At 39.7% G+C, this 288,358-nt stretch overlaps 8 protein-coding genes, 5 long non-coding RNA genes and 2 other non-coding genes across 15 annotated transcripts; 13 read left to right on the forward strand and 2 right to left on the reverse strand.

The window, feature by feature from the left end:
- The first annotated feature begins 15,233 nt into the window (after window positions 1–15,233).
- On the forward strand, window positions 15,234–25,372 carry syt4 (synaptotagmin IV). Its single transcript, XM_012856339.3, has 5 exons — window positions 15,234–15,544; window positions 18,209–18,825; window positions 18,915–19,238; window positions 23,525–23,645; window positions 24,053–25,372. Exons 1-5 carry the CDS (start codon window positions 15,511–15,513, stop codon window positions 24,370–24,372), a joined length of 1,416 nt encoding a protein of 471 aa, XP_012711793.2. The 5' UTR covers window positions 15,234–15,510; the 3' UTR covers window positions 24,373–25,372.
- Window positions 25,373–35,956: 10,584 nt separating this feature from the next.
- Window positions 35,957–36,028, forward strand: trnaa-cgc. Its single transcript has one exon. It is a non-coding gene; the product is annotated as a tRNA-Ala (tRNA).
- A 4,852-nt stretch (window positions 36,029–40,880) lies between these two features.
- On the reverse strand, window positions 40,881–40,952 carry trnaa-cgc. The gene has a single exon. It is a non-coding gene; the product is annotated as a tRNA-Ala (tRNA).
- Window positions 40,953–54,925: 13,973 nt separating this feature from the next.
- Window positions 54,926–77,184, forward strand: si:dkey-183c6.7 (urea transporter 2). Its single transcript, XM_012856340.3, has 8 exons — window positions 54,926–55,068; window positions 55,431–55,620; window positions 56,094–56,222; window positions 57,112–57,301; window positions 61,875–62,022; window positions 71,684–71,818; window positions 73,087–73,136; window positions 73,535–77,184. The coding sequence occupies exons 1-8, from the start codon at window positions 54,942–54,944 to the stop codon at window positions 73,715–73,717; spliced, it is 1,152 nt and encodes a 383-aa protein (XP_012711794.2). The 5' UTR covers window positions 54,926–54,941; the 3' UTR covers window positions 73,718–77,184.
- A 1,298-nt stretch (window positions 77,185–78,482) lies between these two features.
- si:dkey-183c6.8 (protein O-GlcNAcase) lies at window positions 78,483–104,558 on the reverse strand. The gene is made up of 17 exons (XM_036146612.1): window positions 104,299–104,558; window positions 100,127–100,178; window positions 96,423–96,520; window positions 94,713–94,843; window positions 94,456–94,627; window positions 94,264–94,362; window positions 90,727–90,996; window positions 89,138–89,224; window positions 88,509–88,975; window positions 88,248–88,422; window positions 86,365–86,421; window positions 85,748–85,833; window positions 85,515–85,619; window positions 84,697–84,788; window positions 83,532–83,721; window positions 82,311–82,470; window positions 78,483–80,765 (listed from the first exon to the last, which is right to left on the reverse strand). Exons 1-17 carry the CDS (start codon window positions 104,336–104,338, stop codon window positions 80,629–80,631), a joined length of 2,418 nt encoding a protein of 805 aa, XP_036002505.1. The 5' UTR covers window positions 104,339–104,558; the 3' UTR covers window positions 78,483–80,628.
- Window positions 104,559–111,811: 7,253 nt separating this feature from the next.
- Window positions 111,812–113,710, forward strand: LOC118565936 (L-selectin-like). The gene is made up of 4 exons (XM_036147034.1): window positions 111,812–111,885; window positions 113,085–113,255; window positions 113,376–113,581; window positions 113,702–113,710. Exons 1-4 carry the CDS (start codon window positions 111,852–111,854, stop codon window positions 113,708–113,710), a joined length of 420 nt encoding a protein of 139 aa, XP_036002927.1. The 5' UTR covers window positions 111,812–111,851.
- Window positions 113,711–115,485: 1,775 nt separating this feature from the next.
- LOC105923925 (tenascin-X) lies at window positions 115,486–194,583 on the forward strand. The gene is made up of 26 exons (XM_036146613.1): window positions 115,486–115,737; window positions 131,279–131,728; window positions 132,335–132,586; window positions 133,129–133,386; window positions 140,394–140,651; window positions 140,861–141,026; window positions 142,699–142,790; window positions 143,386–143,643; window positions 144,152–144,409; window positions 144,619–144,876; window positions 145,432–145,689; window positions 146,259–146,516; window positions 147,112–147,369; window positions 148,403–148,660; window positions 148,870–149,127; window positions 178,041–178,298; window positions 178,508–178,765; window positions 179,357–179,614; window positions 181,424–181,681; window positions 181,899–182,156; window positions 184,153–184,410; window positions 191,625–191,882; window positions 193,229–193,486; window positions 193,644–193,649; window positions 193,834–193,913; window positions 194,004–194,583. Exons 4-26 carry the CDS (start codon window positions 133,326–133,328, stop codon window positions 194,064–194,066), a joined length of 4,854 nt encoding a protein of 1,617 aa, XP_036002506.1. The 5' UTR covers window positions 115,486–115,737; window positions 131,279–131,728; window positions 132,335–132,586; window positions 133,129–133,325; the 3' UTR covers window positions 194,067–194,583.
- On the forward strand, window positions 134,583–137,052 carry LOC118565732. The gene is made up of 3 exons (XR_004932555.1): window positions 134,583–135,416; window positions 135,697–135,844; window positions 136,019–137,052. It is a non-coding gene; the product is annotated as an uncharacterized LOC118565732 (long non-coding RNA).
- LOC118565731 (perlucin-like) lies at window positions 168,046–170,688 on the forward strand. The gene is made up of 4 exons (XM_036146617.1): window positions 168,046–168,383; window positions 169,949–170,119; window positions 170,242–170,475; window positions 170,567–170,688. The coding sequence occupies exons 1-4, from the start codon at window positions 168,350–168,352 to the stop codon at window positions 170,668–170,670; spliced, it is 543 nt and encodes a 180-aa protein (XP_036002510.1). The 5' UTR covers window positions 168,046–168,349; the 3' UTR covers window positions 170,671–170,688.
- Window positions 194,584–220,729: 26,146 nt separating the features above from the next.
- LOC118565729 (tenascin-like) lies at window positions 220,730–227,198 on the forward strand. The gene is made up of 8 exons (XM_036146614.1): window positions 220,730–220,965; window positions 221,553–221,810; window positions 222,399–222,656; window positions 223,245–223,502; window positions 225,295–225,552; window positions 226,768–226,773; window positions 226,941–227,020; window positions 227,110–227,198. Exons 1-8 carry the CDS (start codon window positions 220,905–220,907, stop codon window positions 227,188–227,190), a joined length of 1,260 nt encoding a protein of 419 aa, XP_036002507.1. The 5' UTR covers window positions 220,730–220,904; the 3' UTR covers window positions 227,191–227,198.
- Window positions 227,199–251,941: 24,743 nt separating this feature from the next.
- On the forward strand, window positions 251,942–256,866 carry LOC118565937. Its single transcript, XM_036147035.1, has 5 exons — window positions 251,942–252,156; window positions 253,173–253,430; window positions 254,455–254,712; window positions 255,741–255,889; window positions 256,831–256,866. The coding sequence occupies exons 1-5, from the start codon at window positions 252,096–252,098 to the stop codon at window positions 256,864–256,866; spliced, it is 762 nt and encodes a 253-aa protein (XP_036002928.1). The 5' UTR covers window positions 251,942–252,095.
- Window positions 256,867–262,389: 5,523 nt separating this feature from the next.
- Window positions 262,390–264,895, forward strand: LOC118565737. The gene is made up of 3 exons (XR_004932560.1): window positions 262,390–262,426; window positions 263,455–263,712; window positions 264,736–264,895. It is a non-coding gene; the product is annotated as an uncharacterized LOC118565737 (long non-coding RNA).
- A 9-nt stretch (window positions 264,896–264,904) lies between these two features.
- LOC118565735 lies at window positions 264,905–267,467 on the forward strand. Its single transcript, XR_004932558.1, has 3 exons — window positions 264,905–264,993; window positions 266,027–266,284; window positions 267,308–267,467. It is a non-coding gene; the product is annotated as an uncharacterized LOC118565735 (long non-coding RNA).
- A 9-nt stretch (window positions 267,468–267,476) lies between these two features.
- On the forward strand, window positions 267,477–270,026 carry LOC118565736. Its single transcript, XR_004932559.1, has 3 exons — window positions 267,477–267,565; window positions 268,599–268,856; window positions 269,881–270,026. It is a non-coding gene; the product is annotated as an uncharacterized LOC118565736 (long non-coding RNA).
- A 5,056-nt stretch (window positions 270,027–275,082) lies between these two features.
- On the forward strand, window positions 275,083–275,706 carry LOC118565733. The gene is made up of 3 exons (XR_004932556.1): window positions 275,083–275,300; window positions 275,382–275,441; window positions 275,516–275,706. It is a non-coding gene; the product is annotated as an uncharacterized LOC118565733 (long non-coding RNA).
- The last annotated feature ends 12,652 nt before the right edge of the window (window positions 275,707–288,358 follow it).

Here is a 288,358-nt window from a genome sequence, read left to right on the forward strand (position 1 = left end):
TTCCTATCCAGGAAGCTTTCTTAATTCAAAAAGTCTGGAGTAATGTAGAGCATCAAGCTTTATACTACTGCCCAACAAAGGCCTTGTAATGGCTTAGATAACATGCAAATTCAACAAAAACCGGTCCACCCCTTAGTAATGTGCGGTCGTTAAAGTCATTAAGTAAGCAGATTGAACCGAAACTAGTCCACTCCTCTGTAATGGGGAGTTGTTAGGGTTGTTATTGGCCTGGTTTAAAGGAACAATGTTTTAATCACCCGTATGAGAGTGAGGATCGAGGTGATGATTGGCCAGAATTAATCTTATAGCTGTATTGTAAGTTTTTGAGAGTTTGAACCTAAGGCCTCCTCCTCTCTGTTTACTGTTTACCCTTGAGCACAGATGGCATCTAGCTTGGCACTTATTGGAAAACAATGTTTAAGCCTTTTTACATGTGCAAGTCAATGGAAAAGTATTCACACCACTTAAGCGTTTCACATTTTGTTAGCTTACGACAGCAGATCTTCAGTAGTTTTGGCACAAGACGCGGATATCCAACTAAAGTTACAAAAAAATAGCAAGGAGAGCAATAATCAGAGGAGCCAGCCATAGGGCTATGGTATCACTTGAGACACAGAAAATATGTGGAAAATATGCTTTCATTAACACTGTACATCACTGTAAAAATACCATAGCAAAGCACAATGGTGGCTGCATGATGCAGGGGGAATGCTTTTCTTTGGTGGGTACAGGAAAGTTGGGAACTGATGGGAAGATGGATGCAGGCCTACATACCAGGCAATTCTGGAGGAACACTTGCTAGAGGCAGCAAAAGACTTGAGACTGGGACAGAGGTTCACCTTCCAGCAGGAGGAAAACCCAAACCATACAGCCAGAGTCACATTGGACAACTCAGATCAAAAGTCAAAGTCCAGACCAAAGACTAATTAAGAATCTGTGGACGAGACTTAAAAACGGATGTTTGCTGATGCTGTCCATCCAATGTGACTGAGCTTGGGCTGTTTTGCGAAGAAGGGGAAAGAAAACACTGGTAGATATGTATCGCAAAATATTTGCTTTTCCCAACTGAAGAAAAATGTGTCTCTACAAATTTCTGACTCCGGGGGGCTGAATAGACATGTGCTTGCATGTTTCTTAATTCTATCAATCAATCAGTTAAATTTTGTTTTTCATACAGAATACAGAAAAACAAGAAGACAAACATTAAAAAATAAATGAACAAATTATGTAAACAGAGAGATTCAAAATGTTACAGTAAAGCAGCTAAGAGAGGAGGAGGCCTTAGGTTCCAACTCTCAAAAATTTATAATACAGCTATAGGATTAATTCTGGCCAATCATCACCTCAATCCTCACCCTCATGCGTTTGATCAAAACATAATTTCTTTAAACCAGGCCAATAACAACCCTAACAACTCCCCATTACAGAGGAGTGGACCAGTTTCGGTTCAATCCGCTGGCATACACTGACTTTAACAACTTCCCATTACTAAGGGGGTGGACCGGTTTTTGTTGAGTTTGCATGTTATCTAAGCCATTACAAGGCCTTTGTTGGGCAGTAGTATAAAGCTTGATACTCAACATTACTTCAGACTTTTTGAATTGAGAAAGCTTCCTGGATAGGAAGCGAAATATCTTCAAACTTCGGAAAACAAGTCCAGTTGTTTTGTTTTTTACTTTTTTTGGAATGACCATGACCTGGATGACTGAGAATCTTCACCAGATACTGTTGTACTCAGTTACTGTAGAGTTTTGTAGTATTCCACAGTCAAAGAGACTAATAAAAGAACTAAACAGACCCGCAGATCTCAATGGAAGCAATAGTTGTTAGGCTCAGAATGGGTGGACCCAGTATTCGAGGCAGACAAACCGTTTAGGTTTAACAGTTTATTAAGAACAGACACGGAGCGGGAGCCGTCAGTGTCTACAGTGGGATCCTCTGCAGGAGGAGAACACAGGTTAGTGACCACACTGATATGAAAGTGTTTGAGCACAAACGTGTCGGTCACTAACCTGGTCTTAATGTCCAGTTCAGATCCAGTTGCAGAGGTAGATCCCAGCTGGCGGGTTGCTAACCCGGTGCGGCGGTTGCCGCTCAGAACGTCCTAGAAGCAGATGTAACGCGGTCGGGGGAGAGGCAGGAGGTCAGAACCGTAAGGACAATCGTGGACAGGAAGATCAGGAAGATGAACCAGAAGCCAATGTCGGAGAAGAGATCCAAGGTCAGAGCCAGGTGGTCAGATGTCAGCTGAGGCGCCAGAGGGAGATCCAGGACGAGGTCGGGACACAGATCCAGTTTCGGTACACGGTCAGGCTGATGGGCAAGACGAGGTCAGGCAGGCTCGGTGGTCAGGTAGCAGGTCCATATCGATACACAAGCAGGCAGGGATCAGGCAGGCTCAGAGGTCGGGAGGCAAAACAGGTCAGGATCAGGTAATCGGAACAAAGAACGCTGGAATAGATCTCACCACTGGCTTGAAATAAACTGGCACTGCTGTCTTGTCAAAGAGCTGGTTATATACTAGTGGGAGCAGGTGGAACAGATCTGAGGGGATGAGGAATGGGCGGAGCTAAGCAGGTGTGTGACATGAGATATTAGACCAGACAGCAGTGCCGAAATCATGACAATAGTTAAGTACCCAATGTTGAGACTTCAAGCACTAATTTCACATTCATACATTTGAGGTTTCCCAGCCATAATGGGCTGCATTGTTGTCACTCCTATCTCTGCTCCTTCACTAAATGAAGAAGATTATGTTAAATCAAGGTTGTTGCCATAGCATTAATGTGCAGGTAGGCCTAAATACACTAAATTAACATGAGCAGTTGACAGTGCAGCTAACTATAGCTTTGAACGGTGAAGCACAAATGAGATCCAGCCCTCTTAATTAGCAATGTAAAAAAGCCAAGTGCCCCAGGTCTGTGCATTTTTCATGGGTCTACAGAGAGCACAATGGCTACCTTATCAGGGACAGAAGGTACCCCTGTTGGTCTGATTTCCTGACCCCTTATCTTTAGCCTGGACAACAGCACCATTACAACATGGCTTACAGCAAGACACAAGCCAGGGTTGAGATGACAATAGAGATGCTGAAGGCCCAGTTTCATTCCCTTCACAGACTCAGGGTCAGCCCAGAAAGGGCATGTGCCATGATGCTTGTATGATTTAACTCAACATAGCCACTGTTAGAGGGGAAAACTGTCTTGTTTATGAATAAGTTGTTCCACCTGATGATGTGGACAAGACGTTGACACGAGAAAGTTGTTTTAGATGCTATTTTTTTAATAATTTCTGATTTACCAATTACTTCCCAACTAAAGACATCCATCCATCCATCCATCCATCCATCCATCCATCCATCCATCCATCCATCCATCCATCCATCCATCCATCCATCCATCCATCCATCCATCCATCCATCCAACGTCTTCCGCTTATCCAGGGTCGGGTCTCGGGGGTAGCAGCTTCAGTAGGGAGACCCAGACGTCTCCCTACTGAATTCTGTCCATAAAAGTTATGAACAGGTTCGGTGACAAAGGGCAACCTTGGCGGAGTCCAACTCTCACCGGAAATGAGTCCGACTTACTGCCAGCAATGTGGACCAGACTCTGACACCGGTCATTCAGAGACCTGACAGCCCTTATTAAATGGCCCGGTACTCCATACTCCCGGAGTACCCCCCATAGGATCCTTCGAGGGACACGGTCGAATGCCTTCTCCAGATCCACAAAACACATGTAGACTGGTTGGGCAAACTCCCATGCCCCCTCCAGGATCCTGCTAAGGGTGTAGAGCTGATCCAGTGTTCCACGGCCAGGACGAAAACCACACTGCTCTTCCTGAATCTGAGATTTGACTATCCGACGGACCCTCTTTTCCAGAACCCCGGAGTAGACCTTACAAGGGAGGCTTAAGAGTATGATTCCTCTGTAATTGTAGCACACCCTCCGGTTCCCCTTTTTAAATAGGGAGACCACCACCCCAGTCTGCCAATCCAGGGGAACTGCCCCCGATGTCCACGCAATGCTGCAGAGCCGCGTTAACCAACACAGCCCCACAAAATCCAGAGCCTTAAGGTACTCAGGGCGAATCTCATCCACCCCTGGAGCATTGCCACCGAGGAGCTTTTTAACAACCTCGGCGACCTCAGCACCAGAGATGGGAGAACCCGACCCAGAGTCTCCAGGCTCTGCTTCCACAATGGAAGACGTGTTGGTGGGATTAAGGAGGTCTTCGAAGTATTCCGCCCACCGACGCACGACGTCCCGAGTCGAGGTCAGCAGCACACCACCCCCAATATAAACAGTGTTGGTACTGCACTGCTTCCCCCTCCTGAGACGCAGATAGTGGACCAGAATTGCTTCGAAGCCGTACGGAAGTCTTTCTCCATGGCCTCTCCGAACTCTTCCCACGCCCGAGTTTTTGCCTCTGCGACCAGCCGAGCTGCCTGCCGCTTTGACTGCCAGTACACATCAGCTGTTTCCGGAGTCCGACAGGCCAATAAAGCCCGAAAGGACTCCTTCTTCAGCTTGACGGCTTCGCTCACCGCTGGTGTCCACCAGCGTGTTTGAGGGTTGCCACCGCGACAGTACCCCTCCAAGGACTCCAAAAAGGCTGGGTAATCCAAGCTGCTGTTTGGTGCATACGCACAAACAACAGTCAGAGCCAGTCCCCCCACACGTATGTGGAGGGAGGCCATCCTCTCGTTCACTGGGGTAAACCCCAACGTACAGGCACTGAGATGGGGCGCAAAAAGTATGCCCACCCCAGCTCGGCGCCTCTCACCAGGGGCAACTCCAGAGTGGAAGAATGTCCAACCCCTGTCAAGGAGACTGGTTCCAGAGCCAGAGCCATGCATCGAGGTGAGTTCGACAATCTCTAGTCGGAACCTCTCAACCTCGAGCACTAGCTCAGGCTCCTTCCCCACCAGAGAGGTGACATTCCACGTCCCAAGAGCCAGCTTCTGCAGGGTCGGAACGCCAAGGTCCCCGCCCTCGACTGCCACCCATTGTACAATGCACCCGACCCCTTTGGCCCCTCCGACAGGTGGTGAGCCCATTGGAAGGTGGACCCATGTTTCCTCTTCGGGCTGAGCCGGCCAGGCTCCATGGGCAAAAGCCTGGCCACCAGGCGCTCGCCAACGTGCCCCACCTCCAGGCCTGGCTCCAGAGTGGGGCCCCAGTGACCCGCATCCGGGAGAGGGAACACGACATCCATTAATCGTACTCATCATAAGGGGGTTTTGGGCTGCTCTTTGTCTGGTCCCTTACCTATGACCTGTCTGCCTTGGGTGACCCTACTAGGGGCATAAAGCCCCTGACAGCATAGCTCCTAGGATCATTGGGACACTCAAGCCCCTCCACTACGGTAAGGTGGCAGCCCAGGGAGGGGTAACTAAACTAAAGACAGCAGTCTTTTATTTTCAGGAAATGTTCTTTATTGCCTGCAAATGAAAATACAGCAGCTTGTAATATTTTGTTCAAATAAAATCCTCCATCCCTGTGGACACTTCATGGACGCTGCCCAGAATCATTTCAAGTGGTGTATTCTGCAGATCTATTTGATTACACTTGTAATCTACATTTTCTTGTAAGTGCACCTTATACAGCTTTTTTCACAGGGAGCTTTAGTGGCAAACAGATTTCAGTGTGATTTACTACTTCCAGAGAACAACCCCAACACTAATTTCCCTCACTATCCGCAACAATTCTGTGTCTGCTGTGGATAACTTCTGTTTTTTATGAAAAAACATCTCTCCAGGACCTGAGCTGGTCTTCTCACATATATGCTGTTCAGAAAAAGGGCCAGCAGAGACTCCACTGCCTCTGGCAACTTTATCTTTCACAGGAGCTGCTGGCCATGTGCTGTACTGCAGACCCACACAACCTGGACAGAGAGTGTGTAGACTTCTACCTTCACGTTGGCGCTGTAGAATGTTATTCACAAAAACCAACCACCACAGAGATAGTTTCCACCCCGGTGTGAACACAAATCAGTCAGAGAGCCCACATCATTATCATGCATATTTTCAACAATCCAACTATATCTTCATCTTTCGTAAAACTACTGTTGTCAGATATTGACTGCTGTACAGGTTGTCTGGTAGTTGTGTGGCTTTCTGTCTCCCTTCTCCTGCTGGGTGCGACAGGTGGACGGTTGCAACCGGTGTTTCCCATCTCCACAAATGAGAGGTGCGTTTAAGGAGCCAGGACACAGAAGGAAGGAGTCACTGACTCATCTCAGTGTTCTACTAGTTCCCCACTTCTGTATGGAACCTGGCCTGACCCAAACGCATTCATTGTCCCACCGAAGATCCACCGCGTCAGTTCCAGTTCCTCCCCAAGAGCCTTCCTGGATTCCAGCCTCCTCCATCAGACCACCGTCTACCAGTCCACCCCGCAGCAAACATCACCACCAGACCAGTGTTACATGTCACCAGCAGTCTGCCAACCTCAGCCATTGCTCCTCTAGAACCCAGTATTCACCCACTTCATAAGCTAGCCTCTTCTTCCACCTTTACACCTCTCTGCTTGTTGTTGTTGCTTACCTCCTGTTATTCTCTTTTTCTACAGTCAGTGACCAGAGGTCCTTCCAGTCACCCAGTCATCTGTTTCTGGTTCTCTTTTCATTTCCACTAGTTCAGCTTCCCTAATAAACTCCTTAAACTGTCTGCCTGCCTCCCTGCTTGTTGTGTTCAGTCATAATAGAAAAAAAAACTGACAACTGTATATACATTATACATCCATCTCTCTATTGATTGTTGTTTATCCATGCAAGGTAATTGAGGAGAGACTAATGCCTATCTCCACCAGTTATTGGGAGAGGGACAGGCCCATCCATCAGAAGTCTGTCAATTTAAATTTTTATGTATTTATACTTAAAATGTCTCCATTGAGACCAAAATGGAACCAAAGTCAAATTCTTTGTGTTGGGGAATAAATCTGATTCTGATTCTTCAAAGAAGGGAAAGGACATGACAACCGAATAAAAGCAAAAAACACACTCACTTTTTTAAACCTAAAAAGATACAAATGACAATGTAAATATTTTAAAAACAACAATTTTAATGGGAGTTTACAACCGTAGCATGATAGGATATAAGATGAGACAGAAGAGACACCGATAGAGAACAGATATTGAATTTAGTCGCTTTACTACACGTAGATTTATTAAATTTTTTCAGATCAGGTAGCACTGCAAAGCAAGGTAACAGGATATCAGAGAACATTGGGCTGAAAATGAAATATGAATGAAAATGAAACATGAATGAAACATTCAGAATCACGCAATAAAATGAAAATAAACAATTTGATTGAAAAAATACCAAATTAATCACAGCACCTCAACAAAGGGCATCTGTCAAAGTTCATCTTTAAGCCTATAAAGGGATTTTAGAACATTCAAAACATCATTAATGTTTTTTTCAGTGTCTTTTGCGTCTCCAGCAGATATCTTTTTCCTTAGATTAATGTAAGTCATGAATGTATTAATGACTTGCTCTGTGATCTGTAGCAGCTTTTCCACTGATGGACTACCATCAGACATACTCTTTAGAAGCTGCATTTCGGAGTGCAACAGATTGGCTTTTTCTATACCGTTAGCAATGCGGTAGATCTCCTTTATCTGTAAAGATGGGGAAAAAGATGTTCATATGGTTTATCCTTTTCTATTTTTAGTCACCACTTTCACATGTGACTGACCCACCTTCTGTCTTTCTGCTTCATCTACTACATGCTGAATATTTTGCTTGAATATTTTCTGAAACATACCAAAATAGGGGTGTGAATGTTAAAACTTATCAAATGAAATATGTAATCTTTCACATATGTAAACTAATGAATATTTATTTACCAGTTGCTTCTGGTTTGTCAGAGACCTTGCTTCTTCTAAAAGCCTGGAGATGCTTTCATATCTACTCTGTTCTTCTTTCTGACAACAAATAACATATTGAAAACAAATGCAAAATTTTTACAGCTATATATATATATATATATATATATATATATATATATATATATATATATATATATATATATATATATATATATACGTTCAGAATGTTTCAGCCAAAATTCAGTAACATCAAGACCCACCGTTTGTGCAACAGATTCTTCCAACATGGCCTTAAACTTTTGCTTCAACATGTCCTAAAATTCACCAGAAAGACAGAATGAATCTGTATTAATATTGAAAGAACAAAGTCCAAATGTAGATCTTGACATATTTAGTTTTGGTGAGTATAAGTTAAGTAAAATTAATTGTACCAGATTAAGATCAAAAGCCAGCGAATTCTTGGTGTAAAAAAGAACTAGCAAAGAGACAATGAAGACCAACTGGCTGGGGAGCCTTATCGCAGTCCCTCCTCTGGATCCAAATGTTTCCATTCTTGCCATGAACAAATCCTCTGAGTGTCAAAAGATTAAATACCACCATGTGTAACAGGAATTTAATATAAACCTTTCAGTATTTGTAAAAGATTTTTACACTACAGTGTAAAGGATCTTACCTGCCAGCTCTATGAACGACAACTGAAGAAATAGTGAGATGACTCGATACAAATGGTTGCATTCCTGTTACTTTGTGGTCATAGTTTACATGTGATTGATTGTTTCGGTTTCACTTAAAAGATCTACATATTTTCAGGAACAGGACGCTTTCAGTTCTGAACAAACTGGCAGAGCATCTGTCACGCTGTAAGGAGTCTCACTGTTGCACACAGTTATTGTTAGAGTAAATGTTGTTCTAATAGATCTACAAGACTAATAAAAGAACAACACAGAGTCGCAGATATCAATGAAAACAATAATTTATTCAATATAAAATTTTGACACCTATCTAGGTTTTCCAGGCATAATTGGCTGCATAGATGGCATATTCCTATCACTGCTTCTTCACTAAATGAAGATGAGAATTCCTTTATTGTCCAGCAATGGGGAAATTCGGGTGTGATGGTGGAAAACACACAGACAGTTACACACAATTATTAGCAATGAGTAAAAATGAAAAGAAAAAAAGAGCAAACCAGCCTAATGATAAAGTTAGCTCCAAAGAAACACCAAGAGTAGAAGATAAGGGTAAATACCGGAGTAAATACTGAACAAAGGAGGGACACAACTAGTTGAAAACTATTGAGAAGATGAGTTCTGACATAACTCAGAGTTTGACACTCTCCCTCACATCCCAATATCTACCCATCTTGCACTGTTGTATATGACAGTCCAGTACACAAGCTGTAAGATCCCTCTGCCTTTGTTACATTAAATATGTCAAAATATAGTTTCTGTTTCAAGAGTATTTTTATTACTAAAGAAGAACCCTGGGGGACTGCAACTGCATGCGATCAACCAACATTCATTTATGTTAAAACAGATTCCACTTCCTTTATTTTTTCTCTGAGAACTCTGCGCTGCGGTCCACTCGAAACAGATAGTCGCCTGGCATCAGAAGTGGTCTGTACCAGGGTGTGCTAACCTTAGCCAGGTTTAGGTGAAACAGAGGATTGCAGATCCTGAATTTACTAAATTTCTTCTTGATAAACAAATGTTTATTGTTTTACCTTCACTTTCAGATTATAAGCAAGAACGGTTGCCTGGCATGTCATTGTGAAGATATAATGAAAGGCTTCCTTTGTCCCTGTGTTTTGTCTTGTGTACAATGGTTCACTGAAGTCCCACAGCCTTAGAAATGACAATGAAACCCTTTCTAGACTGACAGGTTCAATGCCTTTGTAACATATTTGTTATCTTCTTTGGATTGGAATATGATCTCTTGCCTTTTTGTAGTCTTTTAGTCTACTTTATATTGTCAGACAAGTTGCATTAAAAGTATTGTGTTGCCTTTACAGGTCTGACAATAATTAGGCCTGTCTTTGGCTGATGAAACTGAATATAGATTTCCAAAAAATGTAGGGTGGAAATATATAGTTGTGACAAAATAAAAAGAGTTGGTTTCATATTAATCATAGTTCTCTCAGTGGAAGATAATATGGCCAGCTCCATGCTGCCACGAAATATCTTTGAATTATAGTTGATCAGGGTGCATGGCCTATGTCCATCCTAGCACAATATGTCAAGAAGATGTGCAATTTAACCAGCCATTCTTTAGCAATAGACCAAATTCTCTATCCTGGAGTCCACAGATCGTACCGACCCCTAAAACTGGACTTTATTCATCCCGATCTGCAACGAACAACAGAAGCTCCCCTCTCCCCACTCTTGAGGTCTAGGCGTCGGCGCACGCTCAAAAGGAAACGGCGTGGCAGATGTGCGGGCCTGTGCATCCACCTAAAAGCTAACCCACACAAACTGTTGCCTCTAACCTTGATGGGATCAGTTAATTGTATAAAAATGAATATACAACCAAGGTTGCAATATTTGTTTCAATCCCTGTTCATTCCATTACCACAGTCCTTCTTCAAAATGGATAAGGTACCCTGGATATCCATGGTAAAGCTAACATGGGATTATGCCTTAGGGGGACTTCGACTACCGCATTTTAAAAACTACCATTTGGCAGCCCAAATGAGGTTCATCTCATCTCTTTTTGAGAGCAGGGACGCCCCCTCTTGGATACAAATCGGACTGCACTCCCTGGAAGAAAGGGTCCACAGTAACTTTATTTATAAACATAATCCTTTGACTGTAAACGACAGGACAAATAACCCCAAATTGAGGCATCTGATAAAAATCTGGTATGAGGTTCATAAAAGTCTTGGATTGAAGGTGGGAATGTCACCTTAACACCTTTAAAGCAAGATGAACCCATTCCCATGACTCTTGATAATAAGATTCAGGATGTATGGTATCGTAAGGGAATCCAACACTTGGAGGATTGCATCGATAAAGGACATTTTATGTCATTTCAACACCTGAAGAGGAAATACAACTTGTCCAATCAAACCTTTTTCTGTTATCTCCAACTAAGATCCTTTTTGAGAGCTAATTTGGGCCCTGAACTGACTCTGCCTGCCATGAATGATGTTGAAAGGTTTCTTTATGCTGGGAACACACATACATTTATTCCTAAAATGTATCACTTGTTGTTGAATGAAGGCTCAAAACCAGGTATGCATAAGTCTAGAACTAAATGGGAGTCAGGCCTCAATGTTAAAATTGCTGAAAAATTTTTTAAATAATTATGTAAAAATAGCCTGCCAAATATGATCAATTCCTGGTATAGATATATGAATTATAATTTTCTACATCAATTGTACCTTACCCCAGAAAAAAATACATTCATTCAAATCTAACCTGTCAGAAATTTGCTTCAGATGTGACACTGAAATTGGTTAATTTTTTCATTATACCTGGCTGTGTGTGAAAGTTAGGCCTTTCTGGCATGATCTCTGCAGTCTCAACTCACACCACGCCAGTCCAGTCCAGTACTCTGTCTTGCTGTTGGAACTTCTGTTACCCCAGTGCTTCATTTCTCTGGTTTCCTCCAGTCAGCCTGCTCCTGCAAATCATCAACTCCAGCCTGGTAACTGACTCTGGTTTTCACCTTCCACTACTCCTTCTTGCAGTAAACTCTCAAGACCAGCTCTCTGTGTGTGTGCTCTGTCCGGGCTAATGAAGACAAATCATGACAGTACGACCCGGCCAAAGATGAACCCGGACACCACACACACAGCTTTGTGCAGGAGCCGGCTGGATTTAGTTGCTTCCGGATCCACGTTCTCAACCTGCCGGCGTTCTCCACCTTCTCCACCTACCGCCGTTCTCAAGTTCCTGTGCTGTACCCAGGTTCTCAAGTCCCAGTGATGTTCCATGTTCTCAAGTCCCGGTGCTGTTTCACGTTCTCAAGTTCCGGTGCTGTTCCATGTTCTCAAGTTCCGGTGCTGTTCCACGTTCTCAAGTTCCAGCAGCACTCTCTATGTTCCTGAGTTCCATCGACTTTCTCAAGTTCCTGTGCTGTTTTCAACGTTCTCAAGTTCCTGTGCTGTTTTCAACGTTCTCAAGTCCCTGTGTTTCCCGACGTTCTCAAGTTCCTGTGTTTCCCAGCGTTCTCAAGTCCCTGTGTTTCCCAGCGTTCTCAAGTCCCTGTGTTCCCAGCGTTCTCAAGTCCATGTGTTCCGAGCGTTCTCAAGTTCCTGCGTTCCCAGCGTTCTCAAGTTCCTGCGTTCCCAGCGTTCTCAAGTTCCTATGTTCTCAGCGTTCTCAAGTTCCTGCGTTCCCAACGTTCTCAAGTTCCTGTGTTCTCCAGTGCTAAGTGCCAGAGCCCTCCGGCGCTCCCAAGTCGCCGGCTGTGCCCCCTGGTGGACCCGGTCTGTCGCTGCCCAGTGCACGCTCAAGTCCCCAGCATTTTCATACGCTGTCGAATTCTCCAGCGTTCCCACACGCTGTCAAGTTCTCCAGTGTTCCCCAGTGTCCTGTGTTTCCAAGTGTCCTTCGTTTCCACACGCTGTCGAGTTCTCCAGCGTTCCCATACGCTGTCGAGTTCTCCAGTGTTCCCTAGTGTCCTTTGTTCCCATACGCTGTCGAGTTCTCCAGCGTTCCTATACGCTGTCGAGTTCTCCAGTGTTCCCTAGTGTGCTGTGTTTCCAAGTGTCCTTCGTTCTCACACGCTGTCGAGTTCTCCAGCGTTCCCATACGCTGTCGAGTTTTCCAGTGTTCCCTAGTGTCCTTTGTTCCCATACACTGTTGAGTTCTCCCGCGTTCCCAAGTATCCCTAGGCTCTTTGGTTCCCCTGTGTTTCCTAGGTTCTTTGGTTCCCCTGTGTTCTGTTTTTTGACTTATGACAGCTCTGTGTGTGTGTGTGCTCTGTCCGGGTTCCTGAAGACAAATCATGACAGAGACTCTTTACCAAAGCTCAAACACGACCAAACCAATCCATAGAATTCATTCATTGCAAACACAGGAGTGAAATTCACATTCAATCCAGTTGCTGGATGTCCATTTTGATTCAGTTAAAATACATTACTAAACAATGAAATTAACAAACAAATTAAAGTTGTATTGAGTATTGAGGAGACGTGCATAAAAAACAAACTCTGGGAGACCATGCATGAATGGCTTAGCCAAAAGGACAGGAAAGATATATTCTGTAGTTAATACTGCAGTTAATTACAAATTATTTCAAGAGTGCATGAAGTTAGAAACATTTTACAAAAAAATTATTATTAAATGTGAAAAACAGGACCTTTGTCCATATCGTCCTCAGTCAAATTTAATTTAAACGGTCAATCTCTAAAAGAAAATTGTGTCATTGTCCTAGTCAAATTCAAAATCGGGTAAAAACAAAGCCCTAGACAAGTTTGCCTGTCCAGCACAACCGGGATTAACTAATTAACATGCCATATTTTTGAATGTGGCTGGAGAATTTAGACAGAACTCACTTCCACACAGGTGAAAAATGCAACACAAATACAGAAAGTCACAATATTTGACCCAATGTTTCATGATTTACCCGACTTCTTATGAAGCAGCATAAATCTTGCATTTAGGTAAAATAAATTACCTGTTGGAAATTTGTGCGAGGAATTACATGCTAGCTGCTCTTGCAAGCCATGCTTATGTGTTGAGCTTTGATGGCTGAAAATGACAATTAAGTACATTTCCTTTTTGAAGGTTTAATGACAGAATATTTTATCAAAACTAGATGTAAAAATTATAATCAGGGCGTTTTTTCTTTCTCCAGCTAAAAGGGAATGCAGCCAGCATCAATGTTCCTGTATTTTTCTCCACTTACACTAGGCGGCAGCATTTCATTAAATTAGATCTTGAACATCTTGGTAACGTGTGTAGGCAACGGCAGGGATTGCACTCAGTTAACATGAATGTTAGCAATGACAGATTTAGAAGTCATAATCACGTCAATAATGAAGATAAAGCTATGAAATATATAGATTTTTGTTTAATATCTTTTGAATATTCTGTGTTTATGTACATTTTTGCAACCTTTTTTCTTGTCAAATCACAATTTTGCTGCTAAGAACCAGTGCAGGTTTGGGTCATAAATGGTGTTATCTTTGTAACCGTCATGCATTAGTTTGTGAGACCCTATAAAATACATTTAATACTAGCTTTGACAGTGATTTAAGGGAATTTTCTATATTCTACTAATAATTGTTTTTTTAGGTAATGTGGTCATATAATTACAATATATAGTATTTGCCACCAGGAAGCCACTTTAAAGCTATTTAGGTATCATCAAGGGTCATAATCACATACTCTAAGTATCGATACACTCAAATGTCAATCAGAAGCATAACAAATGGGAACAGGGTTTAAGAAAAACCCTTATTTTGACCTTTCATTGCCATACTTCAGGAAAATACATACCAACAATGGAGAAACAAACTAAATTCCATTGTTTAAGTACATGGGTGTAATCGTGTTTTTGAAGGTACTAGATAGCAGTTGAAAGGGACTAAAAAGTTTTCGGTAGAGGAATACGAATTGAAAAAGTAGCAAACTAACCTAAAGCATTGACAGCCCAGGCAAGCAAGACATATCTATATCTATCTGTAGATATAGATATATAGATGTATAGAATATATCAAATACAAATTCAAGTTCTATATACGGTGTTTATCAAAATGCAGAGCCATACATGCACTCTAAATATAGATAAATGGTATCCTCTCTCTGTTCTTGTTGTTCTGGTTCTTTTGTCAAAGTCCTGTTTTGAAAAGAGAAACTAAACATTGAATTGAAACTGTATATAGTGTAAATAATTAGAAAACCTCAACATAGCAATATATAAGTTTATATAATCAACCTATGTGTTTGAAGAAATGTAAAATGTGAAAGAGAATTAACTATTACATGTTGATACAAATATATTGATACAAATAAGTAGAAGGGGGTTAGCCTGCTTTTAAATATAGTTAAATTTCTAGCCTGCACACAATTTGATTGGTACAAGTCAAAACCAAACTCGGAAACTTTAAAAACATGTCGATAAATTAGACAGACATCTGATAACCTGCTTTGTTTTTCAGTTAACACAGCCTCTGCCATCAGTTGTATCAACGTATAGCAGACAACCAGACCCCGTCACACACACAAACAGAGAGCTAAGGATGCTGAAACCGGTTGACCGCGTTTGTTTCCTAAAAATCAATCAGGAGACATCGGCAGGCTCTTTGTGCTCCTTCACCGGGGGTCCTGATTTCGCAGCTAGCCTCCGTCACCACTGCGTCAGCACTGATGAGCTCAGCGTTGGTCGGGTGTGGGAGGGGTGGAGAGAGCTCGAGAACAGAAGATGGGAGAGAGACCCAGAAACGGGTAGATGGAAGGAGAGAGAGAGTGGGGTGTTGTCGCCTCTGAAACGCTCTCACACATCAAACAGTGACAGCAGCAGCAGCAGGAACAGAGCATCCTTCTCCCTGGGAAAAACAAGCCTCTCTATTGCATTATTGAAGCTGAACAAGTTATCTTTTATATTATTAAACCGAATCAAACTGAGATAAAAGGGAGTACAACGAACTCTTAACATATATCTCGCTGCCAGAAACAAAGAGCTTTTTGTGGATACAGACGGAAGCATTCAGCACCTTGGATAGCGATCATGGCTCCTATGCTGGAGGACGGAGAACAGCCTGGTGAGTCCTTATGTCTCTCTACACAGGATTTCATACAATGTTAATATGTCTGTGGTGGCAGTTTACTCCTCTTCACAATAGTTAGTCCACGTGAATCCCTACTGAAGACTTCAGCAGCATTAGTATTTCAGAGCAATGTAATATCATTGATTTAATATTGAGATATGTTTTATCTTATGAAAATATGTGTGAGTAATTTTATATTCTGTGAAAACTAAGGAGCTAAAATTTCTAAAACAAACAAAAAAAGATTCAAACCTCAATTTTCAAAGTGATATTTGGTAAATGAATGAACACAGTGGAAGTCATTGTAGGTTTCAGACATTATTAATAAAACTGCAAATTTATTTGTCATTATATTTAATATGTATATTTAAAAATATAAAAAACACTTCATTTTAATGAAATAAACAGATTTGGAATAACCCACTAGTAGAAGTAAAGCCTAAATATTACAGCCTGTTTTTATGTGCTCAAAAACCACAGCCCTCCCATCGTTTGCTCCATCTGTCTGCCGTTCCAGCCTTGAAAAAACATCCCACCCAGGATTATACACTGAAATATTAATAAGATGAAAGGCAGAAAACATTTTTACAAGTGCTGTGATTCAAAATTGATTTGATGTCAGAAAGCCCATTTCTCTATTTGCTTTTTTATGTCTCTCATTAATATCTATCTATCTATCTATCTATCTATCTATCTATCTATCTATCTATCTATCTATCTATCTATCTATCTATCTATCTATCTATCTATCTATCTATCTATCTATCTATCTATCTATCTATCTATCTATCTATATATATATATATATATGTATATGTATATATATATATATATATATATATATATATATATATATATATATATATATATATATATATATATGTATGTGTGTGTGTGTGTGTGTGTGTGTGTGTGTATACACACTCCCAAAATAAGCAAATTGCAATCAGCAATTTTCCAACAAATGTAGAGTGAAAAGCTGCTTATAGCCATTATTTCAATTGGGCTATATTGACACATTAATCATACCATGGCAACTATTGTGTGTGAAAAATCCATGAATAAATGATCCAACACATTAGCTTGAACCAGATGAAAAAGGCAATTGCATGAGTGATTGGTCACCACCCACGCACCTCCAGCCAGTCTCTCTTTTAGATGGGTTAATCTGAGTGCTTTTCCGATGGGTCGCCCTCTTAATTGTGGGAAATGGACTGCATTTCCACTTTTGATATGAACCCATTAAATCTGGCTTCATGGGAAAACTGAACGATAGCTGGTCAGACAAGGCTCAGCGCCACAAAACAAAAAAGACGTCTAGTGGCAAAAATCACAGTAATGTCTCCATTGAAATACGATGTGGAACAGAAGGGCTTTTAAAAGAAATGAGGTCCACCGTGGTTATAATGAGGCAATGCTTTGCCCAGTAACAATTAGCCCCCCCCCCCAAAAAAAAAAAAAAAAAATAAAAAAAAAATCCTGCGTTTGAGTGGGCTGTATGACAAATGACTATAACCATATTCAAACAACAAATCACTTATCAAAACTCTTTTAGCTATTCACCCAATCCAATTGATATCAGAATTCGGCATCATACATATTAATTTAACAATAAAATGTTTTGAAAGAAAAAAGTCAAATAAATGTTTGCAGTTATTTTACATGAGCTACCAATGATTTCATACTTCTTTTTAATTTTGATAAATCTATCGTTGATGGATGAACAGTGGCTCCATGTCAGTTCTCTCATGCACCACTTCTTACGTTTTATTTGCTAATTCCTCCTTTCCTATTTTAATTTTCAACCTATTGAACTGAGTTACATTTTCGTATGAATTATAGAAATAACAGTGATAAAAAGACAGAAATCTGTAAAAAGTTGTGAATTTAATAATTTATCATTTTCTGAAAACTATTTTTTTAGTTTCTCCATTTATTTCAGCTCTGAAGCTCAACTTGCAGTGCACTCTTAATAAATGTGACAGATTAGAACCCTTAATTAAACCAAAATAGCTCTGAAGGACCTCCTGTTGGTAGATGTTGTTTTTTTAAGTGAGAAAACCTTTCAATAGACTTTTTATAAATCACAGAACATTTATTTTACTTCCTGGTTTTAAAGGCAATGTAAGAAACATCTGAACTTTGTATATTTCAATGAATTGTGTGCTCTACATTTAACTCGTCTCTTGATATAAACTGATGACTGGTTGGCACCTAATGTCTAATGGCTGACTGCTCTATGTCGTATATGAAAATGTTTAGGCATGACATGGCCAAAACGATTAAAGGATGAAATGGCAAAAGGGTAAAAATAACCAACATCCTCTTTAACTGTTGTAATCCCAACAATTTATATATTAGCAGAATATGTAATGTTACAGGTAATTCCTTCCTGATTCTAGCAGTTTCTGATCAAAGTTAATAACTAAAATTGGAATACTTTTGTCTTCCTTTGACTCAAGGATGCAGGGTGTCAGAAATAGAAAAAATATTCAGTTGCTCTTGCACAACAGCACAATAATGGTGGCTTGTGTTGCAGAAACTGCTTTATTTTCAGTGTGTTTCTTTCTAGTAACTATTACATTGACATTTTACTCATCTTCTTTCTATATCTCCCTTCCCTTTTTTACTCCCCTTTCTCACCATCCCACTCCACAGTGGCAGTGCCTGTGGGTGTTGCTGTAGTGAGTGTTTTCGGCATTGTCTTCACTGCATCAGCCTTCGCCTGGATCTGTTGCCAGCGCAAAAACACCAACAAGTCCCAGAAGACACCTCCTTACAAGTTTGTGCACATGCTTAAAGGGGTTGACATCTACCCAGAGAGCCTGAGTGGCAAAAAGAAGTTTGCTGCACCCACTACAACATCTAATGATAACGGTAAAACCGATGTCAATGGAAACTGCCAAACTACGCCAATGAGTCCTTCTGGCACTGGCAAAACTGCCTTGAGTCCAAATGGTTCCAGATCAGATCTGCATCTTGATCTCGAGAAGCGTGATCTGAACGGAAACTTTCCCACCAAGCCTTTTCACCATCACCACCAGACGGTGCGGAGCTCCCCAGACCTGGAGCTACCCTCTCCTCAGACAGGGTTCACCCAACCTGGTGCAATGGAACGCCGTGACCTACCTTCACCATCCAGCGCTCTCTCGAGCCAGGCACCTACCCCAGCGGTTGACAGACCTCAGGGAGAGGACAAGGAGGGGGGTCTAGGGACTCTCCACTTCTCACTTGAGTACCAGGCAGAGAGGAAGGCATTTATTGTTCACATCAAGGTACTATACATTTATACTTATTAAGGGGAACTTCTTGAGTTTTTTTTTAAACTAATATCTCACTTTAATATTTTGCTCTTTTTGTCCAGGAAGCCCATGGTCTGTCCCCAACCGATGAGCAGTCGCTTACCTCTGACCCCTACATCAAGCTGACCCTGCTGCCGGAGAAAAAGCACAGAGTGAAGACAAGAGTCCTTCGTAAGACTCTAGACCCCGCCTTCGATGAGACCTTCAGCTTCTATGGGATCCCACTTGCTCGGGTGTCTGAGCTGGCCCTTCACTTCATGGTGCTGAGCTTTGATCGGTTTTCTCGTGACGAGGTCATTGGAGAGACCCTTGTACCTTTGTCAGGGATTGACTTGTCAGAAGGGCGTGTCCTGATGAGCAGAGAGATTATCAAGAGAAATGTTAAGGTAAGATGTGCAACAAATGTTTCATTCCTTTTATTTTGTCTATACCTGCTTAATCCTTATACGGTCGAAGTGGGTCTGGTGTAGTCAGTGATCAAGGGGGTAGGGTACAACCTTGACTCTGATGCCAGTTCATCACACAGGAACACTGTAACAAGGCATACATCTATTAATTCATACATTTATACCAAAGGGACATTTACAATCTGTACACAACTTAACCATCATGTTTTTGGACTCTGGGAGGGAGCCTGATTTTTACAGAGAAATCATACAAAACAACTGTTGAGTTTGATATGCTACTTCAAACCATGTTTATAGTTGTTATCTTGAAGGAGATCATGAATTTCTCCTCACACAACCCTAAAAACACGCATTATTTATTGCCTTCAGGTGTGAGTTTGTGTGTGCTGGGTTGATTTCTGCAAAAGAGTGACATTCCCTCCAGGGTGTGCCTCCTCTCTTGCCTGCAGAGTGGTGACATATGCTCCAGCCCAACCCCCTCCCAACCACCTCCCACTCAGGCCTGAGACCTGAGCCATTTCAGAGCCATTTCAGAAAAAAGATGGAACATCATTCACACCCTGATCTTATTGTTATTGTTTGAGTCATCGATTAAATAAATAAATCTAAATGTATCCATTAGTTATAAAATCAATGCCTTTCAATAGAAGTTTCAAAAATCATCACAGCAAGTAGTTTGGGATAATGTGGCAAATGAACTAAATTGCTACCATCAACATACTATTTAAGAAAAACTACATATTCCTTCTTAAAGGGATTGTCCTTTATTTAAATAAGAATTTCCACAGTTAATATTTGTTTGGGTTAAATGTTCTTTTTTTCAAAATTAAAACCATGCAGAATAAGTGTTCTTTTACTTAATCTAAATACTTTAATGTATTTCCATCTTGAATCTCGTCTTTGGTAACAAAGAGTTAATGTTAAATGAAGTTAGCGGGGGAGGCAGATAGGAAGCTTATCTCTCTGTAGAGACTGAACAGATCTATTGCAACATGCCATGTACGGATTTGAAAGCTGATACTGACGCTGAGGGATGTGCTTAAGTGGGCTGCATTCAGATCAAACAAATAAAAAAAAACCAAAGGAGTTTATTTTTCAGTTTTTAATCACCGTGTTTTGCTCTAAGTTTTAATATTTTGCTTCTCTCTGCCCAGATTCACCAACTTCAAGCTGATTTCTGTACACTGATATCTTAAGTAAATTTAGGTATTCCCCTCAAAATGTCTACCATACATTGGTAAACATAGTCATCTGCTTAATTATATTTATATCCAGCCAACATCACATGATTAAGACACTAACACCGGACTGCCAGAGTGGGAACAAAATAACGTGCCTATTATATTTTTCCTCTGTAATGTATTGAACTCATTATAAATCTCTGGAGAGGCGATTATTGGATTTTGTTTCATTTTCCTGGCATCTGAGAAGACCACATGGATATGACTTCTCGTTTCCTGTATTGTTTCTTTTATAGGATATCTCATAAATTTTGGGGAGCTCATTAAAGAAGCTGTAGCCCTGCAACAACTGTGAGATGAAATATGCAAGTGTAAAATACTTTTTGTCCTCGTTTTCAATGCCCCAGACAGTACTATAGCAACGGTTTACATTTGCTGACAAATGATAGAAACATAGGACTGTGTCTACAGCTTTACCATGTAGTGGAAATGAGCGTTAAATCAAAGTGAAATAATAAATTCGGTGTTCATATTGTACTCTGCTAACCTGTTTGCTCCATACTAATGTTAGAACATTTGGGTGGGTACTTCTACAGCTGTTTTCTGGAGAAAAGCAAGCTTTCTTTAAAATATATTCAACAATCTTAAAATATAATGTGGAAATCTATAAAAGTGCTCGGAAATAGATGTCAGAATCTGATACATTAGTTATCATATCCCTTATCCACCCGTATTCCTGCATATTTCTTACCATCAACAGAAAGATACTTCTAAGCTTAGATCCTTTAATGTTGACTTAAAATTTCTGATTTTGTTGCAGCTTCTTATTGGTGTCTCACAATAGATGGATATTTGTGCATATCTGCATGATCTAAGTCTGTTTTTATCAAGTTGGACAATGTTGCGAGTGAAATATGATTAGAAAACTGAATCTGTGTTTTTGTAAAAGATGAGAAGAATTGTTTTTACAACAGTACAAATCTGATGCACAAAAATGTGTGATAAGAGGCATTTCTTTGCTAGCAGGGTGGTGGCTCTCTTTGTCTGTGGGGCTCATATTGTGTCCCATTGCATCATGTGAGTGGGTGTGGGCACATAGCAGTGCAGTTAATCAATGCAGAGTCGCCATAAATGGGGTTTTTACACAGAGCATTTTTAATTAATGTGTTTTAGCTGATAGGATGCAGTTCTTTGGAAGCAGGGTGACGATTATCATTGTGTGTGTGGTATTTTGTCTCTCTGCTTTGCGTGGGTGGATGGGAGCACACGTAGTGCAATGAGACAAGGCAGCATGCATTAAGCAGAGTTGCCATTAAACGCTAACGTAAACCCAAAATAGCAAACATTTTTCCTCATGAATTGTTGGTACCCAGAGGAAAGCAAACACGTTTGTATTTTGGGATTTGAATTTTAGGTCAGGGACAGGAGTTGTCTTTGTGCAGCTTTTCATTTCCATGGCAACTATCTGCAGGGGTGGGAAATCCGGTTAGGTGTGATGGCAGCATCCCAGGCGACTGGGTGTGGATGTAGACATGTGCGAATGTGGAGCAGAAAGAAAATGTCTGCAAATAAATAGATTATTAGGGATTTATTGGTGTTGTGTTACTTAAAAATTGGATAATATACCACAGTGATAGTTATTGATAAAGCAAAATGACTGGGCCAGTTGTTGGTTTTTGAATTAGTATATCTATGGATTAGCTATATTATTATTATTATTATTATTATTATTATAATTATAATTATTATTATTATTATTATTATTATTATTATTATTATTATTATAAACCTTTTTTATACGTGTAGTCTCTTTGAAACACTAGTTTTCATTTTCGAAAAAGACCTCTTAAGACATATGTAAAAATTGGCACAGAACAATAATACAAGAGCTATAATAGGCAAGGCAAGGCAAGGCAAGGCAAATTTATTTATATAGCACAATTCAGTACAAAGACAATGCAAAGTGCTTTACATGATTAAAACATAGCAAAATAAAACAGAATAAGAGCAAGTAGGAATAAAATATAGATAGAAAATAGAACAAAAAAGTGGTGATTCAGTTAACTAGGACAGTTGAAGGCAATTTTAAACAAATGTGTTTTTAATCTTGATTTAAAAGAACTCAGGCTTTCCGCACTTTTACAGTTTTCTGGAAGTTTGTTCCAGATAATTGGAGCATAGGAACTAAAAGCTGCTTCTCCATGTTTGGTTCTGGTTCTAGGTATGCAGTCTATATACACAACCAGTCAAAAGTTACGACTCCCTTTCATCATTCAAAGGCTTTTTCCTATTTGTTTGGCTTCCTACATTGTGAAGACATCAAAATTATTACTGCTTTTTTCTATAAAAAAAATTAAATAAAAAAAAATAATAAATCTCTCAAAAAAACTTTTTGTACTGTGTTTACCAAGTCTATATTTGGGAATTACATGGTTCAGTGGCGCTAATCACATGACTGTAGAATAACCAAGCAAGATAGTTCAAAGTTAAATGTTCTTTTAACTTTGAGATGTGATACAAACCAATTAATTACCGTATGCTTAGAAAACGACACAGTTTTAAGAGTTATTTGATGAAAATGTACATGTTGATAATATTGGATATTTTTATTGCATAAACAGATTTATTTAGATTTAGGCTGGAAGGCAATAAATATCCATATTTTATGCTTTTACTTTTGTTGATTTAGATGGCATTGCAGTTTGTGGGCTATGGGGCTGCAGACCGCATCACAACTTAACAACTTCAAGGACCTGCTACTGACATATTGGTGCCATATATTACTCCACACCTAGTGGAGCCAATGGCTCAACGGGTCAAGGCTCTTTTGGCAGCAAAAGGGGAATTTTCACTATGACTACCTTAACTATCAGATACTTATGCCAGATCTAACAAGCATTGTCAAGACAAGGGGACATTTTCCTTTCCAGTGAATTAAACATGTTTTTGCCAGTTTGAGTCTTGTTATTTGCGTAAAAGCCTTGTTCGAAAGGTGCTAACCAAAATCCCCCTGCCTTCTATCCCCTTTTTCCATTTCCTTATCGTCCATCTTCTCCATCACCTTCATTCCCGTTCCCTGAATAGAAGTCCTTGGGTCGAGGAGAACTGCTGCTCTCTTTGTGCTACCAATCCACCACCAACACCCTGACTGTGGTAGTCCTCAAAGCTCGGCACATCCCCAAGACTGAAAACAATGGTCCCATTGGTATGTACGGTTTTTATCTCAGCACCTCAGCAGTAATAGAATATCTGTGGGCACAAATGCAATTTCTTTGACCTTGCGCTAAACATATTGAATTAAACTCATTCTGGCATGCCGCCAGCTGCTTAAGATGCTGTGAAAGTTGCTTTAATGACACCGCCACTGCACCAAAGGAATCTGATCAGGATGTGATTTTTTTTTTTAGCGACAAGTACTCACACACTGTTTATAAAGTCTACTTTTTATGTCATCATTGCCAACATCCATCACGTCCACTTTATTGATTGTTTTATTGATCTGGCCCGGGTCGAACGGGCCAATGGTCAACTGCTGCTAGGAGGGATATTTTCTGCGGCTGTTCTTGCTTCTTTGCAATATTCTTAACTGCTCTTTTCATCCTCCTCCTCTAGATCCGTATGTCAAAGTGAACATGTATCATGGAAAGAAGCGCATATGCAAGAAGAAGACCCATGTGAAAAAATGCTCTCCCAACCCGGTCTTTAATGAGCTCTTTGTGTTTGATCTGCCCTCCGAAGAGGGTCTGAGGGACACCAGCGTAGAGCTGCTTCTGATGGAATCAGACAATGGCACTTCACGCAACCCCAACACCGTTATTGGCCGTCTGGTATTGGGCACATCGGCGGCAGGAACAGCCGGAGAGCACTGGAGAGAGATCTGCGACCACCCGCGTCGCCAGATTGCCAAGTGGCATGCCATGTCAGAGGAATAGGAAAGCTGAGATTGTGTTGATTCTCTTACCCATGACTGAACTGATGCAACCTTGAAAGTAATGAAATGAGGCTCGGCGGGATGTGATGTCCCATTGGCCAGTACTCATTGGACATTAACTCGGAATATAGTGGGTTAGGGTAAAGGGGTGGTAAAAAAAAAAAAAAAAAAAAACATCAAAGGGAACGGACTTCTATGTAGAGGAGAAGATCATATTTGAACTGATACTTCAATCATTCATTAAATTGCTTATCTTTGAAGTTTTAGGGGCTCAGTATGAAGGTGGGGCATGTTGAAGTTTAACCCCATAGCTTTAAACAATCCCAAAGACTGCCACTGAGAATCCCGTCTTATCATACAACATTATCTTCATAGCAACAGCAAATTGTCACTGTCCATGGTTGCAGTGCAGAATGTCCCGAACGTTGCTTTTACACTTTCCTTTCCTCTGCTTCTACTTCTGCACATTCTATGTCCTTCTGTAGCTCTTCCTCTTATAGTTAACAACCAATAGACCATTGTATGAATACCAGAAAGAACCACGCCTGACCATGCTGTAAAAAATGTGGACTATTAAAGATTATTTTATAATGCAAATGTTTCGGTCTTTAAAGATGTATATTGTTTTTTTTTTTTTTGTCATGTTAAGTTGAATTTTTCTGTTTGATTTGCTTATCCTTGTTTTTGTAGGTCTAAGTGGTATTTCATATATTGTGACTGAGATAAATATCAAAGCCTAAATTAGGTGGTTTACCAATTGCCTGGAACAGACTGAGGGCACCGGGGACTGTGGCATAGCTGTGGATGCATTCATGTGCGTGCTTGTTTCTGTATGTCTTTTCCAGAAGAGGATGTATGCGGTGACACAGCTTTTTGAGTGTGTGGATGCAAAGTCTCATGATGTTTACTGTAGGTGTATTGTTCCTGTTACTGTGAGCACAAAGGGAGCTGGAATGTAAATGTATGTAACTTAATATAAAATATGGCAAGTTCTGAGAAAAGCACGAGTCTGAAGTTTTCTTTTACTTGACCCCTGTGGTGTTAGGAGTGTGTATGTATGTGTTTGTTTGTCTGTCTGTGTGTTTGTATTTGTTGGCCAAAACTAAAGGTGGACCTATATCACTCCCCTCCACCCCCAACATCCACACAATGCAGCACCCTGCACCAACACACAGCTCAAAAGATGCTCACTGAACATCAGGAGATGATACGGCCATCAAAAGCAGTGAAGCCACGAGAAACCCCAGGTGACTCCCATCTGACCGCAGACGGATTCATATTTCAGATTTTTATTGCTGTGATTGTTGAACGTGTATATTATCTGTTACAATTAAATGTGGACTTGACCTCCTAATCCTGCTATTCATCATTTACTTTGATATTTCTTTGAGAGTGAATTAATCAAACCAATCCCATCTCTGGTAACAACATACTTCTTTACATTTTAGTACAATGCTGTATTTCTCCAATGTTTGACCCTGGTTACCACTTTTTTAATGTTTTAGTTTATTGTTGTGTTTTGATCTTATGCTTTTCTTGCCATCGTGTAAGAAAGCTCTCTATAGATAAAAAATAATTTACTGAAGGGTAGGAATAAATTATATTTCGGTTTGAGATAATACTTTAATAATCAGTTGTGCAGGATAAGGTAGGATTAATGTGTCAATAGTGTCTTTATCGAGATGCAGATAAACATTTGCGTACGGGTGTACATACAACGATTTTATTAATGTAAAAATATATATATATATATATATATGGTTTTGGGGGCTTAAAGTGCAAATTAAATGGAACAATAAAAAAAAGCTGGGGTTGTTTTTCAGCGTCACTAAACTGCTCCAGTCTACGTAAATTCACATCAGGTTTTCTTTTTTGTTTTTTTGTTTTTTAAATCCGTAACGAAATACAAAATCTGCACAGATGTATCAACCCTTCTCATGAAGATGACATCACTGGGACCATTTCCAAGTTGGTGATGTAATAACCTCTGAGTCTCTAAGTGCTCCAGGATGAAGTCACCAGTCCTGAATTTAATATCAGCTAAGTGGTGCAGCGAAAGTACAGCCATCTCAGCTTTCTTTCTTTCCTCAGTGTCATCTTACTCCCACTTTTCTTTTTTTCTTTTTTGGACTTACACATCAGATGCTTTATAGCGGACCTCAGAAAAGTGGGATGTTCTTTTGCTGTGTTATCCTCAGTGTTTCTCACGAGAGCCGCTCTCTGATTCTTGTTATTCCAGGCAACATCTTTTGACACAATAACTTGAAAGCTCTAAATGATTTAAACCCTTATTCCACCAGGAAGATCCCATTGAGGTTAGAAACCTCTTTTTCAAGAGTCTCCTGGCCAAGATAGGCAAATGTCCAATAAATTACTGCGCACACTCTATTCTTCTCTCAAACACTGAATTGTTGCCTCAAAAGAAGTTCATTTCCCTATAGATGGTTCTTTGTGCTGCAATCCAGAAGTTGTTTTAGAAGCTGCATGACCAATTTCTGTAGTAGCAGGAAGCTGACCGTGTAATGGTACATGCAATGCTGCGAGCTTGGAGACAGAAGCTGAGCAACAGAGGCATTAGCTCCATTTAGCTGGCTAGATGGGATGTATGAAACACCTACACCACTGACTTTTCCTGCTAATGTTCATCACTTGAATAACTGGATGGATTATTTACAGCTGCAATCAGACGGACAACACGTAAAATTTCAGGTAAGAGTTTCTCTGTTTTTGGCCAGCTGCACTTCAGTGTTGCCAAATCCTACTGGATGTACAAGTGTGCTGAAAGGTAACCCTCCTACATCCAGGAAACAAAGTGCTGGGTCTGCTGCAAAGCATCAATGTTGATACTCTGGTTTTGTATCTGAGCTAAAACATGAAACAGGAACAACTACAGCGACTCTTAAGCCACCATGGAGACTTTGAATGCAGGCTTTGTCGGCTTTCCAGACCAAGGAATTCACCAATAAAACTATAATCAAAAATTCTGCCACAGAAACTATACTTTGTAGCATGTATAGATTCATCACAAAAATTTTTTAAAACCATTTGGATGATGCAGACCTCCATGTTCTATCTCTTCTGTGTTGTGGGAAGATGAACCTTCCAGCCGAGATCAAAACACAGTATACAATAAATATTCTTTATTTTTATAAATGCTGGGGGAGTGTGTTGAAGGTAATAATGGATCCAGAAAACAACTCTGGATCCTACAAAAAGTTTCCAGAACTGTTATGTCATATCATGGCCAAATGATATTGTACCATTTTACATTTCTATGCCTGCACTGCGACTAGATGTATACGTTTGACCTTTTGCACATTTCTGAGTCAGACTGGGAGTGAGAACAGTGGATATAAAAGGTTTACATCTCTCAAGTGCTTTCTGAAGCAATGATTTGCCTCGCTGCAGTCTTAGCAAACACAACATCTACACACACACACACACACACAAGCTCTATGATGGATACAGTTGCTATGACAACTGTCAGTGAGACGGGGAGCAATGCTGGTGGGAATGTGTGTCCGTGGCATGCTTGACCAGTACAACAGTTAGTTGTTGATCCCATGGGCATAAAGCAAAGAGCATCCTCAGTGATGCAGACACAAACCCCAGTTTAAGAATTTAGTGAGATAAAGCAGACACATAAACAAACAGCCTCTGACTCACTTGAACATGCGCCTCAATTAGTGAGCTGTTATTCAACACCAGCAGCGGTCTGGTCAAATCTTTCAAGATAGCCAGCTTAGACATTGACAATCGGATGTTACGAGCCAAGATGGGGTTGCACAGCGGTGCAAATGCTGGCACTGTTACCTTGCAGCAAGAAGGTCCTGGGTTCAAATCTTTCTACATGGAGTTTGCATGTTCTTCCTGTGGGCGATTGGGTTCTCTCCAGGTACTGCGTCTTCCTCCCACATTCCAAAATCCTGACTGTTATATTAAGTGGGCTCTCTAAGTTGCCCTTAGTTGTGCTTGTATGGTTCTTTGTCTTTGTGATGGACTGGCAACCTGTCCAGGGGGTACTCTGCCTCTCACCCAATATCTGTAATAGGAAATACCAGCTGGCAACCTGCTCACCCACTCATGACCCTGTTTAAATAAGTGGGTATAGATGATTGATGGTTGGACCTATCAATTGTCATTGCAAGGCTTTAAATATGATTTTATCATAGTGAGCTTGCTCAGAATGTCATTAGCAGGTTACAGTGGAGTTACAGAGAGACTTCAAGACTCAGAAAGGTATATAAATGGAGTTCCTTTGTCCATATCCCATGTTGAAGATAACTTCATTGTGGGGGTTAGATCTTTAGCAGGTGGTTCTAGTCAATACAGAACTGCTTTACACCTTGTGCTTGTCACTGTGTTAAGCTGATAGTATCTGAGAAACATTCATTGTTAATGTGTGATAATTATTTAACCAGTTATTGTGTCTCTGGGATAAGCAACTCAGGACTGATTTGATCCTCATTGGTCGACATTGCTACTTATTAACAAGGTCATATCATCGGGAATTGGTTGCAGAGGGCTCGGCTACCTCAAAGGCACTGGCCTGCTCTTTCTCTGGACCTACAGAGGGTCATAAACCTCCGTCCACAACCTCAATGACCTTCGTGCAGCCCTTGGAAAGGAAGCTATGCCTCAGCAGAAAATCAGTCGACAGCATAAGATGATGTTGTCCACTTGTGATTAATGCTCAAGGATACATGAGAGGTTATTAAGACACTGACAGGTCTTTGTTGTGCTGCCCACCACTGTCATAAAATTTGTCCCTATGACACTTTCAAGGTAAAAAAAAATTACCATTGCATGTTTCTATTTACTTTTACGACATAAACAAGGAGATTGATGACACAGCAACATTTTTGCGATATAAAATTAGACTAAAATCCTCATGTATTGGTTAGTGGAGCACATAGAGATCTGTTGGTGAATTTCTTACATGCTTGGGTTTGCTGAAAGCTGGGGATGTCATCCATTGTAAGAAAGACAGAAAGGACAACTGAGAGCTAAACGTTACTTTAATGACATGTTGAACAGAACAGAAGGGGGGGGGGGTCTGCTTAAGTTTAAATGCAGCCGGTTTTATCAGCTCTTTATTTGTTCTTTCTGAATTTTGAAGCTCAGGTAGTAACCTGGTTATGACCCCGGCAGAGCAAAATGTAAATATGAGCAACTACTTCCACCGTTTTAAGATTAAAATCCAGAGTGTGTTTGCATACTGTAAGACAAAAATAAGCGTAAGCCTCGAAGCTCAGCTTTATCCTGTAAGACGCGGTGTTGACTGAGTCACAGCTATGATCGTCCTTCCCTCCAGAGCTGTTGTAATTTTCCAGTGAGCTCCTCTTTAAAGGCATCCTTCTCTCTCTCTGTCTGTGTGGAGAGATTCATCCCCAGTGCACAGTGGGGATGGAGGGGATGAGTCATCATGCAAAAGATTTCCACCCAAGTAGACAATTAGTGTCACTGAGACCTTAACATATGCTCATTGTGCGACGTGTGCTTACCTCATGCAAAAAAAAAAACATTCATAGAATATTTTAGGACATCTTAAAGAACCCATTGAGTACATATACCAATCCCACAATCACTTTGCTTGAATTTAAATGCACATTAATTCAAACACCAGTGCTAATTACCTCATTAGGTTTTCACTGGGGCTGGCTATGAGTCAGATCGTGGGAGCACTGAGGAACAGATATCATTACAGAGAAAATGGCTGACAGGGAGAAATCAATGCTACTCTTTGTAGGAGTCCTGTGGTTGACATATTCAAAGAGTTCGTGGAAAAAAAAAATATTATTTCTCTTTTCAGATGAAGTAAAATGGGTTGGATTTATAAATTAAAAAAAAGGTTAAAATATGGGAATATAAAATTTATTTGGCAGAGGCAGCCAGATCTATTTAGTGAAAAGCTGAAAGCTGAAACTGCAAGCGCTCTTTCCAAGCAGCAGGCAGTCTCAATGATTAACGGTCTGGCAGAGAGGAATTAATCAGCTGCTTGTGTGCTTAGTTAGAATGGAAATCAGCAGATTCTGACGGCACCAACTATGTTCTATATTATATACCCAGAGTCAGTGTTTTCTCATGCAAACTTCCATTTTAACCTCGATAATAATGTGGCTGTAGAAAGTAAAACCTTTATATCAAAAGGATTTGTGATTGAATTAAGTTAGCAGTATAAAGTCCTATTGACCAATCACATATTCCCATTAGCAAGGAATTATTTGTGATAGAAAGGTCTTTAACTCAAAAGAAGAGAAAGTTTTGCAAGAGGTATATTAGAAATAGGATCATAACATTTGAAGCAGTGACCTCAGATTAATTTGTTTATATAAAAATGTCACCGCTGTCAGCAGCAGATTTATTACAGATGACAGCTGAGCAGAAGGAATTCAACGTCAAGCTGGGTCCGCACAGCGTGTTACACACAAGGTTGTAAACTGCAGTATGTTGCCAGGAACATTATAAATGACGGCTTCATCTTTTTTTCTGTTTAAAACGACATACTGTGAACCCAAGCTGTGTACAGATTCTAACAAAGTTTTTAGCAAAGCCACTGGCCCGCACTAATTGGAGATGATGTGCCTTAAAGTGAGTGAAACACTGAGGAAAACCAAAAAACAGTGGGTCCCATTGTCATCTCGTTGGTTGAGGAAGGACCCTAGTGCAGACAAACCTGGAGGTGTAGATTTTTAAAATTAAATCAGGAACAACTTACAACAGGCACAAGGAACAGGACAGAGAAATAAACCATAAGGATGAACGGAAGAAATCAATCAAACGAACAAAGTAAATGGAAGCATGAAATCAAAGGGAGAAACCACCAATGGCAAATGAAAACAAGGGAGTATAAATAAAGAGGAACTTGTGGTGAAAAGTGAGGCAGAAAAAGGTGAAGGTAATAAGGAGGAGATTAGGGACAGCTAAGACCGATGACAACAGATGAGATGAAGGAAGGAGTGCAATTAACTAGAACGGAAGGAAAACATGTGGAAGAAATCTAACAACATATTCAAAGAATGAACTAAGAAAATTATCTACAAAAGTATGGATTAAAATGGGAGCAACTAGAAAATATAACTGGGGGAAAAACAGAAATAACGATAAAATAACATGTATGAGGAAACAAATAAAGAAAGCATGATCTAGGAGCATAACAGCAAAGAAATAACCAAAATCCAAACACCCGGAGATTCAAATAAATACTAGGTACACAATAAAATAAGTGGAAAAACCAAACTGTTAACATACTATATGGAACAAGTTAATGGCAGTCAATCTAATTTTTTTAGATCGGCCTATTTATCTTAGCTTACTAGATGGACCAAGTTAGTGCAATAATGCTAGTCAAGGTGCTATCATTAGATTTTTAGCTAACATTTCAATTTTAGCTGATTTTAGCTTACAAAGCATATTGAGCGTAACCTGACTCTAGCCAGATGGATGTTGTTCCACTGAGCTCCACACGTCTCCACACATCTATGTGGAATCGCTGGCATTGGGAGGGATTTCAATACCACATAAAATGGAGCCAATCAGGATCGCTGGGCGGGATTTTCGTAGATGTGACGTATCAGAGAAGCGGCTGTTTGGATTCAGACAACAATAGCGGCTCGAAGCGAGGAAAGGGGCAGTAACAATGATGCTGCTATTTAATCAGTGTTGTCCAATCTACTGAATATTAATTCTTCATAACAACACCGGAGAACAGCTTTGAACGATTGTTAGTGTTTTCGCCCTTTTCCCCCAGCCGGGTTTGCCAAGAGCTTGATCTTCCCTAACATCAGCGTAATGAGTTGGTTTTGATGTAAGAGGTTGAGGTAGCACGTCAGCAAAGATGACGGACAAGTGGTTTAGCCAATCATATGCAAGGACTTTTGATAAGCACCCTCCTTCGGAAATACATCTACAATGGAGCAATCCATGATGGATGTGTGGAGCTCTGCGGAACAAAATCCATTTGGTGAGAGTCGGGTTATATTAAGCATACTTTAGATAAGTTGCAATGCTAGTGCTAGCCCACATGGTAATGTTAGCACTACAGTTAATCATTAACATTTTTGCCTGTTTTAGTTTACATCAAAAGCTGTCATTGTTTGGTATATTTGAGCCATCACACAAGGCCTTTTTTGTGCTCCTTCTCCCTCAAGTGCCTTTAGCAATTTTTCAGGAATCACGCTGTGTGGCAGTTCATACTGTATGCCTTTAAAATCCGTTCATGCATCCAATAATAGCAGAGGACACTAGACTCACGGGAACATGAGCTGATGGGAGAGTAGCTAATTCACACTGGAGGTGGAGAGTTCACGAGGTAACACCCATGAATATTTAGAGCTGCATGTAAACGAAAGCGAATTTTCCCTACCTGACAACAATCTACCAGTTTTGATGTAATGTTTATATTGCGTTGGGATTGCGTATATGTTATTTTGAAAAGTACCGAATGAGCTTTACTTTTCTAGTGTCTGGCTTCCCATGAGGCTTGATATGATCCTTGGAACTCGCTGCATGTGTGCGTTGTCATTCATCAAAAATAGATTCCATCCATATTTCTGACAGACAACGTTGCATTGAGCAGAATCGCTTCTACTCAAATGATGCAGTCTTTGTGGATGAGGCCTAACTCACCCACATAACCTTTGCCTCTGGTCTGAGAAGCATGCACCAAGTGGCAGGCCCTTCTAAATTTCTAAATTTACACACCAGCAGCATTTTTATACTTTTTGCAAAAGAAGGAAACAGTCAGAAAACGGAACCACAAAAAACATGTCACATGAAAAAGATCGAGAAAATATACAAACAATAAACAGGGAGCTTACATACATGAAAATAAATATGAAAAATAGAACGGTTGCAAGCTTGACACACAAAAATGATTTGCTCACCAACAACGAAAATAAACTAAAACAAAGCAACAACTCCATGTGATATATTCCTGAACCGTATTGACATTTACAAGCACAATATAAACTACCTTCAACTAAAAAATTTTATTTTAATAATTTTCTGTATGGTAGGACTGCACAGTGACGTAGACCGACCTCTCTTCAGTGGAGCCTCTGGTCATGAGAAGAATAGTGTGAAAAACTTCAGATACGTATGCTGAAAATAGTAGGAGGAAATAAGAAAGTAGACGTTTGCAAACCTGAACAGACAAAACAAAGTCAGGCGAATAAAACAAACAAAACCAGAACTGAACCTAACCCAGGGATGGATCTTTGGTGAAATGTACTTAATGTCTTCACTCCCCAGTCACATATAGACGAGAATCAGATTTGAATTCACTTTTTAACATGCATTTTGTCAGAATACTTATCTGGTCTCCTTTCATTTTGCATTTGCATGCCAGATTGTTCATACCTTACCTTTAACATGTCTAAGATATTGAGAAAAAAATATATTTTGAATGTCTGTCTTGATGTAAAGTCTTTCTCCATCAGTGGAAAAAACCCCATCATGATCCACTGTGGTGGAGGGCGCAGCCGATAACCTGTAGTCTGCGCCACTCCAACCAATCAAGGCAAAACCTGAGGCTTAACAACCAAAGAGCGTTCAAGGCGAGGGTGCATGTGTGTTGCCATGGCAACAGCATGAAGGCCACAGGTGCTCATCCTTGAAAACGGCAGCACACAACGATGGAGACGACGACGTCCTGGTATGTCTGGGTTTGATTTAAACGCACAAACAAAAACATTTAAACACCGATGTCTTACTTCCCTGTCGGTCTCTGCAGATCTTTCTTTCACCTTTGCCGTCATGGCAACACAGTCCTGCGGTGCTTCCAGTGGAGAAGGACAACAGAGGGAGTCAGGAGATTGCTGCAACTGTGAAACAATAGTGGAGAGGAAGACAAGTCCCGCTCTGTAATGGATGTGAACTGGAAGGGGGGCAGATAATGAGCATCACAAGAAATAGCTGGCATGGTAACTGTTTGAATGTTTATTCCAAAAGCCTGAGAAATGGGTGAAAACATTAGACATCATACTCGCTTGCTGTGGGTAATAACACCGGTCGTCTCCAGGGAACTCTGTTTCCCTAATGCTTTGTGCCTGCAGAGAGCCCACATTGGGAAACAAAGAGAAGAGCAGACCAAAGTGAAAAGAGTTTCTATTATTATCCTCCTGAAGTACAAATGACAACAATTAAAAACACACTGGGTGGAGGAACAAATCTAAGGTCAAACTTTAAGACACCCTAACCCTAACACAGTACAAGTACAGATAATTTTATCCTTTCAACAATTCATAATTACAAATATTAGGAATAAAATGTTGCCATATGCTGCACCTGTTTGTACTTACATGTTTATTTAAAACCCTCTCAACCTCAACTCAACCTGCTCCTCCTAGGCCCTAAAAAGAAAGCCACTCTTCTTTTTTTTACTTAGAGCCTTGCAATTAAATTTTTGCCCAAATATACATTGTTAATGTGCAACTGAATAACAATAAAGTATAATGTGTATTATTATAATGTGTTATATCAATATGATGCCTCTAGCTTTATGAATATTAATAAAATAAGGCAAGTGCAACTGCTGTAGATATTAGTGAAGAAAAAATTCATTGTAATCTGGAATAATACAACAACAAAAAATCCTGTGTAACCGTGCAAGACTGTTGCAATTGATAGTTCTGCACCGTGTGCAAATTTCACATTTCAAGAGAAACTGCATGAGTCAGCAGCTATTGCCTCAATGTCAGAATAGCAAGATATCATCAAAAATCTATACACTCTGTCTGGTCCTGTCCAAAACTTCAAGATTATTCGAAGGATATTTTGCAGGACATGAAAAAGATACTTGGATTACCCCTGAGAATGGACAGTCAGGACAGTATTGCCGATGCGAGCCTGAGTAGACTGCGTGATATATTTACACATACAGCAAGGAAAAAGAAAATTGGATTTGGATTGATGCCAAACATTCTATTAAGATGGCGTGACACAAAATCCTGTTGGAATGCCTTTCGTCTGGAGTATCTGACCAACTTAACTCATTCACTTTGAGTCTTTGGTCAACAGATACTTGCTCCATTATTGCTTTGGACTCTTCAATGCTTTCAGATGTGGCTTTCAATTGAAAAGCATTCATGCCACAGGGTCATCACTAGTCATACATATGTCAGTGCTTGATTGTTTTATTTCTTTACCACCCGCCTATCCTGTGTACAATTTGCTGTATATTTACTCGAGTTCTTATTTTACTCTTATTCAGACCAGGTGTTGTGCCAAAGCATGTCATAATTAAAGCTTATGAAATAAAGATAAATGGAAAAAAGCATGGTACTAAGGCAATTGTCTGGTAATACTCTCTGTTGTAATTACTCATTCATAGATTGGAATATGATGACGTCTGGTTATCAAAGCAACAGTGACAAAAGACAGAACTAGCCCAAAATAACTTATGCTGGAGTATTTGTGCACTAAACTTCAAAGGCGCTCTTATATAGTGAGAATTTTTGTGCCCGTAATTTGTATTGTCAGTAAAGAAAGTCCCAATGCCTATTTGGAAAATTTTCTTTCTACTCATATCTGAGAATGTCAGATATGCATTGTAAGAGGGAAAAAGCACATCAGGGAAGACATGTGGGGATGTAGCTCAGTGGTAGAGCGTGTGCTTCGCATGTATGAGGTCCTGGGTTCAATCCCCAGCATCTCCAAGACCTTTTTTAACTTGCATTAGTAGATCTTTCTTAAAGGTATTTGTGTCTCTAGTACAATGTGCTGTCTTGTAAAGCATCCTATTGTATCTCAATAATCCAGATACAAATAAAAAAAGTTGAATATATACTCTCCACAGGTTCTTTGTTGAAATGTGTCATTTCTGTTCCAAGGGATGTCTTCAGTGTGAGGGGTTTCAGGTAAATTCAGGGTGCATCTAAAACATTTTTAATTCAGTGGTCCTCAAAGATGTTTTCGATGATGGTGACAGTGTTGGGCTCCCACTTTAGGACCTGGGATATAGTGGATTCCAGAAACCTGAAGGATTCCACAGCAGAGACTGAGTTGTTGAGTATGGCTGAGGGGTGCTCCACCTGAAGTCGATGATCATCTTCACATGTTTGAGCATGTTAAGCTACAGGTTGTTCAAGGGTGAACCAGAGAGTCAGCTGATCAACCTCCCCTCCTTAGGCTGACTTTTCACTGTCCCAGATAAGGCTGATGACCATTGTGTCACCAGTAAACTTGAGGAGTTTGACAGATGGGTCTCCTGAGATGCACTCATTGGTGTAGAGGGGGAATTGCACTGGGGAGAGCACACACCCTTTGGGACCACCAGAGCTAAGAGCTGGATGCAAAGTTCCCTTGTTGAACTTGCCGACTTCTGTTAGTCAGGGGTCCGATCCGAATACCCTTATAGAGCAAGGACTCTTTAGCCAAAGCAGAAGTGCGTCAGCAGTCGTCATGATAAGTGCTGTCTGAATAATGCAGTCAGTAAGGAAGGAGGTAGGAAAACTAGCCTAAATGCATTATTTGTATTTTTTTTATTTTATATATTTTTTATTTTTTTTATTTGTAATGATGTATTTTTTATTGTTTACCATTTCTTGCAGATTTCTGTAAAATGTCAATGTTGCAAACAGGGCGAGGGGCAGGGGGATGGGCGCTAAAGCAACGCCCAGGAGGTGTATCCCTCTTCCAGGCCTTTCTAGGCCTATAGAATCACAAAAAGGGTGGAAATAAACCGAGTGGGGAGGAGCTGAGCCGGCCAGGAGAAAACAAGGAGGGAACTGTGCCTTATGGAGTATTGTCATTGCAGACGAGAGACACCAGACCCTACAATACAGACAAAGAAACCTGGGCCTCCCCTTTTTCTGTTTCCTGTTGATTCATATTTTTTATTTTCCAAATGTAATTTGTGTGTCTTTCTATATCTTTATCCATTTATAAGTCAGAATTCCCAAAAAAAAAGACACCAGCTATCTTTGCACATGCAGAATTATTTGATCAAAATGAAAGGTGTTCTGGTCACATCGTCCGGATTCAGGGGATGGGCTCTGGTTTGCTGGCAAGTACAGATATTGTTGGCCCCATCTCGTCTTTTGTTTTTACTGGCTGGTGTCTTGTCTAGGGTGTACACCACCTCTCACCCAATGACCAGAGGAGATAGGTATACCCCCCCCCCCCCCCCCGTGCCTTGCAACCCTGCATGGACAAGGATGGATGAATGGATGTTTTCATTGAAGTAGCCAGTAAACCAGTAAATCTAAGTGATCTCTACCTTCTCTGCTATGGAGATCACAACTCGTGTTGCAGCTCAGCATGCATCTGTGTGCACTATAGAGCTTTTCTGTGCCAAATATTGCCAGTTTTTAATAGTACACTCTTACTTCCTCTACCTTAGTCCCTATTTTATGTTATAGTCACATGTGACACATTTTTTGGCATTATTAAAGAAAGCAGCTAGTGAGAAATATCCATCCATCCATTTTCTGACCCGCTTAATCCCTCATGGGATCGCTGGTGCCTATCTCCAATGTTCACTGGGCAAGAGGCGGGGTACACCCTGGACAGGTCGCCAGTCTGTCGCAGGGCAACACAGAGACAGACACGACAAACAACCATTCACGCACACACTCACACCAAAGGACAATTTAGAGTGACCAATTAACCTAACAGTGATGTTTTTAGACTGTGGGAGGAAGCCGGTAGCCTCGTGAGACCATCCTGATCTCGCGAGCTTTCAAGGTTTCACTCGCAGATCAGTCTGGCTACTCTCCGTTAAAGAAAATTTGGAGCCGTTCACCAAACGAACGTCCAATCAGCGTTGGCTTTGAGGCGGGTTGAGGTGTGACGCAACGAGAAGATCGACAGTTCAGTCTAAAGAACATGGCGGCTTCAGCCGATGAAACTAGCGTTAGCGTGGCTATCGAGCAAGTTTTATCGGAATTAAAGAGTATTTCTTTGCTGAGCTAACGAGCCTTTACCTGCAGCAGCAAGAGTAGCTTGGCTTGTGGTTGTGTTTTTGTCGTCGCTCGTAAGCATGTTGACGAGTACGTCAAATGCTTCGTTGATCTGATTGGTTTATTTGGCTTGTCTATCACCAACATAGGCCAATCAGCTAACCAGTATTTTCGCCCCTTCCCAAAATTACTTCAACGGAAGGTTTCCAGATGGATATGCGAAGCAAATCTATCTGGCGGCGTCAGGTTAGGAAGCCAGAGTACCTGGAGAGAACCCACGCATGCACAGGGAGAACATGCAAACTACATGCAGAAAGGCCCAGGGTTGGATTTGAACCCAGAACCTTCTTGCTGCAAGGCAACAGTGCTACCCACTGTGCCCCTGTGAGAAATATCTGATCATAAAATGTTGAATGGCTTTTATGTTGGCTGCCACTAAGAACAGGCACACATTTGTTCTTGTGTTAAACAGGCCATTTGCTTGCTCTGCTGTTCGTGCCTGAACAACATTTGCATTGAAATCAAAGAACTGGCTTCCAGTTTGATCTCCTCATTTACGTTTTTTCGGCTGTCAAGAAATGAACTGTGGAGAAAGACTGTTCAGCCTTCTTAGCTTCTACAGATATTTCTTTTTTTACATAGAAAAAAATCCAATATCCTTTGCCTAAGTGGGTGGAAACTGAGCTGACAAATCGATTCCAGTTGACTGCTTGTATTTCTTTTGTCGCTCTTGTAATTTAAAACCTCAGCCTGACACCACCGATCTACCCTCCTCCATGCATTGTTCTCCAGATTTAGGGCTGTTAACCTGGATTTGAGGGGATTGGTCCGGGCCAAGAACTCCGGGGAGGAAATTGATAGGCAACCGCTGTGGGTTTAGTGGGTGGAAATAGCTGTACAAATAAACCTGGTAGTGCAAATACGATATGGCAAAAGGCAGACTTGGTAACAGATCGATGAGGCATCATGGATATATTGATGTGAATTTCTTTATAATTCATTAGCTCTGACACGCCTATACTAGAAACAAATCACATCTAAAACTCTGAAGACTTATTTAAGGACTCAGTGTCACACCTTGTTTAAGAGTTTAGGAAACAACAATTATAGGCCGGTGAGTTAGAGCCAAGTCTATTGATTTGTGTGTGTGTGTGTGTGTGTGTGTGTGTTGGAGGGATGGTAGCTCATTAGTAAGACAGCCTATGCAAAACACGCAAGCCACTCGATACAAACACACATAGAAACTTTTTTAATGGACACCTTGAATTATATTTGGCGAGAGTAAATCCTGTTGACGAACTAAGATAAGGTAGAATACTTACATTTTATTCACTTGATTTTCATAGCCCCAAACTTAGTCATTAATAGTTAATGTGCCCACTTTCCTCTGGTAATCAGCGCTTTTAAAAATTCATTACCATTAAGTAATTTCTTACAAAATCAGAGGATTTTTAGTGAATTCATCCAGGAGAAAGAAATTCAATAATTTATGAGTATAAGCAGTTCATGGCTAAAGCAATTTTGCTTCACTTGTTAGATCCCCCAAGTTTAGACTATTTAGTCTTTTTCTAAGACCTGATGCCAGGGAGCTTGATATTATAATTAATATTTTATTATATTAATATTGTATTGATATTATAAGGCTCTTGTTATTAATACTAACAGGAACGGTTGTGAAGCAGAAGTTAAAGGGAGCTGAACTTGCAAATAGACATGAATCCTAAACACTGACTTTTATTGACTGAAGTAAGGTTGCCACACACCAAAGGTTTTATTGTCATAATTAAATTACAAATGGAAGCTGGCTAGATGAACAAGCTCGCCCCGAGTCGTGACTCTTTCTCTGCTTGTCAGCAACTATTCAGGGAAAATCCCTTTTAAAAGCAGCTCAGAGCTTCACTTTTGACAAACTAACAGTCACCTTAGTCGCCCACTATAGGCAGAAATTCAAGTAAATTTTATTTATATAAGTGACTGGCTGGCATCATTTAAAAGCAGTCTTTGTAAAAAGCCTGTGCAGAGACCCGAGAGACGATTACAACCAAGCAGAGTGGCAGCCGTTTTTTTACTGTCAAGTTGTGCCTTTAATTTGTGCAGCTTCCTCACTTGAAAGGAACGGAAGAGATCACGCAGATTTAAACAGTTGGCTTCTACTCAAAGACCGACAAGATTCCCTTTTTCTTCTTCTCTTTATTTTTGATTATGCTTGAAGACAGGTGGTCAAAACAATTGGTCTCGATGCAGGTAAAAAACCTTAAAGAAAACCAACAAATAACAAATTACAAAATCATGTAAAGAACTTCCGTCAATTAATATTTTACAGGAAAAACAACCTGATATTAAACCTTAAAGAAATGTAAATTTCTTTACTTGTATCCCATCAATAAATTCATTCATCTCTGCATTATTTTAGAGGATATTGCACATGCTATTTTAAAGAACCTGTTAAAGCTCCCAGACTGTAAGCAGTTAGCATTAGCTTAGCCGCGGGGCTGATTGCTCAGCTGATGCAGTTTGTACTTCATTCGTTTGTTGTTTGCTTTATATGGCACATATTTTGAGACACAAATTTTTAAGAAATATCTACTGGTGAAAGATGTAAAGGACTTGGAGATGCTGGGGATTGAACCCAGGACCTCATACATGCGAAGCAAGCGCTCTACCACTGAGCTACATCCCCATGTATGAAGACTGTGCATGGATATATCAGAGCGTCAGAAACATCACATTTGCTTAAATATTTTTTGGTCAAGACGCCTTTCAGAGTTTCAACAAAGGCTGGAGAAGTACGGACATTTCTTTTAGAGTTGCATCCATATGGCCGGCACTCTATCCAATAATTACTCTGTCCATTAACCATCCATCTGTCCATCTATCCATCTCTCTCCCTCCTTGCAGGTTCAACATTTAAATCCAACGATGTTTAGCGAAACTAATAATATCAACCTGATGCCAAAAATCTCAGCCTGACGTTTGGGCCTACTCTACACAGAGACGAACATGTTAAATTTTTATAAACAATTGAGAATAAATGTGCGTCCACATGAGAGGACAAAGCACTACTGAAAAGGCTGTAATAGGCATGCCAGGCCCATTGGTGGCGCTGTGGCATTGTTAAAGAAACATGCCAAAAATAATAACTGATGTAAAGTAAACACAGTCATCTATTAAATTTTATTAATAACGATACATCTAATAATGACTTTTATTAATTATATTTTAAAATATCCTCCAAACTTTATTTACATTTTCTAATGAAGACACTGCGAGCTTGATATGGAGTCAAATTATGCTTTTACAGATGGTGGGTCAGTTTATTTTCTTGTTGAACTTTCCCCAAATTGGGCCATGTAAGGTAGTGAGGTCAAGGGTCAGCAAGCTGAACCGAAGAAACAGCCTCAGTTAATGGTCAAAAAGTTACTTTAAAGAAAAACAAAGCAGTACTCCAAAAGAAACCCTCTAATTGGTAGAACCCAGCCAGACAATCAGTGACATCATTCATTTAAGCAGGAAGTGCAGGGCCGGCCCCTCCCATACTCTTGCCCTGCTGCAGATCTACAGGGGACAAACAATGGTGAGTAAAAAGGAAAACAAATATGAATATACTTTGAAACCAAATAAACAAGTTCAACCAATAATCCAGGAGTAGCTTTAAACTAAACATATAGATGGAAACTGCAACCTAATGCTAACACAAACAAACCCGGGATAATAAGTGGAGCAGAGCTGCAAACTGATGTTTAAATTTAAGCAATATGGCCAGCTACAGAAAGGAAATGAATCAGAAATAAGAATAAGGGACAAATGGTGAACACAAACTGAACCATTTTGTCACAGGCCACATAACCAGTAAATGCTAAGAGTAGTACACCAACCTTAAGCTCTTGTTGCAGATTTCCTGGCCATCAACCTCAAATGGTCGTAATTAGGTCATGAAAGACTATAAAATGAATGAACTTGGACAAGCTTTCATAAACTAAATTCTGCATTTACAGCACAGCACATAAATAGCAGTTTGTACTTGTGTATATATAGGAAAATACTTGTAGTTTGGAAACTCCTAAAGTCCTTGCGTGTCTTTGTATTTTGTTGTCTTAAAGTCAGCAGAGTTAAACTGACTAGCCAGATGGGCGTAGTTCTGCCGAGCTCCACACGGCTCCACACATTCACACGTATGGAGCGAAATCCATCTGGCAAGAGTCAGGTTACAGCAGAGTACCTTGGAGTTATACTGTAGTTTTTCTTGAAAATGTTTTTTCCACTGAAAAAACTTTTTTTTTTTTAAATAATGTTCATATTTTTTAACAGTAAATAAGAAAAAATGCCTGGATTTAGCAAGAATGATGTGGAGCACTGTTTAACCAAACATAACCACTGTTTCACCCTAGGCACATTGGCATTTTGTCTTTCATATATAGTTTTATTTATTCCCATCATATCAATTCTTAATAGTCTTTTTAGAAACCGTACATTATGGTGAAAGGCTAGCTATAGTGGGGCTGAACTCATCTTGTGATTGCTAATGTGCTGCAGTACAATATTACTATAGCACCATAGCAGACCTGGGCCTTCCAGTAAATATTCATTTTAACACATTACTTTCTCCAGTCTGTGCTCTTATTGAAAAAAACAGATGGGACTTTTAGCCCAACATAGAGCACGTTAGAAGGTTTACCGAACAAATCAACTTAGTGTCCCGTTTGTAGGTTTAGAGAAGAAGCCAAGTGCAGATATTCACTGGGAGAGTTCTTTAATAAAAACAGAAACTTAAATATTGTGCCGAGAAGCTGCTTCTTTGAATGCTTATATGGATCATTTAGGTGGCGTAAAAACGTGCTACTGAACAGTGTTTGTTGTTATCATTACTATTAGCCTATATATGGTGCGTTGTAAAAATTCTTCAACTGTGTTAATAAACTCAAAAAAGCCAGTGCTGTATTTTGTTGGGTTTACCTGTTGTCAATTGTGGCATTATTTTAAAAACTCTACAAACTGAAAAGCTACACATATGACAACTAGTACAACATATTATAGAGATGCCATGGGAACTATTGCCACAGTTACTATCAGATGAGATCATGGCTTTCCTTTAGAAGGGGTTTTTCTTGTGTGGCAGGGTTGGCAGCATCATTTTCCGCTGCTCTGTTTTTTAATTATGGCTTTTACAGTATCACATCAGGCAATCCCTCCAAACCTGGTGTACTGCTCTTAAAGCATTTTGCAACAGCCTGACACCAAAGACTCAAACACTGGTTGTGGTCACATTACACACATGATACTTGGCTGCATATTTATTACTGTCTGTGTGGGAGTGTAAAACCAACGCAACTGGGCTGCCTCCTTTGTTTTAATGCAGTCATAAATCCCACCAGGAACTCTGCTGGTTCTCTAAATTAGCCACTCAGGGATTGCCCTGCATCCTTATTTCTCTGCAGAATTAGCAAGGTAAAAATATAGAACAATATCTATTTGTGAACTTACGAGCCTCCAGAATATTCAGCTATTTCCATCCAGTTTTATACTTTTTATCAGCGGCTTGAAAGAGGGAAGATAAATTGCTGATCTGACATGAAGCCTTTGGGGAAAAGCATCCCAAACTCCCTGTCGAAATTGCATGAAAAACAGCTGTTTTGACAGCATCAGATCAAACAGCTGCCATGAACTCTGTAAAAACTATTTCAGGATCAAAAGCTTTGCGGTTTTATGGGGCAAGAAGAATAACTTCATATTTCTTTATAGCACAAACAATTTAGACTGAGCACAAGTAGCATTTTACTGAGTTTTCTTGTGACTGACCCAAGAAAGAAATTTATTTTTCAATCAATTGGGGAAAAATAGCAGTTAATGTCGGGACACGGTGTTAGTCTGATAAGTGGCAAAGAAAGTTGTTAATCAGTCTAAGTTAATCTGGTGTTAATGAAATTAGTAACCGGAGATCTAGAGTAGGAACAGTGACACAAAAACAGGAATAGTTTCATAAGTGCAGGCTTGGTTTTCTTCTTCATCTCGTCTTTACTTTTGTCTAGTTTTGCATTTAGCCAGTGTCAGTGTCACTACTGGTTGCATGAAATGACACTTGAATCCTACAGAGGTGACTGGGTTCATCCACCTCCTGCCAGAAGTGTTCCTGTGTTTCTCAGCACAGCTTCAACAGCATGAATGAGATTCTAGTAGAGCTGATCAGAGAAGTAGAAAGTAATTTACTCACCAACATGAACGGTATCTGCTCCGGCTTTGTGCAAGGATAAACCAGGCGAGCCCTACAATATGATCTCCATCAGGCCAGTGCAATAAATACTAGAGCCAAACAATCTCAAATGTCTGCGTACGGTGCGCATGGAGTCAGCAAGGTTTGCAGTATGATGTCAGTATGCCAGAGTGTGTGGGAGTCTTCAGACTTCTTTAGACTTGGCAGCGGTAGTCTAGCAGCCCTCCAGTGCCATCCTGAAATTCGGACCCATATGATGGAGCAATGGTTACTGGCTACCAGCAAAAATATACAGGTAAATCTGGGAAGATGAAAGAGTTGATGCAACTGACTGGTACCCACGGTCACTTGATCTAAATCCAATTACATTTTGCTCCATCTGACTCAGCCAAGTCATACTTCAGACTGTCCAAGAGCTCAGTGATGCCCTGGTCTAGACCTGGGAAAAGACTCACCAAATACCATGCATCGTCTCTTACACCACATGGCAGCTATACTAAATCCTAGGTACTTTGAGTTGCTGCAATTTCTTCTTGGCACTATAGATTGACTGTGACATATTCTTTTTTACTTCAATTTCCAGAGAGTCACTGAATTCTGCTTTCGTTAGTTTTTCTTTTCATGTCTAATAAATGATGTGGCATCTTTCATTCTTAACATATTACTTAGTGTGGCGTACCTGACAAGGTACCCAAAAATCCTTCTAAAGACAGAATATGCTGGGAGAGATTTATTAGAAATATGCAGCTGGCAGGAGTCAAGTTAGCAGCTGTAACTGAGTCAGTGAAAATACGAAGGCTAAAAAGAGAAACCCCTATCCATGCTGGGATCGATAAATGAGCTTTGAACAGAGCAATTATCCTCCAAGTGCTTGTTAGTATGAGGACCCAAACTAATTTTATTGTTTTAGCAACCAAAACAACTCCCCTTCAGCTTGCATGCCGAAGGATTGAAAACACAGCACAGGAGGAAAACCAAGAAGCAGCAGGCAAGGTGGAAGATGACACATGAAGTTAACGGGAATCACAATCCTTGAAAGATCAGGGTTGAAACGCAGAGGTCAGGAGATAGGCAAGGGTCATACACAGAGAGGAAATAATCAGAAACTTTGTTTTTGTAGGGTTGGGAGGGCCACAGTGGTCAGGGTGCAGAAACAAGGTTGATGTTCAGAGATCAAAAGCTTGGTAGAAAACAGTCAAGGGGAAGGCCAATGGGGAGAATCTAGGGCACACGAACAAGGTTGGAGCTGGGAGATCAAATCAGGACAAGAATGAAATGCAGGATATCTACATGCAGGAGCTTTTTGTAATCTGGCAAGGAAGATTGGGCTGGAGCGAGCTTAAATAACAAGTAATAATTGTGATTTCTGCAGAAACTGTAACGTTTCTGGCACTGGAGCTGATCTAATTATCCACTCAGCACACCTGTTCAGTTTCCACCCTGCCTGCAATTAACTTCCACTGTTTTCACCTGTTCTCACCTCCATTTAAACTCCGTTCTGATTAGTCTCCAGTGCCAGAACGTCACATCTGATCCCGTCTCTCAAGCTCATGGTAAGAGCACTCCAGCCTCAGTTTTTCCCGTTAAACTTACCTGTCTGTTGCCTGTTCTGACCTGTCTTGTTTTTTGAGTCTGCACTAGCTTTGTTTTTTTACCTGGATGTCTGCTCATAACCTCTGTGGGTTGTTTTTTGCCTGCATGAGCCATCGTCTCTTTAATAAACCCATCAAGCATTAGCTCCGTGTCTGGCTTACATTGGATTCAACCTCAGCAAATCATCACAGAAACAGTGGATGTGGCATGAGCAGAGACCAAGCTAACAAAATAATTAAGGTTTAATTGCTGCCTTTAATTTCCCTAATAAGTGTATTTGAATATTTACTAGAAAAAAAAACAGTGAAGTACTTTTGAAACATACGATTCGTTTAAGACATACTGTGAAGTTGGAGCTCCCTGTTGATAGCATGAGGCTAAAGTAATAAATTCAACGATTGGGGCCATTCTCCAGCACATCAAACATTTATGAATTTCACATAGGGGGTCAGAGTGCCTTTGTCTGGTATTATGTTCAAGGGCATGGTTTAGGGGACGGTAACTGAATATGGGACTCCCAAGTAAGAGACTGCACAAAGAAGATGCATTATTTAATCTTCTTTAAGTTCAGAGTGCAGGAAAACATATAAACGTAAGTACTGCTAAATAATTTAAGGGAAATATATCGCTACAAAGTAGAAATAATGCTTATATAGAGTTGACTCTGAAATTATCATGTTATTCAAAGGGGAAAGAATTAGAATATGCTACATGTAAAAGTGCAATTAAATTAAGTGATCCACAAAGTGAGGATAAACTAAAATAAATGTGAACAGCACAGTGGCCAAAGTTAAGGACAGTAGCTTAGAGGTAAATAGAGACTGTTTTGCTAAAGCCTGGATTTTATTTCTAAACCACTACAAAGTAATTACAGATGCTAAAGGCTCCCACATACTCAGGCGTTCTGTTCGCATACTGTGAGCTGTGCTGACACCTCACTGACTCCACGGACGTTTTACCCTTCATAGTCAAGCGTACCTGTTGCCTACATTTCTTGTGACAAATTCCTACAATTTCCACACTTTCTGCCAGTGGAACGAAGCGGCTGAACAGATGGTAAAATGTGTGATTAGCTAGCTGATCACCTAGAGCTGTTTCTTTTCCAGCAGGCTCCCAGCTCAATGTATAAAGCTCAGTGTCACAAATAAAATAGTAAAACATGTGAAGACTTCTTGCCTTATAGTGTGACACCTCGTACATGTACACAGTGGTAACAATTTTGCTCTGCATACATACCTGTATGCACAAGTAAGTGGGGGCCTTAAGAATATCAGTTGAAAAAACTGTATATGCCTACAAGTTACTACTTGGTTAAAAAATGTTTCAATCTTTTTATATAGTACAGATTCACACAAATGTCATCACTAACCATTTTACAAGACAAACAATTAGAATATATAAATACGAATAGTCAGTCCAGTCCTAACACAGACATTCAGATACATCCATCCACCATTGATCTAACATCCATTGATCCATCTATCCATCAATTAACCAAACAATTAATTAATCAATCAATCAGTCTGTCCAGTTTTTTATTAAAATTTGTCATAGCAATATTATGCCTACCCTGTTTCTGTGTTTGGGTCCATTAACAACAAATCCAACCTACTGAGTCACCTCCATTTTTTTTTTTGTTTCATTTTTGATTAATTAACCTAATAATGGAATATGTTGCACATTTTGCACAATTGATATATAACTTGAATTAGCAATAAGTAAGAAATTTACAGCAAAATCAACCAAAATCTTTCTCGTTTGTCACCAAGGATGGAAGTAACATTCCCTACAAACAATCGGTCCTCTCCATCAACAATGTCTCAGTCAAGTTTTTCTCCTTTAAAAACCAGACGTACCTGTTTACGTCTTGGTTTCTGAGCCAATCATATCAGAGTTCCCATGGTTCCCTAAACAGAGCTCAGCATTTGGTATTTTATTTTGGCAAAAGAGCAGCAGCCTGCAAACATGGAAGCCAGTAAGAGAAGCTGACCAGAAATAGAACAGAATACAACAACCTGTCCTGTGAAAGTTAAAATTCAGAGCAGTTTCACAACAGCAACACACCATTTAGAAACGGCATATTAGATTATTGTCATTGACAGGCTGGTTTACAGATTTGAGCCACTAGGTATCATTATTAGTTATGCCTACATTACAAAATATCAGAACCTATAAAGACCGTATTCTTTTATTAGCACTTTACATCTAACTATGAAGACTTAAATAAATACTTTCTTCTCACCATATCTGCAAGTTTCTACTGTATTGTCCAAAAATAAATAAATAAATAATTTAGCACAAATTTCTTTGTGTTCCTTTAGGACAGAGATGTTTGTGTAACCTTTCTTTTCCACGCAAAGGATGAAGAAGGTAGCCAAATAACTGAAGTCTACGCCAGTTCTCATGGCTCACATGGCTAGTATACATCTTTTGATTTACTGTTCTTGGTTAAACGCCGGTTCTGTTCACCAACTCTCCCAGGTTATTGCTCACAAAAAAAAGAAACAAAAATACACATGCAGCCAAATTAGACAGTCATCTGCACAGCACTCAGCTGCTCTGTGGCATCAGCAGCTCATGGTCGCATGTGTTGAGTCACAAATACTCAGCAGTCACTCACCGCCTCCATGCTGTTTTTGTTTTCCTCATTTCACTTTATGACGTGGAGTTATTTCATTGGCTTCATTTTGGATATCTTAATTTCCATGAAAGCCAAATAAGGTAGTATGCTGAGGAAGGGCTAATTTTAAATTCGTACCAAAAATGGCTCAGATTAGACGATAGCGTGGCTGTAAACAGGGTCACTATGTGCGAAAGTACTAGGTCTCTGTGTTGTTACTCAACATACCGGCAATGCCGTAAGAGGAAGAAAAAGAACAAATGAACATGATATTTTTAAAAGAAATAACCTGTTTTTGAAAGCAAAATAAACTAGTCATTCTCCCAAAATGAATAAATGCAAATTAGTTTTTCTTTGTTAATACCCTTGGTATTTAGGCAAGGTTTTATTGAATAATGCAGGTAAAGGTAATTGAATTCATAACAAAGCGAGCTAGATCTAAAGTACATTTATTAAACAGTCATGATCCTTTAGTTAAAGAGGACTAATATAAAAGCCTTTACTGTTTTGAAAATGTACACATTACAGACCATCAGTTCCTGGGAATAAACAAGGTTCATAAATGGTCTAAACTTATATGGCACGTTTGCAGTCATACTGACCACTGAAAGCGCTCTACACTAGAGCCACATTCACCCAATCGCTCACACATTTATACACCGCTACACAGCTTGGTAGGCAACCTGAGGTTAAGTGCCTTGCCCAGGGGCACATTGACATGTGACAAGGGGAAGCTGGAATTGAACCCACAACCTTTGCAAGACAACTACTCAACCCATCAAGCCACAGTCACCCATAAGTCATGTTCCACAATTATATGGAAGAAATACCTGCGTTGATACAATAAAATGTCTTTACCACTTACAAATTTAGGCAATTTCTCATTACATAAAGGTCTGTTTCCAACGTAAACCCTGGGGTTACAAACATCATGATAAGAAAAGGTTTGACGCAGGTAGTTTTTAAAAAACAAATTGTTTCTTTTTGTGTATTCAAGCCAATATTATTTTTTTTATTTTATTTTAATTTTCATGAGAACAGCAGGGGAAAAAAATTAACATTTATTAGAAGTCAGTCATTACATTATCAATAAAACAAGCAGATCAAGCTTGTTTTTTTTTCTATTCATATTTCCTTCACCGACAACTTTATTAGTTAACCAAACATATATTAACATGTGCGATTATATGTTCCCATCTCTGCATTTATTATATAAATTACATATTTTTAGATGGCAAGGCAACTCCAACTTAATGATGAAACATCATTAAGTTGGAGTTGAATTTAAGAAGTTGAATTTAAGAAGTGCAGAGAAATTTAAGATTTCTCTGCACTTTATTTGTATGTTTACATATACTGTATATACAAGGAGCTTTCAAGCAGGAGATTACAAATAATCTGACCATTAGTCGTGTATCCCTCTGTTGCTCAATCATAAATCTGTCTAACGCTTCTTTTAATAACCCAACGGAAAAGCTAGAAATTGGAAATCTAACCTAAAATATATATATTTTTAAATCAAACTTATATCAGGCAGTGCCTTTTGAAAGCATCTCTGGGTTTAATTAACTTAATTTGTGCATAACGGGCCATGAAACTCATTATTCAGAATAGCTAGTCTCATTTTCCTCTCATTAAAATGAGTCCAGATGTCCATACATGCTTTTGATATGTTGCCCCTTTATCAAAGGTGCTGGTAGAAATCAAAATACCATTTTTGCTATCACAATTAAATAAAAGGTCCTATTAAATAAAAGGTTCTACGGGCGGCTTTGTGCAAACACAATGAGACAAATGCCAATTGCCATGGAAACAGGAAGAAATCACTGCTCATTTTCTTTGTCTCTGCTCTCGTTTCTCATCCCTTTTTTAATGCAAACATGTTTGTGTCCTTACTCCCATAGGTTGGTTTCATGTTTCTAACTTACGTGAGGATTTAGCAGCTCTGAGGGTCCACTTCCACCTCATGTTAGTTATATGATAAGATGGTTAGCCTGTTCAGTGATGGCCTCTGGGAGCACACAGCAATAATCAGTGTGGAAACTGTGTGTAGATGTGCAGGTGGGCTGTGGTTTCATCTGGGCCTCATGCTTCATTAGCTTTAGAAATTGGATTCTTTGAGCAAAACCCCAGCAATTACATGTTTTGGTTACTTTGGAGAATTTCTGAAAAAAAAAAGGTATACAGGCTCGCATTAGTGTTGGTTTCAGTTCTGATGTTGTTATACATTTATTAATTTTCAAACCTGCCCAAGGTTCCTTCTAATGGTTAGAGCAATTACTGAGGCTTCTATGTTGCTCTATTTCAGATTACAATGATATGATTGTACAACACTTGTTGTTCTGCAAGGGGTATAGCTACATCTGTTCTGCACTGTACTTGTTCTGCATTTGAGAGCCGCAGCCTGTCAGACAGAAATTCTCATGGGGTGCGGACAAATTAAAGTGTGCGTGTGTTTTCAGCGGTGCACATTCTTCAGAAGGGGCGTCTTGGGACAAGCAAATCTGCTTGAGCTGCCTCAAACGTTGTAATTCCACATGTTACACACTCATCCAAATTATTCATAGTCATTCACTTTGACAAAATGAAAAAGAATTGCTGATATTTTTTTATTAACCTTGAAGGATCTAGACGTCTGATTAAAGTTATTATTGCTTTTAAATACATTTCTTTTGAGTTTTCATGAGGCTGTTTCACGTCCTTTTTTTTCTCCGAAAGTGAGGTTTTTAACGTTTGAATGCCAGTACAAGTATCTAATTGTTAGATTGAGCAGAGGTCAAAATTCTTATTTTTCCTGTCAGAAATGACTTTTCAAAAGCAAATTTTACAAATTGTTACGTCACGTTGGCCCTGTTTCATAATAATACCCAATTAGTACATAGAGGTCCAGATTTTGCCAAAAAGAATCCCCGACCCTAGAGCCTATCAAGAGAAGCGTCAATATTAACATTATGTGGCTTCTTAAAAGTAAGGACAGACAAAAATATGTGCTTAGGAAATAGCTGCAAGTAGAATTAAAATTTATTGTGCAGCTTTATTAATATGCTGCATGCTGTGTTAGTTGCTGCCCTTTTTCCTCCAAATTATGTCAATTTGTATTAATATATAATTTGTATTATTCCATTTCCTTACAGCTGGAAGTAAACAAGCCCTGGGTTTGAATCCCAGCCTGGGGGACTTTCTACATGGAACTTGCTTTTTCTCCCTGTGCATGCTTGTGTTCTCGCTGGTTACTCTAGTTTCCTCCCAGAGTCCAAAACCACGACTGCTAGATTATTTGGGCTCTCTAAATTTAAATTTAGCTGTGAGTGTGTGCATGCATTCGTGTTTGTCCTGTGTTGCCCCGTGATTTCCTGGCGGGCTGTCCAGGGTGTACCCCACCTTTCTCGCATGGACTGCATATTAACAATTTTTTTATTGTCATTTATTTGGAGCACAGAGGAAATTTTAATGCAAAAATAATGTAATTTTCTTTTGAATGTGTTCTGTGACACCAGAAGAGCATGCATTATGCAGTAAAAAAAACAAACATCTGACACCATCTGCAAAGTTCCTTATGTCATGAGGAAAAAGAGACTGGCTGATAAATCTAATTCTCATTCAAGCGGAAGAGTTAGTGTCAATTTTCCTCTTTGCATAAGGAGTAATTTACAATAAAACACAACAGTAACACCTTTTAGCAGACAAACACACTTTGCTGAGTCTGCTGGGTGCATGCAGACAGTGATCGCCAGAGAAGGCAACTGACTTCACTCGGATTGCGATCACTGAACATATGGTGGATTTCCATAATTTAATATAAATGTGCAACTGCACGCGACTTTGTTTATAACCTTGGTAAAATCAACACATTCACAGATCCGAGTGCATCTTTCCTCTTAACGTACCCATCCGTAGCTCTTTTTTGTCGCCTCATAGGCTGTGATAGACGAGATGCGTTAGGGAGCGTACACAACCAAGGGAATGGAGGACATATTTACTGAGGCTAATAAAACATCAATGAAATGAGGTAAAGCACAAGAAAGATGAACTGTCAGCTTTTTTAATGACACAGCAAAAAAAATGCTTTTACATCCCTGTTACTCGGACTCTGATGGAGTGATTGAGCTTGACATGCTGTTGACTTTACTTTCTTCATTCTAGGTTCATCTCAGTGGCGACAAATATACTGTGTCCTCTAGTAATTTAATCCCCTGGTAAAGATGTGTTGAAATGTGCAAAACAGATGTAACTTCAATTGCAGCAATATTATCTTACACAGAAAACACAGAAAAAATAAAGACAAGATCATTTAGGAGTTCCTTTATTGTCCCACAGTGGGGAAATTCAGGTGTGATGAAGGCAAACACACAGACAGTTACACACAATTATTAGCAATAAAAGAAGAACAAACTAGTCTAATCTAAAACTTATCTCTAAAGAGACATTAAGAGTAGAAGCTAAAAAGTAAATACCAGAGTAAATTAATATTGCACAGTGGAATAATATTATATAAACACAAATATTGTTATTTTTTAGCAACATCACTGGTGCCAGAATGACAGGCATTTCCAAAAATGTCTACACAATAAATGTAACCGAAAAAGGAATTTATAATTATTAACCAACAACACTCAAACGTCTCAATTGTTGTTTCCTTTTTGAAAAAATGTCTGTAGCATACTCCTTCTCATCAGACAGACGCTGCGTAAATGTTCTGTTTCTGCAGATCTGCTACTAATCACCCAAAACATTTGTTATCACAGCTAATGTGTGATTTAACAGGGGAACTTAGTTTATTACATAGTAGTAAATTGGCATTAATAGCCCTTTCCCTTAAACAAAATCATTAATTGAAAACTGATTTTTTACTTTTTTATCGACTCTATTTTATTGCCTGGTGAGCTGTAAACCCAAACCCATTTTCATAAAAAGCCTGAAATGATTAATTTCTGTCAGAAATTACACACTGAGCATCTGCTAAAAATATATTTAATGAGATTCATGCCGTCTGAAGTGAATACTTGGCCGTTTTTGTGTTTATTGTGAACATTGACCCATTTTGTTTTTCAACCTTGCAGAACCTGAATTTATTTTATTTGCTTCTCTTATGTAAGCAATCTCTTTAAAAGAGCTCTTTAAGAGATTGCTTACATAACCCAGTATCCCTGCTGCAGATACCACACCTGGAGATACAAGTAGCTGGGTCGTTCTCTTTCAGAGTACCGAGTCAGCTGAAAGCCGATGAGGCGAACCCGCTGCGGTCCGAGCATTTTTAAAATCAACAAACTGAGCAGATATTTTAGTCTAACTGTCTAAAAACTTTTACAAAATTACTTTTATGTCACAGAAAGCGTAATAAATTCATTTTTATTCTCAGCTTTGAACTCCCCTCCATCATTGCTGTTTCTGGTAAAAGTTAGGATAGGATTAGAAATGAAGGATACACCGGACTTATCCTTCAAATCGAGGAAAAGGACACATTTGTCTGCCGCATTTGAAGGAGTCTTTGAAGGCTTTGTGAATTGGGACAACCTTCACCGCCGCGCTGTGACATAATCGGCCTACAAATACGTCCTTCGAAAGGATGCAGCCCCTGCTCAGACATTCAGTTTAAGTTTCGAGGTTGTCCAAGAAGTTTGACCCCCCCTGGATGTCCTTTCATTGCTTTCTTGCCCAACCCTGTCAGTAATATTTCCCTGAGTAAATTTGCTTCTCTGAAAGCAGCAAAGACTCCCGTGTTAGAGATTAAGACATGTGGAAGAACGGCGACTAATGGCTTTATGAATGAAGGAAAGGCAAACATTCATCAGCACGGTGCAATAAAAAGTGGATGAGTAGCTCAAATGGACAAACAGTAGGTGAGGAACTGTCACTCTGGGCCTCAAACAGAAGCGAGAGCAAACAGGATGGCCGTGAAAGGTAAAAACAGGGTAGGAGCGGGCTTTGGGACTAATGTTCTTCTCTGTGATCGCACACAGCTGACAATGTTGAACTTTGTTCCACTCTGGCTCATGAGGCTAAAGGAATACATCACCCACTAGTTTATAAGTCACCCCTTACAGCTTCACAGGCAGGGGGAGAGGCAGAGGAGGAGGAGAAGCGATGAGGCAGATGGAAGAGGAGAAAGACGGAGCAGAGGAGCAAAGACGAGAGTGAGGGGAACATAAAGAAGAAACAAAGTTGTAGCTGTTTTTGGAAGGAGAACGTATTTTTTCCTGTTTGCTGTGGATGGGTGGGTGGGGGGGGGGGACCCTGCAGCTGTGATTATGTGGCTTGAAACCAAAACAGAGATGGAGGAGGCCAGCAGGAGTCGGTCCAGCTTTAGCCGACGAGTGCTGGACGGTCTGATGTTGTGCACAGGGGACATGGAGCACTTGGATAAGTACATAGAGGGTAGGAAAACAAAAAAGTTGTTCAATTTGAGGACAAATTTCGATTTGTTTTGTTCTGTTCTGTTTAGATTCATTATAAAAATGTGTTTGTGTAACCTGAACAATCCCAAGCAGAAATGCTTACCGTGGTAAAATATGTAGATCTAACCATAACACAACTCCCACAGTGGGAGCATTCTGCCTCAAACTCAACAACAGATTCATCATTTAAATCGTATTTCACCCCGTATTTCACCCCCAAAAAAATCCTAAACTGACAAGAAAACAAAACAACAGAGGAACATTTTTTTTAGGAGAAGTTTATACTATTTTCTTAACCGCAGCTGTGAATATTTGGCTATCTCGCCTCTGTTTTCCGACCAGACAAGTCATTTGTGCTGCAGCTGGCTGTGTGGGGACTCAGAGGGGTGACCAGGGTGATTCTGGCCAACAACCCGCTAAGCGGTGCCGTCATCCTGGCTGCCCTGTACTGGGCTTCCCCCTGGCAGGGCCTGCTGGGAACTCTGGGGGTACTGGCGTCGACGCTCACAGCTGTCATCGTTGGACAGGACAGGTGGAGTTTACACTGTTGTAATGATGCAAACTCACACACAGACTGCAAACATCGACGTGATTCTGAAATCTGTTGCAAGAAAGCAGTGATTCAAGTCGCTAATTTAGTCAATGTCATCACGTTAGGTGTAAGTGTATGCTTCTTATTTTAAAGCTGTACTAAAATGTACGCCAACCCCTGTGAAATATGTTAATGTGCATCTTTGGTTTAATGTTTCACAAACAAAGTCCTCTTACCAGGAGGTCGTGCTACTTTTTTTTTTTTTTAGAGAAGCTGAATACATTTACATTCACTCTGCGGTTACTGCTCATTAAAACGGAGCAGTTTGTTTTATGAGGATCCATGAAGTGTGCTTTGATCTTGATAGTAACGATGTTGTTGACAATAAATGTTTTCAGGTTATTAAATGATCGGTTTTTTTTTTTCGCTTTATGAAACAGCCACGTTTTATAGACGTCCCTGTGTTTGTGCAGTGCTGACGTGGCCGGAGGTCTTCACGGATTCAACGGCATGTTGGTGTCTCTGCTGATGGGCGTGTTCAGCTCAGCTGGAGACTGGTACTGGTGGCTGCTGCTGCCCGTCCTTTTGGGCTCAGCGACATGGTACAAATCTCACACATGCTGTTTATACAGCAGCCCAGGATAATCTTCAAAATAGTAGTGTGACATGAAGACTTCCAAACCAAGGAAATGGTTGGATATGGATATGGTTGGTCCATATAAAACAAAGACAACAACAACAAAATAAAAAATAAAAAACTCTAAACACTATAATTCACATCCTCCAGTGTCTCCAATAACAAGAGATGTGTCTGATGCTGCTTTTTTGATCATCTATTTCTTTTTTTTTTTTTTAGTCCTCCAGATACATTAAAAAGCTGCAATATTTCTGATTGACTAACTGAAATAAACTCATCATTGAGTATTGTTGATGAACTCATCAACAATACTCAAATTTATTGAATGCATATGTATTTGTACCATTATTTATACTGCGTGAATTAGAGTGATGAAGTTGAAGTTGTGTCTGGTACTGTCATTCCACGCTCAGTAGTTCTATGAGTCTTTTAAAGCTATAAATCAATGCAATACAATGATGGCCTTGAGATGTGTACGTAAACTTCACACCAGCGCTGCAGCTCTTAGCATTGCTCTAATAAAAAGTTGTTGAATGTCTTTGAAAAAAGGGAAGAAAAAAATATTTAAAGATATTTCACGCATCCTTTTTCTGATGAAACTCATTCAAAGAGCACATCCCACTGGTGTTCTTTTTCTTTACATCAAGAACAACAAGTAGGCAGGTATTCCATAATAAAGTTTCTTTTTCACTACATAGTTTAATTTCAATACTTATTAAATGTTAAAGTGCTTCTTTCAGCATGTCGTGTTTAACTATCCAGCGTGTTAACACTGAAGCAGAGTTTAGATATTTATTGATTAGAAAAAGCTTACAATCCTTCATCCTTCCTTCCGTTTTCTTTTATTTTCCCAGTGTCTTTCTCTTCAGTGGGCTCACCAAGTTACTGGAGCGCTGGGACTTGCCTGCTGCCGTGTTTCCCTTCAACATCATTATCGTCCTTTACCTCCTCTGTACCGGAACCAACAACCCCTATTTTCCTCACAGCCGGGCAATACCACCGGGAGCCCTAGAGCCCAATAACACGGAGCTCATGGCGGTGGAGGTGAGGACAAAGCAAATCGATACGACACCGCAACGCACTGCATGTCCACGGGGTTCAGAGTAATGTGAACTTTAGGGGAAGCCAGTGTCTAAAAGTTTAAAATATTTAAACAAAGCACACAAGTCAGAAACTTGTAAAAGCTCTTAGAAGTACTGAGAGATAAACACACAATCTTACACAGCCTTGTAGAAATTGTGAAACACTTAAGATTTGTAAAAGAAAGAAAAAGCACTTGAGCAATGTTGTATGTTTTTCCCTAATTGCACAGAACATTTTTGGAATGTGTTTTTTTTTTTTTGTTTTTGGTAGGGAAAAGGGTTTAATATCTTATAAACAAGGGGAAAAAAGTGTTTCATGTGATCCAAACATGCAGCATGAGCAGAAGGTGCATTAAAGCTGGCTTTAAAGTGTCTAACTGAAAGCCAGCTTGAACTCAGAGCTAAAACATGAAGCTTTGGAATAGGCTTGGCCAAAAAGATCTATGCAGCATTTAGTTTCACACCATGGAAAAAGATTTAATCTAAAAAGACTAATTAGCTTCTGAGAACCATTTTTGCAAAACGTCTATATTTTGTCACCTTATCGATTGTTTGGTCTATCTTCATCAGCCGCTTACCTGACTCCGCCAGATAGATTTGCTCCGCATATCCATCTGGAAACCTTCCGTTGAAGTAATTTTGGGAAGGGGCGAAAATACTGGTTAGCTGATTGGCCTATGTTGGTGATAGACGGGCCAAATGAACCAATCAGATTCGTCGTCGCTCGTAACAGAGCGACGACGAAAACACAACCACAAGCCAAGCTACTCTTGCTGCTGCAGGTAAAGGCTCGTTAGCTCAGCAAAGAAATACTCTGTAATTCCGATAAAACTTGCTCGATAGCCACGCTAACGCTAGTTTCATCGGCTGAAGCCGCCATGCTGTTAAGACTGAACTGACGCGCTTCCCGTTGCGTCACACCTCAACCCGCCTCAAAGCCAACGCTGATTGGACGTTCGTTTGGTGAACGGCTCCAAATTTTCTTCAACGGAGAGTATCCAGACTGATCTGCGAGTGAAACCTTGAAAGCTCGCGAGATCAGGATGGTCTCACGAGGCTAATCAGCCGCAGCCCAGAATTACAAAAAATCTAAATCATTATGAAAGTTTAACATCAATAGGTGTCTATATATCAAAATTAAAACCACATGTTACTTGAATATATGTGAGTAGTCATATTCAAATTTTTCACTGATTTATTTAAAGTTACATATGTCAGAAATAATATAAGCAAAGTCAATTACCAATTTTGAACACTTTTTTCACCTATTTCATTGCAGCAAACCAGAAGAGTCCAAAAAAAATTGTGATTTAATACGCCTCCTTGTATGGAGGTGCAATTATCTGTCAGCTGAAAAGATCAAAGCTGATGGATCTTTTTGCCTTTCAAGGCACAACATGACTTAGTCTAAGAAAAAAAAAATAGAAAAATTTAAATGAACTAAACCAAACTTTGCTTTGAAGTTGCAAGTGATTTACCAGTTCAGTCCAGTTTGAAAAGCTCAACACTGTTTTGGTGAGTGGACAGTTTAAAATGTAAGTTTTCCCACTGCCTCAGTTTATGTAATAAAATGAAATCTGTCTCTCTTTCTCTCTAATTTATTGGGTTCAGTTTTGCTAAATAAAAAAGCTTCCCTGCAAAAAGCCCATTTAGAAAAGTTGTCTTCGAGCAACTTTTTTTAAATAAAATATTGATCCAGTTGATTATTACACAATAATCTGTTCAAGTTACATATTGTTTTCTGTTACAAACCTCTTGCTATATAATCTAAAATCAAGCTGCAAACAGGATTAAAAGGAATCACAAAATACCACAGTAGCATCATCAGGTTTCCTTTGGGATCTTTAAACCTATTTTAATTCCACATCTATGGCCATTTTGAGTTGTGTTGATGCTCAACTGGGATATGCAACAAATACTCAGTGGTTTAAAAAATCACTGAAAGATTTCTATGATTCTTTTACACATATACACATCGAAGCCACTAAAACACAAATCTCAAGACCCATCACATTGTTTCTCCTTTAGTAAACTTCAACAATTATTTAAAAAAATTGCATTGCTGATAAAGAGCAATAAATCTTGTAATTAGCAACTAATCATTGCACAGTTTCTGAATTGCCGGCCTACTAAACTGAAATCAATAGCTATTTGCAAGGATACTGGGCAGATTACCTTTAGTGGCATTTCACTGAGCCATTTGTCTTTGTAAAGATATCTGTGAAGGTAATTTCTCAACAGCTAGGGTTGTCACTATTAATATAGAAAATAACTTTTAAAATATTAAGAAAAATCACAAAAATATGTTGCTGTGAAATATGAGTCCAAAGGCCGATTAAATAAATTACCTTCATTTTATCAGGAGAAAACCAGAAGCCTAGTAAGACATCTAAGTAAAAAAAAAAACAGAAATTCAACAACTGAAGACATCAAACACATCTAAAAACTACAGTGGGGGGGGGCTGGGAAGCAACTTTTGGCAATTGGATTAGGATTGGGTAAATGAAAACCCAGGACGATGCATACTCAAGGATTAAAACACTAACAAAGAGTATTAATGTGTAACTAAAAGTAGTTATAAGACAGCAATGGATGGAAAGATGGACATAATCGGACTGTGAAACACTCCCAATGCAACAGAAATGAATGGGGCTTTTATGGAAACTGAACCATAAAACACAAAATCAGAAGAGAGTAATGGTAAGAACAATCCAAAACCATAAATCCTAATAAAAAAATCCCACAGACAATAAAAGAAAAGATTAAAATAAAGCTGAACTGAAGCAACAGAGCTGGAAGCCTCCAGAAGTGGCTGATAAGTCTGACAGGTCTGGCTTATTAAGAATCAATCCCACCTGAAGCTCTTGGCGAGTCATTACATTCATCGTTAAAGTTTATATCTAACACATAATGTTCAAATTACAGTTTTAAAACGATCACATCCTCATTTGACACATCTTTGTACCGGTCAAAGCTTCACCTTGTTCAGTTTTAACGGCTAAAATTAGATACAGAATGTGCGATGAATAGCTGACATTTTTTAGGAGAGCGGATGGGAACATAATATGCTTCACTCTGAAGGATGATCTCCAAACTGACTCTAGACTTTGATTCGCTGGGCTGACAAAACCTCGACACTGTTAGCGGTCCTCAGCATCAAAATGTAGATAACAAGCATCCTGGCCTCTGGCTAATGCTAAATCCCTTTCCACAGGTTTTAGCTCTACCAGCTCAGATTTCCTTCTCTCTCTCTCCCTTCATAAATTAATACTCATTTAGGCCTTATTTTCTCCCATTTTACTTGAATTTGTTTCATTTCAAGCTTTTGTCGCCTGATAAAACACTCCCTTTCAACTGAATATTTCTGCCATTAGACCTAAACACCCTGAATATTGTTGTTTTTGATCTCTTGCTTAAATGTTTCCCCTTTGTGGACTCAGCTATGCCACGTTTTCTCCTTCTTGTCCCGTTTTCCAACATCTCTGTCAAGTTTATTTTCCCCTCCTGCCCCATGAAGTTGTTCAATTTATGCTGTCCAATGGCAGAGATGGTTGAAGTCGTAGATTGCATTTATGGTTCTAGTAAAACAGGCCGATGTTTCTCACTTTTCTGTTCTGTTTCCCTCCTCTATTATTTTTTTATTCCGGCCATCCTTCCACCTCTCCTCTGCTTCTCTCCCAAGATGGGCGTGACGCGTGTCCTATTTATATTTCATGCCCTCAGATTCAGTCTGCAGAGGAAGGAGCTTGTTCTGCACATGCAGCGTATTAAATCATACGGGCATATAGACACACGCTCAGGGATTCGGTAGCGGTGAAGCTGCCATGTAATTAAAGAGCATTTATGACTTGTAAATATCAACGACGTGCAGATGCAGCCGTCACGTCGCCATGGCAACCCTCCTCTTCTGACTGACTGCTGGGAAGGCGGCGTTTATCATTATAGGTGTTTTAGCAGGATGGGGAGGGGGGTTTATAAAACAAAAGAATTGCACACTATTTAGTCATTGTGTTTTGTTTTTAATAAAAAAGTATTTCCTTTCTAAATGTTTTTTTTTAATGCCAGTTTCAGTTAACATTTCAACAGCTTTTTCTCAAATCTTAACATTGTGTGTCTCTCTTGTTGTGTCTCTGCTCTGTCTTCTCTAACCCCCAGTGGGTCGAGGCAGATGACCGTTCATACTGAGCCTGGTTCTGGTTCTGCTGGAGATTTTTCCTTCCCGTTAATGGGGAGTTTTTCTTTCCACTGTTGCTTCATGCTTGCTCAGTATGAGGGATTGCTGCAAAGCCATCAACAATGCAGACGACTCTCCCTGTGGCTCTACGCTTCTCCAGGAGTGAATGCTGCTTGTCAAGACTTGATGTAATCAATTGGGTTTTCTTAGATAGGAAATCTTTTTTTGACCAATCTGTATAATCTGACCCAATCTGTATAATCTGATTGAATTTGACTTTGGAAAGTGCCTTGAGATGACATGTTTCATGAATTGGCGCTGTATAAATAAAATTTACTTGAATTTAATTGAATTTCCCCAGGTGATCCGTGGCATCCCTCTTGGTGTGGGTCAGATCTATGCTACTGGAGCCCTGGGACCCTCCCTCCTCATCTTGGCGGCCGTTGTTCTCTACTCCCCGCTGTTGGCCGTCCACGCTGTGCTGGGGTCAGCAGTAGGAACGTTAGCCGGTTGGTACCGCCATGTCTTTGTCATCGATACGAATCAGAATCTGTTTTACTGGCCGTGATTGCGTGCATAAACAAGGACTTTCACCTCGGTTTCAGGGGTACAGACATATCAACTTTGGAGGAAATAAAAAGGATAAAAGAAACAGTTCGGGCATGTACAGCAATTTAAAACATATATATTTAAAGATATAGAAAAGTATCAAGATACTTGATGTGTTTCTTTCTCATGAATGACTGTCAGATAGAAAGGGTCATGGTTGGACGGACTTGTCTGTCGTGATGAAGAAACGGTTTAGCCAAGAAAGCAAAACTCTCATTTTATGAGTCTGTCTACCTTCTGACTCCAACATGTGGCATGTGGTAATGAAATATGAATCATGACCAAGAGAATGAGATCCCAAACTCAAGCTTCCTCCAATAGTGGCGGGACTCACTATTGGAGATGGGGGGTGAGGAGCTCCCTGATCTGGGGGCAGCGTTGAGTAGAATCCCTGCTTCTTCACCTTTGGAGTTTTCTGGGGACGACTCACTGAGACTGTATGTCCCCTCTGGCCCGAAAGACCTTTGGGGTCCCCCTGAAAGAGCTGGAAAGTATGGCCATGGAGAGAGATTGTCTGGGTAGTCCCACCAGAAACTGTTGTCCTTGTGTCTTGATGTTGGATAATAGATGGATGCACCGTTGGTTTGCTGGGTCCGGTTTGTTAAGGCCTCTGAACAGATTCACAGCACACCAAGATAAATTCAGAAAGCACATTGGGCCTGATTTTCAAAGTCCTTCTTCTGTCATTATACCAGTTCCTCCTTTCTGGCCACAAGGACCTCAAGCATTTTTGCATGCGGGTTTGCACTTGACTTTCAGAGGTACTAAATATAGAGGCCAACTCTTAGTTTGAGCTTTGGAAATTTGCTTTGCGGGTATTATGTACTTATGTTTGCATACCCCCTCCTATAAATTTGGTCATTAGTATGTGATCTGCATATTCATGAAAGCACTTAACGCAAAAAAGTTTATACTCACTGTTCTCTTCATTTTTATTGACACAAATTGCTTTGCTCCTTGCTTTGACAATTAGCTTTGTACATACTAATCACGTTGTACCTGTTTTAATATGAACCAACCTTTTGAAAATCAGGCGCATCGTTTTGTCTGCCTGATTTACACAAACTTAATACTTCGTGTTTGATTCCGACAAAAGCCTACATTTTGAATGTGTAAGGTGCTTTATCTTTCTAAGGCACTTCCAATATGGATATCATTTTTATGTTAAAAAGAGTTGTGAAATTTTTGTAGTTTTTTGTAGAAACTAATCAGAGGCTTTATCCTTGCCTTTTTACTTTATTTTTGTTTCTCTTTTTTTCTTTAGCTTCTTGAAGCTTGCTTAAAAATAGACTCTCGAGCTTATTTTTGTCACCTGAGAAGTTCCTAGAATGAATACAAAATGCTGAATGATATTGACCTAGAATACCAACATCAGTGCCATAGTTGTGACATGACAGCCTGATATAGTTATGTGGCTGATTTGTACTATATTTAGCTTCTACTTGAGATTTAATTGAACACAGTAAGGGCACAGCAATGTCTCCTAGTCCAAACTTTTAATAAGAACTGGTCTATGCTCTCAACACACATTTACGTCCGAGCTAACTAACAAAGGTCAGTTCTTCTTAGTTTTAAAGGTGTTTAGAATCAGCTTTAATTGGCAGGTATGTGTGCCCAGATGTTTGTTAGAGAACATTAATGGAGAAACAGTGTGGTATAGACCAAGGAACACAGTGTTGTCTAATAACATTATAACATTCGAGGGCTTGTGAAAACTTTTAGCAATTACGCCCATTCTAAGCAGCTGACGTATAATTGAAACTATTGTTATTCAAGAGGAAGGACAAGTCACCATTATCACTTTTACTCTGGGGGTACATTTGTACTATATACAGTTGCAAATGACTGTTTTTATGCATTTTGTGTTCCCTTTGAACATTCATATAAAAATGATAAATTATGCAATTCAAGCCCTGCCACCACTGGCCAATAAAACTTTGGCACAATGTCCTAAAATACTTTCACAAGCTGTGACTCATACTGAAAAAAATAAAATAAAACAGAACAGCGGGTGTGAGCTTGTGCACAAATATGCCACCAGAAAACCTGGGGACATTGGGCTGCTAACAGTAGTAGGTATACAAACACGATGAAGCAAGAAGGTCATTAAAGCGACATGACTCTAATGAGATTGTGTAGGCATCAGAAAGTAGACGAAGCAGCCTGCCGGAGCATGGTAGTTTAATACATGAGAAGTCTCCCTCTGGTTGCACATTCTTTCATGCACTCGTCATTATTTCTGATATACAGTACACGTGGGTGTGTGTGTGTTTTATCACTTTTTTTTTCATACTCATAATTTGTCCCTCCTACAGTGTTCATTAGAATAACATACAGGTTGCCCATTATGGACATTAGGCGATTATGTCATTTAACTACTTTTTTGTGGCTTTTTTTCACAGCCAAGAACAGCTTTCCTTACAAGAGCGTTAGCAACAGGGAGCCTTCGAGCATTTTTCATTGCCAGAGGAGCCTTCTTCATGATGGAAATTTTATTATGATGGGAATTAGGAATTTTACAGCAATGTCTTCAGGCATCTGAGTGTCGAACATTTTGCTCTTACTCGCTGCAATAACAACTGACTTATTTGCTGTCTAATAACAAAAATACACAGATTAGAAAAAAAACTTTTATAGCAATGACTAAGGGACATTTTAACCATAGAAACTTTCTCTTCTTGTTTCTCAAGCCATTTACAACCCAAGGATCGAGGATCTTTTCTGTAGATAGTTACGCTGTAAGGTTTGGGAAAATGTTTGGGTAGGAGGAAAATATGAAAGTCATATTGTTTTAAATACAGATCTTCCAAGGCAAATAATGTAACCTGATTTGTTTTGTACCAAAGTTTGTTATTTTTCATGTTTTTATGTTTTTCATCTAATGCTTGCCCTCCAACCATACCAACACCACCATCACCAAAAAAACAACAACAAAAAAACAACCATAAACTGACAGTTAAATCCCACTAACCAAATAAAAAAATAAAAAACTGCTTGTGATTTTATAAACCGATGATGCTTACCTGTTTTTAATTAATTCTCTTTTGTGGGACAATCTATAATTATTAATTTGGTTACAGACAGGCTTGTTCCTTACTTATTCTAGAACATTATATAATCTCCCAGAAGCTTTGTATCTATCTATATCTACATATATATATAGATATAGATATAGATAGGAAAACATGTTGCTCCAGGGCTTCTTTTCAGTCACAGCACCTTTCAATTTGAATCTCTTTTGTAAGTTACTGGTTTCTGAAGTAATAATTAATATAAAGTATTCATCATTGAGGAACACGTGTGTCTGTGCAGTACATCTTTAAAACAAATAAATGTAAATAATGGATACATTCAGCACTATGTATCACAGAAGGTTCATTGAATGGCCATGAACTGTTTCACCTAAACTACATCACCATCCATCCCTGGAGGAGATGATGGTGTTGGTATTCAAATATTAAATATTCTTATAGTTTCTGTATGATTGCAGCCATTAATATTTTAGGTAAGCACTATTTTTAGTTTGTCAATCAATCATTTCCTCTTATGACTTTTTTGTCTTCAGTCGTGTCTGAGTCTAATCTGTCAAAAAGAAAATACATTTTTATATAACTATACAGTTCACTAGGAATTTAGTTTGAGTCTTGCTGAAGACAGATTTGTCAAGTTTTTTACCAGAAGTCAGACTTTTGTCAATTAAATGCATACTTAAAAGTGAAATTACCTTTTAAGTCCTTCATTGTTAGCCTTATTAAGATCATTCCTATTTAGCAACAAACTGAAGGATTTTACTTTAAAAAAAAATTCAAATCGTCTTATTTTTACCCTTTGCTTATCTAGATTTAGTTTTTCCTATTCTTTCATCTTTTTTCCAGATAGAGAAGGAAAGGTGTGAGAGAACTGAGAGCGGGACATAAATCTGCAATGTCAGATTCAAGCTTAATTCTGTTTGACAGTGTACATGAAAAAAGAAAAGATCAATATCAAGAGGCATAAAGTCAGATGTGCCAGGCAGTTGGATTACAGGTTGAAGGGATTAGGTGATTTGAACAAAAGGTTGGGGAATAAATAACAGCAGGGAGAGTTCAGCCAGAAAAGACAGCAACGCTTCTAAATGCGGGATAGAGAAGAAGATGAATACCCAATGCTGAGCAGATATGGAAATTTTAGCTTCTTATGTGCTTTACATCCGACACTGTAACAACAACAATACAGTTTTATTATTAAAAATTATCTCTAACCCTTCAAGGTGTTTCCTATGTGTTACATCTTTTTTTTATTTGCACCCTTTTGCTTTTTAAGTTCCTATCAAGTTTTACTTCTAACTATCTTATATCATCTCACCACCGCTCTTTTTAATGGACATAATTCTGCTAATGAACTAATTATCTTCACATTTCCACAAGTTCCTGGTTGATGTTCCATTTGTGATATCCTTAAGGAAACCACATTTGAAGTGGAGCAAAATCCGAAGAAATGAAATTTTATTTTATTTTTTCATGCTTACAAGCTATGTTGTGTTATGTGCCACTGTTATGTGTATTGGGATGAAAGGTGTAAAATGTACAGTCTGCCACTGCATCCAGACAAAGTGAGTTCCTTTTACATGTCATGTCACATCGCATCCTGTCATGTGAAATCAACTCATGTCATGTCCCTTTAGTGATGAAATGTCAATACGCTATACAAACTCAGTGAGTACTTCCCCAAATGGTCAAATTGTTTTAGCTAATTTGAAGAAATTAGGTTTGTACATTCTGGATCTACAAAAAAGTTCCACATTTGTATCATCGGTCCACAAAATATACAGCCAAAGGTCTTGGCAATCAAATATTTTCTTGGCAAATGTACGACAGTCAGTTTGGGTCTGGTTGGTCAGAAGTGTTTTTTCTCCAATTGATGCCATTTTGTAACATTCCTTTGTGATTGCGGATTTATAAACGCTGATCTTAAATTAGGCATCTAAGGCCTGAAGTGGTTTAGCCATTATTGTTGGTTCTGTTTTGACCTCCTGTATGAGTTGTTGATGTGCTCTTTGAGTAATTTTAGTAGGCCACTCCAGGGAAGGCTCGCCACTGTCCCATTTTTTTTCTTTATTTGAGAACAATGACTCTCTGGATGCCAAAACTATTAGACATGGTAATGTTGGTTGTCACCTTTTCTTTCATTCCTTTAGATCAAGTCATGATGCCTTGGTGTTTTAGATCACACATATTCAAATCATCATTTAAAAATTGCATTTTGTCTGAAATTACAATTAGTATATTTAAGTGTAACAAAAAACTGAACAAATCTGTATGGGCCCAAATAATTTTTAACATCATTGTATGTGTGTCAATCTTTGGATTTATAGAGGTCAGGGGTATTTATTAAACATAAACTTAGGTGGGTGTAAAAATATGATAATAATCACAAACCTCTGGACACAGACACCTGGGAGGCAATTGCGTATTTATCTATAAAGGGCAATTTGCTTAAACAGGCTTTGTTTAAAACCAAGAGAGGAAAAAAGAGAATATTAGTTCATTAGAGCTCAGTCAAAGAAAAGAAACAAGCATAACTCTCAACACCGACAGAATTTGAGGCCATATTTAGAGCTGCCACTCAAACACAGTGGTGTATGCTGTCCCCATGAGGGGTTTCCAGGGGAGAAGAGCAGGGGCCAAATGTAGGCCAGAGCCCGTACATCCACTTAGTAGGAAAATAAATAAAGAAATGTCTTGTGGTAGCTTTAGTGGTTTATTTGACCTGTTCTTTATACAAGACGAAACAAATTGTGCATTGCACTTTCAAGAATTCTAAAAGCATATATATATATATATATATATATATATATATATATATATATATATATATATATATATATATATATATATATGAGATTAATATTAGCCATCTTCATCCATTTCAAAATTAGTTCTGGTTTGTAATTGTGAATATTTTCTTGTTGGAACACTAAATTGTGTCCTTGTTTATGAAAATGAACTCAAAACTAATGCCTGAACGAGTAATAAGCAGCTGCATCAAAATAGACACCTTTAAGCTTCACTAACCTTTTTAGTGGCAAACAAGCCAAGGGTTGCTTCTAAAGAAAGGTGATGATGGGCCCTGGGAAATTTATTTATTTGTTGATTTGTTTTTATTTTACCTACCAGCCCCTCACACCAAAACCTAGTTAAGTTTTAAGAAAACTGAAATAACCATTAAGCATGTAGCAAGAGTTACATTGCTGATCTGCAACACAAACTCTAGTGATTCATTCATCAGGTGAATGAATAAGAGGGACATACAAGCCGAGCTTCCTCTCAGCAGCACTGGATAAACATATGCAGGTACAATTTATTTCAGTTATTTCATAACTATTACACTGTTCTCTATTCGGTGTGGAGCTGTTTGCCAACAAAGAAAGAACTGGAGACATGCTGAATTTTGTATGATAGAAGGTGTCTTACTCATTCTGTTAGACAATACAACATGCACACACATATACACCCATGGATAGCCTAAGCTGTGAAGATGACAGCATCCTTTGCAGCTTTCTTCCTCTATCAGTCCTTAATGGCTCCATTTTGCTGGTAAGCAACATAAAAAAAGAGCAGGAATTGCAAGGTTGAAACAATGAATTGAAAAGAATAAAGAGGATTTAGAGGGGATTGCAGAGGAAGGTAGCTGTGAATGTGAAGAAATGAACAAGCAGAGCTTTAGGAGAGCTTATCTTGGCAGAGTGGTCCAGCAGACAGACAACACGAGGAGGCAGCACATGGGTGTGGTCAGTCTGCTCCAGGACATGACTGCTAAACGGCAGCTCCTATTACCGCGCGATGAGTAAATCGATGACGGCACTGGATGAAGGTTGTCTTCTTTAACAGGGGAGCTACCTAACTATGTTTTTATGAAAAACCTCGCAGCTTTTATACAGGAAGGACGGGAAGTGGTCTAGACTGTTTTTGTCCTTTATCTGTGCTCAGCCAGCATGCTCGGGTGTTATGAGAGTTGTTATGGCTTTTAAAAGGCTTTTCCATTACCCGAGATTTACAACTGAAAACACTAATGGGTATATCATGACAAAAGTAAAACCACCAATATAGCAAACAGTGGTTGGAGACAGTGCTTCCCCTAGATAGGCTGGCACTCTAAATTATTAATGATCGTATGGTTACTCAGGAGGTTAAATATACAGTTCCTACGCACCATGATCCTCATATCTATGAATGAAGCAGTGAGTAGCGGCTGAAAATGTCTGAATCATGGAGCAAATACTGTATGTAAATGTGTTTTGATGAACTTAAAAAAACGCCTGCAGGTACATTAAGTGATCATCTTATCAAACACAAATTTTTTTTAAGCTTATGGTGTGCAGGTTTTGGGGAGTCTAAGACAAGGAGAAGCTGAATCAGTCAAAGTTTAATTCACAGATCAGCCACTGTTCTTCTGTTCAGCTAAAATATATCAGCAATAATTGGATAGGCTGTTAGTGACATTTTGCACATTCATCGTCCTCACTTGATAAATCTTAATGACTGCAGCGTCTGGCTGACATTTCCACAGTGCCGTGATGGGATTCTTGTTTGTTGCTAACAACACTAGTGATGGATTGCCATGAAGGTTGGTACTGACATGCATAACCCCTCAGGATGTGGCCATTTTATTCGCTTTATTACTTTGCAGCCTGCATTGGATCCAAATGTAATTTCTCCGATAATATGATTGATGAACTGATCCTGATTAGGCAGCCCTTTAAAGTGTGAGAGCGTCAAACGGAAGGGTGTAAGACTCATATTTGTGTTGTTTCTATGTTCAATTATTCTATTTCTATAAAAACTGATCAAACACTTTATTAGGCCCCCCTTGTTACCACTGGGTTTTTACACACTTTTACCTTCAGAACTGATAAATCTTCAATCTCTAGACTTACTTGTGGAGTACCACAGGGTCCAGTGCTCAGTTCTCTTTCATATATATTTGCTTCTGAGTGGTAAATTTATCAGATAGTATGAGATTAATTTCCATTGTTACGATGCTGTTTATCTATAAATCTCAATGAAGCCAATTAGATCTGTAGATTACAGGCATGTTTTGATGACATAAAAACCTGGATGACTTTAAATGTTCTGCTTTTAAATTCAGACAAGACAGAAATTGTCATCTGTGGACAGGAGCCTCTAAACAAGAAACTGCTCAGTCGATCGCTTTTTTTGAATGCCATTAAATTGCCTTCTGGTTGTAAAGTAAAAACTTTGACTAGGACAAGGCATTTAAATCCCAAATGTAAAAGTTTTCGAGGATCTCTTTCTTTCACCTCCGAAAGATTGCCAAAATCAGAAAAATCCTGTCAACGAGTAACTCTGAAACTCTGCATTTGTTAGTTTGAGGCTGGACTATTGTTATTCTTTAATATGATAAAATCCACTTATGCAGTTGAAAACCTTCAACCAGATCCAAAAAGCTGCAATGAGAGTTCTGCTAAAATTAAAAAGGTATATATTTTTTGTCTATTTTAACTTCCCTTCATTGACTTCCTATTAAAATCCAGAATACGATTAAAAATGTAACTTTACACATATAAAGAGCTTAAAAAATCTCAGATCGGAAGTAAAGTGTTTTTCTCTTCATTTTTATTTTAAGTTTATGGTACTGCTACATTTTGTCCCAATTAAGTAATTTACCTCAGCCTTGTTAGGATTTTTTTTGTCTTGCACAAACCTAACATATATTACAAATATGCATGTGATTTGTTCCTGAGGCTTGAGCAGCGTTGTGGCTAATGTCGAGGTGAAATATCTTAACCTTTGCCGGCTGAACTCAGCTGGCCTATTGTTTTTGACCGCGGTGTGATTTTATTATCCTCTCCGTTGTGTGGGTGGGTGGGAGAGCAATGCTGCAACTGCAGATGCTAGAGGCTATGAGAGAAAATGTCAGTGCATCTGGCTGAGCTGAGACCTGCTTGGGTCAGAATGACCCCTGTGTAATCAGTTTAGTTTCAGAGCGGTGTTTGGCTGCTTTGGGCATGAGTCAGAACTAAGGTTTACCTGCATCTTCAGAAGCCTGCTGTAACCCCTCAGAGAAACTGGGTGATGCAAGCACAACTAATGTGAAGCAGCATTTAAATTTTTTAATATGGCTTTGGCTGTTTTTTCCCTTGCAGTCCTTTTATATGATTAAAAGCTGAATACAGATGGTCGGACTAATTAGCAGTAGTTTTCTAAGTGATTCATCATATCTTTCCAACAGATTTTCTCATCACTGCAAAGCAAGACTAATTAGTTAAATGATGTGTTGAGATGATTTTAGCACTTGTACCATTCGTCCCCATTTTAGGTGTGTTGACGCACAAATCAAAAAATGTCCTTATTAGGTTACATGCAAATTAAGGGTTGCTCAAAGGGTAGCAGTAAAAAGGCAAGTGTCTAGCCCCACCACATGGACAAGTATGGCACTAGTGATTCAAGAAGTCCTGATGATAGATGTTGCTTTAGTGTGTATCTGGCTGCCAGATCTTAAACTCTGACTCATGGGTTTATGCAATTGCAATTTTTTTTTCTGTGTGCTAATGTGCTGCAGGTTTATCCGTGGCAGTGCGTCATGATTCGCTTTACTCCGGCCTGTCGGGGTTCAATGGCGCTCTGGCCTGCATGACTGTTGGAGGACTCTTCTTCACCTTCAGCTGGAGGACTCACCTCTTTGCCATCGCAAGCGGTGACAACTATTTACAGAATCTACACACACAAACACAAACATATATACAGCAATCAGTTATAACTATTATGACCGCATGGACATCACAAATAGTCTGCAGGGCTAATATCAACAGAATGCAATTAATTCTGTATTCTGAAAACTTTCTATCAAAACTATGTATTAACTTCATCAGTCTGAGCTACATTAGCTCATTCGTTGGATCCGACCACATGGGCCAGAGAAATAATAAATTGTCCAATGCAGATCTGCAACAACCCACAAGAGCTACAATTTTAGAAAAACTCTGAGTCATGTAGCCATCATAGTTTGGCCTTACACTAGTTTGCCTATACCCCCCCCCCCACACACACACACACACACTTCTGACAACTTTGACAAAATGCTCACTTGTTGCCAAATGCTTTACCCATTAACAGGATTCATGATGAAGAAATAATCAGTTTTAAACACCTGTTATGTCAGTGATCATAATGCTGTGCCTTATATGTGTATAAGTTAAACTGAATCCCGATTCAACCTGGAGTGACTCACAGACAAAAGAGTCAGAGAGATTTATTGACATAAATCAGAAAAGTTTTAAGGAGCTCGGACCCTGGCAGAAGTCATGAAAGCTACGAATGTCTTTGAGCTTGGCTGTTAATTTTAGGATTAGGATTAGTAAAGTCTTCCCCTCAGGGTCTGGACACTGGTGGTGGAGGCTGTAGGGGAGAAGCAGCCAGGTGAAGCTTTTGAGCGTGAAGGAGGAGATAATGTGGAGGTCCTGTGGGATGGAGGATGAAGACTTGATGTACACTGGCTGGTGCACGGGCGCTTGACGAGGCAATCAGTGTATGAATGTGTGCGGCGGGGGTGTCTTCCAGCTTGAACTTTTGTTTAAACTTCATAACAACAACCCTTATTTCAATCCAAATCCTTTCCTTTTAATCATTGCATTTTTCTTTTCCACCCATTTATCTGTATAATTTAGCTACTGTAATTTCACTGCATTGTTATTCTAAAGGTCAATTTCATTAATCAGTCTAGACTTTAAATGCATTTTACCTCTGGCCCTGCTCATCTTGGAGGACAGGAGTACACTTTAGCAGACACAGACGTCACAGTCAGCAGCACTGACCAGCTTGACATGAAGCTAATTTTCCCCTATTATGTAAATTGGCCTTAATTACCACTTTGACTTAAAAAGAGCAACCAGCTGCTGAGCGCTGAGAACCTGGTGTGAATGTGGGAAGAATATTCTGTATAAACTAATCTTCTCTTCTTTGCAGCCTTTCTCTCTGCATACGCCGACATTGCCCTGAGCAACATGCTGGGAACTGTAAGTGTGCACACATATTTAAAAATGCGGTTTTCTTGCTTGTGTTTGATGCAGTTCTGCTTTATTTTAAAATTCCCATCACTAATTCTTCCTACCAAGATAGAAAGACATTATCTAGATTCAACCAAACTTGCTTCACTATTCACAGTTCCTTCAGGTCAACAGTAAATAACAGTATTTGACAAGATTTAGATAACTTTAGATAGTTAGACTGGAAATTTCATCATCTCACTAAGCTGTGTTAGGTGTTGAAATGAATTATCAACTTTCTATTTTTAACAATCAAAGGTTTGTAGAAAAACTTGGCTTAAGCTGCAATCAGCACATATAGACTCACTGTAAAAAATAGCACTCGTGCACCACATCCCTCCAATTAATCACTAATTCTCCCTGCTTAGGTGGGTCTCCCAGCATGCAGTTGGGCAGCTACTCTAACAGCCACACTTATGTTGCTGTTGACCGGCAGTTTAGCGGCGTACCGCATCCCCATTGGTCAAGTCAAGGCCCCTGAACGCAACCTGCGCTCCCGGAGCCAATGGGAAGCTGGAAACACGGAAGACAGGGAGAGCACGGATGTGTAAAGAAACATCTAAACACAGGAAATGGACCAAATATGGATAGTTTTAATCTGAACAATAATGATAATGAATTTTTTTAAATTAGTTTTTCATTGATCTATAATGAAATGGCAAACACACTGCAGAAGCTGCTACTCCGACTGTCCACATGCTGGCAGTCCAGTACTGTGCAAACAAACCACATCCGATTCAATCATATTTTCTTTATAATATTTTAAAGTGGTCTCAATCTATCGTTATTTAACTGTTCCGAAGGTTTTCAGGTTTTTAGTTTTCAGCAGCTTTCCTCACTCTTTACGGTCTAGTCCTTGTACCAGATCATGATAGCATATGGTGCTAAGGATAAATGAATGTACTTAACAAAACCAAGCAAAAGGAGTGTTAGGGCTGGTAAGCTTTTAATAGTAGAATTTGAACTTCATGTCCTTAAGAAACAGAAAAAAATACAAAAAGGTCAACATTTTGGAGATATTTAAGTTTATTTAGCTTTTGTATGCCAAATAGCTCTCAAGACTGTTATTTTAGGTGTTGTTTATTGCTTAAGTTAAAGAAATAGGACCAAATGTGACAGACTACTGGTAACAAAGCTCCTGTTCCTTATTTTGCCACCACTTTTAACAATCTTAAAGCACATAGTTTACATGGATCCCAAACTGAAGAAGTGAGACACATTTTGTGAAACATCAAGTCCTGACACATCTAGAAAATATGTTTTGCTTATGATTTCCATGATCTATACCTGATGACCATCTGGGAATAGAGATTCATTGTACTATTCATTGTCTGAGTGTCCCAGAGTTTTACTCTATTTACTAGTAAATAGAGCAAAACTATTTTGTGTAAAACACAGATCTAATATATAGCAATCCAATAGGATGTAATAATTTATCTTTGAATGCAACCAGAGTGAACTACTGATGTAGAAATTTGTAAAGTCATAGTATATGACTAGGCTCATTTAAAGGTTCAGTGGACGATTTTTACGGAAATGACTCTTAAAAGAAACTGGCTAAAAATATAAAGTTTGTCTGTTCGTACCAGTTTTAATTTACAACATTAAAATGGCACCGTGTTGCTGCTGAATTGAGCTCGATTACAGCTTAATGCTGATCATTGTGATATGTGAATATGCCTCCAATACTTTGATTAGAAAGTCTGTCCCCACACACACTGTGGAGTAGAATGCAAAAAATTACATAGATGTCAGCCATCGCACACAGAGCCTGCTCTTATTTTGTTCCAGACACAAATATTTTAATGAGAATTATTATGATAAAATAACAGAATCCTGAGTTGAGCAGGATTATAGCCTTATGAGTGCAGTCAGAACTCTGAATACATTTGGAAATGGGCTCCTCGCTGCAAATGAGAGCTGCAGTTTAGGGGACTTTTGACGTATCTGAACATGAGGTTGTCCCCGGGGACAGACTTAGGATGGACCAGGGATGACAGAGTTGGAGATTAAAACATCAGTGGCGATGGACGGTTCGTCCTGGTTCCCCTCAATGCTTTGCAGTTTACATCTGATTGAGGTTGTTTCCATCACTTTGGGTGTTTTACATTATGGTATGAGGCTAAATGTGATTCTATTTCTTTATGTGGGTGTGACCAATAACAGCTAAAACTCATCAAAACAATTCAGCTTTGATGCTCATCCGGTCAAATAAGACTGAATTAAGTAATATTTCAATGTATTTGGGTCAGTTTAACACTTTGTGATTTATTTTTTTATTGTTCACTGAAGGAGTTTGTGTGGCTGCCTTACATTTTACTGACAGGTAAAACATTTGCATGGATTACCGCATCATTAATTTTTGTACATGCCAGACCGGGGCATTAAACATTGCGCCACAAGTTTCTTGTGCGGGCGCACGCTTTGTACACGAGGCCCCGGGTATTCAAATGCAATAATTTCTAAAACTGCGTAGATTTTTCTGTGTAATATTTTTCCTCCTCCTTGGTCCTGAGCAAAAAGAAGAGGCACTTTGAGTTAAAAAGAAAATGTATTTAATTGAACAAAAACAAGTCAGTTCATAACCATTGTTTTCAAATCAAAGATCTGAAATATAAAAACCCAAACTGAATTCAGCAGTTTTTTTGTTTTTACTTTTTTTTTTTAACCCTGCATAGATGTGCTACACTGCACTTCACTAAAATTCATTGTCAACACAAAGCTTGTATGTAATGTAACTCTATGCAGTCTGTGACAGATTGAAACTTGTAATGACTTTATGAAATGGCTTGAGCCTGGTTTTCAAAGGCAACTGATCATCTTCCTTTTAAATTCTCATACAGACATAATTCACGTAATATTTGTATTAAATCAACAAGTTGTCATTCATTCTGCCTTTTCTTTCCACATTGCTTCTGGTTAACTGTATAAACTTTCAAATCTTCATGTTTTTCATTTCATGTATTTTTTTCATTTCATTTTTTATGAAGCATACTTTCCTAACTTCACATTTTAAAATAATTCTCACATTAAAAAGAAAAAAATGTACACCCCCCCCATACAGGACACGTAAAAAAATCTTGCAACAAACAAAACCATCAACCATTTTTGTTAACATCATGCATTTCGATTTTGGTACTTTATTTGTATCTATGCAATCACCACCTTCTTTTTTTATTATTATTATTATTATAAAGCACCTCTCAAGAGATTTAAGAGGAATTTTACAAAAGTGACTTTAAATCTACTGATTGAGCATAGTCTAAAATAAAAAAAATTGAGACACAAATTCCTGCACAAATAGTTGTATGTTCACATTTAAATAAAAAAATTAACATTCATTGTTCTTTCAGTTGAAGTTTTAATTGTGAGTGAGTTTGTGCTTCTTTTGCATGATTCAGTATGTGTGCAAAGGAGTGTGAACGCTTCATTTTTGCCTCATCTGGGTTGAAAATGAACGGAGGGTGACGCAGCTGTCGCAGTTTGACAATTTAACACATGGCCACTCGTGCATCCGCCTCAAACGGATGTGACAGCTTTCCCCCAGCTGCAATACAATAAGCAAGAGGCAGCCTTGTTAGTGGTGTTTAATAAGGAGAGGCTTCTGTAAAAAAAATCTGAACCAAGTGTAAACTCTTTTACTGTTACCGCATATTTGCTGTGTGTTTTTCACTTTTTTGTTTTCGCTTGTTTTTTTTTAATATTGAGTTCTAGCATGCATACATTTACATTTTCCCTTCTATCTCCCTGTGTTTTTACAAATGTAATGAGGGATAAACACCCAATAGAAAATCTTCATGTACGTTAATGCAGGTGAGCGTCGGCCATTGCGATTTGCTTTGCATCAGTTTGTGTTAGGATACATGTAACCCTGCTTGGTAGAGAAGCAACACAATGTTAAGTTTCTCATGCCTGTAAACATTCATCTGATCTAAAAAAAAAAAAAAACTGTAAACAGTGATGCAACTGGAAAGAGTTTGATATTGTCAGACGATATATCTACGGGACCTATAGCAAACAAATCTACAAATCAAACAAAAATGATAATAATTATAATAAAAATACGGGACCTATAGCAAAAAAAAGCTACAACTCGAACAGAAATAATAATTATAATAAAAATATGGATAAAATGAAGGAAACATCCTTCATTTACAAAGCAGAGCTCTAAATAAACCAAAAGATTATTTTATCCAGCCATTAGAAATTGTTTGACATGTTTCATCCGGATGCTGCTACAACCAGACGTAAATCGGGAAAACATACAACCTATTCTTGAACAAAGGTATTAAAACTTGTCATGTGTGTTTTTATGAATTAACAGCTTGAATGTAGTTTAATAATAGATGCACTGGCACTAAAGGTTCCACTGAACTACTAGGAAGTTAACAGTCTGGAACAAAACCACAAGGGTTTTTTGTTCTTGTTGCTGTTCGCATTTGTCAAACGTAACATCAACTGTAAACAGTAGCCTGAACAACATTTTCCATGTGAAAGTGAAAGTTAGAATTTCCTAGTTTTCAGTAAAAGCAGCTAGAAGACTGAGTGAAAGTAGGAATCTGAGACATTTTTTCAACAGCATTGACATGAAAATTTAACAGGCCTGGCATCTGGAGTGATAAAATATTCCTATATTTGTTTCTAATGTTAAAGACAATTAGCCAGGTCACAGCCGTGAGTGAATCCTACTGGAGTTTAGAATTAGAGCATAATTATGTTAGGGTTAAATCTGTCTCGACTTCTGAGGCCAATCAAACACAGCATAAGTTTATATGCATTAATAAAACCTTACCAAAAGCAGGGGTGTCCAAAGTGTGGCCCGGGGGCCATTTGTGGCCCTTGTGCTGATTTTGTGCGGCCCTCCAACACCATTTCAAGAAAGATTTGGCCGACCAGCACTGGTGGCTTTTAACAGATGGAAACTTTTTATTTTTAATTATTGTAAATGTATTATAAACTGCAGGAAATCTTACAATTGAATGTTTAATTGAATGTTCGGTACAACACAAAACATTTGTCTTTTAATAAGCACACTTTTTACATTCGCTTTAATTTCATAGTAAATAGGGTGACTTTTACTCTAATGAAGACTTTGGTGCATTAAAAACTGATTGGAATTCATCTATTAAGATTGGCTAAACACAGTTTAATATGTTTTCTTAAAACGATGATGTTTTATTGGTAGGTTAAACAAAAATCACAATATTTTTGGTTAAGTTATTTATTTTTATTCAGTTTTTGGTCCTCGAGTGCTTTCCATTTAACAACTTTGGCCCAATAGCCGAATAGTTTGGACACCGCTGACCTAAAGGGATATTTTTATTATTTTCAAGTCAGTTTTTGTTAAAATGATATCCAATGTTTAATATCTTGCCTTCATTAGATAGCTTAATGCCAAGGTCAAGACCGAAGTGGACATGTACGGTCTTAAAACTACTTCAATCCCCAAATCGTCACACCGGTCAATGAAAACGATATTGTGCCTTTTAAATATATGTATCTGTTATATAAAGAAACCTACCTATGTGCCTTTAGCCACCATCCTTGCATTGGGGAGTTATTTACAAATAAGGGGCCAAGAAAAAAGTAACTAAAGTAACTCCATTATGGCATTTTGTAGATTGTGTGAATCATTTTAAGATGGTGGAAATCTGCTTTACTCTTGGTTTGTTCTGAACTAGCCTATCATCTTCTATGCAAAGGCTATTTTATTTAAACCTTTTAACAGCATTAATGTTTGCATTTAGTGGTCGCTAACTCAAAAGCATATGACTGACCACTGGTGGTGCACCACCTCAGACCTCAATTTCCTGTGTGAGTAATTACTGAGTTCTGTGTGATTGTTTTTCATAAAACAGCCTCTGCGTGAACCATTATGGCATTTTGTAGATTGTGTGAATCATTTTAAGATGGTGGAAATCTGCTTTACTCTTGGTTTGTTCTGAACTAGCCTATCATCTTCAGCCTTTGGGATCTACTAATTAGCAATTTAGTTAAAGGAAGATGCAGAGAGATTTCTTCCTTGCTTCAAATGTCCAAAACTATCCCTTCAAGGACACAGGACACCTGTGCTAATAAAAAAGCATCACTTCAATTGTAGTGGGCTTCTGACTTTTGGTTTTAGGAAAGGTTTTGCTCTGTGAAGTCAGCTGGTTACTGTTTTTCTGCATTTTGGCGCTAAGCAGCTTTTTCTGTTTTAATTTTTTTTTTATGTTGTGCTTACGTTCATTTAAAATAAACTAAGGAAGGTGGTTATGCTCACCCACACCAGAAAAGTGGCTGAAACTCGAGAGTCAAGAATTGTTAAACAATTGACCCTTTCAACTCATATTATGATTTGTTTTCCGCAGAATTGCAAATAATAAACTTATTATGCATGAAAATTAATTAGACAGTTCATAAAACTCTTTTGATTTTGAGTTCTGCCCTCATTTGAAACACTTCTTTATTTCCCTGAAGCTTGACAAAAATCTTTGAGATGCTAAACCAGGGAAGGAGTTTTAAAAGTAAAAGCACAACAGCTTTTTTGAAACATAAAGGACATTTCATAGTTTACATATTGCTCACAAATCTTATGGTTGATGGTACCTGTTACGGGTTTAAAGGAATCGGAAAATGTTTGATCTCTTGTTTAAGCTTATCAAGATTTCTGTGATACAGTTAACACCGTGTTTTAAACTGTTTTGCTGTGCAAGTAGTTAGTGTTTAAACTCTGAGTGCGAGTCTGTTATTTTTAGTGATGCATATACAGTAGCCCCTTCACAACATGCAGTGTATCACATTAATCTTAGGGCAACCAAATGACATCTAAATTACCTCTTTTCATGCTTTAACAGTTTGAAACTACAATTACTTGATAGTCTGGCTCTAGTTACTATCACTTAGGAAAACAAGTCTAAATTACTGCAATTACTTAACAGAACTGATTGGACTGAAGAAGTGCTACTTTTGTGGCATTTTGTCAATAAGATCTCACAGATTGGAACCCTTTTTGAATTAAATAAAGTCTATCAATAAATTTCTCGTCCTTTTGTTTTCTTCCTTTTTTTTTTTTTGGTGGAACATTTTAACCATGTTGGCAGATCTTAAACCGAGTGAAAATGTACTAAGTATTTCTGAACGGTGCTGCGGACATGAAACAATTCCTATTCAAAGCAAGAGATAACAGTTTTTGAACAAGTACAATCACCGGCTTGTAAGAAACCAAGATCTCTTTTTCACAATGCCCAGACGTTTAGGGAAGTGAAACTTTAGGCTGATTGAATAATGTAACATTTGTGGCGAAATGGCGACATTTTGTTAAAAAAACAAACATTAGTATTTACTTAAGAAAATAATGTAGGCCTTATACCTAACCATGCACTTTAAGGGATTGATGAACTAGTTAATGTTCATGTATCTCAAAGGAGTCTACATTTGTGTCCAGGTGAGTGTTTGTGTGAGTTTTTCCATGTCGCTGTTCTCAGAGCAGCCTTCCTAGTACCACCCCCTCCCTGCTCCTGGCTTCTCCTCTGAGGATCTCCAGGAAGCCCAGCTTGGTTAGAAACTCCAGCCTCTGATGGTCCGTGGGCTGCACCTCACAGAAGACACCCTGAGAACCTGCACACGGATACAAACATGAAACGACAATCAGCCTTTTCTTCTGCATTTTAAATGAACTGCAACGTAGAAGTAAAACGGCACAATGAAACTTTGGTCTATAAATAAATGGAATGCCATTTATAGTGGATTAGAGAAATATTAACACCCTCCAAGCTGTTTTATATTTAGTTAGGTTGCAACAACACAAAAAAAAAAAAGAAACTAAACCTAGGATTTTATGCAATGGAACAATTCAATTCAATTTATATAGCGGCAATTCATGAAACATCTCATCTCAAGGCACTTTACAAAGTCAAATTTAATCAGATTATACAGATTGGGTACACAAAGTAGTACAGATACAGTAGTACATCTTTTTACAAATAAATACGTGAAAAGTGTGGTGTGGATTTGTATTCATCCTTCACCCCGACACTGCTAAATAAAATCCAGTAAAACTTGTCAAGTAAAAACAGTCCACCTTTTTTTCTACTTTAATCCCAAGGTAAATTCAGGTGTGGAAAAACAGGGAACATGGCAGAAAGGCCACAGATAAAGTTTTAGAGATGTTTAGAGTAGGGTGAGGAAAGAGGATGGCACAAGTGTAAACCTACCATGGCTAACGTAGCAATCTGGGCAGTGAAATGAATTTATCAGGGAAGCATATAATAACCTGAATCTTTAGAGGAGAGGAAGAAATCCACAGTTCAAGTGGGTGAAATGTATCATGTCAAAAGGACACATTTTGCTTATGCACTCTACAAATACGTCCTTTCTATGGCAAAAAGCAAAGCAATTGTGGAAAGAAAGCCATAAGAACTCCCGTTTGCAGTTCAGCATAAGTCATGTAGGAGAAGCAGTAAATGTGTGGAAGAAGCTGCTCTTTTCTGGCAGAAAACTGCACATAACGCTGAGCACACCAGTGAACGATGGAGGGGGTAGCTTCATGTGGGGATGTTTTCATTTCAGCAGTGAAAGGGAAGACACTCCAGACTAGGGCAAAAGTCCAGGAGGACAATAATCCTAAACACACAGACAAAACTAGGAGAGAATTGCTTAGACCCAAGAATATTCATGTGTTTTAATAGACCGTGTAAAACCCTAAAAACATCTAAATCCAACTAAAAATCTGTGGCAACACTTTTAAAATTGTTCACCATTGCAATCTAAATGAGCTTGAATCACTTTGAAAGGAAGGGCAATGTCTCTAAATGTGCCAAGCTAGTAAAAACACGCCCAAAACACCTGCAGCTGTGTTTCGCGCTTGCTCTACAAAGTGTCTTGACTCAGGTGGGCTGACCAAAAATCTATTATGCTATACTTTGTTTTGGTCTATTGCATATAATCCCAATAAAACAAATTAAAGTTTGTGGTTGTAATGTGACAACAAGTAAAAAAGTTTAACACGTATACATGCCTTTGTAGCACACTATTACTTAAAGCTTTAAAGGAAACAAAGGGAAAACCCAGCAGGATATGACGTTCCGTACCGATCTAAAAAATATTAGCATTTCTCCACTTTAACAAAGATCAGGAACAAACTCTTTCTGACTGGGAGCTCACCGTTGGCCTTGAGCGCGGTGAGTAAGGAGGTGAGCAGGGTTCGGCTGACGCTGACGTCTACCAGCTCAGGAAGAGCGTCTAACCGTAGCTGAGAGGGGAAGTGGTAGATCAGCGAGTCTGGGTACTCCCCCTGGTCCTCCTCCATTAATCGGACCAAGTCCTGCTCAGAGGATATCAGACACAGAGCTTTTTAGCTTTTCATTGGTGATGATGGGAAAAGTTGATGCGTCTTATCAGTTAATATCTTACACGAGTTAGTATGTGAACGATAATACTGTTAGAAATTATTTCTTTATGATACTTTAGACACACTCCCGTTTAGAAAATGTATTAAACCATATAAATGCAGACAAAGCTATTTTTATATCTCATAGATTAATTTTATTTATAAGTATCAACTTTGCCAATTTAGTTCCTGTTAATCTTCTGCTGGTTCACGTGTCAAATTCAGGAATCTGGCAAACACTTCCTCTTCAAATTCCTTCTCTGTAGGAAGGTTTTCCCCCACCTTTATTCAACTTCTCAAACGCCTGTAGCATCCAGCCAATAAAGGTGTACGAGGAAGTAAAAGCTACTTTAAAGGCGGCGCCGCAAATATATTTTGAATTGCAATACAACAGGTGACAAATGCCTTTCAGATGTCCTCTGCCACTGAGCAATGTATCATTATTTCTGTAAAAATGTCATCCAAAAAGCTTTGCTGTTGACATGCACCTCGAGTCATGAGGCAGGAAGATCAATCAACCACCGATTCTCTAGGTCTGGCTACCGGTTGCTCAGCACAGCTGTGCATTGATTTGTTGCCAACAGTTGTTTGCTTGCTGGTTCTGCAAATTTGTGTTATGCAATAATCCTTAACTTTCATCAAATGTACCTAAATAGAAGGTGCTCTACCATAAAAAAATATTTTTTTTAACTGATAAAAATTAGTTATTGTGGAAAAAGTGCGTGCAGTATCCACAACTTATGCTTGAGCTACATGCTAACATGAGACACCCCAAATGCCTCTGTGAGCGAATGTGTTTTTGTGCATCTTCCCGTTGAGTAATTAATCTTTGACAGGAGGTGCCCAGATGGTGCAACAGCACGCACCAATGGCGCTCAACATTTGTGTGCATGACTCTGTTTGATTCATTGGTTGGCTCCAAACATGTTGCGGGTTCTGTTCATTAGGGTGAAACAAACACAAGACGTTCCCCGGCCTAATTTCCATATATTCACCTGTGTGTTTGAGTGTGTGCTATTCCCTTTGGGTGGGTATTTGTCTCTCATGGCAGGAATCCAGCTGGCCTGGCATCGCTTGGCGAAGGAGCGGACGTCTAAGATGCCTAGCACACAGCCGCAAATGCCCAGCTCATCTTCCAGGATGAAGCTGTACTCGGGGCTCAGGGCCAGACATGGGCCGAGACACCTAGGGGGGTGAGATAGCTTTAAAAACATGAACATACACTCCAGTTCAATTCAGTTGTTTGTAAACACAAAGAGTAAATCATCCAATCAGAAGGGCCGGTTCAGACTGCTCACTGATGTTCTAACCAAGCCTAAGGACGGGGAAGAAAAGGGATTCAAGAGTAGGGCTGGACGGTATAGAAAAAAAGCATATCGATAAAATAGAAATCATATTGATCGATATCAATAATTATCAAGAAATTAAAAATATATATTTTGAGTGCAGCCATTTTATGCTGTTGGTTGGCAACCTATTTTTAGATAAAGAAAACACAAACACTGAATATAAACTCAACCCTTTATTCAACCAACTTTTTATCAAAACTTAGAGTTTTAAAAAAAGAAAAACATTCTCTCTGAACTCTTTAAAGGGGGCGGAGCGTTCCTGGATCTGTGTTTCTGATTGGTTGGGAGGATGTAAGGGCTGTAGTATTAACCTACATGATAGGCTAGAATGCAAAAGGAAGAAAAACTTTTGTTCTATTGAACGTTTTACTGATCCTTTTTTTTCTATCATTGATATATGTCTATCGGTCGACATATTGGTAATTATCGTCCAGTCCTATTCAAAAGATTGTAACTGTTGCATGGTTGTTAGTGGCGGACAGCCTGCTCTTAGAATTTCAGAAACTGCTGATTGACTGGGATTCTGACACAGTTTTGCATTTACAGCGCATGGTCAGTATAGGAGAAAATATCTAGCAGGTGACAGTTTGTTGTCAGAGATCAAAGGAGAATGGGCAGAATTGTTCAAGATGGTTGAAAAGGTACTCAAATTAATGGTCTTTACAACCACAGAACACAGAATACCATATCAAATCTGTTTACCTAGTAAAGGTGCTGTGTAAAATAAAGAAATAAACAAATCTCACTAATAAAAAGAAAAGTTTGGATCTTGAATTTTGCTCACTGCTGCACATGAAGGAGGGTGACAAACCTGTCTCCAATGACATCTGGATGAGCCATGGTGGACTCATGGCCGCCCTGAGTCCTCAGGTGAAGCTGGCGGACCATCCGATAGAGCTCCACCTACAAGCACATCACTGAAAATATAATCTCCATGTTTCTCTCCACCACCTGGTTCATAATGAAGATCTGCTTTCCAGGTGATGCACGGAAAGAGTTGCGCCTAAGTTTGCAAGTCTAAGCACTTGCAGACATTTGCAACTAAATATTGCTTCTAGAAGGTTGTTAGTAATATAGTTATGCAGTGCATAACATTTCCTGTGATTCTCTCTTTTGTACTCAAAATCTTGACTAAGCACTTCATCAGAATCAGAATCAGATATGCTTTAATAATCCCAGAGGTAAATTGCTGTAAATATAAAACAGACTAAAGAAAAATGTCTAAAATCTCCATCCATCCATCCATTTTCCGAACCGCTTTATCCCTCATGGGGTCGCGGGGGGTGCTGGTGCCTATCTCCAGCGTTCACTGGGCGAGATGTCTAAAATCTCAAAACAGACAATTTTCTTCTTTTCCAGCAGGTTGGAAATTCAATAAAAATATATTGTTATGGTCGATAAATGCAAGATACCTTAGTTCCAACAGGTCATGCTAACAACACTTAATGCGGAAGTTGATATATAGTTGCTAACCATTATTGCCTAAAATCAGTAATGGCTGGTCAAAGCTTTATTAATCCAGTGATCACAAAACTCAGATTATTGCATCTCTAATGAAAACATATTATTTAGTAAATAACTTGAGTCTGAGGTTCTGCTGCATGGTAAACACAATGCCTCGTCTCGTACCTTGTCTTTGCTGTGGTAGGGCCTGATGTTGTAGAGACGAGAGGTAGGAAAGAGAGGAGGGGGATGAGTGAAAAGTTCAGCGCTGCTGCCTACCGGTAGGAGCATCTGTTCACAAAATCACAAGCACACACTCAGCAATTCGATGAGTTTTAGGGCTAAACTCGACAAGGATAAATCAGGAATGATTAAGAACTATGACAGCAGACTTAAAATATGGAAAGGAATCAAGCTACCTGCACGTCCCCTGACACACCCCCTTTGAACACCCACGGCTCTGAGTCCACTCCCAACACGTCTGCCCCTGTGGTTTTCCCACACCCTACCAGAAAAAGGAAAAATGTCCCTCAAGGCACTTCATCGGTTATTGCCACTGAAATCCAAAAAGCTTCATCAGTGAGTCACTGGAAAACTCAAGTACACCTTATGGTTCAACAGCATGTTTTAGTGTCAGTAATACTCAACTTTTATTACTATGAGGTCATTTTGACCACCTCTTTATAAAATTAGGCTGACGTCTGAACTTCCCTTCGTTGGCTTCCTGTTGTTTACAGATTTTCTCAACATATAACAATGAAATTTAAATAAATTCAAAATAGCCTTAACAAATTTCAAAAACTTGTGTATAGCAAAACGTACTTCTTGAAAGTCATCGCAAATGTCTTTCCTGTTTGGCATCTAATGCAAATTTAGACCTATTTATTAAACTTCTAAAGCAAAAATAGTGTTTCAGTTCAAAGTGCCTCAAAAGCTGAACATATCCATCAGTGTTTCCTGGAAGAGTGACAACTGACTAACTGTTTAACTTGCAGCAGCTGCACAGCGAGAAAGAGAAACATTCATGCCCACTCACAGTGAAAGCAGTTCTTCCAGGAGCCGAGGCTTGAGCTGTCACTCAACACTCGCCCATCTGTGGGAAACAAAAGAAAATGTCATTCAAGTATAATATCAACTGTATGTGGATGAAAAGAGTGTCGTCAATGTACCACAGGTTCTATCTTGTATTTACAAAAGTACGTAATAGCTATACAAGTGAACACTGCTCTGCTACACCCTAAGTTTTACAACAGTATATCAAGAGCGATGGATTTTAAGGAAATCACATAGCAATATGGTACAATGTGATAAAATACATATGGAGGGCCAAAGGTAGTCTTGATTTTTTTTAATTACATTTTAAATACAGTAAAAAAAAACATCTCAAACCTCCCCTTTATCAGTAACATTATTGAAAAAGTTGAGTTTCAACAATTAAACACCTTCTTAACAATGACCAGCCGCTTTGATGCTTTCCTGTTAGGTATCCGTGCTCACCACAGTACAGAGACCGCCCTTGTCTAGGTGTTTAGTCCATATAAATACAGACTGTGGAAGAACCACCGTGCTGGTTCTATTGGACCTCAGTGCAGCATTTGATACTGTCGATCACTCCATTCTGTTAGAACGCCTGAAGAACTGGGTCGGCCTTTCTGGTACAGCTCTCAACTGGTTTAAATCCTACTTAAAGGACAGGGACTTTTTTGTATCAGGAGGTAACTTTACATCAGAGGTGACAAAAATCACGTGTGGGGTTCCACAAGGGTCCACCCTGTGTCCCTTCCTCTTCAATATCTACATGCTCCCTCTAGCTCAGATCATAAAAAACAACATCAGCTACCATAACTATGCAGACGACACACAGCTTTACATCACCATGTCACCAGGTGACTATAAACCAGTTCAGGCACTGAGTAAATGTTTAGAAGAAATCAGTTCCTGGATGTGCCAAAATTTTCTTCAATGGAATAAAAACAAAACTGAAGTAATAATATTTGGACCAATAGAGGAAAGATCAAAAGTTAGCACACAGCTTCAGTCGCTTCAGCTAGAAACCACTGATCAGGTCCGAAATCTGGGTGTAGTGATGAACTCAGAACTGAACCTCCAAAAGCATCTAAAGACAATTACAAGGTCGGCTTTCTATCACCTGAGGAACATTTCCAGGATTAAAGGATTGATGTCTCAGCAGGATCTGGAAAAACTAATCCATGCGTTTATGTTTAGTAGAATAGATTACTGCAACAGTGTTTTCACAGGTCTGCCTAAAAAGTGGATCAGACAGCTGCAGCTGATTCAGAACGCTGCTGCCCGCGTCCTCACTAAGACTAAGAAAGTAGAGCACATAACCCCAGTTCTAAAGTCCTTACACTGGTTCCCTGTATCTCAGAGAATAGACTTTAAAATACTTCTGTTAGTCTATAAATCCCTGAATGGCTTAGCACCTAAATACATTACAGACTTGTTATCAGTGTATCAACTAACCAGACCACTCAGGTCTTCTGGCTCCAGCAAATAATTAATATTTCTCAGTCTTACCTATCGAAATCAGAAAGCGGAGATATCACATTCTCTGAGGTAATGTCGAGCAATAGTCACACGTCTTAATATATCAAATAAATGCATCAATATCAACGGTGTTATATGTAAAAACGTATGAGATTTTTTTTATTATTATTATTATTATTTTGGCAAATTTGGTCCTGCAAAATTTTTACTTTATTATAATTGGAAAAACAAACAAATCCATCAAACGCAGCTTTAAAAACTGTAGCTTGAGTTCTAGAGATAGAACAATGGTACTAGCTACGCACAATGTCTTAATGTGTAGCTATTCTATTCTATTCCATTCTATTCTATTCTATTCTATTCTATTCTATTCCTGTATATTCCTCCCTCTGTCGCTCTGCGTCTCCTTACCCAGCCAGCATATGAAGGCTTTAGCCACCAGAGCCGTGTTCCTCAGGTCCCACACATAAGGGTAAAGGTCATACAGCACAGCCCTGTTAGCACCTCCAACCACGCTGCCGTGGAGCTGAGCTATGTCTTCGCACAGAGATAGAAATCTGGAGGCACGCCCACGCCACTCATCAACCTGAGGACACCAGGAAGCATAAGGACGTTATGTTAGTCTCTGATGATATTTAAATCATTATGGACGAAAGGAATATCCTGTCTGACCTTCTCAGGCTGTCCCTTCTTGCTGTTTGCACCGACCAGGTGGCAGTTTGTTTTTAACCAGGTTAAATCCTGCAGCAGTTTCTGGGCCGAGGGACCGTGCTCATGGGGGAGATAATGAAGACCGACGAGCAGCCGCACCTGGGCCTCACTTAGTGATCCCTTCCCACCGCAGACACCACGACCCGGTGCACGCTGTGACCGGCCCCCACCAACAGGCGCTCCCGACTTCGAGCCAGGAAGTTGCTGACTCGGTTGCTGTGACCTCTTTCTTTCCCCTTCACGTCCCTCCCTCTCTGCTTTGCCCATAGGTGGCGATGAGGGTGGAGAGCTAGAATTCAGCGGGAAGACCGGGAGTTTGGCCACAGCAGGGGTGGCTCTGAAGGTGGAAGGACAACTGGACCTGTCAGGAGTTTTGGAACGCGATGATGAGACAGAGGCACGGTGGTCCGCTCTTGTGCTCTGCCGACCTGAAAATTCGATTCAAATGTAGCACTGGGGTCAACAGAAATTACAGTGTGGGTACTTTAAGAGTTCATGTTTAACCAATGTAGCTTTGTTGAAATTAGAGGAACGCATTAGAACAAGGATGCATCAGCAACACCAGGTACTTTGGTTTCTATGATATTTACCTGCTTGCAGAGGTTGGTTAAGTTCTTCCATCCAGTCATGTAGTGCAGCAGTTAAAGCTCTATCAGGACAGTATTCGCTCTCCTCATCTGAAATATAGAACTTTAGTTAATTCAATTGTAACCTAGGCTAAAAACACATCATTTTCTATTTCCATTCTTGAAATTAGTGGAGTTTATGGTACCACTCGTCATGCCGTTCCTCTTAAGGCCCATTCATACCTCACGTAAAAGACGGATACGGATACGTGTGGAGTGTTTCATACGTTCTAACCGTCGATTTCGTCCGTACTTTGACACGAAAATTGGGAGCTTACGCTTACGGACGAAACGGATCAATACGGAGCAATACTACCGGAAACGGTGGGGGCGCTATTGAGTTTGTAGTACAAAATGTCAACAAAATCACGAAGAAGGTTGTAATTCTGGGCTTTAAACAATGGCGGGATTCGAGGAACAACTTGCGGAGCTTGTCCGCAACTACCCACACATGTGTTTAAACGACTTGAACGTGGTTTGTGTTGAAAGGTACTTCAGTCAAATTGTCATGTTGAGATAATGTTGGGAGGACGTTTTCTGTTTCTGATGGTACATCTGAATCCAATAAAGTTAAGGTTGCTCATGGAGTTCCACAGGGATCCTTTCTTAGTCCTCTGTTCTTTTATTTATCTAAACTCTCACTCGGAGATTTAAGTGTACACTAGTGTTTTTGTTTAAAATCTCTATATAATTGTTTATTCCTATGTTTATAGGAATTTGAGGGGTATTTTGAATTATCTTTTACATATATTATATATTTCTTTCATATAATTTTAAGCACATTAAGTTACAAATGCAAGACATTTGCTGTATCAAAAAGATGACTTGACTTGATTTGTCAGGATAATAATCTTCACTGAATATGTTTTGAAATGGGAAAACACACTCTTAAGCCTCCAGCCAAGATTAATCCATAGGTTCTGAGCCAACTTTCATGTAAGAATTACCATTTTCTTTTCACGCCCTACATGATCTAGGGTGATCAGTGTTTTTATCAGTTTTAAAGCCATTCAATTTACCTGCAGTCATCTCATTTTCCCATTCAAAGGGGCTTTATCCTCATTTTTTTGTCAACATGCTATATATATAATATATATATATATATATACCTTCTCTCATTCCCTTTGTTTGCTTGTTTGTTTGGTTTTCTTGAAAAATTAATTTCAGCTTGTCTGGTGAGCAGATGGTTGTAAGATGAATGCACCAAACCAAAGAGATCTTGCGTCTCACTAACAACACTCATCGGTGTCCAAATTGTCAAAGTGTATAAGACTAAAAGCTAGCTGTGTGCCATATCAAAGATACTGGTGTTAGCTGATGTACGGTAAGAGTTAATAATAGTCTGTTTGTGGGTCACAAACAGACTATCCAGTGGGTCAATGGATAATTTCCAGATGTTCCTCTAATTCTTTGCTGACTGTATTTTAAAAACAAAATACATAGTTTTGCAAAATGTCAATCATTCTCTGATACACATTTTTTTCTCTTGCCTGTGCATTTGGTCTAAACCTTTCTTTAACACCTTATGAATATAAAAATACATGTATTATCACCTTTTAGATAATCTTTTTCAGCTCTGTACCATGTTCCCAGAGTATGTAGTGGGATGTAATTGGCTTCAAATTCGCAGTTGGGATTGAGCAGCAGACCCCTCAGGTGGCTTTTTAGCTGAGGGTCACGACCCTTGAAAGGCCCCAGAAAGAGACGTCGGGTGTCGTAGTCGTTGGCGTGCAGGTTGTCCCATATCAATGGGGGCCGCTGGAGGACAGACTCCAACTCCGCAAGGCAGTCTAACGACAGTTTCCTGGAGATGACTTTACTGCCTGTGGGTCACAGAGATGGATGAAAAGGTTTAAATGTGGAGTCCTGAAGTTTGAGAAGTAAAACTTAAGATACATTCTTTCTCTAAATCAATGTTAGGAGAGTCCATTTGAATTTTCAGATTTTCAGTCATAAAGATAAAACACATCTCCACACTAAAACAAACTGTCGTATTTAATTTAATGGCATTGGGACAGAAGTAACTTATTTTTTGCAAACATTGAGTAGAAAATTAAGAGACTAAAAGGAACCTCATAATTTTTCACAAAGTAATGTTCCATTTTGAACGACATAATAACATGGCCAGACTTCACCAAAGCTTTTTGGAGCACTGCGTGAGGTCCAGGATTTCTGCAGACGTCTGCCCTTAATGGCAACATGTTGAAATGACACCAATGTTGAGCTCAAACATGGGAAGAGAGGAAAAGCATGTGCTGCACAGGTCTTTAGTTTCAGTCATGATGTTATACCAAGTAAGAAAGCTTTAAATATTAAAGTTATCTCAAATCACTCGTTCATGACCTGACTAAACCAGCCTATAGAGGAAACTCTGATAAATAGAGGAAAACTCATTTTACAAGTCAGGCAACTAACACTAACCCTAATTTTTAACTTCAAAACTTACACTATGCACCTTTAAAAAATTGGTAAGATAGAAAAATTATGCTCTATATTATTGTTGAGTGGACATTGTAAGTGCATTGTATTGACAACTTAATTTCACAATAGAGAGCAAGCTTGTTCAGTTAAGTTAACTTTAGCATCTTACCTGCAACGTAGCTAGTGAAGGTCATGTCATCTATATTCGACATTCACATTCTGCCCCAAAAACTATTCATTTAATCAGACTTGCAATATTTTATGCAGCATTACATACTTAGAATTTTGGTTTTCAAATTAAATTGGCAATAAAACCAATCAATCAAAAATTAAATTGATTAATTTTAACTTAAACACTACTTGTTTGACAATATTTACGTACATATGTCTTCAACCTATCTTTGGTAGCCTTGTGGTATTTTATAGATGCAGACACACACACACACACACACACACATCATACATATATTTCATAATATCTCAACTCTTTTATGCAGACAACATGCAGCTGTACTTCTACGAGATCTCTGAGTTTGTCAAAAAGTCTACCTTAATTGAGTATGTAAAAGAAATTACAAACTAGTTAAAAAATAACTTAACGGATCTCTGAGAAGACCAAGTGTCTGATCTTTTTCTCCAGAAAGGGGTTCCTCTGATCAGGAAAATAGGTCAGACATTTCAACTTAGCTGCAACCCAGTATGCTTGGTCAAACCAATATCCATCCCTGGAGTGTTTAACATTCACCCCCTGACTGTGGTGAGCTACACTGTAGCCACAGCTGCCCTGGAGAAGACTGACAGAAGCAAGGCTGCCATACATTTGGGCCTCTGGCCACTTCCAGGGGGTGAAGTCTCTTGCCCAAGGTCGGAGTGGAGGATTGAACCAGCAACCCACCGGTTACAAGACGTGCTCCCTAACTCCTGCATGACTGTCGCTCTGCAACAGCATTTGTGTTAGTATACAGTGCTTACTTTAGGAAAGTGATTTGCCAAAAATAAATAAATATACTATGGCAGAAAGCGACTTCCTCAGGGGAGGCAAAAGATGAATGTTTACAAAACAGCAACTTTGCATATTTTCTCTAGCAGTTCTCTTGCATATTTTATACAAGCAGGTCAGCTGAATGCATTTTCTCAGAAAGGCCTCCAGGAAGCACTTCTCTACAGAAAGTGTGTTACACTCTCAGCTAATTTCCAGCTGTTTAAAATCCCAGAAAACCAAGAGTATTAGAGCTATTGCAGATCAAATCAAATATAATAATTTGGACACAGAGGAGTACATTTCCACCAAAAAAGCTCAGATACTTCAAGACTAATTTCACATATTTAGAAACAAGTTGGATAAATATGAACAAAAAATATGATTTTCCATAATTACAAAATATACATTAAATATTGACAGATCTAAAATATTAAAACTAGGACATTCTCTGACAATATCAGGGAAATCACAAAAATTTGTAAGAAAGATAACTCAAATATATTTCTAAAAAAAAAAAACATTCTCTGCCAATATAAAGCTGGATTTTTTTCAGTAAAAAGTGGCAAAACTCTTCTAAGATTTAAGTGAAAAATGTAGGAGATGCACATCTGGACATTTCCCAAAGTGTAAGTGGTATATCTGGTCTCTTTTCCTGTATCAGAACCACTTCTCTCAGCTGCCGAATCACTCCAGCCATGTTGCAGCTTCTTTCTCAGGCTGGTATTCTCGATCCTGTTTGAGGATTTCAAGGCAAGTCGGCATCCGGGAGCCGTCGTTCTGATGTAGGAAAAGATCCAGGATCTTTTGCTTACACTTTGAAAGATATCCAGATGTGCATATTATAAATTTACCACAGAAATTTTAGAGCCATTCTGGCATTTCATTTTATAAATGTATGACTTTATTATCTCCTGAGATCTCTTTCATTGAAATTCCTGACTTTATAATGCCAAAGAATACCTTAGTTTTTCAAATTTACATTACACTTACACAGTTTCTTTTGGGTAGTGTATTCTTTAACCTTTAATATTTAATCTGCATTGAACCCAGTACTCTGTTCTATTATGGAACTACAGTATATCAAGATAAACAAAGCTAGATCTGTCTACCAGTTAGCCAAAGTAGGAGCTTCTTATCGTGGAGGCTGCATGACATAACTTCCTCATGCCTTTGATAACATTTCACCAATCCAAACAATGGCCACTGAGAAGACACATGTCAGATTACACAGCAATTTTATGTGTAAGATCCCTACAGCCTGAGCAAACTAGGTGCTATCAGGTGCTATGTTGAATATAAACAACAGTAATAGTAGCGATATAATGATTAAGCAATCTTTTTTTCATTTCTGATGTTGAAATATAGAGACAAACACCAAAACCAAAGAAACAATATTAAAGCGAGTGGGCAAACATGTGTTTCCACTGTACTTCCAAAAGTAGGTGGGTGGATGTGGACCTAAATCGTTTTACGGTTGGTGGAGGAGGTTGAGTGGGTTTGTGCAAAACCTAAATGGCATGTGTGTGCGTGCTGAGATGTACTTTTATAGGTGCATTCATCAGCCAAGATGTTGCATTTTAAACAAAAAGCAAATTAGCTCTAATCCAAATTCAAAAAAGGAAGAGAGCTAGATAAAACAACTTTTAAGAAGAACATGTTAAGTGTTTTTTTTTTTTTTTTTTTTTACCTGTCCATATCACTGTTATGTTCGGCAGCAGGTCCTCTCCGACTGTTTGCAGGTAGGGAGATTTAGACACACTTGGGGAGCACAGAGAACCGCAGTACTCTAACAGTAACAAAGACAGAGAACATATTGTTTCATGCAGTAAAAAAAATTACCTGCTGCAGTTTTAAAAAAAAGCATTGACTTTAGTTTTACCTGTAGGGCAGAAAAGGAAGACAGGTGGCTCCCCCAAGAAGCGATAAATCTCATTAGCTATTGTGACCTGAGCGTGGGCAAAAGACGCGAAGACCTCGCTGTCGGCCTGGCACATGGAGTGGTCGATGTCGTCGAAGAGAATGGCGAACGCCTGGCACCCCAGGTCCGATACCTGGCAGGGAAAAACAAAGGGGGCTGTGTAATTGTGACCGAACACGCGGTTGTGTCTCTGAAATAGTTCGCTGAGCACGACATGCCTGTTTCAGCTTGCGTTTGAGCAGCGTCAAGTCGCAGGAAGAAGAGAAGACAATGTCCTGACCAGGGGAGAGTGCGTAAACAAACCTCAGCCCCCTGGACTGAGCTTCCACTATAAGAGTGCGCAACTGAGCTGCGATAAGAAGAGGAGGTAGACAGGAGGAAGAAGTCACAAATAGGAGGGTTAACATGAGAGATACAGGCCAAACCTGGCAAATACAAGTTGGTGGAGAAGAAACTGTGAGCGCTTAGTCTTAAAAATACACAACTGTAAAGAAGTTACAAGGAAGACGAATGCAATTATTATTTTGGGATGAGCTTCGTCTCGTCTGCCCAGAGGCTAATGTCAGTGTGCCTTTTTATCGGCCCGTCACCAACATGTAAACACGTCATACTGGTGAGGCCTGATGATTAAAAGAGAGAAGCAGTCATGAATGCCAATCGCAAGGAAGGAATCTTCCTTGTTTTACAAGGACTTTCCTTTTTTTTTTTGGAGTCAGATTCGTCTGAGCAGAGTGAGAAAGGGAGCAGGGAGAAAAAGCAAGATTTACTGTGTATATTTTATGACAGTAATGGCTTAAATTTTCTGTGTGTGATTTATTTCTCAAGGTTGAACTATAAACAACGGTTTATTTCTCCTCTTGTATGTAGACATTTAGTTTTCCTCTGTAGGATTGAGATAATATACTGGACATTGTAAATGTTCTGAAGCCTTTATGCAAGTAATAACATTTCCCCAAAATATCAAAAGGCCAGTCGCATATTAATGATAACACGCGACTCTGTATAGTAGCTGCGTTGTTGGTCTTTGCTGCAACAGTTCCTCTCTAATTGGTATAACATGATCTTTTGCTGACTTCAAATGTCAAGTTAAGCTTGGAAGAAAGAGGGTAGGAATCATTCTGATGTTTTTTTTTAAAATTTGATTTGATTTGATCTTTTTAGCACATGTAGTCCAAGACAAATACATAAAGTATAATCTAATCTAACCTGAAGGCAGAGGGGCTAGAAAGATGTTGGACAAAGCTTGAGTACTGGGGAAGGAGTCTAAAATATGCCAACCAAACATGTGTGAATCTGTGATTAAATGAGAGACATTTGAGTACCAGAGGGGCAGTCGGTACGGACGTACTTTTAAAACAATACTATTCTGGACATTGTTGCTTCTGAGATAGCGCTACAGCTAATGCAGCCCCAGAGATAAACGCTTAATAAGGTCAAAACAATTCTGATTGGTAACTATTTCCATGCATTGCTTGATTTAGGACAACTACTGCTTTTTCATATTAGTGTCAAGTAAATTATTTGTTGCTTATTGGTCTTATGGAAAACATAATCTATACTTACTAGGCATATTTTTCTTTTAAAGTTTAATGCTGTTGATGAAAATATATTGAAGTCAATGGGTTTTCAGTCATCTTCAGCTAATTTACACAACACACTATTCTAGATCTGATTTCCCTGTTTGTTTAACATTTTTTTACCTTAAAAATAACAAAAAAATAAACAGGAAAAATGCCTGCCTGCAAGTAAATGATGAAAGAAATAGATTATTTAGACACTGAGTGGAATTCAGCTAAAGCAACTCTCTGCGGATGTCTATCCCTCTCATGTGCGGAAGCACAGTTTAAATGACTTCAAATGGAAACTGAGTTGCACAAATGGTTGGGTGATTGAGTATCTTGATTTAAGGACAAAAGAGACACACAAACCTTCCTCTTCGGGAGAATAGACTTCCCTCCACAGCAGTCTGTGTTTCAGGTCATCTTTGGGTCCGTACAGGTAGGTGTTCAACCCCCACAGCTGCATCCTGGACAAAATAAACTTCAATGAGTTTGAAGAAGCTAATGACTGCCAGTCATTTGTAAAGCTGCACCTATGAGAAATGAATGTCTGGTTATCGCCTAAAAGGAAGCACAAACATGTCATAAGAATTTGCTTCCTTTTAAATAACTTCTAACATTTCCATCACTTCCTCTGAATTCAATTTACAGTCATGTGAAACAATTAAAGCACCCCAATAAGTACATGCCCAATCTAATTCTGATTCATTCCAGGAAAAGAAAGGGGTGTAACATAAGGTAGAAAACCCTGTTTTATTCAATAAACTAAAGATATCCACAAAAATGTGTATTCTGAGGAAAGATTTAAGACACTTTAACCACTAAAGCTTGTGTTGCTCTCTTTGGTAGGAATCCCTTTAGTGCGATGGTTCCTTTAGCCATCTAACAGCCTCTCAGTGAAGACTGAGGGAAGTTTGCTCCTGAGGTGGTCAGGTCCTGCTAAAACAAAGACTAGCCCACTGACACTTCCAGTTCCACGCTCCACATTTGGTATGATTATTTTCCACCAATTCTGTATTTGGTTTACCCCAAAACATGGCCTCTGTTCTGATGTCCATGTGATAACATTTTAAACTCATCTGTGCAAAACAAATGACTCAAGAAGTCCGTGTCTCTTTGACTTATTAAAGTATGAAATGAAATGTTATTTTCAGACACATTATGAAAAACGAAGGCTTTTATACAGCAGGTGTCCTAAATTGTTCATGTGACTGTATATGCTGAAAACAGAAATAGCTAAAACTGAGTCGTCCTCCCTCAGCAACAGCAGCCAAACCAAACAATTTTGGTGCTATCAAGTTTACCACCAGCCGTTTACCAGTCAGAGCCAACAAAACTAAAAATCATCCGAATTTGGTCAAAAGCTGATTTCTCCGTCTCTATTTGCTACGATTCAGATTCACATTTCACTAACTAAAACCATTTATCGTTTTTTTTTTTTAAGAATTTCTGTTTAAACCATCCTTTTCCAGCTTTAAAAAACTCCCTTTTTCAGATATAACTCGGTATAAAGAGACGTTGCATTGAGAGGGATGAGAGGACAGCAGGAGACAGAAGAAAACAAAAACAGATGGGCTACCTCCATCATGACCCTGTGTCACCTACAGGGAGCAATCTCCTGAACTATAAATAGAGGACAGTACTGGGAATCAAACTAAATCCACACGGCCATACTTCATGCTCTTCAACGTGTTTCTCTGCCTTTGTCCCTGTTCTTCATGTTCCGTCTCAGTTTTGGTAGGGACGGGATCTCAGTCATTTCAGCCTTCACTTCCTGGACAGATGGCATGTTAGTCACCTTCACAAAGTGCCAACCTACGTACGTACGCGCAAACACACAGACACGGCTATTGTTTAGAAATCCACAGCACCACTCTGCCAAACCTATCCAACACTAAGTAACTATTTCAGCACGCCACATCAGAGTCCAAGATAAAACCTCTCTATTAATACATTTGGAGCCCACACACTCAGCTGCTGGTGTATTTTTGCAGTAATTATCAGTGTCTTTGCAATGAAGTTACTGTTTAGCAAAGTTGTGCAAGCTATGCACTTGTTTTAAATTGAATATGTCTTAATCCTAGCTGCACGCTATGTGCTATAATTACTCATTTCAAACAGGAGCAGAAGTGCATTTGGTTAAGATAGCAGAGCTACACTCTCCTATTAGCTATGAAATTATAAGACTGTGTCTAACTCTCCGGAATTGAGTAAAAATTTAATTTTAAAGGTAAAATCAGAGTGGAAATAAGAATTAATTGGTTGCCGTCCAGCCACAGAGGAAACACAAGGGGAAGGAGAGCATATGAAAATCCGTCATCCTTCATTAGTGCATAAATTAACAGCATGTTTGAGGCACTTCTTCCTCATGTTTCAATTATGTGATTGTTTCCCTCTACATGAACAGATTCCCGATGCTTTATTCTAAATATCGCTTTGCGTGATCCTTGCTTAGAGGACTGAGTTAAACAGCTTCTCTCTATTTATGAGCTGAAGAACCTGCTAATGGAAAAAAAATGCTTTGGCACTCAATAGGGAGTGAGCTTTCATTGGCTGCGCCTCACATACAACTGAAGGCTAAACTTGCTTTGTTTTTATTCCCCATTGTAAAACTGCATTGCATTCACTATCTAAATATCCTGAGCAATAGTTTTATCTGCTTTAAAGATTTTTTTTTGTCCTCCAGCTCTATGTTGCTATCGTGCTACTTCACTTTCTATTAAATACATTATTTTAAGGGAGCTAAAATGGTATTGCTCTGCAATTTAGTCACATGGCTGACCAGCGAACACATCAGACAGGTCAGGTGATAGAGAAATTTAAAGCAGGGCTGGGTTATAAAACAAACTTTGAACACCTCGTATATCTCTGCTCTGTCCATCATCCTAAAATCGAAAGATTATAGCAACTCTGCAAACATCATAATAATAATTTTGCTCTGTTTGTTAGGAAACTAAGCACTTTTGTGTATATTTACCATAACAACACCATGTGACTGGAAGTACGATATTACGCATGCGCACTATGAGTAAACAAGGAGAAAGAATGGAGCTGAGCGAGTCAGCAGCGTTTTGCTTTCTGATAGTTCCTGGGTACTGCTGACAGATGGCACGACAATGTTTATATCTGCTGATCAAGCCTGGTACACACTTTCTTTTCAGACTCTGAAAGGACTAGGTAAACACTATCAGGACATACACTTGGTGTATTTTAATTAGTTATAAGATGAATATACTTTTTTTTTGTGTTTTCCTTTAATGGTCAAAATAGGTGACTAGGCCATTTACAGCTGAACTTTATGGAATGCATGCAAGATCCCATACTTGGAGGAAAACTAACACTTAAACTCACACTAAACACACTGTCCCCATCATGAAACATGGGACCGGTAGCATCAGGGTGTAGGGATGCTTTTGTTGAGCAAGGGCAGGGAAGCTGGACAGATAGAGCTAAATACAGGGCAATCCTATGAGAACATCCGCTAAAGTCTGCATGATTTATTGGAATAAGGTGTGATGGACCAGGGAAAACACCGGCTCTGGAGAACTGGAGTTTAGTCAAAATGTATTGCTAAAATGACCCAGTTAAAGTCCAGACTGAAATGCAAATAATATTCTGTGGAGAGACTGAAAAAGTTAATTGGCTATAGCCAAAATGTTTAATTAAATCAAATGTAGTGTTGATTCACAACAAATGTCTTCTCAAGGCTTTTTATAAAACCAAAATGATTTACAAAGCTGACAGAGATCTCAAAAGGCTTATGGCTGTAATTGCAATAAAGGGTATCGTGTATGTTTTTGTGTAGCTCTGTCAAATAAAATCCCCAATGAATTAAAACTGAAGTTAAAAAAGCTGAAAGTTCATGGTGCATGAATACAAGGGGACTCTTTTGAACTATTAGCATAAAACGTAAATGCAATACAAGCACAAAGCTCATTATCAGGTTGACAAGAAAAACGTGCCGTCAGACAAACTGTTCAAACACAGCAGGATGAAGTGGCTTGCAAAAAAAAATAAAAAAAATAACCAACAGGCCATGTTCAGGAAGTAGGCCAAGTTATGCATGTGCTTACCACTGAAAGAGAACTCTTCTTTGATCCATAGACCAGGGCCGGCCATAGAAACCTGGAAGACAAACACATAGCTGAATATAAACATTCACATATAAACAAATGTTGGGTTTAACTGCTCATCACCCAACATTAGGCATTAGTTACATAAGCCTGTTTTTTGGGGGTAAATAACCCTAACCCAATATGCTGAGGCCAACCCTTACCACAACCTTATTTCCTTAATTCAACCCATGGTGATGAAAATAACTCAAACTGAGTTGTTTTTAACACAGCAGTTGTTAGAGAGCCTCATATTGACGTATTTAATTGTATTGTTGTCAACAGTGAGTCTAGTGCTGACATGGATTGAAAGGTCACTCATCAAAGAAGAGATCATTACTCTGAAAAGAGCATAAAAAGCCAGATTACAATTTGCAAATGCAAACAGAAACAAAGACTTTCATTTTCGGAGACATGTCAAGTGGTCTGCTGAATTTAAAGTGTCTGGCCATAATATCCATCATTACATTCGGAAGACAAAAAGCCTGACAAGACGATCATAACTGAGAATAACTGGCGTAGCATCATCATGCTGTGATGGTGAACACAATCTTATTTCTGCCATCTCTAGTGAAGCACTCAGACTTTGAACAATTTGATGTCTAGATGAGGAAAGACTGGTGGCAAAAACAGAGCTAAGATTAAGTCTAAGGCTTGCTCATCCTGTACAGGGCTTAGATGTGTGAGTGATGGCCTAGTGGGAAGAGCAGGGCTAAACATAAATACAGATAAAGATAAATACAGAGGACAAATTAACTTGGAACGTACAAAAGCTGCAATGACAAATAACGATTGTTTTCAATTTGGATGTATTTTAATGAGACATTAAAGCATTAATGAGACTATATATATATATATATATATATATATATATATATATATATACATATATATATATATATATATATATATAGATAGATATACATATATAGATATATAGATCTATATATCTATATCTATCTATCTATCTATATATATATATCTATATATATCTATATATATAGATATATATATCTATATATCTATATATATATATCTATATCTATATATATATCTATATATATATATATATATATATATATATATATATATATATATATATATATATATATATATATATATATATATATATACACAAAAGTAATGTTATGCACTTAAAAAAAGTAACAAAGACTAGGAGCTAGTGCATAATAGATTAATGTAATCTCGCCTCCCAGATTGATAATGTGCAGAACTTTCCAAGCTGATTAGGCGAAGCAACACCATGTACCCGCCTACTAAAAGTTGGTTTTAGCCGTATCACGGTATACCACGAGAATTCAGCCAACAGGCAAGATTTGGAACAACAACATTTTTGTTTTATTTTTTCCTGACTTCCAAGTTACTGCCTAATGTCCATGCATTAAATTTGAGAACTGAAAATAAGATCTCACAAATTAGTTTACATACTGTAAATTAACTGGAAAGAAAACCTGAATCTGGTGACTGCAGGTGAGACCTCCAGAATCCCAACTGAAGACCTCACAAATAAACAATGAACTCCTCGCTGCAGTAACAACGGAAAACATATCACAAGGCAAAATTATTTGAGACCTTCCAGTGCCTTGCTTGGCTGTACCCCCACTGTATCTGGTTTAGGCCTAATTTATCTGCATGCACACTCTCCATCACATATTCTATTCTTAGAAATGGGAGCATCCCCAGTGTCCCTCCCAGTCCTGTATGTTATGAAGAAGTCTGTAGTGTGTATATGTGTGCAAGTACAGTAAGTGGGTCAGAGTGACAAGTAAATTAAATACAGTCCAGACCACTTCCTTCTGCGTGCCTTTGGGGAATTTCTTTATTATTGCTTTCGTGTGCATGTCTGTGCATGTCTGTGCATGTCTGCGTGTTGTGTGCATTTCTAGATTTAATATTATTTATCAGATTTATTTGTCTTTGTAACGTTTTGTACATTCCAGTGAAATTTCTCCTCTACATTTAACCTATCCCTTAGGGAGCAGTAGGCTGCCACTGAGCATTCTGGGGCTGAGGGTATTGCTCAGGGACCCAGAGATGCAGTCTGTGGGATCCAAACCAGGGAACGTGCAGCCATGCCAGTAAACAAGCGCCCTGCTCTACCCACCAGGTCAACACTTCCTGTGATGTGAGAGGAGTCCGCCCTGCGAAGCCAAACTAATAACAATCTCCGTAGGAACCATAAACGAAGAAAAAGAGCTTAAATGAAGCAGAAAACTGACAATCAGCTTCTGGATTCACTGGAATTAATTTTACTTTTTAAAATACTGAGTTAAGATGGCTCAAATAATATGTAGCAGGAATGCTAAATGCTTAAAATGAAAAGAGAACCCACCAAAAATGTATAAATTAAACATAATACCAAAAAGGGTAAAGGTAAGCTGTACTCATTCACTGCTACTTTACTTTGGTTTCCTGCATGTAACTTTGAAATGGATATTATACATGTTTTCAGTAGCCTTCATGCAAACATTTAAATTTAAAATAATTGCTGTCTTAATGAGCTGTTGTGTTAACTACAATTGCTTTTTGGATACGTTTTCATTTTTTTGTTTCTCTTGATTAATGTTTTATTGTATTTACAATATTGACCAGTGTGTCAAAAAATATGGCTACCAAAAAAACGCCATAATTTTTTTTAACCATAGGAAATACTAGTTTTCATTGTTGCTGATAAGCCCAAAAAAATCACAAACATCCAGTCTGGAAATTTGATGTCAGACACAGAGATAATGACACAAAACACAAAAAAAAAGAAAATAGGATATGCTGCCTTACATGATTATGTTCCAAAATGACCTTCCTACACATTTAAAACTGTACATAAATAAGCAGATCAACAGCTAGGTAAGACTGTCACTGACTTTGTGTTTTTTTTTTGGCATGCAACTCTCAGACACCATATATAGCACACATTTGTCCCACAGCATTTACAAAACTACTACTGCTCAAATATTGCAGTAATGACCATAAACATTAGTAAATCTCATACAACATAATGCAAATGCTTTGTCTGCCTTAATGAAGATTTGCTCACCTTCATGTCTGAAATTACTTATTTTCTGATTAACTTGGCACCAAACTATCTAGTTCCACAGAGTTATTCGAGCCATTATGATTTTAATCTCAGACAGGTAGCTGATTGTAAATATGGAGGAAACAAATACAACAAGATGGTGCAAAAAAACAACAACTGTTCTACCCTGATACAGATAAGCACAGCGAAATTCCTCACACAGTCTCATTTTATTTCATGTATGATTGAAATATGCAGATTATTAAAATATTTTGATTAGGCCGCACAAACACAGAAACAAAGACACGAGCATCTACACAAAGCTTTCTGTTTGTGTCTGAAAATTGAGTAAATATGCAACGCCATATTTAGCCAGACACTTCATTGTTTCATAATTTGATTTGCTGCTGTTTTGTGATAGTTGGAAGCTGTGACAATACAAACATTGACAGTTGTATTTCCACATTATACCTTTCCTCTAGTGTCATCGTCATTCTCCTCTTAGCGAAAATTGCACCCAACACATTTTGGAGATCCTTTTGAGTCGTGTGTCCTCTTCACCTGCTTTGTCATCAACGTCATCATCGTCATAATTAACGGCCCACCATAATAGCAGCCTACTTCTTCCTCCTCCAAGCTCCCCCCACACACATCATGTCTGTCATCATCTGTTATTGTGGTTGTCATTCAAACTTCATTACATTCTCTCATCATCAACCTCTTCATTTCCAGCTTCATCGCATCAATCATATTGCTTCCCTCATTTCTGCTTTATTTATCAGTATATCTGATGAATAAAGCAGCAAAAGGGTATTTCAAACAGACCCCATATGAGGCTTTCCACTGCCTGGCTTTTGATCTCCGCGTCAAGCTCGGTGGATGCCCACAGCATCATTTGGCCACGGACCTTTCATGTCCACGCTCATTCTTCCTTCATAAATATATTTATCAACACTCCCACGCCCATCTTACAGTAGCTGCAAACGGCCTATGGGCCAGGTCACTCTCATTTATATTCAGAATCAATGTGCTAAGAATAAGGATACAATAAAAACCCCGTGATTTATAGGAGGTCATGGATGAAGTCGACAGCTCTCACCTTCCACCACCCCACAAAGGAACTGCTTCTCCTCCTCCATCCTGTCGGCACCACTGCCTCCCTCCGCTTCCTGTCGGCTTCCAACGAGCAAGGGACGATTCTTTTTTTTCTTTTTTCTTCTCCCGTCGATCAGCTCAGATTCCGGGAATATTGTTCATTCTTACCGTCGATGTGCTTCCTTTTCTTCCTGTCCCTCTCCTTCCTCTCTCCTCCTGCTCCTCCTCCTCCTCCTCACTCTACCGCCGGATGCTCCGCGCTACGTTCAGGTGCTCACGGGAAGCGCCAGCTTTGAACCACCAAGGAGAAGCGTGTTTCTCAAACGTGTTTCTCAATAGCCTACTTCCTCCAAAAAAAAAAAAATTATAATAATAATAATAATTAAAAAAATAATAATAATAATAGAAAAAGACGTGATCCGTTTGGGTATATGTACATCTTTGTTGCTGAGATGATGCGCCTTGCGTTTAGGAAAGTATTTTAAGAAATTAAAGTGCATTCGTTTCCGTACTTTGTAAAGAGACGCGCATTAATTAGGGGAATTGCTCTGGGGAAAGAAAGAAAAAGATACATAAAAAAACTACTTTGTAAAAAAATAAAAATAAAAATGAAAATCATACAAAATATGATTTCATCACTTAAAAACCAAGTGAAATCTTAAAAAAAAAAAATCAGCTCCAGCACAATACAGAAGAGAAGGGCGTTGTCAAGGAACTCATACTAAATTATGATTGTATCTTGATGTGTCTACGATTGTAATTTTGTGCTGGCATCTAGCACCAGGCGTGCACGACAGGCCTTAATAATTAGTACTTTTGGAGACCTGTTGCCCCTTTAGTCAGTAAATCCATCTGTACTCTATAAAAATACTGCCTAATTCTACTGACCAAATATATAACACATAAAAAAAATAATAATTTGTGCTTAAATAATTGGACATGAATTGACAGAAAAGCTCAGATTTTTCAACTCGAGCGAACTTTCGCTTTGTTCTATTTGCAGTTTTGCTCTGCTCTGTTCGCCCATGTTGTGCGTTCTCATCGCTCCACACGCCTCTTTTGCATCACAGACCCTTAATCCGCTCCTGACAGCATTCTTTACGCAGGGATAACATGTGAATAGCTGGCTCCAAACGTCTCGATCGCGTTCAGTGTGAACGCACCTTAAAGGTTGCAAGACACCAGACCCCCAGGACTGGGTTTGAGACCCTTGTTCCAAAAGCACAGTTGAACAGTTGTACCTAATAAAGTGGCTAAGTGAACATTTCCTGACATGTGTTGCTTCAGGAGCGCTGCTCAGGACCGCCTTTGCCCAAACTTGTCTGTACTACTTTGCTAGCACTGCACAAACGTGGGAAAATGCAGAGCGTTATGTGACTACACTTACCTGGCCACCATACAAGGAAGATGTCGACGCCATTGTCAGGACACTTCAAGCTATTCAGGTAGATTCTTGGAAGTGGCTGCATGTTTAAATTTTTCAGATGCAGACCTAATTTTTTTAGGAAATAAATGTGCATCTTTATGCAAAGAACTTTCACGACTGGAGAAATCCAGGAAGTAAATATAGTTATCTTTTAGATCAATCACCACATGCCTCACTGCAACTCTTGCATAACTTAAACCTGTTCGTCAACATGGCTGCCTTGAATGGATTTCTGTGAGTGGAATAATACCTGTAAACAGTCCTTAAATGACACCAGCTTCAATGGAGTTCGACTTGGAGAATATACATTTAGAAACTGGATGTCTGGCTCCACTGCAACAGCAATGTGTTTAGATTTTTAAGTTAAGGCACATACTGTATGTGGGTGGATGGAATGACCATCAGTGCTTGGATTTAAGAACTTGTTTGTGTTACCCTGGTAGATGTGGGTTGTAAATAATTACATTTACTCAGTAACATTTACTTGAGTAACTTTTAAACAAAATTTTATTTTAGTAGTTTTACTGCACTGTGCACAAGTATATTGCTACTATAACTTGAGTATAATTTCCAGCCACTCTACCTGCTGTCAATAACTTCATGAATAAAGAACTTGTTTTAACCAAAAATGCACCAGATACAAACACCTAGAGTTTATGTTAAAGTGAAACTTCTTATTTGTACACAAACTATGTTATTTTAATGCTATTTTTCATCTGCCGAGCTCATTGAGCCATTTGGAGGGCAAATTAACATACAGTAAACAGTAGATATTGTCACAGGGGTCACTTTGCACTGTTATAACAGTGTATATACATTAACTGCTGTAAGTATTGTTTTCTAGTTTAATGTTGAAAACAATTACTTAGTAAAGTGTTTCTTTCGTCTTTAGTGTATCTTTTGTCTTTAAAATATCAGAATTTGTACATAACCTTATATTTTTGTTTGTCTGATAACATAATTTAAAAAAAAACATCATCTGGTGAGATGATTAGTTACTCAGTACTTGAGTAGCCTTCTTACTGAATACATATTTACCCTTACTTGAGTAATTTGTTGGCTGACAACTTTTTACTTTTACTCGAGTCAAAATATGTTGAAGTAGTGCTCCTCTCACTTAAGGACAACTTTTTGGCTACTCTACCCGCCTCTGTACACTGGTAAGATTTATTCTTCTCCTTGTGTTAATTAAAGTATGATCAGAGATTTAATCAATTGTATCAGCCTTATAAACAAGGCCATGACATTGAAGACTGTCTCTCTCCCCCGTTCAGGACTTACAAGCTTCTGCGTTACATTAACGCACAGTTTACTGAGTGTATATAGCTTCTGTATATAGATCCTTTTTATTTTATTGTATTATTATTTTTGTCTGCACCATCAACACCAAGTCAAATTCCTTGTAAGTGCAAACCTACTTGGTGATTAAACTTAATTCTGATTCTGATTAATAAATATCCCCTGAACACTGATATGTTGGTCATGAGAAAAAGGTGGAAATATTTAACCAAGTTTGTCACTAGATCTTTATCAGAATTTATTTATTTATTTTGGTTTTATAGGATATTTTAGTCTGTTCCTGTAATTCTGGTTAAAGCCACATGATGGCTTCAGATCCTTATCTTTCCTGCTGCTCATCCAACTAAAAACTCATTATCCTGCAGTCAGTTGCATTCCCCTGGTTTCCAGGTAACCATGCTGTCTGTTTTACTGTATTATGTCTTGGTTTTGAAATCAATGTGTTGTAAACTAATTTCTTGATCTTGAACTTGCCTCAAGTGACTCTGCCGTGTGATCCTTTCATTGTCTACAGTGACTCAGTTGTAAAGAAATGTTACTTTCATATTGGAGTTCCCTAGCTGATTATATCTCTGGTTGTTGAATAACATGTTTTACCCAAGTGACATTCCTTATACTGTTAAGTCTCTTCTATGCAGGTAATCCAGGTGAAGCGCCATCTCATTCTATGTAATGCACTACTCAGCCCTGGGTGTTCTTTTCTCACTTTTATCCAATTTCCAGAATTGATCTACTGCTGTGTTTATATCAGCACTAACTTTTAAACTTATACAACCACAAAGCAAACATTGAATGCATAACTCTTGTTTTTGTATGTTGTTCTGTGCTTTTTGCTTTATGTGCTCTCAAATGAGGATTACCAGAACAAGTCAAATTATATGTAAGTCACAAAGTGTTTTTCAAAAGTATCCGCCCTGTTAAAACCTGTCACCAACTTCTCCATTACAACAACAAACTTCAACTGAGTTTCTTTTGATTTCATAATCCAACACAAAGTATGGCATAATTGTGCAGTGAATAAAGAGGAATACTCAGCTGTCATGATTTAACGGAAATCTCTAAAGTGTGGCATACTATTTTTATTTAGTTGTCTAGTTGTACTCTGTACAGCAACCTTTTGCTGCAATAAAAAAATCAGTCTTTAAAGGCCTGTCTTTACCAGCTTTACAAATCTAGAAAGTGTGCCTAAACTTCTATACAAATACCTCAAGTACAATTAGACTGGACAGAGAGCATCTGTGACTGTGAGCCAAAATATTTGCATATCTGGACGTAGCATCTCAATATTTAGGTTTTGGACTCATTCTAATATATAACTAGTCTTTAATCTGAAACCGTTCCATTGTAGCTCTGCTGTATGTTAAAGGTTATTGTCATAATGGAAGATGAACCTCCACCACAGTTCAAAGTCTGTTGCAACATATAGCAGGTTTCCTAACAGGACAGCCCTATAATTAGCTGAATTCATTTTCTGACTCTGCCCAGCTTCTCTTTCCCAACTGAAGAATGTTATCACACTTTAATAACAATTATAATTTTCCTTTGTGAAGCAATTTTTATTAAAAAAGACCTTAAAGTGCTACTCGATAAATCAATTAAAAACATTATAAAATAAAAAAGACAATACACAAAAATTTAAAGCCTGGCAAGCCAGATTGCGTAGCACGCTACGTTCTGCACGGCATCAATCTGGGACTGATTCTGTCAAATCTTTTGGGGTAAAGGAGGGACATTAAGCAGAACTTTCCGAGATGATTAGGTGGAGCTAAAGTTTGGTTTTAGTCAATCACAGTATCAAGTGAAAATGTAAGCAGGAGACGCAATGATAAACCACGAGAAGTTACGCTGGTTAAGGCGATTCTTTGTGTTCTTCTTTTAAAGAAGAAATCATGGATCGTGACAAAACAGCAGCTACGCATACGTCCTACTGCGCTGCCTTAGCATCTCTTGCTTTAGTCGCAGAAAAATGCCCCACCTTGAACCATAATACTGCAACGTGATTGGCCGACCCATGCTGAGTGGATTACTTTCATCAAAAGTAAACAGGAAATCCATTCAATTAAAAGTGAATGATTAAGATAATTTCATGTTGGCAGAAACTTGCTTTTGTTGCTTGAACCTAAATCAGCTTTATTGGTCATGCTTTTGTGCATAGTTTCAACTCTCGCAGCTCACAGACATCAGGTATAAATAAGCGGCAGTATGTCAGAAAGGTGGTTGTTGGGTTCGGGTTTGTTGTTCCTTTCCGTATCCACGGGGTTTATATTTATGTGGACAGTTAGTGTATTGGTTATTTTATAGATTCTTGGTTCTTTCATCCTGTGTTTCCTCCCTAACTGCCTCTGTCATTGTTCTCCCCAGCTATTCCTCAGCAACCTACCTGCACTGCTTTCAGCTGTCATCCATCTTACACGTGTTTTCTGTACTCATCTTTCCACTCTAAGGCTGTTCATACTGCAGGTTTCCTCCTACCCATGTGCTGGATCACGTGTTTGCTTTTTGTGGTTTCCAACATTGTGTTTCCTTGTTCCTCCCAGCCACTATTCGAGTTCCTGGACTGCTGCATTTCTGCAAATTCACCATTAAAACATTCCTGCTGCCTCTGCTGGCACATGTACCAAACAGGCAGTCATTATCCACCAGAGTTTGTGCTTCGTTTTTTGTGTCTCCAGATGTTTGTGTGTTTATTACTGCCTGTGGGGCCTGCCAGATTCAATTTATTTGTGCTGTACGATGTTGTTCTCCACCCTTCAATCTTTTAAGCCCTCTTGTTTCTATTGTTCCTTGCCTTATTCTTCCATTGCGCTACTCCGGTTTCCTCATATTAAACCTGTAAGTTGTCCTCTTTTGGTTCTTAAAGACTGCTAGTCGCCACCTCTGTCAGTTTCTGCGTTTAGATGGTAGAAATGGTCCTCCGAACAAAATGACCTTTGAACTTTATTGTGACAAAATACAAATATTTCCTGGCCAATAATGACTGAGCATTGCATTCTGCTATAACCGACAGGGGAAGGTGGCTACTTCTCATCCCTTGCAGAAGATAATGCGCTCACTCAGGCAGTGTTCAGCGTCCATTGGCTTCCTAAAATGCTTTTTACATTTTTTTATTTTATTTTTTTTTTTTGGGGTGGGGGAGGGAGGGATATTTATCATTGTGGGGGAAACCTCTCATTCCTCCTGGTCTCCCTCCCTCCTCTGAGTGTCATTCTGAACGCACAGCCACTGCAGAATTTCAACATGGACTACACTGTTGTTTTATTATTTAACAACTTATTTTAATGTGGACATCATCTGTGCTTTTACCTCTGATTTTCACATTTAATCAACTTTTATCTCCGAAATTTTCTCACAGTTTCTTTGCCTTTTCTCCTTGGTTACCACCTCTCCGTGATGATCCACTTTTAATCCATATTAACATTTATGAGAAGCTTTGCATTGACCATTAATGGATGAATCTGGGTGTGTAGAGGGCAGACCCTGAGGCACAATCAGTTATGCAAACGCTCAGGTACAGCTGTGATCTATAAAGGAAACATTGTGTGCTCAATGAATGGTTTTTTAAATCAGACCCCTGAGCCTTTTTCTAGATGGGACTGGTGAAAAAAGACCAGGGAGAGTGGAGTCTACTTTCTGACTTATGGGAATAAAAGAGTTAAAGGCAGAGCTGAAGTCCCCAGACAGCATCCTGTACGTAAAGGTGCTGCCCTTCTCCCGGTCAGTAAGAGTTGTATGGAGAGCTGTTATTATAATATCCTCTGTTGACATATATGCTCTGTATTAGAATTGTTGTTGGACATTGTCAGCAAGAAGAGCAGTTTTAATTTGAGGGACAATAGGTCTCTCAAAACGTTTGTTGATGACTGGGCTGGGAGCTATCCGGCCGATTGTGCTATTTTTCCAAACAGGAATCATTGTAGCAGACTTCAGGAACAACGTAGTGAAGTAGGGATTGGTTGAAAATGGTGAATAACGCTGTGAGCTGGAATGCACAGTTTCTGAGGATCCTTTTGCTGATACCATCTGGACAAGCAGCCTTTCTTGTGTTCTTTCTCTATGATGGAAACAGTGTTTGACATTTTTCTCCATCTCATGTGTTTTGGTTACTTTAAAGATGATACAGTTCATCCCACACCATGGATCTAAGTTTTCTACCAATCTTTTTACCCAGTCTTCTGTCCATCTCAGATACACCCAGCAACTGCAGAGTCCTCTGAATATTGCTACTGATGACTGGACTCATATTTCTACTCAAAGTCTGAGGTGGAAAAAGTTGGAAAAATCTGTTGAGAGCACCGTCCCCTGCATTGCTCCTATGCTGCTGCCAACCTGGTCAACCAAAATCTTTGATGCCCCGTTTAGATGAAACCAGGATCTTCTGTGTTAGACAAACTTCCTGGTTGAACTGGGGATCCTGTCCAGACGAAGATGACACCATTTGAAAACCTACACCCCCACCCCCATGTTGATGCCTTATTCAGCTCCATGTAGATGTAGCCTTCGTCTCACAAACTATCGCCTTATGATGGTGATAGAACTTTGATAAAACAGCTGTATTAAAGTAACTTTTCCTTATAGAAACTCTGATAATGATAAATACCAGTGTTTCAAATGACGCTGCTTTGCTTTGTTACGTGACACCTCATTCCTGTACTGTCAGCTGTTCACAAAAGCCACACCCATCTGTAATACTTTAAAAGCACCAAAGCTTTCTAAAGGTGTTCCTTGCAGCTTTGAAGATTATCAATGGCTTGTCTAGTTGTTAAATACATTCACATTGTTTGAATTTAGAAGATATTGTCAGGGACATTTTATTTTGTCTCGAGCATTCACACATGGATTACAAGCTGATCCTCTTTGGGCTCACAGGTTTGTGTCTCTTGTTTTCTTATTCTGACTTCGTCTTTTTTTTGTTTTGTTTGGTTTTGTTTTGTTTTGTTTTTTCTTTTTTTTTTTTGCTTGTAGCCCTGATATTGGTGTACAAGGGAAAACTGAGAAAAAAGGCAAAGTAATAAAAAGATTAAAAAAAAGTTGTGTTAAACATTCTTCATTATGTTATCTATTTTGTTAAGTGCACCAGACCAACTGGCTTCCGCCTTATTTTTCAAAATATAACTGAAATCACTGTAGAAAAACACCTAAATTGTCACCACAAACAAAGTATGGATTTGGCTTTTTCTGTGAGGCAGTGGGTTCTATTTTTTAGGAAGTGCTGGTAAGAGTAAGATATTTATTCACATTTTTTTCTGGCAGTTTTGCTCAAGAACACTTTATTAGTGGTATCCTTTAGTGACTCCCTCCTCAGGGGAGCTGTCAGTTGAATTGAATTGTATTTACATAGCCCCCAATTCGCAACACATGTCATCAAGGCACTTCACAAAGTCAAATTCAATCAAATCATTCAGGCAGTTTGGTCAAAAAGTTTCCTGTTTATCCAGTAGATTGCATCAAGTCTTGACAAGGAGTTTTCACTCCTCCTGAAAGTCTGTAGCACCACAGTGGACAGTCATCTGCATTGTTGCTGGCTTTGCAGCAATCCCTCATAATGAGCATGCATAAAGCGACAGTGGAGAGGAAAAGTCACCTTTAACAGGAAGACATTTCCAGCAGAACCAGAACCGGTGTGTGTTGCCATCTGCCACAAATGATTGTGGTTGGAGAGAGACAGCAGAGACACAAAAAAAAAGCACAGAAGTAGGAATGTTTTCAAGGTTATAGGGTGATGGCCCCCCTGGATGGTGTCACAGTTGTCCTGCATGGCTGAAAACACCTGAATGAAATTAATAGTTCATTACCACACCTCTTTGCTGATTCTTTGAGGTGGTAATTGCATTGGGAGTGACTCTCACTTTGAACAAAAATACGTAGTTCTTATTAAGCTAGCTAGTTTGTTAGCTAGCTAGTTAGTTAAGCTAGTTCTATTAAGCTAGCTAGATAACTCAGCTTGTCAAATGCATTTTCATTACATTTTGCTAACATTTTCAACTGCTGGAGAAAGGAACAAATGACAAAGGTGGATGTAGTGCCTGTAGTATGACGCTGCAAAAGCTGAACAGGTTTTATTTCAGGGATGCTGCTCAGTGTTGCCTGTGCCCAAAGCCGTCAGTACTACTTTGTGAACTCTTCGCTGACATGGACTAATGCTCAGAGCGTCTGCAGACGTGACTATGCTGATCTGGCCACCATTGAAAACCCAGCTGATGTTGATGCTTTTCTCAGGACCACCTCAAACTATGCAGGTGGGTTTTTAATTTGCAATAGTAACATTACACTTATTTCATTATTAGGGGCAGGCCCCTAATGTTACCATAAACATGTTTCATTAGTTTGTTTTATATAATTATAATGTTTTTATTTAGGCAAGGCTTGGATAGGTCTCTATGATGACCGTATTAATGGCTGGAAATGGTCCCTAAATGACAGCAGCTTCTATGGTCCCGGAGAATACAACTTCAGAAACTGGTATCCTGTCGAGCCCAATAATTATTTGGGAAAACAGTACTGTGCTAGAATCTATGAATCGAGCTTTGGCGCTTTGGGCACATGGGATGACGATGCGTGCACGGTCATAAATCGGTTTGTGTGCTATAATGGTACGTTTTTGTATAACCTGAGTAAAGACTTTAAGTATGAAATTAGATTATTTCCTTTTAGTGGTATTTATATTTCATCTATATATTTACAGGTACAGTAGGTGGATCACCATCCTATGTTGTCAGTAGCATTTCACTAAACTGGACGGATGCTCAGATATTCTGCAGGACCAATTATGTTGATCTGGCCAGGTAATGACAAGATCGTATGATGTTTGATGTTCTTAAGCAGAAATTCTACTTGGATAAAACTTTAGACTTGGGTTTTGTGTATCCTTCTTTGCTTTGGTGCTTAACACAGTGCATTGTTTATTTTTCTCAACTATGTTCCATGTACTTCCTGTTGCTGACTTGTTTCATTAGCCACATTCCTGTGTTTCTGGTATGTGTTGTGTTTTGTCATACTCTGCTTCCCTTTGCTGATTACATGTCATTCCTCTGAATTGTTTTTTTTTTCTTCCTGTTCTCCCACAGTTGCTGCCTGTTGTTCATTACACTAATCTATTTTTCATCCAATAATCATGATTAACCACCAACTGATTTAAATTCAATGTTGTTGTTTTTTTAGTTTCTTCTGTCATGTCCCAAGTCATTTCTACGTGGGCTTTTCTTCTGTTATAGTGCCTGTAAGTTTTAGATATTATTGTTCAGTTTCCTCCCAGTGTGGTGCGCCCAGGCAACCCAATACAAATCTAGTATCCTTGACGAAGCTGCACTGATTCCTGAGGTCAAACCTCTTGTTTCTTTTTTCTCTTTTCTTTTTTAAAAACTCTTGTTTCATGTGTTCTCTTCTACACTGGCATGCTCCCTGTCTTATAATTGTGAATGAAGGCTAGAGTCTGAAACCAGAGTCTAATCCCGCAGACTCTCACTATGTGCAGCCTGCTGTGACCTGTTGTGTCAGCACTTGAGTCCTCATCTCAGCAAACAATTGACACCGATTACACTTCTGACTTAATTTATGTGATAGTATTCGTACTAAAGGATATAGCACCCATATAAAACATTGTTTTATACTTTTTTCTTTGTTTTACAGAGTTGAATAAATAAAGAAGCCTGTAACAAAAACAACAAAAAATATATATATATATAAATCCGTTTTGCTGTGACAATACTATTAAATTGCTGTGATATCGTGGCTAACTTTGTTCTCAACATTCTTTTTTATATAATTCGACTTTTTTTTTAACATCTGACTTAAGACAATTTTAGTGATGTTTTAGGAGATTCTACTATAGTCGTATAGGAAACTATATCACAATGACCTACCCAGCAATTTTATGTAATGGGGGTTCTTTCCTTGTATTATGAGTTTAATATGATTGTTTATAACTTCTTTTCCTTCCCAGTATCCGAAATCAGACCGAGAATGAAATAATCACAAACCTAACAGGTGGCAGCTCTGTCTGGATTGGCCTCTATAGGGAAAAGCTTTGGTCTGATGGCAGCCCCTCTCTGTTTCGACACTGGGCAGATGGTCAGCCCAATGATCCCAGTGATGATCAGTGTATTGCTGGATCATTTATTGACTCTGGAAGATGGTCGGATGAAAGTTGCAACCTGAGTTTACCATTCGTCTGTTACAAACCAAGTAATGTATCTTATCTATGTTGTTTTATTACTTAGTCAGCTGGTTGCTCTGTCAGTAGTTGCTCCTCATAATGTATCATAGATTTGAGGTAAAATAAATTGACGTTATAGAACACAGTCATTGACAGAATTTTTTTAAAGCCACAGTTTGTATCACATTTCAAAGACAACAGAAAGGAGCACAGATTGACGCTGTATTAAAAAAAGTTTTTGCTTTATTTCATATTTTATTTTTAAGTTACTTTATTTTATTGCTTTTTCTTTATTTTGTTTATCCCAGTCCCCCCCAATGCAGAAGGCTTTAGCTCTTCAGCACAAACTGAGACCAGCATCACTCTGCAGTGGAATAAAATCACCGGCAACATCAGCTTTGTTCTCCAGTTTAACGGCACAGAGACAAACATCAATGAACCAGCTGGAGATGGACCAGTAACTCACACGGTCTCATCTCTCACTGCTGGAACAAACTACACATTCACTCTCCTCTCTGTTCTTGATGGCGTCAGAAGCAGTGGAGTTAGCATTACTGCAGCTACAGGTGAGACTTTATACTTTATTAATAAAGAGGGACATTTAATTGTTTTAACAGAAATCAGTTTAATTTGCAGCCTGTTGGTTGGTCATTAAAGCAGCCTCATCAGTGGTTGGCAAATTTGAAAACCAGAAATTATGTAACATTTAAAGAGCTCCTAAACTGAGGTTGAGAAAGTATTTGAATTACATATTTTATGTAAAAATTACTGTAAAACCTGCTGATTAAATTAATTAAACATAAGTTTCATTTGACATAAAGCAGTGTAAGAAAACAAAAGCATGTTAGCGGCTCATAATGTTTCCTAAAAATATATTGTATTTGTAGCGTGTTGTCTTAGAACTAGTATGATCAACAATTTCAAAGTAAAATTTAATGTGGGAGCTTACTGTGTTTTGTCCTGAGCATGAGTTGTTTTAAAAAGAAATCCTGTGGATAAATAGGCTACAATTGGAATGCAGCTCGTACCTGTGGCAAGATAAGTTTATTTATGTAGTGTTTTTCAGTAACAAAACATTCAAAGTGCTGTACATGAACAAAAAAACATTACAGACATACATAAGGAGGGACACAAGGGAATAAGCTAAATTAATAATTTCATACATTAACAAACATACAGCATACAACATACAGATTCATCACAAAAAATTCTAAGAAAGTTAAAGCTTGAGGTCTCTGATCTGACCTTTCTGACACTACAGCTAAAACAGAAAGCAGAGAAAAAGCACAGTAGAGGTGGTGTGTGAGCCTGTGTGTTTTAGTGTACTCTGTGTGTGTGTGTGTGTGTGTGTGTGTTTGTGTGTGTGTGTGTGTGTGTGTGTGTGTGTGTGTGTGTGTGTGTGTGTGTGTGTGTGTGTGTGTTTGTCTGTGAACTCTCCCAGATAGCACTTGCAGCCATTAGTCTTTGATGGTGATGGAATGTTATCAGGTGGTTCAGTTCACTGCGCTCTGTTCAGGTCACAGGTGTCACATATCACCTGCCATCTTGTTTACATAACATCCAAGAGAAATGAAGATTGCAGGGGAGCCAGTTTAGATAATAGCATTTGTTTTGGGCAGGGAGACTCTTGTTTTTTCTGTTTGCCTTAAAGTCTTGCTGGTTCTTCTCAATGGCGATACCAAACAGCCAAAATTGTGGTCATTCTACCAGGGTCCAGCTTTCTCCAAGGTCATTCCCATCTTCCCAGCAAGTTCAGAAACTGCATCAGCCTGCAGTTCTGCTTACACAGCATTTCAGTGTGAGCGTTGGTAGTGGCCTAACATAGTTCAGGCAGCCTTGACATGGACCGAAACAGCTCCCAACGTTTTCAGAATTTCTCAATACTCCAGGTTACTGCCAGCTCCAAAAAGCAGAAATCCTGTTATCATTAATCCAATTTTGAACAGATTTTTTACATCCTCGACTGACTGGCATTCCCCTCGTCCCCTCCATATGTTAATCCTCTTCCCATATTCCCAGATTGGTCTGGTCCCATGTCCACTTGGTTCCCGTCCCGACTCAACTCCACTCAGACAGCGTTCTTCCTGTGATCCTAGTTTAATAAACCTTTTCTAATCTATCTGTTTTTCCCGAGTGTTTTCTGCATGTGGGCGAAACACATTAAGCTGAACATGACAGAAGAACACTCTGGCCCAAACAACCACAACAGATTCACTCGGTCGAGCATTAACAACTCAACAGGATCAGATTAGGGGTTTAGAAGCCGCGGTAGTGGGTATACAAGGGCAGCTGCAGGGTTTAGCTTCCCAGCTTAATCAGCTAGTGAATATGGCTAGCGCTAATCAACAACCAGCCACTTCCGCATCCTCAAGCCCTTCCCCTGAACCTACGTCAGCTACTACGTCTCCGTCGGTAGCCGAGTCCTCTTCGCCGTCTACGGAGAAATTCTCCGGAGAGGCTGGAGAATGTGGTGGTTTTCTTTTCCAATGTTCCCTCGTGTTTAATCGATCCCTGCGTACTTATGCTTATGACGATGCTAAGATCTCGTACATCTTACGGCTATTAACGGGCCGAGCGCAGACTGTCAACAGTTTGGTTGCACTTTCACCGACTTTATCTCGGAGTTTAAGACAGTTTTCGCGGCCGAATCAGATGAGGCTCAGGATTCCCAACGGCTGCTTACCTTACGTCAGCAGGGCAGACGAATAGCAGATTTTGCTATTGAATTCCGTACTGTGGCTGCGGCTGCCGGCTGTGAACAGCAAGCACTTATATCAGTGTTTTTTGAATCTTTAGATGAGTCCCTTAAGGACGAACTCGCGCGTGTTGTACAGCCCAATACTTTGAACAATTACATTGCTCTGGCGGTCAGATTGGACAACCGCTTACGGGCGCGCAGTAAGAGCCGCCCCGAGTGACCGCCAGTTATTCGACCGGCGTTAAACAAGCGCACCCCCACCAGACCCGCTGTAGCGCCTCCCTCACCACCGGAACCTATGCAATTGGGTCGTGTCCGACTTACACCTGATGAAAGGCAGCAACGTATGAGCTCCCGGCTCTGCCTTTATTGTGCCTCTCCTGCTTATTTCATTAAGGACTGTCCCGATCGGCCAAAAGAACAAGTCTGCCGGTTGTAGAGGAGAGACCTGCGGACCAACATCAATTTTCTCCTCCGCGCCTCTGTTTATCTGCTGTCATCGTCTCTGGCCGAGAAACATTCGAGATGTCTGCTTTAATTGATTCGGGTTGCGACTTCAACCTATTAGATCAAGCATTTGTTCAACAGGCCAAAATTGAGACGATTGCTCTTTGATCACCCCTCCAGGTTTCTGCCCTGGATGGCGGAGATCTGCCGAAAATTACTCATAAAACAATCCCTTTAGAACTCATGGTTTCAGGTAACCACCGCGAACGTCTTTCGTTTTTCGTTTTCCCTGTAAAACAGGCACCCGTGGTCCTAGGCTTCCTGTGGCTTCAACATCATAACCCCTTGATAAATTGGGCCGGCCGCAGGGTTGAGACCTGGTCACCTAGTTGTCAAGCCAGTTGTTTACAGTTGGCTGTTTCTTCGCCTCAGATACCCGCTCAGCCCTGTGCTCAGATAGATCCCGAAGTTTTGAAAGTAGTGCCCAAACAATATCACGACCTGGGGCAGGTTTTTAGCAAGGAGCAGGCTAGTTCTCTTCCCCCTCACCGTCCCTATGACTGTGCCATTGATCTCCTGCCTGGTGCCCCGTTGCCATCCAGTCGCCTGTACAACATTTCCCGCGGGGCTTATACGCACCTCCTCTTCCCCACTAGGGGCAGGGTTTTTCTTTGTGGGCAAAAAGGATGGTTCCCTTAGGCCCTGCATAGACTACCGTGGTTTAAACGCCATCACTGTTAAAAATAAGTACCCTCTTCCCCCCTCTCCTCCGCGTTAGAACCAGTACAATCAGCCACCATTTTTACTAAGCTGGACTTACGTAATGCTTACCACTTGGTGCGGATCCGCCGGGGAGATGAGTGGAAGACAGCATTCAAGACTCCACTCGGACACTTTGAGTACCAGGTCATGCCGTTCGGCCTGTGCAATACCCCTGCCGTTTTCCAAGCCATGGTCAACGACGTCCTGAGAGATTTTCTCAACGTTTTCGTCTTTGTATACCTAGATGACATCCTGATCTACTCCCGTGACTCCTCCGAACATTACAAGCACGTCCGTTTAGTCCTCCAACGCCTCCTCGAGAACAAACTCTTCGTCAAAGCAGAGAAATGTGAATTTCATTAGCCCTCCGTCACCTTCCTGTGACTCATCCTGGAGGGAGGTCAAGTGCGATCAGACCCCGAGAAGATCCGTGCCGTCCTCGACTGGCCCGAACCCGTTTCCAGAAAGGACCTCCAGCGCTTCTTGGGCTTTGCCAACTTCTATAGGAGATTCATACGTGGGTACAGTCAGATCGCCGCCCCCCTTCATGCACTCACCTCCACCAAGATCCCACTTATCTGGTCTCCCGACACCCACTCAGCCTTCGTCAACCTCAAGAACCAGTTTTCCAAGGCACCCATCCTCATCTATCCAGACCCCTCTAAACAGTACATTATGGAGATTGATGCCTCTGACACCGGTGTGGGCGCCGTCCTGTCTCAGGTGTCCGATGCTGACCAGAAGCTCCATCCGTGCGCTTTCTTCTCCAGGCGTTTGTCCCCGGCAGAGAGAAATTACGACGTCGGGGACAGAGAGCTGTTGGCCATCAACCTCGCCCTGGAGGAGTGGCGTCACTGGTTGGAGGGGTCCGAGCAACCGGTCCTCATCTGGACAGACCATAAGAACCATAAGCCAGACCGCTAGAAGATTAAACCCCCGTCAAGCCCGCTGGTCTTTGTTTTTCTCTCGTTTCAACCCCATCATCTCTTATCGCCACGGCTCCAAGAATGTCAAGCCTGACGCCCTGTCTCGTCTGTACTCCTCCCTCGACTCTGAGAAGGAACCAACAGCCATCATATCCCCTTCCTGCGTGCTTGGTGCTCTCCGGTGGGAGATTCAAGACCTCATCACCCGTGCCCTACCAACTGATCCAGATCCCGGAACCGGTCCACCGAATCGTACCTACGTCCCTTCCACCGTAAGATCTCAGGTTATTCAATGGGTCCACTCAGAAAAGTTCTCTGCACATCCCGGAATCCATCGTACTCAGACTCTCCTCGCCCGTAGTTTCTGGTGGCCCACACTATTTCAAGACGTCAAGCAGTTTGTCCTCTCGTGTCCCGTGTGTGCCCAGAACAAACCATCCAACAGACCCCCCGCCGGCCTCCTTCAGCCCTTACCAGTCCCTGAGCGTCCCTGGTCTCACATTTCCCTAGACTTTGTTACCAGACTCCACTCCTCACAAGGGATGTCAGTCATTCTCACTGTAGTTGATCGATTCTCCAAGGCCTGTCACCTCATTCCACTCCGTAAGCTTCCCTCTGCTCTCGTCACGGCCCAGCTCCTGGTTAAACATGTATTTCGACTCCATGGTATACCCCGTGAGATCCTGTCTGACCGTGGTCCCCAGTTTACATCTCGAGTGTGGAAAGAGTTTGCCGCGGCCCTTGGGGCCCGGTATACTCTGACCTCAGGATACCATTCACAGACCAACGGTCCGACAGAGAGGATGAACCAGGAGCTGGAGACCACCCTCCGTTGCCTCACATCCAAGAACCCCACCGAATGGAGCAAATACCTTCCCTGGATCGAGTATACTCACAATAGCCACGTATCCACTGCCACCGGTCACTCACCTTTCGAGATCTCCCTAGGTTACCAACCGCCACTCCTACCCGAGGACAACAACAGGATCACCGTTCCCTCTGTGCAAGACCACATCACCCGTTGCTGTCAAGTCTGGACCCAAGCCAACCAAGCCCTCCAAGAAACTGCAGAGCAGAATCGCCGATTCGCTGACCAGAGACGGGTCCCAGCCCCCACCTACCACCCTGGTCAGCGAGTCTGGTTGTCCACCCGGGACCTCCCCTCCCGAGCAGCTGCACGAAAGTTGTCTCCCCGATTCACTGGCCCTTATGAGATCACATCAGTCATCAGCCCCACCACTGTTCGTCTTCGTCTTCGTCTCCCGTCCCACTCCCGTGTGCACCCAACCTTCCATGTCTCACAGATCAAACCCGTCGTTTCTAGTCCCTTGTGCCCTCCGGCCGAACCCCCTCCACCCACCCAGGACCACCAGGGGCGCTTGATCCAAAGGATCGTGGCCTCCCGTCCACGAGGTAGAGGTACCCAGTACCTTGTGGATTGGGTGGGTCGCGGTCCGGAGGATAGGTCTTGGCTCCCCGGCTCCTCCATCCCGGACCAATCACTTATTGACACCTTCATCGCCTCCCGTCCCTCGACTTCCTCCTCTGTGTCGCCAGGTGGCGACCCTTGAGGGGGTGTGGTGTCAGGACTCAGTCAGCAGGGCTGTGTAGCTTGCTACCGGTTCTGCTGCCCTTGCCTTTTTCCACAGGTGTTCAGTGTTGGCCAGTGGGCGGAGCCCACACACCTGTGGACGGTTGAGCAGCACCAGGCAGCTCCATTTAAGCAGCACACAGACAGCGGGAAGATGCCAAAGTGTTACAGTCGTGGTATGCAATCAGTCATGGCCTCTAGCTTTGCGATCTCTAACAAAGAACTAAAAACACTCTTACCTCTGTGTTTCCTAGGTACCTCTGTTCGTCCCGAAGTCCTCCTCCTGTGTCAACAACTCCAAGTCCTCCTCTCGTGCCCGCTCCTCTGAGTTCCTCTCGAGTCAGTTCCTCGTTCTGGGATTCTGTTCCCTCCGGACATCTACTGGTGACTCCCGCTGCTCTGGACCCCTGGACATCTCGGTGCTGCTCTGGACCACTGGACATCCCGGTGCTGCTCGGATCCACTTCTGCCTCCGCTCTCTGGTCTCTCGGACACCTGTGTTCCCGCCACCAAGCAAGCGCTGAGTCCACACCTCCTCCTCCCCGGTCTGGCTTTCAAACCTAGTGGTAAGCTTACGTCCAGCAGCACATTCCCCTCGTCCCCTCCATATGTTAATCCTCTTCCCATCTTCCCAGATTGGTCCGGTCCCATGTCCACTTGGTTCCCGTCCCGACTCAACTCCACTCAGACAGCGTTCTTCCTGTGATCCTAGTTTAATAAACCTTTTCTAATCTATCTGTTTTTCCCGAGTGTTTTCTGCATGTGGGTGAAACACATTAAGCCGAACATGACACATACTCAGTGTCTACTTTATGTATCTATTCTTTATTTTTATTTCACGTTAAAGTAGTAGAATTATTTACTTGCTTACTCATTTTTTTATTTTTATTATCATTCTAAAATGTAAAGTTGACTACATATTGTTGAAACATAAGGTGCGTGGTTGGCGGACTCCTCTAGTCGCCTATGGAGTTAGTTTTGTAGTTTAGCTGCTCCTCTACAGTGTGGATCAGCGTAAGCCCTCCAAGTTCTGTTCTGAGTAGGGGGGGGGGGCAAGTTGTATAAATGTTCATACATGTAAGTGTGTATACGGTGTCTTTTTTATTTTATTTTATTTAATTTTATTTTTTTTGTATGTCCTGCGCTCAACACAGCAGAAATGTTTCTTACTCCTTTTTCCTGTACAAATGACGTACCAAATTCTATATGAAACAGACGGCCAGTCAGAATATCTCTCACATAAAGGTTACGAGTTGGAGTGTTAGGGTGCTGAGAAAGTTGACGAAAGTGAAGCAGGTCATTAACAGGATTAAACAACTCAAGTCAAAAATAATTTTTCTTCAAGAAACCCATTTGACCGTTTCTGATATCAAACCGATACAGAATAGATGGCCCGGTAAAGTGATACATGCATCATATAATAATTACGCTAGAGGTGTACTTATTTTAATTCATAGAAGTATACCTTAAGGTATACTTCTATGAATCTCCCAGCTGGATCCTTAAGGATCCAGCTGGGAGATGCGTCATCTTGCATGGCAATATCCTCTCCCTCACATTAAACTTAGTTAGTATATATGGTCCGAATGAGGATAACCCTAAATTTTTTGAAAATCTTTTCCTTACTATGTCCACTTTACAGGTTTTTTTTATTATTGGAGGGGACTTTGATTGCACTTTAAATCCAGACACGGATCGCTCTACATGTTGTGAAACTTATAAGGTACAGACTAGAAAGCTACTAAAGCAATATACAGTGGACTTAAACTTGGTTGAAGTTTGGCGAGAGCAGAATCCGGTTAAAATCTAATATTCTTGTCACTCAAACATGCATAAATCTCGTTCCCATATTCATTACTTTCTTGTCTCAGGAGATCTCCTGTCCAAAATTAAAGGATGTTGGTATGACAGCATAATAATAAGTGATCATGCTGCTATTTCATTAAATATGCATATAGAGAGATTAGTTCATAACCCCCCTAATTGGCGACTGCAAGTAAGATGATTACAGGATCTGGACTTTGTTAAACATGTGGGAACTAAAATAGACACTTATTTTGAATTAAATACAGATCAAACCAGCGCCAGCACGAGGTGAGAAGCATTTAAAGCGTACATTAGAGGATAAATCATTAGTTACACAAGCTCCAAGGCCAAACAGCAAAGGGCAGTGATGGAAACATTGGAAAAACAAATTAAATCTTTAGAGATTAGTCTAAATGTAAGGGACGATCCAAGGAAACATAGAGATTTGCTACTCCTGAGAGCTGAGTATAACAAGCTATCCGTTGACAAAGTTGTGAAAAGCTTAATGTGGCTAAAACAAACCTATTATGACCAAGGGGGAAAAGCTGGGAAACGTTTGGCTTGGCAAATAAAAAAAATACAATCTGAGAGAGTAATTAATAGTATAATGACCTCTTCGGGAAATCTGTCAGTTGACCCTTTGGAAATTAATAATAGTTTCAGAGAATTTTATGAAAACCTATATAGATCAGAATGCCCTCAAACTACAAAAGAAGACCAGGATATATTTCTTGATCGGTTTAAATTCCAGACACTGACAGAGGATGCTAAAAATGAATTAGATGGTGATTTGACAACTGAAGAAATCTCACATGCTATCCAAAATATTAACAGCGGTAAGGTTCCAGGGCCTGATGGTTTTGCCAATTGAATTTTATAAACCATTTAAAGAAAAACTATTAACCCCACTGATTAACATGTTCGAAGAATCCTATCAAACAGGAACTTTCCCACCCTCTTTAAGACTAGCAATGATAACATTGATTTTAAAACCAGGGGGAAAAAAACACAGAATGCTCCTCATATAGACCAATAAGCCCTATCGGATGTGACACAAAAATACTTTGTAAAGCCTTAGCAAGGAGACTTGACACCCATATCCCACACATAGTTCTTAACAATCAGAATGGCTTTGTACAAAAACGGCAAGACTTTCATAACATCAGACGAGTTCGTAACATAATTCATGAAAAATTTGATACAAAAGATACAGCAGTACCTGTAGTAATAGAGTGGCCATACCTGTTTAATGTTTTACCCAGATATGGATTTGGACAGAAATTTCTTAAATTGATTCAGATTTTATATGCCAACCCAACAGCCTGTATCTTGACAAACAGTATAGTTTCTCAATCAGTCAGCTTGGAGCGATCTACTCGCCAGGGATGCCCACTGTCACCTATGTTGTTTATATTGGCCATAGAGCCACTAGCTATGGCAATAAGGACACAGACGAACATATCAGGCATCTGTTTAGGGGAACAAGAGCATAAAATTTCCTTATATGCTGACGACGTGATAAACTATCAATTAGCATCCCAAATCTATTACAACAGATTGAATTGTTCGGACGGTTCTCTGGGTATAACATTAACAATACAAAATCATTTATACTATTTTTAAACAAATACAAAAGCTTAAACCTGGTAATAAAAAAAACCTTTTCTAATGCAAAGGACGGATTTACCTATCTTGGTGTCAGAATTACCCCTGAAATTAAAATGATCACTCCAGCAAACTATGATCCATTAATTGGCGAAGTGAATGAGACACTGGATCGATTGTTGACGCTGCCAATATCACTGATTGGCCGTATAAATCTTATTAAAATGAGTATATTACCAAAATTTTTATACCTGTTTCAATCGCTCCCACTTCCACTCTCAGGTTAATTTTTTTACAAGCTTAATAGTACTTTTAGGAAATTCATTTGGAACAACAAAAAACCTAGATTGAGGTTCAGGTGGCTGTACCTGCCATATGAGAGGGCAGGTACGATAAAACATTATGTTTTATCAAAACATAAGAATGTAATAGATAGACCACCACTATCACATCTTGAAGAACTTACACTTCGGCACCTGGAGGGGAGGAAACAGATTTCTTTGTTTTATACTGCTTTGATGTCCCATGATAAAGAGTCCACCAATGTAGATTGGGAAAAGGCATGCTTTAAAGCTCAAAAACAATCTATCAACACTAGAATGAAATTATTACAATACAAATGGCTGATGAGAACTTACATTACCCCGGTTAAGTTAAATCAGTGGTCTCCTGATGTGCCAGACACATGTATTAAGTGTTTGGAAGGAAAGGGTACTCTATATCACTGCGTATGGGACTGCCCAGATATAAAAAAAATACTGGAAAGAAATTGTTCTGACTTTATCTGAGATCATTAAAGTGAAGATACCTCACCTGGCAGAAATATGTATACTTGGTATATATCCAAAAAACTTTACTGTTACTCCTAATGAGTCAACTTTAATTGATTTTGGACCCCTGCAGGCGAGGAGGATGATTGCTCTTTCCTGGTGAAAAATGGATGTGCCCTCGATACATATGTGGATAAAGGAGATGGCATCTTGTATAGTGTTGGAAAGGCTGACTTATGTAACCAGGGGAAGGGCCGCAGAGTTTGAGACTATATGGAATCCTTTAATAGAGTTTCTTAAACATCGGAGTGTTCAAACAACCTAAAATTGCTGCGTTGATATATGTTGTTGAGTGTTTGTGTTTTGTTTGGTTTTGTTTGGTTTTGTTTGATTTTGTTAAGTGTGTGATGTATGTGAAATGTTTTGTGGAAATTGTAACTGTTCACTTTATGGATGCTATTGTTTTGATCACTGTCTCTTTATACAAGTGAAATATATATATAAAACTCAATAAAGATATTGTTGAGGCATGATACCTGTGGGGGTAGATTTATAAAGGTACATCTAAAAAGATCATACTCATTGGTAGGACTGGTCTGTGCATAGTGGCTCTGGATGTGTTCACTCAAGCCTCAGTCCTGCTTGACAATCAATACAATCCCTGTTGCTGCTGCATCCTTTTTATACCAGACCAGACACACTGAGCTCCTTATCTTTAAGTGGGATACTACCCAGTTAATCACCAATTAACTGGGTAGTATCAGATGTGTTGAATCAGCAAAACAAAATCACATCTGAAAATACATCTGAAAGATGTATTGGAAAAATAGTATCGAACCCCTGTGCACATTACATGTTTTTGTTTGCATCTGTGTCTTTCAATCCACAGTGTTTCTAAACTAATGGACTTATTCTTACTTAGAACACTCTGTTACAACTTCTGCTTTATTTGTTTGATCATTTTCTCTTGTCATTTGATCCTTTATTTCGTACTGTTGTTTCATGCTCAGAGTTTTCCTGGTATACAATGATGTTTCCTATGGAAAGCTTCATATAGCTCAGGGGTGTCAAACATACGGCCCGCGGGCCGGTTCCAGCCCACCGAACAATTTAGTCCAGAACGGTGGCTAAATGCATTATCATTATTCAACAATGACTTTTTTTTTCCAGTGTCCTGTCTGGCAACGTGGCAATAAGAATTGTTGTCTTAATGCCAAAAAGAGCTCATTAGATTTGACTTTCACAAGTGGAGCAGTACGGCTTTTGCCATAGTTGTTGCCCACACCTTAGAAATATATGTCTCCCTTCCTACTGAATTTCAGAAACTCCTCCAATAATCTCTTTTTGCATTTTTAATAATTCTTCTTACATTTGCTTGTAATTTCTTATAATTATTCAGATTCTGAAAGTTGTGATTTCTTTTTAATAATTTAAAAGCTTTATTTTGTTTCTTGATTTGTTTCCTTACATTCTGATGTCCACCAGGGCACCAACCTTATTTCCCTTCCCCCACCTTTCTTCCTTATATCCTGATTAGCAGCTTCTAAGATAGCATTACATATAGAAAATGTTATTTCATCAATACTACTACTCATATCCACTTTTAACATTTTCATTTCACTACTATTTCTAAAGGTTTCCCAATCTGCTGACCTAAAACACCATTTCTTTATCCCTTTTATACAATACCTTTCTATATTTAACTTTATTTCAATCATAATAGGATAATGATCACTTCCTATAGTTGTTTTATTGATTACTTGCCATAAACAAACACCTGCTATAGAATTTGAAACTAATGTTAAATCAATTGCTGACTCTGTATTATCTCTCAAATTAATTCTGGTTCCACTTTCATAATTTAGACATACCAACTTTATGACATCCATTATTTATTCTATTATATCCCCATTTTGATCATTATGATTACCCCATAATGAACTATGCCCATTAAAGTCTCCACACCATATAACCTTACCCTCTAAATACACCCCAAGTTCCTCCATTAAATTTATAGAAAGTCTTTTACATGGATTATAGAAGTTGATTATTTTAAATGGCCCATTTACTGTCCAAATTTCTGTAACAATGTATTCTAACTCTCTTCCTTTAGCCAGAAGTCTAAATTGAATTCCCTGTTTTATGAATGTTATACACCCTCCTCCAGATCCCCCCTCTCTGTCTCTTCTAATGCTTTCATATCCTTTTATAACAAAATCAAGATTTATTTTAAGCCAACTTTCCTGAATACATATAATATCTAAATCTTCTTTAAAATCTCTATCAAATCCTTTAAACTCTTGTCCATTTGCAATAAGGCTTCTAGCGTTCCATTGTAAGATGTTCAGTTTTTGTCTTCCTGTCCTCCTGCCTTACCTTCTGCCCCTAGTCTATTATTTACGTGCTCCCAGGATGTCCTTTATACCAAAAAACCTCTCCACCCCTTTCACAATTATTTTGATTTTTTGTGTTTTTTGCTTAACTTGATCTGTACAATTAATGACATATGCAATGAACAACATAATCTTTTCAACTGTTAGCACATTTTCAGTTCCACTCTGTCTTTGTTCTGGTGTTGGATTTGGCTGAACTTTCCTTATCATTTCTTTTGGCTTCACTCTTTTAGCAGCTTCTGCATAACTTATATTATTGGTGACTTTAACTTGTTTGATTTCCATTGCTTTTCTTCTGACCCCACATCCTCCATAAGTCACTCTGTGTTGCCCTCCACAATTACAACAAGTATCCTTCCCATTTTTACATTCATCATAACTATGCTCTCCTCCACACTTTGGACATCTTTGTTTTCCCCTACATGTTGCTGCGATATGTCCATATCTCTGGCATTTATAACACCTGAGAGGTGGAGGGATATATGGCCTTACAGGAAAGCTCATACACCCAACTTTTACCCTTTCAGGAAGAACATTTGTTTGAAACTCCAACATTACCAAGAGTCTTTCCACTCTTTCACCTTCAACTGTTCTCATCAATCTTTTCATTTTGCTTACTTCTCCTCCATAAATACTGCGTCGGAACTTTTCTAGATCTTCATCCACTGGAATACCTGTAATCACCCCTCTTACTACTTCATGCTCTCCTAAAATCTTGACCTGAGTAATAATTACTTTATTTTTCTGTTCTTCATTCCTCACTGTAACCAACAAATTTCCATCTCTAAGGATCTTAGCAAATGTCAGCTCTCCAAACTTCTTTTTTAATTCTCTCGACAGAGCTAACGGACTGAAATGAATACCTTCATCCTCCTTTCTAAACTTTATTATTAGTTTAACTTCCTCCCAAACTATTATCTTACAAATTACATTATTTCCATCCGAACTGTCTCCTTCAAGACTCCGTTTGCTACTTTGTGTCTCTGACACATTCCCTTCTCTTCTCTCTCTTCCCGACCCTCTACTACCACGCACTGGAGTCAAGTCACCTAAATCCATCTCATCATCTCCTTTATCCTCAACCTGAGATGCCATAGCAGTCCAGTCACAAACCAGTTTTTACCAACCGCCCACGTTCAGCAATTTTGTGTCGATTTACGGCACTGGAGTGAAACAGAGGCAGGCTTAAATAGGGAGGCTAGCAGGTGAAATGCGTCTGACTGATTAATTACCAACAGGTGTGACTGAATGCAAAGTCAGTGAAGGGAAAGCTTAAGTGAGGGGAAAGGGGGAGCTGAAACTAACAGAAATAAAAGTCAAATCATAACTAAAACCCAAACAATGTGGAAAACTGAAAACTAATATCAAACAGAAAGCTAAGTCAAAACTCAACCCTGACAAAGGCCACCAAAACGGATCCCCTCAACACCTTGGCTGCGCCTAGAAATTCTGTCCATAAAAGTTATGAACAGAATCGGTGACGAAGGGCAACCTTGGCGGAGCCCCACTCTCACCGAAAACGAGTCCAACTTACTGCCCGCAATGCGGACCAGACTCTGACACCTGCCGTACAGAGACCTGACAGCCCTTATTAAAGGGTCCGGTACTCCAGGAGTATGGAGTACCCCACAGGATCCCTCGGGGGACACGGTCGAATGCCTTCTCCAGATCCACAAAGCACATGTAGACTGGTTGGGCAAACTCCTATGCCCCTCCAGGATCCAGGACCCCTCCAGTAATCTGTTCTACATTAGATGGTAATAGCGGGTGAGCCGTCTTCTCTGGTTGATGTCACAGTTAACAGAACACCAGACCAGGTGTACCTACTATGAAGTTAAAAGAGAGAGAACAGAAAGTTAAAGCAGAAATGACAACACATAATACATAATTGAAGAACAGTAGAACTCTATAGAGTGAGAAAATTAGATCCTGATATCCTTCAGTAGCCTAAGCCTATAGCAGTAAAACTATAAAGGTAGCTCAGAGTAACATGAGCCACTCTAGTTATAAGCTTTGTCAAAAAGGAACGTTTTAAGATTAGTCTTAAAAGTAGACAGGGTGTCTGCCTCACGGACCAAAACTAGTGTACAATGGGAAAGTAGGAGAGGAAAGGAAGAACAAGAAGAAAAAAAGAAAAGGTGAAAGAAAGAGGAGATAAAAGGAAAGAATGATAAAACAATTATTGAAAAAAACATGTATTTCGTTTAATTGAAAATCTGCAGTTCCTATATTGTCCATGAGGGGCGCTGTGTTTTAATCAGCAGATTGTAGCACTGAGCTTCAGATGTGAAAATTTTATTTTAAATCATTTCTTAATTTGTATCTGTTTGATGTATTTTGTCATGGAGGACAGTGTTTATAAGTTCCAAAATATGTGAATAAATGTTTTTTAAACATTGTACAATCACTGTGATCAGTTCTTATGCATAATGCACTTAAGTAAATGTTTAACTGAGTAAAAGTATTGTTGAAATTGCACGTACTTTTCTTAAAAACGCTGAGGTTATTCATAATATATTGTGTAAAAGTGAAATTGATTTAATATAAACAAGTCCACTTTTATTAGTTCTATTTAATTTTGCAATGAGTTTACTCGTGTGGCCCCTAAACCAAAGTGAGTTTGACACCACTGATCTAGTTCATCTGTCAGTTCATCAGGTTCTTGGTCACAGGGCTGTCACTCTCCACTCATCCCTCTGCCTTCTTCTTGTAACTTCTCAAAGAACAAGTGTGCTAATTTTTCAAATATTGCAGACATCTGCAGTCTTTCAGCTCTTCCCCACCCGGGCAATAAACTTTCTGCCAATTCAGCACCATTAAATCAAAAAGAATTTGACTTCAAAAAACAGCTTCTTTCCCAGAGCTGTGTAGGTAATCGTCCCCTGCTGAAAATCTAATAACCCCCCTATTTCCTCAGGTTCTTGATCCGATTAATCATTATTACTGTCTCTCATAAACTAATATTTATTTTCACACTTTTAGCACCTCAGGAAGTGTTTGCAGAAGACACTGCAAAACATGTGTATACATGTAATGAAAAAAAGTTGTTGCTTTCCTTGGACTTACTATGTTTTTCTTCTGCTTATTTCCCCACATGTTACATATGAAGAAGAGGAAGGTCACTCTTGTGCTGGCTGTCAGTGTTGTCCTTCAGGCACAGAGTGCATCACCAATGGAACTCCTGAATGTCATGACCCCTGTGTCAACTACACTATACTGAATGATGCATGGCGCTCAACAGATAATATAAACAATACTATCCTACACTGTGACCAGTACATTGCCTGGAATGGCTGGTATCGCTTTTATTTGGGGCAAAGCAGTGCTCAGATCCCAGAGGAATGTGTACAAGAGAACAGGTGTGGGACCCATGCTCCTTTGTGGATAAATGGGACTCATCCAGTCCAGTTTAATGAAATTGTTAATCGCACTGTGTGTAACGCCTGGTTGGGTTCCTGCTGCCTTTTTTCGTCGCACACCATCCAAGTCAAACGATGCTATGGATATTACGTCTACAAACTTCAACGGCCATCTACATGCTGGCTGGCATATTGTGCAGGTACAGTTTCATATCAGCAACTTAAAAATAATTTGTCTTCCTGTATGATGGGCTAATTTTAATGTGTAAACCTTCATAAATGAAAAGTAATAGAATTACAGAATTATATAGAAACACACATGCATACACATACAGAGATGTGTATGCGTGCGTGTGTGTGTGTGTGTGTATATATATATATATATATATATATATATATATATATATATATATATATATATATATATATATATACACACACACATAAATATATATATACACCCATATATATACTGCACAATTTATTTTTTTATATCGATAGATAGATAGATAGATAGATAGATAGATAGATAGATAGATAGATAGATAGATAGATAGATAGATAGATAGATAGATAGATAGATAGATAGATAGATAGATAGATAGATAGATAGATAGATAGATAGATAGATAGATAGTAAGAATTGTTTAGAAAATTAAATTGTGGAGTTTTGGTACACCACACACATAACAAAAGAACTGAATGGTTCCTTAATCTCTTAACCTAAGGTCAGACAACCATTCTATGTTTGGGAAGGATAACGTTGGTTTAACTTTGCGTTATGCATTTTATTTATCTGTTTTTAGAACTTCCTTTTTTCATTAGAGCATCAGAACAAACTGAGACCAGCATCACTCTGCAGTGGAATAAAGTCAGCAGCAACACCAGCTTTGTTCTCCAGTTTAATGGCACAGAGACAAACATCAGTACACCAGATGGAGATGGACCAGTGAACCATACAATATCATCTCTATCTGCTGGAACTAAATACACATTCACTCTGTTTTCCCTCTCTGAGAACATCAGAAGTAGTGGAGTCAGCATCACCGCAGTCACTGGTAAGATGTTTAACATGATCCCTACAGTGTTGTATGTTGTCCTATCAGAGTAATCTACATATAGGCATCTTTAATGTGCCTAGATAAACTCTAAAATACCCTTATAGTGTTAAATAATTACTTAAACATATAATGTGAATTGAGCACAAAGAAGTATTATTCTTCACAGTGTTTGCAATTGGAGCCAAATCGCACAGTTTCTAGCCACTAGGAAAGATTTATCCAACAAAGAAATTAGTACATAGATTAGGATGACCTAATCAAGCTTTAGAATTACTAATTTATTAATTGATATCAAATGATTCACATCTGATACATTGTATGTCTATTCATTGAGGACTCAGGCATCATCAGATCAACAAGTAACACTAGCATATGGTAAATATTGCTTATTCATGTGTAATGAGAGCAGCTGACAAAACAATACAAATGTGGCTAATGTGCAAATATAACTTATCATGAAGGGTTCATGTCCTTCAATGACAAACACTACCACCAGGTATACTAAGACAAATTACTGAATCATTCCTCTTGTATTTTAGCTCCAAAAAATGCAGAAGCTGTGAGAGCATCAGAACAAAATGAGACCAGCATCACTCTGCAGTGGAATAAAGTCAGCAGCAACACCAGCTTTGTTCTCCAGTTTAATGGCACAGAGACAAACATCAGAGCACCAGATGGAGATGGACCAGTGAACCATACAGTCTCATCTCTCTCTGCTGGAACTAAATACACATTCATGCTCTTTTCTGTGTTTGAGAACATCAGAAGCAGTGGAGTACAACTTATAGCTGTCACCGGTAAGATGTTTAACAAAATACTTGTCTGGCTTTAATTAAGAAGTACTGCACAGTCTTATATTCTGCGCTTGTGTAAAATGGCTGTGTGAAATCTTAGAGTAGCACAAAATGCCAAAAATCACACACTACGTAATCAAAGATGTTCGATCTCCACACCGAAAAATGGGACCTAATTCCACTATTTTATCATCAAGAGGTGGTATTCAAAGTTTTAGTTGTTTAGAAAATATATAATCAAAGGATTTAATCATTAAAATACGAAAGTAGCTTTTCATCTGTATACAGAATAAAGCTTCAAAATATTATGAATTTAGTAAACAATGTCTTCAGAAAGGCTGCATCTTATACACGCAGTTTGATAAATGTTATTGAAAAGAAGTTTCCAGTTACTATGCATGCAGGTCTGCTTGTTCCTTTCTTCATGAATGAAAAAATGCATAGCCTGCACAGAGTGTCAGATTGTAAAAAGAAGGTTTTAAATTAAGGCAGCTTTGGTAGGTTGACTTTTTCAATTCATGGTCCTTCTGTGACTTAGGTCTTCCAGTTTAAAAACCATTGCTGACTAAAAAGCAGGAATATCTGTGAAAACAATGAGAGGCGCTCTAGACACATGGATAGAATATTGTGTTAAAAATTGACCGCCTCCAGTTGCAATCAACCCAGGTTCTTTGCCTGAACAATGTGGTCTTCTCAATTTCTGGACTTCTGTAGTATTAAAATGACTCCTGAAAGAGAAACTATATTTTTTACAAATGTCATTTAAAAGGTAGACGGTTGTTTGCAGCTTCATTACTGGACTCTCAGAAACAATGCATTGTTGCTCAGGATATGTCGATTACCCCATGTTGTCTTCCGGGATCCACGTCACCATTAGACTTAGAGCTTGGCATCAAGGAAGATAAATGTCTGTGTGTTTATACATGCCAGACACCCTTGGGTTTGTTTCCCTGGAACTGTCTTTTGCAGCAAAAGCCTGTTATCTCACAATCCGTAACAAAACAGTTCAAACGCCTGTTAGCACATTCCTGTTGGAGTGCCCCAAAGGCACTGCACAACCAAAGCAGTTCCAAAAAATGGGCTGCTCAAACATCAATGGAAACTTTTATCACCAATCATGGTGAAAAATTCGCATATCAGCATTTATCACTAAAGACCACAGTCACAGCAGTTATCTACAATTTAGGGTTCAACTTAATATAGGCCGGTAGCTGAAAACTGTAGCGTTCACTTTCGTTCCTGTATTCGTGGAACTACTCTATTATTGTCTTAAATGATAGATCATATATTCAAATGCCTAGAATAAAAAGTTCTCCACACAAAATCGCGCACAAGGCAAGTTACAGCCAGTTTAAGACGAGAAAATGTCGTAATATTTAGGTCGCGACCGGCCGCTGCTTAACCAATCAGGTGACCTAAGTAGGTCGTGACGTCATCAAACAACATGGCGGCGCTCGTAGTAAACAAATGTGTTTATTCGGGATAGGAAGAAAATCCAGCGGAAACATTGTAAATATGGAATGTGAATGCCTTTTGCATGTTGCCGGGAATGACGGAGAACACACAGAACCATTTACTCAAACGAGGTGGGAAACTTTTCGTAGTTTTTGCCGTGTTTGGGCTGATTTAGCCGGCGATGAACGGACGATTGCCGATAACGCGCTTCCCCTCCTCTCTTTCGAATTTGATGATATACCAAGCCAGATTGGCTACCACCCGACCTGTTATCGCCGATTTACCGACAGGAAGCGAATAAATGCTGCCCAGAAACGAAAGCACGAGCCCGTATCTGATGAACAGGACATTAATAAGTTGCCCTATATCCAATCACCAAAAACGACTGAGATCAAGAGAAGACATCGCCATCGGATTTGCCCCTCCTCAACAAGATAATCCAAAAGCTGGTCATAGCCAGCCAAGAAAACATGTGCTGCCAGCTGTCTGCATAATATGCAAAATAAGAGAGAAGTTTGAGACTGTCAGTAATTCTCGCCAGAGGGTGAAACTTGTCAAGGCAGAGACTGTTGATGGTGGTAAGTTAATACTTTCTCTGTAATCTATTGTTAAATTTTTCCTTAAATTTAGTGGATGTATGTCTTGTCTCTATCTTTAGCCATGCGGATAGAAACATATTTAGGCCTATAGGAAAAAGGTTTAATAATGTCATCATAAAGCTTATGTTTGTTTGGCTCTGCTATGTTGATAAATGCAATTTTCTTGGAATGATGCCCCACGGTATAGATTTTTTTGAAAATATGTACCATGATGCGGTTTATATTGACGTGTCGTATAATAAATATTTTATATTTCTAGGATTGTTGCGAAAAGCAGCAGAAGCAAAGAAGGATGAGAGTGTGCTTGTACACATAAGAGATAAGGACTGTGTAGCTCTTGAGGTCTCCTATCACAGAACCTGCTATGGATCATACACCAAATTCTTGACAAGATCTAAATCAGAAAGGTATATTATAAAATTTCTCTCATTGTTACTGACAAGTTTTGAAATTAGGATTTGTTACGTTTGATGTAGACCTACCCTGATGATAAATAACTGGCACATAACATAGCCAGCCGTATGTGAGTTTTTGTTGTGCCTCTCTATTTACTCATATTTCATTTCACTTTTTAATTCCAGTCAGACACCAGATGGAAGATTGTCTGAAGGTTACAAAGAGTTTTGCAGAACCGTTGTTAAACAGAGACTGATAAGTAACCAGGAAGTTCTACGAATGTCAACATTGGTAAACATCTCATAATCGATGGTATGGCACTCATCCAGAGTTTGCAAAATATCCCAGCAACCTTTGGGGAGCTTGGTGATCTGATACTAACCCAGGTCATCCAACAAGCACAGAAATCGGGCTGCAGCAGAGTGGATTATGTTACAGACCGTTATCCGGCCATCAGTACAAAAAACACTGAGAGAATGAGAAGAGCATCTGATGGTTCTTAAAAGATTCAGATCCATAGTAAGCAGCAAAGGACTAGTGGGGACAACAAGGAGGCACTGGAAGAATTTCTGCACTCAGGTTAGGCAGAGGGAGACTTCAAAAGTGTGAAAAAAACAATAGATGTCTATTTGACACATGGATCAATGTGTCACCTCATAAGAGTAACAGCAGGTTCTTCACATATCAGTGTCAGTGATTATGTAGCAATATTTGTGCCTTCTGATTCGAACCAATCCGAGCGTGCAGTGAGACAACACGCGCGCGCTCAAAACCGGTCTGGCGCGAGTTCAACTCTGAAAAACTCTTCTCAATCCACCGTCCTCGCGCTCAGTTCCATCTGTGCTCGCGTGCTCGACCTGCTCATTCCACGCGCGAGCACAAATACTGCAATCAGATGGATTAAATCAAAATGCTGCAGCTTTTGGCAGAAACTACTAAACATAATGGTGGGATTGAAGGTAAAAAATAAAAATAAATAAACAGTTTAATATTTTTGCCTAAAATATTTAGACTAAAATATTTGAGTTACTAAGTTACTAAGTGAGGTGTGAAAAATTATTTTGTCTCTTTTCTTTCCAGCTTCGGGGAAGAGATGCAAAAATTTCTTCTGATCATAATCATCATCATTGTCATCATTATTTGAAAAGCACTTTAGATAAGAGATACATCAGATAAGAGATAACATCTAATAAAATGACTTGGCTAAACACTCAACAATTAAAAAAAAAATTAAGATAAAAAAATAAAATAATAATAATAATAAAAATAATAATAATAACTATAAAACACAATATAACCAGCCGGAACTGCAGAAATATGAGTACCAAGAAAAATATTTAACAATTCATGATTTGCAAAGACAAATTGATTCGAGTTTTGATGGTTTCCTCGTCTTCACCTATATCTCATCCTATAGATCTCTTTCTCATTCAGTTCAGGACTTTCCTTGGGTCTATATTAAAATCCTACAGTAGAGTAATGAAATGTTGATTCTGGATGTAGTGTAGGAATTTCTTTAACATAAACCAAAAGAATATTTTACATTACCCCCCAGAACCTGAAAAAAAATCTTTAAAAAAGAGACAACAATATTTCCACACCTCACTTAGTAGCTCAAGGAAATATTTTAGACTAAATATGTTAGGTAAAAATATTAAACTGTTTATTTTTCTTTTTTTCCTTCAATACCACCATTACGTTTAGTAATTTCTGCCAAAAGCTGCAGCATTTTGATTTAATCCATCTGAATGCAGTGTTTGCAAGCCATACTCTGATCACTGCAAAAACGGAACTAAAAATAAGTAAAATGTTCTTAAAATTTGCGTATTTTTCCTTGATTTGAGCAGGTAAATAAAATCATCTGCCAATAGAATAAGATTTTTGCACTTAAAATAGGAACAATTCATCTCCATCATCTTATTTCAAGTGATGTATATCTAATTATCTCATTTTAGGGGTCAAAATACTCATTCCATTGGCAGATAATCTTATTTACCTGCTCAAATCTAGGACAAAAACACAAATTTTAAGAATATTTTACCTATTTTTAGATCCGTTTTTGCAGTGATTGGATGGAAAGAAACTTGTCTGTGATTGGCTGGTGAGGAGGACAGTTTTTGAAGTCGCGAGCGCAGAGACAGAGTTGAGCGAGCGGAGAAACAGTCGAGCGAGCGCACAGCTGGTGTTGAACGTGGAATGCGCAGGTTGAGCACACGAGCAGAGATGGAACTGAGCGCGAGGACAGTGGGTTGAGAAGAGTTTTTCAGAGTTGAGCGCGCACCAGACCGGTTTTGAGCTCACGCGTGTTGTCTCACTGCGATTGGTTCCTGCTCGCTCAATCAGAAGCCACAAATATCGCTCCATAAGTGATGAGCTCTGTTGTGAGCATGAGGAGGCAGACACTCGGCTCTTGCTTCATGCTCGACATGCATCAGATCAGCTGTATGAGACTATAGTGAATAAAAGTCCTGATACTGATGTAGCTGTTATGTCAGTAGGGTTACAGTCTCAGATTGGTGGACAATTGTACTTTGCCACTGGTGTTAAGAACAGGACTCGGATCTGAAGATAGCATCATCTCTTGGACCTGCTGATTGTGATGCACTCATTGGCTTCCATGTTTTCACTGGATGTGACTCCACAAGCTCTTTTCATGGAAAAGGCAAAACAAAAGCATTCAAGACTGCTGTGGAAAGTGAAACATTCCTCACAGCATTTGCAAAGCTTGGTGAGAACTTTTACCCAAATTTTGACACTTTCAAATATCTTGAAGTGTATGTGTGTTCCATGTATGGACAGTAAATGAGTAGTGGAGTGGATGAAGCAAGGTACAGGATTTTCTGCACTAACCCAAGCGAAACAAGTATGCCACCAATCAGTGATGCATTGAAGTTACACTTCAGACGTGCCAATTACCAAGTGACTTACACAGACTTTCGTTGTCTGCTACAATTGGAGCCCCATCACCAACCGATCATGGCTGGGAGATGATAAATGCAGAACTCTGTATAAAGTGGATGACTAAACAGGCAACACCAGATTCCGTTCTTGAATTTGTGCATTGTGCTTGTAAGACTAACAAATGTCAGGCTGGGAGATGCTCCTGTCTAAAAGTTAATCTGGCATGTACTGAGTTGTGCAAATGTATTGATTGTGACAATGATAAAGAAGTCGGAGTTGACAATGATGCCTCTGATGATGACTCTGAAATAGAGTAAACTCAATTTGATACCCATCAGTTTCATCAATATTGCCATATTGTCTTTTTGATAATATAAATTGGTTACCTGTGCTCTGAAATTAAAATTTTATCATTAAAATCTAATGATAAATATGTATATCTAAGTGTATGTCATTGTTGTTGGGGCTGATATTTAATTTCCAATTTTAGTGAATATAAATATGTTACCTGTGCTCTGAAATTAAAATGCGATGATTAAACTCTAATGATAAATATGTACATCTAAGTGTCTGTCATTGTTGTTGGGGCTCATATTTCATCTCCTATTTTAGTTAATAATTGCTGGAATGGTAAATAAGTGCCTTATAAACAATTTTAATACTGGATTCGATGTAAAATATCAGTAGGCCTACTTTTAAATGTGAAATTGAAAAGCCATGGGTGCAGCTCAGCCTAAGGCCTTAATTTCTTGAAAACATGCAGTTTTCATATCACTTTAACTCAGAAGTCATTTGAGTGAGCTATTCAAAGCCTGTAATATTTGCAGAAAGTATTTAGATACACCAGATAAAAGAAACTTGGTTTTCATTCTTCTCTTCTGAAAAAAATGGGAAGCACTTAAAATTAAGGGAAAACCCAGATTTGTCACGTTTTTCAAAAAGTTGGCTCTTTCAACACCTTGTAACTTATGAATGTGCAGGTTTCACGTGGAGAACTTTTAATTATGAGTTTAGTCCCTAGTAATGATTGAAAAAATGCAGAAATAGTTTAGTTCCAGAGTCACAGGAACGAAACTCAATTTAGAGCAACCCTACAGATTACAGCTACCGGCCTAATAAGGAAGGCCTGTTTTAGGTTCCTATGAGCATTCCTATTGCTCATAGCGTTCCTATTTTCTTCAGTTTTACATTAGACCAGGTAAGCTAAGCCTGTTTACTAACAAGGTCAAAGAACAAGGTCTTGCTCCACCCCCCCCAAAAAAAACTCCTACTTTGTCCTCCGCTCACTATTTCCATGGGTAAACATCCATCACATCCATTAGGAATTAACTGCCTCCAGCTGCGGTCACCCCAGGTTCTTTGCCTAAATATTGTGGTGTTCTCAATTTTAGACTTCCGCAGTAATAAAAAAGACTCTTGAAATAAAATCTATATTTTTAACATATTTGATTTAAAAGGCAGAGGGATGTTTACCTTTTCAGTACTAGATTCTTATAAACAACGATGTGAGATGGCTAATCCATAACAACCGAATAAATATATTTTTATTGAATTGCAAAGAGCCTTTAAATTCAAGTGCTGATATCTTTCACAAAACCATTTCCTCACTCAGACTCAGTGGATTAAAGATATAACTTAGCTCACATTGTTTTCTTTCAGCCCCTGAAAATGCTGGAGGCTTCACATCATTGAGACAGGATGAGACCAGCATCACTCTACAGTGGGATCAAGTCAATGACAATGTCAGTTTCATCCTTCAATATAATGGAGTGCAGTTAAATGTAGCTGCACCAGCTGGAAGTGGACCACATTATTTGACAGTCCCAAATCTCACTGCTGGAACTAGATACCTATTTACCCTCTTCTCTGTGTTTGAGAATGTCAGAAGCAGTGGAGTCAGCATTGCTGCAGTGACTGGTAAGTTTTCAATTTTGATGACATCTTAAATAAAATTAGTTTAAACATTTTCAGTTGGTGATGTTTTTGGAGAGCGCTGATGTAAGATCTTAGTGTTTCGCCATTGAGAAACTGTTAAATGCATTAATCTCAACAGTCTAAAGACCAATAGAATTTCTTTAGTTAGACAAAGTAAGTCAAAACTTTTCAAATCTCATTGTTTTTCTTAGCTCCTGAAAATGCAGAAGGCTTCAGAGCATCAGAACAAAATGAGACCAGCATCACCCTGCAGTGGAATAAAGTCAACAACAGCATCAGCTTTGTTCTCCAGTTTAATGGCACAGAGACAAACATCAGTGCACCAGATGGAGATGGACCAGTGAACCATACAGTCACATCTCTCACTGCTGGAACTAAATACACATTCATACTCTACCATGTGTTTATGAATGTCAGAAGCAGCGCTGTTAACATCACTGTTGCTACAGGTAACATATGTCTCGACTTAACATCTAAACAAAAGTTTTTTTTATACGTTATGGATTATGACCCAGTTACTTCCTGCTATTGTGAAAAGCTTATGAGCCACAGATATTGATATTGATAGCAAAGAGTTGGTTATTTCTTTAAGAATTTGAATAAGTTAAGAACGTTTATGTTTGGATAGAAAGGGGGACATTCATTGCTAAAGACTGAAAAAGCACTTTCATCAGACTTACAGTGCGTGTATAAGTATTCTTTTGCCATTTGATCAGATGATTAGTCAGGGACTTCAAGATTATAAAAACTTAAGACAAGCGTTACTTTTAAAGAATATTACTCAAGTAGAAGTAAAAAGAAAGGTACAGTAAATCTACTCCTAAAAGTACGTTAATTTCAAAAGTTTACTCCAGTAAATGTAACCTACTTCCTACCCACGTGTGGGTTTCAGTTGGTAGGACAGTAAAAGTAATCATATTTATTGCTAGTAAAATTATTATTTCAGGAAGCAAATTATTTTAAAGATATGCCATTGAAACAATTTTCTTTTCTATTTTCTCAGCGCCTCAAAATGCCAAAGATTTCAGAGCAATAGAACAAGATGAGACCAGTATCACTCTGAGGTGGAATAAAGTGAACAACAACGTCAGCTTCATTCTCCAGTTTAATGGCACAGAGACATTTTTCAGTGCACCAGATGGAGATGGAACAGTGTAACTCACACAGTCCCATCTCTCACTGCTGGAGCCATTTACACATTCACACTCTTCTCTGTCTTTGAAAATGTTAAAAGCAGTGGAGAACAACTTATAGCTGTCACCGGTAAGATGCTTCACAGAATCCCTGTGTGGTTTTAACCAAGAATATCTGTGCAGTGTTGTATTCTGCCCATGCCAGGCGATGCATGTGTAACAATTGCCATTTTAAATGTTGCTAGAAAATTTTATGTAATAATTTTATAATAATATCCATTAATTTCATGCAAAACATTGTTTAAAATGAGCCTTTAGTAGTACCTTATTTGACAAACAATTAGCTTTTGAGCTCAACAGGATCAGGTCAAGGACACTGTTTCTAGACACTGGGTGGAGTGTTACCTAGCAAAGACACGACTACATAGGTTAGGATCCCCTAATCAAGTTTTAGAATTACTAATTTATGAATCTAAACCACATGACTCACAGATAATACAGCCTATTTCCATTGATTAATGACGACCCAGACCTCACCAGAACGATGTTTTATTCTCGCAAATGATCAATACTGGTAATAGTAATTTAAAATAAATAGCTGACAACACATTGAAAATGATAGTTGGTGGGCCATTAGATTTTATCATGGAGAGTTCTTGTCCTTGAGTGATGCGCATTGCCAGCAGGTATACTAAGTTATATGGAATACTAAATACCTCTTGTATTTTAGCTCCTAAAAATGCAGAGGCTGTGAGAGCATCTGAACAAACTGAGACCAGCATCACTCTGCAGTGGAATAAAGTCAACAGCAACACCAGCTTTGTTCTCCAGTTTAATGGCACAGAGACAAACATCAGTGCACCAGATGGAGATGGACCAGTGTACCATACAGTCACATCTCTCTCTGCTGGAACTAAATACACATTCATGCTCTTTTCTGTGTTTGAGAACATCAGAAGCAGTGGAGTACAACTTACAGCTGTCACCGGTAAGATGTCTAACAAAATACTTGACTGGCTTAAACCAAGAATTTCTCTACAATGTTGTATTCTGTCTATGTAAAGCAATGTACATTTAAATGTAGCAATCTTAAAATTAGAGAGTTTTGTTGATAAACATATTATAACATTCCTCCATTTAAAATATTGTTTAAAATTCGCACCTAGTATCCTTTTTTTTACCCCGTTTTAAACTGAGCATCAATAGAACCAGAGCAATTAAACCGTTTCTAGCCACTAGGGGGAGCTTTATCCAGCAAAAAAAAAAAAATACTGCATAGATTTGAATGACCTAATCAAGCTTTAGAATTCCTAATTTATGAATCAAAAGCAAATGATTCACATGTGAGACAGTCTATTTCCAGTGATTGATGAGGAACCAGGCCTCATCAGATCCATAAGTTTAACTAGCAATTTCTAAGTATTGCTAATCATAAAGTAATGAGAGCAGCTAATAGACATACCAAAGGTTAGCCAATGGGCATTTAGCTTTTATCATGAAGAATCTATGTCCCTGAAAGACGCACACTACCACCAGTTATGCTAAGTTAGACAAATTACTGACTCATTCCTCATGTATTTTAGATCCCAAAAATGCAGAAGCTGTGAGAGCATCAGAACAAACTGAGACCAGCATCACTCTGCAGTGGAATAAAGTCAACAGCAATGTCAGCTTTGTTCTCCAGTTCAATGGCACAGAGACAAATATCAGTACACCAGATGGAGATGGACCAGTGAACTATACAATATCATCTCTCACTGCTGGAACGAAATACACATTCATGCTCTTCTCTGTGTTTGAGAACATCAGAAGCAGTGGAGTACAACTTACAGCTGTCACCGGTAAGATGTTTAACAAAATACTTGACTGGCTTAAACCAAGAACTTCTGCACAGTGTTGTATTCTGCCCATGTGTAAAATGGTTGTTTGGAATCATAGAGTAGCACAAAATGCCAAAAATCAGACACTAAGTAATCAAAGATGTTCGATCTCCAGACTGAAAAATGGGAGCTAATTCCACTATTTTATCATCAAAAGGTGGTATTAAAAGTATTCAATAATGTGGTTTTTGCAATTTTAGATTTCTGCAGTAATAAAAAAAAACTCTTGAAATAAAAACTTTATTTTAACATATTTGATTTAAAAGGCAGAGGGATGTTTACATTTTCAGTACTGGACTCTTATAAACAACAATGCGAGACGGCTAATCCACAACAACTGAATAAATGTATTTGTAATTGAATTGCAAATAGCCTTTAAATTCAAGTGCTGATCTCTTTCACAAAACCATTTCACCACTCACACTCAGTGGATTAAAGATATAACTTAGCTCACATTGTTTTCTTTCAGCCCCTGAAAATGCTGGAGGCTTCACATCATTGAAACAGGATGAGACCAGCATCACTCTACAGTGGGATCAAGTCAATGACAATGTCAGTTTCATCCTTCAATATAATGAAATGCAGTTAAATGTAGCTGCACCAGCTGGAGGTGGATCACTAGCTCTGACAGTCCCAAATCTCACTGCTGGAACTAGATACCTATTTACCCTCTTCTCTGTGTTTGAGAATGTCAGAAGCAGTGGAGTCAGCATTGCTGCAGTGACTGGTAAGTTTTCAATTTTGTTGACATTTCAAATAAAATTAGTTTAAACATTTTCAGTTAGTGATATTGTTGGAGAGCGCTGATGTAAGATCTTAGTGTTTCATCATGAAGAAACTGTTAGATGCATTATTCTCAACTGTCTAAACCTCAGTATAGTTTCTGTTGTTAGACAAAGTAAGTCAAAACTTTTCAAATCTCATTGTTTTTCTTAGCTCCTGAAAATGCAGAAGGCTTCAGAGCATCAGAACAAAATGAGACCAGCATCACTCTGCAGTGGAATAAAGTCAACAACAGCATCAGCTTTGTTCTCCAGTTTAATGGCACAGAGACACATATCAGTGCACCAGATGGAGATGGACCAGTGAACCATACGGTCTCATCTCTCACTGCTGGAACTAAATACACATTCATACTCTACCATGTGTTTATGAATGTCAGAAGCAGCGCTGTTAACATCACTGTTGCTACAGGTAACATATGTCTCGACTTAACATCTAAACAAAAGTTTTTTTATACGTTATGGATTATGACCCAGTTACTTCCTGCTATTGTTAAAAGCTTATGAGCCACAGATATTGATATTGATAGCAAAGAGTTGGTTATTTCTTTAAGAATTTGAATAAGTTAAGAACGTTTATGTTTGGATAGAAAGGGGGACATTCATTGCTAAAGACTGAAAAAGCACTTTCATCAGACTTACAGTGCGTGTATAAGTATTCTTTTGCCATTTGATCAGATGATTAGTCAGGGACTTCGAGATTATAAAAACTTAAGACCAGCTTTATTTTTAAAGAATATTATTAAAGTAGAAGTAAAAAAAAAAAGGTACAGTAAATCTACTCCTAAAAGTATGTTAATTTCAAAAGTTTACTCCAGTAAATGTAACCTACTTCCTACCCACGTGTGGGTTTCAGTTGGTAGGACAGTAAAAGTAATCATATTTATTGCTAGTAAAATTATTATTTCAGGAAGCAAATTATTTTAAAGATATGCCATTGAAACAATTTTCTTTTCTATTTTCTCAGCGCCTCAAAATGCCAAAGATTTCAGAGCAATAGAACAAGATGAGACCAGTATCACTCTGAGGTGGAATAAAGTGAACAACAACGTCAGCTTCATTCTCCAGTTTAATGGCACAGAGACATTTTTCAGTGCACCAGATGGAGATGGACCAGTAACTCACACAGTCCCATCTCTCACTGCTGGAGCCATTTACACATTCACACTCTTCTCTGTCTTTGAAAATGTTAAAAGCAGTGGAGAACAACTTATAGCTGTCACCGGTAAGATGGTTCACAGAATCCCTGTGTGGTTTTAACCAAGAATATCTGTGCAGTGTTGTATTCTGCCCATGACAGGCGATGCATGTGTAACAATTGCCATTTTAAATGTAGCTAGAAAATTTTATGTAATAATTTCATAATAATATCCATTCATTTCATGCAAAACATTGTGTAAAATGAGCCTTTAGTAGTACCGTATTTGACAAACAATTAGCTTTTGAGCTCAACAGGGTCAGGTCATGGACACTGTTCGACACGACGACATGGGGTCAGCATCCCCTAATCAAGTTTTAGAATTACTAATTTATGATTAAAAACCAAGTGACTCATATAATGCAGTCTATTTCCATTGATTAATGAGGACCCAGGCCTCACCAGAACGATGTTTAATTCTCGCAAATTATCAATACTGGTAATAGTAATTTAAAATAAATAGCTGACAACATATTGAAAATGATAGTTGGTGGGCCATTAGATTTTTATCATGGAGAGTTCTTGTCCTTGGGTGATGTGCATTGCCAGCAGGTATACTAAGTTATATGGAATACTAAATACCTCTTGTATTTTAGCTCCTAAAAATGCAGAGGCTGTGAGAGCATCTGAACAAACTGAGACCAGCATCACTCTGCAGTGGAATAAAGTCAGCAGCAACACCAGCTTTGTTCTCCAGTTTAATGGCACAGAGACAAACATCAGTGCACCAGATGGAGATGGACCAGTGTACCATACAGTCACATCCCTCTCTGCTGGAACTAAATACACATTCATGCTCTTTTCTGTGTTTGAGAACATCAGAAGCAGTGGAGTACAACTTACAGCTGTCACCGGTAAGATGTTTAACAAGATACTGGACTGGCTTTAACCAAGAACTTCTGTACAGTTTTGTATTCTGCCCATGTAAAGCAATGTACATTTAAATGTAGCAATCTTAAAATTAGAGAGTTTTGTTGATAAACATATTATAACATTCCTCCATTTAAAATATTGTTTAAAATTCGCACCTAGTATCCTTTTTTTTACCCCGTTTTAAACTGAGCATCAATAGAACCAGAGCAATTAAACCGTTTCTAGCCACTAGGGGGAGCTTTATCCAGCAAAAAAAAAAAAATACTGCATAGATTTGAATGACCTAATCAAGCTTTAGAATTCCTAATTTATGAATCAAAAGCAAATGATTCACATGTGAGACAGTCTATTTCCAGTGAGTAATGAGGACCCAGGCCTCATCAGATCCATAAGTTTAACTAGCAATTAATAAGTATTGCTAATCATAAAGTAATGAGAGCAGCTAATAGACATACCAAAGGTTAGCCAATGGGCATTTAGCTTTTATCATGAAGAATCTATGTCCCTGACAGACGCACACTACCACCAGTTATGCTAAGTTAGACAAATTACTGACTCATTCCTCATGTATTTTAGCTCCCAAAAATGCAGAAGCTGTGACAGCATCAGAACAAACCGAGACCAGCATCACTCTGCAGTGGAATAAAGTCAACAGCAATGTCAGCTTTGTTCTCCAGTTCAATGGCACAGAGACAAATATCAGTACACCAGATGGAGATGGACCAGTGAACTATACAATATCATCTCTCACTGCTGGAACGAAATACACATTCATGCTCTTCTCTGTGTTTGAGAACATCAGAAGCAGTGGAGTACAACTTACAGCTGTCACCGGTAAGATGTTTAACAAAATGCTTGTTTGGCTTTAGCCAATAAGTTCTGCACGATGTTGTATTCTGCTCTGGTGTAAAATGGTTGTGTGACATCTTAGAGTAGCACAAAATGCCACAAATCACACACTGAGTAATCAAAGATGTTCCATCTCCAGACCGAAAAATGGGAGCTAATTCCACTATTTTATCATCAAAAGGTGGTATTCAAAGTTTTAGCTTGGCATCAAGGAAGATAAATGTCTGTGTGTTTATACATTCCAGACGTCCTTGGGTTTGTTTCCCTGGAACTGTTTTTTGCAGCAAAAGCCTGTTATCTCACAATCCGTAACAGTACCCCTGTCGGTGTGCCCAAAAGGCACATCGTTACAAAACAGTTCCAACGGCTGTTAGCACCTTCCTGTTGGTGTGCCCAAAAGGCACTGCACAACCAAAGCAGTTCCAAAAAAAAATTGGCTGCTCAAACATCAATGGAAACATTTATTAGCAATCATGATGAAAAATTCACATTTCAGCATTTATCACTAAAGACCACAGTCACAGCATTTATCTACAATTTAGGGTTCACCTTAATAAGGAAGGCCTGTTTAAGGTTCCTATGAGCACATTTTCTTCAGTTTTACATTAGACCAGGTAAGCTAAGCCTGTTTAATAACAAGGTCAAAGAACACAGGTCTTCCTCCACCCCAAAACAACCTCCTACTTTGTCCTCCACTCACAGTTTCATGGGTAAACATCCATCACATCCATTGTGAAGATTCGACTGCCTCCGGTTTCAGTCAACCCAGGTTCTTTGCCTGAACAATGTAGTGTTCTCAATTTTAGACTTCTGTATTAATAAAAAAGACTCATTTTCAGTACTGGACTCTTATAAACAACAATGTGAGATGGCTAATCTGTAACAACTGAAAAAAAATATTTTTAATTGAATTGCAAATAGCCTTTAAATTCAAGTGCTGATCTCTTTCACAAAACCATTTCACCACTCACACTCAGTGGATTAAAGATATAACTTAGCTTACATTGTTTTCTTTCAGCCCCTGAAAATGCTGGAGGCTTCACATCATTGAGACAGGATGAGACCAGCATCACTCTACAATGGGATCAAGTCAATGACAATGTCAGTTTCATCCTTCAATATAATGAAATGCAGTTAAATGTAGCTGCACCAGCTGGAAGTGGGCCACTAGCTCTGACAGTCACAAATCTCACTGCTGGAACTAGATACCTATTTACCCTCTTCTCTGTGTTTGAGAATGTCAGAAGCAGTGGAGTCAGCATTGCTGCAGTGACTGGTAAGTTTTCAATTTTGATGACATCTTAAATAAAATTAGTTTAAACATTTTCAGTTGGTGATGTTTTTGGAGAGCGCTGATGTAAGATCTTAGTGTTTCGCCATTGAGAAACTGTTAAATGCATTAATCTCAACAGTCTAAAGACCAATAGAATTTCTTTAGTTAGACAAAGTAAGTCAAAACTTTTCAAATCTCATTGTTTTTCTTAGCTCCTGAAAATGCAGAAGGCTTCAGAGCATCAGAACAAAATGAGACCAGCATCACTCTGCAGTGGAATAAAGTCAACAACAGCATCAGCTTTGTTCTCCAGTTTAATGGCACAGAGACAAACATCAGTGCACCAGATGGAGATGGACCAGTGAACCATACAGTCACATCTCTCTCTGCTGGAACGAAACACACATTCATGCTCTTTTCTGTGTTTGAGAACATCAGAAGCAGTGGAGTACAACTTACAGCTGTCACCGGTAAGATGTCTAACAAAATACTTGACTGGCTTAAACCAAGAACTTCTGTACAATGTTGTATTCTGCCCATGTAAAGCAATGTACATTTAAATGTAGCCATCTTAAATTTAGAGAGTTTTGTCAAAAAAATGCCAAAAATCATACACTAAGTAAACAAAGATGCTCAATCTCCAGACCGAAAAATGTGACCTAATTCAACGTTTTTATCATCAAGAGGTGGTATTCAAAGTTTTTGTTGTTTAGAAAATATGTCATCTAATGATTTAAACATTAAAATCCGAAAGTAGCTTTTCATCTGTATACAGAATTAAGCTTCAAAATGTTATGAATTTTTACATAGGACTGCAAAATATAAGTTTAACATATGTGGATTATTTTATCTTTGATACTGCAGTTTCAGTCTTCTTTAATTAGACAGGGTTTCAAGTAAACAATGTCTTCAGAACGGCTGCATCTTCTACATGCAGTTTGATAAATGTTATCGAAGAGAAGTTTCCAGTTACTATGCATGCAGGTCTTCTTGCTCCTTTCTTCATGGATGAAAAAATGCATAGCCTGCACAGAGTGTCAGATTGTAGAAAGAAAGTTTCAAATTAAGGCAGCTTTGGTAGGTTCACGTTTTCAATTCATGGTCCTTCTGTGACTTAGGTCTTCCAGTTTAAAAATCATTGCTGACTAAAAGGCAGGAATATCTGTTAAAACAAAGAGAGGCACTCTAGACACATGGATAGAATATTGTGTTAAAAATTGACCGCCTCCAGTTGCAATCAACCCAGGTTCTTTGCCTGAACAATGTGGTCTTCTCAATTTCTGGACGTCTGTAGTATTAAAATGACTCTTGAAAGAGAAACTATATTTTTACTAATTTAATTTAAAAGGTAGAGGGTTGTTTACAGCTTCAGTATTGGACTCTCAGAAACAACAATGCGAGACAGGTAGATTTACGGATGCCAGAGAGTGTCCAACTCTTGGCCATGTCAGTTTATATGGATGAGCAACGCCTGCTCAAGATAAGTTGAATACCCCATGTTGTCTTCCGGGATCCACGTCACCATTAGACTTAGAGCTTGGCATCAAGGAAGATAAATGTCTGTGTGTTTATACATGCCAGACGTCCTTGGGTTTGTTTCCCTAGAACTGTCTTTCGCTGCAAAAGCCTGTTATCTCACAATCCGTAACAGTACCCCTGTTGCTGTGCCCAAAAGCAACATCATTACAAAACAGTTCGAATGCCTGTTAGCCCCTTTCAATGTGTGTGCATAATCAAAGCAGTTCCAAAGAAGTAGACTGCTCAAACATCAATGGAAACATTTATCAACAATCATAATGAAAAATTCACATTTAAACATTTATCACTAAAGACCACGGTCACAGCATTTATCTACAATTTAGGGTTCAACTTAATAAGGAAGGCCTGTTTTAGGTTCTGTTAAAGATTGGGTTTACCGGCCTGCTGTCACATGTCTATTGAAAACCCAACTTACCCCAGTTCCAGATTTGGCCGCAAGTGAGAAAACATTAATCAAGAGGTAGAACAGTTTAATATGCATATTTAATTCATAGAAATTAAATATGGAGACAGAGTTTACATTTACCAATCAAGATGATTTCACCGCGCGGTCGTGAAGTCTGTCTGAAGTAAGTTTTACCAAGACATTCCTTTTATCAACTTTATAGCTCCTCCTGCAAGCTCAGGGGAAGATGATTGACCCCCTCACCTTCGCCCCCCCCCCCTCAAGGGGGGGCAATAAACTCCATGTTTATCTTACGCTGGAGCAGGGAGAGACAGACACCACTCTGCTTGACTAAGATATTTTCTTAACAGTTCCTATGAGTATTCCTATTGCTCATAGCGTTCCTATTTTTTCAGTTTTACATTAGACCAGGTAAGCTAAGCCTGTTTACTAACAAGGTCAAAGAGCAAGCTCTTCCCCCACCCCAAAAAACCCTCCTACTTTGTCCTCCGCTCACTATTTTCATGGGTAAACATCTATCACATCCATTGTTAAGAATTGACTGCCTCCAGTTGCGGTCATCCCAGTTTCTTTGCCTGAATAATGTGGTGTTCTTAATTTTACACTCAAAATGCGCCTTAAAATGCCAAAGATTTCCGAGCATTAGAACAAGAAGAGACCAGTATCACTCTGAAATGGAATAAAGTGAACAACGTCAGCTTCATTCTCCAGTTTAATGGCACAGACATTTTTCAGTGCACCAGATGGAGATGGACCAGTAACTCACACAGTCCCATCTCTCACTGCTGGAGCTATTTACACATTCACACTCTTCTCTGTCTTTGAAAATGTTAAAAGCAGTGGAGAACACTTACAGCTGTCACTGGTAAGATGCTTCAAAGAATCCCTGTGTGGTTTTAAACAAGAATTTCTGTACAGTGTTGTGTTCCGCCCATGCCAGGCGATGCATGTGTAACAATTGCCATTTTAAATATAGCTAGAAAATTTTATGTAATAATCTTATAATAATATCTATTCATTTCATGCAAAAAATGTAAAATGAGCCTTTAGCAGTACCTTATTTGACAAACAATTAACTTTTAAGCTCAACAGGATCAGGTCAAGGACATTGTTTCTAGACACTGGGGTGAGTTTTTTTCCAGCAAAGACATGACTACATAGGTTAGGATCCCCTAATCAAGTTTTAGAATTACTAATTTATGAATCAAAACCGAATGACTCACAGATAATACAGCCTATTTCCATCGATTAATGACGACCCAGGCCTCATACAGTGTCATACAGAACCATACAGTCTCATCTCTCTCTGCTGGAATTAAATACACATTCATGCTCTTTTCTGTGTTTGCGAATGTGAGGAGCAGTGGAGCCCGCATTGCAGCAGCAACTAGTGAGAACCTTGGAGTAATCTTTCATTGCTAAAAGAAGATTTTTGTTAATAAAATCTATTTTAAACATGCAGTAGAGCTCAGATAAAACTGAAAACTGCCACCAGATTAAAACCTTTGGTCAGGTGACATCCTGCAACACAAATATTCCCATTAGCCATAACACCGTAATAAAGGATTGTTGTGCCGAGAAGAGAGGTGTGGATGTAGGGGGGGAGTGGTGTGGTGTGATGTTTGACCGGTTTTTCAGATATGGTTGTAGCCAATCAGAGTGAAGTCAACTAGGTCGAGCTCCACATCATTACCACACCCAACCTTTTTACTGAGGAGGGACATTTAGCCAGACAAAACGACAAGCTGACGTTATTTTTTTTTATATGAAATTCTCTGGATAATTTACATATGCAGCATTATCAACTACATTACATGAAATGCTGGTATAGTAGTGATTTGCTTGTAATTTAGATTGTTTTTCCCCCAGCTCCTTCAGATGCAAAAGGCTTCAGACCATCAGCACAAACTGAGACCAGCATTACTCTGCGGTGGAATAAAGTCAGCAGCAACACCAGCTTTGTTCTCCAGTTTAATGGCACAGAGACAAACATCAGTGCACCAGATGGAAATGGACCAGTGAACCATACAGTCTCATCTCTTACTGCTCGTACAAACTACACATTCACTCTCTTGTCTGTGTTTGAGAACATCAGAAGCCGTGGAGTCACAATCTCAGCCGCCACTGGTAAGACGAGCGTCATCCATCAGTTGCCATTTCACAATTGATTCTGTTTAGTGCTGATTCATTTATTAATGTTAGAATTTCAGAAGATTAAGGAAAATAATCTGAAATCACCCAAATATTTTTCTTTCTTTTCATGTCAACATAAACTAACCTTTGATTACACGATACTTGTCTGACCAACAAACAGGTCCAAGTGAGTAAATAACTTTTTTGTCTTTTCTTGCTTTAGAAATAAACATTTTCTTCTAGTTGCAGAGTTTAAGTTGATAATAATTATTTTAATGTGAAATGTGTATTTTGTCAACAGACTATGTTTTGGCAATAACCATGAGGGTAGAGCGTCCCAGCACAATGTCAGAATCTGAGATGGAAGATGCTTTGGTAGAGGTGAGACTAATATCCCTTTCTTTTTTAATTCAATTTGATATTTATTACTTCATTGACCTTACTGATGTATATGTGTGTTCTCACATCCAGCTCCTCAGAAAATATAACCTGCCACCACAGACTTCGCTGAAAGTTGTTTCTTCAAAACCATGATATGATTGAGTGGAGAAGTCATCAGCAACATTGCTGTGTTTCCGTTTCTTAACATATAATAAGCCGTTTCTTAAAATATAATAAGCTAATTCAGATCATTTACTAATTTTGAAAGTTTGGATGCCTGTCGTTTACAGTTTTTCTCAAGTGACATTTTAACTTTTTTTGTTAATCAAGACCTAAGTTAAGATTTTGTTATGTTTTCATAAGTCATGTAAATACATATTTTATGATTTTTTTTTTATTGCTTTTAAATAAAGATTTGGGGTTTGTTTGATTTTGAAACTGTATAATGACTGTATAATGATAAACACAAATCACTGGCCATAGCATGTAACTTTTGGACAGGCATAAACAGGTGCAGCCTCAGTAAGCACGTGTGATGTTCCCTACAGAAGAAGGGGAACATTGTCCACTCCTCTATCAGGGATGTTTTGACACAAGCTATATTTCCAGGGGTGTGTGATTGGGAGAATGAATGCATTCCCAGCAGCACTGCACTTAGCCTGGTTTTCTCATCCACTACATCGGGACAGTGGCAGGACAGGATAAATACCTCTTGATTCGCTAAACTTTTTTACACTGAAATCAGGGACATTTCCGGGGACAGCTTTTGCTGTCCCAGGATTTACAGGGTCTGTCCCTGTAAATCGGGGACGTCTGGTCACTCTACCTTAGATGATCTTACTGACCTGAAACAACTCCTTAACCTTTGCCTTGCGCTCCTTGATACAGTTTACAAAAAGAAATCCTTAACACTGTTCTTTGTTTTCTTCTGGCCAAGCTTGACATGTTACTCAGATGAAAGGATTGTGCCCCATCTATCGCTTTTAGACATATAATTGTTCAGTGTAAAAAATATGTAATCTGACTCTCGGCTGATGGATGTAGCGCCACCGAGTTCCACACGCTCTGCGGAACGAAGTCCATCTGAAGGTCTGGTTAAAAAATAATTTCATTGTGAATGAAAGGAATACATCTACTAAGCTGAACGGGCTGCCCTGAAAAAAAACATTTGTTATCTCTAACTCACCAATATTTCTGCTGTCCAACTACCTAAGGCAACCTTGATCTAATCTTGTGACCATTTTACTATTAAATAGTGTTTGTTTCCTCCTTCCTTTTCATGTGCCTGTTCCTGTATATATCACACTGTGTCTTATCTTTAATCACGAGAGCGTAAAGTGACATCCTATTCAACACAGCCAGCAACAGATGCATAAAATCACTGAATGTGCTTGCAGTTGGTTTCTGACTGCATTTTCAGGCAGTTCAGTTTTGGCCCTTTGTCGCCCCCTGTTGGGCCTTTCCAGGCAAGTCAATTGTGGTTGGGTTGTTTGTCTCTTGTTTTTCCCATTTCTTTTGTTTTAACCGTCCATTTACAAATATTTCTGAGTTGATTATTTAAAGCAGGTAGAGACTATCAGACAGCATAAAAGTTATCTATCGGATTAATTGACACGGAGGAATCTGGAGGTTGTAGGAAGTGGTTTACAATTCAATTTCAATAAAATTGTATTTATGTAGCCCCAATTCACAACACGTCATCTCAAGGCACTTTACAAAGTGAAATTGAATCAAATCATACTGACAAGATGATGGTATTGCTCCTCTCTGCCATTAACCTAAATTTTCCTGCCTACTGCCTGCTGTCTAAGAAAATAAATATGTTTTGCATCCCAGTGACAGTGCTCTTTCTGTGGATAGAGTCCAGCCAGCAGTGTACAACTTTATGTCTCCAAAATAAATTAGACTTTGGCTTTTGAGAACCAAAGACTCTGGCCCCTTTTTGTGGGTTGCAAACAAAATAATTGGGTATTAGAAAAAAACAGTATGTTTCTGAGTTTTCTGGGTCTCATTATCCCAGCATTAAGCAGATTGATAGAGCACAAAGCCTCCGCCAAGGCAACTCAACATAGGAACACGGACATAAGTTGTTTCCCAATTTTCATGCAAATATTGAGCAAACTTTTAAAATGTCAAAAAAAATTATAATTGGAGCGAATTAACCAGGCTACAGAAAGTATAATTTAATCAGGGGGTTGACATTATACATGGCTGTAATAAACATAAAGTAGAGGTTGCAAACTAGCATCAACCATACAGCTGAGAAAAATGGAGACAGGTTTTCACAAATGTGTTGCTATCGGGCAAGTTGTAGCTGTTAAGTCATGTCAACTAGCACTGCCGTAATTGATTCAAAGTCAAAGTATCTTTTTTAGCCTACCTTGGGAGACAGCTTCATCATACTACATCTTCAGTCGCTAATAAATCTTCAGTCGTTAATAAAATGATTCTCAATAAAATAATAAATAAGTAAATATTCAATAGCAACAACAATTCATAAATAACAGTTCAACTAAATGTTATATTAAAACAGCAAATCCATCAATTTTCTGACCTGCTTAATCCCTCATGGGGTCGCAGGGGTTGCTGGTGCCTAAAAATAAAACAATTCCAAGCACCACTGCCCTCCCAGTTTACTGCTATAGAACATGCGAGACTGGCTGCAGCTACATACAAGTCCTTGCCCTTCCTTTATTACTCTTCCCATCCCAAACTATGCGCTCATTAACATATTTTGATTAAAGTGGGATGAATGAGATTTAAATCTGTTATATTTGCATAAGAGTGTCCTGTACCCCCTATACTCTTTTAGGATACTACTATTCGTTCACAGACATTTATATCTACTTTACCTCAATGCAATAAATCCATTCCTCTGGGGATTACATAGAATCCCCTGCTGCTCCTACAGCTGACTGTAGGTACAAACCAAACAGCAGGTGGTGCTGTTTTCCCATTTAGCAAGATTTATTTAGAATGTTATCACAACCTTTATTTAAATGTGTTGCAATTGGGCTGTATTTTCTGGATTAAAAAAAAGGCTAGACTGTTCAGTGCCGTTAAGGAGGTGCCTGATGGGCCCCAAATTTGTTTTGCAACAGGCCTACAATCCCAACTATGCAGTCAAGGTCATTAAGGACTGTCTTCATGTAAAAAAGAACGTGAAGTCCTGGGAGTGATGGCAAGACCCCCACAGAGCCATGATCTCAACCTTATTGAGTGTGCCTGGGATTACATGTAGATATAGAGAGATTTGAGGAGGCCTTCATCCACAGAAGATCTGTGGTTGATGTTTTCTTGAAGACAAATTATTTGATTTAGTTCCATCTTCTGTTCATTCACTGCATTTTCTTAACTGATGAAAATAAACCATTAACACTTACACTGTTGAAAGCAAACTTGATTTACTGCATAATGCAGCTTGGCATCAGCCTGTAACGCTGATGAGGTATAATGGAAACTGTGGCGACGACTATGATATTTGTTTACCAGTAGGGGGGGCTCTCAATCTGATTTTTTCCCCATGAATGATTCTTTTATTGACCAGCATCACTCTGAAGTTGAAGAACTTCTGATTCAAATGTAAGATTGTCTCTAATAAATCTGAAATTAAACAAGTGAAATTTTATTGTTTTCACAGTTTATTTCACTTGATGCTTGTTTGAAAGAAAATTTTTAGTTTACAATTACTCCTAAATATTGGAATTCATGGACTATTTCAATTTTGGACCCCTGCATCATAACAGGTGGCTTTGTTTCCTCTGCAGAAGCTCTTTTTGAGAAGAACATATTAACTGTTTTAGCTACATTGAGTGCAGTTTGTAACTTTTGCCGCCGTTCTGAAACCTTGCACATTGCTGTTGATAATTCTTGAGCTGCTTGATGTTTCGTTTTTGCATGCACGTAGATGACTAGGTCATCTGCATACATTTGGCACTGGACATTGGATGGACAACTATCTGGGAGCTGGTTTATATATAAGCCTTCATAGTCAACACATTCTCACACCCTATTCATCATATATTGATGCTTGGTCAGGTTCCCTCAGCGTCACTAGTTGACGAACCCAGGTACCCCCCCCCCCCCGTCATTATTTGATGTGCAGGGTGCCCTCGTAGAATATTATAGCAATGCGGCCTACATTAAGCATTTAAGCAAAAACTGGGTTTACATGTATATTAAAGACATTTCTAGCGAGAAGTATGTATATTATTTTCTTAATCCTTAGTCAGGGAAGGTAGACAATCTTTCATTCATTAGTTTGGCTGAATATTTTTAAAGTGTTCTGTCTCAGAAAGAAGGAAGTGATGTTTCTACCTACGTAGGCACCCTGCACGTCAGCTTGTGACGCTGAGGGAACCTGACAAACCGTCAAGTAGGGAGTGAGAATGTGTTGAAATAGTAGGGGGGATAGGGCAGAGCCTTGAGGTAATCCTAAATCATTATCACCAGTTGGTGAGATGGAGTTCTTTACATTGAGACATTGACTTCTTTTAGTCAGGACAATTGTAGCTCCCTGGGAATCCTGCAGTCTGCTTATGTTTTTGTTTCAGCCATTAGCTTTTGTTCAGTATTTATTTCTATTTGTTTATTTTGTACCTGTTAGATTTACTTTCTGTTTGGTTACTTCTGTTGTTTTTTACTTCAGTAGTTCGGTTAGATCGTTATCTCTGCCTGCCCTCCCCAGTTTAGTTAGATCTCTCTCCTAGTATTTGGCCTGTTGTTCCTCCTTTATATAGTGTCAGTGCAGCCAGTTCCAATTATCAGGTCTCCTGCATGGTACCCTGGTTCTAGCTTTGTTCCTGTAACCCAGGGGTGTCAAACTCATTTCTACACTGGGCCACTTTGGCATCATGAAGTCTTAAAAGGGCCGGTTGCACGGGTATAGATGGTACTTTTGATTTCAGAATTTCATGTCAGTTCACATAGAAACATAAAAAAATGCACAGTAACAAAAAAGTAGCACCCTTAGGCCCAGTTTATACAGTTTATCTACAAAAAAGTTGATTCTGCATCACTTTTTTCTCTTTTTGTACATTTCTGGGTTGTTTAAATGTGTTGTGGGAAAACTGATATTTAATGGCAGGATGCTGTTACTACACATTTGAAAAAAAATGAAGATTTGCCCCAGCAAGCACAGTTTTAGCCACTTTATACAATTTAAAAAGGACATATGCCACTACTTTATGACATGTCATGCCTTTGTTGGTTCTTGAGGGCCGGATATACTTTGTTGATGGGCCGGATTCGGCCCGCGGGCCTTGAGTTTGACACATGTGCTGTAACCTATTTGTAAACCTTCATTTTCATTGGTTAATAAATCACTCTGATTGCAATATGCAGCTTCCCAGCTCTTGTCTGCACTTCGGTCCTGCAACAAACCTGACAATATCTGGTCTTTTATAATCAAAGCAATGTTTTGTCCATAGTCTTCACTCAAAGTCAATCTTATTACCAACACAAGCTGAACTCTGACTGGGCTTCCCCTTCAGACTGATGATGTTTGTGATGCTCAGTGTCTCATCTTGGGAATGAGCTGGAGACTCGCAGGCCAAAAGGGATAGTTGGGTTTCCCTCCTGGATTTGAAAGCCTGACAGTGGACGGACGAATCAACATCACAGAAGCATCACGAAACAGCGCTGTGGTTCTTAAAACGGTATAATGTCTAAAGGGTAATCATAGGAGTAAATAAAAAAAACTAAATAAAATTTGTGAAACATACTGTTTTACTTGCCAGTGGTACTAATTGCACAACAATGCAATCCAACAGGATGAAACCAAGAAGGATGCATTTTTAGATGGTATCAAGTTCTCTTTCAGTACATCCTCGTTCCTGTTCAAGTACAAGGTGGAAAAAATAAAAAAGAAACTTGCATTTTGCGTGGACTTCCTGCTTTGAAATGATAAAACTACACCCACTGGGAGCAACTCTAACCATATGCTTCTGCCAGACATTCATGTGTGTTTCTGCAGCTTTGCAGCGCAGAAAACCCAGCACTTTATTTACGTTCAGGATTTAATGGTAAGTCCCATCTATGAGAAACACATTGTTTGGTATTTAATCATTGGAAATGTCTTGCTAGCTTTGCAATATTCTTACAGGAAAATGAGTTAATAGTAATAAAATCAAACGGACACTTTAAAAAATTGCTTCTGGTATTTTCAGAAATACAAATCATGGATAAAATACTGCTCTTGGTCTTGATCACAGGTTTGTAACATTTTGCTTTGTTATTTATAAATCAGTTAAGTATGTATGAAGAAAATCTTTGTGTAGATTTTTTTTGTGTACATATGTAGGATGATAAACGTCTTAAAGCTTTGATAATTGGAGACAAGAAAAAACAACAAAGGATCTCTCAGCACTTACAATCAGCACTTACTGATAAGGGCTAGATAAATAAACTTGTCTTGCCTATTTTTCTTAAAGCTGAAACACCATCTTTTCTTATCTTTGACGGTTATTACATGAACTATGACGTGGGGACCTTAGAGGAACCTTTCAGTCAGGCTATTTAGACATTTGAATTAAAAGAAATATTGCACCAACTAAATAAAGTACAGAATTAAAAGAGTTTAAACCTTGATCAAAATCAGGGGTCAGATCGTTTGCTTTACACTTATTGATAAATGCTTCTGAAAGCTTAATATACATAAAATATTCATTTGTTGAATTTCTTGCTTTTGTCTTCCTCTGCCATCTGTATGTCACAACTTCAATTATATTGTGTTTCGGTAGCTCATCTCAGTGTTGCCTTCGCCCAAAGCCGTCAGTACTACTTTGTGAACGTGTCATTAAGTTGGTCCGACGCTCAGAGCGTCTGCAGACGTGACTACACTGACCTGGCCACCATAGAAACCACGGCAGATGTTGAGGCTGTTCTTGCCACTACATCAAACTACACAGGTCAGTTTTTAACTTTGCACACATTTAAGGACAAACTATTTCTGAAGCAAGAAAGCACAATATGTTATTATTTTTAAATCCACCAATTAATCAGAAGAATATCAAAAATTTAAGGGGCCATGTGTTTTTGCGACTCCTTTAAATAATGAACCTTTTCTTGTCAGCAGGCAAGGCTTGGATAGGCCTCTATGATGAGCTGTATAACAGCTGGAAATGGTCCCTAAATGACAGCAGTTTCTATGGTGTTGGAGAATACACATTCAGAAACTGGTTTCCTGGCTCACCCAACGATCTCTATGGACCACAGTTGTGTGTTAGACTCTTTACAGTGAGCGGTGACTCTTTGGGCAGATGGGACGACCGTCAGTGCTCGGACTTAAGAACGTTTGTGTGCTACAACGGTAGGTTTTTTTTTTTTTTTTTTTTTACACAAGTATAAGTAAATGTAAGGCTGGACAAGAATTCAATAACAACATATATCGATTGATAGACGTATATCGATGATAGAAAAAAAAAGGGTCAGTAAAAAGTTCAATAGAAGAACAGTTTTCCATCCTTTTGCATTCCTGGCATGTAGGTTAATATTACAGTCATTACATCCTCCCAACCAATCACAAACACTCTGTCACCAAGCTCCGCCTCCATCAAAGAGTTTAGACAACACATGTTCTTTTTTCTTTTTTTTTGTCCTGTCTGGCAATGTGGTAATAAGAATTGTCTTAATGCCAGAAAGAGCCCTACAGATTTTATCCTCACAAGTGGAGCATTATCGCTTTCGCCATAGTGCTCTGCTTGATTTATACAGTATATGTAAATAGTTTTATTGTGTTGGGAATAATTCATGTTTATGTGGACACTACATTGAGTAAGTAGAAGAGGAGAGAGAAATGAGAAGCAAAAAAAGAAAGGGAGAAAAGGTGAAAGAAAGAGGAGACAGTAGAGAGAGATTGACAAAACTTCATCAGTCTGCTTCATTACCTGCAAAGAGAAATGTAAAAAGAACAGCACAACCAATAGAACTACAGATACAATACAGCAACACCTTGATACCATCACTGAAGTTTATACAGTATTAATCAATACGAAATGTATAAAGTGGTAGCTGAAGATAAAAACTGATGAGTATGTAAGTAGCCGGATCCAAGTACTAAGCGGAGACTTAGTGCTTGGAAAGAACACACGTTCTTTTTAAAAAAACTTGCAGCTTTGGTAAAAGGCTTGAGTTTGAATTCAGTGTTTATGTGTTCTGTATCTAAAAACAGGTCATTATGCAACAGCATAAAGTGGCCAGGACTGCACATAAAATATATGTTTTGAATTTGTTGATAATTATCGATATCGATCAATATGATTTCTATTTTATCGATATGCTTGTTTTCTATATTGTCCTGCCCTAAGTAAATGCTTCCTTTATATATTAGTTCATCTAACATGTGGTGTTTGAGTGTGCAGAAAGCTGACTAATAAGCAGCTATGTATTTCAGGTACAATTGATGGCACACCGTCTTTTGTCTTGAGTAACATCTCACTGAACTGGACCGAAGCTCAGAGGTTCTGCAGGGAGAATTATGTTGATCTAGCCAGGTACCGTGACCATGAATCAGTACTAAACTTACATGACTTTTAGTGCATTTACTTCTGATAAAATCTAGTTCTCTGTACGCAGGCATTTGTCAAATATGATCTTTTAAACAAGTGATTATTCTTAAATCTTGTGTACATAAAAGCCATCACAGACATATTTACACCCCCCACTTTCTTCAAATCAGACGAAATGGGTGTCAATTACTTCGACTGCGTTTGTGCTGGCTTGTGCAGCAAAAATTGTCATTTGTGCTGCTATCATTATAAAAATATGAAGAAATGTTTCCACAGGTCATCATAAAATATGCAATTTAAAATACATGTATTTTAAATATAATTTAATATAATTTAAATACAACTTTTTTTCAAATATTTTACATTTTGAATATTTTATATTTAAAATATATATTTTGAAGTTTTATATTTTTGTATGGCAAAAATTCATTTCTACTAGTCATCAAAGGTCAACCAGCCCTCCCAGTTTCTTCAAATCAGATGAAATGTTTGTCAATTAACTCCGTTGGTGCTGGTTTGTGCAGCAAAAAATTTCCTTTGTGCTGCTTTGGCTTTAAAGTTATTAATAAAAAGGTTAATCATTTCAAAGTTCTTCAAAGGTCAGTGAACGTATTTCATGCTTAAACTGTGAATTTCACATAAATTATAAGTTGCTAACCTATGAATATGAATAATTTAATTTTAGCCTGGAAGAAGTTCAATTGAAACTTGGTATTATTTCGAATGAACAAAACAATCTTGGTGACCTGTATCTTAGCTTCTGATCACTAGATGGTGCTATTAGACAAACTGTACTTTTGAGATACAAAAATAAGAAAATAACCAAACATGTGCTGGGCATCTACTCAACCCTTGCCCTTTTGAGGTCAATGTTATGATCAACAGCAATCATCAACACTTCTTTTCAATACTTCATAGCAGTGCATCAAGGTAAGTATGTCCACTTGCACCTACAGTATATATATATATATATATATATATATATATATATATATATATATATATATATAGAGAGAGAGAGAGAGAGAGAGAGAGATAATAGTTTAACTCACAATGGAGAAATTCACTTCTGCATCTTAACCTTGGGGAGCAGTGGGCTGCCACTGTGCGGCACAATTGGGGGTTAAGGGTCTTGCTCAGGGACCCAGAATGGCAGCTTGTGGGAGTTGAACTCAGAACCTCTGGGACTGAAGCTCTGTGCTCTAACCACTAGGCCACCACTCACCCCCTCTGGATAGATATATAGATATACATATGTTGATTATAAATAAACATATATATAATGTGTTGATTTGTGTAATATGTGTGTTTATCTGCAATGGACTGGCGACCTGTCTAGGTGACCCCGCCTCTTGCCTGGAATGTTAGCTGGAGAGGCACCAGCACCCCTCCTGACTCCACTAGGGATAAGGCTGTTAAAAATGGATGGATGGATGGATGGATATATATGTGGAAGTATGTATATATGTGGAAGCACTGGGAGAAGACAGAGGAGTCTTTTTTTTTTTTTTTTTTACAGATTATCTGTAACATACTGTAATGCAATAAGACTTCTAATGTGGAGCTCCCATTTGAACGGTGGATGCATATGATTCCAGAGAGAGTCGCATACAAAAAGGATACGTTTAAAAAAGGGCATACACCATTTTGAAGAGAGGGACATGGACTCATGTTGTGAACCGGGGAATCTGGAATGAAATTAAAAGTTCTTGCACTTTTACATTTAAAAGAGCCAAGGTGTACCCCAACCAGTTTTTTGTCTTTCATAAAAAAATCAATCCTTCCATGCCCCACATTATTCAAACCGCTTAAGGCCAGCCACGTGACAGTCTGGAAGACTGCGTGCAGAAGTTAAAAAAGAACTTTGTGAAGATAGACTGCAGCCACATGTGTGGAGGGCATCACAGGCAGAAAAACTGATGGACTTTGGAGACTCTGAACCAAGTCATCTACCAAATTTAGCAACCATACGTAAAGTCAAACAAGAACAATATGAATCTGAAATGGCTCATAAAAACCCAATCTTGTCACTACAGGCAATAAAATGTAGTTGTTCCACAGTGGAAGTATTGGTGACATTGGATTAGACAAATTCTTCTGTCACTACTGGAGTCCTACCCAAATGATGATGTACCAGACAGAGAAACACCCTATTGTTGCTTTTAATGCAACTGGCACAGTTGTAAAAAAGCTTGCGAGGCCAAATGGCTTGTCTGGACACATCTTCCTGTATCAAGGAGTTTTAACAGGAAGCGACAACTCCCACGTCCCTGTGGTACAAATGCTGTCCGAGAGACATGATGTCCAGGCAATCACAAGATGGTTGTCAGAATGGATTCATGCTGGAGCACCAGTCCCAAAAGAGGTAATTTCAGATTTTTGTTTAGCTTTACTTGGTGCTTTAGTAAAGGCTTTAACACATCAGTCTGATTTGAAGAGCTATGTAAATGAGTGCTTTGGTGTTCTGCTTCAAAACAAATGCAGCAAACTGCCCCCATGCTTCATCCGAGTGGATGTGGCACAACTAATCAAAATGATTTCCCAGTGGGAATCTTTTGAGAAAAAAACCTCATCGGGTGAAAGATTTCTATGTGTGTTCAATAGCACAGCTGGTCAAGTCGCAATCTTTGGAGGAAGCAAAGGTCCTAATACGCAGCATTGCTTCTGCTCCATTAAGTGAGACAGAAGGTAATGACATTCATGGTAACCCCATCATGTCAGAAGTGTGCAAATCAAACCTTAAAAGCAAAATCGCAGATGACACTATATCCATTCCCAGGGAAGAGGAAGCAGAAGAGGTTGGATTGGATCAACGCACACAAATAAATACTAAATATTGAAGATGTGGGTGAGAGATATGTGTGAGGAGATTAAGTGCCACAGTGAAGTCAATGGTGACCGAGACAATATGCACTACCTACCTGAGCTTGTCCCACACCTAATAAGGTTGGGAGGATACCTACCTCTCTGGACTGGAGTAATGGTTCCCCTGTTTCACAGTGAAAAGCTCACTGCAACTTCACTTAATGTTGAAGCTGAGTTTAAGAACATTAAAGATGGCTTGTTCAAGCATGAGAATCTTCCCATTAGGGTTGATAAATTAATTTCACGTCATCTTGGCCTTATTGCGGGCAACATGAGAATCTGTTCTGCCAAAAAAATAAAAAAAGAAGCAGAGGCTGCCAAACAAGAAGAGGCAGTGAAGCTTTAGAATCCAATGAAAAGTTCTGTGGAACAAGAAATGGATGAAAACTGTTCTCAGGAATCCAACACAGAAGAAACAGCAGCAATGGAAAACTGGAGAGGCCTTGCAGTCACACCAAAGAAGAGGAAGTTGACATCCTACCTCTCCCCTTGTCCCGAGTGGCTACATTCTGATCCAGCTGTAAAACAGAAAAAAGTTAAGCTGGCGCTTTTAAAAAATGGAAATAATCAACAACCAATCAGAGTCGGAAAGGAAAGATACTGCGTCACCAACACCTGTGCCTTTGATGCAGTCTGTCAAGGTTTGTGCTGCGCTTTCTGTGACCGTGTTTCTGCTCAGAATGTGCTAAAAAGTACAGAGAAAAGTAAGTGTTCCAGCTTGTGAAAGATATTACCTCAAAGGGTGTCACTCCACATACCTATTCTTTGAGAGCTGAGATTCTGAGATCAATATTCAGCCCTGTTCAGTTGAATTCTGGTGTTCATCGTGTTGATGCACGGTGCCATGTGTCCACAGTTATTCAAAATACAATGACAGAAAATCCAAGTGTTCACTTCACAAGACAGTGCTCCTCCCAGTAGTGTACACTTTACATTCCAAATACAAGGAAAGTACCTTTCATTTCCATTGACTTGTCAGTCCTGTCATCTTCTGGCATAGCTTAGCTTCAGTCTTCTGTTGAACAAGGGCTCCACCTTGCAGCATCTCCATGCCTAAAACCAAAGTCCTGATACATGCCCAGCAGCATGTAAAACTGACATGTCTAGAAAAATCCTCTGTATGGGGACTGTTTGTCACAGTCACAGAGTGCGAGAACTTGTCTGGATTGACAGACCTTGGACAATTCTGTGCCACAACTGTGGAGCAAAGTGTCCCCAATCCCAAGCAGTTTTCCCTCAGTTAATTTCCATCAACCCTTCAACTTCAAGAACAGAGATTAACACTGAAAGCCATCATAGCATTTCAGGAGGGTCCAACGCCTGAAACAACTGGGCATTATGTGGCGTTTTGTAAGAGGTCCCCGGGCACCTGGGAAATGTACGATGACCTCAGAAAAGAAGTAACGACACCATCTGAAAAGACCAGCATATGCCCTCACGCTGTGCTCTACATAAAAGAATAATGGTCAGCTTTCTTGAACGAATGTGTTTTTTTGTTTTGTCAACTCAACTGTTGAGTTTTGTATTACATTTGAGAACCTAAGAAAGTTCAAAGTATTTGTTTTTGTTCAAAAGACACTTCCCTTTATTGTTCTAGTAGTTTTGTATTTTAGTAACTGGCATATTAGCATTTTTGTCCAATTGAATGCATAGTTTATTTTAAAAATGTATCAATTCAAGTTTATGTTTAGCTATCTTTCACATTAAATAAATCATAAATATCTTGCTCTAAACATAATAGTAAGATAAGTTAATGGGTTATGATGGTTGATAAAGGTCTTTCAACATGGATAACACCAAAAATAACATTTCCTGCACCAGAAGGGACACTTTGAGCGCTTGGTGACACAGAAAATAAAAGTTAAATGTAGTGTTCTTTATACTGTTGTGGAATGTTCTTCCCACAACGTAATAATTTGTACAAAGTCCTTCAAAAATTCTAAGTTCTTGGTAAGGCAGTTAAGAATATCCAACAGTAGTCAAAAAGTGAACAAAAGTAGCTGAGTTTCGGTCCAAGGTGGTTTATTGCAACAACACAAGACAACCACACATGAGATGCGTTACGGACAACATCTGATAACATACAGAAAGCGGTCTGCTTATATACATTCCCCGGGTCTTGGGGGCTCCTCCCCAAGCTCCACCTTTTTATTACGTATTTTCTATCACTTTTTCCACGGATATCTTTATTATTTTGTTACATATCGGTGGAAACTTCCCGAGGGTGCATATTTTTAAAAACACTTTATTGTTGTTGCCTCCTTCCAGATGGCCCCACCTCATTATGTTAACATCATTTGCAAAATGGCTCCCCATCATTATCTTCTTGCTGATAACAACACTTTATTACATTAACATCATGTGGCCATGCTAACCAGCTGCACATCGTTTCCTCTTCCTGGACCTTTACCATACATCTTTTGTTCACAATACAACATAATTTGATTTCTGATTATGATGTTTCCATGGTGCACCATGTATGTCTCCTTCTGCCCGGGCCTGTGTGCGTCTAACTCTCAACTTGACCTCAAGACTGACACACACATTTCCCTCAGATACATGTTAAGGCACACTTTTAATCATTGTGATAAGAATACATTCATTGTGAGATATGTAAGCACACCCTTTAACTAATGTGACAAGAAAATACAAGTACTATGAGAGGTTAATCTACTACAATACAAATTAATCTTTTATTGTAAAATGTTGTTGAAAATTCTGTGCTAAGAATTGTAAAGCAAGAAAATCAAGATAAATAAAAGTCATTTGTAAACAATTGTGGTCAGGTGTTGGTCATAACAGAATAAGTGAAGCTTTTCTGCTTTAAGTTTTCAGTCATATGTTCAAAGCAAAACCAGCACGCTTGACATCAAAAAGTTTAAACTGTAATTGATATCTTCAAATCCAAAGCTGCACAAACGAAAATTTTTGCTGCACAAACCAGCACAAACTAAGTCGAGTTAATTGACACCCATTTCGTCTGACTTGAAGAAGATGGGGGGGCTGGTTGACCTTTGATGACCTCTAGAAACATTTGTTTATATCTTTAAAATGATAGCGGCACAAACTAAAATATTTGCTGCACAAACCTGCACAAACGTAGCACAAACGTTTGACAGCAATTTTGTCTGCTTTGAAGAGGGTGGGGTGGGGGGGGGGGCAACTTCACTCAGGTATCTAACCTTTCTATTAATCGTTTTAGCCAGTCTTCTGTCCATCTCAGGTACACCCAGCAATTGCAGAGTCCTCTGAATATTTCTACTGATGACTGGACTCTGACTTCTACTCAAATCTGAGTTGGAAAAGTTGGAAAAATCTGTTGAGAGCACCGTCCCCTGCATTGCTCCTATGCTGCTGTTAATCAAAATATTTGATGCCCCGTCTAGATGAAGCCAGGATTGTCTGTGTAAGACAGACTTCCTGGTTGAACTGGGGATCCTGTCCAGATGAAGTGGACAACATTTGACCCCCCCCCCCCCCCACCCCCATGTTGATACCTTATTCAGCTCCATGTGGATATAGCCTTTGTCTCACAAGCTATGGCCTTATGATGGTGATAGAACTTTGATAAAACAGCTTTAATGAGGTGACTTTTCCTTATAGAAACTCTGATAATGATAAATACCAGTATTTCAAATGACGCTGCTTTGCTTTGTTACGTGACACCTCATTCCTGTACTGTCAGCTGTTCCTCAAAAGCCACACCCATCTTTAATACTTTAAAAGCACCAAAGGTTTCTAAAGGTGTTCCTTGCAGCTTTGAAGCTTATCAATGGCTTGTCCAGTTGTTAAATACATTGACATTGTTTAAATAAAGAAGATATTGTCAGGGATATTTTCTTTTCTCTCAAGCATTCACACATGGATTACAGGCTGATCCTCTTTGGGCTCACAGGTTTGTTTCTTTTTTTTATTCTGACTTCTTGTGGTGTTTTTTTGCTTATAGCCCTGATATTTGTGTACAAGGGAAAACTGAGAAAAAAGGCAAAGTAATAAAAAGTTAAAAAACAATTGTTAAAAATTCATCATTATGTTATCTATTTTGTGAAGTGCACCAGACCCTCCTGTTGCAGAACAACCACACTGGTGTTTTTTTTTTTGTTTGTTTTTTTTACTGACTTCCGCCTTATTTTTCAAAATATAACTGAGATCACTGTAGAAAAACACTTAAATTGTCACCACAAATTAAAGTATAGATTTGGCTTTTTCTGTGAGGCCGTGGGTTCTATGTTTTTTAGGAAGTGCTGGTAAGAGACTCGTTTCACTGTGGACACCTTTTTAACAACTTCACCTGAACCTGGTCTTCTGCTTTTTATTTTTCTGTGGACGTTCCTCCTTCCTAACTTGAAGGTAGGACATTGTTTATATCTGCATATAACCCTTTAAAAGATGAAGATAGTAATTCCAGTCAATCTAGAAATTGTAACAAAGGATGAACCAGTTTTGTTTATCCTGTTCCGGCCTGATTTTTAAAAGTAATGTCACTTAAGTAAGCAGTGTCTTTAAAACACATTAAAGTGTACATCCATTTAACTTTAATGTTGACTTACTAAGCAAATATATTAATCTATGGACTTTCCCTGATTGTTGACTTGAAGAAAGTTACAAAAACAGCTTGTAAATATTTATTAACATTTTCTTTTGGTAGTTTTGCTCCAGAACACTTTATTAGTGAAATTCTTTAGTGACTTTAAACCACAAAGTCCCTCCTCAGGAGAGCTGTAAGTTAAATTCAATTGTATTTACATAGCCTCCAATTCACAACACATGTCATCAAGGAACTTTACAAAGTCAAATTCAATCAAATCATTCAGACAGTTCGATCAAAATGTGTCCTGTTCATCAAGTAGATTGCATCAAGTCTTGACATGGAGCTTTCACTCCTCCTGAAAGTCTGTAGCGCCACAGGGACAGTCGTCTGCATTGTTGATGGCTTTGCAGCAATCCCTCATAATGAGCATGCATGAAGCGACAGTGGAGAGGAAAACTTCCCTTTAACAGGAAGACATTTCCAGCAGAACCAGAACCAGTGTGTGTTGCCATCTGCCACAAATTACTGTGGTTGGAGAAGACAGAGCAGAGACACAAAAAAAAGCACAGAAGCAGGAATGTTTTCAAGGTTATAGGGTGATGGCCCCCCTGGATGGTGTCACAGTTGTCCTGTATGGTTGAAAACACCAGAATGAAATTAATAGTTGATTACCACACCTCTTGGCTGATTCTTTGAGGTGGTAATTGCATTGGGAGTGACTCTAACTCTGAACAAAAATACACAGTTCTTATTAAGCTAGCTAGTTAGTTAAGCTAGTTCTATTAAGCTAGCTAGTTAACTCAGCTTGTCAAATGCATTTTCATTACATTTTGCTGACATTTTCAACTGTTGGAGAAAGGAACAAATGACAAAGGTGAATGTAGTACCTGTAATATAATACTGCAAAAGCTGAATGGGTTTCATTTCAGGGATGCTGCTCAGTGTCGCCTGTGCCCAAAGCCGTCAGTACTACTTTGTGAACACATCGCTGACATGGACTAATGCCCAGAGCATCTGCAGACGTGACTACGCTGATCTGGCCACCATTGAAAACCCAGCTGATGTTGATGCTTTTCTAAGGACCACCTCAAACTATGCAGGTGGGTTTTTAATTTGCAATAGTAACATTACACTTATTTCATTATTAGGGGAAGTCCCCTAATGTTACCATAAACATGTTTCATTACAGCTTGTTTTATATAATTACCATGTTTTTATTTAGGCAAGGCTTGGATAGGTCTCTATGATGACCGTATTAACAGCTGGAAATGGTCCCTAAATGACACCAGCTTCTATGGTCCTGGAGAATACACCTTTAGGAACTGGGATATTGGCCAGCCTGATGATCGTTCAGGACAGCAGCACTGTACTAGAATCCTTGGATCCAGCGATAACCCTATTGGCAGATGGGATGACTCTCAGTGCACGTTTGTGTCGCGGTTTGTGTGCTATAATGGTACGTTTTGTATAACCTGAGTAAAGACTTTAAGTATGAAATTAGATTATTTCCTTTTAGTTGTATTTATATTTTGTCTATATATTTACAGGTACAGTAGGTGGATCACCATCCTATGTTCTCAGTAGCATTTCACTAAACTGGACAGATGCGCAGATATTCTGCAGGGCCAATTATGTTGATCTGGCCAGGTAATAAGATGTTATGTTTGATGTTCTTAAGCAGAAATTCTACTTGGATAAAACTTTAGACTTGAGTTTTGTGCTTTAAATATGTTTTAAATATGTATTATTTCTTCATAGTTACTTTCTTTTTGTAATCTCTCATTCCTGCTTTGCTTTGGTGCTTAACACAGTGCATTGTTTATTTTTCTCAACTATGTTCCATTTACTTCCTGTTGCTGACTTGTTTCATTAGCCACATTCCTGTATTTCTGGTTTCTCTTGTGTTTTGTCATTCTCTGCTTCCCTTTGTTGATTAGTTGTCCGTCCGTCCGTCCGTTTTCTTCTGCTTATCCGGGGTCAGGGGTGGGGGTAGCAGCTTCAGTAGAGAGGCCCAGACGTCCTTCTCCCCAGCCACTTGGGCCAGCTCCTCTGGGGAAATCCCAAAGCGTTCCCAGGCCAGCCGAGAGACATAGTCCCTCCAGTGTGTCCCAGGTCTTTCCCTGGGTCTCCTTCCGGTGGGACGTGCCCGGAACACCTCACCAGGGAGGCGTCCAGGAGGCATCCTAACCAGATGCCCGAGCCACCTCAACTGGCTCCTCTTGACGTGGAGGAGCAGCGGCTCTACTCTGAGGATGACTGAGCTCCTCACCCTATCTCTAAGGGAGAGCCCAGACACACTATGGAGAAAACTAATTTTGGCCGCTTGTATCCTTTATTGGCTTGTGGGACTCTGGAATCAGCTGATGTGTACCGGCAGTCGAAGCGGCAGGCGGCTCGGTTGGTCGCCGAGGCAAAAACTTGGGTGTGGGAAGAGTTCGGAGAGGCCATGGAGAAAGACTTCCTTCTGTACGGCTTCGAAGCAATTCTGGTCCACTATCCGGCGTCTCAGGAGGGGGAAGCAGTGCAGTACCAACTCTGTTTATAGTGGGGGTGGTGTGCTGCTGACCTCGACTCGGGATGTCGGGCGTCGGTGGGCAGAATACTTCAAAGACCTCCTTAATCCCACCAACATATCTTTAATTGCGGAAGCAGAGCCTGAGGACTCTGGGTCGGGTTCTCCCATCTCTGGTGCTGATGTTGTCAAGGTTGTTAAAAAGCTCCTCGGTGGCAAGGCCCCAGGGTTGGATGAGATTCGCCCGGAGTACCTTAGGGCTCTGGATGTTGTGGGGCTGTGTTGGTTAACGCGGCTTTGCAGAAATGCATGGACATCGGGGCAGTTGCCCTGGATTGGCAGACTGGGGTGGTGGTCCCCCTATTTAAAAAGGGGGACCGGAGGGTGTGTTCCAACTACAGAGGAATCACACTCTTAAGCCTATCTGGTAAGGTCTATTCCGGGGTTCTGGAAAGGAGGGGCCATTGAATCTCGGATTCGGGAAGAGCAGTTTGGTTTTCTTTCTGGCCGTGGAACACTGGATCAGCTCTACACCCTCAGCAGGATCCAGGAGGGGGCATGGGAGTTTGCCCAGCCAGTCTACTTTGTGGATCTGGAGAAGGCATTCGACCGTGTCCCCTGAGGGATCCTGTGGGGGGTACTCCGGGAGTATGGAGTACCGGGCCCTTTAATAAGGGCTGTCAGGTCTCTGTACGACCGGTGTCAGAGTCTGGTCCGCATAGCTGGCAGTAGGTCGGACTCATTTCCGGTGAGAGTTAGACTCCGCCAAGATTGACCTTTGTCACCGATTCTGTTCATAACTTTTATGGACAGAATTTCTAGGCGCAGCCAAGGTGTTGAGGAGATCCGTTTTGGTGGCCTTAGGATTGCGTCTCTGCTATTCGCGGATGACGTGGTCCTATTGGCTTCATCAGGGCGTGATCTACAGCTCTCACTAGAGCGGTTCGCAGCCGAGTGTGAAGCGGCCGGGATGAAAATCAGTGCCTCCAAATCCGAGACCATGGTCTTGAACCGGAAAAGGGTAGAGTGCCTTCTCCAGGTTGGAGAGGATGTGCTGCCCCTAGTGGAGGAGTTCAAGTATCTTGGGGTCTTGTTCACAAATGAGGGGAAGATGGAGCGGAAGATAGACAGGCGGATTGGTGTGGCGTCTGCTGTGAAGCGGGCGCTGTACCGATCCGTTGTGGTGAAGAGAGAGCTGAGCCAAAAGGCGAAGCTCTCGATTTACCGGTCGATCTACGTTCCTACCCTCATCTATGGTCACGAGCTTTGGGTCGTGACCGAAAGAATGAGATCCCAGATACAAGCGATCGAAATGATTACTTGTCATTCCTCTGAATTGTTTTCTTTTTTCCTTCCTGTTCTCCTACAGTTGCTGCCTGTTGTTCATTACACTAATCTATGTTTCATCTAATAATCATATCCTCAATATGGTAGGAAACTGCCAACTGGTTTAAATTTTCTGTTTGGGTTTTTTAGTTTCTTCTGTTATGTCCCAAGTCATTCCCACATGGGCTTTTCTTCTGTTATAGTCCTCACTGCCTGTAAGTTTTAGATATTATTGTTCAGTTTCCTCCCGGTGTGGTGTGCCCAGGCAACCCGATACAAAAGCTAGAATCCTTGACAAAGCTGCACTGATTCCTGAGGTCAAGCCTCTTGTTTCTTTTTTTCCCTTTTCTTTTTTAAAAACTCTTGTTTCATGTGTTCTCTTCTCCCTGGCCTGCTCCCTGTCTTATAGTTGTGAATGACGGCTAGAGTCTGAAACTAGAGTCTAAACCCTTAGACTCTCACTATGTGCAGCCTGTTGTGACCTGTTGAGTCAGCACTTGAGTCCTCATTTCAGCAAACAATTACACTTCTGACTTCATTTATGTGATAGTATTTCCACCAAAGGATGTAGCACCCATATAAAACATTGTTTTATACTTTTTTCTTTTACAGAATTGAATAAGTCAAGAAGCCTGTGACAAAAACAAATATATAAATCAGTTTTGCTGATTTTTTACATAATTCGACTTTTTTTTTTACATCTGAGATTGTCAGGTTTGTTTATCGATGAACTCAGAACACACACACACAGGACAAAAGTTTGAGAGGTTTATTGAAAGGTGAATGATTGATGGATGAAGTAACCAGAGGTGCAGGAATACAGGGGCTCAGGTGAAGGCAGGAGCTGACGGCTTGGAGAGAGAGTTCAGCTAAGCTGGAAGGCTTGGCACTGAACCGAGTCTTCTCAGAGTGGCTAGTCAGGTTAGCAGAACTTGAGAGACACCAGGGCACAGAGCTGAGGTTCTCCAGGGCGGCTAGTCAGGTTAGCAGAACTTGAGAGACACCAGGGCACAGAGCTGAGTTTCTCCAGGGCGGCTAGTCAGGTTAGCAGAACTTGAGAGACACCAGGGCACAGAGCTGAGCTTCTCCAGGGCGGCTAGTCAGGTTAGCAGAACTCTGGAGACACCAGGACACAGAGCAGAACCTCTCCAGGAACAAACAGTGAAGGAACAGTCTTTAGAGTGACTGGCAGGACTAACCTTTACAACAGGAGCAAAACAAAGCTTCCAAGGCAAAACGGGAACTGGCATAGAGAGGTGTAGAATGATGATGGACCAGCACTAAAGTGAGGCAGAGGGAGGTTTAAATAGAAAGACTAACAGGTGAAATGCATCTGACTGAATAATTACTAACAGGTGTGACTGACTGCAAGGAGAGTGGAGTGAAGGCTGAGTGGAAGGGAAGGAGGAAACTAAAATTTAACAAATTAAAACCCAAACAAGGTGGAAAAACTGAGAATAGTAAACCAAAGCCGAATCAAAACTAAACCATGACAGAGATGAGACAATTTTTGTGATGTTTTAGGAGATTCTTTTATAGTTGTATAGCAAACTATATCACAAAGACCTATCCAGCAATTTTCTGTAATGGGCGGTTCTTTCCTTGTATTATGACTTTAATATGATTGTTTATAACTGTTTTCCTTCCCAGTATCCGAAATCAGACAGAGAATGAAATGATCAGAAGCCTAATAGGTGCCAGCTCTGCTTGGATTGGCCTCTATAGGGAAAAGCTGTGGTCTGATGGCAGTCCCTCTCTGTTTCGACACTGGGCAGATGGTCAGCCCAATGATCTGACTGGTGATCAATGTGTTGCTGGATCATTTAATGACTCTGGAAGATGGTTGGATGAAAGTTGCAGCCTGAGTTTGCCATTCATCTGTTACAAACCAAGTAATGTATCTTATTTATGTTGTTTTGCCATCCATAAATCTTCCATTATGTTACACAAGGTATACCAGATGAAGTGATTTCCCTACAACCCAGCTGCAGTGTCTAAGCACACCACATTGTATTAATTTTTACTTAGTCAGCTGGCTGCCCTGTCAGTAGTTGCTCCTCATAATGTCTCATACATTTGAGGTAAAATAAATCAACGTTATAAAACACAGACGCTGACAGAAATTTTTGAAAGTCACAGTTTGTATCACAACTCAAAGACAACAGAAAGGAGCACAGATTGAAGCTGTATTAAAAACGTTTTTGCCTTATTCCATATATTATTTTTAAGTTACTTTATTTAATTGATTTTTCTTTGTTCTGTTTATCTTAGTCCCACCCAATGCAGAAGGCTTTAGCTCTTCAGCACAAACTGAGACCAGCATCACTCTGCAGTGGAATAAAATCAGCGGCAACATCAGCTTTGTTCTCCAGTTTAATGGCACAGAGACAAACATCAGTGCACCAGATGGAGATGGACCAGTAACTCACACTGTCTCATCTCTCACTGCTGGAACAAACTACACATTCACTCTCCTCTCTGTTCTTGATGGTGTCAGAAGCAGTGGAGTTAGCATTACTGCAGCTACAGGTGAGACTTTATATTTTAATAATAAATTTTAATAATAATAAAGAGGGACATTTTTGTTTTAACATAAATCAGTTTAATTTGCAGCCTGTTGGTTGGTCATTAAAGCCGCCTCATCAGTGGTTGGCAAATTTGAAAACCAGAAATTAGGTAACATTTAAAGAGCTCCTAAACTGAGGTTGAGAAAGTATTTGAATGACATATTTTATGTAAAAATTACTGTAAAACCTGCTAATTAAATTAATTAAGCATAAGTTTCATTTGACATAAAGCAGTGTAAGAAAACAAAAGCATGTTAACGGCTCAAAATGTTTCCTAAAAATATATTGTATTTGTAGAATGTTGTCTTAGAACTAGTATGATCAACAATATCAAAATAAATTTGAATGTGGGAGCTTACTGTGTTTTGTCCTGAGCATGAGGTTTTTTTTAAAAAAAAATCCTGTGGATAAATAGGCCACAAATGGAATGCAGCACGTACCTGTGGCAAGATAAGTTTATTTATATAGTGTTTTTCAGTAACAAACATTCAAAGTGTTGTACATGAACAAAAAAACATTACAGACATGCATAAAGAGGGAGACAACAAACATAGAGCATACAACATACAGATTCATCACAAAAAATTATAAGAAAGCTAAAGCTTGAGGTCTTTGATCTGACCTTTCTAACACAACAGCTAAAACAGAAAGCAGGGAAAAAGCACAGTAGAGGTGGTGTGTGCGCCTGTGTGTTTTAGTGTACTCTGTGTGTGTGTCTTAGTGTGTGTGTGTGTGTGTGTGTGTGTGTGTGTGCTTGTATCCGGGATCTCGTTCTTTCGGTCACGACCCAAAGCTCGTGACCATAGATGAGGGTAGGAACGTAGATCGACCGGTATATCGAGAGCTTCGCCTTTTGGCTCAGCTCTCTCTTCACCACCACGGATCAGTACAGCGCCCGCTTCACAGCAGACGCTGCACCAATCCGCCTGTCGATCTCCCGCTCCATCTTCCCCTCATTCGTGAACGAGACCCCAAGATACTTGAACTCCTCCACTAGGGGCAGCATATCCTCCCCAACCCGGAGAAGGCACTCTACCCTTTTCCGGTTCAAGACCATGGTCTTGGATTTGGAGGCACTGATTTTCATCCCGGCCGCTTCGCACTCGGCTGCGAACCGCTCTAGTGAGAGCTGTAGATCACGCCCTGATGAAGCCAATAGGACCACGTCATCCGCGAATAGCAGAGACGCAATCCTAAGGCTTCATCTTTCTGATGAAGAAAAGATCAACTACTGCACTAAATTCAATAGATGGGTTTAAAATATCCAGTATAAAATACAGAGATATCCAGGGCATGAAGTACACAGTTAACTTGACATTTTTGTGTGTGTGTATGTGTGTGTGTGTGTGTGTGTGTGTGGTGGCGGCAGGTGTAGAGGGGGGGCCCAAAAAGACTGCGTTGTCCCGGGCCCTAGCAAAGCTGTCAGCTGGCCTGGATTTAATCATTCAAATACGAAAGTAGTAAAGCTCCAAAATACTATGAATTTTTACATAGGACTGCAAAATATAAGTTTAACATATGCATATTATTTTATCTTCCATACTGCAGTTTCAGTCTTCTTTAATTAGACTTCAAGTAAACAATGTTTTCAGAAAGGCTGCATCTTATACATGCAGTTTAATAAATGTTATCGGAAAGAAGTTTCCAGTTACTATGCATGCAGGACTGCTGCCCCCTTTCTTCAGAATGAAACAATGCATAGCCTGCACAGAGTGTCAGATTGTAGAAAGAAAGTTTCAAATTAAGGCAGCTTTGGTAGGTTCACTTTTTCAATTCATGGTCCTTCTGTGACTTAGGTCTTCCAGTTTAAAAATCATTGCTGACTTAAAAGCAGGAATATCTGTGAAAACATTGAGAGGCGCTCTAGACACATGGATAAAATATTGTTTTAAAAATTGACTGTCTTCAGTTGCAATCTGGTCTACTCAATTTTTTTGGACCTATGTAGTAATAAAAGGACTCTTGAAAGAGAAACTATATTTTTACTAATTTAATTTAAAAGGTAGAGGGTTGTTTACAGCTTCAGTATTGGACTCTCAGAAACAACAATGCGAGACAGGTAGATTTCCGGATGCCAGAGAGTGTCCAACTCTTGGCCATGTCAGTTTATATGGATGAGCAACGCCTGCTCAGGATATGTCGATTACCCCATGGTGTCGTCCTCCGTGGATTCACGTTACCAACAGGGTAAAAGAACAAGGTCTTCCACCACCCCAAAAAAAAAACTCCTACTTTGTCCTCCGCTCACTATTTCATTTGGGTAAACATCCATCCCATCCATTAAGAATTGACCACCTCCAGATGTGGTCCCCCCAGGTTCTTTGAATAATGTAGTGTTCTCAATTTTAGACTTCTGTAGTAATAAAAAAGACTCTTGAAATAAAAACTATATTTTTAACATATTTGTTTTCAAAGGGAGATGGATGTTTACATTTTTAGTAGACTCTCATAAAAAACAATGTGAGACGGCTAATCCGTGACAACTGAATAAATATATTTGTAATTGAATTGCAAATAGCCTTTAAAATTCAAGTGCTGATCTCTTTCACAAAACCATTTCACCACTCAGATTCAGTGAATTAGACTCATAACTTAGCTCACATTGTTTTCTTTCAGCCCCTAAAAATGCTGGAGGCTTCACATCATTGAGACAGGATGAGACCAGCATCACTCTACAGTGGGAACAAGTCAATGACAATGTCAGTTTCATCCTTCAATATAATGAAATGCAGTTAAATGTAGCTGCACAAGCTGGAGGTGGATCACTAGCTCTGACAGTCACAAATCTCACTGCTGGAACTAGATACCTATTTACCCTCTTCTCTGTGTTTGAGAATGTCAGAAGCAGTGGAGTCAGCATTGCTGCTGTGACTGGTAAGTTTTCAATTTTGATGATGTTTTGAATAAAATTAGTGTAAACATTTTCAGCTAGTGATGTTTTTGGAGAGTGCTGATGTAAGATCTTAGTGTTTTGTCTTTGAGAAACTGTTAGATGCATTAATCTCAACAGTCTAAAGACCAAAAGATTTTTTTTAGTTAGACAAAGTAAGTCAAAACCTTTCAAATCTCATTGTTTTTCTTAGCTCCTGAAAATGCAGAAGGCTTCAGAGCATCAGAACAAACTGAGACCAGCATCACTCTGCAGTGGAATAAAGTCAGCAGAAACACCAGCTTTGTTCTCCAGTTCAATGGCACAGAGACAAACATCAGAGCACCAGATGGAGATGGACCAGTGAACCATACAGTCACATCTCTCTCAGCTGGAACTAAATACACATTCATGCTCTTTTCTGTGTTTGAGAACATCAGAAGCAGTGGAGTACAACTTACAGCTGTCACCGGTAAGATGTTTAACAAAATACTTGACTGGCTTTAACCAAGAACTTCTGTACAATGTTGTATTCTGCCCATCTAAAGCAATGCACATTTAAATGTAGCAATCTTAAATTTAGAGAGTTTTGTTAACAAACATATTATGACATTCCTCCATTTAAATATTGTTTAAAATGCGCAGCTAGAATCTTTTTTTTTTTACCCCATTTGAATCTGAGCATCAATAGAAGCAGACCAATTAAACAGTTTCTAGCCACTAGGGGGAGCTTTATCCAGCAAATAAATTACTACATAAGTTTGGATGACCTAATCAAGCTTTAGAACTACTAATTTATGAATCAAAAGCAAATGATTCACATGTGATACAGTCTATATCCAGTAATAAATGAGGACCCAGGCCTCATCATATCCAGAAGTAAAACTAGCAATTTATAAGAATTGCTAATCTTAAAGTAATAAGAGTGGCTAACAGACATAACTAAGGTTAGCCAATGGGCATTTAGCTTTTATCATGAATAATCTATGTTCCTGAAAGACGCACACTACCACCAGTTATAATAAGTCATACAGATTACTGAATCATTCCTCTTGTATTTTAGATCCCAAAAACGCAGAAGCTGTGAGAACATCAGAACAAACCGAGACCAGCATCACTCTGCAGTGGAATAAAGTCAACAGCAATATCAGCTTTGTTCTTCGGTTCAATGGCACAGAGACAAATATCAGTACACCAGATGGAGATGGACCAGTGAACTATACAATATCATCTCTCACTGCTGGAACTAAGTACACATTCATGCTCTTCTCTGTGTTTGAGAACATCAGAAGCAGTGGAGTACAACTTACAGCTGTCACCGGTAAGATGTTTAACAAAATGTTTGTCTGGCTTTAGCCAAGAAGTACTGCACAGTGTTGTATTCTGTCCTTGTGTAAAATGGTTGTGTGGAATCATAGAGTATCACAAAATGCCAAAAATCACACACTAAGTAATCAAAGATGCTCGATCTCCAGACCTAAAAATGGGAGATAATTCCACAATTTTATCATCAATAGGTGGTATTTAAAGTTTTAGTTGTTTAGAAAATATATCATCCAAGAATTTAATCATTAAAATACGAAAGTAGCTTTTCATCTGTATCAGGAATAAAGCTTCAAAATATTATGTATTTTTACATAGGACTTCAAAACATAAAAGTTTAATATTTGCTTATTATTTTATCTTCCATACTGCAGTTTCAGTCTTCTTTAATTAGACAGGGTTTCAAGTAAACAATGTCTTAAGAAAGGCTGCGTCTTCTACATGCAGTTTGATAAATGTTATCGAAAAGAAGTTTACAGTTACTATGCATGCAGGACTGCTGCCCCCTTTCTTCAGAATGAAAAAATGCATAGCCTGCACAGAGTGTCAGATTGTAAAAAGAAGGTTTCAAATTAAGGCAGCTTTGGTAGGTTCACATTTTCAATTCATGGTCCTTCTGTGACTTAGGTCTTCCAGTTTAAAAATCATTGCTGACTAAAAAGCAGGAATATCTGTGAAAACAATGAGAGGCGCTCTAGACACATGGATAGAATATTGTGTTAAAAATTGACCGCCTCCAGTTGCAATCAACCCAGGTTCTTTGCCTGAACAATGTGGTCTTCTCAATTTCTGGACTTCTGTAGTGATAAAAAAGACTCTTGAAATAGAAACTATATTTTTACTAATTTCATTTAAAAGGTAGAGGGTTGTTTACAGCTTCACGTCAGTTTATATGGATGAGCAACGCCTGCTCAGGATAAGTTGATTACCCCATGTTGTTTTCCGGGATCGACGTCACCTTTAGACTTAGAGCTTGGCTTCCGGGAAGATAAATGTCTGTGTGTTTATTCATGCCAGATGCTCTTGGGTTTGTTTCCCTGGAACTGTCTTTTGCAGCAAAAGCCTGTTTTCTCACAATCCGTAACAGTACCCCTGTTGGTGTGCCCAAAAGGCACATCATTACAAAACAGTTCAAATGCCTATTAGCACATTCCTGTTGGTGTGCCCCAAAGGCACTGCACAACCAAAGCAGTTCCAAAAAATGGGCTGCTCAAACATCAATGGAAACATTTATCAACAATTATGATTAAAAATTAACATTTTAGCATTTATCACTAAAGACCACAAACACAGCATTTATCTACAATTTAGGGTTCAACTTCCTATGAGCACATTTTTTCAACTTTACAGGTAAGCTAAGCCTGTTTACTAACAGGGTCAAAGAACAAGGTCTTCCACCACCCCAAAAAAAACTCCTACTTTGTACTCCGCTCACTATTTCATTTGGGTAAACATCCATCCCATCCATTAGGAATTGACCGCCTCCAGATGCGGTCCCCCCAGGTTCTTTGCCTGAATAATGTGGTATCCTCAATTTTAGACTTCTGTAGTAATAAAAAAGACTCTTGAAATAAAAACTATATTTTTAACATATTTGTTTTCAAAGGGAGATGGATGTTTACATTTTTAGTAGACTCTCATAAAAAACAATGTGAGACGGCTAATCCGTAACAACTGAATAAATATATTTGTAATTGAATTGCAAATAGCCTTTAAAATTCAAGTGCTGATCTCTTTCACAAAACCATTTCACCACTCAGATTCAGTGAATTAGACCCATAACTTAGCTCACATTGTTTTCTTTCAGCCCCTGAAAATGCTGGAGGCTTCATATCATTGAGACAGGATGAGACCAGCATCACTCTACAGTGGGATCAAGTCAATGACAATGTCAGTTTCATCCTTCAATATAATGAAATGCAGTTAAATGCAGGTCCACCAGCTGGAAGTGGACCACACTCTCTGACAGTCCCAAATCTCACTGCTGGAACTAGATACCTATTTACCCTCTTCTCTGTGTTTGAGAATGTCAGAAGCAGTGGAGTCAGCATTGCTGCTGTGACTGGTAAGTTTTCAATTTTGTTGATGTTGCAAAAACAATTAGTTTAAACATTTTCAGCTAGTGATGTTTTTGGAGAGCGTTGATGTAAGATCTTAGTGTTTTACCATTTAGAAATTGTTAGATGCATAGATGCATTAATCTCAACAGTCTAAAGACCAATCGAATTTCTTTAGTTAGACAAAGTAAGTCAAAACTTTTCAAATCTCATTGTTTTTCTTAGCTCCTGAAAATGCAGAAGGCTTCAGAGCATCAGAACAAAATGAGACCAGCATCACTCTGCAGTGGAATAAAGTCAACAACAGCATCAGCTTTGTTCTCCAGTTTAATGGCACAGAGACACATATCAGTGCCCCAGATGGAGATGGACCAGTGAACCATACGGTCTCATCTCTCACTGCTGGAACTAAATACACATTCATACTCTACCATGTGTTTATGAATGTCAGAAGCAGCACTGTTAACATCACTGTTGCTACAGGTAACATATGTCTTGACTTAACATTTAAACAAATGTTTTTTTATACGTTATGGATTATGACCCAATTACTTCCTGCTATTGTTAAAACCTTGTGAGCCACGGCTATTCATATTGATAGCAAAGAGTTGTTTCATTCTTTAAGACTTTGAATAAGTTAAGAACGTTTATGTTTGGATAGAAAGGGGGAAATTTATTGCTAAAGACTGAAAAAGCACTTTCATCAGACTTACAGTGTGTGCATACAGGGGTTGGACAATGAAACTGAAACACCTCTCATTTTAGTGTGGGAGGTTTCATGGCTAAATTGAGAGTGTGAAGGTCCAATTAGCAGGGTAAGAGCACAGCTTTGCTCGAAATATTGCAATACACACAACATTATTGGTGACATACCAGAGTTCAACAGAGGACAAATTGTTGGTGCCCGTCTTGCTGGCGCATCTGTGACCAAGACAGCAAGTCTTTGTGATGTATCAAGAGCCACGGTATCCAGGGTAATGTCAGCATACCACCATTAAGGACGAACCACATCCAACAGGATTAACTGTGGATGCAAGAGGAAGCTGTCTGAAAGGGATGTTCGGGTGCTAACCCGGATTGTATTCAAAAAACATAAAACCACGGCTGCCCAAATGACGGCAGAATTAAATGTGCACCTCAACTCTCCTGTTTCCACCAAAACTGTCCGTCGGGAGCTCTACAGGGTCAATATCCACGGCCAGGCTGCTATAGCCAAACCTTTGGTCACTCGTACCAGTGCCAAACTTCGGTTTCAATGGTGCAAGGAGCGCAAATCTTGGGCTGTGGACAATTTGAAACATGTATTGTCCTCTGATGAGTCTACCTTTACTGTTTTCACCACATCCGGGAGAGTTACGGTGTGGAGAAGCCCCAAAGAAGCATAGCACCCAGACTGTTGCATGCCCAGAGTGAAGCATGGGGTGGATCAGTGATGGTTTGGGCTGCCATATCATGGCATTCCCTTGGCCCCATACTTGTGCTAGATGGGCGCATCACTGCCAAGGACTACCGAACCATTCTGGAGGACCATGTGCATCCATTGGTTCAAACATTGTATCCTGAAGGAGGTGCCGTGTATCAGGATGACAATGCACCAATACACACAGCAAGACTGGTGAAAGATTGGTTTGATAAACATGAAAGTGAAGTTGAACATCTCCCATGGCCTGCACAGTCACCAGAACTAAATATTATTGAGCCACTTTGGAGGAGCGAGTCTGGAAACATTATCCTCCACCAGCATCACGTCGTGACCTGGCCCCTATCCTGCAAGAAGAATGGCTTAAAATCCCTCTGACCACTGTGAAGGACTTGTATATGTCATTCCCAAGACGAATTGACGCTGTATTGGCCGCAAAAGGAGGCCCTACACCAGGGGTATCAACCTCCAGTCCTCAAGGGCCGGTGTCCTGAAACTTTTAGAGGTTCCCCTGGTCCCACATACCTGAATCAAATGGCACAATTAGCTCCTCAGTATGCAGTCAGGTTCTTCAGAGTCCTGCTAATTACCTGATTATTTGACTCAGGCGTGTCGGCCTAGGGACACATCTAAAAGTTGCAGGACACCAGCCCTTGAGGACTGGACTTTGACACCTGTGCCCTACACCATACTAATAAATTATTGTAGTCTAAAACCAGGTGTTTCAGTTTCATTGTCCAACCCCTGTAAGTATTCTATTGTCATTTGATCAGATGCTTAGTCAGTGACTTCAATATTATAAAAGCATAAGACAAGCATTATTTTTTAAAAGCATTATTCAAGTAGAAGTAAAAAAAAGGTGCAGTAAATCTACTCCTACAAGTATGTTATTTTGAAAAGTTCACTTCAGTAAATGTAGCCTACTTCCTACCCACGTGTGGGTTTCAGATGGTAGGACAGTAAAAATAATTGTTTATCTTGAAAGTAAAATTATTATTTCAGGAAGCAAATTATTGTAAAGAAATGCCATTGAAACAATTTTCTTTTCTATTTTCTCAGCGCCTCAAAATGCCAAAGATTTCAGAGCAATAGAACAAGATGAGACCAGTATCACTCTGAGGTGGAATAAAGTGAACAACAACGTCAGCTTCATTCTCCAGTTTAATGGCACAGAGACATTTTTCAGTGCACCAGATGGAGATGGAACAGTAACTCACACAGTCTCATCTCTCACTGCTGGAGCCATTTACACATTCAGACTCTTCTCTGTCTTTGAAAATATTAGAAGCAGTGGAGAACAACTTATAGCTGTCACTGGTAAGATGGCTCACAGAATACTTGTGTGGTTTTAACAAAGAATTTCTGTATAGTGTTGTAATCTTCCCATTTCAGGTGATGCATGTGTAACAACTGCCATTTTAAATGTAGCTAGAAAATTTTATGTAATTGTCATGGTTTTCAGATGACGAGCCCACATGCAGATACGAACGGGAGGCAATGCACAGTTTTAAGATTTTTATTAAAGGAAAACAGGCAGGTCTATGGACGGAACTACAGGTGACTCGGCTGGGTCAGAACGTCACGGCTGGAGAGTCTGTAAGAAAGAGCAAGTGAGTTCTTCTGAAATAAGAGCCAGGAAACTTGCTAGGAGTTACGCTGCTTACCATTAGGCTGGGCGGACCTAACCGGGAAGAAGTAGCGTCAGGAGAACTCTATGTGACTACTCAGATGGAGATAGGTGGCTAGTGGCTGAGGGCGGCAGATGTAGCTGGCGAGGAATCCGAGGCGACCTCATCGGCAGCGGTTGACAGATGGATTGACCAGAGTGAGCACAGAACCAACAGAACCCGGGAAAGGGGATCTCAGGCCTCGCTGGGTAACTTCCAGGAAGTATGAGGGGAGCGCCAGAGCAAAATCTGAGCAGACAGGTCTGCTGGTCTGTTTCTTCGGACGGGACGTCAAGACAGGTGAGTGCATCCAAGCACCAAAATCTGGAGCAACAGAGAGGTACAAAAAATTACTCAAAAAAGAAGAGTAACAAAAAAACTCACAAGCTGGTTTCCGAGAGTTGGGACAGAGGCCACGTCGTACCACGACTGGTTAAGGCTCCGGCGTCTTCCATCTGCCAGTGCTCTGCTTAAGAAGCCAGAGGAAGCCGCCTGCAACGAGCTGCAGGTGTGGACCACGCCTCCTCAGCCAACTAGACACACCTGAGGAGTAGAGTTAGAGCAGCCAACACAGAGAACCCTGACACTACCCCCCCCCTCAACGGCCGCCTCCTGGCGGCCCAGACGAAGAAGTGCTGGGCTGAGTAGACCAGAAATCCCGAATCAAATCCTGATTGGCGATGGTAGCTGCAGACACCCATGAGCGATCCCCAGAGCTGCGACCCTCCCAATCGACGAGGTATTGGTGACCCCTACCTCGTCGACGGGCATCCACAACCCTGATGACACGAGGATTCTGACTGTCCTGGGAGGGTGGAGGGGGTCCGGAAGGAGGGTATGAATCATTGTCCAAAACGGGCTTAATCTGGGATACATGAAAAGTGGGATGAACACGAGAGTGAGGGGGAAGACGTAAGCGGACGGTGGTCGGGTTGATAACTGTCTCTATTTCATAGGGACCAGTAAACCGGGGAGCAAGCTTCTTGGCGGATGGGTTAGTCAATACATCTCTGGATGATAACCAAACCCTCTGACCGGGGCGATAATGGGGAGCTGGTCTGCGGTGCTGGTCAGCAAACCTCTTACTCCGCTCTGCGGTGCGAGTGAGTGCTGTAACCGTCTCTTTCCATATCTTCTGGCAGCGAGCAATATAGTCGTTGACGGAGGTGAAGGGAATCCTGAGTTCGTCTGTGGGTAGGAGTGGAGGTTGATATCCTAAGGCAACTTCAAAAGGTGAACGTCCCGTGGCTGAGGTGATGTGAGAGTTCAGGGCATACTCTACCCAAGGCAAAAACTTGTTCCAGTCGGTAGGTGAAGGTGACGTGAGGCAACGGAGAGTGGTCTCTAATTGTTGATTCATTCGTTCTGTTTGGCCGTTGGTTTGAGGATGGTATCCGGAGGTGAGCGTGTAACGGGCACCCAGAGCGGAGCAAAAGTGCCGCCAGACCTGAGAAATAAACTGGGGACCCCGGTCAGAGAGAATGTCAACAGGGATACCATGGAGCTTGAAAACATGTTTAATGAGGAGTTGGGCAGTCTGGAGGGCGTTAGGTAGCTTACGGATGGGAATGAGATGACAAGACTTCGAAAAACGGTCAACAACAGTCAAAATCGTTGACATGCCTTGGGAAACAGGGAGTCCAGTAACGAAATCAATGGCAATGTGGGACCATGGACGTTTGGGGATAGGAAGAGGATTCAACAACCCAGAAGGTGGCTGGTTAGAAGACTTATTCTGGGCGCAGACAGGACAAGCTAAAACATAGTCTCTGACGTCCTTGGTCCACGATGGCCACCAGAATCGCCGGGACACCTGAGACTGGGTTCTATAAATGCCCGGATGGGCGGAAAACTTAGCATCGTGACACCAGCGTAAAACCTCCGGACGAACAGATTGGGGAACATACTTTAGTCCCGGTGGACCCGTACCAGGATCTGGATCTAATAGTTGGGCCTGGTTAATCCTGTCCTCCAGATCCCAATGCAGACCTCCAACAGTGCATGTGGGGGGAAGAATAAGTTCCGGCTCCTTCTCTTGTTCAAATGGGGCAAATTGACGAGACAGAGCATCTGGTTTAATGTTTCTGGAGCCTGGTCTGTAGGTTATGGTGAGGTTGAAACGAGAAAAAAATAATGACCAACGGGCTTGCCTTGAGTTGAGTCTACGGGCTGTCTGCAGATAGGAGAGGTTCTTGTGATCTGTCCATATTATGATGGGCTGCTCGGATCCTTCTAGCCAGTGCCGCCACTCCTCCAAGGCTAACTTAATGGCTAACAGTTCACGATCGCCTACATCATAGTTCTGCTCGGCAGGGGACAAGCGACGGGAGAAGAATGCACAAGGGTGTAACCTTTTATCTATCTCAGACTGTTGGGATAGGACCGCTCCCACACCTGTGTTTGAAGCGTCTATTTCAAGGGTGAATTGTTTCGCAGGATCAGGGTGAACGAGTATGGGAGCCTGGGAAAAACGGGACTTAAGTCGATTAAATGCCTCATCGGCTTCAGGACTCCAGCTAAAAGGGACCTTGGTGGAGGTAAGAGCATGTAACAGGGAAGCTATCTGGCTGTAGTTCCTGATAAAACGCCTATAGAAATTAGCGAACCCAAGGAAACGTTGAAGCTGTTTACGTGACTCAGGAACTGGCCACTCCGTTACTGCTTTTATTTTTTCTGGGTCTGACCTCACTTGACCGCCTTCCAAAACAAGACCGAGGAACGAAACTGAAGTCTGGTGGAACTCACACTTCTCGGCTTTTACAAACAGGCGATTTTTTAGTAATCGCTGGAGAACAAGTCGCACATGTTGCTTGTGTTGTTCTAGGTCACGAGAGTAAATCAGGATGTCATCTAAATAGACAAAAACAAAAACATTCAAAAAATCCTGCAGGACGTCGTTAACCAATGCCTGAAAAACTGCCGGGGCATTACACAAGCCGAAGGGCATGACTAGGTACTCAAAGTGACCTAACGGAGTCTTAAAAGCCGTCTTCCACTCATCCCCCTGTCTCACCCGAACCAAATGATAAGCGTTGCGCAGATCAAGCTTAGTAAAAATCTTGGCATTCTGGACTGGCTCGAGGGCTGATGATAATAGAGGAAGCGGGTACTTATTCTTGACGGTTATCTGGTTAAGCCCTCGATAATCTATACAGGGTCGAAAGGTCCCGTCCTTCTTGCCCACAAAAAAGAAACCAGCCCCTAATGGGGAGGAAGAAGGACGAATTAACCCCGTAGCCAAAGACTCACTGATGTATTTCTCAAGCGATTGACGTTCTGACCTGGAGATGTTATAGAGCCGACTCACCGGTAGAGGGGCCCCAGGTAACAAGTCAATCGCACAGTCGTATGGGCGATGTGGGGGCAAAGAACAAGCCTGAGTTTTACTAAATACCTGCTGTAAGTCGTGGTAATCCTCTGGAACGCGAGAGAGGTCAATCATGTCTCCGGAATCTGTCAAGGAAGTAGAGGAGACGGCTACGGGCCGAGCGGACTGCAAGCAGCGGGAATGACAAGTAGGTGACCATGACTCCAGTCGGGACTCAGCCCAATTAAACTGCGGATTGTGGACCCTTAACCAGGCTATTCCAAAAACCACAGGTGAACGCTTTACCGGGAAGACAAAGAAGGAAAGCTGTTCCCGATGGTTACCGGAAACTATCACTACCAATGGTCGGGTGCGATGGGTAATAAGAGTCAATCTCTGCCCATCTAATGACGAGACCTGGAGTGGCTCGGGTAAAAGATCGACAGGTACTCGAAGCTGGTCCACAACCGCCTGATCTATGAGATTAAAATCAGAGCCTGAATCTACTAGAGCTGAAACATCAAAACTTTCCTGGTCGAATATTAAAGTAACTGGTAAACAACAACGAGAACCAAATGACGCCTTAACAGCCTCCCGGAGAATAGATCCCAACCTGTCCACCGATCCCCCCGTTAAGAGCGGCGGACTCGGTCTTTTGGCCGAACAGGACAATCTCTGAGGTAATGACCCTCACCTCCACAATAAAGACATAAGTTTTCCGAGACACGCTGCTGACGTTCCTTATTGGAAAGACCAACCTGCCCCAACTGCATGGGTTCAGGAGGAGGTGTAAAAGAACGGGGTTCCTTCTTGGTAAATGTAGAAGAGGTGGAGGTGGATGATTGCAAGGCAAGGTTGGATCTAAAACGGGTTCGGCTGCGTAATCGGGAATCCAAACGGATAGCAAGTGCTACAAACTCCTCAAAATCCTCAGGTTCCTCAACCCGAGCTAACTCATCCTTTAACGACTCGTCTAGAGCCTGAAAGAAAGCTGCCTTTAACGGTCTCGGCTGCCAACCCGCAGCAGCAGCAAACGTACGAAACTCCACGGAAAAATCAGATACGCGTCGACCGCGCTGTTTCAAAGTGAGGAGATGACGAGACTGTTGTGCCGAATCCAACTCAGGTGAAAAAATTGTCTTAAATTCAGCAATGAAGTCCTGAAAAGTAATCCCAAACGACTGACAATCAGGGAATCGAGCCTCGGCCCACCTAAGAGCCCTACCCGTTAGTAGACGTAAAACATAAGATATCCTTACCTCATCAGAGGCGAAAGTCTGGGGAGAACGGTTAAACACCAGTTTGCACTGGAAAAGAAAACCACCGCAACTTCCACCGTCACCGGAGAATTTCTCCGGACAAGGTGACGCGCCCTCAAGTGGTGGAGTCCAAACCTGATTCTCCATGCTCGGAGCGTCGGAAGGCGGGGTAACGTGATCCTGAGTGACAGGTGACGTCTTCGCGGAAGTGACTGTGTCCACAAGTAGGCTAACCTGAGCGGCTAATCTCTGAAGCTGTTCCTGAGTAGAATTGACAGCAAAACCTAGCGACTGCATTTGTTCCTGCTGTGCGGCTATCTGCCGCCCGAACGTATCCGCTGGACTCTGGTGGCCGGAGCCTTCTTCTGTCATGGTTTTCAGATGACGAGCCCACATGCAGATACGAACGGGAGGCAATGCACAGTTTTAAGATTTTTATTAAAGGAAAACAGGCAGGTCTATGGACGGAACTACAGGTGACTCGGCTGGGTCAGAACGTCACGGCTGGAGAGTCTGTAAGAAAGAGCAAGTGAGTTCTTCTGAAATAAGAGCCAGGAAACTTGCTAGGAGTTACGCTGCTTACCATTAGGCTGGGCGGACCTAACCGGGAAGAAGTAGCGTCAGGAGAACTCTATGTGACTACTCAGATGGAGATAGGTGGCTAGTGGCTGAGGGCGGCAGATGTAGCTGGCGAGGAATCCGAGGCGACCTCATCGGCAGCGGTTGACAGATGGATTGACCAGAGTGAGCACAGAACCAACAGAACCCGGGAAAGGGGATCTCAGGCCTCGCTGGGTAACTTCCAGGAAGTATGAGGGGAGCGCCAGAGCAAAATCTGAGCAGACAGGTCTGCTGGTCTGTTTCTTCGGACGGGACGTCAAGACAGGTGAGTGCATCCAAGCACCAAAATCTGGAGCAACAGAGAGGTACAAAAAATTACTCAAAAAAGAAGAGTAACAAAAAAACTCACAAGCTGGTTTCCGAGAGTTGGGACAGAGGCCACGTCGTACCACGACTGGTTAAGGCTCCGGCGTCTTCCATCTGCCAGTGCTCTGCTTAAGAAGCCAGAGGAAGCCGCCTGCAACGAGCTGCAGGTGTGGACCACGCCTCCTCAGCCAACTAGACACACCTGAGGAGTAGAGTTAGAGCAGCCAACACAGAGAACCCTGACAGTAATAATCTCATAATAATATCCATTCATTTCATGCAAAATATTGTGTAAAATGAGCCTTTAGTAGTACCTTATTTGACAAACAATTAGCTTTTGAGCTCAACAGGATCAGGTCACAGACATTGTTTCTAGACACTGGGGGGAGTTTTTTCCAGCAAAGACATGATTAGGATCCCCTAATCAAGTTTTAGAATTACTCATTTATGAATCAAAACCAAGTGACTCAGATAATACAGCCAGATCGATGAGTAATTCTAACAAATTATAAGTACTGGTAATTGTAATATAACATAAATAGCTAAAAATAAATAGAAAAAGATAAATAATCAAGAGGCATGCTGTTATGAAAGTTATTCACACCCTGAAAGTTTTAGCTATATGTTGTTTTTGGTTGTTGTTTTCTTTAACGAAAACCTATTTTACATTGTTTAATTATCTTTGAGAGATGCCTGTCTCATCTTATATCAGAAACAGACGTCTTGGTTTATTGAATTTTTTTTTTTTTTTTTTTTTTTTTGCCAGATGAGAACATCATTTTAGTCTTAACAGTATATCAGGGTGGGATTTTACTGTGGTGTTGTTGTCAGGACAATATTCAGACAACACTTCTTTTAGTACACACACTTAACAGAACAGCTATGGTTAAGGTTTTCTCAGCAAACATTCTTCAACAGGAATGAGGGACTAATAATGGAATACACAGAAAGTTCAATGCTGGTGTTTACATTGTCCTGTCGTTGCCCTTGAGTCAATATGGGTGCATTTTATTGGTCCCTTTTACTTTATCCTCACAGGTTAAATAAATATCCTTATCAATTAAAGGAAAATGTGCTTTAATAAAATCCTAAAATGGTGTGTATTAAAGTAGATGTTTTATGGGGCTCCCGTAGCCTAACATGACTCAAAAACCTGTTGGAGAAGGGTTTTTTTTTTCAACTTTTTTCATCAGTTCAGCAGAATTGGACAGATGACTCCTTTCCCTGTGCTTCTTACGGTGCAGGAAGTTTATGGCTAAAGCTATTACGATTTCCAATTTCCAACTCTTTCTTAAAAAGTTAAAAAGCTTTTTAAGATGCTTCATTATAAACTTCTCAAGTCACCTCTTATCTACTTCGTTTCTTTTTCAGCTCCTCAAACTGCGGAAGGCTTCAAACCGTCAGCGCAAAATGACACCAGCATTACTCTGCAGTGGAATAAAGTTAACAACAACATCAGCTTTGTTTTACAATTTGATGGTATAGAGAGACCCATTAGTGCGCCTGTTGGAGATGGACTGGTAAGGTACACCATCACATCTCTCACTGCTGGAACTAAATACACATTCACTCTCTTCTCTGCGTACGAGAACGTCAGAAGCAGTGGAATCAGCATTGTCACAGTCACTGGTAAGATCCTCCTAATCATCATGTCATAAATCATTCCAATGCTTTTTTTCCTGCCTTTCCTTACAATATGTGGATCAAATTTTAAACTTAATTCCAGTGGCCTTACAGCACCATAATCTAAAGGTTTCTCAACTGGTTATAATGACCATTAAATGGGGCTATGACAACAATTTAAAATTTTCTGAGGTTTTTGCAGGTATTATATGCTCTGTGTTGCACTCAAACCGTGTGAATGTCAAAAGGGAAAACCAAAGGACCAGTCAGATCAAAAATCTGTTTGATGTTCTATGTAGGTTATCTTTCTACATCAGAATCAGAATCAGACATACTTTAATAATCCCAGAGGGAAATTACTTTTGTTACACGCTCCAGATATACAAACATTTCTATATATATATTTACAACATTCCACACAAAGTAATATAAATATATACATATATAAGTCAAAAAAATTATATATATACATATGTCTAACTATAGATCCAAATAGATCCAAAAAAGTGAAAAATAATACATAATTCTGTAAGGGATTATGAGATTATAAACATTGGACTGCAAGGTTGGTTACCATTGACAATACAGATAGACAACGGACTCTGGACACAGAGCCTGACATACATAGATTGGACAGAATGACTGATAAGGGGAAGATGTGTCAGCTTGGACACGTCTACATTATAGTATGATCTTCTCCACCAATGTGATGAATGTAACATTGATATCATACTGTGCATGCCCCCTGAATGGGTGTTCACAATGGGTTCTACTTATTGTCTGTGTGAGTAATGAACAGGACTCTCTGGCATCCAGAAATCTACCTGTCGCATTGTTGTGTATGAGAGTCCAGTACAGAAGCTGTAAACATCCTTCTGCCTTTTAAATTAAAAATCCCCACCGTGCCGTGGCCTATTTGGCTTTGTATTTCAGTCGAACTGTGTTGAAACCTGCCACGAGGTTAAAGCCTTTGGTCAGCTGACAACCACTAGCCATAACACCATAATAATGGATTTGTGACGGAGTGCTGCGCCGAGAAGAGAGGTGTAGCTGGAGGTGGTGTTTGACCGTTTTTTCAAATATGGTTGTTGCCCATCAGAGTGAAGTCACCTAGGTGAAGCTGCACACACCACACCCAACCTTTTTACTGAGGAGGGACATTTGGCCTGACAAAACGACAAGCTGACGTAATTTTTTTACATGAAATTCTCTGGAGAATTTACATATGCAGCATTATCAACTACATGAAATGGTTTATAAAGTGATGTGGTGGCAACTTGACGGTTAGTGTTACATGAAATGCTGGCATGGTGGTGATCTGCTTGTAATTCAGATTGGGTTTTTTTGCCCAGCTCCTTCAGATGCAAAAGGCTTCAGACCATCAGCACAAAATGAGACCAGCATCACTCTGAAGTGGAATAAAGTCAGCAGCAACACCAGTTTTGTTCTCCAGTTTAATGGCACAGAGACAAACATCAGTGCACCAACAGGAGATGGACCAGTAACTCACACAGTCTCATCTCTTACTGCTCGTACAAACTACACATTCACTCTCTTCTCTGTGTTTGAGAACATCAGAAGCAGTGGAGTCACAATCCCAGCTGCCACTGGTAAGATAAGCGTCATCTTTCAGTTGTCATTTCACAATTGATTCTGTTTATTGCTAATTAATTTATTAATGTTGGATCACCCAAATATTTTTCTTTCTTTTCATGTCAACATAAACTAACCTTTTCATAACACGAAACTTGTCTGACCAACAAACAGGTCCAAGTGAGTAAATAACTTTTTTTTGTCTTTTGTTGCTTTAGAAATAAAAAAATTCTTTCAGTTGCAGAGTTTAATTTCTTCTATAGAAGTAATTATTGAATTATGTTTTATGCAATTTAATAGGTTTTTATAATACTAGTTGTTAATAAAAACTATTTTATTGTGAATGTGTATTTTTTGTCAACAGACTATGTTTTGGCAATAACCATGAGGGTAGAGCGTCCCAGCACAACGTCAGAATTTGAGATGGAAGATGCTTTGGTAGAGGTGAGACTAATATCCCTTTCTTTTTTGATTCAATTTGATATTTATTACTTCATTGACCTTACTGATGTATATGTGTGTTCTCACATCCAGCTCCTCAGAAAATATAACCTGCCGCCACAGGCTTCGCTGAAAGTTGTTTCTTCAAAACCATGATATGATTGAGTAGACAAGTCATCAGCAACATTGTTGTGTTTCTGTTCACTAAAATATAATAAGCTAATTCAGATCATTTACTAATTTTGAAAGTTTGGATGCCTGTCAATCACAGTTTTTCTCAACTTTGTTTGTTAATCAAGACTTCAGTTAAGATTTTATGTTTTCATAAGTCATGTAAATACATATTTTATGATTTTTTTTATTGCTTTTAAATAAAGATTCGGGGTACTACCGTTTGTTTGATTTTGAAACTGTATAATGACTGTATAATGATACACACAAATCACTGGCCATGTAACTTTTGGACAGGCGTAAACAGGTGTAGCCTCAGTAAGCACGTGTGATGTTGCCTACAGAAGTCCAATGAATGTTCAGACACATGAAAAATTAGGGGAACATTGTCAACTGTTATATTAGGGATGTTTTCACACAAGCTATATTTCAGCGGTGGCGGATTGGGGGAATGAATGCATTCCCAGCATTACTCCACTTAGCCTGGTTTTCTCATCCACTACATCGGGACAGCGGCAGGACCGGATAAATGCCTCTTGTTTCGCTAAACTTTTTTACACTGAAATCGGGGACAGCTTTTGCCGGGGATAGGTCATCCAAAACGGGGTCTGTCCCTGTAAATCGGGGACGTCTGGTCACTCTACCTTAGATGATCTTACTGACCTGAAACTAATCCTTAACCTTTGCCTTGCTCTGCTTGATACAGTTTACAAAAATAAATCCTTAACATTGTTCTTTGTTTCTCTTCTGGCCAAGCTTGACATGTTACTCAGATGAAAGGATTGTGCCCCATCTATCGCTTTTAGACATATAATGGTTCAGTGTAAAAAATATGTAATCTGACTTTCGGCAGTTGGATGTAGCTCCGCTGAGTTCCACACGCTCTGTAGAACTAAATCCATCTGAAAGTCAAGTTAAAAATGTATTTCATAATGAATGCTTCAAACTATTTTATGGGAAACTGTATTGCTCCGAAGTAAAAAAAAAGGTGCACTAGAACATGAATTGCTGGATAATTTAAATATACCACAATTGACACCAGAACAGGCAAACATATTAGAAGGACCTATAACAACTCTGGAAATTGAAAAGGCCATCTCTGCATTACAATCTGGTAAATGTCCAGGTGCTGATGGATATCCTTTTAAAACCTTAAAAAGCAAAATTAGCTCATTATTACAACGAGTCTTTAATACTTCTCTAGAAAAATCAAAACTACCTGATACCATGTATGTGGCAAATATTATTGTAATCCCCAAAAAAGATAAAGACCCAGAACAATGTTCGTCATATCGACCAATTAGCCTGCTTGGTGTAGACATGAAAATTCTATCCAAGATCTTGGCCACTAGATTGGAAAATATAGTCCCCAACATAATCAATATAGACCAAGCTGGCTTTATAAAGGAGCGCCTATCATCAAATAATACTAGACGACTCATCAATATTATTCAACACCTTAACCAGACACAAATACCAGGAATCATTGTTTCAATGGATGCTGAAAAGGCCTTCGACCGTGTCGAATTGGAATATATGTTTGAAGTGTTGAGAAGATTTGGACTCAGAGAAAATTTTATAAATTGGATAAAACTTCTTTATAAAAAACCCACGGCATCGGTCTTGACAAATGGCCACTTATCTGCACCCTTCGGATTGAGCAGGGGGATGGCACAGGGAAACCCTCTCTCTCTGCTACTTTTCTCCTTGGCTATAGAGCCACTTGCAATTGCAATTAGACAAAGCAATGATATTAAAGGTATATTAATAGGAAAGAAAGTGTATAAAATATTATACGCTGATGATATACTGCCAACTCTGACAGACCCAGTGAAATCTATCCCGGCTCTTATTGATTGTGTCAACAAATTTGGTAAAATATCTGGGTATTGTTATGATATATTTTTCTGGGATGAACCCGGACACAGCACGCACACACAGAGTCAGTTCTTATGAGTGAGTTTTATTGAATAGTGTGGAAGATGGATGATGAGACCAGAGTCTTTCAACGGACGGAGGTGAAGGGTGTAGAAGCTGGCCGGCAGGAGGAGTGTGGAGAGACTGACCGGGAGGAACTCTGGAGCCGAACACTGGAGAGCAGAACATCTGAGCCGAGTGCTGGAGAGCAGAGCATCAGAGCCGAGCGCTGGAGAGCAGAGCATCAGAGCCGAGCGCTGGAGAGCAGAACCTCAGAGCCGTGCAGTGGAGAGCCGAACCTCAGAGCCGTGCACTGGAGAGCAGAACGTCTGAGCCGTGCAGTGGAGAGCAGAACGTCAGAGCCGAGCAGTGGAGGGCTGAACGTCTGAGCCGTGCAGTGGAGGGCTGAACGTCTGAGCCATGAAGTGGAGGGCTGAACGTCTGAGCAGAGCTCTGGAGAAAACAAACTGTCGGAAAGTCTTTGGGCTAACTGTAACAAGACCAGGTGAAAGGAGTCTTCAGGCTGACGGTAACAAACGGAGCTGACAAGAATACTGGCAGGGACTGAGCGGGAGTGAACGCTATGGACCGGCGACGGGAACAGAAAGAGGTGAGTCTTATAAAGCGGTGGAAACAGGTGGAAGCAGTTGTGGGTTAATTGCAGCCTGCCAGGTGAAACCGATCAGGCTGCGCAGTAACGAGAGAGAGGGAGAGAGGTTCAGCATGCAGCCAATAAGCTGCATCCTGACAGTTGTAAGGTAAATTACAGAAAATCAGAAGTAATGCCTTTAAATACTATTGACCAGGGAGAAACAACTTTCATCTAGCCATTTCGATGGGCTCCTGCAGGACTAAAATATCTAGGAATACACATTACACCTAGAACTAGCCAGCTGTACTCTATAAACATCCATCCTATCATTACTCATATTAAAGAAAAGTTGCTGAGATGGAAGAAGCTCCCCATATCTTTTTTTGGGGAGAGCTAACCTCATTAAGATCATAATTCTCCCAAAGATAATTTACCCAGTGTCTATGCTGTTTTTATTTATTAACCCTAAAGATTTAGCTGGAATCAATAAAGCAATATCAGAATTTATTTGGGTGGGCAGTGTTATGGAAATATAATCATATATATATATATATATAATAGTGTAGCTTAAAGTAATACAGATGTTAACTTTAACCCAGTAACCTAAAGAAATGGATGTGTGTGAAAAACAAAGGGTGCATGCAAACTTCAGATAGATACCAGGAGCAGGAAGCACCAAGGCCATATGACAGTCTTGTAAGTGATAACACTGTTAAAATGCTTGCATGAGGGTGTATGTTGTTGCAGTCAAACTCCCAGGAACCAAGCTAGGAGATAGATTATATTCAAAAGTCAAAGGTTAAGAAACAGATGTGTGCAGCAGACTGAATGTCTCATGTAGGTCCAGCCCCGCTTGGACTGTCTGTGTTAAAAGGGGGGGGGATAACGTGTATGTGTTGAGACAGGCTTCAGACACAGGCAGAGAACTTAAGGTATTCGATGCTGTGATAAACATGTAAGTGTCTCCCACTTTGGAATTCCAAATTGTAATAAATATATGTTTAACTGTTGTTTTTGCCTCTGAATTCACTGCCTTTTTTCTCTCTGTGCCAAATCTCCGACCGGGTGAGACGAGAAGGGGTGAGGGGCCGTTGGCTAAACGGGCCTCACAGGTGTCGGTCTCGAAAACTGGTGCCGTGACCCGGATTTTGGCTGTGAGTAAAAAGTCTGTTTGAATATTGGACACGAAGGAGGACCTTGCCATAAGCATCACGGGTCGACCCAAAACAGGTAAGGAGATTTTCTCTCCATTGGCAAACCTTAGTTGTGTAGGCAAAATTGAGTGATGCTTTTGGTTTTAGGGAATCTCTTCTCAAAATATCAGAGGCTGAACAGTACAAATAGGTTTAAATAGAATTTATGTTGAAACCGAGAAATGAGAGAATGAGAGTTATCTGTATGTCCACGTCGGAAAACCGTAAAATAAGATAGAAATGATAAAAGAGATAAAAGCTAAGAAGCCGTTAAGTTGTGAGGCTGTTGAAAAATAAAATAAAAGACAATAAAAAAGATAAAATTACAAAGATAAAAAATAGTCTCGGAAGTTGGTCGCTCCCTCTCCATGACTGACGAGTCTGGGGTTTTAACACTGAGGTGGAACGTTACCTCGGAGAAAGGGGACTCTCCAAAGAAACGTAGCGATAGGAACTGCCAAGAATACAAAACCATCTAAAAGTTGAGGCTAAGACAGCAAGACCTTTAAAGTGAGCTGTAAAATAAGATAAGAGATTAAAAGGGGCCCCAAGGGGACATTTATATTGTTCTCTAGCATCAGAACGGGGATTCTGATTGCACGACGATTAGACCGAGGTGGTATTTAAATGAATAGTTGGTTTCGTCGAGTGGAAGGGTATTAAAAGAAGACCCTCTGCGCGCGCAAGGCTGTCTGTCTTAAATGTTGTCTGTCCTGGTCGGTTTAACAATTTTATTTTGGTTTAAATGGGATCCATGGTTTGAATGATTAGAAGCTCTGGTGTGAGTCTGTCTCTCTGTGTGTGCGCGGCTTCGAAGTCTCTTGTGTGTGTGTGAGAACGGGTGGTTACGCATGCGTATGTGTGACTGTGAATAGCTTTGCACGTGTTCTTTTTGCGGTGGAAAAGTACTGAGTCAGAAAGCTGTGTATAGCCCGGATCATGGCGGGAGCTTTTGATCAGGAGTTTCAGGACGATGCATGGGGTTCGGCCCCTTGGAAGTCCTTGGGTGAACAAGTAGAGGCGCTGATGGTTTTTGTTGAAACGCATGAAAAGTTAGATAAAAAGACCCAGTCGGCGTGGAGGCAGAAAGTGCTTGGAGCCGTTACAGCAGAAGAGAAACGGCTGGAACACAGCGAACCCCTGGGCAAGTATTTGGTGAAACAATATGCTAAAAGTAAGAAACACCTTAATGATTGTATTCAAAGACAAAAATCTGTTGGTTTGTTGCATTTTGGGAAGCGTGATCAGGAAAACGCAGATAGAGAAGTTAAATCATGGGAAAAACTGTTGGTAATTTGGCAGGGTATTAAACATTTGTTTGAAACAAAAGAAGAAACAGTACAATCTCCTCCGCCATACAATATAAACACTACTTCTTCCGGATTGTATCCAGTTCTGGATGTTAGAGGCGGAGAATTAGTAATAGAACCGCTCCCGGCATATACTCCAAGGGGCGATATATGTTCAGATAATGCTCAACACCCGCATACGTCATTTAATGCACCACCCATATCCCTCACTCCTTTTAAGTCTTGTGAGCCTTTTCTCGCTCGAGCTGCTCGCGAGAACTCGTCTCAGTCTGTTAATAGGCCTTCTTCCCCGCCTACAGCCTGTCAGATGACGAAAGCAGGCCCTGAGGAGCATGCGTTGCACGCCCAGGAACCTGGAGTAAGACCGCCCTCTAGGGGCTGTTCTTCTGTATCTTCAGAAGACACACAACCAGCAACAGGTTTAAATCATGTTGATCTTAATAAAACAGGAACTAGATTACCAGCAGTATCAACTAATGTCAAGTTTAATAACCCATGTTCATTGGAGCCTGAGGTTAATGTAAAAATGTCACTAAAAGGGATTTGGCAGGAGGACAACGCCACTGATTTGTTAAATGTGCCACTGTTGGATTTCTCCTTACAGGGAGAAACGCATGCTGAAGGAGACATGGTTGATAATAATGGGTTATATCATTCTACTGAAGAAGCAGAATTTGCCAGGAGACAGAGAACACCACGCACTCGTGGTGTGGGAAGAAATTTAAAGGATAGCTTTCACAGCATGCATTCAATGACAACTCGTTCTCAAGGTCCCACTAGAGTGCAGATGCCTATATTACAAAATAATGTGGGCACAGAAAACTATGTCCCTTATTCATTTGGAGATGTACAAGCCCTGGTGGACAAATTGCCTAGTATTGCAGCTGGTGGCAGATTGTGGCTTGCCGAACTTGATAATCTAACTAAAGGAACTAAACTGGCTTTGGGTGATTTTAGAGCTGTTTTAGGCCGTTGTGTTCCTGCTTCAACTGCAGATGACATTGAATATGAAGCTCGAACATCCAATATTGGAGATGAAACTTTATTCTCTTCAGTTATCACTCGTTTGGGGAACGCAATTAGAGAACATTTCCCATTATCAACTCCTGCAGCGGTTCCCAAGTTTGACTGGGATCCCTTACAGCATCCAAAGGATTTCATTACTCAAGCTGAAGAGAGTTGGATTAAACACACAGGTGTAAATCCAAAAGGGGATAGTTCTAACTTGGGTGAATTATTCAGGGAAGCTGTCCTGAAAGGTGTGCCTCCTTTGGTGTCACAGCTGATGAAACAGAATCCTGAGATGCCTGGTTGTGAGTATGCCCGCTGGGAAAAACATCTTGTACACCATTTGCATGTTGCTCAGGATGTAGAGAAGAAGAAAAAACAAGAGAAAGAGGATATTCATGATCAATTAATCAAATTGCAATTATTAGATGCTAAACGGCAGGTGAATCAACGTAAACAAGAAAAAACTGAACATGTTATGGTTTCGGCAGTTGCATCACCTGGGGCTCCATCCCCGATGGGGACACCTCAGTTTAATCCAATGCAAGTGGGAGGGATCCCCCCTCCTGTTTTCTATCCTCCATGTAATTACAGATCTGCGGGTTCTGCGCGTGGATTCGGAGGGCGATTTGGTGGACGGCGTGGACGGTCAGGTTGGAACCGTGGTCTGAGAGCTCGAGGTGGATATGGCGGACCTGGGAGGGCACCTGTCGACATTTGCTTTAACTGTGGACAAGTTGGACACTGGGCAAGGGATTGTCAATTCCCACCAGGAGGTGAGATTGTGCCACCGAACCCTAATATGGCCCCGCCTCCACAAGGTCAGTACCCCCAGGTCGGAGAAAACTTTTATGGACAATTTTGACACATCCCTGAGAATAACTCCAGCAGCGTGAGTTCCGCAGACCCCATGCTGCCAGCGAAGGTTGGAGAAGAACACATGAACTTTTTAGTCGACACTGGAGCTACATATTCCACTATAATCAATCAGCCATCTGCCTCTTTGCTGTCGACTAAGACTGTGTCACTAATGGGTTTCTCAGGGAAGGAACAGTGTCTGCCGATGACTTTACCACTTCCGGTGAAAGTTGGAAACCAGAAACTGCATCATTCATTCGTATGGTCTCCATCTACACCTGTCAATTTGATGGGAAGAGACTTGTTGGTTAAACTGGGAGCCGCAGTGCTTTGTGGACCTCAAGGTTTGACTGTTACCTTTCCAGACGGTTCTTCTCTAGCATGTGGTCACACTTTCCAGGATGGACAATATCTGGTTCGGCCCGTGGGGGAAGAGTTTGCTGACATCTACTGGGGACTCTTAACAGAACCTGCTGAAGCTGGTGTTCTCTCGGTGTTCCAGCTGTGGAAGCCTTGGATTCAAAGCCTAAGTTCCTACCTGACTCCACCTGATCCTCCACACGTCACTCTGTTCTACAACAGAAATCACGCAGATTGGTATGAGGAATCATTTGCTGCAGACCTTGAAGGTAACACATGGACAGTCACATCTAAGAACATATATGTGGCCCCTGAGGGGGTGGCAGCCGCAGTGATGTTAACTCCTGAACAACAGCAATGGTATATGATGTCAGATGAAGCATTTCCTCATATTTCTCTTTCTCTCCATTCTGAGCGACAGGCCAGTGAATTAGGAGGGATGGTTAAGCGTTCCCTCCAGACTACTGATTGGGCACCGACCAGCGTCCCAGGTTTGCTGTTTTCAACTTCCACTAACACATATCAGATTGTTTGTGATGTCTCTGACAAAGTTCTTTTGAAACATGAGCTTTTGACTCGACACCATGGCAGGGAACGTACCGACCATCATAAAGCAGCAGAGATGTTGGATGCTCTCCCATCACAACTCTGGGCAACTAGTCCCACGGATGTGGGATTAGTTTCATGTGCTCCAGTTTCATTTCAGGTTGCGACTGACTCTCCTATTTGGGTGAATCAGTATCCACATAAACCTCAAGCGGAGGAAGGCATTGCTGACACCATCGCGGGCCTTTTGACAGCTGGAGTTTTAGAACCCTCTGTATCAGCCTGGAACACACCCATTTTGCCGGTGGAAAAGAAACAAACTGGTAAATATCGCATGGCACATGATCTTAGAGCTGTAAATTCTGTTTTGAAGACACCTACAATCCCTGTACCTAACCCATATGTGGCCATTTCCAGTTTGGAGCCCTCTCAGCAGTGGTACACATGTATCGACTTGGCGAACGCATTTTTCTGTCTTCCTTTGGCTGAAGAATGCAGAGACGTTTTTTCATTCACTTATAAAGGTCGCCAGCTGCGTTACACCAGACTGCCACAGGGATTTGCCCTATCACCAGGTATCTTTAATCAGGTTTTGAAAGATGTTTTGCAGACATGTCCTCTGCCAAGAAACACCACCCTTATTCAGTACGTGGACGATCTGCTGTTGGCTTCACCAACTGCTGAGATCTGTCTTCAGGCTACAGAACTGGTTCTGAGACACCTCCATGAACATGGGTTCAAGGTCAGTAAGGATAAACTGCAAATTGCCAGAAAACAGGTTTCTTTCCTGGGCCGTGTCATCTCCGCAGGAACAACCAGCATGTCCTCCAGTCATAAACAGAGCATTTTGTCACATCCTAAACCGCTGCGCGTGAAAGACATGCTGTCTTTTCTGGGATTGACTGGTTACAGCCGTAACTATATTCCCGGCTATGCAGACCTGACGCAGCCTTTGAGGGACCTCGTGAAGGCGCAAGGTATGAGAAAACTAAATAATGTTTTGATTTGGACTCAGGAAGCGGAAGAAGCATTTGTTCTGCTTAAACAACGACTTGCATCTGCTGCTGAATTGACTCTTCCAGACTACTCTATCCCATTTTTTCTTGATGTTTCTGCAACCAGATTTGCTTTAAATGGCATCTTGTTTCAGAGAAGAACAGGTGAGAGAAAAATTTTGATGTATATATTGGTCATGTTGGATAACGTGGAAAAACGTCACCCCCAATGTACACAATATGCAGCAGCAATAGCCAGAATGATTCAAAAGACTGCACATTTAGTCATGGGACACAGTCTAACCATTTTGACAACTCACAGTGTTGTGGCTTATGTGAATTCACAAAGCTTCACTATGACTGCACTCAGACAACACAGGCTGTCCAAAATTTTGGAAGCACCCAACATCACATTTACACATGAAGGTGTGAACATGGCAGATGGCATGACGGATGGCGAACCTCATCAATGTGAAGAATTGGTTTCCAGGATGGAGAAGGTGAGACCAGATCTAGAGGCTAGTCCTATTGAAGGCCCACAGGTGAGACAGTTGTTCACAGATGGCTGTTGTTTCAGACATGAAAGTGAAGGACTCAGGGCAGCCTATTCTGTTGTTGAACGAATAGGCTCAGGATTTGTAACAAGGAAGGCAGAAAGGTTACAAGGACCTCAGTCAGCGCAGAGAGCAGAGCTAATAGCGGTGATTGAGGCATTAAAGTTGGCAGAACATCAGGAGGTAAATGTATATTCAGATTCAGCATATGCCACAGGTGCAGTTCATGTGGAGTTATGTCAGTGGTTGAGAGCAGGATTTTTGACAGCGGGGGGTAAACCTATAAAACACGAGATAGAAATGAGAGAGCTGGCCGATGCTTTGTTATTACCGGCCAGAATTGCCGTGATAAAGTGCAAAGGACATGATAACAGTAATTCAGCCATTGCATTAGGGAATCAGGCTGCAGACCAGGCTGCCAAAGCAGCCGCTGGATATGCGCCTCAGATGATGATGGTGACGGTGGAAGATGACCTGAGAGAAGAGTTGAGCATGAGTAACATTAAACTGTTGCAGAGCAGAGCAGCTCCGGAGGAGAAGAATATGTGGAGGCTCAGAGGAGCCTCAGAGCAGGAAGGTTGCTGGAGAGGGCCAGATGGCAGACTGGTTTTTCCTCCAGGTTTGAAACAGAAGCTTTTTTCTGAGGCACATGGTGTTGGACATGTGGGTGTCAGACAGATGATGGACAACCTGAACCATTGGTGGCATCCATTTATGTCAGATATGGTCAAACATTTTGTAAAAAGTTGTTCACTGTGTGGGCAATTTAACTCAAAGAAGACTTTGAAACCTTTGCAGGGCAGATTTCCTTTGATCACAGTTCCTGGGAAGGAAGTGATTCTTGATTATACGGACATGGTGACCCCTGCTGGTGGTTTTAAGTATTTGTTGGTGTGTGTGGACGCTTTTACAGGATGGCCAGAGGCCTGGCCTGCTAGAAGAGAGGACAGCAAAACTGTGATAAAATGCCTCATTAACCATTACATTCCCAGGCACGGGTTCCCTGAAAAGATCAGGACTGACAATGGAACCCACTTCAAGAACCAGGACCTGCAACGAGTGGAGTCCAGTTTAGGGCTCACACACAGGTTTGGCACTGTGTATCGCCCCCAGTCGCAGGGCAAAGTGGAGAGAATGAACCAGAACTTGAAGAATAAGTTGGCTAAAATCTGTGCGCAAACGAAACTATCATGGGTTGATGCCTTGCCTCTCGCTCTGATGTCAATCAGGTCTTCGGTTAATTCAACCACAGGATTTACTCCTTACGAGCTGGAGACGGGAAGAAGCTTTCCTGGGCCCCAACGTCGACCACCGGGAACTGCAGACGACCTGCAGAGTCTGACAAGTAAGGAGTACTTCTCACAGTTGCAGGCTGTGCTGGAGGCGTACACCAAGATCCGTGGACATCCCAAGGAAGGAGAAAGAGGAACGCCACCTCCCGACGTCGACTGGGTTTGGCTCAAGGTCATCAAAAGAAAGTGGTCAGAGCCGAGGTTCACGGGACCCTTCAAGGTGATCGAGAGAACCTCACATGCGGTGAGGTTGGGAGGAAAAGGTAATACGTGGTTTCATTGGAGCCAGTGTGCACCAGCAGCAGAACCTCAGAGGTCGTTGACGGAGGTTCAGGAGGTTTAAAGGAGCGGATCAGCTGATTGGGCTCAGTCAGCTGTGTATAGAACCAGACTCAGGGTCATAATAAAATCCTCTGGTTCTTGACACCACGGGCAGTCTACCAGTGTGTTGAAGTTCCTACCTGCAGATTCATCACGTTGTATTGAGTGGCTGTGGGACGCCACCCTTCTTCTACGAACGTCTGGAAGAAAGAAGTTGATGTCATTGTAAAACAAAAACAAAAAAAACCGAAAACCTTGTAATCATTTGCGGTTTTATATGCTTTTTATCTTTCTAGCTTTAAATATAACAGATGTTTTGGTCTACTTTTTACAATATTTTTTGATTTTATATTTCTATAATATTTGACTTGTTTGGACTGGTACACAGTCATTAGGTTACATTTGCCGGTGAAGGACCTTTGTGGTAAGCTGGTAATAGTTTTAGGATTTGTTTGATCTTACAAGGGGGTTGTTTTTGTTTCATTTTTTTGTCATAACCTTCTTTTTCAGGTGTGGGGGCCAGTGTACCCTTGGTCTATAGATTCTCCTTTTTAATATATATTTTTTAGGATATTCCGGTTTTTGTATGAAGTTAAACATGGGGCAGAAATTGGGTACTGGATTGGTTCAGCGGCAGCTGACGTTGGGTTTATGGGTTTTACTTCTTATGTTGTGCATGCTTGTTTTCAGCATTGTTATTCGAGGAGCAGGTGCTGCTGATCCTATCAGGCGTCAGGAGCGGGCCATTCAGGATACAGATGATTGTCTGACTCAACATCGTGGTATTGAACTGCATTACACTTTGGGTACAAGGATTGTATTTGAATTCGATTTATGCTCAGTGGTAGATTGTGGTAGTGACCCATCAGTCTGGCAGGACTCTGATGTTTATGCTTGTGTGTCTCCGAAGGGTATTCCAGAACCTCCTTCTCGTTGGTGTTACTACTGGGTTTATATGAGATGGCATACCGGAAATAAGGCTGTTCCGGTTCGCCATGGTGGGTTTGATAAATTATTACAAGAGGCATTAACCATTACTAGAGGTTCTCATCGGGTGGAACCAGGTGTTAATCCTATTATCCTGACCATTTCTGGGTTGAACAATAATCCTTATTTTGGGGCATACACTGGGGTTTATTCTGCATTTAATAGTGGAGTTAGTAAGCCCAAACCTTGTAGTATTAGTCCGTCAGGCTTTTATCTTGTTCTTGGAGCAGGTTCACCGAATGACGGTCCTGTTGGTTTGCTTAAACTTTCTCTACATCATGCGACTACTTCTGGTGAACTGATTAGTTCACCAGAAAGGGGGAGAGACTTATCCTTTTCAGGAGGACCTAATGTAGATTATAATAAATTGACCCCTGGTAACATTCTTAAGAGTTCTACAGGGGATAGGAGACGTAATTTGTGGGTTTCTTGGATGGCTCAGACTGCCAGACAATATACGGCTGAGAGCTGTGTAGCATGTGCCGCAGCTAGGCCAATTTTAACAACAGAACCAGCACCTTTGTTTCCTTTTGAGGATCCTACAGGATATAATTGCATTTTAGGGTTGACAAAAGGCCGCTCGGTGGGGTGTGAGTTCTATCATGATCTTTTCCCACCTATAAACAACAACACTATCCCTGGGCCATTTACTCCTGGTAATCAAAATAAGCAATATGTGTGTTTTAATTTCACAGGGTGGGGGATAGAAGTTACGTCCAGGGTAGGAGTAATTCCACCTGAATGGTGTCAATGGGTGTTTCCTGTGAAAGATATAGCAACTTGGGCAAGAGCTGGTTTGTATTATTATTGTGGCGGAAAACAGTTGTTTGTCCGGATCCCTTTTGACTCTGTGGGTGTGTGTGCCATGGTAAGGTTGGTGGCACCACTGTTGTTAATGGGACCGGGTTTAAATCAGGAACACTTGTTACATAGAATTAAGCGTAGTTCTGATTTTGATTTGGCACGTAATTCTCCTACATACATAGATTCGATCGGGGTCCCCAGGGGGGTTCCCGACAGGTATAAGTTGGTAGATCAGGTTGCAGCAGGTTTTGAATCCATATTCCTTTGGATTACTCCTAATAAGAATGTTGATAGAATTAATTACATACATTACAATGTGTTACGTTTGTCTAATCTGACTAGAGATGCAGTTGAGGGGCTAGCTGAACAATTAGCTCCTACCTCTCTTATGGCTGTTCAGAATAGGATGGCACTGGATATGCTTTTGGCGGAAAAAGGGGGTGTTTGCGCCATGGTTGGAGATATGTGTTGTACGTTTATTCCTAATAATACAGCACCGGATGGCTTGGTGACTAAAGCTTTAGAAGGTTTGAGGACTCTGAGTAAAACGATGCATGAACAATCAGGAATAGATAATCCTTTGGATAAATGGCTGACACAGGCTCTGGGTAAATGGAAGAACTTAATTCTTTCTATGATGCTTTCTCTGTCAGTATTTTTGGCAATTTTGGTTACGTGCGGCTGCTGCTGTGTCCCCTGTTTGAGAACTCTCGCTGTTCGCTTTATTGTCACTACTCTTGAAAAGGGCACAGTTTCCTCGTCTTCTCCCAATAATCAGATGTTACAGGTGGGGACAGAACCTTCTCTACAGGATGTGAGATTGGAGTTGGTTCAGTATCATGGGGTGATATAATGAGATTTTTCCGGTATTATCCTGTTTGATTTTCTGTTGTTCTATGCAGATATATTGTTTTGCATGTGTTTGATTTTGTGATACTGCCTTATTAGTTACTGCGGTATGTTTTTTACATTTTTATGCTGATTATGAGTTACTCATTTAATTTCTTTTGATTTATTTCACTGTGTTGATTTTGATGTGTTTGACTTGCTAAGGTTAATTTTTGCATGCTTTGTTTTTGATGTTTGCTCCAGTGTGTTTCTCAGATTCACAGGGGTGTTTTTTCTGTGTCTCATATTCTTAGTTTATGCTTTTATATTTAGTACCTGCATTTTTGTGTGGACTCTCTTTGTGAGAGTCCAAAAGGGGGATTGTTATGGAAATATAATCATATATATATATATATATATATATATATATATATATATATATATATATATATATATATATATATATATATATATATATATATATAATAGTGTAGCTTAAAGTAATACAGATGTTAACTTTAACCCAGTAACCTAAAGAAATGGATGTGTGTGAAAAACAAAGGGTGCATGCAAACTTCAGATAGATACCAGGAGCAGGAAGCACCAAGGCCATATGACAGTCTTGTAAGTGATAACACTGTTAAAATGCTTGCATGAGGGTGTATGTTGTTGCAGTCAAACTCCCAGGAACCAAGCTAGGAGATAGATTATATTCAAAAGTCAAAGGTTAAGAAACAGATGTGTGCAGCAGACTGAATGTCTCATGTAGGTCCAGCCCCGCTTGGACTGTCTGTGTTAAAAGGGGGGGGATAACGTGTATGTGTTGAGACAGGCTTCAGACACAGGCAGAGAACTTAAGGTATTCGATGCTGTGATAAACGTGTAAGTGTCTCCCACTTTGGAATTCCAAATTGTAATAAATATATGTTTAACTGTTGTTTTTGCCTCTGAATTCACTGCCTTTTTTCTCTCTGTGCCAAATCTCCGACCGGGTGAGACGAGAAGGGGTGAGGGGCCGTTGGCTAAACGGGCCTCACAGGTGTCGGTCTCGAAAGCAGGAAACCCAAAATTAAAATGGAGGTTTTACAACTTCCCAGAACCTTGGGTGGATGGGGTCTGCCCAGGGTTGAGAACTATGTATTGTCTATACATGCAAGAGTTATCTCACTGTGGGCTATCCAAAAACACGCTAAACCATGGCTCGAGATCGAGGAAAGGGTTTGTAAACCTTGTCGCCCTATAAATATGTTAAATAAACAAAACAGAGAACTCCCACTCAAGGTCAAAGATCTTTTTTAATTACTAATACAAGTAAGGCATGGGGCATTTTGAGGAAAATGTTTGGTCAGAACAAAAATTTTTCATCTCTGACAACACTGATAGATAATCCGGATCTGGCAGTAGAGGGTGCCGGACCTGTTTTCAGGTCTTGGCAAGAGGCTGGCATTACCAGAATACACGATCTTTGGAATAATGGAAAGTTTAAGACTTTTGAGGACTTGAGAACACAATATGGCATTGTCTCCAGGGACTTTTATAAATACCTTCAAGTAAGGCACTATGTCAAGGCAAAAATGGACTCACTTGAAATCCCAGGGGATTATTATGTACTTGAAAACAGTATTCTCGACTGTCATAAACGTGGGAAATTTGTGTCAAGGTTCTATGCTAAATTACAAGCCCTAAAGAAAGATAATATGGAGAATCTGAGATCATCCTGGAACAAAACTCTGAAAAGTACAATTGATTCAGAGACATGGGAGGACATTGTGACTCTGCCTGCTAAAATCTCAGTATGCAACTGTTACAAAGAAATGCAGTATAATATTTTACATAATGTATACATATCTCCATATATATATATATATATATATATATATATATATATATATATATATAGTAAGTACACGCCGGGAAGTTCTTCAAACTGTCCCAAATGTAAAATAACTACAGGGACTAGAATTCACTGATTTTGGGAGTGTAAAATTATAGAGACATTCTGGCGAGCAGTATTTCAAGAAATTAGCTCCGCTATAGGAAAAACACTTCTCCCTAGCCCAGTCATGTGTCTCCTTGGATTCATACCCAGTTATTTGGATACACATAAAGAAATTGTGCAATTTCTATTGATGTTGGCCAGAAAATCAATAATGCTTAAATGGGTTGGATCTGATGCCCCTTCGATCCAGCTATGGAAAAATTGGCTTTCTGAAGTTATTGTACTAGAAAGATTGAGATATTGTATGAATGGGAAATCTTATGCTTTTAAAAAAAGATGGGAACATATTCTTGAATACTTCAAAATTTCAAAGAGGAAAAACTAGTAATGTGAATCTGAATGAAGTGTATATATAAATTGGCTAGGTTTCTCATATGATGCTGCTATCTATGCACATGCCTCCAATTTTTGATTTTGTCTTGTTTTCTGTATCAGTGCTGTATAAGTTTTGCCCTGTTACTGTTCTTTCCTTTTTTTTTTTTTTTTTGTATAAATGTTCAAAAATACCAAATAAACATAACTCATAAAAATGTATTTCATTTTGAATGAAAGGAATACATCTACTAAGCTGGACGTGCTGCCGTAAAAAAAACATGTGTTATCTCTAGCTCACCAATATTTCTGCTGTCCAACTACTTAAGGCAACCTTGATCTAATCATGTGACCATTTTGCTAAATAGAAAGTTTGTTTCCTCCTTCCTTTTCATGTGCCTGTTTCTGTATGCAATCATACTGTATCGTATCTTTAATCACGTGAGCGTAAAGTGACATCCTATTCAACACAGCCAGCAACAGATGCATAAAATCACTGAATGTGCTTATGCTGGTGAAGATTCTCAGTCATCCAGGTCATGGTCATTCCAAAAAAAGTAAAAAAACGGAAAACAAGTCCAGTTGCTTTGTTTTTTACCTTTTTTTGGACTGAATGTGCTTGCAGTTGGTTTCTGACTGCATTTTGAGGCAGTTCAGTTTTGACCCTTTGTCGCCCCCTGTTGGGCCTTTTCAGGAAAGTCAATTGTGGTTGGGTTGTTTGTCTCTTGTTTTTCCCATTTCTTTATTTTTAACCGTCCATTTACAAATATTTCTGAGTGGATTATTTAAAGCAGGTAGAGACTATCAGACAGCATAAAAGTTATCAGAATAATTGGCACGGAGGAATCTGGAGGTTGTTAGAAGTGGTTTACAATTCAATTTCAATTCAATTTTATTTATGTAGTGCCAATTCACAACACGTCATTTCAAGGCACTTTACAAAGTGAAATTAAATCAAATCATACGGACAGGATGATGGTATTGCTCCTGTCTGCCGTTAACCTAAATTTTCCTGCCTACTGCCTGCTGTCTAAGAAGATAAATATGTATTGCATACCAGTGACAGTGCTCTTTCTGTGGATAGAGTCCAGCCAGCAGTGTACAACTTTATGTCTCCAAAATAAATTAGACTTTGGCTTTTGAGAACCAAAGACTCTGGCCCCTTTTTGTTTACCTGACTCCGCCAGATAGATTTGCTCCGCATATCCATCTGGAAACCTTCCGTTGAACTAATTTTGGGAAGGGGCGAAAATACCGGTTAGCTGATTGGCCTATGTTGGTGATAGACGGGCCAAATAAACCAATCAGATTCGTCGTCGCTCTGTTACGAGCGACGACGAAAACACAACCACAAGCCAAGCTACTCTTGCTGCTGCAGGTAAAGGCTCGTTAGCTCAGCAAAGAAATACTCTGTAATTCCGATATAACTTGCTCGATAGCCACGCTAACGCTAGTTTCATCGGCTGAAGCCGCCATGTTCTTTAGACTGAACTGTCGCGCTTCTCGTTGCGTCACGCCTCAACCCGCCTCAAAGCCAACGCTGATTGGACGTTCGTTTGGTGAACGACTCCAAATTTTCTTTAACGGAGAGTAGCCAGACTGATCTGCAAGTGAAACCTTGAAAGCTCGCGAGATCAGGATGGTCTCACGAGGCTACCTTTTTGTGGGTTGCAAACAAAATAATTGGGTAATAGAAAATAACAGTATGTTTCTGAGTTTTCTGGGTCTCATTATCCCAGCATGAGGCAGATTGATAGAGCACAAAGCCTCCGCCAAGGCAACTCAACATAGGAACACGGACATAAGTTGTTTCCCGATTTTCATGCAAATATTGAACTTTTAAAATGTCAAAAAAAATGTTTAATTGGAGCGAATTAACCAGGCTACAGAAAGTATAATTTAATCAGGGGGTTGACATTATACATGGCTGTAATAAACATAAAGTAGAGGTTGCAAATTAGCATCAACCATACAGCTGACAGGTTTTCACAAATGTGTTGCTATCAGGCAAGTTGTAGCTGTTCAGTCATGTCAACTAGCACTGCCGTAATTGATTCAAAGTCAAAGTATCTTTATTATTCTACCTTGGGAGACAGCTTTATCATACTACATCTTCAGTCGCTAATAAATCTTCAGTCGTTAATAAAATGATTCTCAGTAAAATAATAAATAAGTAAATATTCAATAGCAACAACAATTCATGAACAACAGTTCAACTAAATGTTATATTAAAACTGCAAATCCATCCATCCATCCATTTTCTGACCTGCTTAATCCCTCATGGGGTCGCAGGGGTTGCTGGTGCCTAAAAATAAAACAATTCCAAGCACCACTGCCCTCCCAGTTTACTGCTATAGAGCATGCGAGACTATGGCTGCAGCTACATACAAGTCCTTGCCCTTCCTTCATTAATCTTCCCATCCCAAACTATGCGCTCATTAACATATTTTGATGACAGTGGGATGAATGAGATTTAAATCTGTTATATTTGGATAAGAGTGTCCTGTACCCCCATACTCTTTTAGGATACTACTATTCGTTCACAGACATTTATATCTACTTTACCTCAATGCAATAAATCCATTCCTCTGGGGATTACTCGGAATCCCCTGCTGCTCCTACAGCTGACTGTAGGTACAAACCAAACAGCAGGTTGTGCTGTTTTCCCTTTTAGCAAGATTTATTTAGAATGTTATCACAACCTTTATTTAAATGTGTTGCAATTGGGCTGTATTTTCTGGATTAAAAAAAAGGCTAGACTGTTCAGTACCGTTAAGGAGGTGCCTGATGGGCCCCAAATTTGTTCTGCAACAGGCCTACAATCCCAACTATGCAGTCAAGGTCATTAAGGACTGTCTTCATGTAAAAAAAGAACGTGAAGTCCTGGGAGTGATGGCAAGACCCCCACAGAGCCATGATCTCAACCTTATTGAGTGTGCCTGGGATTACATGTAGATATAGAAAGATTTGAGGAGGCCTTCATCCACAGAAGATCTGTGGTTGATGTTTTCTTGAAGACAAATTATTTGATTTAGTTCCATCTTCTGTTCATTCACTGCATTTTCTTAACTGATGAAAATAAACCATCAACACTTACACTGTTGAAAACAAACTTGATTTACTGCATAATGCAGCTTGGCATCAGCCTGTAACGCTGATGAGGTATAATGAAAACTGTGGCGACGACTATGATATTTGTTTACCAGTAGGGGGGGCTCTCAATCTGATTTTTCCCCATGAATGATTGTTTTATAGACCAGCATCACTCTGAAGTTGAAGAACTTCTGATTCAAATGTAAGATTGTCTCTAATAAATCTGAAATTAAACAAGTGAAATTTTATTGTTTTCACAGTTTATTTCACTTGATGCTTGTTTGAAAGAAACGTTTGTGTTTACAATTACTCCTAAATATTGGAATTCATGGACTGTTTCAATTATGGACCCCTGCATCATAACAGGTGGCTTTGTGTCTTCTGCAGAAGCTCTTTTTGAGAAGAACATATTAACTGTTTTAGCTACATTGAGTGCAGTTTGTAAGTTTTGCCGCCGTTCTGAAACCTTGCACGTTGCTGTTGATAATTCTTGAGCTGCTTGATGTTTCGTTTTTGCATGCACACAGATGATTAGGTCATCTGCATACATTTGGCACTGGACATTGGATGGACAACTATCTGGGAGCTGGTTTATATATAAGCCTTCATAGTCAACACATTCTCACACCCTACTCATCATATATTGATGCTTGGTCAGGTTCCCTCAGCGTCACTAGTTGACGAACCCAGGTACCCCCCCCTGTCATTATTTGCCCTCGTAGAATATTATAGCAATGCGGCCTACATTAAGCATTTAAGCAAAAACTGGGTTTACATGTATATTAAAAACATTTCTAGCGAGAAGTATGTATATTATTTTCTTAATCTTTAGTCAGGGAAGGTAGACAATCTTTCATTCATTAGTTTGGCTGAATATTTTTAATGTGTTCTGTCTCAGAAAGAAGGAAGTGATGTTTCTACCTACCTAGGCACCCTGCACGTCAGCTTGTGACGCTGATGGAACCTGACAAACCATCAAGTAGGGAGTGAGAGTATTTGGAAATAGTAAGGGTGATAGGGCAGAGCTTTTAGGTAATCCTAAATCATTATCACCAGTTGGTGAGATGGAGTTCTTTACATTGAGACATTGACTTCTTTTAGTTAAGACAATTGTAGCTCCCTGGAAATCCTGCAGTCTGTTAATGTTTTTGTTTCAGCCATTAGCTTTTGTTCAGTATTTATTTCTATATGTTTATTTTGTAACTGTTAGATTTACTTTCTGTTTAGTTACTTCTGTTGTTTTTTACTTCAGTAGTTCGGTTAGATCGTTATCTCTGCCTGCCCTCCCCAGTTTAGTTAGATCTCTCTCCTATTATTTGGCCATTCTCATATTTCCTGTTAGATTCAGTCCTCCCTATGCTTTTGCTTGCTCACTGTCATTTTTCTCCCTCTGATAATTGCCCTGTACTCATCCTAGCTGAGTAATTTCTCTCACCTGTTGTTCCTCCTTTATATAGTGTCAGTGCAGCCAGTTCCAATTATCAGGTCTCCTGCCATGGTACCCCGGTTCTAGCTTTGTTCCTGTAACCTGTTTGTAAACCTTCATTTTCATTGGTTAATAAATCACTCTGATTGCAATATGCAGCTTCCCAGCTCTTGTCTGCACTTCGGTCCTGTAACAAACCTGACAATATCTGGTCTTTTATAATCAAAGCAATGTTTTGTCCATAGTCTTCACTCAAAGTCAATCTTATTACCAACACAAGCTGAACTCTGACTGGGCTTCCCCTTCAGACTGATGACGTTCGTGATGCTCCGTGTCTCGTCTTGGGAATGACCTGGAGACTCGCAGGCCAAAAGGGATAGTTGGGTTTCCCTCCTGGATTTGAAAGCCTGACAGTGGACGGACGAATCAACATCACAGAAGCATCACAAAACAGCGCTGTGGTTCTTAAAACAGTATAATGTCTAAAGGGTAATCGTAGGAGTAAATAAAATAACTAAATAAAATTTGTGAAACATACTGTTTTACTTGCCAGTGGTACTAATTGCACAACAATGAAATCCAACAGGATGAAACCAAGAAGGATGCATTTTTAGATGGTATCAAGTTCTCTTTCAGTACATCCTTGTCATGAAGCTCAGAGACAGGAAGACCCAGAATTCGACCAGACAAAGAGGTTTTGAGATTAAGCAGGATTTAATGACTAGATTCAGGCAAAACAAAGGTCAAAAATCTTAATCCAAAAATGATACAAAGAATGGCAGTCCAAAAAACTCATACCGGGAGGTGACAAACTTAAATGATCCAGAAGTAGACAGTACAGGAAAAAATGTGGAACTTAAACTCACCGGAGACTTGACAAGGAAAGACACAACTGACATGATTAGATTTGACAATGAACTGGCAGGGAAGTGGCAGAGGAGGGAGGCTTAAAAAGGCAGGAGAACAAAGGAGAGAGAGTGAGCCAATTAACCATAAACAGGTGGATGTAATCAGAGGGGGGAAAGAGGCTGCAGGAGGAAACAAGCTGACAGAAAACACGTGGAAAGGAACAGACACTAGACCAACCCTAGAACATAAATAACCATGAAGAACAAACCTAAGATAGAAGATAAACTAAGACTACACAGAGCACCGAAGGGAGATCAGAACTAAATACAAAGACCGGATAAATTAAAACAGTACAGAAGCTGAAGACTCTAAAACCAGACAGAACAGAAACAAAACCTGAGGTGGAAGACAAGACTAGCTGATCACATGATAAACATAAACCAAACAAAACCCAAATCATGACACATCCTCGTTCCTGTTCAAGTACAAGGTGGATAAAAATAAAAAGAAACTTGCATTTTGCGTGGACTTCCTGCTTTGAAATGATAAAACTACACCCACTGGGAGCAACTCTAACCATATGCTTCTGCCAGACATTCATGTGTGTTTCTGCAGCTTTGCAGCGCAGAAAACCCAGCACTTTATTTACGTTCAGAAGTTAAAGGTAAGTCCCATCTATGAGAAACACATTGTTTGGTATTTAATCCTTGGAAATGTCTTGCTAGCTTTGCATTATTCTTACAGGAAAATTAGTTAATAGTAATAAAATCAAACGGACACTTTAAAAAATTGCTTCTGGTATTTTCAGAAATACAAATCATGGATAAAATGCTGCTCTTGGTCTTGATCACAGGTTTGTAACATTTTGCTTTATTATTTATAAATCAGTTAAGTATGTATGAAGAAAATCTTTGTGTAGATTTTTTGTGTACATATGTAGGACGGTAAACGTCTTAAAGCTTTGGTAATTGGAGACAAGAAAAAACAACAAAGGATCTCTCAGCACTTACAATCAGCACTTACTGATAAGGGCTAGATAAATAAACTTGTCTTGCCTATTTTTCTTAAAGCTGAAACACCATCTTTTCTTATCTTTGACGGTTATTACATGAACTATGACGTGGGGACCTTAGAGGAACCTTTCAGTTAGGCTATTTAGACATTTGAATTAAAAGAAATATTGCACCAACTAAATAAAGTACAGAATTAAAAGAGTTTAAACCTTGATCAAAATCAGGAATCAGATCGTTTGCTTTACACTTATTGATAAATGCTTCTGAAAGCATAATATACATAAAATATTAATTTGTTGAATTTCTTGCTTTTGTCTTCCTCTGCCATCTGTATGTCACAACTTCAATTATATTGTGGTTCAGTAGCTCATCTCAGTGTTGCCTTCGCCCAAAGCCGTCAGTACTACTTTGTGAACGTGTCATTAAGTTGGTCCGACGCTCAGAGCGTCTGCAGACGTGACTACACTGACCTGGCCACCATAGAAACCACGGCAGATGTTGAGGCTGTTCTTGCCACCACATCAAACTACACAGGTCAGTTCTTAACTTTGCACACATTTAAGGACAAACTATTTCTGAAGCAAGAAAGCACAATATGTTATTATTTTTAAATCCACCAATTAATCAGAAGAATATCAAAAATTTAAGGGGCCATGTGTTTTTGCGACTCCTTTAAATAATGAACCTTTTCTTGTCAGCAGGCAAGGCTTGGATAGGCCTCTATGATGAGCTGTATAACAGCTGGAAATGGTCCCTAAATGACAGCAGTTTCTATGGTGTTGGAGAATACACATTCAGAAACTGGTTTCCTGGCTCACCCAACGATCTCTATGGACCACAGTTGTGTGTTAGACTCTTTACAGTGAGCGGCGACTCTTTGGGCAGATGGGACGACCGTCAGTGCTCGGACTTAAGAACGTTTGTGTGCTACAATGGTAGGTTTTTTTTTTTTTTTTTTTTTTTTTTTTTACACAAGTATAAGTAAATGTAAGGCTGGACAAGAATTCAATAACAACATATATCGATCGATAGACGTATATCGATGATAGAAAAAAAAGGGTCAATAAAAAGTTCAATAGAAGAACAGTTTTCCATCCTTTTGCATTCTTGGCATGTAGGTTAATATTACAGTCATTACATCCTCCCAACCAATCACAAACACTCTGTCACCAAGCTCCGCCTCCATCAAAGAGTTCAGACAACACATGTTCTTTTTTCTTTTTTTTGTGTCCTGTCTGGCAATGTGGTAATAAGAATTATTGTCTTAATGCCAGAAAGAGCCCTACAGATTTTATCCTCACAAGTGGAGCATTATTGCTTTCGCCATAGTGCTCTGCTGTAAATAGTTTTATTGTGTAGGGAATAATTCATGTTTATGTGGATTGATTAAGTAGAAGAGGAGAGAGAAATGAGAAGAAAAAAAAGAAAGGGATAAAAGGTGAAAGAAAGAGGAGACAGTAGAGAGAGATTGACAAAACTTCATCAGTCTGCTTCATTACCTGCAAAGAGAGATGTAAAAAGAACAGCACAACCAATAGAACTACAGATACAATACAGCAACACCTTGATACCATCACTGAAGTTTATACAGTATTAATCAATACGAAATGTATAAAGTGGTAGCTGAAGATAAAAACTGATGAGTATGTAAGTAGCCAGATCCAAGCAATAAGCGGAGACTTAGTGCTTGGAAAGAACACACGTTCTTTTTTAAAAACTTGCAGCTTTGGTAAAAGGCTTGAGTTTGAATTCAGTGTTTATGTGTTCTGTATCTAAAAACAGATCATTATGCAACAGCATAAAATGGCCAGGACTGCACATAAAATATATGTTTTGAATTTGTTGATAATTATCGATATCGATACAATATGATTTCTATTTTATTGATATGCTAGCTTTCTATGTCGTCCTGCCCTAAGTAAATGCTTCCTTTATATATTAGTTCATCTAACATGTGGTGTTTGAGTGTGCAGAAAGCTGACTAATAAGTAGCTATGTATTTCAGGTACAATTGATGGCACACCATCTTTTGTCTTGACTAACATCTCACTGAACTGGACCGAAGCTCAGAGATTCTGCAGGGAGAATTATGTTGATCTAGCCAGGTACCGTGACCATGAATCAGTACTAAACTTACATGACTTTTAGCGCATTTACTTCTGATAAAATCTAGTTCTCTGTACGCAGCCATTTGTCAAATATGATCTTTTAAACAAGTGATTATTCTTAAATCTTGGGTACATAAAAGCCATCACAGACATATTTACAGTTTTTGTTTAAGCATTTGCAGTTGGAGCTTCAAGTTCTAATGGTTTAAAAAAGTTAAGTAATGGCAGCAATTGTTTTAGTCGTTAAACTTGTTCTATCACTGTTCTTAGGAGGAAACACTGTGTCAGACATTCCAGTGAACGCCTAATGGTGTCTGGAGGGAATTTTTGTGTGTTTGTTTGTTTCCTGCTGGTAATATCCCTTTTTCTTTCCTTCTTAGCATACGGAATCAGACCGAAAATGACCTGATCAGCAATGTAACAGACATAACTGATATGTGGATCGGTCTGTATCGGGACAAGCTGTGGTCTGATGGCAGCACCTCTCTCTTTCGGCACTGGGCGGATGGTCAGCCTGGTATGGAGAATGGTGTTCAATGTGCCGCTGCTGAATTTGGCTCAGGACGGTGGTACGATGAGGGCTGCACCCAGAGTCTGCCGTTCATCTGTTACAGACAAAGTAACGTATCTGATTTCAACATAAAACGGGTTAAAAAGCCGGAGCTTTACACACCAAACTCCCTTGAAAACTGGATCATTTATGCATGTGATATTCTGATTCAGTCCTTTCTTAAATCGTTTCTCTTGCTATTATATAAATCCACAATGTTGTTGGCACATACTACAAGGACTTTACCCTCGCAACAATTCGACTATTAGGTGACAATATTCAAATGGGCTGGCTCTCGACTTTATAAGGCCAAAATTAAAACCGGAACTTTTTAAGCACTGTTCAGATTTAGCCTACAGAAATGTTGAAAGTCAGGCTCTGTTAGGAAGTTTGTACATTCACATCTTTTCAGTCAAAAATTATACATCAAAGTGCTTATTTGAGTGGGACAACATAAAAAATGTATGGCAAATTTTTGACACAATAAGAACCCTTTTATTTCCATCCAATTCACTTTGTTTGATGATGATTAAATAAAGAGTCCTCTCAGGCAAAGAATTATTTAGTTTGGCTCATCGTCTGGTCTACTGTGGGCTGGCTGCAATATTAACAAGCATCAGGACTTTTTTATAGCTAACACCAGCTCTGGTTTGCATGATCACACCAACAGGTTTTGCATTAAGATAATGTCGTAGAAGTGAAGTGCATCACTAATAGAAAACTCTTTGTTACACGCATTGGTGTAGACTGTCTGTCAACCGGGAAAATAACCATCTGCTTAATATAGAAGACAACTAGACCTCTCGTGTTTCTTGAAGAGGTTTATCCAGAGTGTCGTCTTGACATTTTGCTCCAGGCAACTTTATTTTCATTCACAACTTTTGTGAGAGAGGGAAAGAATCTCCATGAAACAAGAAGTGTCCAGTTACCTTCTACATGATCTCTGCTTATTAAAATTAACGGGTTCAAGTGCCATTCTCGTGTACCATTTCTCAAACACATTTTCACACATTTTAGAAACGTCAAAATTGTCTTTCTATACATTTATATCCTTTCCTTCAAGTCGTAGATGATAAAAAAGATAAAACAGTAATTTTCATCTTTGTATCACTTTGTATCTTTACTGTTTCTCAAAAAAAAAAACTAATTTAAGCTGCCTGACTTTAAAAAAATCTCACAATAAGCAGATTAAAATAATTCTTCTGGATAACCTGAACGTTTTATTCACAGCAACAGAGTTTAATAAAAGGTTTAAACTGTAACTGTCTTTGTTATCAGTGGAATGACTGAACCTTTCAGTCCTACAGTAATTGTGAAATTCTGTGATCTGAGAAAACATGCAGTGAGTTGAATCTTTAATACAATTGAGACAAATATAGGAAGGTCTTGAGGATTCAGATTATTTACAGTCTTCTGGTGTTTTCTCGCTTTTTCATCCACATCTTCACAGGTTTGGGGTTTCATTTACTTTTCTCATCTCTGCAGGCTGTATCTAAACCTAAAATTTGAACGTCAGGTTTTCAACATGTGGGAGCAGTGGTTGTTTTTGAAATGTAGCATATGGACAACTGACCAGAGCAGCATGAGAAGTGGACCTATAAGCAACAGAAAAAAATTTATATCCTTAAAAACATCAAGCCTTTCATGCAAACTAAAATACTAGGTTTCACCAAACTGGGTAATTTCTTTTTTTTGTGTGTGTGTCTCCCAGTTCCTCCCAATGCAAGAGGCTTCAGAGCATCAGAACAAAATGAGACCAGCATCACTCTGCAGTGGAATAAAGTCAGCAGCAACACCAGCTTTGTTCTCCAGTTTAATGGCACAGAGACAAACATCAGTGCACCAGATGGAGATGGACCAGTGAACCATACAGTCTCATCTCTCACTGCTGGAACTAAATACACATTCATGCTCTTTTCTGTGTTTGAAAACATCAGAAGCAGTGGAGTACAACTTACAGCTGTCACCGGTAAGATGTTTAACAAAATGTTTATCTGGCTTTAACAGAGAATTTCTCTACAATGTTGTATTCTATCTATGCAAAGCAATGTACCTTTAAATGTAGGAATCTTGAATTTAGAAAGTTTTGTTATTAACCATATTATAATATTCCTTCATTTAAAATATGATTTGAAATTAGCACCTAGCATCCTTTTTTAAACCGTTTGAAACTGAAAAGCAATAGAACCAGACAAAAAAAAAGTTTCTTGCCAGTAGAGGGCCCTTTGTCCATCATTTAAATTACTACATACATTAGGATGACCTAATCCATTTTTAGAATTACTAATTTAAAAATAAAATCCAAAAGATTCACGTATGATACAGTATATTTCCATTGATTGATGATGACTGAGGCCTCATCAGATCCATAAGTAAAACTAGCAATTTATAAATATTGCTAATCCTAGTATAATGAGAGCAGCTAACAAGAAATAAAAAGGTTAGCTAACGGACATTTAGCTTTTATCAGGAAGAATCTATGTCCCTGAAAGATGCACACTACCACCAGATATACTAAGTTAGACAAATTACTGAATCATTCCTCTTTAATTGTAGCTCCCAAAAATGCAGAAGCTGTGAGAGCATCAGAACAAACTGAGACCAGCATCACTCTGCAGTGGAATAAAGTCAGCAGCAACACCAGCTTTGTTCTCCAGTTTAATGGCACAGAGACAAACATCAGTGCACCAGATGGAGATGTACCAGTGAACCATACAGTCACATCTCTCTCTGCTGGAACTAAATACACATTCATGCTCTTTTCTGTGTTTGAAAACATCAGAAGCAGTGAAGTACAACTTACAGCTGTCACCGGTAAGATGTTTAACAAAACGTTTGTCTGGCTTCATCCAATAATTTCTCTACAATGTTGTATTCTGTCTATGCAAAGCAATGTACCTTTAAATGTAGGAATCTTGAATTTAGAGAGTTTTGTTAATAACCATATTATAATATTGCTTCATTTAAAATATGGTTTGAAATTAGCACCTAACATCCTTTATTACACAGTTTGCAACTGAACAACAATAGAACCAGACCAAGGAAACAGTTTGCAGCCACTAGAGGTCACTTTTTCCATCATAGAAATTACTATATAGATTAGGATGACCTAATCAAGCTTTAGAATTACTAATTTATGAATAAAAACCAAGGGATTCACATGTGATACAGTCTATTTCCATTGATTAATGATAACTGAGGCCTCATCAGATCCATAAGTAAAACTAGCAATTTATAAATATTGCTAATCCTAGTATAATGAGAGCAGCTAACAAGACATAAAAAGGTTAGCTAATGGGTATTTAGCTTTTATCAGGAAGAATCTATGTCCCTGATAGATGCACACTACCACCAGGTATACTAAGTTAGACAAATTAATGAATCGCTCATCTTGTATTTTAGCTACCAAAAATGCAGAAGCTGTGAGAGCATCAGAACAAAATGAGACCAGCATCACTCTGCAGTGGAATAAAGTCAGCAGCAACACCAGCTTTGTTCTCCGGTTCAATGGCACAGAGACAAACATCAGCGCACCAGATGGAAATGGACCAGTGAACCATACAGTCTCATCTCTCTCTGCTGGAACTAAATACACATTCATGCTCTTTTCTGTGTTTGAGAACATCAGAAGCAGTGGAGTACAACTTACAGCTGTCACCGGTAAGATGTTTAACAAGATACTGGACTGGCTTTAACCAAGAACTTCTGTACAATGTTGTATTCTGTCGATGCAAAGCAATGTACCTTTAAATGTAGGAATCTTGAATTTAGAGAGTTTTGTTAATAACCATATTATAACATTCCTTAATTTCAAATATGGTTTTTAATTAGCACCTAACATCCTTTATTACACCCTTAGCAACTGAACATCAATAGAACCAGACCAAGAAAACAGTTTCTTCCCAGTAGAGGGCGCTTTGTCCATCATAGAAATTACTACATAGATTAGGAGGACCTAATCAAGCTTTAGAATTACTAATTTATAAATAAAAACCAAGGGATTCACATGTGATAAAGTCTATTTCCATTGATTAATGATGACTCAGGCCTCATCAGATCCATAAGTAAAACTAGCAATTTCTAAATATTGCTAATCCTAGTATAATGAGAGCAGCTTACAAGACATAAAAAGGTTAGCAAACGGGCATTTAGCTTTAATCAGGAAGAATCTATGTCCCCAAAAGATGCACACTACAACCATGTATACTAAGTTAGACAAATTAATGAATCGTTCATCTTGTATTTTAGCTCCCAAAAATGCAGAAGCTGTGACAGCATCAGAACAAAATGAGACCAGCATCACTCTGCAGTGGAATAAAGTCAGCAGCAACACCAGCTTTGTTCTCCAGTTCAATGGCACAGAGACAAACATCAGAGCACCAGATGGAGATGGACCAGTGAACCATACAGTCTCATCTCTCTCTGCTGGAACTAAATACACATTCATGCTCTTCTCTGTTTTTGAGAACATCAGAAGCAGTGGCGTCACTATTGCTGCAGTTACAGGTGAGATAAAACAGTCAATTAAACATGTTATAAATTTATTTAGTTAAAAGGTTAAAATGTGTTGGTGTTTCACATCTACATTGTTTAATGTGATGTGTTGTGCCATTCCGCATGTCATTAAGTTATGTAATTTTTATCAAGTAACCACCCGTCTGTTAAGTATTGTCCGATAAATATCAACCCAAACAGCTGAAATCAGGACAATAGTTGAAAGGGTGATTCCAGCACTGCCGTTCTTTTAACAGCAAACTCTTCACACAGAATAAAGGAGTAACAACTTTTCTTTAAGTACAAGACTTTATTATAAGAAATAAATTAACATCCAGAGGACAACTCTTTAGAAAGTTTTTTGAATTAACACCATACTCCAATCAATACCTCCTCTCTACTAGGCTAGGGAAACCTGACCAAAACTGCTAAATAAAGTTAACATAAAAAGAAACTAAGGAACTATGTACAAACATAACAAACAAAAGGACAAATAAAAAAGTTAGAAACCATCATCATTAGAATATTTCAATGAATCTTGGGTTCACTGCAGATCTAAATTAGGCAACCAAAGTTCATCTTAAAAACTGTAACTATTAGGACACTTTATTTCTATTTATCTAATTATTTCTACAGGAAATAATTAAGACTTGAATTGATAACTTAGGAAGCTAGAGGGCGCTGTAGTGGACAATCGACTAGAAATTATGCGTCAACTAAGACCACGTCCTGGCCGTGTTTACCCTGATTAGGTAACCTTAAAGTTACACGAAACACCATTGAATCGACATTGATCTTTCCTATTAATGCTGTACTAATGCTCGTAACACTATCGGACAATGGCGGAGCTAAAAAGGACAAGCATTATGTTTAAAATAAACTGTAGTTACATTTACTTGTGATAGTTATAAGTTATTAAGAGGCTAATAGCACTACTGCTAGGGGACATTTTGCGCTAACTTAAAAATACTTTTAAGCCATATTTTGTTGTGATAAGCAGACTGGAAAACACAAATATTAATGTCCCATTGGTATATAAAACCCTTATTAAAACAGTTTTTTTAAAACAGCAAAACACACCCAATACACATCAGCAAAGCTTTGTTTCGAAGAACGCAAGTGGGAGCTAGCCTGTAACTCCATGTCTTTTTACTCGATCGCACTTTAAAACACAACCAATACACATTCAAAGTAAGCTATTTCAAATGATTAATCCCATCCTGACTTTCCCTGCTTCACTTTGCCAAACCTCTGCCTCTGTGTCCGTTCAATCGACTTTGGGCTCCAAGTTGCTTCAAGGTAAAGCTGGTTGTCTGAGTAGGGGGCAAGGAAGCGGGTGGCCTCTGTAGTATGAATCCCAGTACTTGGTACATTCCAGTGTTGGCCCCTACTGTGATGGGGGTAGTTCCTTAATGTCTGAAAAAGTCTTACATTTCATGTAGCCTTTAACTTACAGACTGATGTTATCCGACATGGCACAACCACAACCAATGAAATTCAACCACAGAACAATCGGGCTATTTGACCGAAACTTTTTTATGGTTGTTTTTGTGTTTTAAATGTTTCAATATGTAAAGAATTGACCTGTAATAAAAAGACTGTTGAAACTGAAACTACATTTTAACATGTTTATTCTAAAAGGCAGAGGAATGTTTACAGCTTCAGTACTGGAGTCTCAAACAGAACAATGCGAGACGGGCAGATTTACGGACACCAGAGAGAGCCCTCATTCATTACATTGAACGCTAAAAGTAATTTTATTAGTGTAATAAACTAAAATATTAAATATCTCCTTATGTTCCAGCTCCTCAAAGCCCAGAAAATTTCAGACCAGCAACACAAGATGAGACCAGCATCACTCTGCAGTGGAATAAAATAAACAACAATGTTAGCTTTGTTCTCCAGTTTAATGGCACAGAGACAATAATCCGTGCACCAGATGGACACGAACCAGTAACTCACACAGTCTCATCACTCACTGCTAGAACCAAATACACGTTCAGTCTCTTCTCTGTGTTTGAGAACGTGAGAAGCAGTGGAGTCAGCATCACAGCTGCTACTGGTGAGTACTTTCCTCTCAGTAATATCATCATAAACATGCCTGTTTTCACATATGTGTATAAATTTTAGAGAGCATGATGAATTATAAAATGTTTACATTTTAGCTGTGCTTGTACTCGTTGCCCACAAGAAGCGTATTAACCTTCTTGTAAGAGAAATGATGAAGGTCGGATTGGATTTGTGAAAAACAAATTGTAGAAGAAAGAAACCAAAACCCAAGGCAGCCGAAGATGTAACCCAATGGTGCCAAAGATTAAGTAATAAAAAAAGTAATAAAGAGTAATAAGGTTGCTTATTCATCAACACAATGGACTCCCAAGACGAAAGTAGTGACAAGAAAATCTAAAGCTCCAACATGAGCTGATAGGACAAGGACCTTTGTTAAGTGAGACCAAAGTGGTCTGTTATCAGATTCAAGAACTGTTTAATTTTGTGACAGTGCAGCATTGCCAGTAGCCCTCATGTGTTCTAAACCTTAAAATTACAGGTCTAGTGCCCCCTAGTGGCTAAAAGCTACACACTGCTGTTTTAGGCAGTACCTTTGGATAGTGGCTCAATGAGTTAATTGCTAAACTTGTCTTCACATGCAAAGGAGGAGCATCAAGTTAGTAAGTGATTGTTGGTGCACTGATGGCCGATCGGTTACAAGTTTTGATTATCGTAATTAACTCATTGAGCCACTATGCAAAGGTACTGGCTAAAAGGCTGACTATATTGGTAATTCTTCAGACTGAAGAAGTCTCTTGGAGAAGAGGCAAAATGTTTCAACAAAGAAGAACCCGTCCAAGGGACTTACTTATTATTTTTTTTATCATCAATAAAGTGAATCTGTTTTCAAGGACGTGGCTTAAATGCTAATTTGTGTCAGAACAGTCCAAAATAGCAAAATAATTAAAATATCTAAATAAAATCTATTTATGTTCCATATTTAATTCAAGATTTTTTGGGGTTTTGATGTTAAAGTAAGATGATGTTTGCTCTTTCCCAGCTTGTTTCACTGAAACTCTCTAAGGAACCTTTTGTTCAAAGGTTTTTTTTCGTTCAATTGTCAAAAAAAACAGCTGTTTCCAGTTACATTTAATTATTTTGTGTTAACTCGGAACTTTTTAGTTTATTGCTAATTGCTGTGCAATAAATGTAATTTCATTCTAAAACATTTTCTTCCTCATGTCAACAATCTTCAATTTGGTGAAACCTGTATGACCTGCAACCAAAGGACCAAGTAAGGGAACGCTTTAAACATACAGCATGTTTGCAATAAAGTTATATTTTTGCTTTTTTACTTTTCATGTCTTCATTTATTTATTTTTACTTTATTTGTTCTCGTATCAGTTATAAACTTTTTGGAGCTGTTGTTTACTGTAGTCTCTGGTGTGTCTGTGCCAATAGATTATCTTGTTGCTATGAACTTCCGATTGAAGTCTCTGAACGTACTCTCAGAATTGGAGATAAATGCTGTTTTGACAGAGGTGAGACAAGCTTCAGTTTCATGCTTATTTTTTCGGTTACTGAGTATTATTCTATTAACCTTATTCTTAACTTTCTCTTACTCCTCCAGTTCTTTAAACATCACGGTTTGCAGCCACAATTTTCTCTGAAGGTTCGTTCTGCTACACCAGAAGAGAGAAAATCCAAGTAGAACAGAAGGATCATTAGTGTGCAATAAGTCCATTCTGGATAGTTGTTTTCTACCCTTTGAAAGAGTCTGTAAATGTTTTTTAAATGTATGTTTTCATACACTTTTGCTTTTATACCACAAATATACCAATGATTCATATGGCACTCTTATGCTTTCTTCCTGGAAGCCCAGCCTGTTAAAATGTTTTTAAACTGAGGTAGTGTACATTAATTTATCTATACATCTGTATATATTTAAATATATATATATATATATATATATATATATATATATCTATATATATATATATATATATATATATATATATATATATATATATATATATATATATATATATATAGATATATATATATATTAGGGCTGGGCAAGTTAACGCGTTAATTTCGCGTTAACTCATTAGACTATTAACGGCAATATTTACTTTAACGCGCATTAACGCATGTTGCTCACCTGCTTTTATTTTGTGAAGGTCTGTTGCTGCGGTGTAGGGGTTTGAATCAGAACAGTAGGTGGCGATAATGCGCCAATAATCTCGCTGTCAGCCCAGCCTCGGATTCAAAGAGGAAGAAAGGTGCTGGCCGGAAAAAAACAAAGCTGACATGGGGAAGGCGGTGTTTCCCGCAGGAATTTGCTTAGGCGAGGCGGTGAGTTGGCGAACGGAACAAGTTTTGTGCGGAGCGGAGCGGAGCCTGCATCGACGCTGTCGGTGAAGTCACTTCTCGTTTCAAAGTATCCATGTGTTTTTGCCTGTTTTTCCCCTGCCATTCACCATATGCACGCGAGAAAGCAACAACAAAAAAACGCGTGTTAACGTCAAATAAACGCAAGCAACGCACGCATATCGAGTTAGCAAGCATTTCAGTTTAAAGTTCTTCCAGCATGGAATATGACAGAAACAAGTTAGTTGTAACCACTGCCAAGTTAAACTTTGGTATTGAACATAAAATGGTAATGCTGCTCCCTGCTGTTACCTCAGAAATTGTCTGTTTTTGGTAGATTTTTTCCCCATAAAGAGAATTCCCTGTCATTGGCAATAAGCTTTAATTTATTATTATTGCTATTTTTTGTTTTACATGTCTAAGTTGAGCTTTACACTAAATATGTGTTACTGATAAGTGCTACAAATGTTACAACACTTTTGTTCATATGGCAGCAGAATATTAAAATAAAAGTGCTCTTTACAGTACTTTTGAATTCATTCTTGGAGTTTGTAAATACAATGCGATTAATCATGATTAATCAGGCAAATTATGCAATTAATCGCGATTAAATATTTTAATCGTTGCCCAGCCCTAATATATATATATATATATATATATATATATATATATATATATATATATATATATATATATATATAATCTATTCATACACATGAAAGTATTTCTGTATGTGTTTTGCTCTTTTTTCAATAACTGTTGTGTTGTTTATGTGATCAATATTAAACAGATCAACAAAGTAAGTGCGTTTTTTTTTTGTTTGTTTTTTTAAACGTTCTTGGGTTTCAGCAGCGTCAATTGTTTCCAGCTATGCTTATGACAGACGGCACAACTGCTGCTCATCTGTTTAGTATGTAATGCATCTTCTCTCAGCTGTCTTGTAGTTCATTGGATACGAGAGATGTTATTTTCCAAACCTGCATGTGGAATTCTGTGCTCCGGATGGGGAAACCCAGTGATCCAGAAAATAAAAGGAGTAGTGGAATTATTATTATTAGAAGCTAATTTCTTAAATGCAACATTTTTAGGGCCAAACTGAAATATCAAAAAACACCTTTTCCCTTCTGTCATGCTGTCACTAAGAGAAAAAAAGGCAGATGTTAAAAACATATAGGAGGGACTGAATATCCTTCTCAGCATTTCAAAGGAGAAATTTTGTGCAAAATCCACATTTTGTGGATTATAAATAAATTGTTCTTTGTACTTGGAGTGTTTAGGAGTGCAGGAAATTTTAATTTAGTCTGTCCAGGTGCTGCATGGATATCTTTATATTCTGTTTGAGTCATATTTTTCAAACCAGTCAGTTTTCTCTATAGACCAGTTCACTGCTATTGTTTTCATCCGGGTTTTTCGCGAATGTGCGCCAGACTGGAAGGCAGAAGGCGAACACATAGCGGGCACAAACAAAGGAAACTAACGAGTTCTCAACGTATTTTTCTTCTTTAGATAACGTATCACAAGATCGTCTTAAGAGTAAGTTGATGGTTGATGGTATCAGATTGCCAGATTTATACAGCAAAAGCCTGAAGGGATGGAGCGAGTCTGTGAAATGCTGGCCAAGGGTTCCGTACCGCGACATGTACAGTTGTTTTATAAACACGACAGGCCAGTACAGACGAGAGAGCATGAAAGCCATAAAATCACTGGACGGCTACAATTATTTCATATCGGGACATACGCACCAGCAACTCCCGTGACCCCATGAGGGAATTAAGCGGGTCAGAAAATGGATGGATGGATGTTCAGACATGTTTGTGTAACATCTGAAAGCGGAGTTGGACAAAGACCGAGCCTCAGCAGAGAAGAACACCCGCCACTGGTAGGTTAAAAAAAATAACACTGTTCACTAAGGATTATTTTGGTGTTTTTGTCTTATTAATCCTTTTCACAGACTCATGCCAGAGGGTTTGCATACATTGTACATGTGCGTATATTATTACGAAACGAACGTTTATGTCTTAAGTATATATCCTATTTTTTTATTTATATCATTATTTTGTCACGTTTTGTAGACTGAACCCGAACACAACCACAGCAGAGTATAATTTAACAGTTTATTGAAGTTTGTGGATAATGGAGGAAGGAACCAAGAGTCTGTGCCGAGCTGAAGCAGGAGGATGGTGAAGGCAGGAACTGGCAAGCGGGACAGAGCCAGGGCACGGAGGCAGCAGAACCAGAAGCACGACAGAAAGGAGACTTGGAACCAGGCTACAGCAGGCTGGCGGAGAATGGAGGAACTCGGACTGGATGAGACTGGATGAGGTGAGCAGCAGAAACAAAGGTAAACAGGAAAACAGAACAAACCGACGAGGAATGACAGAATGCAGTGAGCTTAAATAGTGAGGCTGACAGGTGTGCTGAATACTGACTAATTAGTAGCTGACAGGTGTGGAGGATTACTGAACCGGAGACTGGAGCTGAATGTTAGGTGGAAAGTGTCCGAGTCTGTGCATGGTGCAGCAGACAGGCTGAATCATGACATATTTAAGTAGAACAATGACCAGTGCAAAATTAAGTTGTATTTACCGAAGATGAAGTGTAGACTGCAAATTCTGTTGTGGTATGATGGCTCCCACAGTCGATTGGGATTGCCTACCTGCATCCTTTTCAAATTATCCATTTCTTTCTTCTTTCTTCCTCCGTCAGTTAACGACAGAAATCTACATCCGACGATTTGGAATGCCTCTGTGTGCAACCGGGAGCACAAGTCGTAGGCATTATTTAGATTCCAAAAATAAACTAACTAAAAGTACGCTCTAAATCACCCGTTTTGTCATGTAGTAGACGAGAACAGTACTGTTTTTTGCCTACCAGCGGGACCCGGATGTAGCGCTGACGTCACGCATGAACTGGTCTATTCTGTTACATTTTGTGAACAACTACTTCACGTTATTTGCTGCATAACTGCTAAACAAGGTCAAAAACCCCGGTTAACTAATTTTGAGAATGATCATTTTTGTTTTTGCTACTAGTGGATAAGTGCAAATGTTGAGTTGTTGGGTTTTACAAAAATGGCCAAACGGGTTGGAGTGGAACGCTGTATGACCTGAAGAAGGTGGAATGGGAAGTGTTTCATTCACATTTAAAGAGACAGCACCAAAATTAGTTGCTCCAAGACGCAACTCGGAGCAGGTGTGGGAACATGGGGGAAAATAACAAGGAATTCAGATCAAAGCGTTGTAGTCCCAATTTATATAAACCACAACAGAGTGTGAAAAGGAAAGCATTAAAAAGCATATGTCCCTTAAAGCAATAAGGTTTAACATTCTCAGGTTGCATGGTTGAGCACTACCATCAAATGTTTATTTATGAAGAGACAACTTGTGTCCATCTTTGCACTGATGATGCCTTTAAACTGTGAAATATAGATACCCAACACATTGAGGTTTTTTTTATCTGTTTTCAAAATGAATGTATGTATTTTATTTAGGATAACAGACACTTAAAATTCACAAGAATTCACATAATCTATTTTGTGGAAGTAATAACATGTTTTAAAATGAAACATGCACAGAAAAATTAAAATCCAACTTTCAGCCAACAGACTCTTGCCAGCTGATCCAAGAGTACAAATGGCAAGTCTGCTCAGCAGTTGTCATGGAAGGTGACATCGAAATTATCAAGGTTGATAAAAATCTGATTTTTAAAGGGAAATAAGCACTATACATACATGATCCAAACAGATAGACAGTACAGGGGCCACAATCCAAATGCAGAAGTTGTGACTTATTTGGATATCTTAGCAGCATTGAAGGAGGAAACTAGCAAAACAGCTCAGGCACTATTTGCTGTTAATACTGTTAGACCAGAATTTTATTTTCTTAACATCAGGAAATAGCTTTTGTACTTTTTGTCTGTTAAACATTTTAAGCAGGTGTTCAATTCAATTCAATTCAATTTTATTTATATAGCGGAAAATCATGAAACATGTCATCTCAAGGCACTTTACAAAATCAAGTTCAATCATATTATACAGATTGGGTCAGATTATACAGATTGGTCAAAAATGTCCTATATAAGGAAACCAGTTGATTGCATCAAAGTCCCAACAAGCAGCATTCACTCCTGGGGAACCGTAGAGCCACAGGGAGAGTCGTCTGCATTGTACATGGCTTTGCTGCAATCCCTCATACTGAGCAAGCATGAAGCGACAGTGGGAAGAAAAACTCCCCATTAACGGGAAGGAAAACCTCCGGCAGAACCGGGCTCAGTATGAACGGTCATCTGCCTCGACCGACTGGGGTTACAGAAGACAAAGCAGAGACACAACAAGAGAGACAAAAAAGCACAGAAGCACACATTGATCTAGTAATCTGTTCTACATTAGATGGTAGTAGCGGGTGAGCCGTCTTCTCTGGATGATGTCACAGTTAACAGAACGCCAGACCAGGTGTACCTACTATGAAGAAAAAGAGAGAGAGCAAAAAGTTAAAAGCTGAAATGACGACAGTCATTTCAATGTAATACAATGCAAAACTGGAGAACAGTAGACTGAAGAACAGTAGAAATCAGTAGAGTGAGAAAATTAGACCCTGATGTCCTCCAGCAGCCTAGGCCTATCACAGCACAACTATAGAGATAGCTCAGGGTATGAGCCACTCTAACTATAAGCTTTGTCAAAAAGGAAAGTTTTAACATTAGTCTTAAAAATAGACAGGGTGTCTGCCTCATGGACCAAAACTGGGAGTTGGTTCCACAGGAGAGGAGCCTGATAGCTAAAGGATCTGCCTCCCATTCTACTTTTAGAGACTCTAGGAACCACCAGCAGACCTGCAGTCTGAGAGCGAAGTGCTCTGTTAGGAACCTACGGGGTAATCAGAGCTCTGATATATGATGGAGCTTGATTATTAAGGGCTTTATACGTTAGAAGGAGAATTTTAAATTCTATTCTTGATTTAACAGGAAGCCAATGAAGGGAAGCTAAAATTGGAGAAATATGATCCCTCTTGTTGATTTTCATCAGAACTCTTGCCGCAGCATTTTGAATCAGCTGAAGACTTCGAACTGCATTTTGTGGACTTCCTGATAGTAAAGAATTACAATAGTCCAGCCTTGAAGTAACAAATGCATGGACTAGTTTTTCAGCATCACTCCTGGACAGAATGTTTCTAATTTTGGCGATATTCCGGAGGTGAAAAAAGGAAACTCTGGAAACCTGTTTAATATGGGATTTAAATGACATGTCTTGGTCGAAAACAACACCAAGATGTTTAACTTTATTACCAGAGGCCAAGTTAATGCCATCCAGATTAAGGGATTGATTAAGAACTTTATTTTTTGAAGACTCTGGCCCAAAGATTACAACTTCTGTCTTGTCAGAATTTAAATGCAGGAAATTTAAAGTCATCCAGCTTTTGATGTCATCAAGACATGACTGCAGTCGAAGTAACTGATTGGATTCATCAGGATTTATGGATAAATATAGCTGAGTGTCATCAGCATAACAGTGGAAATTAATCCCATGCTGTCTGATAATTTTGCCAATCGGAAGCATATATATAGTAAATAGAATTGGTCCAAGGACTGAACCCTGTGGTACTCCACAAGTGACCCTAGAGTTTGAGGAAGATTTATTATTAACATGAACAAACTGGAATCTGTCCGACAGATAAGATTTAAACCAGCCTAATGCTTTTCCCTTAATCCCTACAGTATGCTCAAGTCTTTGTAGGAGAATATTGTGATCAACTGTATTAAATGCAGCATTGAGATCTAACAGGACAAGTATAGACACAAGTCCATTATCTGGGGCCATGAGAATATCATTGGTGACCTTCACCAGAGCTGTTTCAGTGCTATGATGAGCTCTGAAGCCTGACTGAAACTCCTCAAGTAGGTCATTACTTTGTAAATGTTCACATAGTTGATTAGCAACTACTTTCTCAAGAATTTTAGATAAGAAAAGAAGATTAGATATAGGTCTGTAATTTACTAACTCATCTTGATCAAGAGATGGTTTCTTAAGTAAAGGTTTAATAACAGCTACTTTAAAAGCCTGTGGTACATATCCATTTACCAAGGATAGATTAATCATGTCTAAAATAGGACCACTGATCAGAGGGAATACCTCCTTAAACAACTTGGTTGGGATTGGGTCTAACATACAGGTAGAAGGTTTAGATGAAGCTAAAATTTTAGATAGCTCAGAAAGCTCTACTGCTTTTAAACAGTTCAGACACTGCGCAGGTTCCAAGGATTCCTCCAATGCTGCCTCACTTACTGAGGACGAGGTAATCATGTTTGGGAGGATGCCAATTATTTTATTTTTAATGGAATCAATTTTATTTATGAAGAATCCCATAAAATCATTACTGCTAAGAGCTAAGGGAATGGATGGATCAACAGAGCTGTGGCTCTGGGTAAGTTTGGCAACTGTACTGAAGAGAAATCTAGGATTATTCTTATTCTCCTCAATTAATGATGAAAAATATGCTACTCTAACTCTGCGAAGGGTCTTGTTATACAACAATAGACTGTTCTTCCAGATTAGGTAGGATTCCTCTTGGTGTGTAGAGCGCCATTTTCTCTTCAATTTCCTAACATTGTGCTTCAAGGAACGCAGCTCTGAATTAAACCAAGGAGCCAGCTTCCTGTGAATAATCACCTTCTTTTTCAAGGGAGCTACATTGTCTAATGCAGAACGCAATGACAAAGTCATACCGTTTACAAAGACATCTATTTGTGAATTGGAAGAAACAACATTGCTGCCATCTACAGGGCATTTCTGCAATACGGAGGATATTAAAAAGGGGACAGACTCTTTAAGTTTTGATACAGCATTATCCAATAAAGATCTACTATAATGGAACCCTCTTTTGGGGGTGGAGAACTCAGTTAGATTAAACTCAAATGTTATTAAAAAATGATCAGATAGGACAGGGTTGTGAGGAAATACTGTTAATTCTTCACAATCAATGCCATATGTCAGCACAAGGTCTAAAGTATGGAGCCAAGAGTGCGTCGGTTTATGCACATTTTGAGCAAAACCAATTGAATCTAGGATAGTTTTAAAGGCTACACTAAGGTTATCACATTCTGTGTCAACATGGATGCTAAAATCACCCACTATAATAGCCTTATCAGTATTTAACACCAAATCAGATAAGAAATCTGACAACTCATCCAAAAACTGAGTGTAAGGGCCTGGTGGACGATACAAAACAACAAACAGAAGAGGTTTTATTGCTTTGCAGTTTGGATGAGGGAAACTGAGGGTTAAATGTTCAAAAGAACTGTAGTTATTAATTGGCCTGGGACTAATTAATAAATCAGACTGAAAGATGGTTGCCACTCCTCCTCCTCTTCCCACAGATCTGGGAATGTGGAAATTTGAATAATTGGAGGGAGTTGACTCATTTATACTAACGTAGTCCTCTTGTAGCCAGGTTTCTGTGAGACAAAACAAATCAATCTGTTTATCAGAAATCAATTTGTTAACTAACAAAGTCTTTGGAGGGAGAGACCTTATATTTAATAGACCACATTTAATTGTTTTATTTTTAGGTTCAAGGTGAACCGTATTGATTTTTATTAGGTTTTTATGATTTGTTCCTTTTAGATAAGTTTTTGATCTGTTAAGTTTTGGCCGTGGGAAAGACACCGTCTCAATAGGATAATGGATGGGTAACAGTACAGAAGCTGCAGAGAGGTGTGTTAAACTACGGCTCTGCTTCCTGGTCTGGAACCTGGGTTGTCAGCATTTAGGAGAACTAATAAATCCGGCCAGATTTCTAGAAAGAAGAGCTGCACCCTCCAAAGTAGGATGGATGCCGTCTCTCCGGATCAGACCAGGTTTTCCCCAGAAAGTTCTCCAGTTATCAATGTAGCCCACGTCGTTTTCTGGACACCACCTAGACAACCAGCGGTTGAATGATGACATGCGGCTAAACATGTCATCACTGGTCAGATCAGGCAGGGGACCAGAGAAAATTACGGAGTCCGACATTGCTTTAGCAAACTCACACACCGAAGCAACACCAACTTTAGTGACCTCCGATCGGCGTGATCGGGTGTCATTACCGCCAGCGTGAATAACAATCTTACTGTATTTACGCTTATCCTTAGCCAGCAGTTTTAGGTAAGATTCTATGTCGCCCGTTCTGGCCCCTGGCAGGCATTTAACTATGGTCCCTGGTGTCTCTAGTGCCACGTTTCTGACTATTGAGCTCCCAATAATCAGGGTCGGCTTCTCAGCGGGTGTGTCGCTGAGTGGGGAAAATTTGTTTGAAACGCAGACGGGTTGGTGGTGAACTGGGGGCTGAAATCTAGAGCTATGCTTCCTACGAACTGTCACCCAGCCGGCCTGCTTACCCGGCTGCTCGGTTGCTTCTGGAGGACCACTAAGTGAACTAACGCTAGGTCTATGTGGCTCCGCGCTAGCAGAGGGGCGGCTATCAGCTGGTCTTTCCATAGCACGGAGCCGGGACTCTAATTCTGACACCCTCGCCTTCTGGTCTTTTTTCCCCCTACATACACAAATCAACTCTATAAAGGATATAATGTTTGGTTTTACATTATTGATAATTTTAGTTATTTATTTATGTCATTTTTTGGAAACATTTACTACGGTCTACGTTCTGGTTAGTGAGAAATAAAAATAGTTCAATTGGTTTACCTGAAAAAAAGATTTAAAAATCTAGTTTGTTTAGGCTGCGTTTATTCCACATTTATCTGTTTAAAATGGAAATAAAATGAGCGCAAACAACAACTTAAGGGCTCAGATGATGTGAAATATATGAGATAGAAAAGACTTAACTCTTTCTCATCTCCCAGTTATGATAACATCGCGTTGTCTTCTACAATAAAAATAATAAAACATTTGGATCAAAGACTTGGAAAAACAACAACAATTGTATATATGTGTCTGTCCTCTTTTCCTAAAAAATGGGGGTGTGACCAAACTTTCTAAATTAAATTTGCATGTTCAGCATGTTAACCCGTCAGTCTTCCATTTATGGCACAACCCTCAACATTTCACATTTAAGGTAGTACAGGTTCCAGCATAAAATGTATCAACTTAACCTAAAACTCAATTCAAAGTTGCTGAACAACTGTTTGTTAAAAATAAGTTATTATTATAATATAGTACCCTGAAAACAAGCAAATTGAATTTTAACTCTGTTAGAAGGAGTGCGTCTCTTGTCTGTCACTGTCATGGTTTTTAAGTGTTTGCCCCACATGCAGAACACAGTCGAGAGGCAGAGAGCAGTTTAAGGTGTTTATTTAGATTCACAGCTATACAGGAGTTGATCTGAGGGAGAATCACGATGGGAGAACATCAGACGGAGACGGGGCAGGTTTGTTCTGCGGGCGAGAAAATTAAGGGTTAGACAGTGTTTAGGGAAATGGGGAGTGTGCGGAGTGGAGGAGAGCTTTTCACTGATTTCGGGAACCTGTCCAGGGGGAGTGGAGCAGAGAGGCAGACTCAGCGGGTAACTTTCAGTGATGGTGGCAGATGACTGAGTGGCTGGTGGGCGAGCTGGAGGAATGAGGCGGGGTCCAAGCAGCACCAATGGTGGGAGTAACAGTCATAGGACAGCTGGAGGAACTAGGGGAGATCCGGTGAGGTCCTCAGCCCGACTTGGTAACGCCAAGGGTACCTCAGAGTGGAATTCAAGTAGAGAGAGAGGTAACTTGGGTTGAGCACGAGGGAACGCTTGGAACGGGATCCAGAGCAATGAGAGCCAGGACTTTGACTTTGACTTGGATGTCCAGAGCACGAGGGAGTGCTTGGAGTGGGATCCAAGTGTGAGGGGACCTGAGCATAGGAGACAAAGAGTTTAGGCAGGAGACACGAGAGCTGTCAGGAGACAGTGGCCAACTGAGGCGTACCACACAAGGTTAACACTCTGGCGTCCTCTAGTTGTCGGCTTACTGCCTAAATACTCCTGTATAGCGCTACCAAACGAGCCGCAGGTGTGCGCATAACGCCCACCTGCCAACTTCGGTCACCTGTGGAGAAAGGACAGAGGAAGAGAAAGGCAGGACCAGCAGAGATCTGCACGGCACTGCCTGCTGAGTTCCGACAGTCACCCTTTGGAGGTGTATGGATCCATTCTGCAGAGGACATCCCGTAGAAGTCTGAATATTTCTACAGGTATATACTGTACACTCATCAACCAGTCTATAGGTAGACTGATAGTACCAGATTGGACCTCCTTTTGCCTTCAGAACAGACCTCTTTCTACATAGCGTATTTTCAACAAGGTCAGAAAATTTTACCTGATAGTGTCATATTGTTGCTGTCCTGAGTGAGGGAAACCCCACCACCACCACCACCACCACCACAATCTTTAGATCTTACAAAAATGGTGTCAATAATTTGTGCAAAAATTTATTTCAACTCACTAAATTTCAAAATGGATTGATAACAATTAAAGGTGATTATTCAAAGTCACCCAGGCACCTTCATATTATCCAAACTGTTGTCAGTTAAACTGCCAGATTGGAAAGCAACTATACCCACTGAGCTAAAGCCACCCTGGTATATAAAAATAATTGTTCCTGGGACTAATGACAACCATTTCTGACCATCAGCAATAATGCTTGATGCCTGGTGTGGTGATGCAGAAAGTGAACTGGTTCTATTGTTAAGCAGGTTGGGCTGCAGGATATCCTCATTCTTTTAAATGTAGGCACACAATAGATGCATACCAGTATCTCCGTGTCTTGTCAGCTTCCTTGTGGGGTTTAGACCTATAAACACTTAAAAGAGCTGAAGTGTCAAGAACACATCATCACAAACTTGATTTATGCTCAGGACTGAAGAAAGGAGGAATGATTAATGGTAAGCACATTTTGTAGGAATCTGTGTTAGAGTCTTGCTGTAATGATTCTGGCACTGGAGCTGATTCTGCTCACAATTCACACCCCTGTCCAGTCTCCACCCCTCTGCAATCAACTTCTACTGGCTTCACCTGTCTTCACCTGCATATAAGCTCCGTCCAAGTTAGCCTCCAGTGCCAGATTGTCTCAAGCCACCCGTAAGAGCATTCCAGCATTCCTTATTCTGCCTGTGTGTGTCTGACCCGATTCTGCCCTCCGTTTCCGAGCCTGCCTGTTCCCTGTTCTGACTCCTGCCTGAGATTACCGGATTTCTGCCTTGCCCCTGCGATTATTCTGAGCTTGCCTGTTTTTGGACCTGGACCCGACCTGGACCTGCTCTTCGGATTTCCCCTCTGTACCTCTGCTGGATTATTGGACTCCCCGTTACCGGACCCGGACTGCCCCTGGACAACGCCTCTGAAAAGTCCCTTACTGCCGGAGGGTCGCTCTACGGCTCCTTTCCCCGAACTCTCCCCCCTGTCTCTGGCTGATTCTCTGCGCCCAGGCTCCTCTCGTTATCAGGAAGCTCCAACCCGTTAGCGAGAGCTGCACGCTCTGGAGCCAGCGCTGATCAACCCTGCTTTTTAATAAACATTGAAAACGTCACTGACCTTTCGTGGTTGAATCTTGGGTCCGAATCCGGTACATCACAGTACAATCTGGCCAATAAATGGATCCTTCACCTGATGGTCAGTGGCGAGCAGGGGTTGATAAATCCATTACTTTGTTAGAAGCCGGAGTCGCCGAGAGTTTAAATCATCTCCGCGGCCAGGCTGCTTCCGCACTTCCGCAAACGTCATCGCCGGCTGCCACGTCACGCCCGTGGACGCAGACAATCCCTGAGCCGCGTCTCGCTCCACCCGAGCCCTTTCGAGGAGATCCAGACCAATGTAGGGCTTTTCTCACTCAATGTGAGATACATTTTGAATTACAACCGTCCTCATTCCCTACTGACAGAGCCAGAATAGCCTATGTTATCTCCTTACTGGCCGGTAAAGCCAAGCTCTGGGGCACTTCCGAGTGGCAGAGCAGCTCCCACATCTGCCACTCGTATCATGGATTCTCCCGAGAGCTTATAAGAGTGTTTAGCCCCATTTTAGCCTGTCGTGAGTCCACCAGGGGGCTCTTATCCCTTAGGCAGGGGGATAGAACAGTCTCCGAGTACATCATAGACTTTCATTTGTTGGCTGCAGAAAGTCTTTGGAACGAACACGCTCTTATGGATGTGTTTTTAACGAGGTTAAACGACCGGATTAAAGATGAACTCGCCACTCGAGATTTTCCCGTTTCTCTTAAGCAATTAGAGGATTTAGCTTCTCGAATTGACCTCCGCCTCATGGAGCGGCGAAGGGACCGCCGTGCAGCACGGACCGCTCCTCCCCGCCTTTCTGAGGCCGTCCCAGCCGCGCTCTCACCCCCTAGGGTTTTAACTGACCCCGAGCCTATGCAATTGGGGAGGTCAGCCCTGACGAAGGAGGAGCGACAACGCAGACGGCAACAAGGACTCTGCCTCTACTGCGGTGGAGAGGGTCATGTCGTCCAAACCTGTCCAGTTAAGGGCTCAGGCTCAGTAGGGGAGGGGAGATTCCTGCTGAGTCGTACAAGACTCTCCGTCACCCCGAATCTGTTACTGCCCGCCATTTTGGCCGCCTCTTCCAAACCCCACAAAGTCTCTGTTTTTGTGGATTCAGGTGCGGATACGGAGTTCATGGACCAGACTTTTGCCCAGAGTCTGAACATTAAATTGTGTCCCGGTCCATCTCCACGCAGTGTCCTCGCTTTGGACGGCCACAAGCTTCATCACTCCTGCCTCGTCACCGAGCCATTGGAACTCCAGATGGGAGGTAACCATGTTGAGAAGCTGACTTTTATGGTCATTAACTCGCCGCAGGTTCCTATCATCCTGGGGGCTACATGGCTTAGAAAGCACAACCCCCAAATTGACTGGCGAAGAGGGGAAGTTACAGGCTGGGCCTCATCTTGCTCAGAATCCTGCCTTTTATCTGCCCAGTCACCCCACTCCTCTGAAGGTAAGGTGGAGGAGGTCTACCCACACCTATCCAAAGTTCCGCCCGAATACCATGATTTAAGGGAGGTGTTTAATAAGGCCAAGGCTACGAGCCTCCCTCCTCACTGTCCATATGACTGTGCTATCGACCTGTTATCCGGAACCACTCCACCCAGAGGTCGTCTCTACTCCTTATCTGCTCCTGAGTCCCAAGCCATGCAGGAGTACATTAATGACGCCCTAAGGGCAGGCATAATTCGCCCCTCGTCCTCTCCCGCAGGTGCTGGTTTTTTCTTTGTGGGGAAGAAAGATGGCTCTCTTCGTCCTTGCATAGATTATAGGGGTCTCAACAACATTTCCGTCAAGAACCGTTACCCAATCCCTCTCATGAACTCGGCTTTCGATCAGGTCCAGGGGGCAAAGGTTTTCACCAAACTGGACTTAAGAAATGCCTACCATCTGGTCGGCATAAGGGAGGGTGATGAGTGGAAGACCGCCTTTAACACCCTGACCGGTCACAACGAATACCTGGTCATGCCTTTTGGTCTCACCAACGCTCCAGCCGTCTTCCAAAACTTGGTCAACGAGGTCCTCAGAGACATGATTGGACGTTTCGTTTTCGTCTATCTGGATGACATCCTCATCTACTCTGAGAACCTCACACTCCATAAACAACATGTCCGTTCCGTCCTGCTCCGCCTGCTACAGAACCAACTCTACGTCAAGGCTGAAAAGTGCGAGTTTCACACAACCTCCACCTCTTTCCTCGGTTTTGTTTTATCCCCCGGTCAGATCTCCATGGACCCGGCCAAGGTCCGTGCGGTCACTGAGTGGCCGGCTCCAAGCGACAGGAAGCAGCTCCAGAGGTTCTTGGGGTTTGCCAACTTCTATAGGCGGTTTATCCGTAGTTACAGCCAGGTAGCTGCCCCGCTCCATGCCCTCACTTCTAGCAAAGTTAAGTTTGCATGGAACGAACAGGCAGACAAGGCTTTTAAGCGTCTGAAGGACCTTTTCACGTCTGCTCCGGTCCTTGTTTCTCCCGACCCAGAGAGGCAGTTTATCGTGGAGGTGGATGCTTCTAGTTCTGGGGTTGGGGCTATTCTCAGTCAAAAAGCCATAGATGGCCGCATTCACCCATGTGCCTTCTTCTCCAGAAAGTTGTCCTCAGCAGAGCAGAACTATGATGTGGGCAACCGGGAGCTTCTAGCGGTGAAATTGGCGTTAGAGGAGTGGAGACACATGCTGGAGGGCGCCAAACTCCCCTTCTTGGTGTGGACGGACCATAAAAACCTGGAATACCTAAGGACCGCCAAGAGGCTCAACCCCAGGCAGGCCAGGTGGGCTCTGTTCTTTGATCGTTTTAATTTCTCCCTCTCCTACAGGCCTGGATCAAAGAACGTTAAGCCTGATGCCCTCTCCAGAATGTTCGAGTCCGAGGAAAGTAACGACCAAGCCTCTGAGTTCATCCTCCCTGATTCTGTCAGATGTGCAGTCACCAGACTCGATCTGGAGAGGGAGGTCAGGGACTCCCTGGGGAATGTACACATCCCCGACGCCTGCCCTAGGAACAGGCTTTTCGTCCCCAACTCCCTCAGACAGAGGGTTCTGGACTTCTGCCATAGCTCTCGCCTGTATGGCCACCCTGGCATCACTAAAACCCTCCGTTTGGTCCGTTCCCAGTTTTGGTGGTCCACCTTGGTCAGAGACGTCAAAGACTTTGTGTCTGCCTGTCCTCTCTGCACCCAGGCCAAGGTCTCCCGTCGACCTCCATCTGGTTTGCTTCGCCCACTGCCCGTTCCTTCCCGGCCCTGGTCCTGCCTCTCGATGGACTTTGTCACTGGTCTCCCATCCTCTGAGGGCAACACTGTAATCCTCACAATTGTAGACCGTTTCTCGAAAATGGTCCACCTGGTCCCGTTGCCCAAGCTTCCCTCTGCCAAGGAGATGGGGTTAATCCTGGCACGAGAGGTCTTCAGGCTACATGGCCTGCCGTCCGACATAGTGTCAGACAGGGCCCCCAGTTCGTGGCCCGTTACTGGCGGGAGTTTTGTGCCATGTTGGGCATTTCTGTTAGCCTGTCCTCCGGTTTCCATCCCCAAACAGATGGCCAAACGGAGAGGGTTAATCAGGAGGTCGAGACCAAGCTCCGCCTCTTTTGCCGTTCTGACCCGACTAAATGGGCCCAGAACCTGCCTTGGGTGGAGCACGCCATCAACGCCACACCCTCCAGCTCCACTGGTCTGTCCCCGTTTTATGTGGTGTATGGTTTCCAGCCACCGGTGTTCTCCACTGAGGAGGTGGAGTCAAGGGTTCCGTCCGCCCGCCTATCTGCCCTGAGGTGCCAGCGTGCCTGGAGAAGGGCAAGGAGAGCCATTCTCGCCTCCTCCCAGATCCAGGCCCGGGCTGCTAATCGCCGGCGGGTCCCAGCCCCGCATTACCAGGTGGGAGATAGAGTTTGGCTCTCCACAAGGGACCTTCCCCTGAAGGTTGAGAACAAAAAGCTGGCACCTCGGTTTATCGGGCCGTTCTCCATCTCCAAAGTGGTGAACCCGGTGGCGGTCCGTCTCCGCCTGCCCCCAGCGATGAAGGTCCATCCCACTTTCCATGTTTCCAGAGTCAAGCCTGTCAAGACCTCGGCTCTTGCTCCCTCCTCCGCATCCCCACCACCCACCCGGCTTGTTGATGGCTCCCCTGCCTACACGGTTAAAAGAATACTGAGGTCCCGGAAGTGGGGCAGGGGCACCCAATATCTCATCGACTGGGAGGGTTATGGCCCAGAGGAACGCCAGTGGGTTCCCTCTCGTCACATTCTGGATAAGTCCCTCATTAGGGATTTTCACAGAGCCCATCCGGACCAGCCTAGGGCGTCTGGAATCCGCCCTTGAAGGGGGGGCTCTGTAATGATTCTGGCACTGGAGCTGATTCTGCTCACAATTCACACCCCTGTCCAGTCTCCACCCCTCTGCAATCAACTTCTATTGGCTTCACCTGTCTTCACCTGCATATAAGCTCCGTCCAAGTTAGCCTCCAGTGCCAGATTGTCTCAAGCCACCCGTAAGAGCATTCCAGCGTTCCTTATTCTGCCTGTCTGTGTCTGACCCGATTCTGCCCTCCGTTTCCGAGCCTGCCTGTTCCCTGTTCTGACTCCTGCCTGAGATTACCGGATTTCTGCCTTGCCCCTGCGATTATTCTGAGCTTGCCTGTTTTTGGACCTGGACCGGACCTGGACCTGCTCTTCGGATTTCCCCTCTGTACCTCTGCTGGATTATTGGACTCCCCGTTACCGGACCCGGACTGCCCCTGGACAACGCCTCTGAAAAGTTCCTTACTGCCGGAGGGTCGCTCTACGGCTCCTGTCCCCGAACTCTCCCCCCTGTCTCTGGCTGATTCTCTGCGCCCAGGCTCCTCTCGTTATCAGGAAGCTCCAACCCGTTAGCGAGAGCTGCACGCTCTGGAGCCAGCGCTGATCAACCCTGCTTTTTAATAAACATTGAAAACGTCACTGACCTGTCGTGGTTGAATCTTGGGTCCGAATCCGGTACATCACACTTGCATAATAAAATGTTCCTATTTGAATATATGATTAAATGTGAATATTTTATAGTCTAAATAATTTATGAAAAAAATCCAGCGAACATGATGCTTATTTTTATGACGTTAGCTTGATTTTTGTGGCTAAGTTTTGTTGTTAAGTTATGGCCTACAGGCTGGTCGTCTTGGTCTTTACAGGTGGGTGACTTTTGATTTATTTGGTTGCTTTTTTCTACGTTTTCTAGTCAGAGGAACTATGGTATGTTTTTGTTTTGTTTGTATTGCTCGATGGCTACAGATTTGGAAAAAAAAGATTGAATTAGTCACAATAATTGTGGATTCTGTTTTTCTTACTCAAAAAGCTGATTTTCCCCTGCTGGAAGCAGTGCTTCTGCTTCTCTGTGCAGCAGCAGCAGCAGAGGAGCAGAGCTTACCACGGTCACTGGTAAGATGTTTTAGTTTGTCGTTGCCACATCGCTTTTAACCGTCACCTTTTGTGTGGATGCCACCAGGCTGAGAATCCTAATTTACAACTGCTGGGCTCATACTGAACTATTTCTGCAATGAACATTTGAAATTTGCATAACAGATCAATGTGAGCTGCAGGAGAAAAAAACAAACACGGCTGACTTTATGGAAAAAGTATGTTAATGAAACAAACTGTTAATCCTATCTGACTACTATTGCTTTTCTAAAACACAAAGTCCTTCATTCATCTCTGCTTGGCCTCCGTTTTAGTCCTGGAACCGTTTCCAACTTTAACTTGTGATGACACATTTGTTTGTGAGAATATATGAATGAGTTTTTCATTTCCTAAAACAGAAAATGAGAGAAAAAAATTACCCTTCTGGGTTAAACAGTGTTAAAATACAAACTCCTGACCTGTAGTCTGCTTATGATGGGACTTGCTAAATAATCTATCCATCTATTTTCCACACCCGCCTGTTCTTTGTGGGGACTCCCAGAGTATTTGGGAGAAAGCAGCTAAGTACCCCCCCCCCCCCCCCCCCCCTCCTCCGACCCTGAGGGTAATTTAGAGAGATCAATCTACCCAACAGTCTTATTTTTTGACTGTGATATTAAATAAAAGTGTCCTGTGAAAATCCACATTTCACAGGCTGAAAACTTGCAAACTCCATGTAGAACTACTCCAGGGCAAATTCATACCCAGGGACTTTTTTGTTGCAAGCTAACAGTGCTACAAACTGCTCCAGTGTTAGTGGCCTATTTACCACTATGTTTGTAGCACGGTTCAGAGCTTAAATGGTTTTTAGATCCTATCTGACAGACAGATCTTTCACTGTTACGATTGATAACGCATCTTCCTGAAGTGCTCTTCTGCCACAGAGATCTATTCATGGTCCTCTCCTTTCATCCCTCTATCTGCTGCCGCTCCTAGCGATAAGAACTTGGCACCCCGTGAGAACCTGAACGTGAGAAACAGTACAGCTTACAGGTATCCCTGGTACTGGTACAATCTCTTTGGTCTTTACGAGATAGTGCAGATGGAAATGATGGTATGCTAATGCATGTTTACGAAGAATGACCTGCAGTTGTATGATGCAAAACATATTATCATAATGACAGGGTTAGTGTTCACCTGGGATTACTTTAAATTTGCATCTGGACAAATTTCCCCTGCAGCGTCGCAGAGATATGAGAAGAAAACACAAGCTGCTGTAAAACCACACAGGCTGTCCAGTCGGACTTCTTTCAAGCACGTTGACTGTGGGAAACAGAGCCTGTCCGTCTCTCCTCAGTCTTGCTCTGTAAACCTGGGATTTTAGATGTACTAACAAGAAGATATAATCTCATAAAATGCTGTCCTCTAACCCTCCTGTAGTTAGCAGTCTCTGCTTATACAGATAGACGACGTCACACAGCAAGCGTGTGAGAGAGAAGTTGCTGTAGGGCGAGATTTTAGACAAAAACAAGATTATGCGTAAATTTAGCATTTTAAATTTACAATTCACATGATTAGCATTACTAAAATGTGAAATCCAACAAACCTGTAGATCCATATCTGAACTCTGAGATTTATAAAACGTAAACAAATTTTAATCTGGCCTGTGTAAGTAAAATTTTCTTCAAATGAATGTGTTTGCCATTGATTTCAGCAGGTAGATAAGATTATTTGCCAATGGAATGAGTATTTTTTACCACTAACATGAGATAATTAGACATACTGCACTTGAAATAAGATGATGGAGATGAATTGTTCCTATTTTAAGTGCAAAAGTCTTTTTCCATTGGCAAATAATCTTATTTACCTGCTCAAATCAAGTAAAACTACTCTAATCTCAAAAAACAATTTCTTATTTTTAGTTCTACTTTTGCAGTGCAACCCTAATGATTTGCTGGTGCAAACCTGCCTGCAACTACAAGCGGGAGCATTTCTGCTTTATTTTTGCATCGTATCACAGTTGCCCTCTGCTCAGAATATAAAATGGATTCTCTGCTACAAACCAGAAAATGTCGAAGAAAGCAAAACACTAAAAGTTCCTGTGTACACTACTCTACATTTAATCAAAACCGGTATTTTTTTCAAGGTTTGGAGAAAAGCTGCATTTCAAATGTGTGATTTCCATTTAAAGAACTAGCTGGCAATAAAGTTAGCATTGACAGCAACATGTAAAAAGAATAGTTCTACAGGAGTAGTTAAAAATTCTCCTAAATTTCTTGAGTTTCCTTTAACACTGGTTAGCCTTTTCTCTATAGATATAAGGAGGAAAAAAAACATAAAAATGTCCCATTTTGCTGTGGTTTACAGAACTACAGGTAAAATAGGATAAAGGGCATCTGCTTACTGAGCTCACCTTCAGCAATCCCTCACACTTAGCATGCATGAAGTGACAGTGGAGTGGAAAACTCCTCTTTAACAGGAATAAACCTCCAGCGGAACCAGGCTCAGTGTGAATGGTGATCTGCCACAAATTGCTTGAGTTTGAAAAGAGACACAAGAAAGCACAGAAGCACACATTGATCCAGGAATCCTTTCTATGTTAGAGGGTGATGGCCCCTCTTGGATGGTGTCACAGTTGTCCTCCAAGTTTTTAATTTTTCTCTGGTTCAAAACATCTGAATGAAATTGATCTATGATTTCCCATGGAGGCAATTGCCAACATTGGGAGTGACTACTATTCTGAACAAAACACAGCTCTGCATTTCTTATTATGCTAGAATAACTCAGCTTGTCAAATGCTTTTTCACCACATTTTGCTCACATTTTCAGCAGAAGGGACAGTTGGAGAAAAGAACAAATGACAAAGGTGAATGCAATGCCTGTAGTATTATGCTTCAAAAGCTGAACGGGTTTTAATTGAGGGATGCTGCAAAGTGTTGCCTGTGCCCAAAGCCGTCAGTACTACTTTGTGAACTCTTCGCTGATCTGGCCACCATTGAAAACCCAACTGATGTTGATGCTTTTCTCAGGATAACCTCAAACTATGCAGGTGGGTTTTTAATTTGCAACAGGGTAGATACGACCAGGATAAGCATATGCTATTTAAAACCTAATTTATCATTTTATTTTTAGGGAAGTCTCCTAATGTTACCATAAACATGTTTCATTACAACTTTTTTAAATACAATTAACATGTTTTTATTCAGGCAAGGCTTGGATAAGTCTATATGATGACCGCATTAACAGCTGGAAATGGTCCCTAAATGACAGCAGCTTCTATGGTCCCCCTTATATCCCTTTAGAAACTGGAATACTGACGACCCCAATGATCAATTCAGACAGCAGCACTGTACTAGAGTCTATGGATCCAGCGATGATCCTTTGGGCAGATGGGATGACAGTCAGTGCACGGTCATAACGCGGTTTGTGTGCTATGATGGTACGTTTTTGTATAACATGAGTAAAGAATTTGAGTATGAAATTAGATTATTTCCTTTTAGTTGTATTTATATTTCTTCTATATATTTACAGGTACAGTAGGTGGATTACCATCCTATGTTGTCAGTAGCATTTCCCTAAACCTTTATACATTTTGGGTTAACATAGAAAGTGGGAGTAATCTTCAGAGGAATGCAGCCACTGGTACGATCCAGTTCCTATCTAAAATAACTCTTGTCTGTGTCCTTGGTAAATATTTTAGCGTGGGAGCTTCTTTCACACGGGAAAGTTATGCAGGTGCATGCAGACAAGATATGATCCGAGTTACATACATCAATAAAATTTTCCACAACACACCTCATTCCTGTACCGTCAGTTGTTCCTCAAAAGCCACACCCATCTGTGATACTTTAAAAGCACCAAAGCTTTTTAAAGGTGTTCCTTGCAGCTTTGATGCTTATCAGTGGCTTGTTGTTAAATACATTCACATTGTTTGAATTCAGAAGATATTTTCAGAGATATTTTATCTCTCAGGCATTCACACATGGATTACAGGCTGATCCTCTTTGGCCTCACAGGTTTGTGTTTTTTGTTTTTTTATTCTGACTTCTTGTGTTTTTTTGTTTTGTTTTGTTTTGCTTGTAGCCCTGATATTTGTGTACAAGGGAAACTGAGAAAAAAGGCAAAGTAATAAAAAGGTAATTTGCCAACATTTGGAGTGACTCCAAATCTGAACAAAACACAGCTCTGCATTTCTTATTATGCTAGGATAACTCAGCTTGTCAAATGCTTTTTCACCACATTTTGCTCACATTTTCAGCTGAAGGGACAGTTGGAGAAAAGAACAAATGACAAAGGTGAATGCAGTGCCTGTAGTATGATGCTTCAAAAGCTGAACGGATTTTATTTCAGGGATGCTGCTAAGTGTTGCCTGTGCCCAAAGCCGTCAGTACTACTTTGTGAACTCTCTGCTGACATGGACTGACGCCCAGAGCATCTGCAGACGTGACTACGCTGATCTGGCCACCATTGAAAACCCAGCTGATGTTGATGCTTTTCTCAGGACCACCTCAAACTATGCAGGTGGGTTTTTAATTTACAACAGGGTAGATAAGACCAGGATAAGCACATGCTACTCAAAACCTAATTTATTGTTTTATTTTAAAGGGAAAGTTTCCTAATGTTACCATAAACATGTTTCATTACAGATTTTTTAATATAATTACCATGTTTTTATGACTTAGACTTCTTTATTGTCATTTTGTATGCACAGAGTGCGTACAGAACAAAATTTTGTTTGCATACAGCTTGAAAAATCACAGTAAATTGCAGTAAATTACTAGCCTGACATGGTCATACTAAATTCTAGTCAGAATTTGAGTCTGATACTGCTCCATAGAGCTGTGATTATGGGGCGGGTTTCGAACGAACCCGGAAAAAAAATTCCTCTGCACTCAATTGGATAGACCTACAACCAATAAGAGCTACGGAGTGTGTGACGTATGTTAAGCGACGCATAGTTGTTGTCAACGGAACTCAACTGTTAGCCTAGCATAAGAAGATGAGCGTTAACGATTTTTGCCGGTGTTGCAAAAAGAATGTAAGGATCTAAGGAGTCATTCAACACACAAACCTGTCGATGTCTTCTAGAACAGACCTAATAGCAGAATCTACACACCTCAACTCTCCAGCGGCAGCCATCGTTGTTGTAAACGAATTCAACCCAAGCACGCTTTGGTGACGTGGTTGATTACGTTACTGTTGATCATCTGTCCATCATCGTATAAAGCCCGCCCTGACAATTTGATTGGCCCGCCAGATATTGGGCGAGCAATGCCAGACCGAACTTCCTGACCTAAAACATTGTGGGCGGGACTAAGTTCGGAAAGGCACCCAGGCTAGTAAATTACAGTAAATTACAGGATAAGGTGCAGCGGTGATTTATGTAAACTATTGAAATGTAAACAATGTAAACAATGCAGGGGAAATAGAAAGTGTGCGATTTCACAGTGTACAGGTGAGTATTATTTAGAACTGTGTAATTTACGAATGTGGTACAGAGTCCATTTGTGGCTTCAGCAGTTCAGCAGTCTGAAGCATATGTGCATATTTTATTTAGGCAAGGCTTGGATAGGTCTCTATGATGACCGTATTAACAGCTGGAAATGGTCCCTAAATGACAGCAGCTTCTATGGTCCTGGAGAATACACCTTTAGAAACTGGTATGGCCAGCCCGATAATTATTTGGGACAGCAGCACTGTACTAGAGTCTATGAATCCGGCTTTGACTCTTTGAACAGATGGGATGACATTGAGTGCACATTCGTGACGCAGTTTGTGTGCTATAATGGTAAGTTTTTGTATAACATGAGTAAAGAATTTGAGTATGAAATTAGATTATTTCCTTTTAGTTGTATTTATATTTCGTCTATATATTTACAGGTACAGTAGGTGGATTTACCATCCTATGTTCTCAGTAGCATTTCACTAAACTGGAATGATGCTCAGATATTCTGCAGGGCCAATTATGTTGATCTGGCAAGGTAATAACAAGATTGTATGATGTGTTAATGCTTAAAACTTTTCATAGAGGTGGTTTGTTGTTCTGATACAGAAATTCAACTTGGATAAAACTTTGGGCTTTGGTATTTAAGTATGTTTATTATCTCTTCATAGTGTCTTTTTGTAATCATTTATTCCTGCTTTCCTTTGGTGCTGAACACAGTGCATTATTTATTTTTCTCAACTATGTTTCATTTACTATATCTTACTCCTGTTGCTGACTAGTTTCATAAGCAAAATTCCTGTATTTTTGGTATCTCTTGTGTTTTGTCATACTCTGCTTCCCTTTTTCTGGCTGATTACACTTCGGATTTCACTTATGTGGTAGTATTTTTACTAAAGGATATAGCACCCATACAAAATATTGTTTATACTTGTTTTTCCTTTGGTTTACAAGTTAGATAAGTCAAACAAGAAGCCTGTAACAAAAACAGCAAAAGCAAATATATATGGTTTTGCTGTGACCATACTACTAAATTGCTGTGATACAGTGGCTAACTTTGTTCTCAAAATTCTTTTTTTACATAATTTGACTTTTTTAACATCTGAAATGTCAACAATTTTAGTGATGTTTTAGGAGATCCTTCAATAGTCGTATAGGAAACAATATCACAAAGACCAACCCAGCAATTTTATGAAATGGGTTTTTTTTTTTTGTATTATGAGTTTAATATGATTGCTTATAACTTTTTTTCCTTCCCAGTATCCGAAATCAGACCGAGAATGAAATGATCAGAAGCCTAATAGGTGCCAGCTCTGCCTGGATTGGCCTCTATAGGGAAAAGCTGTGGTCTGATGGCAGCCCCTCTCTGTTTCGACACTGGGCAGATGGTCAGCCCAATGATCTGACTGGTGATCAGTGTATTGCTGGATCATTTAGTGACTCTGGAAGATGGTCGGATGAAAGTTGCAGCCAAAGTTTGCCATTCATCTGTTACAAACCAAGTAATGTATCTTATTTATGTTGTTTTGCCATCCATAAATAACCCATTATGTTACACAAGGGATAACTAATGAAGTGATTTCCCTACAACCCAGCTGCAGTGTCTAAGCAAACCACGTTATGTTGACTTTTACTTAGTCAGCTGGCTGCCCTGTCAGTAGTTTCTCCTCATAGTGTCTCATTTGAGGTAAAATAAATTGACGTTATAGAACACAGCCTTATTGCATGTTATTTTTAGTTACTTTCTTTTATATCTTTTTCTTTGTTCTGTTTATCCCAGTACCAGCCAATACAGAAGGATTTATCTCTTCAGCAAAAAATGAGACCAGCATCACTCTGCAGTGGAATAAAGTCAGCAGCAACACCAGCTTTGTTCTCCAGTTTAATGGCACAGAGACAAACATCAGTGCACCAGATGGAGATGGACCGGTGAACCATACAGTCTCATTTCTCTTTGCTGGAACTAAATACACATTCATGCTCTTTTCTGTGTTTGAAAACATCAGAAGCAGTGGAGTACAACTTAGCGCTGTCACCGGTAAGATGTCTAAGGAAATACCTGTTTGTTTTTACCCAACAATATCTGTACAGTCTTGTATTCTGCCCATGCCAAGCGACATAAAGTTGGAGGTAGGCATCTTAAAGGTACCTAGAGAATTTTGTAATTACCCTGGTATAACGTTCAGGTACTCTTTCAAAATATGGTTAAATGAACCAATAGTAGTCTCCGTCTTTCACACAGTTTTCAATTGGAGCCCCATAAGACGAGACAAATAATACCCTTTCTATCCACTAGGGGGAGATTTATCTAGCAAAGATTAGACTACACAGGTTAGAATGACCTAAAAAAGCTTTAGATTTATTACGTTATGAATTAAAAACAATGTTTCACGGATGATACAATCTATTTTCATTTACTAATGAGGGACTAGGATGAATGAGATCCATAAGTAACACTACAAAATTATAAATATTGCTAGTTCTAGTGTCATAAGAGCAGTTAACAAAACGCTTTAAACGTTATCTAATGGAATATTACATTTTAACATGAAGATTGATTGTGTCTGAATGCAACAGATTAACACCAGGTATACTTATTTAGATGAAGGGATAAAGCCAAACCAGGTGTTAATTATCAGAAATTAATGGACGACGCAGAGGTTGTTTCCGAGAAGTCTATTCATTTCTGATAATGTATACCTTAAACGGATTTATCCCGATTATACCATGGTCAGTTATAACAGGAATAAGCATTAAATCATTCATTAATGCTTTAATGTTTTTTACACTGTTAAAGTCGTATGTTTTTCTCAAGAAACGGCTGAGAGAACTGTTTAATATTTCTCTTCGTGACTCGTTGCCAAGGTAACCAGCATCAATGGTCTTGCTGTTACCAGCTAAGGTTTGAGCCAGCGAAAAAATTTAGAACAATCTGGCAAGTTTGGCCAAAATTTTTTATAGGTGTCCTACAACACTTTTTTACGGACACCCTAAAGCCAATCACAATCCAGTATTCACCCAGACAATGGTATAATAATTCATCTTGTATTTTAGCTCCCAAAAACGCAGAGGCTGTGAGAGTATCAGAACAAAATGAGACCAGCATCACTCTGCAGTGGAATAAAGTCAGCAGCAACACCAGCTTTGTTCTCCAGTTTAATGGCACAGAGACAAACATCAGTGCACCAGATGGAGATGGACCAGTGAACCATACAGTCTCATTTCTCTCTGCTGGAACTAAATACACATTCATGCTCTGTTCTGTGTTTGAGAACATCAGAAGCAGTGGAGTACAACTTAGCGCTGTCACCGGTAAGATGTCTGAGGAAATACCTGTTTGTTTTTACCCAACAATATCTGTACAGTCTTGTATTCTGCCCATGCCAAGCGACATAAAGTTGGAGGTAGGCATCTTAAAGGTACCTAGAGAATTTTGTAATTACCCTGGTATAACGTTCAGGTACTCTTTCAAAATATGGTTAAATGAACCAATAGTAGTCTCCGTCTTTCACACAGTTTTCAATTGGAGCCCCATAAGACGAGACAAAGAACACCCTTTCTATCCACTAGGGGGAGATTTATCCAGCAAAGATTAGACTACACAGGTTAGGATGACCTAAAAAAGCTTTAGATTTACTACGTTATGAATTAAAAACAATGTTTCACGGCTGATACAATCTGTTTTCATTTACTAATGAGGGCCTAGGATGAATGAGATCCATAAGTAACACTACAAAATTATAAATATTGCTAGTTCTAGTGTCATAAGAGCAGTTAACAAAATGCTTTAAACGTTAGCAAATGGAATATTACATTTTAACATGAAGACTGATTGTCTCTGAATGCGACACATTAACACCAGGTATACTAATTCAGATGAAGGGATAAAGCTAAACCAGGTGTTAATTATCAGAAATTGATGGAAGACGCAGAGGTTGTTTCCGAGAAGTCTATTCATTTCTGATAATGTACACCTTGAACGGATTTATCCCAATTATACTATGGTCAGTTATAACAGGAATAAGCATTAAATCACTCATTAATGCTTTAATGTTATTTACACTGTTAAAGTCGTATTTTTTTCTCAAGAAACGGCTGAGAGAACTGTTTAATATTTCTCTTTGTGACTCGTTGCCAAGGTAACCAGCATCAATGGTCTTACTGTTACCAGCTAAGGTTTGAGCCAGCGAAAAAATTTAGAACAATCTGGCAAGTTTGGCCAAAATTTTTTACAGGTGTCCTACAACACTTTTTAACGGACACCCTAAAGCCAATCACAATCCAGTATTCACCCAGACAATGGTATAATAATTGAATAATTCATCTTATATTTTAGCTCCCAAAAACGCAGAGGCTGTGAGAGTATCAGAACAAAATGAGACCAGCATCACTCTGCAGTGGAATAAAGTCAGCAGCAACACCAGCTTTGTTCTCCAGTTTAATGGCACAGAGACAAACATCAGTGCACCAGATGGAGATGGACCAGTGAACCATACAGTCTCATTTCTCTCTGCTGGAACTAAATACACATTCATGCTCTGTTCTGTGTTTGAGAACATCAGAAGCAGTGGAGTACAACTTAGCGCTGTCACCGGTAAGATGTCTGAGGAAATACCTGTTTGTTTTTACCCAACAATATCTGTACAGTCTTGTATTCTGCCCATGCCAAGCGACATAAATTTGGAGGTAGGCATCTTAAAGGTACCTAGAGAATTTTGTAATTACCCTGGTATAACGTTCAGGTACTCTTTCAAAATATGGTTAAATGAACCAATAGTAGTTTCCGTCTTTCACACAGTTTTCAATTGGAGCCCCATAAGACGAGACAAAGAATACCCTTTCTATCCACTAGGGGGAGATTTATCCAGCAAAGATTAGACTTCACAGGTTAGAATGACCTAAAAAAAAAAGCTTTAGATTTACTACGTTATGAATTAAAAACAATGTTTCACGGATGATACAATCTATTTTCATTTACTAATGAGGGACTAGGATGAATGAGATCCATATGTAACACTACAAAATTATAAATATTGCTAGTTCTAGTGTCATAAGAGCAGTTAACAAAACGCTTTAAACGTTATCTAATGGAATATTACATTTTAACATGAAGACTGATTGTGTCTGAATGCAACAGATTAACACCAGGTATACTAATTTAGATGAAGGGATAAAGCCAAACCAGGTGTTAATTATCAGAAATTGATGGAAGACGCAGAGGTTGTTTATGAGAAGTCTATTCATTTCTGATAATGCACACCTTGAACGGATTTATCCCTATTATACTATGGTCAGTTATAACAGGAATAAGCATTAAATCACTCATTAATGCTTTAATGTTTTTTACACTGTTAAAGTCGTATGTTTTTCTCAAGAAACGGCTGAGAGAACTGTTTAATATTTCTCTTCGTGACTCGTTGCCAAGGTAACCAGCATCAATGGTCTTACTGTTACCAGCTAAGGTTTGAGCCAGCGAAAAAATTTAGAACAATCTGGCAAGTTTGGCCGAAATTTTTTACAGGTGTCCTACAACACTTTTTAACGGACACCCTAAAGCCAATCACAATCCAGTATTCACCCAGACAATGGTATAATAATTGAATAATTCATCTTGTATTTTAGCTCCCAAAAACGCAGAGGCTGTGAGAGTATCAGAACAAAATGAGACCAGCATCACTCTGCAGTGGAATAAAGTCAGCAGCAACACCAGCTTTGTTCTCCAGTTTAATGGCACAGAGACAAACATCAGTGCACCAGATGAAGATGGACCAGTGAACCATACAGTCTCATTTCTCTCTGCTGGAACTAAATACACATTCATGCTCTGTTCTGTGTTTGAGAACATCAGAAGCAGTGGAGTACAACTTAGCGCTGTCACCGGTAAGATGTCTGAGGAAATACCTGTTTGTTTTTACCCAACAATATCTGTACAGTCTTGTATTCTGCCCATGCCAAGCGACATAAATTTGGAGGTAGGCATCTTAAAGGTACCTAGAGAATTTTGTAATTACCCTGGTATAACGTTCAGGTACTCTTTCAAAATATGGTTAAATGAACCAATAGTAGTTTCCGTCTTTCACACAGTTTTCAATTGGAGCCCCATAAGACGAGACAAAGAATACCCTTTCTATCCACTAGGGGGAGATTTATCCAGCAAAGATTAGACTTCACAGGTTAGAATGACCTAAAAAAAAAAGCTTTAGATTTACTACGTTATGAATTAAAAACAATGTTTCACGGATGATACAATCTATTTTCATTTACTAATGAGGGACTAGGATGAATGAGATCCATATGTAACACTACAAAATTATAAATATTGCTAGTTCTAGTGTCATAAGAGCAGTTAACAAAACGCTTTTAAACGTTATCTAATGGAATATTACATTTTAACATGAAGACTGATTGTGTCTGAATGCAACAGATTAACACCAGGTATACTAATTTAGATGAAGGGATAAAGCCAAACCAGGTGTTAATTATCAGAAATTAATGGACGACGCAGAGGTTGTTTCCAAGAAGTCTATTCATTTCTGATAATGTACACCTTGAACGGATTTATCCCTATTATACTATGGTCAGTTATAACAGGAATAAGCATTAAATCACTCATTAATGCTTTAATGTTTTTTACACTGTTAAAGTTGTATGTTTTTCTCAAGAAACGGCTGAGAGAACTGTTTAATATTTCTCTTCGTGACTCGTTGCCAAGGTAACCAGCATCAATGGTCTTGCTGTTACCAGCTAAGGTTTGAGCCAGCGAAAAAATTTAGAACAATCTGGCAAGTTTGGCCGAAATTTTTTATAGGTGTCCTACAACACTTTTTAACGGACACCCTAAAGCCAATCACAATCCAGTATTCACCCAGACAATGGTATAATAATTGAATAATTCATCTTGTATTTTAGCTCCCAAAAACGCAGAGGCTGTGAGAGTATCAGAACAAAATGAGACCAGCATCACTCTGCAGTGGAATAAAGTCAGCAGCAACACCAGCTTTGTTCTCCAGTTTAATGGCACAGAGACAAACATCAGTGCACCAGATGGAGATGGACCAGTGAACCATACAGTCTCATTTCTCTCTGCTGGAACTAAGTACACATTCATGCTCTGTTCTGTGTTTGAAAACATCAGAAGCAGTGGAGTACAACTTAGCGCTGTCACCGGTAAGATGTCTGAAGAAATACCTATTTGTTTTTACCCAACAATATCTGTACAGTCTTGTATTCTGCCCATGCCAAGCGACATAAAGTTGGAGGTAGGCATCTTAAAGGTACCTAGAGAATTTTGTAATTACCCTGGTATAACGTTCAGGTACTCTTTCAAAATATGGTTAAATGAACCAATAGTAGTCTCCGTCTTTCACACAGTTTTCAATTGGAGCCCCATAAGACGAGACAAAGAACACCCTTTCTATCCACTAGGGGGAGATTTATCCAGCAAAGATTAGACTACACAGGTTAGGATGACCTAAAAAAGCTTTAGATTTACTACATTATGAATTAAAAACAATGTTTCACGGCTGATACAATCTGTTTTCATTTACTAATGAGGGCCTAGGATGAATGAGATCCATAAGTAACACTACAAAATTATAAATATTGCTAGTTCTAGTGTCATAAGAGCAGTTAACAAAATGCTTTAAACGTTAGCAAATGGAATATTACATTTTAACATGAAGACTGATTGTCTCTGAATGCGACACATTAACACCAGGTATACTAATTCAGATGAAGGGATAAAGCTAAACCAGGTGTTAATTATCAGAAATTGATGGAAGACGCAGAGGTTGTTTCCGAGAAGTCTATTCATTTCTGATAATGTACACCTTGAACGGATTTATCCCAATTATACTATGGTCAGTTATAACAGGAATAAGCATTAAATCACTCATTAATGCTTTAATGTTATTTACACTGTTAAAGTCGTATTTTTTTCTCAAGAAACGGCTGAGAGAACTGTTTAATATTTCTCTTTGTGACTCGTTGCCAAGGTAACCAGCATCAATGGTCTTACTGTTACCAGCTAAGGTTTGAGCCAGCGAAAAAATTTAGAACAATCTGGCAAGTTTGGCCAAAATTTTTTACAGGTGTCCTACAACACTTTTTAACGGACACCCTAAAGCCAATCACAATCCAGTATTCACCCAGACAATGGTATAATAATTGAATAATTCATCTTATATTTTAGCTCCCAAAAACGCAGAGGCTGTGAGAGTATCAGAACAAAATGAGACCAGCATCACTCTGCAGTGGAATAAAGTCAGCAGCAACACCAGCTTTGTTCTCCAGTTTAATGGCACAGAGACAAACATCAGTGCACCAGATGGAGATGGACCAGTGAACCATACAGTCTCATTTCTCTCTGCTGGAACTAAATACACATTCATGCTCTGTTCTGTGTTTGAGAACATCAGAAGCAGTGGAGTACAACTTAGCGCTGTCACCGGTAAGATGTCTGAGGAAATACCTGTTTGTTTTTACCCAACAATATCTGTACAGTCTTGTATTCTGCCCATGCCAAGCGACATAAATTTGGAGGTAGGCATCTTAAAGGTACCTAGAGAATTTTGTAATTACCCTGGTATAACGTTCAGGTACTCTTTCAAAATATGGTTAAATGAACCAATAGTAGTTTCCGTCTTTCACACAGTTTTCAATTGGAGCCCCATAAGACGAGACAAAGAATACCCTTTCTATCCACTAGGGGGAGATTTATCCAGCAAAGATTAGACTTCACAGGTTAGAATGACCTAAAAAAAAAAGCTTTAGATTTACTACGTTATGAATTAAAAACAATGTTTCACGGATGATACAATCTATTTTCATTTACTAATGAGGGACTAGGATGAATGAGATCCATATGTAACACTACAAAATTATAAATATTGCTAGTTCTAGTGTCATAAGAGCAGTTAACAAAACGCTTTAAACGTTATCTAATGGAATATTACATTTTAACATGAAGACTGATTGTGTCTGAATGCAACAGATTAACACCAGGTATACTAATTTAGATGAAGGGATAAAGCCAAACCAGGTGTTAATTATCAGAAATTGATGGAAGACGCAGAGGTTGTTTATGAGAAGTCTATTCATTTCTGATAATGCACACCTTGAACGGATTTATCCCTATTATACTATGGTCAGTTATAACAGGAATAAGCATTAAATCACTCATTAATGCTTTAATGTTTTTTACACTGTTAAAGTCGTATGTTTTTCTCAAGAAACGGCTGAGAGAACTGTTTAATATTTCTCTTCGTGACTCGTTGCCAAGGTAACCAGCATCAATGGTCTTACTGTTACCAGCTAAGGTTTGAGCCAGCGAAAAAATTTAGAACAATCTGGCAAGTTTGGCCGAAATTTTTTACAGGTGTCCTACAACACTTTTTAACGGACACCCTAAAGCCAATCACAATCCAGTATTCACCCAGACAATGGTATAATAATTGAATAATTCATCTTGTATTTTAGCTCCCAAAAACGCAGAGGCTGTGAGAGTATCAGAACAAAATGAGACCAGCATCACTCTGCAGTGGAATAAAGTCAGCAGCAACACCAGCTTTGTTCTCCAGTTTAATGGCACAGAGACAAACATCAGTGCACCAGATGAAGATGGACCAGTGAACCATACAGTCTCATTTCTCTCTGCTGGAACTAAATACACATTCATGCTCTGTTCTGTGTTTGAGAACATCAGAAGCAGTGGAGTACAACTTAGCGCTGTCACCGGTAAGATGTCTGAGGAAATACCTGTTTGTTTTTACCCAACAATATCTGTACAGTCTTGTATTCTGCCCATGCCAAGCGACATAAATTTGGAGGTAGGCATCTTAAAGGTACCTAGAGAATTTTGTAATTACCCTGGTATAACGTTCAGGTACTCTTTCAAAATATGGTTAAATGAACCAATAGTAGTTTCCGTCTTTCACACAGTTTTCAATTGGAGCCCCATAAGACGAGACAAAGAATACCCTTTCTATCCACTAGGGGGAGATTTATCCAGCAAATATTAGACTTCACAGGTTAGAATGACCTAAAAAAAAAAGCTTTAGATTTACTACGTTATGAATTAAAAACAATGTTTCACGGACGATACAATCTATTTTCATTTACTAATGAGGGACTAGGATGAATGAGGTCCATATGTAACACTACAAAATTATAAATATTGCTAGTTCTAGTGTCATAAGAGCAGTTAACAAAACGCTTTAAACGTTATCTAATGGAATATTACATTTTAACATGAAGACTGATTGTGTCTGAATGCAACAGATTAACACCAGGTATACTAATTTAGATGAAGGGATAAAGCCAAACCAGGTGTTAATTATCAGAAATTAATGGACGACGCAGAGGTTGTTTCCAAGAAGTCTATTCATTTCTGATAATGTACACCTTGAACGGATTTATCCCAATTATACTATGGTCAGTTATAACAGGAATAAGCATTAAATCACTCATTAATGCTTTAATGTTTTTTACACTGTTAAAGTCGTATTTTTTTCTCAAGAAACGGCTGAGAGAACTGTTTAATATTTCTCTTTGTGACTCGTTGCCAAGGTAACCAGCATCAATGGTCTTACTGTTACCAGCTAAGGTTTGAGCCAGCGAAAAAATTTAGAACAATCTGGCAAGTTTGGCCAAAATTTTTTACAGGTGTCCTACAACACTTTTTAACGGACACCCTAAAGCCAATCACAATCCAGTATTCACCCAGACAATGGTATAATAATTGAATAATTCATCTTATATTTTAGCTCCCAAAAACGCAGAGGCTGTGAGAGTATCAGAACAAAATGAGACCAGCATCACTCTGCAGTGGAATAAAGTCAGCAGCAACACCAGCTTTGTTCTCCAGTTTAATGGCACAGAGACAAACATCAGTGCACCAGATGAAGATGGACCAGTGAACCATACAGTCTCATTTCTCTCTGCTGGAACTAAATACACATTCATGCTCTGTTCTGTGTTTGAGAACATCAGAAGCAGTGGAGTACAACTTAGCGCTGTCACCGGTAAGATGTCTGAGGAAATACCTGTTTGTTTTTACCCAACAATATCTGTACAGTCTTGTATTCTGCCCATGCCAAGCGACATAAATTTGGAGGTAGGCATCTTAAAGGTACCTAGAGAATTTTGTAATTACCCTGGTATAACGTTCAGGTACTCTTTCAAAATATGGTTAAATGAACCAATAGTAGTTTCCGTCTTTCACACAGTTTTCAATTGGAGCCCCATAAGACGAGACAAAGAATACCCTTTCTATCCACTAGGGGGAGATTTATCCAGCAAAGATTAGACTTCACAGGTTAGAATGACCTAAAAAAAAAAGCTTTAGATTTACTACGTTATGAATTAAAAACAATGTTTCACGGATGATACAATCTATTTTCATTTACTAATGAGGGACTAGGATGAATGAGATCCATATGTAACACTACAAAATTATAAATATTGCTAGTTCTAGTGTCATAAGAGCAGTTAACAAAACGCTTTAAACGTTATCTAATGGAATATTACATTTTAACATGAAGACTGATTGTGTCTGAATGCAACAGATTAACACCAGGTATACTAATTTAGATGAAGGGATAAAGCCAAACCAGGTGTTAATTATCAGAAATTAATGGACGACGCAGAGGTTGTTTCCAAGAAGTCTATTCATTTCTGATAATGTACACCTTGAACGGATTTATCCCTATTATACTATGGTCAGTTATAACAGGAATAAGCATTAAATCACTCATTAATGCTTTAATGTTTTTTACACTGTTAAAGTTGTATGTTTTTCTCAAGAAACGGCTGAGAGAACTGTTTAATATTTCTCTTCGTGACTCGTTGCCAAGGTAACCAGCATCAATGGTCTTGCTGTTACCAGCTAAGGTTTGAGCCAGCGAAAAAATTTAGAACAATCTGGCAAGTTTGGCCGAAATTTTTTATAGGTGTCCTACAACACTTTTTAACGGACACCCTAAAGCCAATCACAATCCAGTATTCACCCAGACAATGGTATAATAATTGAATAATTCATCTTGTATTTTAGCTCCCAAAAACGCAGAGGCTGTGAGAGTATCAGAACAAAATGAGACCAGCATCACTCTGCAGTGGAATAAAGTCAGCAGCAACACCAGCTTTGTTCTCCAGTTTAATGGCACAGAGACAAACATCAGTGCACCAGATGGAGATGGACCAGTGAACCATACAGTCTCATTTCTCTCTGCTGGAACTAAGTACACATTCATGCTCTGTTCTGTGTTTGAAAAACATCAGAAGCAGTGGAGTACAACTTAGCGCTGTCACCGGTAAGATGTCTGAAGAAATACCTATTTGTTTTTACCCAACAATATCTGTACAGTCTTGTATTCTGCCCATGCCAAGCGACATAAAGTTGGAGGTAGGCATCTTAAAGGTACCTAGAGAATTTTGTAATTACCCTGGTATAACGTTCAGGTACTCTTTCAAAATATGGTTAAATGAACCAATAGTAGTCTCCGTCTTTCACACAGTTTTCAATTGGAGCCCCATAAGACGAGACAAAGAACACCCTTTCTATCCACTAGGGGGAGATTTATCCAGCAAAGATTAGACTACACAGGTTAGGATGACCTAAAAAAGCTTTAGATTTACTACGTTATGAATTAAAAACAATGTTTCACGGCTGATACAATCTGTTTTCATTTACTAATGAGGGCCTAGGATGAATGAGATCCATAAGTAACACTACAAAATTATAAATATTGCTAGTTCTAGTGTCATAAGAGCAGTTAACAAAATGCTTTAAACGTTAGCAAATGGAATATTACATTTTAACATGAAGACTGATTGTCTCTGAATGCGACACATTAACACCAGGTATACTAATTTAGATGAAGTAAGGGATAAAGCTAAACCAGGTGTTAATTATCAGAAATTAATGAACGACGCAGAGGTTGTTTCCGAGAAGTCTATTCATTTCTGATAATATACACCTTGAACAGATTTTTCCCGATCATACCATGGTCAGTTATAACAGGAATAAACATTAAATTATTCATTAATGCTTTAATGTTTTTTACCCTGTTAAAGTCGTATGTTTTTCTCAAGAAATGGCTGAGAGAACTGTTTAATATTTCTCTTCATGACTCGTTGCCAAGGTAATCAGCATCAACGGTATTGCTGTTACTAGCTAAGGTTTGAGCCAGCGAAAAAATTTAGAACAATCTGGCAAGTTTGGCCGAAATTTTTTACAGGTGTCCTACAACACTTTTTAACGGACACCCTAAAGCCAATCACAATCCAGTATTCACCCAGACAATGGTATAATAATTGAATAATTCATCTTGTATTTTAGCTCCCAAAAACGCAGAGGCTGTGAGAGTATCAGAACAAAATGAGACCAGCATCACTCTGCAGTGGAATAAAGTCAGCAGCAACACCAGCTTTGTTCTCCAGTTTAATGGCACAGAGACAAACATCAGTGCACCAGATGGAGATGGACCAGTGAACCATACAGTCTCATTTCTCTCTGCTGGAACTAAGTACACATTCATGCTCTGTTCTGTGTTTGAAAACATCAGAAGCAGTGGAGTACAACTTAGCGCTGTCACCGGTAAGATGTCTGAAGAAATACCTATTTGTTTATACCCAACAATATCTGTACAGTCTTGTATTCTGCCCATGCCAAGCGACATAAAGTTGGAGGTAGGCATCTTAAAGGTACCTAGAGAATTTTGTAATTACCCTGGTATAACGTTCAGGTACTCTTTCAAAATATGGTTAAATGAACCAATAGTAGTCTCCGTCTTTCACACAGTTTTCAATTGGAGCCCCATAAGACAAGACAAAGAACACCCTTTCTGTCCACTAGGGGGAGATTTATCCAGCAAAGATTAGACTACACAGGTTAGGATGACCTAAAAAAGCTTTAGATTTACTACGTTATGAATTAAAAACAATGTTTCACGGCTGATACAATCTATTTTCATTTACTAATGAGGGCCTAGGATGAATGAGATCCATAAGTAACACTACAAAATTATAAATATTGCTAGTTCTAGTGTCATAAGAGCAGTTAACAAAACGCTTTAATCGTTAGCTAATGGAATATTACATTTTAACATGAAGACTGATTGTGTCTGAATGCGACACATTCACACCAGGTATACTTATTTAGATGAAGGGATAAAGCCAAACCAGGTGTTAATTATCAGAAATTGATGGAAGACGCAGAGGTTGTTTATGAGAAGTCTATTCATTTCTGATAATGCACACCTTGAACAGATTTATCCCTTTTATACTATGGTCAGTTAAAACAGGAATAAACATTAAATCAGTCATTAATGCTTTAATGTTTTTACACTGTTAAAGCCGTATGTTTTTCTCAAGAAACGGCTGAGAGAAGTGTTTAATATTTCTCTTCGTGACTCGTTGCCAAGGTAACCAGCATCAATGGTCTTAATGTTACCAGCCAAGGTTTGAGCCAGCGAAAAAATTTAGAACAATCTGGCAAGTTTAGCCGAAATATTTTACAGGTGTCCTACAACACTTTTTAAAGGACACCCTAAAGCCAATCACAAACCAGTATTCACCCAGACAATGGTATAATAATTGAATTATTCCTCTTGTATTTTAGCTCCCAAAAACGCAGAGGCTGTGAGAGTATCAGAACAAAACGAGACCAGCATCACTCTGCAGTGGAATAAAGTCAGCAGCAACACCAGCTTTGTTCTCCAGTTTAATGGCACAGAGACAAACATCAGTGCACCAGATGGAGATGGACCGGTGAACCATACAGTCTCATTTCTCTCTGCTGGAACTAAGTACACATTCATGCTCTGTTCTGTGTTTGAAAACATCAGAAGCAGTGGAGTACAACTTAGCGCTGTCACCGGTAAGATGTCTGAAAAAATACCTATTTGTTTTTACCCAACAATATCTGTACAGTCTTGTATTCTGCCCATGCCAAGCGACATAAAGTTGGAGGTAGGCATCTTAAAGGTACCTAGAGAATTTTGTAATTACCCTGGTATAACGTTCAGGTACTCTTTCAAAATATGGTTAAATGAACCAATAGTAGTCTCCGTCTTTCACACAGTTTTCAATTGGAGTCCCATAAGACGAGACAAAGAACACCCTTTCTATCCACTAGGGGGAGATTTATCCAGCAAAGATTAGACTACACAGGTTAGGATGACCTAAAAAAGCTTTAGATTTACTACGTTATGAATTAAAAACAATGTTTCACGGCTGATACAATCTATTTTCATTTACTAATGAGGGACTAGGATGAATGAGATCCATAAGTAACACTACAAAATTATAAATATTGCTAGTTCTAGTGCAGTTAGTTCTAGAGCAGTTAACAAAACGCTTTAACGTTAGCTAATGGAATATTACATTTTAACATGAAGACTGATTGTCTCTGAATGCGACACATTAACACCAGGTATACTAATTTAGATGAAGTAAGGGATAAAGCTAAACCAGGTGTTAATTATCAGAAATTAATGAACGACGCAGAGGTTGTTTCCGAGAAGTCTATTCATTTCTGATAATATACACCTTGAACAGATTTTTCCCGATTATACCATGGTCAGTTATAACAGGAATAAACATTAAATTATTCATTAATGCTTTAATGTTTTTTACCCTGTTAAAGTCGTATGTTTTTCTCAAGAAATGGCTGAGAGAACTGTTTAATATTTCTCTTCATGACTCGTTGCCAAGGTAATCAGCATCAACGGTATTGCTGTTACTAGCTAAGGTTTGAGCCAGCGAAAAAATTTAGAACAATCTGGCAAGTTTGGCCGAAATTTTTTACAGGTGTCCTACAACACTTTTTAACGGACACCCTAAAGCCAATCACAATCCAGTATTCACCCAGACAATGGTATAATAATTGAATAATTCATCTTGTATTTTAGCTCCCAAAAACGCAGAGGCTGTGAGAGTATCAGAACAAAATGAGACCAGCATCACTCTGCAGTGGAATAAAGTCAGCAGCAACACCAGCTTTGTTCTCCAGTTTAATGGCACAGAGACAAACATCAGTGCACCAGATGGAGATGGACCAGTGAACCATACAGTCTCATTTCTCTCTGCTGGAACTAAGTACACATTCATGCTCTGTTCTGTGTTTGAAAACATCAGAAGCAGTGGAGTACAACTTAGCGCTGTCACCGGTAAGATGTCTGAAGAAATACCTATTTGTTTATACCCAACAATATCTGTACAGTCTTGTATTCTGCCCATGCCAAGCGACATAAAGTTGGAGGTAGGCATCTTAAAGGTACCTAGAGAATTTTGTAATTACCCTGGTATAACGTTCAGGTACTCTTTCAAAATATGGTTAAATGAACCAATAGTAGTCTCCGTCTTTCACACAGTTTTCAATTGGAGCCCCATAAGACAAGACAAAGAACACCCTTTCTGTCCACTAGGGGGAGATTTATCCAGCAAAGATTAGACTACACAGGTTAGGATGACCTAAAAAAGCTTTAGATTTACTACGTTATGAATTAAAAACAATGTTTCACGGCTGATACAATCTATTTTCATTTACTAATGAGGGCCTAGGATGAATGAGATCCATAAGTAACACTACAAAATTATAAATATTGCTAGTTCTAGTGTCATAAGAGCAGTTAACAAAACGCTTTAATCGTTAGCTAATGGAATATTACATTTTAACATGAAGACTGATTGTGTCTGAATGCGACACATTCACACCAGGTATACTTATTTAGATGAAGGGATAAAGCCAAACCAGGTGTTAATTATCAGAAATTGATGGAAGACGCAGAGGTTGTTTATGAGAAGTCTATTCATTTCTGATAATGCACACCTTGAACAGATTTATCCCTTTTATACTATGGTCAGTTAAAACAGGAATAAACATTAAATCAGTCATTAATGCTTTAATGTTTTTACACTGTTAAAGCCGTATGTTTTTCTCAAGAAACGGCTGAGAGAAGTGTTTAATATTTCTCTTCGTGACTCGTTGCCAAGGTAACCAGCATCAATGGTCTTAATGTTACCAGCCAAGGTTTGAGCCAGCGAAAAAATTTAGAACAATCTGGCAAGTTTGGCCGAAATATTTTACAGGTGTCCTACAACACTTTTTAAAGGACACCCTAAAGCCAATCACAAACCAGTATTCACCCAGACAATGGTATAATAATTGAATTATTCCTCTTGTATTTTAGCTCCCAAAAACGCAGAGGCTGTGAGAGTATCAGAACAAAACGAGACCAGCATCACTCTGCAGTGGAATAAAGTCAGCAGCAACACCAGCTTTGTTCTCCAGTTTAATGGCACAGAGACAAACATCAGTGCACCAGATGGAGATGGACCGGTGAACCATACAGTCTCATTTCTCTCTGCTGGAACTAAGTACACATTCATGCTCTGTTCTGTGTTTGAAAACATCAGAAGCAGTGGAGTACAACTTAGCGCTGTCACCGGTAAGATGTCTGAAGAAATACCTATTTGTTTTTACCCAACAATATCTGTACAGTCTTGTATTCTGCCCATGCCAAGCGACATAAAGTTGGAGGTAGGCATCTTAAAGGTACCTAGAGAATTTTGTAATTACCCTGGTATAACGTTCAGGTACTCTTTCAAAATATGGTTAAATGAACCAATAGTAGTCTCCGTCTTTCACACAGTTTTCAATTGGAGTCCCATAAGACGAGACAAAGAACACCCTTTCTATCCACTAGGGGGAGATTTATCCAGCAAAGATTAGACTACACAGGTTAGGATGACCTAAAAAAGCTTTAGATTTACTACGTTATGAATAAAAAACAATGTTTCACGGCTGATACAATCTATTTTCATTTACTAATGAGGGACTAGGATGAATGAGATCCATAAGTAACACTACAAAATTATAAATATTGCTAGTTCTAGTGCAGTTAGTTCTAGAGCAGTTAACAAAACGCTTTAACGTTAGCTAATGGAATATTACATTTTAACATGAAGACTGATTGTCTCTGAATGCGACACATTAACACCAGGTATACTAATTTAGATGAAGTAAGGGATAAAGCTAAACCAGGTGTTAATTATCAGAAATTAATGAACGACGCAGAGGTTGTTTCCGAGAAGTCTATTCATTTCTGATAATATACACCTTGAACAGATTTATCCCGATTATACCATGGTCAGTTATAACAGGAATAAACATTAAATTATTCATTAATGCTTTAATGTTTTTTACCCTGTTAAAGTCGTATGTTTTTCTCAAGAAATGGCTGAGAGAACTGTTTAATATTTCTCTTCATGACTCGTTGCCAAGGTAATCAGCATCAACGGTATTGCTGTTACTAGCTAAGGTTTGAGCCAGCGAAAAAATTTAGAACAATCTGGCAAGTTTGGCCGAAATTTTTTACAGGTGTCCTACAACACTTTTTAACGGACACCCTAAAGCCAATCACAATCCAGTATTCACCCAGACAATGGTATAATAATTGAATAATTAATCTTGTATTTTAGCTCCCAAAAACGCAGAGGCTGTGAGAGTATCAGAACAAAATGAGACCAGCATCACTCTGCAGTGGAATAAAGTCAGCAGCAACACCAGCTTTGTTCTCCAGTTTAATGGCACAGAGACAAACATCAGTGCACCAGATGGAGATGGACCAGTGAACCATACAGTCTCATTTCTCTCTGCTGGAACTAAGTACACATTCATGCTCTGTTCTGTGTTTGAAAACATCAGAAGCAGTGGAGTACAACTTAGCGCTGTCACCGGTAAGATGTCTGAAGAAATACCTATTTGTTTATACCCAACAATATCTGTACAGTCTTGTATTCTGCCCATGCCAAGCGACATAAAGTTGGAGGTAGGCATCTTAAAGGTACCTAGAGAATTTTGTAATTACCCTGGTATAACGTTCAGGTACTCTTTCAAAATATGGTTAAATGAACCAATAGTAGTCTCCGTCTTTCACACAGTTTTCAATTGGAGCCCCATAAGACAAGACAAAGAACACCCTTTCTGTCCACTAGGGGGAGATTTATCCAGCAAAGATTAGACTACACAGGTTAGGATGACCTAAAAAAGCTTTAGATTTACTACGTTATGAATTAAAAACAATGTTTCACGGCTGATACAATCTATTTTCATTTACTAATGAGGGCCTAGGATGAATGAGATCCATAAGTAACACTACAAAATTATAAATATTGCTAGTTCTAGTGTCATAAGAGCAGTTAACAAAACGCTTTAATCGTTAGCTAATGGAATATTACATTTTAACATGAAGACTGATTGTGTCTGAATGCGACACATTCACACCAGGTATACTTATTTAGATGAAGGGATAAAGCCAAACCAGGTGTTAATTATCAGAAATTGATGGAAGACGCAGAGGTTGTTTATGAGAAGTCTATTCATTTCTGATAATGCACACCTTGAACAGATTTATCCCTTTTATACTATGGTCAGTTATAACAGGAATAAGCATTAAATCACTCATTAATGCTTTAATGTTTTTTACACTGTTAAAGTCGTATGTTTTTCTCAAGAAACGGCTGAGAGAAGTGTTTAATATTTCTCTTCGTGACTCGTTGCCAAGGTAACCAGCATCAATGGTCTTAATGTTACCAGCCAAGGTTTGAGCCAGCGAAAAAATTTAGAACAATCTGGCAAGTTTGGCCGAAATATTTTACAGGTGTCCTACAACACTTTTTAAAGGACACCCTAAAGCCAATCACAAACCAGTATTCACCCAGACAATGGTATAATAATTGAATTATTCCTCTTGTATTTTAGCTCCCAAAAACGCAGAGGCTGTGAGAGTATCAGAACAAAACGAGACCAGCATCACTCTGCAGTGGAATAAAGTCAGCAGCAACACCAGCTTTGTTCTCCAGTTTAATGGCACAGAGACAAACATCAGTGCACCAGATGGAGATGGACCGGTGAACCATACAGTCTCATTTCTCTCTGCTGGAACTAAGTACACATTCATGCTCTGTTCTGTGTTTGAGAACATCAGAAGCAGTGGAGTACAACTTAGCGCTGTCACCGGTAAGATGTCTGAGGAAATACCTGTTTGTTTTTACCCAACAATATCTGTACAGTCTTGTATTCTGCCCATGCCAAGCGACATAAAGTTGGAGGTAGGCATCTTAAAGGTACCTAGAGAATTTTGTAATTACCCTGGTATAACGTTCAGGTACTCTTTCAAAATATGGTGTTAAATGAACCAATAGTAGTTTGCGTCTTTCACACAGTTTTCAATTGGAGTCCCATAAGACGAGACAAAGAACACCCTTTCTATCCACTAGGGGGAGATTTATCCAGCAAAGATTAGACTACACAGGTTAGGATGACCTAAAAAAGCTTTAGATTTACTACGTTATGAATTAAAAACAATGTTTCACGGCTGATACAATCTATTTTCATTTACTAATGAGGGACTAGGATGAATGAGATCCATAAGTAACACTACAAAATTATAAATATTGCTAGTTCTAGTGCAGTTAGTTCTAGAGCAGTTAACAAAACGCTTTAACGTTAGCTAATGGAATATTACATTTTAACATGAAGACTGATTGTCTCTGAATGCGACACATTAACACCAGGTATACTAATTTAGATGAAGTAAGGGATAAAGCTAAACCAGGTGTTAATTATCAGAAATTAATGAACGACGCAGAGGTTGTTTCCGAGAAGTCTATTCATTTCTGATAATATACACCTTGAACAGATTTATCCCGATTATACCATGGTCAGTTATAACAGGAATAAACATTAAATTATTCATTAATTCTTTAATGTTTTTTACCCTGTTAAAGTCGTATGTTTTTCTCAAGAAATGGCTGAGAGAACTGTTTAATATTTCTCTTCATGACTCGTTGCCCAGGTAATCAGCATCAACGGTATTGCTGTTACTAGCTAAGGTTTGAGCCAGCGAAAAAATTTAGAACAATCTGGCAAGTTTGGCCGAACTTTTTTATAGGTGTTCTACAACACTTTTTAATGGACACCCTAAAGCCAATCACAATCCAGTATTCACCCAGACAATGGTATAATAATTGAATAATTCATCTTGTATTTTAGCTCCCAAAAATGCAGAGGCTGTGAGAGTATCAGAACAAAATGAGACCAGCATCACTCTGCAGTGGAATAAAGTCAGCAGCAACACCAGCTTTGTTCTCCAGTTTAATGGCACAGAGACAAACATCAGTGCACCAGATGGAGATGGACCAGTGAACCATACAGTCTCATCTCTCTCTGCTGGAACTAAATACACATTCATGCTCTTTTCTATGTTTGAAAACATCAGAAGCAGTGGAGTACAACTTAGCGCTTTCACCGGTAAGATGTCTAACGAAATACCTGTTTGGTTTTACCCAACAATATCTGTACAGTCTTGTATTCTGCCCATGCCAAGCGACATAAAGGTGAAGGTAGGCATCTTAAAGGTACCTAGAGAATTTTCTTATTACCCTAGTATAACGTTCAGGTACTCTTTCAAAATATGGTGTTAAATGAACCAATAGTAGTCTCCGTCTTTCACACAGTTTTCAATTGGAGCCCCATAAGACGAGACAAAGAACACCCTTTCTATCCACTAGGGGGAGATTTATCCAGCAAAGATTAGACTACACAGGTTAGGATGACCTAAAAAAGCTTTAGATTTACTACGTTTTGAATTAAAAACAATGTTTCACGGCTGATAAAATCTATTTTCATTTACTAATGATGGACTAGGATAAATGAGATCCATAAGTAACACTACAAAATTATAAATATTGCTAGTTCTAGTGCAGTTAGTTCTAGAGCAGTTAACAAAATGCTTTAACGTTAGCTAATGGAATATTACATTTTAACATGAAGACTGATTGTCTCTAAATGAGACACATTAACACCAGGTATACTAATTTAGTTGAATTAAGGGATAAAGCCAAATGAGGTGTAAATTATCAGAAATTAATGGACGTTGCAGAGGTTATTTCTGCAAAGTCCATTCATTTCTGGTATTGTAGACCTCGAAGGGAACTAACCCAATCATACCATCGTCAGTTATAAAAGGAATAAACATTAAATTAATTATTAATACTTTATTGTTTTCTACACTGTTAAAATCATGTTTTTCTCAAGAAACGGCTGAGAGAACTATTTAATATTTCTCTTCATGACTCGTGGCCAAGGTAACCAGCATCAAAGGTCATGCCGTTACCAGCTAAAGTTTGAGGCCAGTGCAATATTTTAGAACCATCAGGCAATTTAGCCAGAACTCTTTTGAATTGTCAAAAAAAAGCTGTTTCCAGTTACATTTAATTATTTTGTGTTAACTCAGAACTTTTAGTTTATTGCTAATTGCTGTGCAAAACATGTAATTTCATTCTAAAACATTTTGTACCTCATGTCAACAAACATCAATTTGGTGAAACCTGTATGACCTGCAACCAAAGGACCAAGTAAGAAAATGCTTTTTATTTTTGCTTTGTACTTTTCATGCCTTTATTTATTTATTTGTTCTCATATCAACCTTTTGGAGCCATTGTTTACTGTAGTCTCTGGTGTGTCTGTGCCAATAGATTATCTTGTTGCTATGAACATCCGGGTGAAGTCTCTGAACGTATTCTCAGAATTGGAAATGAATGCTGTTTTGACAGAGGTGAGACTAGCTTCGGTTTCATGCTTTTTTTTTTGGTTAATGAGCATTTTTCTATTAACTTTTTTTTAACTTTCTCTTACTCCTCCAGGTCTTTAAACGTCACGGTTTGCAACCACAGTTTTCTCTGAAGCTTCGTTCTGCTACACCAGAAGAGAGAAAATCCAAGTAGAACAGAAGGATCATTAGTGTGCAATAAGTCCGTTTTGGATAGTTGTTTTCTACCCTTTGAAAGAGTCTGTAAATGTTTTTTAAATGTATGTTTTCATACACTTTTGATTTTATACCACAAATATACCAATGATTCATATAGCACTCTCATGCTTTCTTCCTGGAAGCCCAACCTGAGGTAGTGTACATTTATTTATTTATATATATATATATATATATATATATATATATATATATATATATATATATATATATATATATATATATATATATATTATCTATTCATACACATATGAATGTTTTTCTATAGGTGGTTTTGCTCTTTTTTTCAATAACTGTTGTGTTGTTTATGTGATCAATATTAAGCAGATCAACAAAGTGCATTTTTTTTAAACGTTCTTGGGTTTCAGCAGTGTCATTTGTTTCCAGCTATGCTTATGACAGACGGCACAACTCCTCCTCATCTGTTTAGTATTGTTACGTCAATACATCTGCTCACAGCTATCTTGTAGGTCATTGGATATTTTTTTGTTCCAATGTACTTTCCAAACCTGCATGTGGAATTCTGTGCACAAACCCAATGATCCAGAAAATAAAAGGAGTAGTGGAATTATTATTAGAAGCTAATTTCTTAAATGCAACATATTTAGGGCCAAACAGAAATATCAAAAAACACTTCTTTCCTTCTGTCACATTGTCACTAAAAGAAAAAAAAGGCAGATCTTAAAAACATGTAGGAGGGACTGAATATTCTTCTCAGCATTTTAAAGGGAGAATATCATGCAAAATCCACTTTTTTAGACCTTATATTTTTTTTCTTTGTACTTGGAGTGTTTAGGTGTGCAGGAAATTTTAATGTAGTCTGTCCAGGTGCTGCATGGATATCTTTAAATTCTGCTTGAGTCTTTTTTTTTTTTAAGCCATTCAGTTTTCTCTATTCTGTTACGTTTTGTGAACAGCTACTTCACGTTATTTGCTGCATACCTGCTAAACAAGGTCAAAACCCCCAGTTAACTAATTTTGAGAATCCATCATTTTCGTTTTTGCTACAAGTGGATAAGTGCAAATGTTGAGTTGTTGGGTTTTACAAAAATGGCTGAACAGGTTGGAGTGAAATGCTCTATGACCTGGAGAAGGTGGAATGGGAAGTGTCTCATTTAGATTTAAAGGGACAGCATCAAAATTAGTTGCTCCTAGACGCAACTCGGAGCAGGGGTGGCAACATGGGGGTAAATTAACAAGAAATTCAGACCAATGCATTGTAGTCCCAATTTATATAAACCACAACTGAATGTGAAATGTGAAAAGGAAAGCATTAAAAAGCACAATATGTCCCTTAAAGCAATAAACCTTCACATTTTAAGGTTGAATGTTTGAGCACTACAATTAAGTGTTTATTTATGATGAGACAACTCGTGTCCATGTTTGCACTGATGATGCCTTTAAACTGTGAAAAATAGATACCCAACCTTTTTTCTCTCGGTTTTCAAAAATCTTTTTTGTGGAAGTAATAAAATGTTTTAAAATGAAAGATGCACAGAAAGATTAAAATCTAACTTTCAGCCAACAGACTCCTGATCCAACTGTTGGATCAGCTGGTGACACCGAAATCATCAAAGTTGATAAAAATCTGATTTTTAAAGGAAAATAAGCACTATAAATAGATGACCCAAACAGATGCACAGTACAGGAGGCACATTCCAAGCCCTGAACTTGTAAAACAGACTCATATGGATACCTTAGCAGCATTAAAGAAGTAAACTAGCAAAATAACTCAGAGACTAAATAATTAGGAATGCTGTTAGACAAGGATTTTGTTTCTTAATATGAGGAAGTAGCTTCTGTAGCTTTTGTCTGTTAAGCATTTAAAACAGGTGTTCTGGTCTTTTTTTCCTACATACACAAATAAACACTGGAAAAGTACATCTGTTTGGTTTTTCTTTATTCATAATTTTAGTATTTCTTTTCTTTCAGTCATTTTTGGAATCATTTATGGTCTACCTTCTGGTTAGTGAGCCATGAAAATAGTTTACCTGAAAAGAGATTTAAGAAGCTAGTTTGTTTAAGCTGTGTTTATTCATTTATTCAATTCAATTTTATTTATATAGCGCCAAATCATGAAACATGTCATCTCAAGGTACTTTACAAAATCAAGTTTAATCATATTATACATGTGGCAGTATAGTGTGAGGTAGATAATCAATCAAGATCATGCTTTTTGATTGGTCTCTCAAATGGGCTGGTTTCCTATAAAAAGCCTCAGTTCTACAACTGTGCACCCCTCTGACTTCAGGCGTTGGTTGTCCCTGGCTGTCTACTTCCGTGTTTTCTGTGCTTTACGGCAGCACGGATAGTTTTATACCGAACCACAGATCGACACAACTTATAAGTGACGGTAAGCACGAGCACTGATTTGGCCCTCTTGGAGTTAAATTAGCTTAGCCTGGTGCTAACATGGCTTCTTGAATGTAAATAGGTGACTTTTGCAAAGGTCCAGAGGCTTTCCCTCCAATGAGCTGTAGTCCAGCTCCAAGTGGTGAGTAGTGTCTGTTCTGTATGTTATGGCTTCAGGATGCTGTGTTAACTGTTTTTGTTTTAATGTGCTTGCAGTGATTCTGCTGCTCTGCCCAGCTCTTTTGCATTACTACTGTTGCTGGCTGCTTTGGTTGTGGGCATGTGCCTGGCCCGCTGCTCGATGTGATTCCCCAAAGACTGATTCTGGAGTTAAGCGGGACCCGATTCAGCTGCCACTGAAAGGCCATACTTAAGTTGCCCAAGGAACGTTTTTTTTTTTTTTTTTTTGTATTGTTCATTATCATACCTCTCAACTTTTGACGATTGTTGAGAGTGAGATTGTTGACGGGGGGGGTGCTGTTGGTAGATTGAAGACGGTCCAACGGGGGGTGGGGGGTGCTGTTGTTCGATTGAAGACGGTCCAACGGGGGGGGGGGGGTGCTGTTAGTAGATTGAAGACGGTCCAACGGGGGGGGGGGGGGAGTGCTGTTGTTCGATTGAAGACGGTCCAACGGGGGGGGGGGGTGCTGTTGTTCGATTCAAGACGGTCACTGTTTTACACGGACTTTAATATTATATATTAATATATATATATATTAACACATGTCGACTTACCATTTAATTCGCACACTTTGGATGAGGGAACCTTGTTTGCGCGGCGCCGGTCCTTGCAGCTGTGTTACCGCTACTACTGGACGTGCGGAAACCATTGTACCGCAAATTGGTTCCGCCATGACGTCAAGCGTCCGTACGCGTGCGTTTCAAGAGTGAGATTTTCATTGTAAGATTGAGATTTTCAAAGTAATGCGTGTGAGCGTGTGCAATTCATGAAATGCGTGTGTCACACGGTCAATGCGTGAGAGTTGAGAGCTATGTTCATTATACATATTTTAACATTCTGTGTCTAGGAGCTGATTGTCAGAGCTGTGGTGGTGGATCCTCTGGTGGTGGTTTCTTTTTGGTTTGAGGTGCATTGCTTGTTTCATGTCTGATGTTGTGAGTTTTGTTTATTTTAGTTTCCCTTAATTGTTTCCACTGTTGACCACAACTCTTGGCCCAGCTATGTTTTACATGATTGTGATTTTAAGATTTACTTTGTAAAATAAAAATTGTAATTCGAGCTGGGCTGTCTTGTTGCCTCTCAGTTCACAACCCGGGGTGCCTTGCCCATCCCAGGTTGTCACATACAGATTGGGTCAGATTATACAGATTGGTCAAAAATGTCCTATGTAAGGAAACCAGTTGATTGCATCAAAGTCCCGACAAGCAGCATTCACTCCTGGGGAAGCGTAGAGCCACAGGGAGAGTTGTCTGCATTGTACATGGCTTTGCTGCAATCCCTCATACTGAGCAAGCATGAAGTGACAGTGGGAAGAAAAACTCCCCATTAACGGGAAGGAAAACCTCCGGCAGAACCGGGCTCAGTATGAACGGTCATCTGCCTTGACCGACTGGGGTTACAGAAGACAGAGCAGAGACACAACAAGAGAGACAAAAAGCACAGAAGCACACATTGATCCAGTAATCTGTTCTACATTAGATGGTAATAGCGGGTGAGCCGTCTTCTCTGGATGATGTCATAGTTAATAGAACACCAGACCAGGTGTACCTACTATGAAGATAAAAGAGAGAGAACAAAGTTAAAGCAGAAATGACAACACATAATGCATAATTGAAGAACAGTAGAACTCTATAGAGTGAGAAAATTAAATCCTGATATCCCTCAGCTGCCTAAGCCTACAGCAGTAAAACTATAAAGGTAGCTCAGAGTAACATGAACCACTCTAACTATAAGCCTTGTCAAAAAGGAAAGTTTTAAGATTAGTCTTAAAAGTAGACAGGGTGTCTGCCTCATGGACCAAACTGGGAGTTGGTTCCACAGGAGAGGAGCCTGATAGCTAAAGGATCTGCCTCCCAGTCTACTTTTAGAGACTCTAGGAACCACCAGCAGACCTGCAGTCTGAGAGCAAAGTGCTCTGTTAGGAACATACGGGGTAATCAGAGCTCTGATATATGATGGAGTTTGATTATTAAGGGCTTTTTACGTTAGAAGAATTTTAAATTATAATCTTGATTTAACAGGAAGCCAATGAAGGGAAGCTAAAATTGGAGAAATATGATCCCGCTTGTTGATTTTGATCAGAACTCTTGCTGCAGCATTTTGGATCAAATGAAGGCTTTGAACTGCATTTTGTGGACTTCCTGATAGTAAAGAATTACAGTAGTCCAGCCTTGAAGTAACAAATGCATGGACCAGTTTTTCAGCATCATTCCTGAACAGAATGTTTCTAATTTTGGCGATATTCCGGAGGTGAAAAAAGGAAACTCTGGAAACCTGTTTAATATGGGATTTAAATGACATGTCTTGGTCAAAAATAACACCAAGATTTTTTACTTTATTACCAGAGGCCAAGTTAATGCCACCCAGATTAAGTGATTGGTTAAGAAGTTTATTTTTTGAGGACTCTGGCCCAAAGATTATAACTTCGGTCTTTTCAGAATTTAGATGCAGGAAATTTAAAGTCATCCAGCTTTTGATGTCATCAAGACATGACTGCAGTCGAAGTAATTGATTGGATTCATCAGGATTTATGGATAAATATAGCTGAGTATCATCAGCATAACAGTGGAAATTAATCCCATGCTGTCTGATCATTTTGCCGATCTGAAGCATATATATAGTAAATAGAATTGGTCCAAAGACTGAACCCTGTGGTACTCCACAGGTGACCCTAGAGTTTGAGGAAGATTTATTATTAACATGAACAAACTGGAATCTGTCCGACAGATAAGATTTAAACCAGCCTAATGCTTTCCCCTTAATCCCTACAGTATGTTCAAGTCTTTGTAGGAGAATATTGTGATCAACTGCATCAAATGCAGCACTGAGATCTAACAGGACAAGTACAGACACAAGTCCATTATCTGAGGCCATGAGAATATCATTAGTGACCTTCATCAGAGCTGTTTCAGTGCTATGATGAGCTCTGAAGCCTGACTGAAACTCCTCAAGAAGGCCATTGCTTTGTAAATGTTTACAAAGTTGATTAGCAACTACTTTCTCAAGAATTTTAGATAAGAAAAGAAGATTAGACATAGGTCTGTAGTTTACTAACTCATCTTGATCAAGAGAAGGTTTCTTAAGTAAAGGTTTAATAACAGCTACTTTAAAAACCTGTGGTACATATCCATTTACTAAGGAAAGATTAATCATGTCTAAAATAGTGCCACTGATCAAAGGGAATATGTCCTTAAACAACTTGGTTGGGATTGGGTCTAACATACAGGTAGAAGGTTTAGATGAAGCTAAATTTTTAGATAGCTCAGAAAGCTCTACTGCTTCTAAACAGTTCAAACACTGTGCAGGTTCTAAGGATTCCTCCAATGCTGCCTCACTTACTGAGGACGAGGTAATCATGTTTGGGAGGATGCCAATTATTTTATTTTTAATGGAATCAATTTTATTTATGAAGAATCCCATAAAATCATTACTGCTATGAGCTAAGGGAATGGATGGCTCAACAGAGCTGTGGCTCTGGGTAAGTTTGGCAACTGTACTAAAGAGAAATCTAGGATTTCTCTTTAGTACATTTTTATTCTCTTCAATTAATGATGAAAAATATGCTGCTCTAACTCTGCGAAGGGTCTTGTTATAAAACAATAGACTGTCCCTCCAGATGAAGTAGGATTCCTCTTGGTGTGTAGAGCGCCATTTTCTCTCCAATTTCCTAACATTGTGCTTCAAGGAACGCAGCTCTGAATTAAACCAGGGAGCCAGCTTCCTGTGAATAATCACCTTCTTTTTCAAGGGAGCTACATTGTCTAATGCAGAACGCAATGAGGAAGTCACATTGTTAGCAAAGGTATCGATTTGTGAATGGGAAGAAACAGCATTGCTGCCATCTACAGGGCATTTCTGCAATACTGAGGATATTAAAAAGGGGACAGACTCTTTAAGTTTTGATACAGCATTATCCGATAAAGATCTACTATAATGGAACCCTCTTTTGGGGGTGGAGAACTCAGTTAGATTAAACTCAAATGTTACTAAAAATTATCAGACAGGACAGGGTTGTGAGAGAATACTGTTAATTCTTCACAATCAATGCCATATGTCAGAACAAGGTCTAAAGTATGGAGCCGAGAGTGTGTCGGTTTATGCACATTTTGAGCAAAACCAATTGAATCTAGGATAGTTTTAAAGGCTACACTAAGGTTATCACATTGAGTGTCAACATGGATGTTAAAATCACCCACTATAATAACCTTATCAGTATTTAACACCAAATCAGATAAGAAATCTGACAACTCATCCAAAAACTGAGTGTAAGGGCCTGGTGGACGATACAAAACAACAAACAGAAGAGGTTTTATTGCTTTTCAGTTTGTATGAAGGAAACTGAGGGTTAAATGTTTAAAAGGACTGTAATTATTAGTTGGCCTGGGACTAATTAATAAATCAGACTGAAAGATAGTTGCCACTCCTCCTCCTCTTCCCACAGATCTGGGAATGTGGAAATTTGAATAACTGGAGGGGGTTGACTCATTTATACTAACGTAGTCCTCTTGTAGCCAGGTTTCTGTGAGACAAAACAAATCAATCTGTTTATCAGAAATCAATTCATTAACTAACAAAGTCTTTGGAGGGAGAGACTTTATATTTAATAGACCACATTTAATTGTTTTATTTTTTGGTTCAAAGTGATCCGTATGGATTTGTATTAGATTTCTATGATTTGTTCCTTTTAGATCAGTTTTTGATCTGTTAAGCTTTGGCCGTGAGAAAGACACCGTCTCAATAGGGTAACAGATGGGTAACGGTACAGAAGCTGCAGAGAGGTGTGATAAACTACGGCTCTGCCTCCTGATTTGGACCCTGGGTTGTCAGCATTTAGGAGAACTAATAAATCCGGTCAGATTCCTAGAAAGAAGAGCTGCACCATCCAAAGTGGGATGAATGCCGTCTCTCCTGATCAGACCAGGTTTTCCACAGAAAGTTCGCCAGTTTTCAATGTAGCCCACGTCGTTTTCTGGACACCACCTAGACAACCAGCGGCTGAATGATGACATGCGGCTAAACATGTCATCACTGGTCAGATCAGGCAGGGGACCAGAGAAAATTACAGAGTCCGACATTGCTTTAGCAAACTCACACACCGAAGCAACACCAACTTTGGTGACCTCTGATCGGCGTGACCGGGTGTCATTACCGACAGCGTGAATAACAATTTTGCGGTATTTACGCTTATCCTTAGCCAGTAGTTTTAGGTAGGATTCTATGTCGCCCGTTCTGGCCCCTGGTAGGCATTTAACTATGGTCCCTGGTTTCTTTAGTGCCACATTTCTTATTATGGAGCTGCCAACAATTAAGGTTGGCTCCTCAGCGAGACTGTCGCTGAGAGGGGAAAATTTATTAGAAACGCAGACGGGTTGGTGGTGATCTGGGGTCTGTAATCTAGAGATATGCTTCCTACGAACCGTCACCCAGCCAGCCTGGTTACCCGGCTGGTCGGGTGCTACTGCTTTAGGTTCGCTACGTGAAGTTACTCTATGCGGCTCCCCGCTAGCAAAGGAGCGGCTATCAGTCAGCCTGTTTATCTGTAAGTCAGCCTGTTTATCTGTTTAAAATCAAAAGAAAAATGACCGCAAACAACAACTTAAGGGCTCACATGATGTGAAATATAAGAGATAAGAAGGACTTAACTCTTTCTCATCTTCCAGTAGTGATAACATCGCCTTGTCTATCATAAAATAAAATAAAAACATTTGGATCAAAGACATGGAAAAACAGCAGCAATTGTATATATGTGTACGTCCTCTTTACCTAAAATAAATGTGGGAGTGACCGAACTTTCTAAAGTAAATTTTCATGTTCAGCATGTTAACCCGTCAGGCTTCTATTTATGGCGCAGCCCTCAACATTTCACATTTACTGTAGTACAGCAAATTGAATTTCAACTCTCTGTCTCTTGGCTGTCTGTCACCCTCTGGAGGTGCTGGATCCATTCTGCTGAGGAGATCCAGTAGAAGTCTGCCTTTTTTTTCAGGGATATACTGTACACTCATCAACCAGTGTCTATAGGCAGACTATGATAGTACCAAGTTGGGCCTCCTTTTGCCTTCAGAACAGACTTTATTCTTCTTAGTGTATATTCAACAAGGTCAGAAAAATGGACCTGATAGCGTCTGATTGCTGGCCTGAGTGAGGGGAACCCCAACACCAACAACACCGCAATCTTTAGATCTTACAAAAACCGTTTGTGCAAAAAATATTTTCAACTGTCTCACTAAAATTCTAAATGGATTTATAAAGTTTAAAGGTTGGTATTCAAAAGTCACCCAGGCACCTTTATATTATCCAAATAAAACTGTTGTCAATTAAACTGTCGGATTGGAATACAACTGCACCCACTGAGCTACAGACACCCTGATATAAAAAGTAATTGTTCCTGGGACTACTGACAACCATTTCTGACCATCAGCAATGATGCTTGATGCCACGTGTGGTGATGCAGAAAGTGAACTGGTTCTATGGTTGAGCAGGTTGGGCTGCAGTATATCCTCATTCTTTTAAATGTAGGCACACAATAGATGCATACCAATATTTCTGTTTCTTTTTGGCTTCCTTGTGGAGTTTAGACCTATAAAACACATCATCACACCTTTCATTTATGCTCAGGACTCAACAGAGGAGGAATAATTAATGGTAAGTACATTTTGCAGGAATCTGTACCAGTGTTACACCATAAAATGCTCCTATTTGAATATATGATTAAATATGAACATTTTATATTCTGATTAATTTATTAAAAAGATCCAACTAACATTATGCTTATTTTTACGACGTTAGCTTGATTTTTGTTAAGTTTTGCTGTTAAGTTTTGGCCTACAGGCTGTTAGTCTTGGTCTTCACAGGTGGGCGACTTGTGATTTATTTGGTTAGTTTATTCTACGTTTTCTATTCAGAAGAACTTAAGCACTGCCACAAAAGCCCATCTTAAATGTACAATAACACTACATCTGTTGTCATTTTTCTTTTGATAAATGTATTTTTGATTATTGTGACATCAGATTACCGGGGTGTTCTTGTAAAATCCATGAAATCTCATAAAAGGCTAAGCTTAAAATTAGAAATGAAAAACCTTCAGTTTAAGTTGAAAGAAAATAGGTCTAATGCAAATTACTTACAAAAAAAGTGAAGTTATGTCTTATATAAAAAAACAACAACAGTAACTAAATTAATAATATATCTTCTTTAGGTATTTCAATGTAAAACTTAGCAGAACCAAAACTTAAATTCATTACCTAAACATAAAAGTTATTATTATCTGTGCACCTTGTTAAAATAGAAAGTTTATTTTTATTTTGTTTAATTTCAACCTTACTATGGTACATTTTTGTTTTGTTTTTATTGCTCGACTGCAACAGAGTTGAAAAAGAAAAGATTGAATTACTGATGATAATTGTAGATTCTGTTTTTCTTACTCAAATAGCTGATTTTCCCTTGCTGGAAGCAGTGCTCTTCTCTGTGCAGCAGCAGCAGCAGCAGTGGAGCAGAGCTTTCAGCGGTCACTGGTAAGATGTTTTAGTTTGTCGTTGCCACATCACTTTTAACAGCTTTTGAGTTGATGCCACCAGGCTGAGAATCCCATTTTCTGCAATAATCTCTTTACAACTGCTGGTCTCACACTGAACTATTTCTGCAATGAACATTTGAAATTTGCATAACAGATCAATGTGAGCTGCAGCAGAAAAAAAAAAAAACACGGCTGACTTTATGGAAAAAAGTATGTTAATGAAACAAACTGCTGGGCTGCTTCTGACTGCCATTGCTTTTCTGAAACACAAAGTCCTTCATTCATCTCTACTGGGCCACTGTGTTAGTTCTGGAATCGTTTCCAACTTTAACTTGTGATGACGCATTTGTTTATGTTGTTGTGCAATTATACACTGTTTGAAGTTATTTAATGTTTATTAATGATTATGATCACAAGAAACTTTTACATCATCACTCAGAAGCTGGAAAGAAAAGAGACAAAAAGATTTTTCACACCTCACTTAGTAACTCAAGGAATTATTTTAAACTAAATATTTAACGCTAAAATATTAAACTGTTTATTGGTTGTTGTTTTATCTTCAATCCCACCGTTATGTTTAGTAATTTCTGCCAAAAGCTGCAGCATTTTCATTTAATCAATCTGAATGCAGTATTTGCAAGCCCTACTCTGATTGGATGGCAAAAAAAACCTGTCTGTGATTGGCTGGTGATGTTTGAACTGTGAATACCTGTCTTACTGCGCGCTCAAACAAAAGACACAAATATCGCTCCAGAAGAGGGTATACGTAATGCTGACTGAAAAATAAGCGGCTATACGCCGTATACCCGCGTACACCCTGGACTACACTGTCCGACTTCATGTGAGATGGTGAAGCATCTTAATGCAGCTTAATTTTTTTTTACAAACACGGCAAAATCCTTCGTCATCCTTACCGTTGACAGGCTGTAGCCATGTCCCCAATTCCTCGTTTTCCATCCACTTTTGTTAAAATTAGCATTTTTCCCATTCTCTAAATCTTTCTCCGGCTCGAGCTTTGAGCTCCGGCTCGAGCTCCGAACATTGTAAAAACAAACGGCTTTACGATCACCCGGAAGCAGTTCAGCGCAAACATGCGGAGTCAGTTATATCTGATAATATATCTGACGAAACTGTTTTTATGACCGTATTTTTTTTAGAAAAACAAAAATGCCACCAATAATCACATTTAATGACTTTTAATGCTAATTAAGGCCTTAATTAAAAAAAAAATCATTTAATGACTTTTAATTACTTTTAATGCCCCGCGGAAATCCTGGTGTAAATGTGAACATTTTATATTCTGATTAATTTATGAAAAAAAAACCCAGCTAACATCATGCTAATTTTTCCGATGTTGGCTTGATTATTGTTGCCAAGTTTTGTTGTTGATCGTTATCATGCCATGTGGGCTGCACAGTGGTGCAGCGGTTAGCACTGTTGCCTTGCAGCAAGGGGGTTCTGGGTTCAAATCCAACCCTGGGCCTTTCTGCATGGAGTTTGCATGCGTGGGTTCTTTCTGGGTACTCCAGGTTGCTCCCACAGTCTAAAAATATGACTGTTAGGTTAATTGGCTCCTCTAAAATCTCCTTAGGTGTGAGTTTGTGTGAGAATGGTTGTTTGTCCTGTCTGTCTCTGTGTTGCCCTGCAACAGACTGGCGACCTGTCCAGGGTGTGCCCGGTTAATGCTGGAGATAGGCACCAGCACCCCTCGTGACCCATAAGGGAAAATGGGTCAGAAAATGGATGGATGGAAGTTTTGTTGTTAAGTTATGGCCTCCACGCTGTCTCTTGGTCTTTACAAGTGGGCGACTTTTAAGCCCATTTTAAATGTACAATAACGGTTTATCTGTTGTCGTTTTTCTTTCTGTGATAAATGTAATTTTGATTGTTGTGACTTCAGATTACCGGGGTGTTCTGGTAAGATCCATGAAATCTCAAAAAACGAGTAAACCTAAAACTAGAAATGAAAAACCTTCAGTTTAAGTTGAAAGAAAATAGGTTTTAATGCAAAATACTTACAAAAAAAGTGAGGTTAGGTCTTATATAGAAAACAACAGTAACTAAATTAACAATTCTTTTTTTAGGTATTTCAATGTAAAACTTTGCAGACCCCAAAATTAAATTCTGTTATGCCAGAAACCTGTTTGATTATGAATCCATCCATCCATCCATTGTCTTCCGCTTATCCGGGGTCGGGTCGCGGGGGTAGCAGCTTCAGTAGAGAGGCCCAGACGTCCCTCTTTCCAGCCACTTGGGCCAGCTCCTCCGGGGGAATCCCAAGGCGATCCCAGGCCAGCCGAGAGACATAGTCCCTCCAGCGTGTCCTGGGTCTTCCCCTGGGCCTCCTCCCGGTGGGACGTGCCCGGAACACCTCACCAGGGAGGTGTCCAGAAGGCATCGTAACCAGATGCCCGAGCCACCTTGACTGGCTCCTCTGGACGTGGAGGAGCAGAGGCTCTACTCTGAGTCCTCCTCGGATGACTGAGCTCCTCGCCCTATCTCTAAGGGAGAGCCCAGACAGACTACGGAGAAAACTCATTTCGGTCGCTTGTATCCGGGATCTCGTTCCTTAGGTCACGACCCAAAGCTCGTGACCATAGATGAGGGTAGGAACGTAGATCGACCGGTAAATCAAGAGCTTCGTCTTTTGGCTCAGCTCTCTCTTCACCACAACGGATCGGTACAGCGCCCGCTTCACAGCAGACGCTGCACCAATCCGCCTGTAGATCTCCCGCTCCATCTTCCCCTCATTCGTGAACAAGACCCCAAGATACTTGAAGTCCTCCACTAGGGGCAGCACATCCTCCCCAACCCGGAGAAGGCACTCTACCCTTTTCAGGTTCAAGACCATGGTCTTGGATTTGGAGGCACTGATTCTCATCCCAGCCGCTTCGCACTCGGCTGCGAACTGCTCCAGTGAGAGCTGTAGATCACGCCCTGATGAAGCCAATAGGACCACGTCATCCGCGAATAGCAGAGACGCAATCCTAAGGCCACCAAAATGGATCCCCTCAACACCTTGGCTGCGCCTAGAAATTCTGTCCATAAAAGTTATGAACAGAATCGGTGACAAAGGGCAACCTTGGCGGAGTCCAACTCTCACTGGAAACGAGTCCGACTTACTGCCGGCAATGCGGACCAGACTCTGACACCGGTCGTACAGAGACCTGACAGCCCCTATTAAAGGGCCCAGTACTCCATACTCCCGGAGTACCCCCCACAGGATCCCTCGGGGGACATGGTCAAATGCCTTCTCCAGATCCACAAAGCACATGTAGACTGGTTGGGCAAACTCCCATGCCCCCTCCAGAATCCTGCTGAGGGTATAGAGCTGATCCAGTGTTCCACGGCCAGGACGAAAACCACACTGCTCTTCCTGAATCCGAGATTCGACTATCCGACGGACCCTCCTTTCCAGAACCCAGGAATAGACCTTACCAGGGAGGCTTAAGAGTGTGATTCCTTTGTAGTTGGAACACACTCTCCGGTCCCCCTTTTTAAATAGGGGGACCACCACCCCAGTCTGCCAATCCAGGGGAACTGCCCCCGATGTCCATGCAATGCAGCAGAGCCGCGTTAACCAACACAGCCCCACAACATCCATAGCCTTAAGGTACTCAGGGCGAATCTCATCCACCCCCGGGGCCTTGCCACCGAGGAGCTTTTTAACAACCTCGGCAACCTCAGGCCCAGAGATGGGAGAACCAACCCAGCGTCCTCGGGCTCTGCTTCCGCAATGGAAGACGTGTTGGTTGAATTAAGGAGGTCTTCGAAGTATTCCGCCCACCGGCGCTCGACGTCCCGAATCGAGGTCAGCAGCACACCACCCCCACTATAAACAGTGTTGGTACTGCACTTCTTCCCCATCCTGAGACGCCGGACAGTGGACCAGAGTAGCTTTGAAGCTGTACGGAAGTCTAACAGATCAATGTGAGCTGCAGCAAAAATAAATAAATAAATAAATAAAAGTTCATCTCTACTGGGCCTCCGTTTTAGTCCTGGAACCGTTCCCAACTTTAACTTGTAATGAAGCATTTGTCTGTGTGGATATTTAAATTAGTTTTTGACTTCCTGGAACCGAAAATGACAGACAAAAAATCACTTAAACAGTGTTAGACTACAAACTCCTGACCTGTAGTCTGCTTATGATGAGACTTGCTAAATAATCTATCCATCCATTTTCCACACCCGCCTGTTCAGTGTGGGGGCCCCCGCAGTATTTGGGAGAAAGCATGTAAGGACACCCCCCACCTTGAGGACAATTTAGAGAGACCAATCAACCCAACAGTTTTATTTTTGGACCGTGATATTAAATAAAAGTGTCCTGTGAGAACCCACGTATGCACAGGCAAAACTTACAAACTCCATGCAGAACTACTCAAAGGCAATTTCATACCCAGGGACTTTTTGTTGCAAGGTTCGACCCCCCGCTCTGACCGTCTCCGGCGTTGTGTCCTTGGGCAAGACACTTTACCCGTATTGCCTGCTGGCAGTTCTCAGAGGGCCCGGTGGCGCCGTTGTATTGCAGCCTCGCCTCTGTCAAGCTGCCCCAGGGCAGCTGTAGCTACTAACATAGCTCACCACCGTCAGGGTGTGAATGTGTGTGTGAATGGGTGAATGACTAAAACTGCAGTGTAAAGCGCTTTGGAGGTCATCAAGACTAGTTAAAAAGCGCTGTACAAGTACAAGCCATTTACCATTTACCAAGGTAACAATGCTACCAACTGCTCCAAAGTGCTACAAACATAGTTTACCACCATGTTTGTAGCACGGTTCAGAGCTTAAATGGTTTAGATCAGGCATGGGCAACTTCAATGAAAAAGAGGGCCACATTTTTTTCAGCACGACCATTGGAGGGCCACATGATCACGCACTTCAAATAATTGGATATGAAAGACGCTACAAATTATTCTCAATAAGAACAAATTTTAGATGAATTTATAACTGTATGTTTACTGCACCAACATATAACTTTTTTCTGCATATAAATGCATTTTAATATGTCCTTAAGCAAAAGACAAACCGTTTGCTTTAAAAAAAAATTGCAAAAAAGGAATTTAAACTCCTCCATATCAATGCATTCAGGAACATGGGACATTTCAAATTTCCAAGGAAAGAGGCATAAAACGGAACAGAACTTAACTCAAACAATAACGTGTCTATCCAGAAACAGTGTGGGCTTTCTTACAATAATTGTATTTCTGTTACTTTTTGATTATGCACATCTGTTAGCTTTTTATTCTGAAAAATCTAATCTCCCATGCTCCTGAATGCACCATAGCTTTCTGACGCTCACGAATGCATCACACTGGTCTGTGAACGCTGTGCTGTGTAGATGCACGTCTGATCGTCCGCTTAAGAC

The sequence above is a fragment of the Fundulus heteroclitus genome, chromosome 14 (assembly GCF_011125445.2).
Source record: "Fundulus heteroclitus isolate FHET01 chromosome 14, MU-UCD_Fhet_4.1, whole genome shotgun sequence".
NCBI classification, from domain to species: Eukaryota; Metazoa; Chordata; class Actinopteri; order Cyprinodontiformes; family Fundulidae; genus Fundulus; species Fundulus heteroclitus.

Coding starts and splice junctions, on each gene's coding strand:
- LOC118565937 (XM_036147035.1), top strand. CDS start 252,096: ATGCTCTTTTCTGTGTTTGAAAACATCAGAAGCAGTGGAGTACAACTT. Junction 253,431..254,454: donor ACAACTTAGCGCTGTCACCG/GTAAGATGTCTG, acceptor CTTATATTTTAG/CTCCCAAAAACGCAGAGGCT. Junction 254,713..255,740: donor ACAACTTAGCGCTGTCACCG/GTAAGATGTCTG, acceptor CTTGTATTTTAG/CTCCCAAAAACGCAGAGGCT.
- LOC118565729 (XM_036146614.1), top strand. CDS start 220,905: ATGCTCTTTTCTGTGTTTGAAAACATCAGAAGCAGTGGAGTACAACTT. Junction 220,966..221,552: donor ACAACTTACAGCTGTCACCG/GTAAGATGTTTA, acceptor CTTTAATTGTAG/CTCCCAAAAATGCAGAAGCT. Junction 221,811..222,398: donor ACAACTTACAGCTGTCACCG/GTAAGATGTTTA, acceptor CTTGTATTTTAG/CTACCAAAAATGCAGAAGCT.
- LOC118565936 (XM_036147034.1), top strand. CDS start 111,852: ATGGATTACAAGCTGATCCTCTTTGGGCTCACAG. Junction 111,886..113,084: donor GATCCTCTTTGGGCTCACAG/GTTTGTGTCTCT, acceptor GTTTTATTTCAG/GGATGCTGCTCAGTGTTGCC. Junction 113,256..113,375: donor GACCACCTCAAACTATGCAG/GTGGGTTTTTAA, acceptor GTTTTTATTTAG/GCAAGGCTTGGATAGGTCTC.
- si:dkey-183c6.8 (XM_036146612.1), bottom strand. CDS start 104,338: ATGGAGGAGGAGAAGCAGTTCCTTTGTGGGGTGGTGGAAG. Junction 100,179..104,298: donor CCTTTGTGGGGTGGTGGAAG/GTGAGAGCTGTC, acceptor TTTGTCTTCCAG/GTTTCTATGGCCGGCCCTGG. Junction 85,620..85,747: donor GTGTGTCAGGGGACGTGCAG/GTAGCTTGATTC, acceptor TTTTGTGAACAG/ATGCTCCTACCGGTAGGCAG.
- LOC105923925 (XM_036146613.1), top strand. CDS start 133,326: ATGCTCTTTTCTGTGTTTGAGAACATCAGAAGCAGTGGAGTACAACTT. Junction 145,690..146,258: donor ACAACTTATAGCTGTCACCG/GTAAGATGGTTC, acceptor CTTGTATTTTAG/CTCCTAAAAATGCAGAGGCT. Junction 147,370..148,402: donor ACAACTTACAGCTGTCACCG/GTAAGATGTTTA, acceptor GTTTTCTTTCAG/CCCCTGAAAATGCTGGAGGC.
- syt4 (XM_012856339.3), top strand. CDS start 15,511: ATGGCTCCTATGCTGGAGGACGGAGAACAGCCTG. Junction 19,239..23,524: donor TTATCAAGAGAAATGTTAAG/GTAAGATGTGCA, acceptor TTCCCTGAATAG/AAGTCCTTGGGTCGAGGAGA. Junction 23,646..24,052: donor TGAAAACAATGGTCCCATTG/GTATGTACGGTT, acceptor CTCCTCCTCTAG/ATCCGTATGTCAAAGTGAAC.
- LOC118565731 (XM_036146617.1), top strand. CDS start 168,350: ATGGATTACAGGCTGATCCTCTTTGGGCTCACAG. Junction 168,384..169,948: donor GATCCTCTTTGGGCTCACAG/GTTTGTTTCTTT, acceptor GTTTCATTTCAG/GGATGCTGCTCAGTGTCGCC. Junction 170,120..170,241: donor GACCACCTCAAACTATGCAG/GTGGGTTTTTAA, acceptor GTTTTTATTTAG/GCAAGGCTTGGATAGGTCTC.
- si:dkey-183c6.7 (XM_012856340.3), top strand. CDS start 54,942: ATGTGGCTTGAAACCAAAACAGAGATGGAGGAGGCCAGCAGGAGTCGG. Junction 55,621..56,093: donor GTCATCGTTGGACAGGACAG/GTGGAGTTTACA, acceptor GTGTTTGTGCAG/TGCTGACGTGGCCGGAGGTC. Junction 56,223..57,111: donor CTTTTGGGCTCAGCGACATG/GTACAAATCTCA, acceptor TTATTTTCCCAG/TGTCTTTCTCTTCAGTGGGC.